This window comes from Trichosurus vulpecula, chromosome 4 (genome assembly GCF_011100635.1).
Source record: "Trichosurus vulpecula isolate mTriVul1 chromosome 4, mTriVul1.pri, whole genome shotgun sequence".
Lineage (NCBI taxonomy): Eukaryota > Metazoa > Chordata > Mammalia > Diprotodontia > Phalangeridae > Trichosurus > Trichosurus vulpecula.
Genome location: NC_050576.1, coordinates 189512719 through 189750555, shown reverse-complemented (window position 1 = coordinate 189750555; position 237837 = coordinate 189512719). Strand labels below are relative to the sequence as shown.

The 237837-nt window shown below is 41.5% G+C and overlaps 3 protein-coding genes and 1 long non-coding RNA gene across 7 annotated transcripts; 2 read left to right on the top strand and 2 right to left on the bottom strand.

Moving 5' to 3' along the window:
• Positions 1-30669: 30669 nt before the first annotated feature.
• On the bottom strand, positions 30670-90094 carry LOC118846974 (ubiquitin-60S ribosomal protein L40-like). Its single transcript, XM_036755630.1, has 3 exons — positions 90065-90094; positions 89772-89962; positions 30670-31087 (listed from the first exon to the last, which is right to left on the bottom strand). Exons 1-3 carry the CDS (start codon positions 90092-90094, stop codon positions 30670-30672), a joined length of 639 nt encoding a protein of 212 aa, XP_036611525.1.
• Positions 90095-90114: 20 nt separating this feature from the next.
• LOC118848531 (speckle type BTB/POZ protein) lies at positions 90115-162718 on the top strand. 4 transcript variants are annotated; one of them, XM_036757450.1, is made up of 11 exons: positions 90115-90247; positions 92388-92533; positions 140399-140549; positions 141100-141221; positions 143851-144002; positions 144107-144234; positions 151011-151188; positions 154036-154091; positions 154882-155004; positions 158524-158666; positions 161306-162718. In XM_036757450.1, the coding sequence occupies exons 3-11, from the start codon at positions 140472-140474 to the stop codon at positions 161448-161450; spliced, it is 1125 nt and encodes a 374-aa protein (XP_036613345.1). In that variant the 5' UTR covers positions 90115-90247; positions 92388-92533; positions 140399-140471; the 3' UTR covers positions 161451-162718. The 4 variants fall into 4 exon arrangements, with proteins under 4 accessions (XP_036613345.1, XP_036613346.1, XP_036613343.1 ...); XM_036757451.1 differs by lacking the exon at positions 92388-92533 and having other exon boundaries at positions 161306-162709; XM_036757448.1 differs by lacking the exons at positions 90115-90247; positions 92388-92533 and adding an exon at positions 133250-133300 and having other exon boundaries at positions 161306-161628.
• Positions 162719-172905: 10187 nt separating this feature from the next.
• Positions 172906-175085, top strand: LOC118845504. The gene is made up of 3 exons (XR_005010119.1): positions 172906-172921; positions 173061-173126; positions 175036-175085. It is a non-coding gene; the product is annotated as an uncharacterized LOC118845504 (long non-coding RNA).
• A 4872-nt stretch (positions 175086-179957) lies between these two features.
• NXPH3 (neurexophilin 3) lies at positions 179958-183478 on the bottom strand. Its single transcript, XM_036758067.1, has 2 exons — positions 183425-183478; positions 179958-180662 (listed from the first exon to the last, which is right to left on the bottom strand). Exons 1-2 carry the CDS (start codon positions 183476-183478, stop codon positions 179958-179960), a joined length of 759 nt encoding a protein of 252 aa, XP_036613962.1.
• Positions 183479-237837: the final 54359 nt, after the last annotated feature.

Genomic DNA, 237837 nt, shown 5'->3' with positions numbered 1-237837 from the left:
CACTCCCAGATCTATATATCTGGGAGTCATTTTCATAGAGATGCTCATTGAACTCATCGTAGCTGATGAGGTCACTCAGAGAAAATGTAGAGAACTAAGAGAAAAAGACAGGGTACACACAAAAAAATTGGCAGGACATGAAAGATTATCTAGCAAAAGGAGACTGAGGAAGAGTGGTAGGTCACACAGATAAGAGAACCAAGGGAGGAGAGGTAGCCAGTAGTCCAAGGGAGCAGTAATGAGGGCCTGGACTAGTATGGTGGTAATATTGGATGAGAGAAGGGAACAGAATGGTATGTCATATTTAGATAAGTACATACAGTATATAAATAAAATATACAGGGCGGTGGGGGGGTGGGATTGTATACTCACAACTGTAGCAATTCAGAAAGACCTTTTGAAAGAGGTGGACCTTAAAGGGAGATGAAGAGAAAGAGCATTACAGGTATAGGGGATGGCATGGAGGCCAAGGATGCGAGATGTTGAGGAGGTGGATTCAACAAGATTTGGCAACCGTTTCCAGTACGGAGGTGTGAGTGAGGGCAAAGAGTTAAGACCAACTGGGAAATCAGTTTGGTGGAGGGACAAAACACGAGCATGGTAGAGAAAGACAAAATGTCACCAGCAATTGTCAGGTACCAATCTCCTATATTTGACTAACTGGGGTTCCCAGTATTCTGGGATAGGAAAACTCCAGAGGAGAAAAGAGAAGGTACATTATGATGCACTAGAAAGAAGACTGGATTCAGATTATAGGTCTTAGGTTCAAATTCTAGCTTTGCTTCTTTCCTGCCTGTGTGACCTCAAACTAATCATGACCTCTCTGCTTCAGTTTCTTTATCTGTTAAATGAAGGAATGGAACTTGATATGCCCCAAGGTACTTTTTAATTCTGAATTTATGCTTCCATCAATACCAGAATACCCTATGTTAATGCATAGAACTCCCTCTGGTAAATTTTCTATCCACCTCCACAGCCCTCCCCTCCAGACTCCCGCTGATTGGGCCAGGGGAGGATGGGCTCGCTGTCTCTGCTGAGTGGAGGGATTGTTTGTGACTTCCTGCCCCCTGCCTGGTGCTGTATGCTTTGATAGCATCTGGGTAGCTAGAGTTGGCACCATCGCTGTGTCTCAGGTTGGCACCTGACCAGGCTCTCCCTTTATTTCCTCTTGCTCAAAGCCTTGGAACAGTGATAATACTCAGACTGCAGCTCTCACATCACATGTGCCTCGTTCAAGGCAAACTTGAATCTCTTTAGGCCTATAAAAGCCTCTGCAAGGCACAAGGGGGTCATGTGCCTCTTTTGGTTACAGGGGAGGCAAATGTGGCTCCAAAGACAGAGACCCATGGAGTGTCAGAGCTGAAAGAGAGCCTAGAGACCATCTCAGCTAACTCACAGAAATGCTGGAGCCAGAAAAAGCCAATTGTTAAATTGTCGGTGTGAGCCTTTCCACCTTGAAAATGGGGGGAAAATGCTACAAATTAGGGTTCGATGTAAGAAAGTGATGGGGAAATGTTGATAAAGCAGGTGAAACTTAAAAGTATCAGGGATACATTTTTTCCCCCAGAGAGTCAATCGTTGAACAATTGGCAGCACTCTGAGCCCCTCATTTTACAGAGGAGACAGGCCCAGCGAGGGAAAGTGAGTTGCCTGAGGTCACGCAGTGGATGGTCTTAGGACCAGAACCCAGGTGTCAGGGTTCTTGCCACTGTACCCTCCTAGAGAATGCCGCTGCCAAAGGGCCTTCTTACTGCAGAGCTCCTCTCCAGTCTGTCCTCCAGAGACCTACCAGTGCAAACCTGACCTGACCTGACCTGCTCTTTAGTACTCTTAGAATCAAATATGAACTTCTTTGTTTTGTGTTTATGGCCCTTTACAACATAGTCCCAACCTCCCTTTCTAGCCTTATTATTGCTTTGTTTTTCACTCACATCTGACTCTTTGTGACCCCGTGGACCATACTGTCCCTGTGGTTTTCTTGGCAAGCATACCAGAGTGGTCTGCCATTTCCTTCTCCAGAGGATAAAGGCAAACAGAAGTTAAGTGACTTGCACACAGCTAGTATCTGAGGCCAGATTTGAACTCAGGTCTTCTTCACTCCAGGTCCAGGGCTCTATCCACTGAGCCACCCAGCTGCCTCCTTTATTATAGCTAGGTCACAATTAATGAGAATAATGAATCCCCTGAAGTGGTCATATTTTCAAACTTGTACTATTTGAAGTTTTAATTATGTTAAATGTGGTCATTGGTTCCATCCCAATGCAAATATTCAGTGCAAATCTGTAGGTACACCTTACTCCCTTTTATATCAGTCAAACTGGCCTTCTTACTGTTACTCATATATAGCTTGAGGTGTGGTGGTAAATGTTTAACAATCCACTGGGGGTGAAGAGGGGAGGGAGAATCTATTAAAAAGTATGCCCGTGACATATTTTTAAGTTGAGTAAGCGTTAACATTTCTTTCATCATTTTCTTAAGTCTAGACAATCAACAAAACAGTTAATCAAGCTCTGATTTTTATCCTTTGCACATTTCCAAGGTGTAAATACTCACACTGAAGATTTAACAACTGGCTCCAGCACATCCTTCCTTTTCCCATCTGGGAGCCTCTGAGTTGGCGGTCCTCATGCCTGGAATGCTTTCCCTCCTGTGTTTCTCAGAATTCCTAGTTTTCTTCAAGATCTAGCTCAAGTACCACCCTTTTTTAAAATTAAATTTTGTTTCTTTACAATTATCAGGTATTTATTTTGCTCCCTCTCTCCACCTGTAAGAAAGAAAGAAAGAAAGAAAACCCTCATAACAAATATGCAGAGTCAAGCAAAATGAATTCCCCCAATTGGCTGTGTCCAAATATGTGTCTCATTCTAGTTGGTTGGTTGTTACCCTACAGCCTCAAAGAGGACCAAAATAACATCATGATGTCGGGGTCAAGGTCAGCGTGTCTGACTGTGGCCGATCGGACCAATACAAGCTTGGAACGCTCTACCACTGGTCGGGCACAAATACGCCGCATGAACATTTGGAGTGGAGATGGCTCTGAATTTGCACATCTTACATTTCCTTCATCATTATCATCATCACCATCCTCATCATAGCTAGCTGGCGTTTGTATAGTACCTACTACGTGCCAGCCACTCTGCCATGTGCTTTACAAATATTTCATTTGATTTTCACCACAGCCCTGGGAGGTAGGTGCTATTATTAAGCAAGCAGAAGTTAAGTGACTTGCCCAAGGTCACACCGCTAGTAAGCAGGTCTTGCTGACTCCAGACTTAGTACTCTATCTACTATGACACATAGCTGCCTCATTCTGCTTATTTGGTGAATTGCCTCTTTTGTCTGGGGGTAGATGGTGTTCTTCAGCATCAGTCCTCTGAAATCATGGTTGGCCCATCACATTGACTAGAATTCTTAAGGGATTCAAGTACCACCTCTTATGTGAGGCCTTCCCTAATCTCCCAGATACCCTCTCACCTCAAATCACCCTGCATCCAGTTTGTATACAACTGGACAGGGTGTATACAAAAAAGCCCCAGTCTCGGGCTTTTGGAACAGCCTGTATAGGTATATGTTGTCTTCCCAATAGAATGTAAGCTCTTTGAAGGAAGGGTCTTTTTCATTTTTTTTTTGTATCTGTGGTATCTAGCGCGATTAATAACACATTGTAGGCAGCTAGATGGTACAGCGGATAGAGTGCTGGGCTTGGAATCAGGAAGACTCATCTTCCCAAGTTCAAATCTGGCCTCAGACACTTACTAGCTGTGTGACCCTAGGCAACCCTGTTTGCCTCAGTTTCCTCATCTATAAAATGAGCTGAGAAGGAAATGGTAAATCACTAGCTATATGACCCTGTTCAAGTCACTTAACCCTGTTTGCCTCAGTTTCTGACCCTGTTCAAGTCATTTAACCCTATTTACCTCGGTTTCTTTATCTGTAAAATGAGCTGGAGAAGGAAATGGTAAACCACTCCAGTATCTTTGCCAACAAAACCCCAAATGGGGTCAGGAAGAGTTGGACATGACTGAACAACAATAAAGGATTGTTGGTGGATTGACTGAGAGATAAATGGTAATCATCTTAAAGGGTTCTGTGATGAAAAGGTTGCTGACATTCCAGAGGAAAGAGGGAAGAGACCTGCTTAATTCCACTCAGAGTCTGAATGAAAGAAATCAGAGTTCTATGAGAATACATGTAGACTTTAGGGAAGGACCATATTCCATAGGAGAAAGAAGGTTGAAGTTGGAGTCAGGAAAATGAGTTTGAATTTCACCTCAGATACTCTTTACGTGTGCAGGTACGGGTGGGTCACTTAACCTCCCTGAGCCTGTTTCTTAATCTGTGAAATAGGAATGATAATACCTATACTATCTACCTCACAGGATTATGGTGAGAAAAATGTTATTTAAGTATATTAGGATTTCTTCCTTTCCTATACATACCTTTAAAAAGCATCTGTTAAGTACTTGCTATGTACCAGCTAGGTGGCACAGTAGATGGAGCGCCAGGCCTGGAGTCAGGAAGACTCATCTTCCTTAGTTCAAATGTGGCCTCTGACACTTAGTTGCTGTGTGACCCTGGACAAGTCACTTAACCCTGTTTGCCCCAGTTTCTTCATTTATCAAACGAGCTGAAGAAGGCAATGACAAACCACTCCAGTATCTTTGTCAAGAAAACCCCAAATGGGGTCATGAAGAGTCGGACACAACTTAAAAATGACTGAACATACACAAGTACCAGGCATTCTGCGAGGTGCTAAAGATACAAAGCTGAAAACAAAAACCCTCAAGTAGCTTACATTCTACTGTGGGAAACCACAGGTATACAGAAAAATACGTATAAAATACCAAGTTAATAGTGGAGGGGAGAATCTTATCAACTGGAGAGAATAAAGAAGGATGGGAGGTTTGAGAGGTAAATAAATGAATGAATAAAGCATTTATTAAGCATTTACTATGTGTCAGGCACTGTGTTAAATGTTGGGGATACAAATAGAAAAATAAGACAGTCCCTGCCCTCCCATTGCCATCAAGGTGGCCCTCGAGCATTTTAAGTAAAGAATATCCTTTGTTCAGATGCAAAGATCTTTGTGGTACAGATCTCCTTCTAGAAGGGATCTCACCGCCCACCAGCCTTATTCTGGAGATATTCCTGACACATAATAGGCACTTAATAAGTGCTTGTTGAATTCAACTGAAGAAGGATTTGAACCCAGGTGTTCTTGACTCAAAGTCCATCACAAGAAATTGGGGAACCCTATGAGGAGAGGGAGGGGAAGGCAGAGACAAATGAGGAAAGAGACAAAGAAGGAGACAAAAAAAAACATACCTGAGAAGATGACAGGATGGATGAGAAATGAAGGAATGGAAGAACCAAAGAAAAGAGGGAGAAGGGATGGGTCCAAAGAAGAAAATGGGGAGAATAAAGAAGACGGTCTGAAAAACCAGGAGAAGAAAGCAGGGGAACGGTGAATGGAGACTAAATGAATGCTGTCGTCTCTAATTACCCTCATGTCAGAAGGCCCAGAGAGGCTGAGGGACTTGCCCAGGTCCTCTGACATCAGATCGAGTGCCCACCTGCTGGGATGCTGTCCAAAAAGAAGGATGACTTGATTCCGGAAGGGGTAGGGAGAAGAGAGATGATGAGGTGGTCAAATCTCTGAAGCACTGTGTCCCACTGGTCTCCTGGGACAAGGCACCTTGGACAGCAGTCTAGTTAAAGGCATGAAGTATATGCAACCCAAGGCTAGGAGTACATAAGCCTGGCATCCCATCCCCACTCAGTAAGGGGGGAGGGGCTATAGTTTTTACCACCCTGCCTCAATGGCACCACTGCTTGCAGCAAAAGCTAGAACATGGAAGAAATGACCCAGAAACATTGTGAGAATTGTGGGATGATAGATCTGGAGCTGGAAGGGGCCGCTTAATCTCATATTTTATAGATGAGGTCTACCCAAAATCATACAGGCTCGGCTGAGATTTGAACCAAGGTCTTCGGACTTTGAATGCTCTGCCTCTCAGACACCAGGTGGCTCCCACACTCTCCTGTCAACAATTCTTCTTGTAGGCAAAAAAAAAGGGCCCTGGTTTTCTTAATGGCCCAACCGGCAAAGTGAATTAAGCAGAAACCTTTAGGTTTTGTTCTGGGTATGGAGGTGCAAACCTAATCTCTGTCAGCAGGGGGCATTGTTTCCTTAAAAGTGCCTCTAATTCCTTGTCTTCGGGAAAGCTTTGGGTCAATCATTTCAAGAGTGGGGTTTCTTTCTACTCCTTCTCATCCCTTCCCCTGTGGGTTCTCCTGTCCCTGACCACCACCACAAAGCAAACAGTGGAATGCCTTACTCATTGGTCCTTTTATGCTCTTTGCAAAGGAATGATGGATCGTGGGGGTTTGGATCCCAGAGGGCTTCCTGAAACCAGCCATTCTGCTGATGGCTAGTGCATTAACTATGCTGAAGTGAATGTGTGTGTGTACACACACACACACACACACACACACACACACACACACACATACACAATCCCTTAATTGTGTGGGCGTGACAGTTGGAGAAGTGTATGTATCTAAAAATCACCACCAGCCCTATCTTGGTGGGTTCCTTTGTCGCCCTTCTCCTTGTGCCTGGAAGATGGTGTGGAAGGGGGAAAAGGAGGAGGAGGATGTAGCTAGATCTTACTGCCTGATGTCCTCACTAGGGCTGCTCTAATTAGCAGCCACATGGGCTCTCGGCACCAGTGGAAACATCTTCTAGCAAAGCTGCATGATGTCTCCTTCCATCTTTCCTTTCACTCTCCAAGCTCCCATCTCCCATTTCCGATCTGCTGGCAGCTTCTACTATGCGAGAAGCAGCAGTTCTATGGGCCAAAGGAAAGCTATCTCTGGCTTGGTCCAAAGGACTTTGGACCAAATCGAACCTCATCCAACCTTGAAGTGGAAACCTGAGAGAATTCAGATTTCCTGTTTCTTTGTTGTTGTTCTGTTTTTATCATCGTGGTAAGGAGAGTTAGCCTAAAGCACATCAGAGTCAGAGATGAATAAGAGAAATTTTCCTTCCCATAGCAGTACATGAGATAAAATTAACAATTCTTCTCATTGTGTACCAAGAAGTTGCTGCCACCAAACCATCAGCAGGATGGTTGGTTTGCATTTTTTAGCACCCTCCCCACCCACCTGCAGTCCTGCACTGAGGCAATCAATAATCTCCCCCAGCTCCCCCCCCCCACCTTGAGATGGATGGCTAAGACTAGGGGTCCAATGTAAGAGGGAGGAAAAGTCTTTCCTTTGTGTCAAACAAACCAATAATAAATCACATTTATACTCAGCAACATCGGCTCCTTTGAAGTTTACTCCATTAACATATTGCACCCTGTGCATCTCCTAGCTAGGTGGCTGTTATCTATTATTCCCAAGGTCGTTCTCCCTCCTTTCTTAAGGAGTTCGGCACCTGGCTCACTGATTTCCTTTCTTTACCACCTCCTATGTTATACTGGGGACTTCAACATTCACCTTGACACCCCCTCAAACACCCCAACCTCCCAGTCATTCAATCACCTCGAATCTCATGACATACTCTTCACTCCTGCTCACTCCTCCATTCTACCTTAGTTAGATGCAGGAATGGTCATACCCAGGAGCTCACCATTGCTCATATGTTTCATTTCCATAATCATGTTCCTAGATCTGACCATCCCTTCCACCATTCCAGCTCTCCCTAGTCTTTACTCCCATACAGATCTTCAATTCTTCCACCCTTCAGTACTTTGCCACTACTCTTGCATCGATCTGGCTTTCCTCCCAATCTTTACCCTTAAAGTTAATCAATTCAACTCCACACAGTCCTTTGCCCTTGAATCCCTCATCCCCTTGTCCTACTGCTGCTCATCCCTTGTATAAGGAAGGTAATCAGCTGAGTGTCCCTCACCCTCTCCTCCCATCTGAGCTCCACATAGGGCTCAGTACAAAAGGCTTTGCCTGACATCATTCAGGATGACACAGCAGTCCCTTGGTCCCCTGATGGTGGCAAGGCATACCCAAGTCAAAGAGGATTGGCTGCTGAGCCAGGAAGAAATGCCTGTTTGGTGGATTTTATGGAGAGAGACTTCTGCTCTCTCTCCCCAATGTATGGTATGGACTTTTCTGTCTCTGGATCTTCCCATGAGGTGAGGAGAGGAGCACCTCCTCCCAGCCTGCTCCTGTGGAGGCATGCTTACACATGGCAGCGAGAACATGTATTGTCTAGGTGACCCTGAACGTAGGCCCGTGGCTACTTTTTCTGCTGTATATTTCTTTCTCTGGTTGCTCAGTTGTTCTACTGGTGTCCAACTCTTTGTGACTATCTGTCCTGGGTCCCCTTCTCTTCTTTTTCTTTACACCCTTGATGATCTCTTCAAGTCCAACAGGCTTAATAATCATTTCTAAGTTGGTGACTCTTAAATTGATACTGTGGGTGTTGTCGTTCAGCTGTGCCCAACTTTTTGTGACTCTATTTGGGGTTTTCTGGGCAAAGAATGGTTTGCCATTTCCTTCTCCAGCTCACTTTATAGATGAGGAAACTGAGGCAGACTGGGTTAAGTGACTTGCCCAGGGTCACATAGCTAGTAAGTAAGTGAGGCAAAGTTATCCTGTTGTCGATATTTCCAGCTTGAGAGATGACTTCATGAGTGAGAGATTGAGAGCCTCTGAACTCCTGGGATCCTCAGTTAATGTTGCTTACCCTGAGAGAGGTGCTTCCTATAGCCAGTACAGTGCTTTTTGGAGGAGATACCCCCTGATGGGATGGGATGGGATGGAATGGGAAGATGAAGCCTTGGCCTACTAGAAGACTTAGACCCTGAGAGGATTGTTTAGATAGGGGACAGCCAAGGAGAAGCTACTCAACAGTCTCACTAAATGACCCACTTTTTAATGTTCCAAGTGTCAGCCTCCAAAGAGAATGTTATAGACATTTTAGGTATCATGCTTTAAATCTTTGGCAACGTGCATTTTATGTGTCTTTTGTATTTTAAGTATTTCTTTTGTATGGAGAAAATAAATAGCTACCCTATATCTGATCTGTACAATAAATATCTTTGTTTTCCCTTTTGAAGAGCCCCTAAAAAAGAGCCATACTTAGGCTCTAAGTGATTTTCCCAGAGGTTCCTAGGATGAGAGTTTGAAGAGCCAAATAATTCAAGAAAAAGAGCCTGTCTTCTCTCCTTAGAGGTCCGAGCCCGGGGCTAAGGCCCCCGTAGTGGGAGACGATATCCTGAGCCCCCTGGGCCTAGGAGTGATTCTGTCATTACACTTGGAACTGAATCCAAGATACGAGGGACTGACTCCAATTGACCTTGATTCATCCCTTTTGGGGAGTACCGCATGTATTTAGGATTTATGTGTTTGTTTGCTTTTATTTGAGCTAAGATATTCATCCTATAATTGGGTGACATTGGACATCTCTTTGGTGTACCTTATGTTGCAGGGATGTTGTTTAGTTGTTTTCTTTGTGACCCCATTTAAGATTTTCTTGGCAGATACTGGAGGGGTTTACCATTTCCTTCTCCAGCTCATTTTACAGATGAGGAAACTGAGGCAGAGTTAAGTGACTTGCCCAGGTCACACAGCTAGTAAGTGTCTGAGGCCAGATTTGAACTCACAAAGATGAGCCTTCAGATCATCTTACACAGTAACAGCAATTTTGTAACGATAATCCACTGACAGACTTGGCGACTCTGATCAATACAATGGTCCAAGATAATTCCAAAGGACTCATGATGAAAAAATGCTATCTACCTCCAAAGAGAGAACTGATGAACTTGGAGTGCAAATTGAAGTATAATTTTCTCACTTTATTTTTCTGTTTTTTTTTGTGAAATAGCTAATATGGAAATGTTTTACATGATTTCACATATTAAAAAAAAAGAAAAGAAAATTGAAAGGAAAAAACCAATATATTATGGAGACATATGGCAACTTATGAAACAGTTCCAGGTCAATGTAAAAAAACAAAAGCAAACAAAAAAACAAAAGATGAGTTTTCCTGACTCCAGGGCTGGTGCTCTACCCACTGCGCCACCTATCTACCCTAGTTGCAGGGATACCTGGAGAAATTTTCTCTAGACCACTATCTGAGATTGCTCTATTCCTTGGCAGGGGAAACCAAGATGGAACTATACAAGCTTCCCTATGTGCTATGTGGGCCTGTGAAGGAATTTTCACTTGGAATAGTTTGATTTCTTACCCAAAAGTAAGCAAGTTGTTTCTTATCCCTGTTGGAAGAACTCAGAGTATTTTTAGAACTTATTTGGTACTCGAGTTTCCTGCTGAGAGGGAAAACTTATTTTGTATTTTTTTGGTTTTTTCATTTTTTTCTCCTAGTTGCTTAGGTTAGGATAGGCCTTTACAAGTACCAGATAGCCAGTAACCTATGAAAACTTTGAAAAATGTTGTTTGTTTGTTGAATTTACTTAATTTTGTATGTGAGAGTTTATTGTAATCTTCCTGCCCACCAGCCATGGTGGGCCTGGGCCCTCACCAAAGACTTAATTGTGCTGAATGGGCCGCTTGGGCCTCTCCCTAGCACTGAAGAGGCTATTAAGAACTGTGCCATGTGGATCTTGAGACTTATTGTGAAGCACCAAGGGAAGATACTGGGAAGGGCAATGCTTGAACCCCTTAAGGCCCCCAGAATGCTTTCCAGAATTGGGAATGTGGACAAATGTGACAAATAGATCCCAATTGATTGGCAGATAACAGCAAATATTCAACTGGAGGAAAAATGTAAAGGACCTATCAGCTGAGCCCCCTGGTCTGTGGCATCCTAGACCACCTTCAGTGGGACACATGCAGAGCTCAGTGCTAAAGGACCTGGAGCTTTGGGTTGATGGCAACCCTTCTTAGATCCTATGACAATGGAGGGGGGAGGGCTGCCAGCAGGGAGGATAGGCTGTGTCAAAGTAAATTGGCCACTAAGCCAGAAAGGATCATCTACTCAAAAGATATAAGAGATGACTTCCCCTCTTGCTATTGCTTCTTCTTCTCTCTGGAATTTAAGACATAGAACTCTCTATCTGCGTTTTTCCATGGGGGAGGGAAGGGAGGGTAGCTTCTTTCTACCATCCCAAACTTCTTAGCACATGGCAATGAGAGAGAGAGAGAATGAAAGAGAAAGAAAAAGAAGGGAGAGAAAGAAAGAGAGAGAGAATGAGAGAGAGAGAGAAAGAGAAAGAAAAAGAAGGGAGAGAGAGAAAGAAAGAGAGAGAGAGAGAGAGAGAGAGAGAGAGAGAGAAGACAGCACACATGCTGATTAGATGAGCCAGAGCTTGTGCCTTATGTCCCTGGCTGCCTTTGCTGTTTCATATTTCTTTCCCTGAGCATAGGTGACTAAAAAGAGATCTCTGGATGGATATTTCCTTTTTGTGAGATGACCTCATGAATTCCAATGGTTGGGAGCCCGGGATCTTTAAGTTGGCACTGGATGAACTATGGGAAATGCTCCCTGTGGCTATTACAATACTTCTCGGAGGAGAAGATGACCAATAATAGCAGGAGGAGTCTAAGCCCTGACCTGACTTGCCAGAAGTCATCAACCTTAACGGAGTTGTTTGGAGAGCATAGAGTGAATGAAGGTGACATGACTATTCGACAGTCCCTTTGAATGTCCCATGTTTTAATATTTTAAGAATCAGCTTCTCAAGAGAGTCTAATAGGAGTTTTAGGTTATTGTATCGTGCTTAAATCTTTGTCAGTGCTGTTTTAAGTATTCCATGTTTTTAGCATTTCTTTGTGCGTGCGGAGGAAATGATTAGCTGTCCTACACCTGGTATGGCTTGTAGATTGAGTATAGTTCTAGTCTCTCTTAGGGATTGCCCTAGACATGAGCCAGGCCTAAGCTGACTTTCCCTGGGATGGGGCTCTGAGGCTTTGAAAGATCCAGGCTCCTCCAAGACTGAACCTGGTGTATCTAAATCCAGGGTCTAGGGGCCCTGAGAGGGAGATGACATCCCCAGTCTCCTCACACAGAAGTAGGATCAATAGTTAGACTTGTCAAACTCCAGTCGTTACTCCCACCATTTGCCTTCCCCATGTACACTCAGAGGCCACTGCATGGAGCCAGAGGAAGTTCTACAACCACGTCAATTTATTATATTACAAATTGATATTATCTAATCTCAACTGGTCCTTTACTGAGTCAAGGCAATATTTTTTTCCTCCCTAATTGATTCTCTATCTCACTCTCATAGAAGCTATTCCAAAACTTCCCTTCTTTCCTCAAGCCTCCCATATCTCTTCTTACCCTCTCCGTAAAACCCTTGTTTCTTACCTTACTCAGAAGCAGCTAGGTGGCTTAATGGTTAGAATGCTGGACCTGGAGTCAGGAAGACCTGAGTTCAAATCCAGACTCAGATATTTACTAGCTAGCTGACCACCAGGTCAACAGCTAGTTAGTGTCTAAGGCCAGATTTGAACTCAGGTTAGGTCACTTAACTTCTGTCTGCCTCAGTTTCCTCAGCTGCAACATTCAGAAAATAATAGCACCTATCTCCCAAGGTTATTATGGCCTTAGACACTAGTTGCATGACCCTGGGCGAGTCACTTAAATTCTGTTTGCTTCATTTCTTTATCTGTAAAATGGGAGTAACTATAGCCCCTACCTCCCAAGATTGTTGTGAGGCTCAATGGAGGTAATATTGGTAAAGGACTTGGCATGGTGCTTGGCACATATCAGGTATTATGAAATGCTAATTATTAATGTCATCATTTTGAGAATGAAATGAAATGTTTGTAAAGCATTTAACACAGTACTTGGTATGTAGTAGCTGCTTAGTAAATGTTTATTTTCCTTCTTTCTTTCCTTCCTTTTTTTTTTTTACAAAGAAAATTGCTAATAGAATCCATTCTCCTTGAGTTCCCACTTCCTTCCTTCTCTTCATCTCCAAACCCTTTGACCTTATCCCCTATTCTCTCCTCCTGTTTTCCAATCTCTGATAAGGAAGTGGCCTTTCTCTTGTCAAGGTCAATCCCTTGAAACCATCTTCTCCTTCTCCGTCAGATTGTCCCTTCTATCGGTCCCTGCCCTTCCCACCACCTTTAGTCTCTCCACATCTACTAGTTCCTTCCCTACTACCACCTTCAAACACGCCCATTTTCTTTCTTTGAGCTGGAAAGTTATGACTCGGAAAGATCTAGAAGATTTTCATCGCAGCACTAGAATTATCTCTTTGTGTGGCAGTGGCGATGGCGTTCACTGGAAGACAGAGGAAGTGTCTGCTTAGGAGCGAGGCTACCAGAAAGAAGACAAGCCAGATTGGCCTTGTGCCAACTGGATTGAACAGGGACCCAGGCAAGCCAAGGTGAAAAGTGAATCGGCAAAGGGGCAGCCCTTAAAACTGTTTTATGTTTCGATGAAGCTTAACAGTCAGCTTCCCAGAAGATTGTAATCATAGTTATAAGTTACTGAATCCTCTTTAAATGATTCTGTTAATATACACTGCAGCTCTTCTACCTTTACCATAGGAATAAGCCTCCTAACATTGGATGCACATTGCCAATTGGGTTTCCCTTTAGGAGAAACCCAGACATGAACCGTGACTATAATTAACATCTACCCTGTAGTCAGGGTTCATTAATGAACCAAGCAGTACAGGAAACCTACTGCCCCTAATTAGAGGTCAGGTTTCCCCTCACTGAACTTAAGGCAAACCACAATATTTGGACACAGGACATACAGTAGTGCAGGGCACCGCCTCTCATGAGCTCCATATGAGCAGTACCTCTTCTATTTGACTTAAAAAAACCTTCTCTAGACCTCAACATCCCTTTGAGGCATTGACCTCTACTTCTCTTTTTCTTAGCCAGACTCTTCAAAACAGATGCGTATGCTCATTGCCTCTATTTTCGTCCACTCCTTAATCCTTTATCACATGGTTTTGGATCTCATCAATATATTGAAACTGCTCTCTCCAAAACTACCAAAAATCTCTTAATTGCCAATTATGGCAGCAATAATTATAATTAGTCCTCCTCATCTTCTTGACCTCTGCTTTGCTTGCTGGTGTTGACCATCCTATCTTCCTGGATTTTCTCTCCCTCCTGGGTTTTAATGACACGCCTCCTCCTACCTGCACGGATGGTCCTTCTCACTCTCCTTCACTGGTTTAACCTTTAGAGCGCATCTCTTAACTATGACTGTTTCTCAGGGCTTTGTCCTGGGCTTTCTTCTCTTCTCGGTCTACAATCTATCTTCCTGCTCTCATCAGTTACTGTGGATTTAATTATCATCTCTGTGCAGATGACTGCGAGATATTCAGCTCTGGTCTCTCTCTCTCTTGGGTTTTGGTCCCACCTTTGTTGTTGTCGTTTCTACTCTTGGTGACCCCATTCGGGGTTTTCTTGGCAGATAGTGGAGCGGTTTGCCATTTGCTTCTCCAGCTCATTTTACAGATGAGGAAACTGAAAGTGACTTCCCTGGGGTCACACAATTAATAAGTGTTGGAGGCCAGATTTGAACTAAGGAAGATGAGTCTTTCTGAATCCAGGCCCGTCATTCTTTCCACTGCACCACCTAGCTGTCCCACATTACCAGCTACCTATTGACATTTCACACCACATGTCCCAGAGATATTTTGTCCAATACGTCCAAAACAACAGTTGTTATCTTTCCCCTAAAACTTCCTCTTCTTCCAAACTTCCTGATTTCTGTTGAAGGCACTATCGTTCCAGTCTCCCCTGTTTGCAGCCTCAGCATTATCCTGACCTCCTCACTCACCCCACATATCCAATCACTTTTTTTTTTAGAACTTTTTTTTGGCAGGGTGATTGGGGTTAAGTGACTTGCCCAAGGTCACACAGCTAGTAAGTGTCTGAGGCTGCATTTGAACTCAGATCCTCCTGACTCCAGGGCTGGTGCTGTACTCACTGCACCACCTAGCTGCCCCTATATCCAATCGCTTTTAACCCCAACCCCCCCACCCCCCATGCCTCTCAAAGCTGCTTCCTTCTCTTCATTCACACAGCCATCGTCCTAATTTGGGCCCATATCAACTTTCACCTCTACAATATTTCAATGGCCTGTCTCATTTCTCTCCTGACTCGAGTCTCTAAACCATCCATCCTCACAACCACCAAAGTGACTTTCCTCAAGTGCCAATCTGACCAGCTCTTGCCCGTTCAATAAACTCTAATGCCTCCCTATTGCCACTAGTATGAAATAAAAACTCTCCTGTTTGCCTTGTAAAGCCTTTCGTAACCTAGCCTCGGCCTATATTTCCCTCCCCATTACCCATCACTCCCCTTGCTGAACTCTATAATTGATACAAACTGGCCCCTTCTCTGTTTCTCAAAGGCAACACTCCAGGTCCCACCTCCTGGACTTTGCACTGGCCACGCTGCTTGGAAGCCACTCTTTCTTTCTTCTTCTATACCTCATAGAATCCCTGGCTTCCTTCAAGACAAGACTGAAGCTCCACCTTCTAGAGCAATCCTCTCCCGATGCCCTCACCACTAATGCCTTCATGCAGCCCCTTAAATTTAATGACCCGGGGTTTATTTTCTGTTTGCTCTATGTATCCTTACACATGCACGGGTTGTCTCTGACATAGGAAATAAACTCTTTGAGAGTGGGGGTCATTTCATTTGGATTTTTTGTAGCCCCAGCACAGCCCAGAGCCTCAGTAAATACTTGTCACTGGCTTGCTTGATTTATGTAGTAGTTCAAGCACTTACTTCCCTGTAGGATAGGGAGCGTGAGTACTTGGTTTGTTCCAAGCCTGTGATCCCTTTTTTCAATAACATAAATGATTATTGATAACTTTGGTTTAAAGTCACTTTCACTTCCCAGCATAACCTTCCATGCTCCTTCTCCTAGACAGCAATTGCTTCTAACAAAGAATAAAAAAGAAGAGGGGAAAAAACCATTTCTGGAAAACCAACCAGAACATTGCCCAAATCCTACATTATATGTGATGTGGCCCAGTGGATAGAGTGCTGGGCACAGAGTCAGGAAAACTTGAGTTCAAATCCGGTGTCATATACTTACCAGCTGTGTGACCCTGGGCAAGTCACTAGACCTCTGTCTGCCTCAGTTTTTTCCTCTGTAAAATGGACATGATAACAGCACCTACCTCCCAGGGCTGTTGTGAGGATCAAATGAGATAATAGTTGTAAAGCACTTAGAGTGCCTGGCACAGTGCTGTTGTCCGTCCCTCGTTCTTGAAGAGGACCAGTGACCTCAGGAGGGTGATATCTTGGCTTGCAAGTGAATTGGATTTAAGTGAGGCAGAGCTGGGCAAAATCATCAGCCTCACCATCTCCTCCAGAGTCAGCAGAGTCCGGTGGCCAGACGACTGATGATGGCTCTGGATGCAGTGGGAGACCCCGGCCTTTTTAAGCTAAGCTCTTTTCCAGGTCTCAGTTTGTCAAATCAACACCCAGTCAGTAGTTAAAGGCTAAGTAAGAATTGAGACCAAAGATGGCCTAGTTTGCCTTCACAAAAGAATCGTTCTCAGAGTCTCTGGCCAGAACAGAAACAATTGCTATTTACACTCACTCTTGAGTGTTTTGATGGCCTGGCACATAGTAGGTGTTCAATAAATGCTTGTTCCCTTCTTATCCTTTTTCTTTCCCTATAGTTCTCTTCTTCTACAAAGAATGGAGACAAATGCATCTTTATATCTCTTCTTTGGGGTTAAACTTCATTATTTTAATTTTACAAGATTTGGTTTTAGGTTTTGATTGTTCCATTTATATTGTTGTCTTCTTGGTGTATAACATTTACCCGAAGCTCTTTTTGTGGTGGCAAAAAACTTCAAACTAAGGGAGGTTTCAATCTGTTGGGGATGGCTAAGTACAATGTGGTATATGGACACAATGGAATAATACCATTGTGCTATAAGAAATGAAGGGGATGGCTTCTGAGAAATCTGGGGAGATTTGTGTAAACTGAGGTAAGCAGAACCAGTTTATATGGTTGTAGATAATTAGACATACCAGTTGTATATGAATTGTACAATAACAACAACGGTGCAAAGGCAAACAACTTTGAAAGACTTGGAAACTCTGATCTGTGCCATAGCCAACCACGGTTCCAGAGAATTAATGATGGTGCGTGCTACCACCTCCTGACAGAGAGGTGATAGAGTCAGGATTCAGACTGAGACACATGGGGAGGAGGGGGAAACATGGTCAGTGCAGGAATTTTTTTCTTGACTATGCATATTTGTTTGAAGAGTTTTGTATTTTTTCCTTTTTCAATGGTGGGAGAAGAGAAAACAGATTGCTATTCATTGAAAAAATAAAATTTTAAAAATATTTTGCTGATTCTGCTTACTTGAGTTTGCATCAGTTCATTAAAGTCTTCTCATGCTTCCCTCTGTTCTTCATAATCATTATTTCTTAACACACTGCAATATTCTGTTATACTGATGTACCACAATTTGGTTAGCTGTTCCCTAATCAATAGATACCTACTTTGTTTCCAGTTCTTTTGGACCTGTCATTTTACTGGTGTAGGGAACACTCTCAGTGAAGAAATTTTCTTATTGCAGATTGGCAACTTTTCTGAAACTTAGAGTCTTAAAAAGTTTTCCAGGGGCATCCAAAGTTAAAGTTGCCCAAAGTTTCACAGTATGTCAAAGGCAGCACTTGAACTCAGGTCTTCCTTATTCAGAATCTACCACCCTTTCTACCACTCTATGTTGCTTCTCATGCAAGTATTATTATCCCTATTTTATAGATGAGGAAAGTGAGGTCCAGAGAAGTAAAGATAGTTACCCAAAGATATATAACTAATAAATGTCATAGTTCAGTATTTGTTTTCTTAATTAAGTTTTATTTTATTGTCATTATAAAGTGTTTATTTCTTCTCTCTCCCACCCTCATTAGAAAAAAGAAAAAGACAAGCCTGGGCAAGTAAACCACAGATCTATATTGTTTATGTCCCAAAAGTGTCTTATTCTGCATATTTAGTCTATCACTTCTCGGTCCACAGGTCAGTAGCATTCTTTATCTTGATTCTTTTGGAATCATGACTGATCATTGCGTTGATTAGAGTCCCCAAGTCTTCCCAAACTGTTTTTACCATTTGGTTGTTATTGTATAAACTGTTCTGCTCACTTCTCTCTGCATCAGTTCATACAAATCTTCTTAGGATTCTCTGAAACCATCTCCATCAATTTTACAGTGCAAAAATATTCTATTAACATTCATATACCTATAGCCCAGTATTTGAACCTGTCAACTGGACCTAACTGGCCTCTAACTTGTGCATGCGTGGCCAGAGCGAAACAGAGCAGGCTAGAGACAGGAGGGTCAGAAATCAAACAGAAGTTTAATTTCAAAGTGAGGGAAACAGCTTTCAAGCAAGGAGGCAAATTAGACACCTGTTCTGGGACCCTGTCCCTAGTCGGGGGACTAGCTTCAGTGTGGCTAAATCTTGATTTAGCTATTTGTGGCTGGACAGAATCAAACAGTGTGGTGTAGCAATATTAATGAGGCATAACGGCAACAATGAGGCAAGGTTGTCTAATGACAAAAAGTCCTTTCATAGCTGGGCTTCATGTCTGGATCTGCTGGTGCTTGCCCAACCTCAGGGGACCATCGGTTCTGTGATTTAGTTGCAGCAAAGTTCATCCAAGAGCCCAAAGGATTGTTGTCATGCCAAGCTCAGTACACAGCTTGCTTACTAGACCTTAGCTCTGGAAAACAGAGTGTCTCCTAGTAGTATCTTGACAAACCCAAGTCCTCTTGAGGTCAGGTCCAGCACTCTTTTCACTATACTTACTGCTCTCAGAGTAACCTGTCCATAGTTCCAGCCCATTACTTGGTTCTAACTGAATAAGCCAGCCAGAGTATGGATGCCACCTTCTGAAACTGGAAAGACAGATAGGTGGTACTGGAAGACTAAAGTACGTTATTCTAGGTTAGTCTATAGAAATATTTTAAAATTAATAATGATAACAACAACACTACTAATGATAGCTAGAATTTTATGTAGGGCTTTAAGATTTGCAAAGCGCTTTACAAGTATTATCTCATTTGATCTTCATAAAAACACTGGGAGGTAGACACTCTTGTTGTCTCCATTTTACAGTTGGGGAAACTGAGGCAGACAGAGGGTGATTTACTTACCTAGGAGCACACAGCTAGTAAGTATCTGAGGCAGGATTTGAACTTCCTGACTCCAAGTGTATCATTCCCTGGCCAAGCTAGAGGAGAGTCTGATGAGATATGTCAGGAAAGTATGACATATTGGATGGAGCACAGGCAGAACCAGAACTAGGAATTTTCAGACATGAGACAAGACAGGAAAAGTACCCTCAGTCAGTGGGAGGCAAGGCAGAGACCCTGAGATATAGCCATGAGGGGAGGTCATTCCTGCACACCATCTGGTAGCTCCCAATACGATCTAACAAGCATTTATTGAGTGTCTACTGTATTCAACACACTTCTAGTCAGTGAGGCTACAAAAATCAAAGGAAAAAACTTCCTTCAAGGAGCCAACATTTTATAGGAGGATATATTGAAACACAAAGAGATATAATATCACTTGAGGATGTAGAGAGGTCTAACAAATAAGCACATCAGAAAAGGCCCCAAACCCAGTTGTTCCTTGCCAGGTGTCAGGATGTTGTAGAAAAAGTTACCAAGGGAAGGTTGACTTCAACTTCCCCAGATCCTGTTGTTGAGGGTCAGACTAGGAGCAATGGTAGTCTGATACCTCCTACCAGGAACTTCTCCTCGATCAAAGAAACCCAGAGCCATTGAGCCTCCTCCAGGGAGAGCTCGCTCTTGCTCACACTCCACACACCCCACATCCCCCTCCCCCCATCAGGGTCGCCTTCTCTGTGTAGCCAAAGTTTCTATCTAACCCTACCACCAATCTCCTAATTTAGAATCATCTGCATGGAGATGATAATTGAATCCACAGACACTAATGAGATCACCAAGAAAGATTATAGGAAGAGGAGAAAAAAGAGCTCACAATGGAGTGGTGGGACACACTTCCGAAGAGGGGGCAGGGGTTGAATTTTTGACCCTGACAAAGAGATTGAGAGGGATCTGACACATAAAAGGAGAATCAGGAGAGAGTGGTGTCCTGAAAGAGAGGAGGAAGTATCCAGGAGAGAATTGGTTAGCAGTGTCAAAAAGCTCCAGAGAAGAGGAGAAAGCTGAAGGTGGGGGGGGGGGGAGGAGGTGGGAAAGGGGGGGGAGGAAGTGGGAAAGGGGGGGGAGAAGGAAGAAAGAGACAGAGAGAGGAAGGAGGAAAGAGAGAGAGAGGAAGGAGGAAAGAGGAAGGAAGGAAGGAAGGAAGGAAGGAAGGAAGGAAGGAAGGAAGGAAGGAAGGAAGGAAGGAAGGAAGGAAGGAAGAATAAGGGCTGAGAAAAGGTCATTGTACTGGCAATAAAGAACTTACTGGCAACCTTGGAAAAAGCAATTTCTATAGAGTGGTAGAGTTAGAAACCAGAGTGAAAGGGTTTGAGGAGTGGGAGGTGAGAAAGTGGAGACAAAAGCATAAACAGCAAGAACAGATAGAGGTTTTTGTTTTGTTTTTCTTTGTATTGTGTTGTATTATTTTGCTTTGTTTTTGTAGGATACTGGCTGTAAAGGGAGGAAAGATCTAGGGACCTTGAGGGTAAAAGCCAAGTCATGAAATCTGAGCATGCTTGAAAGCAGTAAATAAAAAAAGGAGGCAGTGGGTAATTATAAATCTCACCCTTGTAAACCCCCCGTATTTGAGCACAAGATATTGAGTTGGAAAACCCAGCTCTGCCACCATATGTCCATGTGCAAGTCTCTGGGACTCAGTTTTCTCCTCTGTAAAATGAGAAGCTTGGACTAAATAACCTCTAATTTCCCTCCCAGCTCTCTATCTATGACTCAGAGTGGTTTACAATATGTCGTCCTAGTGCCACCTTGAGTGATCTTTCATGGACAGTGTTATGAAAGGGGAACCCTCCCTTACTGGGGTGGAAGTAAATAGACTAGGGAAGGGGAGCTTTCCCAGGAGCAATGGGGCATGTATGCCAGGTAACCTGATCTATTTTCCCTTTATTGAGAGCAAGATGGCCAGAAGCCATCTTTCCCCAAATTTTAACCCACTTGTATCAGTGTTAAGTGAGTCAATAAGCATTTATTAAGCACCTATTATTGTGCCATATACCACTCTAGATGCTACAAGTCAGTTAATCCGCTTAATAAATGCCTTGTATATACTAGAGCTGGTGCTAAACATTGAGATGCAAAGAAAGCAAAGCGTTGTCCTTGATCTCAAGGAACTCATAGTCTATCCCAGGAGACAACATACAAACAACTCTGTACCAACAAGGTATATACAGGATAAATCACGGATAATCTCAGAAAGCAGGCAGTATTATTAAGGAAGACCAGGAAAAGTTTCTTGTAGAAGGTGGGATTTTAGCTGGGACTTGAAGGAAGTTAGGGAAGTCATGAGGCAGAGATGAGGAGGGAGAGAATTCCAGGCACGGAGACAGCCATTGAAAATGACCAGAGTCCAGAGAGAGTATTTTGTTTGAGGAATAGCAGGGGAGCCAGTCATTGGATCATAGGGTAAGGAGAGTCAGAGGTAAGAAGACTGGGAAGGTAGGAGGGTCCAGGTTATAATGGGCTATGAATGCTAAACAGAGGATTTTATATTTGATCCTGGAGGTGATAGTGTTGGGTCTAGGGGTGCTAGGAACCCCAAAATGCAAGGGTACAGGGCAGGGGTCTGCCTCAAAAGAATTCGACCACTCAAGCCTTCTTTCAGTTCAAGTAGCAAGTTTATTAAGATACCAGTTACTCGGGCAAGATTCCTAGTGACTCTGCAGTATTTGTGATGCCAATACAAGTGGGCCAGATTCTTGAGAAATCTGTGCATTTGATGAAGATGGGACTGATATTTTTATACAGAAAGACTGTGGGAAGATCTGGATGGAATTAAAGAATGGCAAGTAGCCTGGGGTGGGCCAGTGGGCCAGGTACAGACAATGAAGGCCACAATGAAAGGGCAGTTAAAAGGATTATACTGGGATGGGCCGGATGCCTCAGGTGAATGCCAGAGATCTGGGCTGCTTAAATGTATGGGAAAGTTCAAGGATCATTTTTAGGGGTTCAGTTCCCATACCCCATCAATAGGGAGCCAATGGAGTTTATTGATTGAAGGGGGTGGTGGTGCAGACTGTGATATGCTTAGACTTTCACGTTAGGAAATCACTTTGGCAGCTGAGAGGAGGGAGGACGGAGGACAGACTATAACTGGCAGAAACTTGAGGTAGGGAGACCACCCAGAAGTATATAATATAATAGTCTAGGTCTGAGGTAATGAGGGGTCTGTGCCAGGGTGGTATCAGTGTCAGAGGAGAGAAGGGTGGGCATATGTGAGAGATATTATGAAGGTAGAATCGAAAGGACTTGGCAATACATTGGATATGGTGAGTGAGAAAGAGTGAGGAATTGAGGATATGTGTCAGTAAGGCAAGATTCATGACCTCGAAGATGACCATGAACTTGCTTATATAGTTTAAAATTGCAAAGTATGAGAGATTCTCTAGGTAGAAGGCAAGGGAAGTATAACATTTATTTAGACACCAGAGGATTAAATCCCAAAACCAATAACTGCAATCCAACATAGCAACAGTTGTATCCCAAAGCTAGTAAGTCCATCTCAATGTAACAACAAGGAAATTATAACACAATATTACAGCAAAGAACCAAGTCAAACAGTAACCTTCTCCCCTTCTGGGACCTTCCCATAAACACTCATGAATCCCAACTGTCTGCTTGCCTGTGTTCTTTCCCCTCTCAGTTCTCTGGTCTCTTCTCTCTGCTCTGTACTCTTTACAGCTCTCTCTCATCTCTCCATAACTCTCTCTATTCTGTAGCTCACTAGTCTGCAGATTCTCAGCTGTTGTCTTGGAATTCTTACTTCTTCTCCTTGGGCTGAATTCTGACCTTAATGGCTACCTTCTGGGTATGTATACTCATCATGCCCAATCATCAAAAGGGTATAGGCCTGGGGCTTAACACTTAGTAAGTAAAGGCTGTTGGCCTGCCTCTAATCAAGCCTCCCTTAACTAGCCTCACCTGCGGCCTACTGAATGGGTGGGAAAGATCTTTATTTACTGATTGGCATCACAGGATAAGGAGGTGGTGAGCCCGGGAGGACAATAAGGATGTGTTCAGGTCATCTAGTTTGAGATGTCCAATAGGCAGTTATAGATGTGCCATTGGAGGTTAGGAAATAGATTAGGGCTGGATAAGTAGATATGGGAATTATCAGGTTGAGATGATAATTGAATCTATGGGAGCTGATAAACTCACCAAATGAAATAATACAAGTATAATACTCCAGTAAAATAAGTTCTTTCAATCCAACTGTGAAAAATCATTCCCTCATTTCTTCCCTGGCTCTCATTTCCAGATAGCCATACAAGGATTTCTGGGACATCAACTTGAGTCTCTAGCTTTCTTTTTGCCCCAGTTAACTACACTTAAGTGGGAAAAAAAAAAGGAAAATAGCAATCTCCTTTTCCTCTCTTCCCCAGGACTATGATTAAGACTGGACAAGTAGGGGTGTTACTCAGGGTGTAGAATTCTGAGGGCACTGAAAATACTTGTAGTCCTTCAGCAAAGTAGAACCAACAGAACTTACTGTCTTGTTAGCTAGAGTAATACATTAAAAAATGAAGCTGGGATTCAGAAAATGAGCTGGGCTGAGCCAGCTCCTTTCCCATATTACTTCCCTCACCCTGGCCTCTACCCTACCTCAGCTGAGAGCATACTTCATGCTACTTGCCCTGGGAGCAGCTTGGGGTATTCTCCCTGGGTGCAAAAATTCCTACTTACAGTTCTGGCTTTCCCCTGAAGTAAGCACATATATTTCAACTTAATCTAATCATGCAGTTAAGTGGCAGAGTTCTAGGTTTGAAATCAGGAAGACCCGAGCTCAAATCTAGCTTCAAACAGTTATTAACTGTTGACCCTGGGCAAGTCTTATGATCTCTCTCTGTTTCAATTTCCTTAACTGTAAAATGGAAGTGATAACAACACCTATCCATGGGGTTGTTGTGAGGATTAGATTAAATAAATAACATATGAAAAGGGCTGTTCAAACCTTAAAGTACTATGTAAATGTTAGCTATTGTTCTGTCTGAGTCAGAGTCTCTCTCTCTCTCTCTCTCTCCCTCTCCCTCTCCCTTCCCCCCTTCCCTTCCCCCCTCTCTTTCTCCCTTCCTCCTCCCTTTCTTTGTCTTCCTTTCTCCTTTCCCCTTCTCCCCTCTTTCTTTTTCTTTCTCTCCCCTTTTCTCACCCTCTCCCACCCTAAATACCTTCCTTCTCAACCGATTTCTAGTTCCTTTCTCTCTCCTCCTCCCCACAGTTTCACTTCTGGTTGTAAGTCCTTTCCCTGGCATTGGGTTCCCAGGTTTCTTGCCAGCCATGCAGAACCAGCTTTGTATCCTCTGGTCAATTATCCCTCTGTCACTGCTAACACAAGTCCCAAAGATCCCTTCCCCTCCCCCATTCCCCACTCCCAGAATCCGTCCATCCTTGCTTCCTTCCCCAATACTGATGGCGATGGTAAAGCAAAGGATTAATTTCTATTTGTGGAAGAAGAGCCGACTTAAATAAGCCAGAGGACATTGGCAGCTCCGTGAGCTCCCTTGCTCAGTGAGCCCCAGCAGAGTTAAGAGAATCTTAGGAAAGGGGAAATCATTTCGCCGACCATTAGGGCTGGGAGGAAGCAGCAGGCTCAGGTTTTAATGAATATGGGATCAAAAGCATCTTAGAGTAAACCAGCCCTTAAAAATAAGTGCCCGGTGACTCTGGAGGGAGCATCGAGGCACTTCCAAGGGAAAACAAAGCTGTGAGTCAAAGGCATCACAAACCCACTTCCTTGCTTGTCCACGCTCCTGAGGATAATGTCTGGCTTAGAAATTAACTTTGCTGTTGTCCCAGTGGGGGTAAAAATAGAATCCATAAACATAGCTACTAGTAATTTCTAGCTTTGAGGTCTTTTCAGGGAGGGCTGGCTCCCCACTAAGGGCCCTGAGGAGTAGCTGAAGGGCTGAAAGGGTACCGAGGACAGAGCCTTCCACTGTCCCGGGAGGAGGACAGCGGGAGTCTGGGAGTCGGCTAGTGCTCCGAGGCCAAGTTCCTAGCAGAGACGCGATGTTTTTATTTTTTTATTTTTATTTTTTAATCATTCCCCTCCACCCTCCATTAAGATTATTTTGCCTGCTGAATTTCAGTGACTTTTCCCCTCTCCTCTTTCTAAGTCCAAGTTACAGTCGACCTCTCTCAAGATTTACCGATTAACCCTCTCCTCGATCCTCCATGACACTCTGCTTTTTCCTGTAATTTACGACAACTGACATTTTTATGGTGCTTTACAAGGCAATTTACATCCACTGTGGAGCCGGAAGCCCTGGGTTCAAACTCCATCAAACACTTGCTAGCTTCACGAACCTTGGGCAAATCACTTAATCTTTCTGAGCAGTCCTTACTTTGTAAAATGAGGATGAGAGAACCGAGGGGCGGGCTAGTAAAAATTTAACAACTGGCTCTCTGGAAAAAAATACTTGGTACTTACTTCTGAGTCTAAACTGCTTTATTAATATTTTCTCCATCCTTTTCTTAAATCTTGACAATCGACAAAACTAAATAAAACCCTTTTTTGTAGCATTTGCAGTTGGACCTGGCTTCAGCACACCCTCGGAATATTTCCCAGGGTTATTGCATCGAATGAGATAATATGCATAAGAAGAGGATGTGGTATAACCTATGACAAATTACTTACCTTCTCAATGCGAGGGGAAGGGGGACGGGGAGGGAGGGAAAGAGAATGTGGAACTCAAAGTTTGAAAAAAAGAATATTAAAACTGTTCTAACGTGTAATTGGAAAAAAATGAAACAGTAATTTAAAAAAAAAAAGAAACAAAAACCCACAAAAGAAGGAAATGTGTAAATGTTATTTGTGTTATTGTAATTACCAAACCTTGTATTATTATTACTACATTTTCTCCCCAAGACACTGGGAAGTAGATAATGAAAGTATTACTATCTTCATTTTACAGATAAGGAAATCAAAGACTCAGAAAAGTTAAGTGATTTGCTCCACTAATAAGTGGAAGAATCAGGATTTGAACGCAGGTCTTCTGGATATAGATCTCACAGACTTTTCACTATTACAGTGCCAGGCACATAGAAAATACTTTGTAAGATTTTATCTGCCTATCATCTATCTATCTGTCTGTCTCTTCCATATCTACCTACCCATTTCTACCCATCTTTCTGTTCATTACCTGGATCCATGTATAAGTGGTATGTATAACTTGTTTCACATGTGGGTTGTTTTGTCTCCTCACGTACAAGTGGCATAATATGATGAAAAGAGCTCTGGAAGAGGAGCAGGGAGACCTGGTTTCTACTTCTAGCATGCCACTTTGGAGCTCTGTGACCCAAGAAAAGTGATTTCCCCTCAAGGACTTTTTTTTTTAATTTGCAAAATGAGGGGATTGTACTAGACACTAGATTGTACTGGAGGAGGTTAGCCTTAGACACATCCTAAATGTGTGATCCTGGGCAAGTCACTTAATTGATGTCTGAGTCAGTTTCCCCATCTGTAAAATGGGGATAATAATAGCACTTCCCTCCCAGGGGTGTTATAAGGATCAAATGAAATAATATTTGTAAAGCATTTTGCAAACCTTCAGGCCCTATGTAAATGCTAGTTGTTATTATATGATCATGTCTTTTGGAGCTCTAATTTCAGATCAAAAATTCTCTGAGGGTAGAGGAAATGTTTTCTATTTCTCTTGATTCCTCCCATGGTTACTTGCACAGGGCTCTGCACATTGTGGCAAAGAAGAGTAAACCTAATTACCCACTGTGATAAAGATAAACCATGGCACCAGTAATCCAAAACAGTGAGTAATACAAAAGATATTTCTCTATGACCACAACCTCCTGCCTCACTTTTCAAACTCCCTTCTCCAGCTGCTAAACCTATTCTTTTATCTATGCATCATAGCCTCCAGTCTCTCAACCTTCCCTATTCTCCCCAGGTATTACCCTCATTTTGGCTTATCTCTTTACCAAGCCTTGATCCCATGGTCAGCCATTTCAAAAATATGGTAAATACCATTCTATTTTCCTTTGCCCCACCCCCACCCCCCATGGCTCTGGCTTAGAGATTCTTAGGCATAGGATTATAAATATAATGCTGGTAGGAAGTTTAGTGGGCATTAACCCAAACCACCCTCTCCTTTTTTTATAGACAGGAGGAATGTGAGACCCAGAGAGGGAAAGGAATTGTCTAGGGTCCCAAAGAGAGTCAATGTCAGAGAAGGGAGTCACATTCAGGTCCCCTGACTCCCAATATGCATTTCTTTGCCGCTGCCTGTTTTCTCCAGCCCTACCCCTAAGTTATCAGGTAATGTTTATGAATTTCGACAATGGAGGAAGTTACAAAACTATCACTAGAAGGCCAGGAAGTCAGTATTGTATCTAATTTCTGTATCTTTCCTTGTGCCTAGCACAGTCCTCTGTACACAAAAGATGCTTAAGAAGCATTGGATGATTGCTGAATGGACTGTGCTAAATGCATGTTAGCCTAGTTGTCTTGGACCTCTGATAGCTCAAAATCCATTGATCCTATGAACTCTAGTAGGGCCCTCACTGTCGCAATCATAGTAATCCCTTTACAAAGTAACTCTAAGTGACTTCAGAGAAAACTGGGAAGACTTGAATGAACTGATGCAGAGTGAAGCAAGCAGAACCAAGAGAACAATTTACACAATAACAAATATTGTCAAGACAAACAACTTTGAAAGACTTAGGAATTCTGATCAACACAATGACCACCAACAGTACCAGAGGACTCAGTATACCCACCTCCTGATAGAGAGGTGCATTAATTCAGAGTGAAGATTGAGAGATACTCAGGGAGCAGGGCAGAGATATGGCCAATGCAAGAACTTGTTTTTCTTGACTGTGTGTGTGTGTGTTAAAGGAATTTTTTTCCTCTCAACTTGCTGGGGAGGAAAGGGAAAGTGTGAGGGAGAGAATACTGGGTTTAAAATTTAAATAAAATTGAATTTAAAAAAACAAGTGTCAAATAACTCTGTAAAGAATCAACTAAGCAATCAGAAAGTATTGTTTCTTGCTTATTTGTTTTGCTTTTGCAGGGGGTGGGGCAGGGCAATGGGGGTTAAGTGACTTGCCCAAGGTCACACAGGTAGTAAGTGTGTCACGTATCTGAGGTCAAATTTGAACTCAGGTCCTCCTGACTCCAGGGCCTGTGCTCTGCTCACTATGCCACCTAGCTGCCCCTGTTTTGACTTTTTTATTCCCACAATACCTGGCACATAGTTGGTGCTTAATAAATGCTTGTTAATTTGAATTGACTTAACCTACCAGTTGCTAGGCACTGAGCTAAGCCCTGGAAACAACAAGACAAAAATAAAACAGCCCCTGCCTTCAAGGAGTTTGCATTCTATTGTGAGGAAACATGCATAAAAGTAGATACAAAATACAAACAAAGTAAATCCAGGGTCTCTGGGGCTGTGGAAGAGGCACTTGCATCTGAGGGCAAGGCATGGATCAGAAAGGACCTGATGGAAGCAGCAGGGGTAAAAGAGAGATTGTTGTTCAGTGGTTTTCAGTCGTGTCTAACTCTTCGTGACCCCATCTGGGGTTTTCTTGGCAAAGATACTGGAGCGGTTTGCCATTTCCTTCTCCAGCTCATTTTGCAGATGACAGAACTGAAGCAAACAGGGTTAAGGTGACTTGGCCAGGGTCACAGGGTTATAGTAAGTGTCTGAGGCCAGATTTGAACCCAGGAAGATGAGTCTTCTTGACTCCAGGCCTAGCACTCTCAACACTGTGCCACCTAGCTGCCCAAGGAGGGATTAGGAGGTAACACTTCAGCTGGAGTGCATTCCAGTTATGGGAGGATAGGCTGTGCAAATACATGGAGCCAGGGGATGGGATGCCATGTGTGAGGGACAGCAAGTAGACCAGTTCAGCTGGACCACAAAGTGTACCAAGGGGAGCAGTGTGTAGTAGTCTAGAAAGGTCGGCAGGATCAAGAATATGAAGGGCTTTAAATGCCAAACAGAAGAGTTTGTATTTGATCCTACAGGCAATAGGGAGTCACTAGAGCTTCTTGAGAAGTGTACTGTTAGGATCATATCGATGCTTTAGGAAGAAACATTTGGCACTTGTGTGGACAACGGATTGGAGAGGTGAGAAAGACTTGAGGCAGGGCAACCCATCACAAGGATATTAAAATATTGCAGCTGAGAGGTGATGAGGGCCTGAACTATGGTGCTAACTATGAGTGGAGAGAAGGGGATGGAGGTGAGAGGTATTGTGGAGGTAGAATCAACAACACTGGTCATGACAATGCCAAGCTCTGTTCATATGATTTTGCCGTGATTGGAAGCTCCTTGGTGGATAGCACCTTTTATCTCCTGACTTAGCTACAGGACACCCCGACATACTTGTGGACACCCTTCAAGACACCTACCTTGAATCTAGGCAATGGCAAGATCTTGAGGGCCTAGGTCTGGGGGAGACCTTGAACCTTCTAACCACCTGCCTTCTTCAATGGATCTCTGCCCATGCTCTGCCTTGACTCTTTCCTCAGTGGTTAGCATATTCCCCTCATCTCTTAGATTCTGAATCCCATTCTGACAAAGAACAAACTCCTTTTCACAACCCCTCATTTCCATTTGCTTCAACATACCTTGTCCCCTCCACCCTCCAATGTCCCACATTAGATCTTTCTACCCCTTCCACTTGGTTCTCTGGACGTCCCACCCCATAATTAGCAAACTTCCTTTCATGTAAAACTCTTCTCTTACTTTTTCCACCTTCTGGCAACCAATGAGACCTGGATCTCTCTGAACAATACATCCCTGAGCACCCTTTCCATCCCTTGTTACAGTTTACACATTCACTGATTCCTTTGTCCCACTGGAGAAGTTGGAATACTCCTAATCCCTTCAATTCCTCAATTGTTACCATGACTCGAATCACTCTTCTTTTGAGTTTCACTCTATCCTAATTTGTTACCAAATCCAGATCTTGGATTGGCTCTTCGCTACCAAACCCAAGGACATTCACCCTTTTTTTCCCAACGAGTTCTGCACCTGGCTCACAGCATCCCTCTCTACCCTTATTCCTGCCCTCATAATGAGGGGACTTTAACAAATATGTTGATCTTTCCTCAAATACTTTAACTTCCCATTTCTTCAGTCTACTCAACTCTCATGCCCTACTCTTCCGTTCCAGAGATGGTTATAACCTTGATCTGGCCATTATCTATAAGTTCTTCATTTCATGCTCAAGAATTCTCAAATTCTTTTATCTGATCATAATCTTTTCACATTCCATCTCTCCCTATGCATTACTACTTTTAAACTTAGTCTTCTCCTTCACTGTGACCTCTTATCCCTCTATTCCTCAATACATTGCCAGGCTATCCACCCTGTTCTAGGTATATGCAAGACTTAAGCAAACCAGTTTGATTCTAGTGTCGTCTTCTTTCTTTTTTTTTTTTGCTTTTCAACTAAAAGGGGATTTTATTGATATCACAGCCCCATTAAACCCAGGAACAAGGCCTTGTTACAACAGACTATTCAAGAGCACTTCATCAGTCAGGGAAGCCAAACCAAAACTGGGTCCCGAGGCTGGTCTTTATTTGGCCTTCTTCTTAGGGTGCAGATTGTTGGTGTGGCCGCACTTCTTCTTACAACAGTTTACAGAGCTGGGGTGCAGGCGGGCATAACACTTGCAGCAGATCATCTTGTCACAGTTGTACTTCTGGGCCAGCTGGCGAAGGGAAGGCTCAATGATGCCCCCTTGAAGACGCAGCACCAAGTGCAGAGTGGACTCTTTCTGAATGTTGTAGTCAGAGAGAGTTCGGCCATCTTCTAGCTGTTTTCCAGCAAAAATCAGACATTGTTGATCTGGTGGGATATCTTCCTTGTCCTGGATTTTGGCTTTGACATTCTTGATAGTATCACTTGGTTCGACCTCAAGTGTGATGGTCTTGCCCGTCAGGGTTTTCATGAAGATCTGTATCTCTGCAACGCTGTGACCGCCACTTGGCCACCTTGCCGAAGAGAAAGCTTTTTTTTTTTCTTTCAAATACTTTGCTCCTTTGAACTATCACCACACACATTTCCAAACCCCAACCTTAGATTGCTTTCACTAATCACCTCCTTTTTTTTTTCCAAATCACATGCATCTGAACAGAACAGAAAGTAGTTGCAAAACCATGATGATCAGGTCTATTACAAATTTATATTATTTAATCTCAACTAGGCCTCAAGTCACTACAGCAAGGTAATCCTTCTACCCTTCTCTAATCAATTTTCTATTTTATTCACCTCAACAGTTGTTTCAAACTTTCTCTTCTGTCCTCAATCATCCCTTATACTTCACTGAAATAATTGAATCCATTTGCTGAAAGCTCCTTCTTCTCATCTCACATGCCTCTGACACCATCCCCAACTATCTCCTTCATTCCAGTCTCTGATAGAGAAATGGCTCTTCTCTTTGCCAAGGCTAATCTCTTTACACGTACCCTTGAGCTCATTCCCTCCAGTCTTCTCCAGCAGATTAACTCCTCTATCATCTCCACTCTCTCTCTCCAATCTCCATTCTCTCTTCACTTATTAGTTTATTCCCTGTGGCCTATAAATATGCCCAAGACTTCCCTAGCCTTAAAAACCCTCACCAGATCCTGCCATCTCCACTTGCTATTGTCCTATATCTCTCCTTTTCTTAGCTGTTGTTGTTCATCCTTAATTTTTAAAAGGATCAATGACACGTCTTGACTTGTGCATGGATTGAAGGGAGGCAGAACTACACAAAGTTGTCAGCCTCACTCTCTCTTCCAGTCATTGAAGTCCAGTGGTGAGACAAAAATCAAGATGACTGGCAATGGCCCAGGATGCAATGGATGAGTTTGGTATCTTCCATGTCTGACCAAGTTCTAAATACTCTGTGGCACTTGCTTCAGCTGTCTTCATGGCCATTGGAACAAATTGTTCTCATCTGCCCATTCTGCTGGGGGAAGTACCCACCTACTTGGGATAGACACGCCTCTATGTTACCAATGGGTTTGAGGCCTCTCCATCACCCTCAGCCTGGTTTAGCCATCTGCTGAGATGGTTTACTGGGGTGTAGCTGCTGCACAAGCTACAGCTTCTTAGAGGCACAGGTGAGGGTTGGGTAAAGGCAGACACCAAAGGTGGATGAGCAGCCCTGAAAAGGACTCAGCAAGCCCTCACACCAGAGGTGCTAGTCCTCCTTGAATACCCGTACACCTCTTCTTAGCTAAACTCCTTGGAAAAGCAATTAATACTTAGTGCCTCTAATTTCTCTCCTCTCACAAACCCTCTGCAATCTAGCTCACTATTCAATTGAAATTGTAGTCTCCAAAGCTATTAGTGATCTCTTAAATGCCAAATCTAACAGCTTTTTGTTAATTCCTCATCTTTCTTAACTTCTCTGTACCATTTGATGCTGTGGACCGCCTTCTCCTGGAGACTCTATCCTCTCTAGGTTTTCATGACATTACTTTCAGTTCTCCTCCTGCATATCTCATTGTTCCATCTTGTTTTCCTTTGCTAGATCTTAACCATATCACACCCATTAGCTATGAGTGTTCCCATAAGTCTCTTTCCTGGGGGTCTCTTCTCTTCTCCCTCTGTACTGTTTCACTTGGCAATCTCAGCAGCTCCCATGTGTTTAATTATCATCTCCATGCAGACGATTTTCAGATCTATATATCCAGCTCTAGTCTCTCTCCTGATCACCAGTCCCATGTCACCAACTGCCTATTGGACATTTCAAACTGGATATCCAGTAAGCATTTTATTCTCAACATCTCCAAAACAGAATTCATTATCTTTCCCAAAATCTTTCCCCTCTTCCAAAATTCCCTATTATTGTTGATAGCACCACCACCATGCTCCCAGTCACCACTCAGTGTCTCATGGTCATCTGTGTAGAGCTAGAAGGGATCTTAGAAACCAATGAGTCCAACCCCTTCATTTTACAGATCAAGACAATGAGAGCCAGAGAGATTAAGTGATTTGTCTAGGGTCACATAGCTAGTATTGGCTCTCCTCCTATTAGAATATAGGCTTCTTAAGGGCAAGAGACTGTCTCGATTGCTTGTATTTATTTCTCCAGCACTTGGAACAGTGCCTGACATATTTATTAAATATTCACTTAATAAATGCTTTTTAATCATTCATTCATTCATTCCTATTTTTAAAAAGGCAACACAAGACCATGTCAAAGAAGCAATTATCATTTATGTTCTTTGACTTCTACTTTGCCACCAAGGGTTATAGTCAGGGTTCTTCCATTAAATTATGGAATTTGTAAATAAGATTAACACAATTATCAAATTCATTGCAAAAAATTTCGTGATTGTGACTCTTTTAAGAGGTGGGGGGAAAATCATCAACTACTTTGTGGAATAATCCAATGGGGCTTCTCAACATGATCCTGAATTCATGTTACTGGCATTCTAGTCAGAGGATAAAACACACACAAGGTGGGATAGGCATTATATCAAGTATCATTTGTCTTTGGTTCGGTGTCTTATCTAGATTAGATTCAGATAAAAGGCACAAGAAAGAAGCAATTCTAGGAGTTGACTGGGTGTAGGTGCCCAGCCTGAGTCATGAAATAAGCCCTCAGAAGACTCTTTCACAAGTCAGAGGGGCATGTAATGGCCTGCTCATCTGAACTGCTACATTATCCATTTAGTGAAAATTCCATATAATTTCATTTTCAGCAAGACAAGAGGCATTTTGTGATGGACTGCCTGGATTTTCAGCAAGACAAGAGTCATTTTGTGATGGACTGCCTGGTCCACTCCTCATACTGGCTATTCCGGACTTTTTCGACTCTCCTACATTTTGGGATAGTCTACTTCAAAGAGTTTGGAGAAAGGATAATTAGGATTCTATGATTCAAAATTCTACAAGACAAATCAGATCAAGAGGGATAAGACAGCCTCAAGAAACTTTTTCAACAATTCAAACACAAAGGATTCCACTGAGTTAAAAGTAGGGAACTGGGGTGCTAGGTGGCACAGTGAGTAGAGCACCAGCCCTGGATTCAGGAGGACCTGAGTTCAAATCTGACCTCAGATACTTGACACACTTACTAGCTGAGTGACTCTTGGGCAAGTCACTTAACCCCAATTGCCCTGCCTTCCCCCCTCCAAAAAAATGTAGGGAACTATGTAAAGAGAACAATGTGACTGCATAGGGAACTCACTGGATAACAAAGATTTCAAAAGATGTGTAGAAGATGAAAGCAAATTAGAAGTAACTGAGAATGGATACAAAAAATTATCATGGTCTTAGAAGAATAATAGGAACACAACAGCTCAAAGATAGCTGAATTCTGCAATGAATGCTATAGATTCAAAATAAAAAGTTTTTTATAGGTATGTTAAGACCACTGCTTTGTCCATTCTGATTCTATATGATAGAGAGTAAGCAATCCTACTCAATTCTCATTATATTTCTGTTTTCTCTAGCAAACAATGTGATATTAAAATTGGGAAGAACAGAATAAAGGTGCCCAAGGTGATCAAGGGAAAAGGAAAAGAACCCATGTGCTCTAAAATATTTATAGCAGCTCTCTTTGTGATGGAAAAGAATTGGAAAATGAGGGGATGCCCATCAATTGGGGAATGGTTAAACAAGCTGTGTTATATGATTGTGATGGAATATTACTATGCTGTAAGAAATAATGAGCTCAATTATTCTAGAAAAACATGGAAAGACTTGCATGAAATAACAAAGAGTGAAATGAGCAGAACCAAGAAAACATTGTATACAGTAAAAGTAAGATTGTTTGAAGAACAACTGTGAGCAACCAAGTTGTTCTGAGCATCACAAATACTCAAATCAACTACAAAGGACCTATGAAAGAAGATACTATCTACCCCCGGAGAAAGAATTGATAAATAGAAATATGCAAAGTTTGGTTTTATATATGTTTATATTTCTGTGTCAAACGGCGGCCTTCTCTACTGTGGGGTGGGGTGGGAGGGACAGAGGGAGACAGTTTAGAACTTAAAATGTAACAAAAATTTAATTTGATTTTAAAAAGAAATCAAGAACAACTTAAATTAAAAAAAAACCACAGAGAATAAAGATGGATAAGAAAGAATCAAACCAAAGATAAAACAAGATGATGGCAAGGGAATATGTAGATGTCTTCAATATGTTTAAGTCACCAGGCCCAGATGAATTAAGGTACTGAAAGAACTTGTCGAATTTAACGTGATTGTTAAATCACTGTTCATTACAAAATACATCATTAAGAATAGAAGAGATGCTTCAGCATAAAGGCAAATGTTCCAGTTTTCAAAAAGAGAAAGAAAGAAGCTCGATTACTCAAACTATCTTGACCCATGAGCTTGACTTTGATTTTGAAATTCTAGAATTCATAATTAAAGGAACAGTTTATAAACAATTAGGGAAATAATCATCATTATGAACCAGCACAGATTCACCGAAAAGTCATGTCAGACTAAATCCATTTCCTTTTTGAAAGACAAGGTATCCTTGAATACAAAAAAAAAATTAGCATGATCTTATAAGAATAATATCAGGAACTCAACAGCTGAAAGAGAACTGAATTCTGCAATGAATGCTATAGATTCAAAATAAAAAGCTTTTTATAGTTATGTCCATTCTGATTCTATATGATGGAGGGTAAGCAATCCTACTAAATTCTCATTTTATTTCTGATTTCTCTAGCAAATAATGTGATATTAAAATTGGGAAGAACAGAATAAAGTTGTCCAAGCATGGTTATTTTGGCCTTTACTGAGACTAACAAAATATATGGTGTGAATGCAAATATTATCATGTAGAGACCTGTGAAATTTATGATGTTAAAAAGGCATCTTTATACTCAAAAAGTTTATTCTCATATCCAAAAAGGGTGTGAGCTATTGCCAGATAATATAATTGGATTTTGGCCAGGAGCTTGACAACATATGTCATGATATCTTTGTGAATAAGATGGAGAAATATGGATAATACTGTTAGGCAGATCATCACTTGTCCACCCCTTCCCCGCCCACCTTTGCTCTGAATCTTCTCTTCACTCAGGTGAACATCTCCAGTTGTTTCAAGTGATCCCCAGATGGCGTAGACTTAAGACATTTCATCTTGTTTATCTTATTCTGGGTACTTTCTCCAGCTTATCAATATACATCTTAAACTGTGGCACTCAGAGCTGACCACAGTACTCTGGATGAGATCTGATGAGGGCAGAGTCCAGGGGGTCTATCCCCACCCGACTTCTGCAAGCACTATCTTGCCAATGAAGACTAAGATTGCATTGACTTTTTTTGGCTGCCCCATCTCACTGCTGCTTCATATTGACCTTGAAGCCCATTAAAAACCCCAAGTCATTTTCAGACCAATTGTCCCCTAGTCATGCTTTCCCCATCTTGTACTTGTGAAGTTCATTTTTTATTGTGTCCAAGAATAAGATTTTATATTTCTCCTTATTTGGATTATTAGATTCAGTCCAGTGCTTTTGCCTGTCAAGATCTTTTTGGATCCTGACTGTAATTCAGTGTATTAGCTCTCCTTCCCAGACTTGCACCATTTGCAAATTTGATGAGCATGTCATCTATGCTTTTATGTAAGTCCTTGATAAAAATGTCAAACAGATTTCCAGTTAAGATGGTATCACGAAAGGTCACAGAGGAGCCCAACCATCCCACATATACTCCATCAAAGATCCAAAAATAGCACCAGATCAAATAATGATTAAGAAATCCAAAGAGAAACTACTCTAAGTGGTTTCATCCAGCCCAGGGACTGTACAAAATGACAGCCAGAAGGCTGAAGGATCCTTCCAGTAGGAAAGCTAGTGTGATGTAGGTAAACAGCTTGAAGCCTAACATCACTCAGGCCGGAGTTGTTACAGGTTACCTGAGGCTGTCAGCCCTCTGTGCCCAGTGGGCAGGAAGCTCTCAGAGTGAGCAGACAAAGACACCCCAGAGTGCTGTGAATCCTGCAGCTCTTGGACTGTGAATGCAGACATAGAAACAGGAGCACAATTATGCTCTGTCTGCAGTGCTTCCAGAGGGATTGGAGGTCTACAATAACATGACCCGAGACACTACAGAGGACCCTGAAAACCACATGGATGATCCAAGGGACCTGAAACCTGCCAGCATTCTGAGTGCAGACATACCAAGGGAGATGAAGTCAGTGGCAGAAACCCAGGTAATTGGGGTCAGAAACAAAAAGGGTCTAACCTTCCCAGCCAAGAGTTTGGAAATGAGCAGACCCTGGCCCTGGCACAAAATCCTAAGTCAGGAACTGAGGCTAGAGATAGGAGAAAACACAAGACCCCCAAACATGGTGGAGGAATATTTTGAGTCAAGAGATGCCCAAGAGATACATCCATAAGAAGAGATTAACTACACAACTTTAAGCAGAGACTAAGGGGGGAAATGGCTTGGTCATAAGGTCTATAAGAGTACCTGAAAGAAATGAAGCAAGAGATAAAAATGAAAATATAAATTAAACAAGAGAAATGGAGGAAAGAATTGAAAGGAGATTAAATGGCTCAGAAAAGAGGGTGAAAACTTTGCTCAAGTAAAGAACCCTAAAAATTAGAATGTGACAAACAGAACCCAATGATTCCATCAGACAATAAGAAATATTAGAACAAAATTTTTTAAAAATCTAAATAGAAGAAAATGTAAGGCACCTACTATCAAAAGTAACTAACATAAAAAAAACAGCTCAAGGAGAGAGAATATAAGAATCGTGGTTAAAAAACCATAACTCATTTAAAAAACAAACAAACCCGGATAACATATTTCAAGAAATCATAAATGAAAATTGCCCATATCTATTGGAACCAGAGGGCAAGATTTTAAAAAAAGGATCCATTGGCTTGTTTCCTGGAAGGAAGGCCAAAATAAAACTCTCAAAAATGTCATTGCCAAAAGCTAGAGCTTCCAGGTCAAGAAAAAAATAGTATACACAGTACTTCAAGTTCAGGTACTAAAGAACTACAATCAGGATCACACAAGACTTGTCAGCTACTGCTTAAAGAAGAGAAAATCACAAAGGCAAAATGTAAAGGCTTATAAATAAGAATAACTTACCATCAAGCATTGAGTCTCATCCTACAGGGGAGAAAACAGATTTTTGATGGGATAGAGAACTTTCAAGCATTGCTGATTAAAATACTGGAGGTGAGTAGGTACTTTGAAATACAAACACAGGATACAAAAGAAATCTAAAAACATAAATATATTTGAACAAATAGAAAGGTTAAGTCAGGAGTAGGCCCATTATATGGTCCAGCTCACTGCCTGTTTTTGTATAGCCAGTGAGTTAAGAATTATTAAATACTTTATTTAAAAATACAAAAATCATTCTTAATTCATGGTTCTTACAAAACTAAGCAGCAGGAGATTTGGGTCATATTCTTAGTTTGCTGACTCCTGGGCGAAATCATGATAAAGTCTTTGCATTCTAATAGGAGGAAGAGGAGGACAGGCAAGTGTCTTTTAGGAGAGAGTTAAGGAAGATAAACAGAGAGCCTAAGGGTGATTATAGGCAATAGGGAAGTAATAAAGAGCCACTGGAGTTTATTAAACAGGGGAGTGACAAAGTCAGACCTGTGCTTAGTATATCACTTTCTGCTTTGGGTAGGGTATCTTAGGGAGGGGAGAAACCTGAGGAGGGAGGCCAGTTAGGGGTCTGTTGATATAGTCTAGGCATATGTTCCTTCTCCAAATTACTTGGTAATAGTAATGATAGCCAGCATTTACAGAGCGCTTACTATGGGCCATCCACTGTGCTAAGAGCTTTATGATTATTATCTCATTTGATCATCACAACAACCCTGGGATGCAGGTGCTATTATTATCCCCATTTTACAGATGAGGAAACTGAGGCAGAGGTTAAGTGACTTGCCCAGGGTCACACAGCTAGTAAATGTCTGAGATCATATTTGAACTCAGGTCTTCCTGACTCCAGGCTCTATCCACTGGGCCAGTTTTGTATATATCATATCTGTAGATTCCTATTAATGTATACTCCATCTCCTCCATCAGAATACAAGCCTTTTGAAGGAAGAGATGTTCCACTTTTATATTTGTTATGCCCAGTATTATGGACAGCTCAGTGAATAAATCACTGGGCCTGGAGTCAGGAAGACTTATCTTCCTGAATTCAAATCTGGCCTCAGACCCTTACTGGCTGTGTAACCCTGGGCAAGTCCTTTAATCCTGGTTGCCTCAGTTTCCTCATCTGTCAAATGAGCTGGAGAAGGAAATGGCAAACCACTCTAGTATCTCTGCCAAGAAACCACCAAATGGAGTCACAAAGAACGAAATGTGACTAAAAAAAACACAACAGAACACACTGGCACATAGCAAGCACTTAATAAATTCTCTATCTATCCAACTTCAGAAATGTATAAAGTACCCAGCACTTGGATAGATATGTTCTATCTTAACCTCATGCTCTGAAACATAAATGGCATGGCCCATCCTCCCCAGGCATTGGGGCAGGATGTGGGGCATATGTGAAATAATGTCTTCTGTTTCTGCCTGTTGCCTGGGTCCACCACAGAGTTCAAGAAGGCCTGGTTAGGGACCCTGTTTGTTGGCATGCCACTCCAATAATATTAGATACTCCAATAGACACATAGGTAATATTTTACAAAAGTAAACCAACTTCAGCCGCTCTTCTCACAGAAACTTGGATACTGTTATCATGTCATTGAGAGGGAATATAATCTCAGAGAAAGTTACAGTTTAACAGTCATCTTCAAGTGACTGTTAACTGTCATAGATGGAGGAGACTGAGTTATAAAGAGAAAGTGATAAGAGAACTTTTTTAAGAGAATATTTTTCTTGAGAAAATTATTTTTGAGAAACACTAAAGAGATATTTCATAATAAATCTGGTTTAATCCTTATATTTTAAAGAAACATTATAAAGAGAATTTTTTAGTTTAACATAAACATTAAAAAAGTTATGCTTAATAGTATTTTATTTTTTAATTACATGTAAAGATAATTTTCAACATTCATTTTCGTAAGATCTTGAGTTCTAAATTTTTCTCCTTTCTTCCTTTCCCTTCCCCCTCCCCAAATTAGCAAGCAATCTGATATAGGTTATACATGTACAATCATATTAAACATATGTCCACATTAGTCATGTGGTGAAAGAAGAATCAGAACAAAAGATAAAAACCATGAGAAAGAAAAAACAAAAAAGAGAGAATAGTAAGTATGCTTTGATCTGCATTCAGACTCCATATTTCTTTCTCTAGATGTGGATAGCATTTTCCATTATGAGTCTTTTGGAATTGTCTTGGACCATTGTATTTGCTAAGAAGATCTACCACAGCTGATCATTGCACAATGTTTTCCTGGTACTGCTCATTTCACTCAGCATCAGTTCATGTAAGTCTTTTCAGGTTTTTTCTGAAATCTGCCTGCTCATTATTTCTTATAGCACAACAGTATTCCATTACATTCATATACCACAACTTGTTCAGCCATTCTCCAATTGATAGGCATCTGTTCAATTTCTAATTCTTTACCACCCACAAAAAAGAGCTGCTATGAATATTTTTTTACATGTGGGTCCTTTCCCCTTTTTTATGATCTCTTTGAGATACACACCTAGTAGTGGTATTGCTGGATCAAAGGGTATGCACAGTTTTATAGCCCTTTGGGCATAGTTCCAAATTGCTCTCCAGAATGCTTGGATCAGTTCATAAGCTCACCAACAATGCATTAGTGTTTCAATTTCCCCACATCTCCAACATTTATAATTTTCTTTTTCTGTTATATTAGCTAATCTGATAGGTATGAGCTGGTACCTCAGAGTTGTTTTAATTTGCATTTTTCTAATCAATAGTGATTAAGAGCATTTTTTCATATGACTATAGATAGCTTTAATTTCTTCATCTGAAAACTGCCTGTTCATATCCTTTGACCATTTATCAAAGGGAGAATGACTTATATTCTTATAAATTTGACTCAGTTCTCTATATATTTGAGAAATGAGCCTTTTTCAGAAACACTGGCTGTAAAAATTATTTCCCAGCTTTCTGCTTTCCTTCTAATCTTGATCGTATTGGCTTTGTTTGTGCAAAACCTTTTTAATTCAATGTAATCAAAATTATCCATTTTGTATTTCATAATATTCTCTATCTCTTATTTGGTCATAAATTCTTCCCTTCTCCATAGATCTGACAGGTAAACTCTTCCTTGCCCTCCTAATTTGCTTAGGGTATCACCCTTCATATCTAAATCATGTACCCATTTTGATGTTATCTTGGTATAGGGTGTGAGATGTTGGTCTATGCCTAGTTTCTGTCATTTTTTTTCTAGTTTTTCCAGAATTTTTTGTCAAATAGTGAGTTCTTATCCCAGGAGCTAGAGTCTTTGGGTTTATGAAATAGTAGATTACTACAGTCAGTTACTACTGTGTCTTGTATACCTAACCTATTCCATGGAACCAGGGCTCTATTATTTCTTAGCCAGTGCCAAATAATTTTGATGACTGCCATTTTATAACATAGTTTTAAATCTGGTATAGCTAGGCCACCTTCCTTTGAATTTTTTTCATTAATTCCCTTGATATCTTTGATTTTTTGTTATTCCAGGTGAATTTTGTTGTTCTTTTTTCTAGCTCTATAAAATAATTTTTGGTAGTTTGATTGGTGTGACACAATAAACTAATTTAGTTAGAATTGTCATTTTTATTATGTCAGCTCAACCTCCCCGTGAGTAATTGATATTTTCCCAGTTGTTTATATCTGACTTTATTTGTGTGAAAAGTGTTTTGTAGTTGTGTTCATGTAGTTCCTGGGTTTGTCTTGGCATGTAGACTCCCAAATATTTTATATTGTCTACAGTTATTTTAAATGAAAGTTCTCTTCTTATCTATTGCTGCTGGACTTTGTTGGTAATATATAGAAATGCTGATGATTTATGTGGTTTTATTTTATATTCTGCAACTTTGCTAAAGTTGTTGATTCTCTAGTTTTCTCTAAAGTATACCATCATATCATCTGCAAAGGGTGATAGTTTTGTTTTCTCATCATCTAGTCTAATTCCTTGATTTTTTTTCTTCTCTTATTACTAAAGCTAATATTTCTAGTAGAATATTGAATAATAATGGTGATAATGGGTATCCTTGTTTCACCCTTGATCTTATTGGGAATGCTTCTAGCTTATCCCTATTACATATAATCCTTGCTAATAGATACTCCTTATCATTTTGAGAAAAACTCCATTTATTCCTATGTTCTCTAGTGTTTTTAATAGGAATGGGAGCTGTATTTTGTCAAAAACTTTTTCTGCACCTATTGAGATAATCATATTATTTCTCTTAGTTTTGTTATTGACATGGTCAATTATGCTGATAGTTTCCTAATATTGAACTAGCCCTACATTCCTGGTACAAATCCTACCTGGTCATAGTGTATTATCCTGGTGATAAATTGCTGTAATCTCTTTGGTAATATTTTATTTAAAATTTTTGCCTCAATATTCATTAGGGAAATTGGTCTATAATTTTCTTTCTCTGTTTGGTTCTTCCTGGTTTAGGTGACAGCACCATATTTGTGTTAAAAAAGGATATGAAGAGAATTCTTGAGAGATTTTTGACAACCATTCTGAGAGATCTGAATGGTGGAACTATGTTCCCAGAGTTTAGGAGAAGTCAGAAGTTATAGCTAATGATCAGAGGTAACTGGCTTTGATTTTAATTACAGAGATATATCTTAGAAATATTTAAATATAGATTGGAAAAGCACTCATTAAGTGCTTATTGTGCATTAAGCATTGTGAATACAAACTGGAAATTCCAAGCCTCTGAAAGAACTCATTTTCTAATTGAAGGATAATAGCTTTATAGAAGATTTTATTAGCAAAGCAGATGGAAAAACTTAGTGGTCCTTAGGATTCAGCTATAAGGTAGATAACAAGATTCACAGGGTTCTTAGAGTGCAGGGGTAGGGTAGATGGCAATGGATATGAACAGTCATGTCTACCTTATATCCAGGGGCCTAGAGAGATGCAGGCACACAACTGTGGCAAGAGCTGATAAGGGAGGCTAGGGTACTAAGGAAAGATATCCTGAGACAACCTGGCAGACTCCACTTTCTAGCACCTACTGGTGAGAATTTGAGTGGTTAGGGGTTGGGTTGGAGCCACTGGGGAAAGGGGTCCCACACCAATCTACCAGCACTGTTAACAAAAAAAAAAATTGTATCTGAAACTAGGGTGTTTGAGAAAGAGAGAGAAGAAAGAAAGCTTATGGAAAAGAGGAGTCTCCAATTTATTTTATAAACTGATCTAGGGGCTCAGAACTAATCTGATTAATTGACAAATGAAATTATACATTTTTATTAATTTTTTGGGAAATATTAGAGTATATCCTTTGTATATTTAAGAGCCTGGGATGACACTTGATAATGTAGTGAGTCATGAGAGGGATCAGTGCTGGTAGTTTGTTCTATTTGTTGACTAGAGTATTATATCACATTCTTGACCTGATCCCACTTGGCTATAAGTAGAGGTCTCCTTTCTAGCCATGCTATAAATTGTTGGTTGAGACCTAGAGGAATACTGTTTAAATGGTCGAAATGATAATGGCAGGATGTAGTGGGTGCCACTAGACTAGGAATAGAGGAAGATTACATGGCACTACCTTCATAGGAAAGGTCCGGTTGGGGGGGTGGGGAAGATGGGGATTTTTGCTTTTTTCCTTTTTCTCTCTTGTTGTATATGGTCAGTTAATCAAACAACATAAGGGCAGCTAAGTGGTACAGTGGACAGAGTGCCAGGCCTAGAGTCAAGAAGACTCATCTTTCTGAGTTCAAATCTGGCCTCGGATACTTACTGGCTGTGTAATCTTGGACAAGTCACAACTCTGTCTCAGTTTTTTATCTGTAAAATGGGCTGGAGAAGGAAACAGCAAACCACCACAGTATCTTTGCCAAGAAAACCCCAAATGGGGTCACGAAGAGTCAGACATGACTGAAAATGACTGAACGCAAGTGCTGGGGATACAAAGAAGGGAAAAAGATAATCTCCGAACTTGAGGAGCTCACAATCAAAACGGGGAGACAAAAAACAAATGACTATGTACAAACAAACTATATTCAAGATGAGTTGGAAATAATTTTCAGAAGAAAGACACTGGAATTAAAGGAGATTTAGAAAGGCTTCTTATAGAAGTTGGGATTTTAATTGGCACTTGAAGGAAGCCAGGAGGCAGAGATGAGGAAGGAGAGAATTCCAGGCATGGGGGACAGAAGAGAAAATGCCCAGAGGTGAGAGATGGAGTCCAGTGACTCCAAAGTCAATAGCAAAAGATGCCCTTTTGTCTGCCTCCCTCCCCCCACCCCTCCAAGCTTTGTAAGGAGCCAGGTCACAAGCAGGCCCAGATGGTGGAGAATAGCAGCGGATTATCAGACTATCACTATGCCTTAAAGATTGACTCTGGAGTATTTGTTTGAGGACTGACTCCATATCTATGAATGTGGCAGTCAAGAGCTTCATGTCCTGAGTTCCCACTTCCTTTCTGGAAAATACCCATGCAGGACTAAATCAAGAAGTGATCACAGTATAGAGAAGATAAAGTTTCTTTTTCATACAACCCACAGTTGGGGGTGAGGAGGAATATATCACTTAACTGGATTATTGGTCTAAACAATCTTCTGATTAGATCAAAACCCAATGCATGCTCCAGTGTTGGGAATCCTGGAGCTTAGGATGGCTGTCTCCTCGCCCTGTGCATTTTTGCTGTAAATGTCACCTAAAACTACAATCATGGCATAGCTCTAGACTAGATAAGGACCTATGACCAAGTAGACAGATAACCTTTATTATGTCATTTTACATATTATTAAACATCCCCGTTTTATATTGCCTACAAACTACATTTTCTTTCAAATAGCTCATAAAAATTCTCAGTAGAAAAGGACACCCCCCACCACCACCACCTATCAATTACCAGAGTAAGAACTCTACCATTTTACAAAAACCACTATGAAAACTGAACTGCAGGTCTGGCAGAAATTAGGTTTAGACCAACACCTCATACCATATACTAAGATAAGCTCCAAATGGGCATATGATTTAGGTATAAAAGGTCACATCATAAACAAATTAGAAGAATAAGGAAGAAATCATCTTTAAGATTTTGAATAAGGGACAAATTCATGACTAAACAAATGATGATCACACAAGAGAAAATGGACAATTTTGATTATATGAAATTTAAAAGGTCTTACACACACACACAAAAAGACGAGAAACAGGTAATTGGTGGGGAGGGGGGAAATCTGCAACAAATTTCTCTGATAAAAGTCTCATTTCCAAGTCATTTAAGCAACTGATTCAAGTTCATAAGACTTAAAGTCATTACCCAATAGATAAATGGTCAAAAGATATTAAAAGGTAGTTTTCAAAAGAAGAAATCCGAGGTATGAGCAATCACATGAAAAATGCTCCAAATTAAAGTAATGAAGAAATTCAAATTAAAGCAACTTTTCATCTCCCACCCATCATAATTGCAAAGATGTCAAAAGCTGGAGGGGCTATGGCAAAATAGACACGATAATGCATTGTTGATGGAGCTGTGAATTGGCCCAGCTATTCTGGAAAGCAGCTTGGAACTATGACCAAAAAGTTACCGATTTATGCACATCCTTTGACTTAGTTATACCATTACTAAGCCTATATTCCAAAGAAATCACAGAAAGAAGAAAAAAATCTGCATGTACACATATATTTATAGCAGTTCTTTTCATGGTAGCAAAAATTAGACACTTAAGGGAAATGTCTATCAATTGCGGAATGGCTAAATAAATTGTCTAATCCAGAGTGACCTGGACTTAGATCTTGGCTTTGCTACTTACTATTTCTTCAATCACAAGCAAATTATTTCACCTCTTGGGGTCTTAGGTTCTTCATCTATAAAATGAGAGGGTAGGAATAAAACTATTTCCAAGGTCCCTTCCAGCTCTTGATCCTGTGATCAAGGCTTCAATGCCACATCCTGCTGCCTGCACTTCAGCCATCACCCTCATTCTCTCCCTCTCCTACCCTCCATGTACACACACACTGGAACCTTAGATTCCACCCAGGGGGTGTCAGGCTCTGACAGATGAGCTTTTTTACCTTTTCTTGCCCAGAAATAGACCTTCATACCATTTCCTAGCCATATCCACTCTATAGCTCCATCAAGCCATAATCTTCATCCTCCATCTTCTAGCTTCCTTTTATGTGTTGTCTTCCCCCATTAGAATGTAAGTTCCTTGAAGGCAAGAGTTATATTGATTACTTAAATAGCTTATACTCTGAATATACTCTTCCAACTCCCACTTGCACTGACAATTCAGGGGTCCCACGTATGGCTATTAGGTCCATTCAGGACTCTAGGAGTAGCCCTGAAGGTTTGAGGGGTTGTCTTTTTCAATAAATTTTATTATTCATTTCCACTATTATTATTTGATTGACAATTAACTGGCCAGACCTAATTACATTTTAATTATGGGTATTTATGAAGGTAGTATAGTTGATACAGTTGTAATTAAACATCCCTAAAGTCTGTGACACATTGTCCTCACTGGAACACACAGGGTCCAGGAAGAAGTAGGCTCAAGGTCAGAGAGCATATGTGGCAAAGGGTTAACTCAGAGTTCCTGGAAGTCATGTTGGTAGACTCAAGATGTTCCCCTTCTGTCATATGGTGTTAGCTTTTCTGCTGGGCTCTTTATGGTAGAGCCTATAATCTGCTTTCTTATCAGATCCAATCTGTCCTTGGCTCCTCATGTAGGCAGGCACTGCTGTCAGATGTTCCAGGGATGCTGCTGGAACACCAAGAAAAAAGTCCAAATCCAGGAGTCCAAGTGGGCTTTGTTCGTTGATCCCCGCTAGAGGAGAAATGGGAAATCCTACAGATGGCCTCCAAAGTTCATGAAGGCCTCCTTAGTTAAAAGGTAGAGACGGAGGGTGGGGGGGAGGGAAGAGACACAGATTTGTTTTATTTTACATGAAGAAATTGTCTTAATTCTCTTCCTCTTCATCTCTGCCTCCTGGCTTCCCTTAACTTCCTTCAAAATTCTAGCTAAAATCCCACTTTTTACAAGAAGTCATTCATATCAGTGCCTTCCCCTGAGATGCTCTCTAATTTATCCAGCATATATTTTGTTGGTACTACATAGTTATTTGCATGGTGTTTCCCTTCCCACGAGCTTCTTGAGAGCAGGGACTATCTTTTACCTTTCTTTGACCGATGCTTAGCTTAGCACAGTGCGTGACCCTTAATAAACACTTAATAAATGCTTGTTGACATGACTCCTGGTCCTGGATTCCCACCAGCCCAATTCCCATCACTAAAGTAAAATCATTTGTGCCATATAAGTAAACTAATGTGTTCTTGATCCAGGATATGGCAAACTCTAAATCCAAGAAAATACCCTGTCCCTCTCAAAATCCTCAAATGTCAACGATAAATCAAACTACATTCTCTTTCTTCTCCCAAAGGGAGCCTCCGCTGTGCTTGCTTTAATACCAAACTAAGCCACTGACAAAAATCTGACAAAATGCCCCCAAACAAACAAATAAATAAATGAAATCAAGGGGTGGGGCATGGAAATGAAAAATAAAAAGCACACACAACACTCAAAACCCTGGCTCAGGTGGGAGCCCAGAGTGTCGAGCATGATGGGAGTGAAATTCTATAGAAACACTTGTGTCAGAAAACTTCACAGGTGAGCAGGGCTGTGGAATGTTGGATCCAGCTGAGTTCAGAGAGGTGGTGCCTCCTGGTGCCTCCAAAACAATTCAACAGCCAGATTTCATTCATGATCAAGGCACCAAGGTTTCCAGAAGACACAAGAGTGACTCAGAAACCCTCAGCGGGCAGCCTCTACCCACCACCAAAAGCAGCCCACAGGCCCCATCTGGGTCCTTTCAGTTCATTTCCAACAAATAATACAATAAAATATATAGGATTATTTAAAAAAAAAAACATTAAATTGGGAGGGACTTTTCATCAGGAAAAGGTAGAAACCAGAAATGAAGAAATTTCTGCCAGGAGCTAGCCCCACAGGCATTAAAGTCTAAAAGTTAGCCTTGGCAAAGAAGTGAAAGGGGGTCGTTTCCTCCCCCCCCCAATCCCTCCCTTCCCCCCACCCCCCAGGAGGGCACTTTGACTGGAACCGAGAGTGTGTCCAAGACTAGAATTCTTAACTGTGGTCTGCAATTTGGATGGGAAAAAAATTTATGTCTTAGTTTTAATACAACTGGTTTCTTTTGTAATTCTATGTATTTTATTTTATTCGTTTAAAACATTCTTCTGAAGATGTTCATAGGCTTCCCCAGATTACCAAAGGGGTACATGATACATAAAAAGGTTAAGATTAAGAACCCCTGGTTTATAGGGAAGTGCTATGAAATCAGACTGGGAATGTAAGTGGAAGCCAAATTGTGAAGACAGGCTTTAAATGTCAGGCTCAGGAGTTTGTATTGTATTCTAAAGGCGTTAGCTGACCTTTGGAGATTTTTGAGGAGGTGCTGGGAACTGGGAATGGGGCAGTTACAGAGTCAAAGCTGTGTTATTTTAGAGAAAATCCATAAGAGGTAGCCTGGCATGGTAAATGGTAAACCACCTTGGAAAAGGTGAAAGCTAGGTTCAAGTCCTGCCCCTAACAAATACTGACTGCGTGACACTGGTCAATCATTTAATCTCTCGGGTCCTAGAAGATGAGACCTACGTTGTTAGAGAGTTTCCTATTTCATTAAAATAACAGATCAAATCCCTAGTCCTATCATTATCCTATAAATTTGGTGGCTATTATAGGGGATATGTTGGAGAGAGGGGAGATTGCAGACAAGGGGACCAATGAGGATCGTTGTTTTAATGGTCCAGGCAAGGGGTGATGAAGGTCTGAAGGCTGTGGGAGTAAAGACAAGGGTATTTATTACCATTCACTCTAACAATGATCTCATTATCTGTTCAACTTTCATCTCTACCCTTACCAACACTAATGTCATTGGTTTGTTTGTTTGTTTGTTTACTGCAGCATTTGGACTGCCTTAAAGCAGAACTGGAAGACACTTTCCAGATCATTGAATCCAAAGGCTTGATTTGAATAAAGATCTTAGGGTCATAGATTTGGAGGTCAAATAGAACTGAGAGATCACCTACTCCCATTCTACAGATAAGGTAACAGGTCTTAAGAGCTTGAGACTTACCTGAGATAATAACAATGTTGTTGTTGTTCAGTTGTTTCAGTCATGTCTGACTCTTTATGACCCCATTTGGGGTTTTCTTGGAAAAGACGCTGGAATGGTTTTCCATTTCCTTCTCCAGCTCATTTTAAGATGAGGAAACTGAGGCAAACAGGGTTAAGTGACTTGCCCAGGGTAACACAGTAAGTTTCTGAGGTCAAATTTGAACTCAGGTTTTCCTGGTGCCAGGTTTTGCTATCTTTGCATTACTACCTGGAGGAGCCAAAGCTCATCCTCTGGTTTCAAGGCCAATGTGCTTTCTACTTTATCCTGCTGTTTCCAGTCCCTGAGATAAATATGACTCAGAGTGATGACATCAGGAACCCAAGGTCACACAAGTGGTAAGCAAACAGCAAAGCCAAGGTTTGGACCCAAGTCTCCTGACTTTTTCCAATGCTCTTTCCAGGAAAACACCACACCCTCTCATCATTATGCATGTCTTCTGCCTTCTTTGTGTGGGGATTTTTAAAAACTCTGTCCTAGTTATGTAAATATTTTTTCTTTTCCATTTGACTAGCACCTTCGAGAGGAAAGGACCATATTTCCCTTGCAATATTGGGAGATGTCTTCTCCCCACTCTTGCCAATCAAGGCCCCCCTCACCAAGTGGGTTGATTGACTAACCAATAATGCCACCCAAATTGGGAGAGACTGAGGAATTTATCTTCTGTACATTGCCTGTCATATTACTGGAGCATAGAACTGTTTTAGAATTGGGTGGGGGGAGGGGAGGGAGTCCTATGAGATTATCTAGTCCAGAGGTGAAGAACCTGTGGTCTTGAGGCCACATGTGGCCTTCTAGGACCTTGGGTGCGGCCTTTTGACTGAGTCCAAGTTTTACAGAATGGTTCTCCACCCCTGATCTAGTCTAATTCACTTCACAGATGAGGACACTGACGTGCAGCCAGAGTAAATGTTTAACAACCAACTCTCTGGGGAAAAAATACAGACTTTTAAGTGTAAACTACATTATTGACATTTTATCCTTTACTTTCTTAAGCCTCAACAATCCACAAAACAATAAATCAAGCCCTAATTTGTACTGTTGGCTGATTTTGGAGGTACAAATGCAACATAAAAAATTTTAACAATCTTCTCTTAAAGGCCTGTAAGAGTTGGTTCCAACACACCAATGGGCCATAATTAATCAATAAACATTTACTAAGTGCCTACTATATGCCAGGCACTATGCTAAGTACTGGGGATACAAAAAAAGGCAAAAGGTAGCCCCTGCCCTCAAGGAGTTTACAATCTAATAAAGGCAACAACATGCAAACAACCATATACAAAGCAAACTATATGCAGGATAAATAAGAAATAAATAATTATTAGAGGGAAGGCATTGAAATTAAGAGGGGTTTGGAAAGGCTTCCTGTAGAATCTGGTATTTTAGTTGGGACTTAAAGGAAACCAAGGAAGTCAGTAATCTGAACAGAGGAGAGAGAACATTCCGGGAATGGGGAGCGAGGAGTTGGGGGGGGAGCCAGAGAGAATGCCAGTAACCAAGAGATGGAGTGTCTTATTCTTGGAACACCCTGGGGCCAGTGTCACTGGAATGAAGAGTACCTGTTGAGAAGTAAGGTGTAAGAAAACTGGAAAGGTAAAAGGGGGCTCGATTATGAAGGGCTTTGAATGCCAAATGAAGCATTCTCTATTTTTTAGTTGAGGCTGTAGGAAGCTACTGGAATTTATTGGGGGTGGGGTGTGTGTGTGAAATGATGAGGCCTGTATTTGACAAAAATCACTTTAGTAGCTGAATGGGGAATGGATTAGAGTAGGGAGAGACTTGAGGCAGGCAGACCCACCCGTAGGCTATTGCAATAATCAAGTCCTGATATGATGAGAACCTGAAGAAGAGAGAAGAGAGCATATTGTAGAGATGTTGCAAATGTGAAATTGAATTATAACAGAAATTTGTTCAAATGGGGCAAGCAGTGAGTTGTGGGGAGGAAGTGGCTGTCTAAAGGAGGAAGTATATCCTGGAAGAGGAAAAGGTGTCATGACCTCGGGTCCAACACTTGGGGAGAAAATCACCTGTGGTTCAGCCTGCTGGGCTAGGAGGAAATGAGCACTTCTTGAGACTGTGCTGCCAGCAACTTGCACATTATAGGACCCTGGGAAAAGCCCCAGACACCCTGCCCTAGTTACTGCTCTGCACTGAGGTCAGGAAGCAGAAGTTAATTGTCCTATATAACATGGCAAATCAATGGAAGAGCCAAGACCCTACCAGGTCAGTTTAAATTGCTGGCCAACCAATGAACCTTCTTGCTTCCACCTTACCTACAGTTTTGGGTAAAATGAAGCTTCCCTCACCTCATCATTTAAATGGAACCAATGATCCCCATTAATATAAGAGCTATTAGATACTAGCAAGGCCATTTGGGACTGATGGGAAATCAGGCTGAGCCCAGATTCACGGATAAGCACTTTGAAGCCTTTCCTTGGGAGAAGGAAAATGAATTGTACTGTTTGTTTCCCACCAGTAAACTGCCTGCCTTTGTGCTTTTGACTGTTGCATGGATAAAGGGTTTATTAAGTCCCTCTTGTGGACCCACAGATTTTGTAATTTTTTTGTTTGTTGTTGTTGCAGTAACAAAACAAAAAAATTTTTTTCTACAGCCAGAGGATGAAATAATAAAATAACTCCATTTTGTGGTGTGCTCTCCCCCCACCCTTCATCAAAAGCCTGGGTGCGTTTTTAATTAGTGCTGCATTTTCAATAATTCGTATCTGTGCATAGTGCAGATTCTTCCCTGGATAAGGGAGAGATAATAATGAGAATCTTGTTTTTCAGTCCCGCACTGAAGGGATGCCTGGTATATTTAATCATGCTGTAGAAATCCTGGCAGCTTTCTCTGAGCCTGGCCTCTCGCTCTAATTACATTTCTAGATTTTAGTAAATTGAAAGGGAAAATGTAGGAACAAAATAATTAAAACCAAAGAGGAAGTGCATATTAAAAAGGAGCAGCTGTTTAAAATTCTTCCATACTGAGCATCCAAGGACATCAACAACTGTTTAATCAGTCGGCACCGAATGGAAACCCGTTAGACAAGAGGGGAGCAGAATCACACCCCCAACCAGGTGGGGAGGTCCCCAGGTCTAGTGCAAGAGAGACTCTACCAACAGGGCTAGCCTTCCTATATTCTCTTAGGGATCTCTGCAAGAATTTTGGCTCAGCTCCAGCAGGTTCCATTGACCTGACTCAGAGGCTCTTCCAATCCCTTCTATATAGAACTCCTGGGTCCCCAGAGCCATCACCAGCAGAGGCTAGCTAAACTGGGAATATTTAAACTACCCTGCCTGCTTGTAAATAGGGGAAAGTTTGTGTACTGGGCGTCAGGCCTCTTCTTTTTATATCCTTTTCCCTCTCTATGGGCCTCAATTTAAGTACTAGTTTTCATACTAACTTAGCTTTGTGACCTTGAGCAAGTCAGTAAACTTGATGTACCTAAGGCAACTCCCTAGGACTCACCTACTCCCTAGGACTTACCTACTCCCTAGGTCTTACCTACTAATGTTTTCTTCTGCTCCTGTGGTGGTAGATCTTCACTCTTTGAAGTTTACATAAATGAGTTTATCAGATCCTTTCCTTAGAGCAGATTTTCACAGAAAGGAAAGCAGAGAGAATTCAAATTTCTTATGGGCTTTAAAGTTTACTAGTAGTAAGTGAGGGTAACCCAGAGCCTAGCAGAGCTTATAATACTTATTAAATGACTGCTTTAAAATTTGCTTAGTTTTTAATTCCATTGCCTCTCTTTAATAAAATAATGATAGCGGGCAGTTACATAGTGCTTTGAGGTTTACAGAGTGCTTTACAAATATCTTATTTGATTCTCACAACTACAACCCTGGGAGGTAGATACTATGTCATTTTGCAGATGAGGAAACTGAGGTTAAGTGACTTGCTCAAGTGAAATACAGCTAGCAAGTGTCTGAGGCTGGATTTGAACTGAGGCATTCCTCGCTCCAGGTTTAATACTGTCTGCTTCACCTTTTTACCCTAATAACAGCAGTATAAGGAAAGTTGTGTTAGAATCAATCAATGAATAAATAAATATTCATTAAGCACCTAGTGTATACCAGGCACTGTGCTGAGTACTAGGGGTATAAAAAGAGGTTAAAAACAGACCCTGACCTCAAGGCACTTACAATCCAATAGGGGAAACAAAATGGAAACATGTATATAAACTAAGGGGGATTTGACTCCGGGGTTTCCAGAGGCCAAGCCAGATACTCTTTCCACTAAGCCTTGTTGACCCCTATCCTTGGTCATAGAATAGGTACAAATGATTGACATTAAAGGAATTGTGAGCTTCCAAGGATATTTGATATTGTGAGGGACAAAGCTCTTGTGTGTGCTTCAGTGAAAGGAATAAATATTTGTCGATTACTTTGGCAAATGAAACCATGAATGTAGTGGGTTTTGTTTTATTTTTTGTGATGACTAAGTTTGTTATTCAGGCCTCTGCAGTTTGGCTCCAACCTACCTTTCCAAGGTTATTCTGAATCACTCCCCCACTCCTACCTTGGAGGCAAGTTGGCTGTTCCCAGAAAACTTGACACATCACGTCCCCACCCCCACTCCAATCCTTTCCTTGCATTCACTGATGCCAGCCTAGTCCTAGGAATGCCCTCCCTCCTCACTTTGGCCTTTCAAAATCCTCTTCCCTCCAGACTTAACTCAAGTACCTTTTTCTTCTTCCATACTGTGGGTGTTAAGGTTCTATCAAATATTCCGAGTATCTCTTCTGAGTTTTCCTTTGTCACCTTTACTTATAGTCTTATTTTTTACTTATGGAGAACATCTTTTATCCCCCAAGTAGAATGTAGACTTCAGAGCAAAGGGACGGTTTCACATTTTATCTTTGTGTCTTCACTTCTAGTAAAACAGGCATAATATGGGCTTAAGAAAGCCTTACGGAGTTGAACTTGTTTTTATATCTCTAGCTCTAATCAATATGTGATTGTCTTTTTAAAAAAATGTTTTGTAATGAGGATCTGATCCCCATTATACACAGACCCCATTAGCTTGCTCAAAGAACCTTGCTTCTGGGAGATTCTTCAAGATGTATAAAGAAAAACCATGGAGCATGCATAGTCATATATAACCCAGCTAACCACGTGGTAAAGGGAAGGGTCTTTGGATTTGGAGGCATTCCAAAAGGCCTGTAGGCATTAGCTACTTTCTCTTTTGCCTCATTATCATTCTCTTCTGAGAGATCTTTGGGACTCTCTAATTCCTGTGGTCTAGAAACTATAATGTGAGGAGAAAAGCCCTAGGGTCTTCCCCCTTCTGAAGTCAATTGGCCTCCCAAAAGAGGTCTCAGTCCTTGGCCATTCCCTTTGTCCTTTTTGTTTAAGAGGAATGGGGTCCCCTGCATTGAGTTTCAGAAGACTGGAAGAGTGAGCTATTGGAGTTGGCTGAGTTTTGCAGTCAGCCCTGCATTGACGTCCTAAGGAACTAGGAGCATCCTCCAGGAGTGACCTTTGGACCCTAGCCCAGAAGTGATTGAGATAAAGACTCTTCCAGGAGTGGCACTGCCTTTGGATGTGAACTGAGTAGAACCGGTGCTATATAGAAACTGAGCCAAGTTTTAAGCCTACTCCTCCCAGAGACTGAAGTGGTATTGGGAAAGGATGAACCAGAGGTTAGGGGAGAAAATGTGTTGTTGTCTTTGCCATATCTTTGAAACAAATATTCCTTAGGAAATCCAATTGATGTTAAGTGGTTAAATGGAATTGAGGTGCTAATCATTGGATCCCATCCTTGAGGGGACATAGCCAGTGTGGGCTTGAGCCAATAGCAGTAGAGGCATCTAATCCCTCAGATCCCAGAGAATCCTGAGGAGATGTAGCTTACTTAGAGAACTAGAGCATACTTGATACAGTTTATTGATATTTTTAATAACACTGTTGCTTCAGAATACTCTAGAACCCTCTCTTATAAATCAAAAAAAAAATGGTTCAACAATCAATCAATTAACTAGCACTTTGTACTAGGCTTTGTGCTAGGCTCTGGAGATACAAAGAAAGGCAAAAACACACTCTGCTCTTGGGATGTCTATAACCTTTCACCCAAAGATTCCACTTCTAGATATATACCCCAAAGAAGTCATTGACTAAAAAATTTCCCCACATGTACCAAAATATTTATAGCAGAGGTGTGTGTGTGTGTGCAAAGAACTGGAAGCAAAGTAGAAGCCCATCAGCTAATGAATAGTTAAATAAATTGTGGTATATGAATGGTATGGAATATTACTACTGTGCTGTAAGAAATGACAAACATGGTGAATATAGAGAAGCATGGCAAGACTTGCATGAACTGATCCAAAGTGAGGTAAGCAGAACCACCAGGAAATCTATGTACACAATAACTACAGCAATGTAAAGGGAAAGAACCATCACAAAATAATAAAAAAATTAATGTCACAAAATTACAAAGAGCAAGTGTGGCCCCAAAGAAGAGCTATAAGACATCCCCCCATTCCTTTGCTGAGGTAGGAGGTCCAATGTGCAGAGCATTGCATATATTTTAAGCTTTTTTTGATGTATTGATTAATTTGGCCAATTTTATCTCTCTCTTTTAAAAAATTATTTGTTGTGTGGCAAGGGCTCTTTAGAAGGGGAGAAAAGAAAATATAGGGGGAAATTTAAGTGATGTAAAAACAAATGGTATCAATAAATATTTGTTTAGTGGGAAAAGCCAAAAGCCAAAAGACTTTATATTTAATCCTGGAGGTAGCGGGGAGTCATTGGAGTTTTTTGAGTTGGGAGGTGACACAGTGAAACCTAAACACTAGTAAAATCTGTGTGGAGGATGGAAATATGGGAGTGGGGGAGGGGGGGTATTTATTAAGTTCTTGCTATATGCCAAAACAAAGGCCTTTTTACCCTAGACATGTAGTTTCTTAAGTAGAGGAGTGACATGGTCAAACCTATGCTTAGAGGAAATCATTTTGGCAGCTGAATAAAAGAGATTAAATGCAGAGAAATGAAACAGAGAGGCTGTTGCAATAGTCCAAGTCGGAGGTGGTGAAAACCTGAACAACGGTGGTGACTGTGTGAGTGAGGAGGACCCATTGTTACTATTGTCGTTTGTCCTTCTCAAAGGGGACCGTGGCATCAGGAAGGTGATGCCATGACTTCCAAGCGGATCGGATTTAAGTAAGGGAGGGCTGTGCAAAGTCACCAGCCTCACTCCTTCCTCTGGAGTCATCTGGGTCCGGTAGCAAGATATAGATCAGGATGACTGGAGATGGCCTTGGATGCAGTGGGAGACCTTGGTCTTTTTAAGCAAAGGTCTTACCCAGGTCTCAGTTTGACTAAGGCAAAGTCTATTCAATGATTAAGACTAGGTAAGAAATGAGGCAAAAAAAAAAAAAAAAAAAGAAATGAGGCAAAGAATAGTCTCTTTTATCTAGTTAAAAATAAAATAAAATAAAATCTATCTTGGAGGGGAGGACCGTCAGGGTTTCTGGCCAAAAAAAATGGAAACAGTTGCTGTTTACATTCTCTCTGAATATCAGGGCCCAAAGACCAGGGGCTTAGGCTGGGACCTATTATTGACCAATCTATGAGAGCCAGAGTGATTTGGGTTTAAGGCATATGAGAGATGAAACAGGTAAAACAGAAAGCATGGGGCAACTCTTGTCCTTGCCTATAGCAACCCTTCTACTAGTGCTTTTGTTCTCATCCCTTCTGGTCTTCTTTAGGAGTTTTGCTCCTTCAATTATTCCTTCTCTCTCCCTAATTTTCAACCTCTTCTTAGCCAGTGGCTTCTTTCCAATTGCTTATAAATATGTCTAAATTTTCTCATCCTTTAAAAAAAGACCTTTTTTTGACTCTACTATCCCCTCTAGGTATTATCTTACATCTCTCCCTCCATTCATAACCAAACTCCTAGAAAAAGTGGCCTAATCAACTTCTTTACATTTTATTCCTTCCTTTTCATTTTTTCTACTGAAATTCAAAGAGCACTGGAACTAAGTTCAAATCCTGGCTCTGACACTTTAATTTTAATTTTATTTTAAATTCCAAATTTTCTCCCTTCCTCTACCACCTCCTCACCCATTGAGAAGGCAAGAAATTAAAAATTCATTATACAGATAAAATCGTGCAAAACATATTTCTGCATTAGCCATGTTCCAGGGGAAAAAAAGCCAGGAAAAAATAGAGGAAGGAAAAAAATGCTTCAATTGGCACTCAGAGGCCATCAATTATCTTTCTGGAGGTAGATAGCATTTCGTTTCATGAGTCCTTTGGAACTGTGATATGGTTGATTAACAAGTTTTTTGCAGTTGGTTATCATTACAATGTTACTGTACATATGTACATAGTTTTCCTGTTTCTTTTCATTTCACTTTTTATCAGTTCATACAAGTCTTCCTAGGTTTTTCTGAAAAAATTCATAATTTCTTACAGTACAATATAATACTTCATCATAGTCATAGACCACAACTCTTTTACTCATTCCCCAATTGATGGGCTTCCCCTCAGTTTCTAATTCTTTGCCACCATAAAAAGAACTGCTACAAATATTTTTGTGCATATGGGTACTTTTCCTTTTACTTTGATCTCCTTGGGGTATAGACCTAGTAGCAATATTGCTGGGTCAAAGGATATAGCAGTTTTATAGCCCTTTGGGCATAGCTCCAAATTGTTCTCCAGAATGGCTGAATTAGTTCACAGCTCTGTCAACATTGTGTTAGTGCATACTTGCCCACATCCCCTCCAGCATTTGTTATTTTCCTTTTCTTCCATCTTAGCCAATGTGATGGGTGTGTAGTGGTACCTCAGGGTTGTTTTAATATGACTCTCTAATTATTAGTTATTTAGAGTATTTTTTCATGTGACTATTGTTAGCTTTGATTTCTTCCTCTGAAAACTGCCTGTTCATATCTTTCGACCATTTATCAACTGGGAGAATCACTCCTATCTTATAAATTTGGCTCAGTTCTCTATATATTTGAGAAACTAAACCTTTATTCAAGACATTTGCTATAAAATGTCAATCATGAGATGGAGTGTTGAATATGAGGAACAGTAAAAAGGCCAGTGTCACTGGTGAGTATGTGGAGGGGATTAATAGGTAAGACTGGAAAAGATGGAAGAAGCTAGGTCAGGGATGGGGCATCTGTGGCTTCAAGGCCACATGGGGCTTTCAAGATCCTTGGGTGCAGCTTTTTGACTGAGTCCAAGTTTTACAGAACAAATCCTTTTATTAAGGGGGTTTGTTCTGTGAAGTTTGGATTCAGTCAAAGGGCCGCACTTGAAGACCTAGAGGGCCACATGTGACCTCGAGGCTGCAGGTTCCCTACCCCTGAGCTAGGTTATGAGGCTGCCAAATATCCCTAAAGTATAGGTCTGATCATGTCACTCATCTGCTCAAGAAGCTTTAATGACTCGCTATTCCCTCTAGATCAAATACAAGCTCCCCGATTTGGTGTTTAAAGCCCTTCACAATCTAGCTTCGGCCTATCTTTCCAAACTAATTACATACTCTATTTCACTTCTCAGACTGTTCTCCAGCCAAACTAGCCTCTTTATTGTTCCCTTTACAAGGCATTTAATGATGCCTACAATGCTCTCCTCTCTCACCTTGATCATGAGGCGTTTAGTAATTTCAGGCTATGTGCTAGGCCCAATGATTGGCATTGGAACACATATACAAAAATGAGACAGTTCCTGCCCTCAAGGACAATATGTACAAATGGAAATGCATACAAAATAAGTTCTAGGTAATTCTAGCAGGACATAACAGCTAGAGAGGCCTTTCCTAGGAGGTGGTTCTTGATCCTGAGCTTTAAAGGAAGCTAGGGATTCAAAGAGGTATGGGTGAAGGGAGAGGAGCATCATTCCAGACACTGAGGGTATGGCCTAAGTGAAGACACAGAGATGGGAGAGGCAGTGTTGTATGGGAGAAACAATAAGAAAGCCAGTGGTTGGACCATGGAGTATGTGAAAGAAAGTAATGTGTATCAAGCATGGAAAGCTAGTTTGCAGCCAGGCTATGAAGGGCTTTCAATGCCAAATAGAGGGATTTGTATTTGATTGCATTTGATCATAGAGATAATAGAAAGCCCTAGAACTTCATAAGCCCATGGTCAGACTTGTGCTTTAGGAATATCCCTTTGGTGGTAGCTATGTGGAGGATAGATTGGAGTGGGAAGAAACATGAGGCATGGAGGCCAATTAGGAGTTAGTGCAATGGTCCAGGTGAGAGACGATGAGGACCGAAACTAAGGTGTCAGTCTTGTGAAAGAGAACAAAAGGACAGGTATGGGTTCTGTGGAGGTCAAACAGATGAGACACGGCCATTGACTGAATTTGTGGAGTCAGGGGCAGCGAGGGAGGAGTCAAGAATGATTGAGGTTACATATCTGGGTGACTAGAAGGATGGTAGCAACCTTTGACAGATTATAGGCAAGTTAGGAAGAGGAATCTGTTTAGGGGTAAGATAATGAGTTTTGTTTCAGATGTGTTAGGTCTGAGGTGTCTATAGGACATACAGTTTGACATATCTAAAAAGTAGTCAATGATGGGGGATTAGAATTTAGGACTGGGCATAAAGGCCTGAAAATCGTCTGCATAGTGATGATAACTGAACACATAGGAGTTCAGGGGAGAGAGGGAGAAAGGACACAACAGTGGGGTGCACTCACAATTAAGGGGTATGGTATGAATGAAGGTCCTACAATGAAGACTTGGAGGAAGTGTTCAGATAAGAGAACACAGAATACAATGTCATGAAAATCCAGAGAGTGGAGAGAAGCCTGGCGAAGAGGGTAGTAAACAGTGTCAGAAGCTACAGAGAAATCAAGAAGGATGAAGACTGAGAAGCACAGTCAAGAGATCACTGGTAACTTTTGGAGGCAGCACTTTCAGTTGTAAAGAGTTCAGAAGCCATATTGCAAATGGCTAAGAAGTGAGAAAAGAGAAAATGAAAGTGATTAATGTAGACAGTCCCCCACCCCCAGGAGTTTGGTTATGAAAGAGAGGAGAGATTTAGGACAATAGTTTGAGGGGGTAACAGATCCAAATGAGGCTTTTTTAAGGATGAGGGGGACACCAGGACAACATGAGAGGAGCCAGTAGATAGGGAGCAATTCAGTATCAGAGAGACAGGATGATATGGGCAGCTATCTGTTGGAGAAAGGGAAAGGAGATGGGATCAAGGCTACAAGTAGAGGGGGTGACCTTATCAAGGCAATGGTCTGCCTCTTCCGCAGAGCCTAGAATAAAGGAGCAGAGACTGGGCAGGAAGAGATGTGTGTATAGAGGAATGATTTCAATAGGTTTTGTGGTGTAGAACAGTAGTGTCAAACTCAAATAGAAAGCGAGTTGAGAGGGTGGGACTAATCCATAGGGCATATTGACTTAGTCTTGAAATGTAATGTTATCTATGTATTTTTAATAATTTTTAATGTTATCTATTGTACTTTCATTTATTTTGTTAAATATTTCCCAATTACATTTTCATCTGGTTTCTGCACTAAGGAATGTTAGTCTTTGACATCTTTGATGTAGATAGAATGAGAGAACAGGAGGCTCAAGACAAACCTACTCCATTTTCTCAGTGAACTATGAGGTCAGGTCCTCTGTTGAAAGGGTGAAGGGAGGAAGTATGTTTGGAAGAACTGAAGAGAGAAGATAAGGTTTTGAATAGTCTCTGTGGGGACTGGAATAGAGAAGCAATCAGGGAAGAGTAAAAGGATTGCTTTTTTATAGTAGCTTCCTTCAAATGCATCTCAGGTGCTACCTTTTTTTTTTTTTTTAGGAAGGCTTTCCTAATTCTCTCAGTATTTAGGTGTACCTTACCCCAACCAATATAAATTTGTATTTACTTTGTCTATAACCAGTGGTGGGATTCAATCACTTCTCACCAGTTCAGTAGAACGGTACCTAATTTTAGGTTGAGTTTCGCAAATGCGTAGTTAATGAGGGCGAGGCCTCAGCTCAGTTCCATGGAGAGCCAGTTGTTAATTCATTTGAATCCCACCACTGTCTATAACCTGTATTCATCCATCTGCACCCATGTTATATTCCCCTAATAAAATGTTAGCACTTTGAGGGCAGGGATTGTCAGGTTTTTGTGTTTGTCACTGAAACAGCACTTAGCACATGTTATTCAGTTGTGTCTGAATCTGCACAACCCCATTTGGGATTTTCTTGGCAAATCTACTGGAGTGGTTTGCCATTTCCTTCCCCAGTTCATTTTACAGATGAGGAAACTGAGGCAAACAAGATTAAGTGACCTGCCCAGGGTCACACAGCTAGTGCCTGAATCTGGATTTGAACTCAGGTCTTCCTGACTTAAGGCCTGGCACTCTATCCACTGTGCCAACTAACCGCCTGGCACATAGTGGCCACTTAATTAATGTTTGATAATTGATAGCCCAATTGAACAAATTGTTGCATCTGACAGCCTAATAATAATAATGATTGGTCTATCTGTTGTGCTTTAAATATATTGTTTCATTTGACCCCCATAAGCACATGTGGCCATGTCACCCTTGGCTCAAAAAGCTCCAGTGATTCTCTAAAATGTATACTCCTCCATCCGGCATTGAAAGCCCTTCTCAATCTGGCTCTGATCTATCTTCCTTGGCTTATTTGACTTTGCTGCTCTTGATGAACATGATATCCCAGCCAAACAGGTCTACTTAACATTCTTGTGACATTCCATCTCTTGCCTCTGTGCCTTGAAGGAGGATCACCAAATGACCTCAGCATCTAGAGGACTGGAATCAACTCATGGGTACTGGGGACCAGAGATGTGGACCTTCTAAAACTTGCTCTTTATTGACTGGTGTTGGTTGGACAGTGCAGGTCCAATGTAAGAGGGAATTGGCTACTCGTTCAGTAGCTCCCCCAAAGTGTGTTTACTTCCGTCGGGTGCATGTGTGCAAGCATGCACATGTACTAAGTGGTTCTAATGCCCATAAAAGCTTAAAGGCAAAGACAGATCGTTTGTGCCTTTCCACTGTTCTGATCCATGTTAATTCTGTCAGGCAGGTAATGCTAGCAGCTTTTGATCAGATAAAATGCTTTACCTGCTATAAGGGTCCTGAGCCATTCTTCTGCTGCCTTAGATAGCTAACTATCTCCATAAATAAACGCTACTTACCTGAGCTTCACCCAAGCCTAGTATCAATAAGTGACTCCAAGAGCTTTCCTATCATATCTAGGTCTAATTAGAAATGCCCCTCCAACATCTGGCACTGATTACCTGTTTACAACCCAGCCTGTTCTAAGGGTACATAATTTCGCCACCTGCCCCAACTTGGAATATGTTTCTTCCCCAACATATCTTTCTCATCTTCTCCCTGGCTGAGTTTCTTGCATCCATGGGGACAAACCTCTGTTTATATTGTCATTGTGTGTGTGTGTGTGTGTGTGTGTGTGTCTTTTGTTTGCCTGCTTGCTGTACCACATAATAATAAAGCTCTTTGTATCAGCTTTCTGAGAGTCAAGTTCCTGGAAATTCTCCAACCAAGATCTTTGCTTTAACCAGAGCAGTGAGGCCAAATGAAGCACAGAAGTTAAGAGCCTGGGGCAGCTAGGTGGTGCAGTAAGTAGAGCAGTGGCCCCTGGAGTCAGGAGGACCTGAGTTCAAATCCGGCCTCAGACACTTGACACATTTACTAGCTGTGTGACCTTGGACAAGTCACTTAACCCCAATTGCCCTACCTTTCCCCTCCCCCCCCAAAAGAAGTTAGGAGCCTGGGTCAGATTTGAACTTAGGTCTTTCAGATCCAGCACTCTGTGCCATCTATTTGTTTTAGGGCATTAAGTCTGGCCATTCTGGCGGGTGAGTGAGGCAAGGTGAGTTGAGGTAGTGGTAGTGGTTTGATTTGACTAGCATATGCTACCTCTCATCTCAGGGTACTAACTTGCTATTGCAGCTTGGCTGGTTTATTTGTCCCATACTTAAATGTCTAAATGGGAGCTAGGAAATCAGTTATTCATGTTTTAAATGACATTTTATTTTATTTTATTTTATTTTTAGAGATTGGGGACACCAAACCAAAGAGAGCAATTGACTGTGGTCAGACCCCCAGGATTGGACTTGGTGCCTACGTAAGCCAAGAGTCCCAAGGAGATCCCCAGGCTATGGATAACATGTAGGAATAGCACCTCTGGTGTAAGGACTTGCCAAGGCCTTTTCAGGGATGCTCATCTACCTTTGGTGTCTGCCTGGCACTCAACTTTCACCTGTGGCTCCCAAAAGCTGCAGGTGCACAGTGGCCACATCCCAGTAAACCATCTTGCAGCTAAACCAAGTTGAGGTTACTGATGCAGCCACAAACCCATCATTGAGTTGGGGGGAGGGGTGGTATCTACCCCAAGCATGTGAAGACTTTCCCTGGCAGATGAGAATAATTTGTTCTGATAACCACGAAAGCAGCTGAGTGCTTAGGGCTTGGTCAGACACTGAAGATTCCAAGATCATCCACTGCATCCCTGGCCATCGCCAGTTGTCTTGACTTTTGTCTTGCCACTGGATTTCAATAACTTGGGAAAGAGAGAGAGAGGCTGATGACTTTGTGCAACACTGCCTCACTTCAATCCAATTCATGCACAAGTCGCAATATCACCCTGTGATGTCATCAGTCTCCTTTAAAAATGAAGGAATATCTTAACTTAGGAGTATGTATGTTGTTTTCTCTAGAAAAAAATGTAAGCTCCTTGAGGGCAGCTATTTATTTATTAGTTTTTTTGTATCATCAAAACCAACGTTGTTTTATATCACTAGTGTTTAGCCTGATACCAGGTGCTCAATAAATTCTTGTTGAATTGAATCCTGTGAAGCAGGTATTTTATTATCCACATTTTCAGATGAAGAAATTGAAGCTAAGAGAATTTAAATGACTTGTCCAAAGTCATACAACAAGATGGTAAACACAGGAATCAAACCCAGGGCTTTCAGACATTGTCTTTAACCTACTAATGCAGAAAGAAGAAAGCAGAACCAAGAAAACCAAATGAACAATGATTACAAAAATATAAATGAAAAATAATGCTAAAAGACATGAGAATTCAGATTAAATGCAATAACAGACCTCTTTCTTCACTACACATATGTTTTTACAGGTGTTCCAATGGTTCTCTATCTCATATTCACCATTTTTCATGTCACACTAATATTCCATTACCTTCCCATGACATATTTCCATCATTCTCCAATTGATGGGTACCTCCTGTTTCCAGTTTTTTTGCTACCACAAGAAGTATTTCATATAATAGGCTCTTAATAAACATTTGTTGATCTGAATTAAAATTCTTACCATTTATTGCTTGACTATGATGCCATTCTCTCAACAGAATTTGAACCCCTTACCTTCATGATTTTGGCTTGGTTGGGCTCTGGCTGGGCTGTGTGGGCTCTGGAAAGTTAGTACTTTTCCAGGTTATGTGAGGAATTGATTCAAATTTTAAGACTAAGAGCCATTCCATAATTGATAAATGGACAGAGGATATGAACAGACAGTTCTCAAAGGAAAAGGTCTAAACTATCAACATGAATATAAAAAAAATGCTTCAAATAATCATTTTTAAAATATAAATTAAAGCAACTCTGAGATTCTATCTCTTATCCATCAGATTGGCAAAAATGATAAAAAAGAAAGTAATAACTGTTAGAAGGACTGTGGTCAAGTAGGCATCCTAATGCTCTGTTGCTGGACCTATGAATTGGTCTAGTCATTTAGGAAAGCAATTTAGGACTATGTCCAGAAAGTTATAAATTGTGCATATCCTTGACCCAGCAATATCACTACTAGGCCTATACCCCAAAGAAAGAGGAAAAGAACCTCTAAAAAAATGGACAGTTTTTTTTTAGCGGCAAAGAACTGGAAACTGAGGGGGTGTCCATCAATTGGGGGATAGCTGAACAGCAAAGTCAAACAACTTTGAAAGACTTAAGATCTCTGTTTAATGCAATAACGAACCATGATTCAAAAGGATTGATTACTATCCCTGCGATCTCGCCTCCTGACAGACAGATGGATCCATGATATAGAATGAGATATACAATTTTGGACATAGCCAATGTGGGAATCTATTTTGCATGACTATGTATATTTGTTACAAGATTGTGTTTTTCTTTTTTAAAAAAGGAATAAGTGTGAGTGGGAGAGAAAATAAATGCTTGATAATTGAAATAGAAAAGTTTGTAGTATAATAATGTTGCCCATGATTTCTTAAAATCATAATTTTTGGGATCTGTCTACAGTGGAATTTGAAATCAAGAGCTTGGCATCGCCAATTATCTTCTAAACCCCTGTGGCTTTGCAAGTATACTCTCAGCCTTTTGAGCAGAGCTAAACCTCTGCCAGCCACCTAACTCCTGGCTACTACCCAGGCGCCAGAATGAACATGGCAGGAGACCAGGGAGCATCATCTCCTAGTAACAGCTCCACAGGCTTAGGAAACAGGACCCCTGAGGGCTGTTCCCAAGGTAGCCCTTCTTAGTCTCATTCTATGATCCTCAAGTTGGTTGTTTTGCCTTTCTTGGCCTTGGTTTGCCCTTTTGTGAAAGAGGGATAAGGTCAAAAAGCTATAATACCTCCGTAGGGGGTAAGGAGGCTGAAAAGGAGAAGGGCTGCATCCATGGGACAACCTATTTCACTTAATTCTGGGTAAGAAATACACATGTATACATATGTATGTATATATGTACACATATGTGTATCTATATATACTATATATATGTACACACAGTATATAAGTGTATATATACATATATAAATATACATATATATTTAAATATATGGGGGGAACCTCTTTCATGCTACTTTTCTTACTCACACTTCCACTCATAGGTTAGGGTCTCCCACATGTATTTACTACTCTTCTCATTAGGGTTCTGTGGATTACCCTGAGAGCGTAAATTTCTAATATTGTTGCTTATGAGCCCCCACCGTTGTACTTTCCATTGACAATCAGCCAGTTAGCCTTAATTACTGAAAAGGTAGTACAAGAACAGTAGCTACAAAAACATTCCCTGGAAACTAGGGGTATACTATTCTCTTGGATACATAAGATGACTGAGAAGACTAGGCGTAGACATAAAGAACAAAAGTAGTAAGGCACATAAAGAACATATATGGCAAAGGGGTAACCGAATTGCTGATTACTAAAAATCAATTTCTCTCTTCATAGAATCCTCATAAGGGTTCCCCCTTAGGTGTAGCTCCCTGCTGGGCAGGTAGCCCAAATGAACCTTGAGGGTCCATGCCTCTGTTGAGGCCAGAGCAGATACTTCTCTCGCCATTAGGGAGTCATTCTCCTTGAAGTTATCTTTTCTAAGATGAGGATTGTCCTTTTGCATCTATATTTCATCTCAGTTTGTCTCTCTGTATGCCTCAATGGGTGTGTTCTGTCCTACTGGTCCAGTCTTTCTCATATGGATAGTAAGGGAAAGAAAGAGAGAGAAAGAGAAACTATCCCTTCTGACCCCCATCAAAAATGACTTCATCTTATAAGCCTGGAATCCTGAGCTTCTGAATTTAGAGTCCTTCACCAAAGTATTGGCTCCCCACTTAACTGGCCAGCTGCTGAAATTTCTCCTGTTATTTAACACCCCAGAAGCATGGTTAGCTTGTTTGGTTAGACAATTCAGCTGTTCAATTCTTGACTCAATTAAAGAGGAATTTGTACCTCATAACAGGATCACAGGGTGAAAACAATCTTATTTAGAAATTTTAAAAACCTAATCATGTCTGTTGATTGATTCATTAAAACTGGATCTTAAGAACTGGTTTTAGACCCAGAAAGATTTGAGTTCATAGCATATCTCTGACATACATTGCTTGTGTGACCCTGGACAAATCATTTAACCTCTCACAGCTCTAGGCCAGAAGGGCCAAATTCTGGCCTTCTGATGGGGATGGGATCCGAACCCAGAAAAGGAAAAGACCATATCTTTGTGATCTGGACCCCCCAAAACCCTGGACTTTCCCACATGGCCCAGATCCCTGGTGTTTGCCTGGGGCACTTAGCCCTTCTAGGTCCTTCTCTGTTACCTCCCAGTCACCCCAGACTACTATGCCACTCCTAGATCTTTCCCATAGTCTAAATGTATATAAGGTCTATCTTGCCCCCAATTAAATTGCTCAGATTCCTTAAGAGTCTGGTCCGCTCCTATTGGCAAAACAATAGCACCCTGAACCCTTAGACCTCAACACCTTCAGCTTCAGAAAAACTCCCAAGTGTGACCTGATTAAAATATAATTGGGAAATATTTAACAAAATAAGTAAAAATACAATATAAGAAATATAATATCAATTTGTGACTTTATAAGTGAATATGTTTCCTTTTCTATTTGAGTTTGACTCCACTGCTCTAGGCAACCCTCTGAAACTATAAATTGTAGGGACAAGATTACATGAATTGGTAGGACTTTCCTCATCTGGGAGCTTCTTGTAGCAACGAAGCTATAGGAAGATCCTTTGAGCATCCCCAGTGATTTGTTTTAAGCAGACCACACAAAATCACTACAGCAACTAGAACTGTCTCACTCCCCAAAATATAAGTTTTTTCTTTTTTTTTTTTTACCCAGTTTGAACAGAATTTTAGTCCAGCATTTCTTGATATCTTTTTGGAAGATGTTTTTCTCTTTATTTTTAATTTTTCAGATGCCTGTATTTTTAAAATATTTTCATGTCTTTTCATAGAATTTTTTCCAGTCCTGAATTTTTTCAAAGGAATCTTTGTTTTCTATTTCTCTATTTTTCTATTTTTATTTTGTTTATCTGCTCTAGGCAACCCTCTGAAACTATAAATTATAGAGACAAGATTACATGAATTGGTAGGACTTTCTTCATCTGGGAGCTTCTTGTAGCAATGAAGCTATAGGAAGATCCTTCGCACATGCTCAGGAGATTCCCCAGTGATTTGTTTTAAGCAGACGGCTGAGTGCCCCTTAGTTTTTCTAAGTAGGTGGTCGTCCCTCAGGACCAATCTACTTGAATTCATAGAATAATTATAAGTGAAAAGTTCTTTATTCAATGCTGCTAATTATTGTATTCAGTATGTATAGGAAGATGCAACTGATTTTGGTTTATTGGGCACTATTGCCTAATCATATACTAATTGTTGGCATATGAATGCCTTCACAGGTCCACCAGTTTGCATATGTGCCTTATTGTTTATTTGCTGTGCAATAACTACAGAACTGCATCATTGCATCAATGTGTTATCATATTGCATTCCTAGCACTTACGTTACCATTACTGGTTTGCTGAATAGTATAATAATGGAGTGATTGTTTGAAAAAATGGGACTGACTTGGTTGAGATGGTGTAATAGGCATGAAGATCCACAGGAAGCTTTCTAATATTGAGTGGAACTAGAGAGTTTTTTTAAAAAAGGATCCTATAAAAGCATTGACAATAAATGTGAAAAAGCTGAGGGATTACAGAGTAACTCACAGCAAAGTTAGGTCTGAGGAGATCACTAAGGCAATATTCTGTGAGTTATAGGATTCATTTGCTCATTCAGAAATAACTAATATGGTGACAATAGGAGATACTGTAAATTAATGTACATGTCTCCCTGCTCCCTCTCCACTTCCCAAGAGTTCATCAGGAGAACAGAATATTTGGTGAATGAGAGAGATGGGCTAGAGAGAGACTGAGAGGATTATTTAGTGAGGAAAGTGAAACCTCACCTATAGGTAGGGCCAAAGCTGGATCTCCTATCATAGAAAGAAACCTCATGTGTGGGTATGGCTGAGACTAGATATTTCATTGCAGAGGGACATAATAGGCCTAAATTAGGGACATATTTGGGAAAGAAACCTTGTCCCCGTGGAGAACAACCAAAGGAGGATCAACAATATGATAGAATTGCTGCAGTAATGGCAAGAATTTGAATTAGAAAAGAGGGGAAGATCAATGGAAAGCCTTAAAGGATAGGCTTTTGGATTTCCCCAGGGCATGTAAACTAACCAGCCTGGACTCATAAGGAATTTATGCACAAACTAGAGAAGCAATATGGTGGTGGCAAGACACCACAGCAAGTATATGATATATTTGCCCTCTTTACCCTTGAGTACAAAAGGGAATAGCTACCTAATTTTGCAATCTATGCAAATGTTTCACTGTACAGAAGGAGTTAGAAAGGAGAAATAAAACCTTGAGCAAACAAATGAGTTTCACTCAACTGGAGTGAGTGCATGGAAGCAGGGTATACAGGCCAGAAATTGAATTATATCTATTTGCTATTGACATTTGACAGCATCTGACAGATTGTGAGAAGTTCTTGGCCAGGCTGGAGGATGGACAAAAGGCTGGTAAGAAGGACTTGCTCTGGGAAGGCTCAACTTCAGTTTATCTCTGGAACATTATCTAGTTTATGGACCATGGGAACAAAGCAAGGAAGCCATACTGAAAATGTAGATTTGGAGGTGGATAGAAAGCCTTTTGGGACATAGAACCATGCTCAAAATCACATTACTGGGAAAGAAAGACCAAGGAAATGGAGACCACAACAGGCTGATACAAGGATACCACCAGCAGGATACAACCAGAAATGAAGAACTATCCTTTATTGATTGTTGTCCTTCTTTCTTGAAGAGGACCAAAATGGCATCAATATGTTGGTGTTAAGGTATAGTGTGTCTGACTGGCTGATCGGACTAATACAAGCTCAGAAGGTTCTACCACAGGTCAGGCACAAATAGAACAAATGAACATTTGAAATGGCAACGTCTCTAAATTTGTACATTTTGTGTTTCTTTTGAGCTACTGCAATTCTGCTTTGCTTATAGAGCAGAGTGCCTTCTTTGATGAGGGCATGCCATGCTGGGCAATTTGGTGCCAGTGCCTCCCATGTCTCCCAATTGATTCCAAAGTTCTTCAAAGACACCTTGAGAGTGTCCTTGTATTGCTTCTTCTGACCTCCGTGTGAGTGCTTGCCTTGTGTGTGTTCTCTGAAAAACAGTCTTTTATACAAATGTACTTTAAGCAACGTGGCCAGCCAATTGGAGTTGTGCTCTCTGCAGTAGAGTTTGAAAGCTTGGCAGTTCAGCTCAAGAAAGACCTCAGTGTCTGGTACCTCATCTTGCCAGGTAATCATCAGAATCTTCCTAAGGCAATTCAAATGGAAGAGATTTAGTTACCTGGCATGGTGCTGGTACACTATCCATGATTCATAGGCATACAACAATGAAGTCAACACAATGGCTCTGTAGACCTTCAGTTTGGTAGGCATTCTAATACCTTTTCTCATCTATACTTTCTTTCGGGGCCTCCAAAACACTGAGCTAGCTCTGGCAATGTGTGTGTGTAAACTTCATTTCTGTGTATATCCCTAGGAAGTATATTGCTAAGATATACCCTTGTATGAAGAATGCTGCCTTGGTGATACAAAAGCTAAGGTACATAGAACCTGTGTTAAGAAAAGGAGATAAGCTCAGGGAAAGAAGTCATTCCAGACCCCCCAAAATGATAAGAATTACATCATCACCGATTCCTTATGGGATTGATTCCATGTAGACTTACAAGATTTTGAACAATGAGGATTATAAAGATTGAGAATGGGGAATGCAATGCTATTCTGGACAATGGATCTTAGGTTATCATTACATTCTAATCATTCTATGACAGCCATTTTAGAAAAATGTTTTTATAGCCTATGAAAAGCCTGGGATTAAATAATAACGATAGTCTCTACTATATGCTGGGCACTGTGCTAAGCACTTTACAGTATTATCTCATTGAATCTTCACAACAACCCTAAGAGGTAGATGCTATTGATATCCCCATTTTAGAGTTGAGGAAACCGAAGCAAATAGAGGTTAAATGACTTGCCCAAAGTTGTGAGGCTAGTAAGTGTCTCAGGCTGAATTGGAACTTGGGTCTTCCTAACTTTAGGCCTAGCACTCGATCAACTATATCACCTAGCTGCTTGTATTGGTAATTAAGGGGGGACTTTTTTGCTGTTTTCTCTTTTAGAAATGCTAAAGTAATCAAATGCCTTTGATTAAGTCTTAGTAGGTGCAAAGCCCCAGGCCCTCCACCCTTTTGCTAACTAGGTACTAAGCCCCAGGCTCACACCCTTTTGCTGATTAGGTGTGAATCCTTCAGGGCTGAACAGGGTATAAAAACTCAAAGGTTAGCATTTTGTCTGAGGCTGTCACTCACTGGAGGAGTGTTGATGTGCAGACTCCGGGCAGCCATTGTTAAGAGCCCCCTGGCTTTGGAGAAAGCGAGATGTTTTGTTTGGGGGCTCACTCATGGAAGGCGTGTTGAGACTCTGGGAAAGCTGTCATAACTGCCCCCTGGCTTTGCTAACCCAGACCCATTGGTTGTCTGGTAACTATGAATTGTGATTTGGTCTGTTTATATTGTCTCTGTTTGTAATTTGTTTGTATTTGCTCTGAAATTCAGGGTGCTGGCTTTTTACTCCTGAACTAAGTGAGTGATATTTGTATGTTTAATTAAAGTGAGATTGTTAACACCTTAAAGTTACTTTCCTTAGTAAAGCAGATCAAAGAACCTGTGCTGGCAGCTTCTGTGTACTGGTTGTGGTTGTTTTTACACAGCCACAGTAGCTGCTGGCAGATTGTTGCTACACTGCCTTTCATGCAATGAATGACAAAGACTACTCATGCTTGGGATACGTCAAATAAGCTTTAAGTTTCCTAAGGAAATTGTTGGAGTCAGCATGAAGGTAGATAGCTCTGGTATGTACAAATGAACAACCAAATAACTAGTTATTTTTCTTTTTACAAGTATTTATTAAACACCTATTATGTGTCAGAGACTGTGCCAGGTACTATGAATAGAAGTACAAAGAACTAAATAATCCTTACTGCAATGAGCCTATGTTCTAATGAGGGAAATGATAAGTATGTGCAGATACACACACACACACACACACACACACACACACACACACATATATATATATATATATATATATATAACAAATATAAAGTTAATAAATACATATACTCAATACAAAGTAGTAAAATACAATTTATTTGGGGTTGGAGAGCACTAGAAGTTCGGAGGATCAGGAAAGGCTTCATGTATTCCAGATCTGCCAGCTATCACAAAGTTTTAGCATTAATGGAAACCAATTCCAGTCTATTTAAATTGGTAGCAGGATTTAAAAAAACACTACTAGGATAATGCAATAACAAGGTGGAACTCAACACGCACACTTTGACTATCCATATAGCTTGTACAGTAACCTGTAAGAGGAGAGGGACATATGTTAGGATTGAACATCAGCTCAGAAATGGATCCTAAGGATTTTGACTTTGGTGATGCCCCAGAATCTGATGAATGGAAAGATTGGCTGAGTCAGAAGTTCAGCAAAAGAATAGGTGTGTTTTCATTGTAGGAGTAGGATGTGGCATGTACCTGAAGATTAACATTTCCCAGATTGGAGTAACTATCTGATAATATTTGAGTAACAATCTAGGAAGAGCCCTTAATCTGCAAGGGAAGACCTCGTAAGCCATCTCAAAGGACTTTTGGTCAACAGCATAATCACTGAGCCCAGCAGCCTATATGCATCTCCTATAGACTTTGAACAAAAGTGGACAAGTACGCTGTGCTAAAGGTTCAACACACCCTAGACTACCTGTTAGACATTTGGTAGTTCTTAGTGTTCAATTTACACAGTGCATACTATCATATTCTTATGGCAGAGGAAGACTAGAAAACAAATGTTTTCATCTGCCCAGTTGGATTTGCCAGGTTAAGAGTATGTCCCAAGACATCTCAGAATTTCTTGCCATTTTTCAAAGGCAGATGGAGAAAGTAATCAGAGATATGAATTAACTATAAGTATCAATGTACCTAGATGACTTCATTGTCTTTGCACAGACACTAGAAAAACACAAGAGACTAATGAAATGTTAGCTCAACTAAAGGAAACTGGTCAGAAGCTGTCAATGTACAAGTGTCAATTTTAAAGAACCTCTGTTAAGTCAAAGATCTCAATAAGGTATTGATGCTGACCCAAAGAAAAGAAGACTGCTGAATTGGCTATGCCCACAGAACATTCATCATGATATAAGGATTTTTCTAGGATTTTGCATCACACATTTTTAGGAACTATGATGTTATTGCTAAACCACTGAATAACCTCAAAATTCACGTATACTTGATATGAGACCCAGAAGCAAAAAGGTAAGAAGTGTCAAATTGCTTATAAAACTCAAGCCATTTGAAAATCAGTGGATAGACAATTATGAGGAAGCTTCAAAAACTATCACAGACATGCACTAATGCTGGCCTATGTAGATCCAAGTGAGCCTTTTGTTCTATGCACTGATGCCAGCCTGGAGGTCTTAGGAGCTATCCTGTATCCAAAGACCTAAGGTGAACAGAAACTCACTGTATTCACCAGTAGAGGCCTTAGTGACAGTTGAGACTTAACCACCCCATACACACACTGGAGTTCTTGGCTTTGAAGTAGGCTATCACTGAAAAGTTTGCAGGCTATGTGTATGAAACAAATTACAAGTCCAGATAGACAACAATCTACAGACCCAGGTTTTGACCAGTGCCAAATGTTGCTTGCCAGCAATGAGTAGGTGGCAGCACTGTGAATCCAACAACACTACTGCCTAGGGAAGAGTGTGTGGACAATAGCCTTTTGGTGGGTCTCCTTGCCTCCTGTCTCTCCCCATTCCAATCCATCCTCCACTCAGCTGTCATTTTCCTAAAGCACAGATCTGACCATATCATTTTCCGTTCAAACAACTCCAGTGTCTCTATCACCTCTACTATAAAATATAAAATCTTCTGTTTGATGATCAAAGACTTTCAAAACCTACCCCACCCCCAACCTTTTCAGTATTCTTACACTTTGCTCCTTCTACCTGATGCACTCTATAATCCAGTGACATTGGCCTCTTTGCTTTTATTTATACAAGATATACCATCTCATTGGCTGCCCTTCAAACTTGAAATGCTCTCCTTCATCTCTGCCTCCTGGCTTCTTTTTCTTCCTTTAAGTCCCAGAAAAGTCCTACCTTCTACAAGAAGCCTTTCTCAGTCATCTTAATGCTAGCACCTTCCTTCTGTTGAGTAGTGCTGACCCAAAGAAAAGAAGATTCCTGAATTGGCTATGCCCACAAAACATTTGTGATCTAAGGATTTTTCTAGGATTTTACATCACACATTTGTTAGGAAATGTGATGCTATTGCTAAACAACTGAATAACCACAAAATTCGTGTATACATTGATATGAAATCCACATCTCCAATTTATCCTGGCTATATCTTGTTTATGTATGTTTGAATGTTGTTTTGCCTATTGGACTGCAAGTTCCTTGAGAGCAGGGACTGTCTTTTGCTTTACTTTGTAGCTACATACCTTAACACAGTTTCTGCCTTAGTAGGCACTTAATAAATGCTGGTTGTAATTGAGAAAAAAGTAAAACTGCTGGTTCACTGATGACAATGCCCTGTCCTGAAGGCTGTCACCAGAGCTATGGTGATAATGAAAGAAGCTCTGAAGGCTATGTGTGATGCACAAGGAGCTGGGCTATGATCAAGTGTGGCTGAGAGCTTGGTTCTTCCAGCAGACAGCATGCCAGCAACATATGAAAACCATGATTCATTGAACCAACCTTCTCTGCTTTGGTTGTCTATAGATTACTGGCAGTGTGAACAGATGGCTGAGCAAAGCCAAGGAGCAAGAAAGTATTGCTAAAGGACTCAAGTTTCACTGCCTAGAAAGCACCCGACTACTGAGACAAGTTGGAGTTATGTGAAGTTTTCTACCAGATTGTACCTGATCCCATGAAGAGTACCAGGAAGCAGGTGATGATAGTTAGAACATAGCACTCTATGGCCATGAAAGCAGTGCAGGGAGACTTTAGACACAGGAGTCAAGAGATAACCCTGGATCTGGTAGGAAAGAAATATTTCTAGCTTAAGATGAAAGTGGATGTCACTAAGAAGTGTGGGATTTGTATAAAAAGAAAAATGCTACCAACTTATGAGGCATATTTAGAGAATATAAACACTAGCAAACTTTCTTCTTGTTGTTTTGGTCATTTATCTGTTTTCATTCATTAAATATTTATGAGCTGCTGGACCCTCCAACTTGCTGGTCTTTGCACATGACATATCATCTTCTGTCTCTAAGCCCAGCCTGCACAACTTGCAGCCCCGCAGGCCGCATAAGGCCTTCGGGCTACTTGCAACATGCCAAAGAATTTCCTGTACACATAAAGGATGTCTTCCTCTACATTTTTCACAAGCCAAGGGCTCTAAGTTGTGCAGGCCTGCTCTAAGCATTTCCCTAGCTGTCCCCCATACTAGAATGCTCTCACTCCTCACCTTTACTTTGTTTCTTTGACTTCATCATGGTTCACTTCAAATCTCACTTTCCGCAGCAGGCCTTTCCCAGACTCACTCCTTCCCCAGCTGCTCTTGGCTTCCCTCTGAAAGGAGCTTCTACTTACTACACACACACACACACACACACACACACACACACACACACACACACATCCCACACACAAAACACATATATGTATATATATATATATACACACATATTTAAATATATACATATATAATGGATTAGCTTCCATTTACCATATATACAAATATGTAAAGTGGGAATAGGCTATATATAATATGTACATGCTATATATAATATATAGTTTACATGTGTGTATATATGTGCATATATTCATGCATACTCACATACGTGCGTATAAGATATATACATTTATATGAGAAATTATCTTCCATTTACTATATACAGATATAGTATATACTGAGATATAGTATATACTCTGTATGTATGTATGTGTGTATGTGTGTGTGTGTGTGCCCATGTGTGTGAGCAAAAGAAATCTTGGTTTAGGCCCCACCCTGGTCAATAAAGCAAACTAAGGAAAAGAAAGGTAAAATATTTTATTAACATACCAAGGCAGCAAGTAATTGGATATGGAAAGCCTGGATAAACTAGGTGCTACTTTTATGGACAGGAGTAAACAACTTCCATATAAGGATAAAAGTCTGTCGCTTGCTTGGTACCCCTAATCATAAGGTGATGGGATTAGTGTCTCCTCAGCTCCTTCCCCATTACAGTATCAAAGGAAGGTGGGATTAGTGCACATGCCCCACCCCATCTATGCAGCCAGCAGGCTGTGCTTGTACTCAAAATCTAAGCAAGGTTTAAATATATAGGGTCATTCAGACTGACTTTGCACATGTAGCTAACTTTGTATACACACACACACATTTGCCCTGTGCAATTTTCATTTTTGATTTCTTGAAATATAGCTCTGAAGAAACAGGTTTTAAGAAAGCCTTTCGTGTTTTAAATGGAGCTACTTAACTATGCCTTTAAACCCAAATCATTCTGGCTTTCATTGAATGGCCAATAATAGCCCCGACCCAAGCCTCTGAGGTTCACTATTTAGGTTTTGATGGCTTAGAACAAAGGTTCCAAAACTTATTTTGCCTGCTACCCTCTTTAAAAAAATTACTCAGCATCCCCCCAATCTCCTTTCTTTTTATTTTTTATTTTATTTTATTTTTAATTTTTATTTATTAATTTATTTAATATATTTAGTTTTCAGCATTGATTTTCACAAGAGTTTGAATTACAAATTTTCTCCCCATTTCTACCCTCCTGCCCACTTCAAGATGGCATATATTCTGGTTGCCCCGTTCCCCAGTCAACCCTCCCTTCTGTCACCCCACTCCCCTCCCATGTCCTTTTCCCTTACTTTCTTGTAGGGCAAGATAAATTTCTACACCCCATTGCCTGTGTATCTTATTTCCTAGTTGCATGCAAAAACTTTTCTTTTTTGTTTTTGAACGTCTGTTTTTAAAACTTTGAGTTCCAAATTCTCTCCCCTCTTCCCTCCCCACCCACCCTCCCTAAGAAGGCAAGCAATTCAACATAGGCCACATGCATTTCATTATGTAAAACCCTTCCACAATACTCATGTTGTGAAAGACTAACTATATTTTGCTCCTTCCTAATCTATCCTCCTTTATTGAATTTTCTCCCTTGACCCTGTGTTTGTTTTTGATTACCTCCTCCCCTTATCTGCCCTCCCTTCTATCATCCCCCCTTTTTTTATCTTCTACCTCCTTCTTTCCTGTGGGGTAAGATACCCAATTGAGTGTGTATGGTATTCTCTCCTCAGGTCAAATCTGATGAGAGCAAGATTCACTCATTCCCCCTCACCTGACTTCTCTTCCCTTCCTACAGAACTACTTTTTCTTGCCACTTTTATGTGAGATAATTTACCCCATTCTATCTTTCCCTTTCTCCCTCTCTCAATATATTCCTCTCTCATCCCTTAATTTGATTTTATTTTTTTAAGATATCATCCCTTCATATTCAACTCACCATGCCCTCTATCTATATGTATATATGTATATATATATATATACATACACATACATATATACATACATACACACATATACATATGAATACACATACACACACACATATGCATATTCCCTTCAGCTACCCTAATACTGAGGTCTCATAAATTATACACATCCTCTTTTCATGTAGGAATGTGAACAAAACAGTTCAACTTTAGTAAGTCCCTTATGATTTCTCTTTCTTGATTACCTTTTCATGCTTCTCTTGATTCTTGTGTTTGAAAGTCAAATTTTCTATTCAGCTCAGGTCTTTTCACTGAGAAAGCTTGAAAGTCCTCTGTTTTATTGAAAATCCATATTTTGCCTTGGAGCATGATACTCAGTTTTTCTGGATAGGTGATTCTTGGTTTTAATTCTAGCTCCGTTGACCTCCAGAATATTGTATTCCAAGCCCTTCAATCCCTTCATGTAGAAGCTGCTAGATCTTGTATTATCCTGATTATGTTTCCACAATACTCAAATTGTTTCTTTCTGGCTGCTTGTAATATTTTCTCCTTGATCTGGGAGCTCTGGAATTTGGAGACAATATTCCTAGGAGTTTTCTTTCTGGGATCTATTTGAGGAGGTGATCTGTGGATTCTTTCAATTTCTATTTTACCCTCTGGCTCTAGAGTATCAGGGCAGTTCTCCTTGATAATTTCTTGAAAGATGATGTCTAGGCTCTTTTTTTGATCATGACTTTCAGGTAGTCCAATAATTTTTAAATTCTCTCTCCTGGATCTATTTTCCAGGTCAGTGGTTTTTCCAATGAGATATTTCACATTGTCTTCCACTTTTTCATTCCTTTGGTTTTGTTTTATAATACCTTGATTTCTCATAAAGTCACTAGCTTCCACTTGCTCCAATCTCATTTTTAAGGTGGTATTTTCTTCAGTGGTCTTTTGGACCTCCTTTTCCATTTGTCTAATTCTGCCTTTCAAGGCATTCTTCTCGTCATTGGCTTTTTGGAGCTCTTTTGCCATTTGAGTTAGTCTATTTTTTAAGGTGTTATTTTCTTCAGTATTTTTTTTGGGTCTCCTTTAGCAAGTCCTTGACTTGTTTTTCATGGCTTTCTTGCATCATTCTCATTTCTCTTCCCAATTTTTCCTCTACTTCTCTAACTTGATTTTCCAAATCCTTTTTGAGCTCTTCCATGGCCTGAGACCAGTTCATGTTTTTCTTGGAGGCTTTTGATGTAGGCTCTTTGACTTTGTTGACTTCTTCTGGTTGTATATTTTGGTCTTCTTTGTCACCAAAGAAAGATTCCAAAGTCTGAGACTGAATCTGAGTTTGTTTTTGCTGCCTGGCTGTAACCAGAATGGCCTTTGTTTTCTTTGAATGACTCAGCTTACCTCATTGAGCCTCTGGACACTGTGGCTTGCTCTTCTGGGGCAGGAAGCCCAAAGAGCATTCCAGGAAGCAGACAACTTCCTGTGTGATGAGTCATGGGGCTTGCTGAGGGGAGGTGTTAGCTCCAGAACCTGGTCTACACTAGGGGGAGGGGCCAAGTCAAGAACCAATCGGCCCTGGTCATTCAGGTGGCGCTTGATGATGTCAAAAACCCTATAAGAGGGGAGAGGACAGCTTGAAGCTCTCTCTTTCCTTTTCCGGTTGGTGTGGGAGCAGCAGCAAGCAAGCGTGACTCTGGGCCAGCCCTTGCTCTCAGGCGAGCCCAGATGTTGGTAACTATGAATTGTATTGGGTCTGTCTGTTGATATTTGTAACTTGTTTGTATTTTGGTTTTGAGGTTCGGGGTGCTGGTTTGTTTTTTCCCCCGAACTAAATAAATGTTTTGAACCTCAGGGTGCTGGTTTTTTTCCCCTGAAGTAAGTCAATGAATCTGTATTTGGTCTGTCTCTTGATGCTTGTCTGTATGCTCCCCTGAACTAACTGAATGCTAACTGAATGCTGGCGTTTTCCCCTGAACTAAATGAATGTTGTCTGTATGCTAAGTGAATACTGGATTAAAGTAAGCTGGTCAACCCCTTCACCGTGCTTTCCTTGTTTAAGCAGATAAAAAGAACCTGTGCTTTTCCAGCGTCCCGGCAGCATCCTGGGTGCATCTTACGCCCTCACAGAAGCTGCTAGCTGGGTTGTTAAAACACTGGCCATGTTCCCAGCCAACTTACTTGACGAGTTTTTTGTCTGGGTATGATTCCTTGTAGAGTAAAGAGTACTTTGTTCCAAGCTTGAGGGGCTGTGCTGTTGTTTTCAGAGCTATTTCTATACAGCCAGCTCTGCCACACCAGCCCTCCTCCTTCCTCAAGAACATCCAACCCGGATTGGACTCAGATCTTAAGCAGGCTCTACACTCCTGCTCTGATCCGCCATTTAATTCCTTCCAACAGGTGGGCCTGGGGCCAGAAGCAACTGCAGCTGTAGTTCTGCAACTGCCCCACCTCCGCTGCACCCTGCCCCCCACCCCCTGCCCCGGGCAATGGCCAAACCACAAACTCTTATCACTCTGTCCTGGAAGCTTTTCCCACTAACCTCCTCTGTTGTCTTTGGTGTTTGTGGGCTGGGAAGTGTGGTAACTGCCTCAGCTCACTGATTCAGGGTGTTAGGGCATGTTCTGCCCGGCTCCCAGTCTGGGGTCTGGTTGGTCTTGCCACCACCCACGCTGGGCTCTGCTCCACTCCGCTCACAGAGGAGCGATAGACCTTACCCAGAGATGGCCCAGGCTGTCCTGGGCTGAAGCTCTACTTCCCTCTGCTATTTTGTGGGTTCTGTAGTTCTAGAATTTGTTCAGAGCCATTTTTTATAGGTTTTTGGAGGGACCTGGTGGGGAGCTCACACAAGTTCCTGCTTTCCAGCCACCATCTTGGCTCTGCCCCCAATCTACTTTCTTTATCCCTTTAATGTTTTTTTTATTTGCATCATTTCAAAAAAAATTTATGTTTTTTTGAAATGATGCATCTTAAATTTAATAATAATTTATTGTAAATTTGTGGGTTTTTTCCTTGCATTGAAATTTTGATGATGCAATATTGCATCATATAATCATATAGTATTGTATTTTAAACAAGTCAGGACGAGCACATATTCCTGCCAATGCGTGCTGGACTTCCGACAATGTACAACACACAGGCCTGCCAACACTTGCTTGTTAAGACATGTTGTTGGACTTGACCACTGATCAGTTATAACTTGTATTTTGTATGTTTATTTGGAAAATAATGTAGTCACTATGACTTTAACTGTTATACAACAGACAAAACACATATAAAGAGTTTTTCAAAATTTTCTTACCTTCTCTTCTTTCCTTTCCTTATGCTTCCACCACCCCTTTATTTTTATTCAACACCCCCCAATTGCACTAGAGGCTCCTACAGCCACCACCCCTCCCCTGCACCATTCCAGTGCCCCCAGGGGATGGTATTGCCCACTTTGGGAACCTCTGGGCCTTACAATGAGTATAAGTAGTAATTGTTTTCTGTTCAGGCCAGAAACTCTTAGGATTTTTCCCTCCCAGACTGATACCTTTGTGATGGTAAATTGGGCCATCTTTTGTCTCCATTCTTACCTAGACCTTAGTCATTGAATTGTGTGGCTTTAAGACAAACTGAGACCTGGGAAAGACCTTAATTTAGACATGCCAAGGTCACCCACTATATTCTGGGTCTATATTCTAGTCTCAACCTTTGTCTTACCACTGGACTCTGATGACTCTGAAGGAGAGAGATAGGCTGACTACTTTTTAAAGCTCTACCTCTCTCAAACCCACTTCATGAGCAAGTCAAGACATCATGCTCATGATATCATCGGTTCTCTTCAAATGAAGGACTAACAACAACAGCAACAATGAAGACTATACACACATATACATACACTCTATAGTGCCAATGTAGTACTCTATGTATACTATATAATACCTCATTTTTACATATGTGTATTTATTGTAAATGGAAGCTAATTCATTTATACTATATATTATACATACCACATATAACTTATATATACACATGCATGTATATACACAGACATGTATATATGTACATATACTTAAGCTAGGTGTATACTATATATACACATGTGTATATGGACCTTGAATTTTCCCATACATTTCAGCAACCCAGTGCCTGGCATCACCAGAGACATCTCACCCAGCCCAGCACACCTAGATACTCAATAATTCTCTCTCTCTTTTTTTTTTTGGATGTGGGAAGGCAGGGCAATTGAGGTTAAGTGACTTGCCCAAGGTCACATAGCTAGTAAGTGTGTCAAGTGTCTGAGGTCAGCCCAGCTCACCTAGATACTCAATAATTCTTTTTTTTTTTGGAGGTGGGAAGGCAGGGCAAATGAGGTTAAGTGACTTGCCCAAGGTCACACAGCTAGTAAGTGTGTCAAGTGTCTGAGGTCAGCCCAGCTCACCTAGATACTCAATAATTCTTTTTTTTTTGGAGGTGGGAAGGCAGGGCAAATGAGGTTAAGTAACTTGCCCAAGGTCACGCAGCTAGTAAGTGGGCCAAGTGTCTGAGGCTGGATTTGAACTCAGATCCTCCTGACTTTCAGGGCCAGTGCTCTACTCACTGCACAACCTAGCTGCCCACAATAATTCCTTTAACAGCCCTTTCACAGTGGCTTTGGACCCAGCCCAGACCACTTAACTCCTTTCACTGTCTGCACCTGGCCCATCCCAGGCTATTTATCACTCCTTAATCCCTTCCAGATCTTCTCACTGTCTCTTTTTTAATACATAAGTATCAATCTCACCCTCATCAAGCTGCATATTCTTTAGGAATCTAGCCATTCTATTGGTGTTACAATAAACCTTGCTACTCTGACTGAAAGAAGGATTGAGTGCTTGAATTCTTTCCCAGCAGACTTGCCCTGTACCCTGACATTTTGGGGTTCCCAGCAACCCCAAACTGCATCACCAGGGTTCCTAGAAACTCCAAACCACATCAGATAGAAGTGAATCTGTGTGTGTGCAGAATATGTACCAAGTTTATATGTACACACAGGCAAGTATGGATATAGATAAAGATATATAGTGATCTTCTTGAGGGCAGGGACTATTTTTACCTTTTTTTGTATCCCCAGTAATTAGCACATTTCTGACTCATAGTAAGCCCTTAATAAAACCAGTAAATCTTTGGAATTTGTTGACATTTTATGACATTTGAATTGACATTTTATGTCGGGGAGGAGATAGCAAGAACATAAAATATACTTTAGTGGTGATCGATTATTTCACCAGGGTATGCATAGACATACTTAGCCACCCCCATCCCCTCACCCTACCCCCAAACACAAACAAGCAACTCAGAGATGCTAGCTTTTGCTGGTATCAAGAAGTTGAAAGCTATACCTTGCCGTCCCTAGGGAAAGCCACAGCCTGCCTGAGTGCTTCAGTCACATACTAATGAGCATGTGCAGAACACTAAGACCAAAACAAAAATTGCAATGGAGTCATCAAAATGTGGCATTTTGGGTACACATATACAACTCCAACAAGAATGATGCCGTAAGCTTTATGTCATACTTGCTGAAGTTTGGCAGGTATGCCTGCCTATTACTTGTACTTTGGAGTCTCAGAAGATGGAGAGGATGCAAACACTCACAGTTACATCTTTCTGCTGAGAGAGGCTGAAGGAAGCTTACCAACTAGATATGGTTAGCTCAGAAGAGCTCTGACAGGACCAAACAATGGTATAATGGCTGATTTTATTTTCAAGCCCTTCAACAAGCAGATAAAATTTTGCTGAGGAATCTTGGTATTCGAAAGACATACACATTAGCAGATCAATGGAGAGCTACTCCATACCAAGTTATTAAGAGATGAGTCAACTTGCCTTTTTATAGAATAGCCCTATAGAGTGATGGGGTCTTGTAAAGCAAATTTACTGCCACCTATTGCCCACAGAACAGTGAATTGGGTTCTCTGATGAGTAGAAGTAAGAAGTAATTGACACTTAGCTCAGTGTACTCAAAAAGAGACTGCCCACCAATAATATAAAGACTGTCTCAACCAGACACTGACTCAGAAAGTCATGTTTCAAGTGAGGAAGATGTATAATATAACCCAACAACCTTGTTTCCGATTGAGGTGAAACGACTCAGAGAGGAAGAGAGGATTGAACTCAAAAGCATAATCTTTCCTGCCTAGAATTTCAGCTGTTGAAAATTCTAGGATATAGAAACAAACCATAGAGCCTACAGATTCTGATAGCTAACTCTCAACATGCTTAGTTTTAGGAAGGCAGGCCTATAGATTTGATAATGACCATCAGGCCATACTATCAATAAGTTCAGCTGTAAGAGCTGATAGGTTCCAGGAAAACCAACCTGAGTCGTGACCAAACTAATGTGATATTACAGGTGAAACTAGAGAAGTGGTTACATTATCAGTAGACAACAATACTAAAGTTTACCTGTATGATTTGTGACTTGTATTTAATTATATATGTATATTGATGCACACGTTAATTATACGGCATGTTCTGAGTTATTCTATTTATTATTTTGCTGTTATTTTTAGTTGTTTATTGCTAATGTTATACCTGTACTATAACTACTTTTGGCTGTTGTATTGCTGCTTTATTTTGTATATATTTGTTTGCATGTTGTCTCTCTCAATAGATTGTAAACTTCAAGACGGCAAGAACTATCTTTTGCCTCTTTTTGTATCCCCAGGGCTTAGCGCAATGCCTGGCACATAACAAGTGTTTATTGAATTGAATTGAATATGCTAAAGCAAATGCCTATTTTTTTCTTTCGTAGGACTATTGATATTATTATTACTAACTTTGCATCATTTTTTTCCTGTTTGTGCTTTTTTTGCTTATGTGCTATGGATAGGCAAACAGCTTTATGATATCTGCATTAACACTTAGACATTTAGCCACTGAAACTAATGGAATGTCTTGCCTTGGGAGGTGGTGGTTTTTCCCACCCCAATATTTGTGAAAAAACAAAAAACAAAAAAACCACCCGAAATCACTTATCACAGTGCCTGGCACATGGTAGGTACTATATAAATGCTTATTTCCTTCTCCTTGGAGGTCTTTAAGTAGAGGCTAGACAACCACTTGTTGCATATATTTTAGTGGGGATTACTTTATTTATGGATTGGATTCTGAGGAAGGAAACATACATATTTTTATTTCATTAAATATTTCCCAATTACTTAAAAATTTTTTTTAACATCCATTTAAAAAAAAAATTTGAGTTCCAAATTCTCTCTCCTTCCTATCCCTCTCTTAACCCTTGAGAAGGCAAGCAACACTATCTTAATTATACATGTGAAGTCATGCAAAATATATTTCCATATTGGCCATGTTGCAAAAGAAAATACAGACAAAATCAAGAGAAATAAAGAAAGTTTAAAAAGTGTGCTTCAATTACACTCAGGGTTTATCAGTTCTCTTTCTGGAGGTGGATAGCATTTTTCTTCATGGATCCTTTGGAATTGTCTTGGATCACTGTCTTGATCACAGGATCTAAGTCTTTCACAGTTGATCACTGTTACAATATTGCTGTTACTGTATACAATAATCTCCTTTTTCTGCTCACTTCACTTTGTAACAGTTCATATAAGACTTCACAGATTTTTCTGAAACCATCCTGCTTATTATTTCTTATAGCACAATAGTATTCCATCACAATCATAGAACACAAACTTTTTCAGGCATTCCTAATTCATAGGCATCTCTTTAATTTCCAATTCATTGCCACCACAAAAAGAACAGCTACAAATACTTTTGTACAAATGGGTCCTTTACTTTGATCTCTTTTGGGATACAGACCTAATAGTAGTATTGCTTGGTCAAAGGGTATGCACAATGTTATAGCTCTTTGGTTATGCTTCCAAATTATTCTCCAGAATAGTTAGACTTGTTCACAACTTTATCAACAGCACAGTAGAGTTCCAATTTTTCTACATCTCCTCCAGCATTTGTCATTTTACTTTTCTATCATGTTAGCCAATCTAATAGGTATGAGCTGCTATGTCTTAATGTTATTTTAATTTGTTTCTCTAATCAATAGTGATTTACAACATTTTAATGTGATTATTGTTAGTTTTAATTTCTCCTGAAAAACGCCTATTTATTATGTCCTCTGGACATTTGTCAATTGGGGAATGGCTCGTATTTTTTGTAAATTTGGCTCAGTTCCCTATGTATTTGAGAAATGAGTCCTTTATCAGAGAAACTTACTTTAAATCCCAACTTCACCCCCAATTTCCCATTTTCCTTTTAATTTTGTCTGCATTAGTTTAAGTTTGGCTGCATTAGAAACATTAATTTCATGTAATCAAAGTCATCTATTTTACTTCCTGTGATCCTCTCTCTTTTTTGGTCATATGGTCTTCACTTATTCATAGATCTCACAGGTAAATTTTTCCATGCTCCTCTAATTTACTTATGATATGATAGATTGAAATGATTTATCCATTTTGAAATTGTTTTGGTATATGGTGTGAGATCTTGGTCTATGCCTAGTTTCTGCCAAATTGCTTACCAGTGTTTCCAGCAATTTTTGTCAAATGGTGAGTTCTTGGAAATAAATATCTATTACTTAATAAACTATAAATTATAACTAAGTTCCAAGCATTGTGCTAAGTGGTTTACAAATATCATCTCACTTGGTCTTTTAATAACCCTATTATTCTCTTTTATAATTGAGGAAACTGAAGCAAACAGAGGTTAAGTGACTTTTCCAGAGTCACATAGCTAGTGAGTATCTAAGACTGGATGTGAACTCAGGACTTTCTAAAATGATTGAGGACACAGTTGCTCTAAATTCCTGGTAGGGTTTTCTTTGCTAGAGGCTAGTATGCTGGTGTGGAATGATGGGAAGAACAAGGAAAATATGGTAGAGGTGTTTGGATTGTAAACTATGCACAAGACTGGACCTTCATTGCTGACCAGGTACAATCTGGGAAGAGTTAAGTTGTGACCTGTGGCCCCCGGGTTATCAAGAGACCTCAGCCTGGCTAACAGCTCCTTGCTGCCTTTCCTCTGCCCACCCATGAGAAAGCAGTTCCTCCCACTGATAGCAAATCCCCAAGCTTCCTACTTTTTCATTTGTTCTCAACCGCTCCTAGCATCTGCTGGCAGATGAGGAGATAAGATGGAAGCATCAACTCCCTTATTTCACTTTCATACCTATATTATCTAAAAGATCACATAATTTTATGGTCATTAATATTGATCCTGCTGGATTATTGTATGCACAGCTTGAAAGAGAGAGTTTTTTTTTTCTTTTAGACAGGAGACATTTGCTCAGTCACAAGCTGAGGGGGATTTAGGAGGGAGGTTAGAGACACGTAGAGACAGAGAAACAGAGATGAGAGAGAAAGAAAAGCTGATATTTTTTTCCTATAAGCCTACCAGGGTACACATGAGTCCTTAGACTAATAGAGATACTTCTAGACCTCAGACTGCCAGTTCAGGCAGCTGCATGCTGAAAGTGGAACAGAAAACAGCTGCTTTAGTCTGAGAGGCTTTGGGTGACTGGTTCCTCTGTACTACAAAGCCAAGCTCCTAAGGGGAGGGAGAGCTCCCCAAATGTGCTGTAATAGGCATGTGGCAGCTCTAGATGAAAGTGCCTGAAGTTATTAGTATTTGGCTGGGGGCACTTATCCTGGTGAGCACCCCTTAGTGGTTTTTAAAAGAAAATTTAATTGAATCAATTGTTTTATTTTTCCAAATGAGGCCACAGGAGTGTGACAGAAACATTCACTTTTTATTGCATCATTCCTGGTAAACAAGAAATGACTGGTTATAGAAATACAAGTATCCAAATATTGTTCTTTTAAGTGGGTGGGCTCCTGGTTCCCTGGACACATTTACTTTGAAAACCACATCCTCCCAGAAGTCTGTGTGTGTGAATTTAGAAGCTTTAAGCATGCCCACTTGAACAGGATTGAAAATTTGGGGGAGGAAAGAACAACTGTCTCAGAATGAGTTAGGTATGCAAGGTAGGACGTTGGTGGCATTGATGCAGTTTGGGGTTGCTGGGAACCCCGAAATGTCAGGGCATAGGGTGGCATCCGCCTGGAATGAATTCACACACTCAAACCATCTTTCATTCAAGGGGCAGTGTATTGTAACACCAATAGAAGTGGGCTAGATTCCTAATGAGTCTGTGCCTTGATAGGGGTGAGACTGATGTTTATATACAAAAAGGACAGCAAAAGGATTTGGATGGAATTAAGTAGTGGTAAGTAGTCTGGGGTGGGCCAAGAGCATCAGAGAAAGAACCATCAAGTAAAACTAATTAAGTGATCTAAGTGGGTGGGATGGGCCAGTTGCCTTGGGCAGAGGTACCAGTGAACTGGGCTGCTGAAATGTATGGGAAAATTCAGGGACTGCGTTGCTTTCAAAGACATGGTCTTTTCCTTTTAGGAGTCCAGGTCCCACCATCCCATCAACATGAGAGCCTGGTCCTGTAGAGGTGACCAAGCCCTTATGTTGGGAGCTGCAGTGACCCACACTCCTTCAGATTCTGATGAGGTAACTTGAGCAGAGACTACTTACATGTACTAGCCTCCGGCACTGAAAACCCTACCAGGAGTTTAGAGTTAACTGTGTCCTCAATTATTTAATAATTTAATCAAAAAGGATTTATTAAGCACCTACTACAGGGCAGACTAGGTATTGAAGACACAAAGACAAAAATTGAACATTTTACTGGGGAAAGTAACAAGTACATATATTAGTGGATACAAAGTAAACACAAGGTAATTTGCAATTTAAGCGAGAAGCACTAGCAGATGGAGAAGGGCTATAGGTGGTGCTTGAACTGAGTTTTGTAGGACACCAGAGATTCTAAGGGGTGAAAGTAAAGAGGGAATACATTCTTATTTTAGCAAAAAATCTGTGCCTGTTAGTAATAAACAACAAGAAAGCCAGTTTGGCCATAACATAAAACGTGTGAAGGACAATGGTGGGGAATGCCAAACAGAACTGTTTTGTATATTTTCCTTAAAGCATAGGGAGCCACTAGAATTTTGTGAGCAGGAGAATGAAGTGGTCAGACCTGTTCTTCAGGATTATAATTTTGGTAGTCGTTTGGCAGCTAGGTGACACAATGGATAGAATGTTGGGCCTGTAGACTGGAAGACTCATCTTCCTGAGTTCAAATCTGGCCTCAGACACTTACTAGCCATGGGACCCTGGGCAACTCACTTCACCCTCTTTGCTTCAGTTCCTCATCTACAAAATGAGCTGGAGAAGAAAATGGCGAGAAAACTCCAAATGGGGTCATGAAGAGTCAGACATGACTGAAAAAGACAACAACTACAACAAAATTTGTTTGGAGTATAGATTAAGAAAGGGGGAAGTCTTAAGGTAGGGGAAAAAAAATTAGGAGGCTATTGTAATAGTCCAGGCAAGAGTCAATAAGGGCGTGAACAAAGCTGGTGGCACCCATTAGAGAGAGGAGGATGCAGCTCCCTAGGGGTAGGAGGCCAGGGCATACATAGAATTAGAATTTGGGTTCATTTGGTGGGAAAGCAGCAGCAGCCTATCCTTTATGGGCAGGCAGATTAGCTATTTTTTTTCACTTCCTTTGTTGTTTATCCTACTCTGTGTTTTGGTTGAACACTTTATTGGATTTCTGTGCTTCCAGGGTGTTTTAACAAGTGACTATTAGGAGACTAGAAGCTCCTGAGTAGTGGATTGGATTGATTACTGACAACAGACTTAGCCGGTTCAGAGGAAGGAGCTGAGGTCAGTGGGTTAAGTACTGATTATCACCGAATAAATCATTTCTCTTTCCCTGTCTTAGGACCCTTTCCCCTACATCTCTTGAGAAGTCCTAAGACATATTTCCCCTGAAATTCCCCTCCAAGGATGCCCATCCCCTGGTTGGGTGTGGAAAATGTCCCCTGTTTCTGTGGTAACAAATTATTTCAGACTGATCCCTGAAGCCAAATTCTCCTTTGGTGGTAAAGAAAAAACTAGGAATTTGGATTGAAAATGTTTCCAAATTTAAAACTGTAGCTTAAAATAGTCCCTTTTTCTTGTAAAATTTCACACCATTCAAATATCATTATCTGAAAATGGAAAGCTCCAGAACATGTTTCTCTGCTGCATTTTTAGGGGTTAGGATTCGGCCCAGACCTTGCACCTGGAGCTTTCGTCCAGCCTACCCCGCCCTGCACGCGAAGCCCTTCTAGTTCCCCTCCCCGCCCCACCCCCGGCCTTTTTTTTTCCTTCTGCCGCCTCCCTCGCCCTTCCCTCTCTCGGTCTCTCTGCTGGCCTCGTCCTTCGGCTCCCAGGGTCCCGGCCAGAGGCCTTGGGGCGCAGGCGTACTAAGGACAGTGCGAGGCAGGCGTTGAAAAGGATGGGGCGGGGGTAGAAGAGGGGACGGAAGGGAAAGGGTGGGAGGTGCCACGCGGGGGCGGGGCGGGCACGCGCTCACTGGGCTGACGCCATGACGCCATGACGCCAGGCCGGTGTCTGTCCGTCTGTGTGTGTGTGAGTGTGCGCGCTCTGCGTGTTTGTATGTGTGGCCGCCCGGCAGGTCCCGGATGTTGCGGACAGTATGAGGTGAGCGCACGGGTACGGGGACCAGCAGCTGTCGCGGCCGCTCTCAGGTGAGTGGGGGGAGGAGAGAAAGGGGATTGTCCAGTCGGAGGGGGGGGGCGCCTTCCTAAGGGGCTGACCAGACACAACCCCCCCAACACACACATACACACACCCTTCCTTCTGTACCCCACACTCGGACGATGGCATGAATCTGGTGGCTCATCAACCATCCGTCCTTTCCCTCCACTCAGGCATTGAATTCATGGACACTCGGCTCTCCCTCTTCTCCGTCCCCTTCCCCCCCATTCACTCCCTTTGCCCCATCCCCCCCCCCATGCCAAATAGTGAGCTGTCGCCGGAGGCGAGGGGAGAAAACAATACGCATGCGCGAGCGCAACCAAGGCGGGGTATGTGTTCGTTCGCTGTCTTAGGGGCGCATGCGCAGCACTGTGCTGCAGCGACCTGCTGGATAACGATCCTCTTTACCCCACGTAGTCAGACCGTGGCTCAACCTGCTTGCTGCCAGATAGTGAGCTGCTCCTGCTTCCAGAGAAGAGAAGTTGAGTTGTTTGAGGTGGCCGAGGGACAAAGCAGTAGTTCACCCCTGTTGCTGCAGCTGAGGCCTCTGGTGTTACACAAGCACGGGTCCTAGGAGCCAAATCTTCACCACCTGGGCTTACCTGCTGTTGCAGTTGCTGATTGTAGGATCACCTCCCCACCATCAAAAGGCTACACCTTTTGAAGTCCTTAGTCTGAATTTTGCCAAGGCGCTGTAAATACAATTGAATGCGCCTCCGGGTGACCAGTTTCCGAAGGGGGCCAGCCTGTCTCCTCTAGGAAGGAGGGCTGGTGGTTCTGAATCATGATACTATGAAATTGGTTTTCCCCTGGTATAAAGTGCTTTCTTTTCTGTCTAAACACAGAGTGTGGTGTAATGGTTAGAACGGGAAGTCTGAGTCAGGACAACCGAACTCAATACTGTTTTGACCCTGACTTGTTCTGTGCCAGTATCCATAATAGAATCTGCACATAAGACTTCTCTTTTAGCAGCACGTTGTTGGTGCTTAATAAACATGAGATGATGAAGCAATTAGAGATTATTCATTGAATGTCTTTTGTTTCTTTTTTAGTTTAAGTTGGGGAAGTCAAGTCTCAGTAGCCTAGTTGTCTTGTTAGGGAATCATGGAGGCCCCTTCTCCTTTCTGCTTGGCCATTTCATTGCTCTTTTCACTGCCATAAAGTAGAGTTGGACAGTGAGAGAGGTAAAGTAGATGAAACTGAAACTGGGCAGTGTCAACTTGTTAGCAGTTCCAGTTAATGAAAGTGAAGATTGGAACAATTGGCTAAAATGATGGAAGCGGGGCAGAGCATTCTTGGTGCATTTCAGTTATTCATGTTAACTTTTCTCCCTCATCTTAACCTTTAGCCATATTTTCAATCTGTTATATACTTTGTTTCCTCTTGCCTCTCCTATTATCCATTTCTTTAGGATTCAGTTTGAAGGTAGTAGAGACTGTTTGCCCTATTCTAGACACTGAAACCCTAATCAACATATTCTTGGGCCTTGTGGCATATTGTTTTCTAACTTTTCTATGTAACCTTCCCTAGTCTTTGCTTACATAGTTGACCTCCTTTTAGTATTGTTTGTTACCTATCACCATGGTTACAGTTAGAACCGAAAGATAAAGTCAGAGAGAAAAACTGAGGGCTTTCTGGTAGAAACATAACCTGGTGGTGGCAAACATTCCATCATCCATGGGAAAGAGCTTGGGAAAAGCACCTCTCCAGGTGGAGACTGAGGGATAGTGTGGGAGAAGAGGGTATCAGAAATTTGCTTCCCTTTAAAGGAACTTCTTAGAGAGGTCTGTTTGATGTCAACCTTCTCCAGACTTACATCATAATGGTAATAACATTAAATGAAAAAAAATAGGTAGGAACCACAGTGGAGAGGTATTAAATGACCATTCTTCTTTGCAGGATTTTTTCAGGTGCTTGGTCTTTTAAGTTGATTATACACACACACACACACACACACACACACACACACACACACACACAAATATATATACATAACTATACATATAAATATGAAAACTTTTATCTAAATTTTCCAGGAGCTTTATGCAGCTTGTTTTATCTGATATTTCTGGAAATGTTAAAGTTCATAGTACCCTGAGTTTGTAGATAAATACTATCATTGCTTTGCAGATGGGTGAGACTGAAGCAAAAAGAGATAAAGTCATCTGCCTTGGATCACACAAGTCTTTGACGAGAGTTGGAAAGACATTACAGATGTCCTGAATTCCAGTTCCTCGCTATAACCTCTATACTGTGGTTCCTCCATGTAAATTCTTGTAAGAATTACTCTAATATCTATAATAAGTTTTGGGTAATACAAATTTGTAATCATTTTATGAGTGCCAGTCATAGTTGGGTTGTGAAAAGCATTGAATTGGAAAAGCTTAGACTGGTTAACAAACATTTATTGACTATTTGTGTACAGAGTATTGTTCCAAGTGTCGTGGAGGGACACGGTGGGAAAAGCTGGTATAAATCTTGGCCTTTAAGAAGCTTACAGTCTGTTTATGAGAGACAGACATACTGAATTTGGAGCAACAGTGAGAATAATTACAAAGCAACAAGGCAAATAATAGATTATATATACAATTACTGAGAAAAACAGTGAAAGAATATTATAATAACGTGTCAGTGCTCATCTCTGAGAGCTTCCTGAATTAAGTGAATTTTGTTCCATTGTCGAAGGAGGTGATGAACTTAGGTTGATTAGACAGTGCGGATGCTTGTATTATGAAGTTACAGAGGCAGGAATGAGCAAATTTTGCTTGTGGGGAGTTGACTGTAGGAATTGCTAGAGAAGTATGGGAAAAATAATTGTGGGAGATTTTGACTGAGAAGTTTAGATTTAATACCGTGGGTAATGTGGAACGCATTTAGCTTTGAGTCATCGGATGATTTGATGAAAATTTTTGATAAATATGTTATGTTTGAAAATAGATTTTGTCGATAGTTTTCTCTTTACATTGCTTCGTTACTTCTTGAATTTTCCCCCCACCCCTTCAGAGAGCTGCTCCTATACCAGAGAATTTTTTTTAAAAAGTGAAAGAGAAAGAAGAAAAAAAATTGGCAAAACCAATCAATACAATGGAAAAATATAACATTACATCCAGTTTTCCAAACTTGTGGACGACCCTCTCGTCTTCTTATACGCACCTACCCACCCCACACACCCCACAGCCCTTTTGCAGCGGTGTGCAGAGAGATGTTTGCTCCATACCTCTTCTTTGGGGCTAAGATTGTTCGTTACAGTTTCATACAATAATTAATGATTGTTTGGTCATGGTTGTTCTTGAGGAAGAGATATTCTGAGTAGAAGATAACTTGGGATAGCTGGATTGGACAGGATCAATGAGTAGGAAAGAATATTGGAATGAGGTATTGAGGGCCTGGATTGGGGTAGTTGTTACAGAAATGAAGAGGAAGTGGGGGCAGCTAGGTGGCTCAGTGAGTAGAGCACCAGCCCTGGAGTCAGGAGGACTCTAGCCTCAGACACTTGACACACTTACTAGCTGTGTGACTTTGGGCAAGTCACTTAACCCCAATTGCCCTGCATTCCCCCCTTCCAAAAAAAATGAAGAGGAAGGGAGGATTATGAAGGCATTTTTAAAAATTTAATTATTTTTATTTATTTGACTAAATATTTCCCAATTACATGTAAAAAGATTTTTCACACTTATTTTTTAAAATTTTGTGTTCTAAATTCTTTTCCTCCCTTCCATCCCTCCCTCTTTGAGAAGGCATACAATTTGATATTGATTATACACATGAAGTCATGCAGAACATTTCCATATTAGTCATATTGTTAAAAAAACCCACAAAATAAAATAATCAAAATAAAGAAAAAATATGCTTCACTCTGCATTCAGAGTTCATCAGTTTTCTCTGGAGGTAGATGGCATCTTTCATCATGGGTGGGAAGGCATTCTTTAAGAAAGAAATGAGAAGGCTTACTATTAGTGACTGAATATGGGGGCAGAGGAGAAGCATTAAAATGACTCCTGAGTTTTGAGCTTAGAACACTGGGAGGACCAGACAAGAACTGGGAAGTATGAAAGAGGTAGTGGTTTTGAGAGAGATTATGAACATTTCTACATATTAAGTTTCGGGTATAATTAGGATATTCAAGTCAGCAGCTGAAGATACGGGTCTAGAGAAGACAAGAAGTCAGGATTGAAATGGAAATCTGAGAACCCTCAGTATAAGATGTTGGTTGAAACCATGAAAGTGAATGAATTTTCCTTGAGGAGAAAAGCAGGGGGTTAAGGACTGAGCTTTGGGGCAATAATCAAGCTCAAGGACTATAATAATCCCTGATGGAGACAGGAAAAGGATTTTTTGGGGTAGTATCAGTGTTAGAGGCTGAGGAAAGAGAATGTTTCAAGAAGGGAGTGGGCAACATCGTCAAAAGCAGCTGTTGCATTTTAAAGGATGTCATATTAAAAGATACGTCAATTTTTCTTCTAGTTCCCTTTATATAAAAATGCAACATGATTTCTGTCACTAAGTAAGCGTGTTAATTCACTCTTGAAAATTATTTTAGTGGAAAATTTTGCTCGGGGTGCTAATAATGAACAGGTTTATGCAGGTTAAGAGTATAAGCTGAAAAATCAAGATTTGGAATTGTTTGTATTTAGGATGTAAATCTGATGGACCTTTGAATGATTTTCATTCTCATTTGAGGAATGAGATTATATTTGTTCAGAGTGTGCTACTGTATATATGGTGATGGAGTTTCTAAAACCAAATACTAAAATTAAAGACAGGGACTTGTTCCCTTTATTCTTGGCACATATTTCTGTTAAGTGTTTAACACTTCTCTGTGCAGGTAAACTAGTGTTTTGGACTCATAGATTCTCTGTACTAACTCTTGAAATAATGACATCTTAAGAAAAGTATTGTTTTGCCCTCATCCCTGTCCAGGTACCCTTTCCCCCTCTTCCCTTCCTCCTTTTTAATTCAGAAATGGCAGGAAAATCTTGTTACTTTAGAAAGTAACATTGGTGTATTCTGAGAGGAAGGGTACTCCTGATGAAATTTAAAGATCTATAATGTGTTTGGAAGCTTTGGGGAAAAGGGAAGAGCAGGGGATAGTGGTATTGTTTTGGATCCTTATAAAAACAGTTCTGTGTATATGCACAAGTGTGTGGTTTCTGTATTTCCGTCTCTTTTTTCCCTTTCTGGTGTGATAAGTTTTTTTTTCTAATACCAATAGTAGATTGTCCTCATGAAAAAGGAATGAAATTGAAATTGTTCTTAATTAGAAATTATTATACATAGACCATAAGCTATTCTGCTTGATCTGGTGTTTGGAACAGTCCTGAATGTTACTAATTTCTAGTACATGCTATGTGAAATCAGAGAATTTTGGTGTATCCAAGTTGTATTGTGAAAATTTACCACACTATGGAAGATAATGCTGAGTCCTACAGTGGAACTTTTTGTATGTTGGTGTTAGGGGGACAAGATTGCCCTGGACTTTGGCTTAATCTGTTGTATAGACTTGTATATGCAGTAGTCATACTTTGGGTGGTTTTTCTGATATGATCTGAAATACAGACATGTCTATATGATAATGAGCCATACTATTACGGAATTTTACTGTTGGTATCTGTGACTCATCTTTGCTCACTTGGCCATTTCATTGTTTTACTTCTAGGCTTTCTAAGTTTTTTTTGCATCCTAGTTTCATCACAATATTAGTCTCATATTAGAATACTGTGTATTTTCAAGCATCCTTGAGCTTTCCTCTTTGTTTTAGAGGTTAAGAGGAAATAACTGTGGGAATTTTCTTAATCCTACAGGTTTAATAATAAGATTGAATTAAAGGAGTACTTGATCAAAAGTAAGGCTTGAGGGAGATTTTTCCAAATCTTTTTTGTTGTTGTTTCTAAAAGCTCTCAGTACTGGAAAACAATTCCAGAACACAGACTCTTTAAGGAAAGTTTTAGACCTTCATTCTTCTAGGACAAATATTTAAATAAAACTGACAGGAGTGGCCCAGCTTTTCTGTGTGGCAGAGCTGGTAATACAGCCTTGGGAAGGTTGGGTTAAGTTAAATGCTAACCTCATAGTGGGAATTAAGCATTCAAAAGTTAACCCTTACCTGGCACTGCAACCTGTCACTCTTAGCTGTTGCTTTTGAAGGGCATTAGTTGTTTTTTTGCTGGCATAATTTTAATTGTACTAGTTGTCTCAAGGAAGAGCATGAGGTATTTCTATGCAAACCTTGAATTACTCATGTGGTTGTCAGTGAGTACATGCCTGCCATTCCTTAAATTGGGTTCTATGTGGTATTCATTCCTTGGTATTTTGAAGTGGCTAGGACATTAACTTAGCCATGCAGAACCGTGCTTTTGATTAGGATAGCATCTCGTATGTAGAAAAATGTAGAGGTTAGTTTATTTTTTTCTTCGGGCTGTAGTACATTCCATTTTAGATGTTGATTGTGTTTTATTCCAGTCTAATAAGAAAACTCAATTCAAACAAAAATCTAACCAGATGTACGTATTAAATTTTCATCTTCTTATGAACATGACAAAGTTAACTGTATATGTGTGTGTGTTCACATGTATACACACACACACACACACCTAGTGTCTTAAATTAGTAATTAGACCATCTGGGCAGATTTAATGAAAATAAATATCTACAATATAAAAGGTGCTAATATATGATATTGGCCCCAACCCCAAATTAATCCTTGAACTAGAAACTTCTCATGAAATCAGGCTGTTCTTACTGAACCTCAAAAGCCCAATTCAGGCATTAACATTGTTGTAGTGTTACCTTTTTACAGTGGTGTGCCATCCTGACAGTCTTTCTTCTTATACTTACATCTGGGGAGAAGGGTAACACCATTGTTAAGGAGCTCTGCCTCTTTGGCATTTTTTTTAGTAAGACTTTACTGGGTTATTAAGGAAGAAGTCAGAAATTTGCATGAGGAGTCAGGAAGTCCTGAGTGCCGAGTGGGCCTCAGATAACCCTAGCTGTGGGACCCTGGGCCAAGTCATTTCACCTTTGTTTGCCTCAGTTTCCTCATTTATAAAATGGGGATAATAACGGTACCTACATCCCAGGGTGGTTGTAAGGATCGAATGAGATAATAATTGTAAAACACTTACCATAATGTCTGGCACATAGTAAGTGCTGTATAAATATTAGCCGCCATCATCATCATCATCATCATTAAAAAGCATGACAAGTTTTGAACTAAAGAAGTGGAACATCTCTCCAGAAATTAAAATCATCCTCCAAACACTAAAATTGAGAATCTCCTAATTGCTTTTCAGATATTCTTCAGAGTTGGATGGTAATCTCAAAATGGCACCTACCTTAATAAAATTAAGCTAATGAAATGTACATTACAGTAGCAGCAGATACAAATTTAAAATCTTTGGCAGTTATGTGTAAGTTTGAAATCTGGGCCCTTTTGAGCAGAAATTTTCATTTGTTTCTCTCTACTTCCAGAGGTGAAAGAGGTCAGTAGTCTGGCAGAGAACCTCATTCTGGTTGCTTGGTGCTATACATTCTAGCAGGTACCTTAATGGCAAGCCTCTAGAGTGGCTCATGGGAAACACACCCTTCCCAAAGCAAAGCAAAACGATTTTGTGCAGAGGGGAGAAAAGCAGGGAAAGGCTTTTTTTTGTGGATATTAGACTTCACATAGGACCTCCATTAGAATCAACAAGCATGTGCAAAATGCTGGTTACATTGTGCTGGTGTTTACAAGAGGAGCACGCTTACTGGAAGCAGTAGATCAACAATTCACTTAGATTTTGCAAGGAAGCCATCATTCAGCAACTCAGTTGAACAAACATTAAGTGCTAGGTGGTTGGGCCTTTCTTGAATGGGTTAAATTCCCAGTATCCTTTCACTCCTTATTAGGAAGCAGTCCATGTTGGAGAAAAAAATCTTGACTTAAAACAAAATTGAAAGAATATTACATTTGAAACCAGTAGTCCTGGGTTTGATGCCCAACTCTGCCATTGTAACCTGTGTGACCTTGGGGCAAATCAACCTGTCTGGTCCCCTGTTTCCTCACTTTTAAAGTGAAGAGTTGGATTGCATGACCTCCAAAGGTCCCTTTTGGCTTTAATCTATAATTATGATTTCATGACTGTAGCATAAAAGCGTTAAGGGAGTGAGGTAGATAGTGACATTGAAAAATGCTTAAGAATAGCTAACTATTCAATCACTATGAACACCTTTCATGTTGTTAGTAATACTATAAATTTCTCACTATACATAAAATAGATGTAGTTTTTAAAGTTGTATGTTAACAGAATACTTGTAAATCAAGATTTAAAGGACCTCTGAAGTAAGTTAGACAATAGATGTTTATCAGGTGCCTACTACATGCACGTTTTGGGGAATTAAAAGGATATGAGACCTGATCCCTACCCTTTAGGAACTTGGAGTCCAGTGGGGGGTGGGGGGTGGGGAAAGACAAGACATACACACATGAAAACAATAATTAACAATGTGTCAGTTTTTGATAATTGCCAAATGGGTGGTTCAGACAATAAGAGCTTGAATAAGTAGTTCAGAAGGGAAATATCAGTGGGTCAGGATGGTTATAGAAGGCCTCATTGAAAAAATGGGACTTGAGAGGGGCCTTGTAGGATTTGTCACCTTTAGGGAGGATGGGGGAGATGAGGGGAGGGGAGATGGGGAATGGCTGAAGTGAGAAGTAAAGAAGCAGGAATGTACCAGACTTTTGTTGGGGAACCGTGAATGAGTAGTCTAGTAGTCTGTTGGTGTAGCAAGTTCTTACAAAAGCAAAATGAAAAATAAAATTGCAAAGATGGCTTGGAGCCAGTTTGTGGAGGCTTTTGAATGTGAGGCCAAAGAGTTTGTGAAGTAAAGGGAAAGGAGAAGAGAGCCTTTGATTAGTCCTTGAAGGTTTTAGGGGAATGATGTTGAAAATAATGTTTTATTTATAGTAGCATACAGAATGCATTGCAGTCAGGGAGACTAGTTAAAAAGCTGTTGAATAGTTTTGTGTAGGGCTTATTATGGCTCTCAGGGTGGTGGTGGAGGGAATGAAAAGGACAAATTCAAGGAATTCATTCTTACTAACATAAGAATGAATTTGACTTTTGGGGACTGATCAAGTAGAGGTGACAAGAGAGGGAGGAGTCAAAGATGGTTCTTAGGCTTCAAGCCTGGATGACTAGTTACATTGGTGTCATTCACAAAAATTAATATGCCAGAAGGGGAAGTTTCTGGTGGTTTTTTTTATGATGTAAGGATGATGAGTTTAGTTTTCAGCATCACGAGTTTGAGGGATGGTGATACATGCAAGTGAACAGTTATCTAGCAGGTAATTCTAGATGTGGAATTAGAAGTTAGGAAGAAAGATAAGGACATTAGTCTGAGAGATTTGAGATATTTGCCCCAAGGTGAAAGTTGAAATTGGAGAATGCATGATAGCAAATATAGAAAGAGATGAAAAGATGGTTGAGGGCTGAACCTTAGGATATGCTCACTTTTTAGGGGCTAGAGGAAGAAAAGGAATTAGGGAAAGTGACTGAAGAAGTGGTAAGGGTAGTAGAAAGATAATTAGAAAAGTAATGTCATGAAAACCAAAAAAGGAGAGAAATCAGAAAGGACTAACATAAAGAAAAAGCCATTGCATATTTCAATATTACAAGAACAGTTTTACTATATTTAGATGAATTGGAGATGAAGAAATGGAGGAAGCTCAGGAGGTATTTAGTAAGATGAAAGGGAGTAGATTTTTTTTAAAGTAAAGAATTCTTTTTCTAATATAAATAATAACTGATCAATTTTTTGCACTTATAAATTCCGATTTCCTAGTATATCAAATTTACCTAAAATAGGGTACCACTATTATGGTGAAATACATTTTAATGCTTCTGTTGGGCACCAAACTAACATAGGGTATAATTTTATGGTAAACGGTTACAATTATATTTCAGAGGATGGATTCTTACCCTCAATATATTTGTGAAAAAGGCCCATATTATACCATAGATTTACAGGTATGCCCTACTTCAAATATATTTAAAAAAAATTCTTTGCTTTACTAAAGGATTTACATTAATCTCTTTAAATCAGAAGTTCTTAACCTTTTTTGTGTCGTGGATCCTTGTAGCAGTCTAGTGAAGCCAAATGACCCCTTCTTTAAATGTTTTTAGATGAATAAAATAAAATATATATGATTATAAAGGAAACCAATTTATTGAAATATAGTTGTGAAATATTTTTGAAAAAAACAATTCATGGACCCCAGATTAAGAACCCCTCCTTTAAATAGTAAGTTTATTTAGTACTTTTAAAACATTCCATCTGTAAAAGTTTGATATAAGCTTTCATAGAATCATAGATTTTGAAAGGAAACTGAGCTCAAAGGGACTTCTGAAGCCACGTAATCCAACCTCTTTATTTTGCAGATGAAGAAGCTGAGGCCCAAGAAGTCTAAGTAACTAGAAGTTAGTATCAGTGGAAGGATTTGAAACTTGATCCCCTCTTGAACATAGGTCCTCCTGCGTCAGAGTCAGTGCTTTTTTCCTTTGTACTACTACACTGCTCAAGAACATGTTCATTGTGTAAAGTAAGGTGTACACACCTTCAGTCATCATAATTTTCTACTCTTCAAGTGCTTGATAGTATTCTCCATAAATCTTTTTATGGGTCTGCGAAAATACTTTGGAGTAGGAGCCAGATTTGCTTACTTCCTTGTAATATCTTTAAAATATGCTGTCCCACAGCTATAAATTTTTTATAATTAAAAAATTAGCTGAAATGGGACCTCATGAATAAGGTAGGAAAAAATTAAAGAGGAAGGGGAACCAGGTTGCTGGGGAGACTTAAAAGTCATTCTTCAGGTTCAGAGTCACATGACCAATAAAATGGAGGACTAGATATTTTCTTTGATCCTCATGACCTCTCAGCCCTCTCTAAAATAAGAATTATATGCAAGAGATAAAGCAATTTCAGCTGTCTTGGACACCAAGAACCCAAGTGAGATGAAAACCTGATGATCCAACAATAGAGAAAGCTATTAATCCCTTAACCCTAATGTGCTCACTGAGCACCCCCTTTTCCACTGTCACCAAACTGTAAGCTTGCAACTAAATTCAGCTCTATACCTGGCCTCCCTCCCTTACCTTACCCCATTGCTTCAGTGACTCAAATGTAGAAGTCTGATAAGGCCACAACAGCGGTTTGGCAGCACTCTGCCACAATAAAGATCAGCCAGAGAACTGAGAAACAGAGATACAGAGAGGATTCTGGCAGGACATTTGGGGGAGGTGGAGCATTCCACTACATCTGCAGGCAAGAAGCCATCATCTAGCTGGGGCCAGATCTACCCCCCTACAAGGCACTTGGGGCAAAAGTAGAGGCTGGGTGAATTGCCCAGCCTGAGAAGTGGCTGGGATGGCTTTGAGATCTAGCCCCCAGTAAAACCACCATCAAAGGTGACTGAGTCAGAAAATGAACAATAGGAGGGGGAAAAAAAGGAAAAAAAGTCCAAAATTACTGAAGTTTTGAGGAGGAAGACTAAGACCTCGAGCAAATGAACCAACATGGAAGATATTAATAACAGAAGAGAATATGGCTTCCAGATCAGGTAAAGGGCTCAGTCATTTATGAATAGATATTATAAGACAAAGGGAAATTAATACCTTATGAGGCAGAGGACCCTTTGGGTTTCAAAGAGGACATGACACCCCAACAGGATGTTCCTGAATGGTTTAAGAAGGAAATAAGAATTGTGAAAGCAGAAAGCAGAATTTATGACCTGCACAGCAGAAGTAATTGGCAGAAGAGAAAAACCTAAATCCATCATGCTATGTTTCACCAAAGTAACAAAGAGAGAATAAATAATTGGGAATGCAAATACTTAGAAGTTAAGGACAGTCTGGAAGAAGAGAAGCAGAAAGCAATAACATTAAAAGAAAGCATAATCTCCATACAATAACATATTGATCTCAAAGAAAGGATGTATATAGGCAGCTTAAAGATTATAGGGCTCTCAAAAACAGAAGCCAAAAAATCCTGAATACCATAACGCAAAAACATTACTAGGAAACTATCTGCAGCTTCTGAACGTAGAAAACAAATAACCAATTGTAAGAATACAGATTGCCTCTAGAAACAACAAACAAATCTGTGCTGCAAACTTCAGGACACATAGTGGTTAAATTGAACAATTCTGCGGGCAAACAGTAAATTTTGCAAATGAACAGGAGAAACACTTTCAAATAAAGGAAAGGAAATTTAAATAACACAAGATTATCTGCACCCATCAGAAACTACATGAGGATATAGAATAATATGATCCAAAGAGTAAAGAAGCTCAAGGTGTAACCCAAGGTGACCTACCCTGCAAATCTGGGCCCTATACGTTAATGAAAAAAAACGTGTTCAATAAAAAAAAAGATGCATTTGAAATATTCCTAGAAAGTGAACCAGACTTGAAGAAAGCATTTGCTTCTTAAACACCCCAGACAACAGAAATATAAGAAGAGTGAACGTACAGCAACCAAGGACAATATAATACTTTAACAGAGGCAATTACATTATTTCTTTCTAAATGCGTGCAAGGAGACGGGTGAAAGCAGTAGGTCAAATAGAAATGATGGTGGAGAAACAGTACTGAGACAACCTTATAACACTCTACCTACAGGTGAATCAGTATTTTCTTTACAGGACTAAATTACAGAATGGGAGGGTGAATAAAATGGGAGAAGGGAGGAAGAAGATAGAGGAGAATATGTGATGCACCCTAATTAAAGTGAAGGCTGACAGTAAGGAAAAATATCCTGTAGTCTCTCAGAAGAGTTATAGGAAAATGGATGAGAAAGCAAAGGGGGAGAGATTGAAAAAGGAGAAATCTTGTTTCAGTGGTAGAAAGTACCACAGATGAATGCTTCCATGTGAGAAGAGATAAGCTCTATAAAGAGAAACCAGGACCTTACAATGGGCATAATCTGCAGAGATTTGCTGTTTAGAGAGACCACCCATCATCCCCTTAGAAGAAGGGGAATCAAAGCTCAGAGGGCAACTGACACTTAGGAGGGAATGGACCCGTGAAGGAAATTTTGGGGCAAATGGGGGGAAATGACCAAGAGGAAGACAAAAGTCAATAATGAACTGTACAGTCAAGGACATAGGAAAATTCCTGTCATGGGGCAATATACTTTCTATCACCAGCAGAAATTAGTATTTCTAAGAGTGAGACACAACAGAAAATAGAGTCTGTGGGGGCAAGATCTTCAAGACAATAACATAGAAACGATTTAGAAAAGGAACCCAAATAAGTCCTTTAGAAGCTTTAATTTCATGAATAGTATAAAGAAGGACTAAATAAATATAAGGGTCAAGAATGAAAGAATAAAAATCTAGTATAGACAGGAGAGATACATAATGAAGAGAATGACAGGAAAAAATTTTGAGAAAAAGTCAAAGTCACGCATCTATTTAGAATGTATTAGAGATTATGGTATAAGGTGTTGGTCAATATGGCTCTAGAATATGAGGGCAGTTCTCCTTGATAATTCTTGAAAGATGATATCTAGGCTCTTTTTTTGATCATGGCTTTCAGGTAGTCCAATCATTTTTAAATATCTCTCCTGATCTATTTCCAGGTCAGTGGTTTTCCAATGAGATATTTACATTGTCTTCCATTTTTTCATTCCTTTGGTTCTGTTTTATAATATCTTGATTTCTCATCAAGTCACTAGCTTTCACTTGCTCCAGTCTCATTTTAAGGTGGTATTTTCTTCTTGTGTCTTTTGGACCTCCTTTTCCATTGGCTAATTCTGCCTTTCAAGGCATTCTTCTCCTCATTGGCTTTTGGAGCTCTTTTGCCATTTGAGTTAGTCTATTTTTTAAGGTGTTGGTTTCTTCAGTGTATGTTTCAGTATTTTTTTGGGTCTCCTTTAGCAAGTCATTGACTGGTTTTCATGGTTTTCTCACATCCTTCTCATTTCTCTTCCCAATTTTTTCCTCTACTTCTCTAACTTGCTTTTCCAAATCCATTTTGAGCTCTCCGTGGCTGAGACCAGTTCATGTTTTTCTTGGAGGCTTTTGTTGTAGGCTTTAGACTTTGTGACTTCTTCTGGCTGAATGTTTTGGTCTTCTTGTCACCAAAGAAGGATTCCAGAGTCTGAGACTGAATCTGGGTTGTATTTTTGCTGCCTGGCCATATTCCCAACCAACTAACTTGACCCTTGAGTTTTTCAGCGGGGTATGATTGCTTGTAGACTAAAGATTCTATGTTCCATGCTTGGGGGGATGTGCCAGCTCTGCCACACCAGCACTCCTCCTTCCCAAGAACCCCAACCCAGACTGGGCTTAGATCTTCAGCAGGCTGTGCACTCCTGCTCTGATCCGCCACTTATTCCTCCCACCAGGTGGGCCTGGGGCCAGAAGCAACTGCGCTGTGCTACTGTAGCTGCCCCACCTGTGCTGCCCCGGCGGTAGCCCAACCGAGCACTAACCTTCTCGTTGGTCTTTGGTGTTTGTGGGTTGAGAAGTTGGTAACTGCTGCAGCTCACTGATTCAGGGCGCTAGGGCCCGCTCTGCCTGGCTCCTGGTCTGGTTGGTCCGCTGCTCATGCTGGGCTCTGCTCCCAGCTCCGTGCGGGGATAGACCTCACCCAGAGACCATCCAGGCTGTCCTGGGCTGGAGCCCTGCTTCCCCCTGCTGTTTTGTGGGTTCTGCAGTTCTAGAATTGGTTCAGAGCCATTTTTATAGGTTTTTGGAGGGATCAGTACGGAGCTCACGCTTTCAGCCATCTTGGCTCCGCCCCCCCCCCACCCCACCCCCCCCCCCCCCCCCCACACCCCCCACCCCCCCCCCCCCCCCCCCCCCCCCCCCCCCCCCCCCCCCCCCCCCCCCCCCCCCCCCCCCCCCCCCCCCCGCACCCAATCATCATTTCTTATGGAACAATAGTATTCCATTACATTCATATACCATAACTCCTTCAGCCATTCCCAGTTGATGGGCATCCCTTCAATTTCCAATTCTTGGCCACTACAAAAAGAGCTGCTATAAATATTTTGTACATGTGCATCCTTTTCCTATTTTTACGCTCTCTTTGGGATAGATCTAGAAGGGTTTTGCTGGGTCAAAGGGTATACACAGTTTTATAGTTCTTTGGGCATAGCTCCAAATTGCTCTCCAGAATGGTTGGATCAGTTCACAACTTCCAACAATGCATTAGAATTTCAATTTTCTTTTTTAAAAATGAGCTTATTTTTAGTTTTCAACATTCACTTCCATAAGTTTTAATTTTTCTCCCTCTCCGGGCATGCAATCCAATATAGGCTCTACATATACATTCCTGTTAAACATATTTTCACATTAGTCATTTTGTATAGCACAGTTAGAACAAATGGAAGTAATCATGAGAAAGAAAAACATGAATCAAAAAAAAAAAAGAAAATACTGTGCTTTGATCTGCATTCAGACTCCATATTTCTTTTTCTGTATGTGGACGGCATTTTCCATCATGAGTCTTTTGGAATTGTTATAGGTGCTTGCATTGCTGTGAAGAGCTAAGTCTATTAAAGTAAGTCATTGCACACTGCGGCTTACTGTGTATAATATTTTCATGGTTCTGCTCACTTCATTCAGCATCAATTCATTTAAGTCTTGCCAGGTTTTTCTGAAGTCCGCTTGTTTGTCATTTCTTGTAGCACAATATAGTATTCCTAGAATTCCAGTTTTCCCACAACTTCTCCAACATTTGTCATTTTCCTGTTTTGTCATGTTAGCCAATCTGATAGGTGTGATGTGGAGTTGTTTTAATTTGCATTTCTCTAATCAATAGTGATTTACTGCATTTTTTCATATGACTATAGATACAGCTTTAATTTCTTCATCTGAAAATGCCTGTTCATATCCTTTGACCATCTATCAGTTAGGGAATAACTTTATGAACCATTTTCAGAAGAATTGCAAACTCTTAACAACCACCTGAAAGAATGCTCTAGAGCACTAATAATAAGTACAAATCAGATAGTACACAAAGAAGGTAGATAAGGCCATGGGAATGACATATAAACTAAATAATAAATCCCCCAGTCATATGTAAAGTATTCCTTTAAAATAGAGTTCTCTGTGTTTTGATACTTGAGATTTTTTTGACCAGTGAAACAGTAAACATTCCAACTTATCTTTTCACATGAGTCTTCTGCTGTTATCTTTAGTTTTAGGAGAAAAGAAAAGAAAGAGTTGGAATAAATAAGTCTATTTTTATACTAGAATTAGAAAAGCAATATCTTCACTATGAAATGAAACCAAAATGTAGTTAGAGCCCAGGAAATTTTATATTAAAACAAATTTATTGTCATAGGATTATAAATTCAAAAATGGAAGTGAGCTTAGAGTTCATCTCATCTCACACAGCCCCCACATTTTACAGATAAATTAGGAAAGTCATCCAGGAATGGTAGACATTAGAGATACTTGTACAAGTGATTGACCTAGTCAAAAATTCTGTGAAGTCTTAAAATTTTCAGCATCAGTTTAGTGACTCTTCGTTTTGACAGTTGGGAAACCAGTTATGATGGCATTATTTGCATATGTGATCTTACTGGTTAACAATAAAAAAAATTCTAATGAGTTTGGGTGGTACCTAGATACCTGGTGAATATATAGTTCTTGATCACAATACTGTCTTTAGCCAATCGAAGTCATTGTTCTATTTTATGTCATAGAAGTAGTTTGGCCCTTCACTTAGCAACTCAACCAAACACTTTCAGTTTGTTCTTGACCACAAGAGCAAGCAGTGTGTTATATTGACTGTCGTGTGGATTGTTTTTAGATTAGATTTTAAGTAAAGTTTTTTTTCCCCGTTCCACTGCATCGGTTCAAGAAGGTTTGTGTGAAGCTCAAATATAAGAAGCAGACCTTCAAGCGTTTAGGGAACAACAGAGTGAGTTTTCGAGGACTTGGTTATCTCATTCTAGCTGAAATGATTTACTTGCCTCTTTAGTTGTATGACTGCAGCATTTATCACTGCTGCTTTAGTAGTTTTGTTTGTAGGTTAGGCTTCAGATCTGTTAACATTCAGTCTGGTAAGTGGATTTTTTTTTTCTTTCTGGAATCCATTAGGCAGAACTTGCCAGAATTGGAAGACTGTTGAATTTTTTATTTGAACTGCATTCCGTCTTAAAGGGTCACTTACCAGGATCATATGTCTGCCTGGTAAGGGTGTTTTCTTTTAAGTGCTCCTGTTAATCTCTTTTACTGTCTTGGTGCTTGGTGTTAGAAATGACCAGTTCTAGCTCCAAGGTTTAGTAGAAAGAGAGCTGGCTAGGAGTTAGGAGATAATGGGTTCTATACCTGGTTTTGTCACTAAGATAGGTGACCTTGGGCAGGGTCATTTAAGTGCTCTGGGTATATTAGCTGTCAACTTCAAAATGAGAGGGCCAGACTTAGGTGATCTAGACCCAAGATCTCTTCCAGCCTCTGAAGGTGTGGAAACGGGAGAAAGAAGGATAAGAACCTGAAACCAGAATAATACATTTTGGTTGGAATGTAAATTATGTGAAGGGGAGTAGTAAGAGTCTGCCAGATAAACCTTGCCAGAAGCAAAACCCAAGTTTGATGTCTCCCACTTCTCACTTAGATCACCCCTAGTTAATTTCTTCAACATTATATTCATTTATTAAGCACCTACTGTGTGCAAGATGGTGTGTATGTGTATGTGTATCTGTCTGTCTGTCTGTATCTGTGTGTTTGTGATTGTGTGTGCTCACGCCAAGCTGCTAGGGTTACAAAGACAAATGTGTCACATACCGTGTTCTGAAGGAGCAAGGAAATGTTCCATACACACAACCCCACACACAAAAGCTGACAGGAGAGAGGGGAAAAAAGTAAAGAGAGAGATCCAGGCAAAGTGCAGTGAAAATTTGAAAAGGGAAAGACCACTTTGATCTGGAGAGGTCAGGTTAGGCTTCCTTCCCGAAAGAGCTGGCAACTCTGAATTGGGCCTTGGAGATGGGGAAGGGACTTCACTAGGTGGCAATTGGATGGAGGAAGGAAGTAGACTCCAGGCGTGGGGGCTAGCTGACAGGGTGAGCTAGGAGAAGAACAAGAGCAGAGGACTAAGAGTAGTTCAGTTTGACTGGAATGTAGGACACATGAAGAAGAAGTAGTGTGAGAAAAACCTGCTAGAGCTAGATCATATACCACATAGTTCGGACTTTGCATATCTTCCTTTCCCAAGGCATTTAACCCTATATAACCTGAAAACTTTCCCCTTAGCCCAATCAAAAACTTACGAGTAACTTCTGCAAAGGTCTGGAAGCTTCCCACCTTTTGGATGTAGTACTCTTTGTGGAACCTGGGCATAAGTCCAGCCTTTATTTGAATGTTTGTTTCCTATTAATACATATTATTTAGTCATTTTGTAATGTCTGCAAATTTGTGGCACCACAATTCAATTCTAATTTAATTTTTTTTTCAATAAATGTGATCGGGGTGATTGTTAGATCATACTTTGCCTAAACCTACCTTTTCAACCAAAGCTCTCAATGTTTCCGTATCCTCTGCTTAATAGAGAAGAATTTGTGTGGGGTGGTCGTTTTTGAGTAACAATACTAAACTCTGAGGTTAGAAATTAGTGGTTTGTGATATGTTTACTTCCCAACCTCTAATGGTTTGTTTAACTGCTGCCTGATGTCTTCAGTGGAAGCTGTTGCAATTTAAAAGTTTTTGGAGAGTCTGATAGATCTTTGAAGATAACTGGTTACCAGGGTAACTAGGTTTTTCGGTTGGTAGTTGGAGGAAGAAGAAAGTGAGAACAAGATGGTATCACAGGACTGCCCAAATTTTGTGAGTTTGAGAGGTGTTGTTTCTTAGTGTGGATTTATGTCTGAATTCACAAATTCTTGAAGTATTGAAGTCTATAATGTTAATTTAATCATCACATAATAAACTTTAAAGTTCCATTTTTCGGAGACATATTTAGCTTAGAAGTTTTTTTAATTGACCTACATGGGATAATAATGTAGACAGACAGGCAGTATTTCATTTGGCACTCTATTGAGAGAGGCAAAGACTAGAGTGAAAGATGGTAGGATTATTCATTGTCTGTCTGGCAGAACAAAAGATTAGTTTTCCTGATGGGAGACTTTCCGTTTTTGAGAAGTACTAGCAAGGAAGTCTCTTACCTTATATTAAGTATTTTCATATATCCACAAGGTCACAATATTTTTTTCCTCATACAGAACAAAATTGATAGTGATGGGATTTGGCAATGTTCCGATTGGGACTGGTCACCAAAACTCTTCTGTTGGTGGAATTTGCGTTAGTCCCATGGAATTATGTTGAAACTTTACTGTAATGCTAAACTTGTGTGGCGTCCATGCCAAGAAACAGTTTTTTAATGGTAATACTATATAGTATTTTTGCAACTAAACTCAGTTGGATGGTGTTTCAGGACAGTCGTACAGCCATTTTCCCTCCTTATTGAATAATGTTATAGTTTGCTTTTTTCAGACATATTGATAAAATCATCATTTGGATGTTCAAAATATATGTTCTCTGAACCTCTGAAGGAAATGACTTTTTAAAATATTTCAAACTCTATTTCAGAGATAATTCCATTTGTATTGTTAGGGCTTATTTAAAGACAAATCTCTTGAAACCAGATAATCATGAAAACAACAAGAGCTAGGTAGGTCAAGGGAAGAAGTTGCTCAACCTGTGTGGTGGTTGTGAGCTATATCTCCAAATGCTTGCTGGGATGAATTTCCACTCAGACGTATAAAAGTGTCACGTCATATGTTCACTTAACATGTGCAAATTTAAAAGTTCTGAGCAAAAGAGAGAAAAATAGCAAATTAAATAGTTCCAGTAATTCTGTGAATCTCTAGTTCTCTCTCATCTTGGTTCTTTGGTACCTCTTTACAGTGTGACTACCTCACTGTGGCAGGGTGTGATTCTAGAATCTTTTTGTCATCATAATACTGACAAGCCACCCATTTTTACTTTGGGTTGTAGAGTTAATAAGGATCACTTTAGTTGGCCTTCTTAGCATTCCTTGAGGCCAGCTAAAATGCTCCTATACTGTTTCCTTTGACTAACTTCTTTTGCATGACAAAATAGGAAGAAATAGTTAATGTGGTAATATAGTTATCCTGTAATATAATCACACTTATTTTTTAATGCTTTTCAAGAGTATTTTCCCTAATTATTTTTCCTGCAGTCCTAAATAATCATTTTGTAGATGTCCTGCTTTTTTTCTTGTTAATATCTTAGATTGGTGTAGTGAAAAGTAAAGTTTATATTTGCTTCCTTATCAGTTATTTTAGATTCATTCATTCATCTGCTCTGATCCAGATTTCCTTCTTTTAAAGGGATCTCTAGCCTTTTTCCAGCAATAACTGTTTAAAGCTCAGTCAGTCAAGAGGCATTTTTTTTTTTTTTGCCAAGGGAAAGGATAAAGTTTATTAAGAGTTAGCCAAATAAGCCTGCCCGGAGAGATCCCACCCCTTGCGACGCCTGTAAGGAAAAAGGGCTGACCCTTTTTCTGAGCTAGATTGGTTCTGACCAACCTCATGGAGGCAAGATGGAGATTATAGACACAAAGGTTGTGGGAGGGATTGAGGGGTGGTCTGGGGTGACCAGAAGAGGGGTCTAGGGAGGGACTTAAGGATGAGGTCAGACTCCAGGGGGGGAAAATAGCTGAAGGCTATATGGAAATGACAGACCATAAAGGGCTAGGGTAACAGAGCTAGGGTATAGATATTTTGATCAGGATTAAGGATGGGAAACAGGATTAAGGGTGGGAAACAGCTGGACAATAGAGGACTGGGCAAGGTAGGCATTTGGGCTTAATGGTTATAGCCTCAGGCCAAGGCCAGGTCGAGTGGCAAGATTCAAGGAGAGTTCAGGGGTTCAAGGGGTTCCTAGAGACTGTGCCCTCATCATTCCCCCCTCAAACAAATGGGACCCAAATTCTTTTGGGGTCAGGGACGAAGGTCTCAGCTTCTGGAATTGCTTCCTGCTGACAAGGGGCATAGAGGTGGCTTGATGGGTCCAGTTCAAGGGGTGCACAGTCATCTGGAAGTTGATGGCTTGGAGACTGGAGGAGACAAACCTGAAACTTTCCTAAATTCCCAGCGCCGAAACAATTGAAAGGATCTGGCACATGCTTCCGGATGGGGCATCCGTCCATGTCCTTCGACATGACCACTTCAGTCTTGGCTGGAGAAGAACTTGAGATTAGCAGTGCTTCCCGGTTCAGGGAACCATAAATGATGAGGGTTTGGGGTGAGAGGTGCTCAACACCCCAAAGTACCGACACGCTGGGTCCTGCCGAAAGAATTCAACTCAAGCCTTCTCAGCCAAGGGAAGGGATAAAGTTTATTAAGAGTTAGCCAAATAAGCCTGCCCCGAGAAATCCCACCCCTTGCGACGCCTGTAAGGAAAAAGGGCCAGACCCATCTGAGCTAGATTGGTTCTGACCCAAGAGGCATTTTTAAAGTACTTTACAGACTCTGTAGTAAGTACTGTGCTTACAAATAAAGAAACAAAAATATTCCCTGCCCTCAAGAAGCTTACACTCTAATCGAAAAGATAATGTGTATGCAAGATACATACAGAGTAGATGGGAAGTAAACTTAGAGAAGACAGTAGTAGCTGAGAAGCGTTGGAAAAGGCCTTCAGGGAGTGTTGGCAAGTGAGCTGGGTCTTGAAGGAAGCCACAGATTATAAGAGGCAGAGGATGAAAAGGGGAAAGGGGAGAAAGAAAGAGGGCAGGAGAGGGAGAGAGAATGCATTTGAGATAACCACTGCAAAGGCACAGAGATAGATATGAAATGTATGTGATACATAGCAAATTGGTCAGTAATATTGGGGTGCATGGCAGGGAGGAATGTGTTAAAAGACTGGAAAGACAAATTTGCAAAGATGACAAAGATGGGAATAATCAGTGTTGGAAGAGTTATGGAAAAATAGCATACTGTTTGTTGTTGTTGGAGTTGTGAATCAATACCACCATTTTGGAAAGAATTTTGGAATTAGATAAAGTGACTAAAATGTTTATACTCTTTGACCCAGAAATACTAGGCCTTTACCCCAAGGAGAGGTCATAGATAAGAAGCCCATATATACACTAAAATATTTGTAGCAGCACTTTTTGTAGCAGCAAAGAACTGGAAACAAAATTGAAGCCCATTAGTTGGGAAATAGCTAACAAATTGTAGTACATGGATATAATTGAATATTACTATCTCGTAAGAAACAAGAAATATGAATACAGAGAAGCATGGAAAGACATAAACTGGTGCAGATTGGAGTAAACAGAGCTAAGAAAACATTATACACAATGACTATACCTATTCAAATCCAGAGAACAACCACTATAGAATAATCAAAAGTGAAAATTGCAGAATTTCAAAGAGTAGATTGGCCCCAAAGAAGAGATATAAGAAGACACTCCACTCCACTCTGTTTTAGAGGTGTGAGGTCCATTGATGTGAAACATTGCATTGCAGACTTTTTGATGTATTGATCAGTTTGCTAATGTTTTTCTCTTGTTCTTTTTCATTTTTTTCTTAAAAAAAAGTATTGTTATATGAAACCATACTCTAGGAGATAGAAATGGAAAGGGGAGGAGATGAGGGAAAAAATTTAGCCAATGTAAAAACAAAAGCTTTCAATAAAAATATATTTTAAAAAATTAAAGCAATAAAAGCTGTACAGGACAGTTGAGAAGTCGTCTCTACTTTTAACAATCTTAGGGGGATATTCCTCCCTTCTCTCCCCTCAGGCTCTGCTAGGATATTTCTTAATATGGAAATCCACATATAAAAAATAGGGGGGGGATAGAGAGAGGATGTGGGACTGGGAAAGATAGGAAAGGACCAGGTTGTAAAGAATTTTAAATGCCAAACAGAAGAGCTTATATTTGATTCAAAAGGGGAGGCAGAGTGTTACAATGAAAAGAATACTGGATTTGAAGTCAAGGGACCTGGGTTCAAATTCTGTCTCTGACATGTACTACTCATGTGATCTTTGGTAAGTCACTGAACTTTAGTTTCTTCCTCCAGAAAATGAAGTTTTGAAGATCCCATTGAGCTCTTGATTCTGTGATACTAATAGGGAACTATTGGAGTTTGAGTATGGGGAGTGCACATGATTAGATTTATGCTTCAGGAAAATCATTTTGGCAGCTGTTAGGAACAAAGATTGGATTAGGGAAAGACTAAAACAAGGAATCCAATTAAATGGCTCTTTCAGTAGAACAGATGATTAGCTCTGAACTGGGGGGTGGGGTGGCTGTTTGAGTAGAAAGAAGGGGATGTATTAATTCAAAAGAGGCAAAGAGAAATTAACGAACTTGCCCATTGATAGGGTATATGGGGGGAAATGGGACTAAGGTATTAAGAATGACACCAACTTTTATGAACTTGGATGACTAGGACACCGTGACTTTGACAGACATGGAGAAATTGGGAGAAAGGAAAGATAATGAATTGCAGTCATGTTAATAATGAGATACCTATAGAATATCCAGTTGTCAAGTAGGCCGTTGATCATGTGGAACTGGAGCTCAGAAGAGAGAGTAGAGCTGGATAAATAGATCTAAGAATCATCTGCCTAGAGATGATATATTGAACCAGTGGGAAATGATGAAGCATTAAAGGAGAAGATAAAGAAAGAAAAGGGGAAGAGGACGAGAAACAGAGGCTTGGGAAGTATTCACAGCAGAGGAGACTGAGGAAAAGTCAGACAGGTAGAACGAGAACCGAGAGACTAGTCATGAAAACCCAGAGAGGAAAGAGTATCCTGGAGAAGGTGGTCAACAGTGTTACAAGGTGCAGATAGAGGAGAAAAGCATATGTTTGGCGATTCACTTGATCATTGATAATTTTGCAAAGTCTAGTTTGAGTTCAGTGATGAAGTTGGAAGCTAGATTGAAGAGGGTGGAAAATGAAAGAGAACTGAGATAAATTTTTTTTCAAGATTAGCCGATTCAACCACTAAGGAGATTTCCTAAAACTCAGGTCTTATCATGTCACACCCTGCTGAATAAATTCCAGTGGCTCCCTGTTGCTTCTGGAATCTAATAATAAATGCTCTGCTTAGCATTCAGAGACCTTCAAGACATAGCTCCCTCCTACCTTATCCAGTACCTAACAGGTGCTCTTCTTCCTGACTGTTCCACAAACCAGATACTTCATCTCTCAGCCTCAGACATTTTCTCTGGTTTTTCTCCACACCTGATTACTTTACTCCTTAGTTTCTTTTAAGTTTCAGCTAAAATCCCTCTTTTACAAGAAGCCTTCCCCAAACCATCTTAATTCTAGTGCCTTCTTCCTGTTAATTATTTCCTATTTATCCAGTATGTAGTTTGTTTTGTATATATTTGTTTGCATATATCTCCCATATTAGAATGTAAGTTCCTTGAGGACAGAGACTGTCTTTTGACACTCCTGTCACTTAGTAGTGTTTATTGTTTATTGGTCGAGAAGAAGAGGAGATAGAATGATAGACAGCTAATGGGCATAGTAGGGTCTAATGAAGGGTTATTTTTTGTTGATGATGGAAGAGACTCGGGCATATTTGTTGGCAGCAGAGGAAGAATCATAGTTAAGGAGAAATTGAAGATTAGAGAGAGTAGTTATACTATAGAAGTGATTTGAAGTTATTTCTTTTTAAAAATTATTTTTAAATGTAATTTTATTGATGTCTTTGTTTTGAATCAGTCACATTTTCCACTATATCTCTTTCCCCACTCCTTCCTCTGAGAGAACCATCCTTTAGAATAAAGAATAAAAAGGAAAAAGAAAAAAAGTTTCCCCCAATCAATCGCATATTTTAAAAGTCTGATATGTATAGTGATTTACATCATGGACCCTCTCACCTCTGTGGAGTGGAGGAAATGAGAAGGTTATCTTTTATATATTTTCTTCAACCAACCTGAGGAATTTCTAAGGGGTAGTTTTGGCTATGGATTATTTTTAACTTCTGTGCTGACTATAGAGGTTACACCCAGCTCTTATACTGCAAGTTAGGACTTTCTTGTCTTCTTCAACCCAAGCTCAACATGTGTTTACACCAAAGCAAAAAACATCATTTCCCTCCAAATCGGCTCTCTGTTTCTTGACTTCATTCTTTCTCTCGTGATGGAGTTTGGTCATCTAAGATGAAAACCTTTGCCTTTGTTTACCATATCCCATTGGCCACCAAATTCTTTTGGATGTTCTTTAAAGTCTCTCTTGAGTCCATTCCCACCTTCACTAGCCTTGTTTTAAAGTGCCCAGACTTCTTGTCCATAACTCCTTATTTACTAGTCTCTCTAGCATTTAATCCTTATTTCCTCTAAATCTAATTCCTCTAATAATTCATCATATATCAAGGTCTGTGATTTTGGGCGTGTATCTTCTCCGAGCCTCTTTATCCCCGGCCTGTCATCTTCTTATGTTGAGGAAAGTAGTGTCTTCCTTGGTTCTCCTTGTGAACTTTTATATCCAAGTCATGTCTCATGTGCAGTTTATTGTGGTCCATGGTGTGAGATCTTGAAGTCAACCACCCTGGAAAACAGTTTGGGGTATGCCTTCCGAATTACTAAACTTTGTATGCCCTTCAATCCATTGATGTTATTACTGAGTCTGTGTAATAATTATTATAATAATTATATTGTAATGTAAATATGATAATGACTGTCACTTTAGATTTACAAATATTTCTTATCCTCACTACAGCCCTAAAAATTAGATGTTAGTATTGCTCTCATTTACAGATGAACACATTGACTAGCCCAGGGTCCCACAGCAAGTATCTGAGACTGGCCTCTGGTCTTCCTAACTCCAGGTCCAGCTCTCTATCCACTGTGCCACCTAGCTGCGAAGGAGCTGGGAGATCAAAGAAGAAAGGAAAATAAAATCAATCTCCCCATTTCTCACTCTCTCTCTCACACACACATACATTATAAGAGCTCTTGTGGTGGCAGAGAAGAAGAAACTAAGGGAATATTTGTCAGTTTGGGGAATAGGTATACAAATTATGGTATATGAATATAATAGATTATTATTATAAGAAATGAAGAAAGAGATGCTTTCTAAGAAAACTTGGAAGATTTGTATGGACTGATGCTGGGTGAAGTGAGGAGCAGAACCAAGAGAACAATTTATACTGTACATAAACATCACAAAGACAAACAACTTGGAAAGACTTAAGAAATCTGATTCCAAAGGACTGATGATGAATAATATTCACCTCCTGACAGAGAGGTGATGGACTAATATGCAGAATGAAACACAGTTTTGAATGTGATCAAGATGGGAATTTGTTGTACTCGATTATATTTATTGTTACAGGGTTTGTTTTTCTTTTCTTTTTTTCCTCCTCCAGTGAGGGTGGGAGAGGAGAAAAAAAGAAATGCATGATAGTTGAAAAAGTAAAATTTCATTAAAGGGTAAAAGAAAAGATAGAAATCTTGGTTTAAGCCCTATTTATGTCAGACTCCCATCCATTTTTTCCTGAGCCATTTTTATCAAGTAGTCTTTATCTCAGGTGCAGCAGATCTTTATATTTAGTAAACACTAGTTTACTGAGGTTTACTTGCTTTTCTACCTTGTGTTACCTAATCTGTTCCACTGATCAACCTTTAGACCCTACTCTTAAGGACCCTTACCATACATCAAGTATGGGGGTGAATATGAAGGAATAACACTTGTACACTAATAATTACAATACATATCAGTAAAATGACAGTAAATAAAGATGATTAATACAAAGAAGAGATGCAAAGTGCTATAAGGAATTTAAGCAGGAATGATTACTTCTAATTGGGGCATCTGCTTCTTCTGTCCCTGCATATTAATTCTATTATTAGGATTTTTAAACTTATGATGAATCCCCATATTACTTCATGTTTTTTATATTGATGCTTATTATCATCCTAGCAATTTTCTTTTTTCGTTAACCTCATCAAGTAATAGCTGCTGAAAGAAACCACAGAAGTCATCTAGTCCAAGACAGTTGTTACCAAAATAATACAGTCTTTATTAATACACATACAATACAGGGGGCCCAGTAATATTCTAAAAGTTTAAACATAGTGTAGTAGGAACTGTACAAGATTGAGAGTCACAGGACTGGGTTCTAGCCCTAGCTCTACTGCAAACTGTAGTTATGTGAACTTGAATAAATTGCTGCTTTTCTATAAAGATTCAATTCCATCTTCTAATGGAATGAAAATTCCTTGAAGCAGGGAATGACTGTTGTGTCTTTGACTTTGCATTACCAGTTCTTGCATAGTGCCTAATATGAAGTAGGCACTTAATAAATGCTTCTTGAATGATTTATCTATAAAATGAAGGGATTAGACTAGAGATTTCTAAGGTTCCTTCAAGTTCTAATGCTATTCTATGTTGAACTATTTCAATCAGCAAAGGTCTATTTTGACTGAAATATGATGGTTAAATAATTTAGAGGATTGAATGACTTAGAGCCTGTCTAAGCACATAACTACTGTAGTCATTTATGTTGTAATTATTAACTGGTATGGACAGTGTGCAAGACATTAAAGTATTTGATCTCCCGGTAATTGACATAATGGCTGATAACTAATTTGCATACTGACTTCACTCTGAATACCAGGAGGAGGAAAACCAAATAGGACGATATTAGTGTTAGTTCATTGAATGTGTTTTCAGTGAATTAAAGTCCACATGAGAAGAGCAACACATAAAAGTTTCTTCAGAACCTTTCTCCAGAAAATACTTATCAAAAGGGGAGAGAACACCTAGTAGTTCAGATAAGAACATGAGCAGTTCCATACTGAAGACATCCCCTGGATCAGGCCAAATACTCCTAGGATCACATTCTCAAAGCACTAAAAGACATTATGATTTCCTTCCTGAAATGGAGATGTTCCTTTAATAACTCGTTATGGGGTTTTCTATATTGATTTATCTAAGCTGGTTTTGAAGCTGTATTTTTATTTAGGCCTCACATTTTGGGGAATATTGAGTTCTGTAAGGTTAGTACCTGTTGAGATAAAGTGGTACATTCTTCCTTCCTCTTATTTCTTGCTTAAATTTAACCTTCTTCTGCTTTCTAGAACTGCCTCCTAGTGATTCGTGGTATATTGGGATTTAGTTAATCTGTCATTGCTTAGCCCAGGGGTGTGGAACCTGCGGCCTGAGGCCATATGTGGCCTTCTAGGTCCTTGAATGCTGCCTTTTGACTGAGTACAAGTTTTACAGAGCAAACCCTTTTATTAAGAGGATTGTCCTGTGAAATTTGGATTCGTTCAAAGGGCTGCACTTGAAGAGCTAGAGGGCCACATGTAAGCCTTGAGGCCAAAAGTTACTCACCCTTGGCTTAGCCTGTCATCACCGTTTCTGATTTCTATAGATTGTACCCTAGCTTCTCTTCAGACTAAAAGTGCCTGATCCTTTAGTTTCTCCCCCTATTTGTCATCTTCCGGTCACCTCTCCCATTCTGCTGACCACTGATCACTTAAATTTGTTTTTCTATTTTTTGTGTGTTTTAGTGACCCCCAACTTTTGTATATAATCCTAGTATGATTTGTATGTGGGTAGTATAATATTTGTTTTGTTTCCAGTATCATTCCTGATGATGCTTTTTAAAAAAAATTTAGCGTATTTGATTTCAGAAGCACATTGCTCATATCTTCAGGAGCCAATCTCCCTTTCCTTTCTGGTTGTCCCCCTTCCTGTATTGTAATTTGATAGCACATGGAGCCCCATAATTTTTCATCTACAGTCCAGTTTAGTTTTTCTCTACATGCATTACCTTAGATTTGCCTGTACAGAATGTTTTCTCTCACTATTCTACTTAAATTACCATACCTTAAGGAAGTAATTGTGATATGAAAATAGCACTGAACTGAGAGTTAAGAGGTCTAATCCTATTTTGGCCACTAATTAGTTCTGTGACCTTTGGACAAGTCAGCTTCAAATCCTTCTTTGCTTCTTAATATTTGTGGGACCTTGAATCGCTTAACCTCTCTGAGTCTGTTTCCTAATATATAAAATGAAAGGGGTTGAACTAAATTTTCTCTAACGTCCTTTTTAATTCTACTATCTTGAAATCACATCACTTCTCTGGACCAACTTCCTCATCTGTAAAATGAAGGAATTAGACAAGATGATCTCCAAGGCCCTTCTGGGTTGAAATTTTATGCTGCTTTGAGTTCAAAAGAGGGAGAGATCACTTTGGGCTAGGGTGGTCAGAGGAGGTTTCCTGGAAGGGGGAGCAGGTGGGCTTTTTGGGTAGGATGAACAATATGAAGGAAGGTGAAAAGTCACAAGGCATCTTTTGAGTACAGCTTAACCAAAGAATAATGGAAGACAAGACTGGAAAGGAGTCAGATATTGGAGGACCTTGATGGGAGTTTAAGGAGTTTGGCCTTTACACCATTGAAGGCTTTTGAGCAGGTAATGACCTGAAATAATTTCTTCTTTCTGGGGAACTCAGTTTCTTCATCAGAAAAGTTAGGTGACTTTCTTGTAGGGGTCCCTTCCCAACTCCAGAAATTCATGATTGTTCCTCCATATAGTTTTCTTATCAGATTGAGGTTTGGTTATCTAGAACTACTGAGTGTCACCTGTAGACTTAGAGGATTCATAGTGAACCTAAATTATTTATAAACATGTTAAATAAAATTAGTCCCTGTGAGTCCCTATTCATCACATCTCTATCTAAAGAACTAATTCCCCCTTACTCTTTCTTTCTAAGGCAGATCCTTTTATACTTCATGGATCTCTGATTCCAATTAAGTGGTTGCTAACTGCAGTGATGCTATTCAAAACCCAGCATTGCTCTCTCATCTGAGTGTCTCTTGTCTAGCTGTAAAATGTGTACCTGGTAGGTATTGGCAGTCTTCCTCTAGATCTCTTCACATCGTAGCTATGTATTTTCTACCCATCGATTGTCCTTTGCTCTCACTATCATGTGGCTGGTCTGCCTTCTTTTCTGACCATATATATATTGGAAATGTTACAGCTTACTTGTGCCCATTATGTATCCCTCCATTCCCCTTTAAATGACCCTCTTTTAATTCTTTGGAGACTAGTATTTGGTGACTTAAAGTCATAGAACATTACTAGAAGAATATTATTATTAAAAAAAATGGGCCTGTGTTTGAGTCAGAAGCTTGGGGTCATTAAAAGCACTGAACAATTTCCCAAAGAACAGGAAGGATTTTTTTATTGTAAAGACTACATCTTTATAGTCATAGAGTTGCCTAAAAGGAGTAGAGAATACCAAGATACAACTGTATTTATTATCTTTACTAAAAAAGCATTTGAGTCCCATACAAAATTCTTTGAAAATATATAACAAAGGTGCTTTTGTTGGAGTGATGATTAACATAAATTTAGACATAAGACAGGGAGGTTATATTTTCCAAAGGTGATGGCTACCATGATGGTATAGATGTCTAATGCAGAGGCTAGATGATGAAGGGTTTACTTATGGATGGTAAAGACTTTCAAGGTGCTTCTGTTAGGAGAAAGCTTTGTTCAAGCCTCAGAAAATGGCAGGGCTTCCTAAATAAAGGCTCAGAAGAATTCAGCCTAACCATATATGTAGGAAAAACCAAGTGGATAATGAGTGCCTGCCATCCAGGATATAATAAGAAGTTAAATTGACACCCATAGAATTGATCCATCAATATGTCTTAATCAGATATTGTTCGTGGACAATGAAAAATGGGCCCAGAATTGAATTAGGAGAGTCATATTCTATTGGATAAGTTGTCTCCAGCCCATTCTCCTATTGAGTCAGTCATTAAAGTGATAGATGAAAAGCTACATGCATCATAGAGTGCGGAGTGATTTATTTCACAGCACAGAATATGGAAAAGACCTGGACATGGTCAAGTATTCAGGAAGGCAAGAGACCTAACCTGTCCAAATTGAAGATTTTGGCAAGATTAAAAATGGTCTTAATGGAGAAATAATTATATGAAAAATAGTAAAAGAATGACTGGAAGTATGACCAGTGTAATTAAGGTTTGTTTTGCTATTATTATCATCCATACACAAATATGTTCATGGTGAGACCTATTTGCTTTTGCTTTGCATTCTCAAAAGTGAGTCAGTGACATCAGTCAGAAGGCAGTTTTTCCTTGATGTGGCCCACTCTGCTTCTGCAGCTAGTGGGTTGGGTTAGTTTTAGTAATCATTCATCAGAATAAATAAGTGCTGGTGGAAATTTGCATTTCGAATATATCCATAGGTCTGTAGGGAAAACACTTTGGAAATTTTTTTTTTTGAAACTTATACTAGAAAATTGTTTTCTAGTCAGGACTGTAGGTTTTCAGATTGTGTCTACTAATGGCGCCTAAACAGGGGATTGAATTTGTGATATCTTAGGTAAAGTGAACTACGAAGTGAAGAAACTCCTCCTACCAGTGCAGATTGGTGACTTGCCTGGGGACATAGAGCCAGTATGTGTCATAGGCAAGGATATAAACTCGTGTGTTGGCTTTCTGCGCTTTGTGCCATGCTGCCTCTACCTAAACTAGTGAAAGATAATCCTAATATAGGTCAATAATAGCTCATTTATCAAGAGTCTTTGAGGTGTAGTTGGTGAAGTATATGGATAGTGGATAGTACTGGGCTTGGAGTCAGGAAGACCTGAGTTCAGATCCAGCCTCAAACTTTTACTAGCTATGTGACCTTGAGCAAGTCACTTAACCCTGTTTGCCTCAGTTCCTAATCTGTAAAATGAGATGGAAGAAGAAATGGCAAACCACTCCAGTATCTTTGCCAAGAAATCCCCAAATGGGGTTACACTAAGTCGGATATAACTGAAATGACTCAACAACATGCTATTGGAGATTTTGAAGAGAGAGGGGATGTCTAGCCTCTTTTACATATGGAAAAAAACCAGATACACAAGGAAGTTAAGCAACTTGCCCAGGGTTATACAGCTAATAAAGAGTGGGGTAGGAATTGAACACAGGTCTCCTTATTTCAAATCCAGCACTCTCTCCACTATATCATGCTGCATTGAATACAGTTAAGTTTCTGCCTGGGACTAAACCTGCAATGGAGACATGCATGATCTGATCATTATATATTTGTGATCTTGTTGAAGTTACTAATAGTATTGCTCATGCATGTCTTTCTTTAGAGCATAGATGGTGTTTGTTCTAAAGCAGGGGCTCTTAACCTGGGATCTTAGGAACTTAAAATATTTTGATAACTATTTCAGTGTAATTTTTTTTTCTTTGTGATCCTATGAATTTTATGGATTTCAAAACAATACTCTGAGAAGGGATCCATAAACTCCACCAGACTGACATGCACACAAAGAAAGGTTAAGAACCTTGTTCTAAAAGATTGTGCCTTGAAATTGAAACCAGAATGGACTTTTTAGCACGCTTCTTATTTCTGTTCATGCAATAAAAGAAAATCTTTCTGGAGTAAGAATCACCTAGACTCAGAAATTAAATTGTAAGATTTCTCTTTTGGATGGAGAGCCCAAAGGCCTTAAAACTGGTAAGAGATTCTAAATTAAGCTTCAGAACTGAAGAGGAAGTACTCAGATGGGGAGTTACCGTCATTTATGACTCTTTGCTTATGTGATTTCAGAGACTGTAATACTGTGTAATTTTCTATGCATCTATTTGTAAAAGGCAAGTAGGCTAAATTCTGGAGGGAATGCAAAGACGAATTAAGAAACCCCTGCCCTTGAAAAACTTAAAATCTTTAACAGTCAAGCTAGTTATTGGATGATGTGTTTCTGACAAATTTCATTCTTTTCCTTGATCACTATCAGTAAGTACCAGTTGAACTGAACCACTATTTAAAATATAAGATGAAATGGGTTTGGTTTTATACTTTTTATTTGATAATTAATGATTTCTTATTATTCAGAACCATGATGTTAAAGAGGAAATCAAAAGGGGTCAACATTTTTCAACACTATTTGTCTTGGGATTTTACTTTGTGCTGTTGAAATTCTCTTTTAAAGAACCATTTTCTTGTGTTACTTCTTGTAGCGTAGGAATGATATAACCAGGGCTGGACGCTCAGTGACAGTTGAAAGTGACAGTTGGTCAGTAAGAGGGAAGAGTAGAAAGAAAAGACACCACAAAACAGAATGGGTTATGGATGGGAAAAGTAATGGATTTTGAAGAGGAAAAAAAACCTAGATCAGATTTCACACAGGCCTAAAATTGTCAGTGAAGTTGCATCTCTCTCTCTCTCTCTCTCTCTTTTTTAATACCCTTGGGGGCCTACACTTATGAATAAGCAAACTTTGATAGGGGAAAGGAAGGTAGGGTTTGAGGGGGTGCCAGAATTAGAGATTAATAGAACCACATTAGGGAAAAGGGGGAGAACTAACTAGTCAGTTTAAAAGGATTAAGACAGTAAATTTGTGAGAAAAAGATTTAAAAAGAGATGCTATAGTGAAATACCTAAATGACTTTCCCGTTAGTGTGCTGCCTTGTTCTTTTCATTTATTTCCTTACTGTCAAATTCCCTGACATGGATCTCAGACATTCATTCTAACTTGTTCCTATTGCCCTTTTATATTTTAAAGCAAATTCAAAGTTAAGGCATACAATATACATGGGTTTTTTTTTCCCTTTCCCTTTTGTCTGAGTAGCAGCCATTTCTGAGAAATAATGCCATCCAACCAGAAGGGAGAATATTTTACTAGCAAAAAGTCAGGATTTTTAGTAATTTATGCTCTTTGCAGAATTCCCTGGAATTCTAGATTTAAGTTAGACTGTGGCTACTATTTTGTGTGTGTGTGTGTGTGTGTTTACGTGCATGTATATACATGTGTATTATATCTATGAGGCTTGTTGGATAGTGCCCAAGAATGACCCTCAAATATGAATTCTCCTATTTATCTCGTAGCCTTTGGCATTCCCCATCATTCAGTGGAGGGAGGGATGTAGGAAATTTTATATAACTTGGAATTCTAGTAAAAAATACAATGGCTACCAAATTTCAGTTCCCTAAGGAATCTCAATACTTGACAAAATTTGGCAGCCTCCTCCTATTGAATTTTTATGTTTTGGCTTCCTCTTGCTTTATTGCCAATAGCCATTTTCAGCTTCATTAATTCCAAACATTCACTCTTTTGCCTCTTTTCTCCCCCTGTGTCTCTTGGCTCTAAAAAGTCTTCCCATTAATTATAGAGGTAGTCATTGATTTCCTGACCACATTTAGGAATCGATTCTTTAACTTTAAAAAAAACATGATTTCCTAATTTAGCTGAGTTTTTCTGAAATGGTTTGTGCCATAACTAGGTATTTTAAAAAAACACCTCTATATTGATATCAGACTAGAATAATGGAAAATAAATGTTGCTCAGAGTCCATATATTGTCTAGTGATTTACAATTTTTTTTTCGTATTAATGAGGTTGTTTTTTTGAGGTCTTTTAATTCAAAACATTAGCACAAGCATAGTTATAATGTATTAATTTAAAACCAAGTTGAGGTCTTTGGTATAATTTTTTTCATTTTTATGTTTTTGTTTTCTTTCTCACAAACCTAAATCCTGTTCAGGTCTTTGAGTACTTGGAAATCTTCAAGTGTTACAAATGAAAATTGTTACTTTTCTTTTTTTTTTTTTTTGTTTTTTTTTTTGGAGGGGGGAGGGCAGGGCAATTGGGGTTAAGTGACTTGCCCAAGGTCACACAGCTGGTACATGTGTCAAGTGTCTGAGGCCGCATTTGAACTCAGGTCCTCCTGACTACAGGGCCAGTGCTTTACTCACTGCTCCACCTAGCTACCCCCAAATTGTTACTTTTCTAATAATATGTCCTGCAAGTAGCAAGTGTTTGAGTAGGGCTCCTTTTCTCATTTAGGCAGCCACTCGCCTAGTAAATACACTGATGAGCTTTCAGAGTTGGTCTTGGGTTCAGTATGTTGGTTCCTTTTGTTTATCAGAAAAGATTTTAAAATTGAAATTGGAGTAATTTGTGCAGCAGTAGTAGAATAAGTAGAGCCTGCATGTTTGCTGTGTTCATAGCCCATGGCTTATGAAGATTTGTTCAGTTCTCCTTCAGTCCATCTTTCTGTAAAAGCTTCTGATTTAGCAGTTATGTCTTACGAAAGCTATGTAATGTGCCCTCCCTCTCCCACCTTTATGATACTACTGATGCCTAGTAGCGTTAATTCCAATAATGGTTTCCTCTATTTTAGTCCTAATTTATATATTTCTTTTGGCCTCCTCATCTTATTGGTTTTTGCAATTTTCTCACTTCATATCTGGTTAGAGAATGCAACCAAGTTTATATGAACTTTTATAAGGTAGGAGGCATTGTGACATAGTGGAGGTAGTGCCCCATTTAGTGTCAGGAGAGACCTGTGTTCATATCTATCCCAGCTTTGACACATGGGTTTTATTTTCCTGGGAGAAATCACTTCATCTCTCTGAGCTTTAATTTCCTTATCTATATAACATGAGAATAGTAATACTAAGCATTTTTTCCATAGCATACTTTTACTAAGTATACTTTTCCATAACTACTTGTTATGGAAAAGTACTTTCTAAACCTTAAACCCTGTTATGTATACATATGTGTATACACATAGGATCAATTGTTAAATATCTCTAAGAAAACGTCCACAGTGGTTTTTTAAGATTGAAATTGTATATTAAAATGTAACACTGATGTTACGGGATCCTGTTTATTGCTTGTGCCTTTTGGGGTAACTTTCCTATTAAACTTTTTCAGTTCTTAGACAAAATACAGCTTTTCTAGGTATAGCTACCCCCTAAGTTCTAACTTGAATCTTTCTAGCTGTGATTGCATTTTCCCCTTACTTTTGTCATTTGAGTTATTGGTGGTAAGACATAATAGAATACAAGTTGACTTAAAATCATAATCCTTTTGGCTCAGGGTTCAAAAGAGTCAAAACTTGAAGGCAAAAACTAGACAAACATTCAGGTAACACAAAGAGAGGGAGTTATTTTTTGTAGTCACTTTCAAATAGTTTATTCATAAGGATACCATGGGGAATAGGCAGATTGGTAATCAGCCAAGACTAGGGGCAGGAAGCGGGGTATATTTAAACCTTCCCATTAAGAATGAACTGAGTATCTGTGTACAGGGAAGGAAAAGAAGCATATGAGTGACCATATGAGGGGACTGGGAAGCAAGGACCTGCAGAATGATAGCATACCATAGCCACATTGCTGCAGATGGGGCCCGAGAAGGCTTCCTGTCAGCTTCCTAACAGGCTGTAGACACAGACTCCTGTGCCTTTGCTTCCAGTTTAATGACACCTTGATCAGTATGGTTTCCCAGGCTGATACAGACTATGGGGGAGCCACCCATCCACCCATTGTGTAGGTGAGATTATGTAGTCACCTAGGTTTAGCCCTGGGGTCAGGTCATCTGATAAGTTCCCATTGCTTTCTTGGTTCTTCTTGGGGTCCTGGCTCATTGCCACCCATGCCTGAGGTTAAACCTTATGCACCGTAAGTTTGAATAGCATGAAATGGACCCCAGGGGTAACACTTATATTATTTAAAATAGGAAACTGCCCTTCTATAATCTTTTTCATAACCAGACTCCTAGAAAAAGCTATCTGTACTGTGCCTCCATTTCTTCTCCTCCCACTTACTTCTGCTTACACTTACCAGTTATCCTTGCCAGTCTGGTTTCTGACCTCACCAGTCAACTGAAGCTGCTTTCTCCGAGGCTGTCAAGGATCTATTAATTACTAAATCCAGTAATATTTTCTCAGTCTTTATCTTTCTTGACCTCTTTACAACTTTCAAACAAATTATTATGAACTAGACAAACATCAACAAATGTGAATATTTCCATATACAAAGTGCAGAAAAAGTGGATTAGATGAGATTGTAAATCTCTAATATATACTGCTTTCTTTTCAAAAATATATAGATTAAATTTAACATAGAAATATCGGCATGACCCTTTGTGTGTGTCCCCTTCTAAACTTCCTTTCTGCTTTCTCCTGTATTTTTAAAATGTTTCATTGATACTGTTTTCTTTCTTGACTTCAGTATCACTACCTCCTTGGCCCCCTACACAATACCCACAATTCTCCGCTTTCAGTTCTCTGGCACTTTTGACCCTGTTGATCACAGGAGGCGGTTCCCCCCTGTTTCTCCTCAGTTTCCTTTTCTGTATCCATGTCCCACCACCAATCATGGATGCCACTTAGACTGGGCCACTTTTTATCGTTATACCTTCTTTCTTGGTGATACTATTAGCTCCCATAGGTTCAACTGTTATCTCTTATGCAGGTGACACCCAGATCTATATATTCATCCCTAGTTACTCCCCTGAACTCTCCAGTCTTACAAACTACCTTTTTTGGTGTGTCCAATGTGATATCTCTGACTCTACATGTCGAAAATGAAACTCATTATTTATACTCCCCTCCCCAACCTACCTTTTCTCCAAACTTCCCTATTTCTGTTGAGGGCTTTTCCATTATTCCTAGTTTTCAACCTCACTCTAATTCAGTTCTTAACTTTTCCTTCATCTGTCATATCCAACCAGTTGCTAGGTCTTATAAATTCTACTTCCATGACATCTCTCATATTCATCTCTCCACTTGTGCGCCCACCATTCTAGTTCAGGCCACTGTAACCTCTCATCTGGATTATTTCAGTAGCCTCTTAATTGAATTTATTGCTTCTATTTTCTCTTCTTCATCTGGCACATGGGTGCCAAAATAATTTCCACAAAGCACACTTCATTGTTTTGCCACCCTGCTCAAGAACCTTCTATGGCTCTTCAAATACAAACCTTTCTGACACTTTAGGCCCTACAAAATCTGGTTTCAGCCAAGCTTTCTGGCTTTGTTTTGAATTACTCCCTTCTGCACTTCTACATTTTCACCAAACTGTCCCACTAGCTATTTCCTGAACTTAGCATTCCATTTCCCATCCCTTTTCCTTTTCCTAAACTGGCCCTTATGCCTGAAATGCACTCCCTCCTCACCTCTGCTCCTTAGAATCACTAGCTTCCTCAAGGCTCCTGCAGGAGGTCTTTACTGATATTTTCCTGGATGCGCACTGTTCTCTCTACCCACAGATTGTCATGTATTTACTTAACTATTTTGATGTATCCTTCCAGTAGAATATAAGCTGCTTGAAGGAGTTTACAATAGTCTACCATTTTAACGGATGTTTGTTGGATTGGGTTGGAAGTTACCAGATGATCTACAGGGTCAGCGGCTCCTCCCTCTTATTGGTATCCCAAAATCTGTTTCCTGTCTCCTTGCCCTTCTGACCCTGAACAGAGGATGACTTTCTTTCCTCTAGCCCCGATACAAAAATTCTAGTTATGGCTCTTGGCAATGGGACCTAAAGCTAATAAGGTAAAACCAGGAATCAGCTTTAGGCTTCATTTGTACTCCTTTATTTGCTCTTTGTGATATCTTAGATACATATTAATGGCCCTTGCTGAATAGTCTTATACAACGTTTAAAAATAAAATCTGAAGAGATAATGAAAATTTTTCTGACAGACCCTGTAGAAATCCACTCAGTCTAATTCCAAAGCAAATGTGTACAAGAAGCAAAAGGAAATATTGTCAAGTAGATATGTAACCCTGTTTTACGACTGAATATTTAGTCTCAGTCACCTCTCCTAGAGAAATAAGACTTCTGCAGTGTACAAGGTATTATACTAGTAGACATCAGACATCGTGGACTGTATTTCTAGACCCTTTAGGGAAGGGGAAAAAATGTCAGATGATCCTGACACATTGCCCTAAAGCTAACAAATTAGTTGAAAAAGCAGAATTGTAAAACTCTCCTCTTTAAAAAATAGAACAAGTGGTGTGAGAAATAAAAGTTCAGGGCCTTATGTCTTCCATTACATCTACTCCAACTGTTTTTGGAAGTATTTTTTCCTCCTAGCCAGATAGTTATGTATTATGTGATATTACGGTAGTCCGCATGACGTTTAAGTTGGATAGATTTTTATAGATTTTATTTTAGTGTCTAAATTTCACTTGGCTCCAAGATTGACCTGTTCTGACCTCAGTAACTTGGCAGTCTCCATCGCTGAGTGTAACTCTAAACTTAGATTTACCTAAGTGAAGTAGAATACAGAGGCTCATTTATGCCAATGTAAGTTAAGGGGTGTGTACTCTTTTGCATTATAAGTAACTAATTTTAAAGAAAGATTTGTAGTTGATTCTTAATTATGTCCAGTACTTGAATTTCAAACCAGGCCATGATCCCAGGGCTAGGTTGCTAAGGGTCTTTCAAAACCACTCTTGCTCTCCTCATTTCCTTTAATCATGCTTTGTTGGATTTGGTAATAACCAGAACTGATGTTATTGTTCAGTCAAACTCTGCCACCTGTGTTTCAACAGAAATCCTTCCCTCTTCTTGCCTTGCGTTAATCATCTCTAATCCATTCATAATGGTATATGTTTAATGATCACCACATAAAGATCAGCTACTCATTAACAGCCACAGAGGGAACCTGGCTTTCCCTAGGCATATACTACTTGGGGGCAGTTTTTCTAATCGATCTCTTTGGAAGAGAAATACATCTTAATTCTTTCATTATACACTTGTGTGGTAGGTGGCAAAGGTGATCATTTCATTCCTTTCAAACCTTTTTTGCTGTGCTCACAAACTAGCTTCTAGGTTTAAACTTATGTCCCTGGGCCATACAGTTCTGAGAACTCATAAACAGAACAAAGACTGGCAAAATGGAACCGTTTAACTTACGGGGGCAAATAAGAGCACTTGTAGGCATTTGAACCAATAAATCCCAGTATGTCCTTTATGAAACTCCCCCCACCCCCTTTATGCCAAAGGAGTTAAGACTTCGATTAAGTGTCTTACTCATTTCTGTTTCTAACTGGACAAGTTGTTTTAGAACCTTCTGAGAAGGATCAACATTTGAGAATAAGTAGATTTTCATTTTAATCAAATTTCAAAATTACTGTAAATATAAGGCAAAAAAGTCACATAATGGTCACAAAAAGTCCATAGTGGAAAAGTACACTGAATTTTAACTCAGACCAGGCAGGTTCTGCTGCTTACTACCTTTGTGACCTTCAGTAAGTCATTTACCTCTCACCCCTCAACTCCCTCCCATTCTCCTCTGCTTCTTCATCTATAAAATAATATCACTGGATTAGATGATCTCTAAGGTCCCTTTCAGCCCCCAACTTTATTTATGTAAAATACAATGTCATTTATGCTACCTAATTGAAGGTAATGTGTGTAAAATTTCCAAAACATTACAAATAGTGCACAGGAAATGTTTTGATAACATAGAGAGGGGATGTATTTTAAATATTTTTTCCTGTCATCCTAGAACTTTTTTTTTTTAGTACTCTGGGGGGTGGGGGTGGGCAGGAGGAGAGACAGTGAGAAAAAGAGTTTATCCTTTACACAAATGATAGGAGAAATAAGTGTTTTTATTTAAATTTTCATTTGATGATAATATATCTTATTGGAGAACTCAAGAGTAAAACTATTCTCCTCACAGAGTAACCCTCTGGTGTAACTGGAATTGTTCTCTATAAATGGAAATGTTACCTTAAAACAATTCATGGGTTTCATTCTGCTCTATAAAAAGAGTTTGACTAAGTAGATTGCCTTATTTGTGTGTTTGACTTAGAGCCTCAGCTCTCTGTAACAGCGTCCTGTGCTTGGCATCTTGATATTTAACTTATGATGAAAAGAGGTTCTTGCCTAAAAGCCTTATGCAGATTTTCACACTGTCATTGGCTGAAGTGAGTGTTTCTGTCTTTTAGTCTTTTAAACTCTACTCAAACCAGCAGAAGTCAGGAAATTCAATTAATACTGATGGTCTGTCTTTACTTTCCCGAGTTTGTATATAGAATTTTGTAATGAATGTTTTTGTAGTGAATGCCCCTCTTCTGAGCCATTTAGCATTAGAACCCTAATGTTAACCCCTTCCCTCCCTTGGCTTTTTAAAAAAAAATCTTTCATAGATAAAGAAAGATATGTCAAAAGAAATGGAATCTTCGTTTCTGCTGGTTTCCTAGATATAGGGAGTTTGTATTTGTATAACTGCCAAGTTTCTATGGTTTAAAGAAAGAAACCTGATGGTTTCTTGCTTTGCGTTAATCATCACTAATCCATTCATAATCGATCTCTTTGGAAGAGAAATACATTTTAATTCTTTCATTATACACTTGTGAGGTAGGTGGCAAAGGTGATCATTTCATTCCTCTTTTACGGATGGTTTAGTTAGTATATAGAGGAGCAGATTAAATGCACACAGAGATGAGATGTTTCTTTTTAGATTAGATTGAAGAAAGTTTAGGTGTCTCAAGGAAAAATGAATCCTTCTAGGGGATGCCAACTTTTATCCTTTAATGTATTTGTAGTTAATATTGAACTATATAATTGGTGATCCATGTGGTATAATGGATCCTAGGGAGAAGACGTACATATTTCAAATAGCAAATTGTAGGTAATAAAATCATTGAGATTTCTGCAGTAGAAACTCAGCCGAAACTCAGTGTCTCTCTTGAGATGAAGCCATAGGGACCTTGTCCAACATACAGTCAAATTGTATCAGCAAGAAGTAGTATTTAAACATAATCTGATCAAGGTTTGTACAGGACCAGAAAGACTGTTGTATTTGGCTCCTTTAGAGTCCAGAGGACTCCAACAGATTTTGCAACCTCTCTTTATTTGTTGCAGTGAAATGACTCTTATGTTTTCTAATCTCTTGCACACATTTTTACATGTTATTGGGGGCTAAACCTTGAATCTGTCATTTAGATTTTCTGAGCACCTTATGAACTTAGAAAGGAGACTTTGAATGAATCAACTCTCAAAAGAGTCTTTGGGCTTTGATAATTGTAAGATGAATTAGGAGCTTTTCAGTTGAGGAAATGTTTTTCTTTTTTGCTTTTTTTCCTTTGAATTAGGTGACCCTTCTTAACCTAGAACAAGGAATCTCTATTAATGTGTGGGATGTGTTAAAAAAAATTTTGACTCTTTGAAAATTCTTAATTGTTGCCATTGCGGGATTTTGAAGACCAGCCAGTTTGTAGAATCTACATAAATTTATAATTTTGAAAGAAGGAGAAGTTCTGTTAGAGGATAGTTTTTGCTTTTTAACTTAAAGTACTCAGAGAACTGAGCCACACTTTAAAGGAGAAATGGATGGCCCTTTTACATCCAGGATATTACTTTGTTTGACCAAATATTTTATTTCAGATGCTTCTCTTGCAGTAGATTCTGAAACTAATATTTGCAGAAACTTAATCTTATGAGTCCTTTGGATTGGCTCTTTTTTTTCCCTAGCTGCCAGAGTTTTTCCTCCAAATGGGGTTCTGGTAAGAAACAGCAGCAGGCCATACCACTGGACATTATTCACAGAGACCCTGTGAATGAAGAGTTTGCTATTGTATCACTAGGTGCATCCAAATAGATGTTGTCTAAAAAACAGTGTATTTAGCTTAGTAGTTAAGAAAGCTTAGGGCGTAGGTTAAAAAAAAAGCCACAGGTTTAAGGTTTGTGCGGCCCAACCTGTGTAAATCCCACAGAACTTCAGAGTACTAGTGTGGTATAGCAGTGAGAACAATGTATTTCTAATCAGAAGATCCAGAGTCATGCCCCTCACTTTTACTTATTTACTCTCTTTGAGACCTTGGACAAGTCACTTCTATCAGCAAGTACTTAAAAGCACCTAACTATGTAACAGTCACCATGTGCTAGGCACTGGGAGTACAAAGACACAAAATAAAACCTATTCTCAAGAAACTTACATTCTCTAGGCCTCAGTTTCTTCATCTATGAAATGAAGGGTTGATTTAGATGGTCTTGAAAGTAACTCTTCCAACTATGAATCTATGATCTTCTAATTTTCTGCCTTATTCTGGTTGTAAAGCTTCATATTTAAGAGATAACAAGTGTTAGATTCTCCCTGTGTATATTTTTGGGGTCGGGAAACTGTGCCAGCATATTCAGACCGACAGCTAGTTTATGCTGGGTATTCTAAAAGGGAAAGAATGATTCTGAGACACAAAGAAAGATGACCGTTCCCCTTTAAATGGCAATAAAAGTTTTGCCATTTTTGTTTGTTTTGTGACAGGGAAAAAAATTTGCCTCTTAAGGTGAGAATTATTTCATATTTTAACCTTTGAGCTGGCTGCTAAGGTCCCTCTAGGGACAAGGGCTATTTGCAGTTATTTATAATCTAGAGAGAAGGGCACTAAGTCTATAAACAGCTGGCTCACACAGAGACTTTAGGAAGCACTGTGGAGTGTTCTGTTGCTAATCCCCTTGACTTCCGTGGTTTGGGATTCCTTCATGTACCTTCTTGCTTATACTCTGGCTTTGTCAAGAAGAGCCTTGCTGCCCAGGCTACTTCTGTAAAACTCTGTATTATTCTGGGATTGAAAGTGAAAAGTAACCTGAAGATTACCCAGACTTCTCTCTTCTCTGAGTTTCAGAATCCAGGCCTACTGGGAAATAGCTGCAAGCTGGTAAAAACCTCATAGGTACTGACATATGCAAGTAACCATGTACTTGATTTGGAATTTTCCTTATATTTGACAAGCAAGAACAATTTAAATCTATTAATTGGCTAAAGGATAGGTCATGTAAGGATGGAAGTTTAGGCTGCTGTCTTGATATCTAGCTTTGGAAAAATTCAGCAACACATCTAGGTTTGTGTATAATGTGTGTGTGTGTATCTTCTACAATGTCTTGTCAAAGCAAAGAATGATGGAAGGTGTATTCCATGAGTTAGTTTTAAAGGGCAGTGGATATAGAAATTACAGATCAAATCCCAGTGCAATAAACTCGGGGGCTGCCCAAATTCTTACATTATGCTAGAATTTTATTGCTTTGACTGTAGCTTGAAATAAGTGGGTTGTTGGCTGGGTCTTTATTCTTATCTATTGTAAATCATATTTTTTTGTTACAGGATGTGGCCTGTATATATACTATGCAGTTTTGACAGTATTTTATATAATCATTTGTGTGCAGGAAATTTCACATATATCTCTGTAAATTTTTCTTATAACATTCCCTGTTTTCTTTTATGACATGGATTATACTAATTGGCTCCTTCGTCCTCATTTTCTTAACAGAATGAAGTAGAAATAGAATCCTTTATAGTTGGAGTAAGATGAGTTGATAATTTTCTTTCAGGGTTCCATAGTATTAGAAATGTGGCCAGATTCCACATTATCTATTATAGCCATATGAGGCAAGAACTTACTAGTAACAAATCTCATTCAGGAAATAGACTACTTCTAATGTACCATATTCAAGCCCTTTTGTTTAGTTATGTCTCTTTTACAAGAAGGTCACAAACTATCCCTCAGTTTGAAAATTTTAATTGTAAAGATTGCTAGGTATACGTGAAAGTGTAGTTATAAAGTTTTAATATAACAAAGAAACGGCCATCTTTAACTAGAATTGTATATTCATACGCAAACAAAAAGTTTTCATTCACAAAAAAGTGTACTTGATTACTAGAAAGAACATAAAAAACAACTAGCTCTAAACCTTTCCTTCTGTTACCCATTGCTCTGTTTTATCCCATGTTGATGGTCTTTGGGATTGTCCTCAGTTTCATTTTAAGAAGTGTCTGAATTAAAAAAACACTGTACTTTCTGTGACAAGAATCCATTAGGTTAGGTTGAACTGCCAAAAGTTTGCCCTTAAAAGTCAGATGAGCTTTGCAACAAAGGAAGTCAGTGTGACCTGTAATAATCTGCCCTTGGGGTAATGCAAAGGAAGTTACTGCACCCTGGACTACATGTTATTGAGTACGCAAGAATAAAGGAACAAAGAAGACTCTGTAGGTCACATTAATCCTCCAGTATTATGGTTTGTACATGTCTTCCTTCCATGTCTTCTATTTTTCTTTGTCAACAATCTTTTTGGCATCTTCTGTTTTGGAAAGTGCAAGCGTCTCTCGGTTTTAAAATAGGTATGACACTGGAATTTTTTCTTACTTGAAAACTGAACCATATTTTAAGCCCAGGCCAAAAAAAAAGGTGATATCTTTTTTAAAAGGAAAAAAAAATAATCTCCAATACAGTAGATAGTTGCTGTAATTTATTTCAAATCATGCAACTTAAAAGTTTGTATACTGATTCTTTTGTTAATCTGGATGTTTTAAGGCTGACCCTAGTATAAGGATTACCCATAGCAATCATAAATCTGATATAGTTGTGCCAGTCAATAGGGTTTTAGGTTCCGTGGATGAGTGGTTTGAATTGAAGATAAGATGGGGAGGTCACTTGGGAAATAAAATGAAATATAAAAATGACAGCAAAATCTGTCTGCAATACTTTGCAAAGACTGTTCTAGCCTAGCTATGCCCAGTGCAGGATAAACTACTGGCACTTTATTCCCTATGTACAACTCTTCTTTGCCCCAGAAAGGATCCTGGTTATGTAATCCCTAAGCAGAAGTGTTTTAGTTCAGATCATTTCCTGATTTACACTAGGAGTTGCTTCTGTGGCTTAAAGTGAAGCAAGTTATTATATCTCTGTAATTATCCCCTTCTTCCTTTTAATCCCTTCAGCATTAAGTCAAGCATTCTTTCACACTAGATTAATAACTCACCTTGGCTCTGGTGGCTAATATTTTAGGTACCAAAATGGCATCAAGGCCTAGTTTATAAACCGTCCAAAAGTCTAAATTAGTAGTCTTCGTTTATGTCATAGTTTTCATTTCATTGTGAATATTGCGCATTTGGCATTATCAGAGCCAAAGAGCTTGTGTTAACAATTTGAAATAAAAGCAAGAGAAAAATTAATGAGTTTGAAAAGAAATTAGATACTTTAGTACACTATACAGTTTGTTTGAAAAGACATTCTATGGATTAGGACAGTCAGTGACAATTTTTCAACTTTTCACTGATTCTCTTTTAGCCTAATACTAGAGTTAGAATTCATACTGACAATATTCCTTTTTCATATTGGTGTCAATCTAACTTGAAAAATCCCTAATGTTACACAAGAATAACAGCTTCATGCTTTCATAATGTCACTTGTAGGTACTTTGGAGGATCATATGAGCATCGCTATTAGCTGTCTCAAAATGCCTTGACACTGGATATTTAGCTACACTGCAATATTTCTCGATATGGAGAGAACCAAATTATTTTCAGGTTTAAGCTCCTGAGGGCCTGGCTGTAAGAAATTCTCCAGTATTGTTTGGGATTGCCAGAATTCTATCAAGTTTAGTAGTCTTTGAAAAATACGTTTAATAAATTTTTTAAAATTTTCAAATAAAATTTTAAAAGCCTTTAAATACATTTTTAAATTGTCTTTCACTAGAGAGAACTTTGATCTGTTTAAACCTATTTGAAGCCAGTAATATATTTTATTACTAGCTGTTTCCTATAAAAGTTCTCATAAAGATGACCCCCAAATAGATCTCTTTTCTTTCAAAATGTTTCTCCAATGGGCATCTGTGGCAACTGGCATGGTGTGCCAGAGAGTTCATGTAGCACCAGGATTCTGCACTGATGAAGCACTTTACCAATGGTCCCTGCTATGAGTGAAATTAATTAGATCTGTGCTATCCTAGTCAATTTCCCTCTCAGCAGGCATTGTGGATAAAGCTCATCAATGTGGGAGGCAGAGTCTAGTTCAACCAGCTGCTGAATTGGACATGAAAAGAAAGAAAAGTGGAGTTAGTGAAGGAGAATTGGGTAACAAGAATATAAAAAGAATGGAAAAAAATTCAAAGAAACGTCCATGACCACAATAGGTTTTCTTCAGTCTTTGTGAATGCACCTTAAGTTTAATGAGAAGTTATCTAAATAGATGAGTTTGAGGAATTTGCCATTTCATTGGCTTCAGAAGTTATTTAGTTGTTAGATGAATTTTTTTTTTAACTTCTAAATAGCTTATACAAAAAGCCTGGCCAATTAGATGGACACAATTTTAGGCTGGGCATTTTTGTCAATATAATGCATGGACATATTGACAGCAATTCAGGTTACCATTTCTGTGTAGTTCTCTTTCAGGTTTATACTTGTAAATTCTTTTGCTTCAAGGATTAAGGAATATTCCTGAAGATAAATGAATAATTCTTGGAGTGCCTTTAATGAGTAGCTAAATGTATTTGTTCTTCTTTTAAGTAATTGTTTTTATATATTAGCTTTTTTATGGGGACCAAACTCTTTTAACATAAATTGGTATAGTATTGAGAACCAAATGGGTGACTTTAAATACATGACTGAAATTGATATTGTCATATTTGATAACTATAACAGGAAATTAATTTTAAAATACTAATTTTCCTAGTGTTTTTCATGTCCAAGTAATTTCTGTTCATTTCTTTGTTTTTTGTTGGGAGGGGAGGCAATCAGAATTAAGTGACTTGCCCAGGGTCACACAGCTAGTAAGTATCTGAGGCTTTGAACTGTGAATTCTGGTCCTCCTGACTCCAGGACTGGTCCTCTTATCCACCACACCACCTAACTGCACCTTTTCCTGTTCATTTCTAATGGATTTTTTTTGTCCAAATGAGTGCTGTTTTTAAAGTGGAATTTTGAAATCCCAATCCTCCCTTCCCCCTTCCCCCAGACAGAGGTGACCCCTAGCAGTAGCTTAGATGTGGAGCTCAAGGTATGGATCAGTTGCCAAAATAATCTTCATGCATAGGTCTGACTGTGTCACTTGCTCATTTTGTCTCTAGGATAAAATCAAACTTCTCAGCTTGGCATTTAAAGCACTTCCCAGTCTGGTTCTAGCCTGTCTTTCCAGACTTACTTCACGTTACTTTTCTTCTGTGCCTTTCTAGCAAGACCTACTTGCTATTCCCTAGATTTGGAATTCCATCTCCTGTCTCCATGCCTTTGCATAGGCTGATTGATTCTCTTCATGCTTGGAATGTACTCCTTTCTCACCTTCAAATCTTAGAAACTTTAGAATAATCCACCTAGATTTGGAAGGAACTGTTAGTGGCCATCCCTTCATTTTACAGATGAGGAAAATGAGGTCCAAAAAAGTTAAGTGTGACTCATCCAATGTAATAGTTTGCGTCAGAGGTAAAATATGAACCTGGATCCTCTGCACCACTCCCTTCTCCCCTCCTCCCCTTTCCCCCTCCTCCTCTTTCCCCCTCCCCCCAGCACAGACCCGTTTTTGCTATGCTATTACTGCTCTGATAATTTCTTTCAGTTTGGGGGGGCGGGGAAGGCAGGGCAATTGGGGTTAAGTGACTTGCCCAAGGTCACACAGCTAGTAAGCATGTCAAGTGTTTGAGGCCGCATTTGAACGCAGGTCCTCCTGACTCCAGGGCCAGTGCGCTACTTACTGCGCCACCTAGGTGCCCCATAATTTCTTTCAAAGCCTAGCTTAAGCACCACCATCTAGAGCAGGCCTTTCCTGAATCCCCTTAGTGGTTAGTGCTCTTTTCCTTCTCAAATAGTCGTGTATATTTATCAATTCCAACCCAGCCCTCTCCCACCTCCCACCAATACCAATTTTTAAGAATCTCAAAGTGAGAGATTTTGTTTTGCTTTTGTATCGTTAGGGCTTAGCACAGTGCCTGGCACAAAGTAGGCTGCTGTTGAATTTAAATTGAATTAGCGGATAAATTGTAGTATGGAGGTGCTTTTCAGAGGAAATGCAAACTGGCTTCTCCTTGGCCATAAGATCATAGAATTTAGAGTTGGAAGCATCCTTAGAGGTCATCTGTTCTACCATTTTCATTTTGTAGATTAGGGAATTGAAGCTCAGAGAGGCTGTGACTTGCCCAAGGTCATACAACTAGTAATTATCAGAGATGGGATAGTAATCAATCATAGAGGGGCAGTCGAGCTCTTCTCTTGAAGATAATGTAGAGTTACACATTATAGAAACTAGAATGGCCCCCAAATCATTATGTTGATTAAAGAAAACCAGCAGGACTGCCTTTGGTTGGTATAATTAGGATAGATAGCCATGTGTTATATCACATTATTTCTTGGAATATGTTCTGTTTATAAATGTTTGAGAGGCAGAACCTCTGACTTCAGTTATGTTTTATATAATAGCACCTTATAAGAACAATGTTGAATTGTAGCTTGTTTTTGTTTTCTATCACTAAGTGAATGCTTTTCATTCATTCACTTATGAGAAGGGTCTTATCCTCATTGAAAGCAGCCTCAAAGGCATGCTACAGCTAAAAAAAAGTCTTGTCTCTGACACCCATTCATTTCAGTGTGAAGTTTTACATCTCTCTCCTTGCCATAGTAATTTAAATAGTTACTGTCTTCTAAAGAACAGCAGATAGTCCAGACAAGCATTTTAACCCTTTCTCTGTAATTTTATTTCCAAGTTGACCTTAACATTTCCTCTCATTCCTTTATAGGAACAGTCTCTGATAAGGAGGCCAGAGTTAACATTGAAAATATATTGAGATTTAGCCCATCTCCAAATGCTAGGTTTTCTTTTGGCCTCTGGTATATCTAGAATTTTTGTGGCTATATATATATATATATATATACACCTCTATAAGGTACTTCCTAGGCAGTGTAGGAGAAAAGTGATTGACAGTATTGGGAGGTAGCAAGGTCCTGGTTTCTTCATCTCTAAAATGAGAGTGCTGGATTCAGTGATCTCTGAAGTCCTTCCAGCCCTAAAGCTGTAATCCTATGGAAAGGGAACCTCAGCTAAGCACAGTCTTTCTTTAAGGAGACTGTTGTCTTTTTTATTAGCTTTCCTTGGCTTTCTACTTCTCTGCCACCAATCCTCACTCCTAGAAGCCTCCAAAAGTGCCCCAGTCCATCTTAGCAACCCTGTCTTTTTACTTTAGTGGCTTTTGACCAGCACAACTCCAACTGTTTATTATAGTGCTTAGAAAAAGCAAATAGTTTGAATGGGAAAATGAAGCTCTGAGAAGTGATATTTAGTCTCGTTAGATATTTAACCTCCGATGGAAGTGGGTATATATGGTATCCATACACTTGATTCAGTGGTTAGTGCTTTCCAGGATCAGTGTTTAGTGACTATCTCATTAACTTCTTAATGTGAAAACATTTGTTATCACCTCTCTAAAAGAGGTAAATTAATTATTGGTGTATTGGTGTAAATTAATTAAATGTTAAATGTTCTTTTTGTATGTCTAGCATATGTATGGTATTCAAATAAGGGTTAGATCAAAAATAATTTTCCTGCTCTCCAGCATATAAGACAGATAATAATTAGTGTCCCTGGAGTTCTAACCAAAATTCTCTTCTTCTTTGGGATTGACAGGGTGAAGACTAAATAGAAAGGGTTTTTTTTTTCCTTCTAAACTTGGAAATCGAGTTTAACCTTCAAACTGGCGATGTCAAGGGTCCCGAGTCCTCCTCCTCCGGCAGAAATGTCGAGTGGCCCTGTAGCTGAGAGCTGGTGCTACACACAGGTAAGTTAATTTTTTTATGTATTGATCTTAGAGGATTTTTGAAAGTCAGAAATGTGAAATTCTTTTCTACCCTGAGGCTTAACTTTTAAGTCTTTAAAGGGAGGGATCATGCCAGGAGATGGCAATCTAGAATAGGAAAATATTCCTGTACCCATGATCTTTTCAACCTTCCAGACCATTGTGTCACACAGCAGAACCTATCTGAATGTTCTAAACTTGGTTCCAAAATCACAAGTAGCACAAACTGTTTAGAGAAAAGGCAAAGAGAGGTTAATGGATACTTCATTTATTTCATTCTTTGGCCTCAATGTTTTTCTCACTTTCAAATAAGTGTTTCAGGTATTCTTGAAATAAGTTGTGAGACTGATCACCAGATGTTCTCTGCATGTTGAGGCTGCCCTTGCCCCTGTTTACCTTTCCTCATTCACCAGATGGGTGCTACCTTGAGGTTGGCATTAAACACAGGGAAAAGAGGGAAGATCTGAGCTTCTCCCTGCTTCTTGTGGTTGACTATTCTTCACCGAGTTGCTTTCTGACTTTCTGTCTATAGATCAAGGTAGTGAAATTCTCCTACATGTGGACCATCAATAACTTTAGCTTCTGTCGGGAAGAAATGGGTGAGGTCATTAAAAGTTCAACCTTTTCATCAGGAGCCAATGATAAACTAAAATGGTAAGGAACACATTCAGCATAATGAAACTTGTAAGAAGTGTTTCCAGCTTGTCCAATATTAGGGTTTACCCAACACAGATATAGGAGAATGCAATCTTTAAAAAGTCGTCATTGAGTACCTACTGTGTGCATAGGATTGTATCAAGTGCTTAGAGAAATGTTTGGTCCTTGGCATTTTATTCAGATTCATGCTCTGGCAAAGTATGTGCTAATGATTTGGGTAGCATATACTTGCTGTGAAGAGAGGCATAGGGTTAGGCTCCTGGCCAGGAAGAAGTGCCATAACTCTGGCATGGCCTAGAGGGTACATATGGCTTGTAGATTGAATGTGGCAGGAGCAGCATCTGAATCCACATGCTGTGGATTCAACTTGTGACATTTACACTTTAGATAGAACACCTTAAGTATGTGACTCTCTATATAATCTTTGTTTTAATTCATCCTTGGATTTGCATCACTAGCTATCTTTGTAAATCCAGTTAGAAACTATATCTACAAAATCATTTCCAGAGGAAATGTAATAAATTTTCCTTTGTCTAAATTACCCTCTCCCTCAAAAAAACTCTTAAAAAAACCCACTAACAACCCTAAATAACCCATGCTTAAGGAAAAGAAAAATCCTTAATGACCAAATTTGTTAAATTTCTGTCAAATCATTGCACACTTGATATATTTCTCTAAAAGTGGGATTTTTGCTATCCCCTGCCCAGACCTACCCAAAAAAACCCCTAACATTTATTAAGCCCTTGCTGTATACAGAACACTGTGCCAGGTATTGGGACAGATGTTTAGGATAAAACACAGGTCTTAACTGGGGGCGGGGGGCGGGATTGGGAGGGCAGAGTAAGAAACCAATAAACAAAAATAGCTGTAATACATGATATTACATAATTAGATACAAGATGAAGTGGTCCAAAAAGGAAATGGTCAGATCTGCTAGAGAGAATCAAGGAAGACTTCCTGGAAGAGACAGTATTAAAGATGGGCTTTAAATGTTGATAATTCAGTGGGCCAGAACGGGGAGAGGATTCTGGAAGAAACAGCCTTTGAAAAGGCAGGAAAGCATAATGAAGGTTCAGAGTGGGGAGAGTTGTTCATTTTGGCTTGAGCATGTGGAGGGCAGTAATGAGAGATAAGGCTGAAAATGGAGTGGGGAACCAGAAAAGTCACTGAAGAGCTTTGAGGGGAGGAGTGACATGACAGATTTCTGCCTAAGAAGGATTGGTTGTAAGAGAAGAGAGGAAAAGTTTGAAACAGTCGTGGGGAAGGAGTAGTTCACAGATAAACAGTTTGCAAAATAGAAGAATTGCTGCTTCTCTGAAGCTATAGGAGAAGAGAGTATCCAGTAGAAAGAAGGGAGATGGTCTTCAGTGTTAGCTGCTGAAGAGAGAGGGCTAAGGATGACTGAAAAAAAGGCCATTGGATTTGGTGATTAGGTCATCATTGATAACCTTATAGCAAGTTTTTAGAATTGATATGGTTAAAAGCTTGGTTATAGGGGATTGAGAAGAGGTGGGATATGAGGAAAGTGGAAGTATCAGGTGTAGACAACTTTTTAAAGAAGTTTAGCAATGAAGGGGGATTAGAATGGTCAAGGGAAAGCGTTTTGTTTTTAAAGGTTAAGGAGACCCAAACACATTTAGACAAATGAGGACTGCCTCTGGGAAAAATTGGAAACACATGAGAGAGCAGTTGACTACAGGAGCAAGGTAGAAAAAATTGGAATTGGGGTACAGGATTAGGCTTTGAATGGAGTTTAGCCTAGGTGAGAATTAGAGATATCCCATCTGTGGCCAGAAGGAAGGAAGAAAATAAAAGGGAAAGTGGTGATGCTGACACTGTTTGAGGAGTAGAGAAAGGGACCTGAGGAAGCGATAAGTCAACTGCCTTCAGTCTTCTCGGTGAGACAGGCCATCCTCTTCTAAGAGTGTGGTGGTGGTGCTGTTGCTGCTGCTGGTGGAATGAAGGCACAATTAGTTGTTTGAAAGAGAACAGAGGAAAAGTTTGAAATTGTCATTGGGGGAAAGAATAGTTCACAGATACAGAATTTGCAAAATAGAAGAATTGCTGATTTTTCATCAAGCTCAGCTAAGAAGTTGTTTTGGTTTCGTTTGTTTTTGTGGGGGGCGTCTTATACCTGTGATTTATTGGTGTAGAAAACTCCCTCCGATGACCCTCTCCAGTATTGAGAGGTTAAGTGACTTGCCTGCACGGTCACATGGCTAGTAGATGTTGTCAGAGAGACAGAGGACCCGAATCTAGGTTTTCATGACTCCAAAGCCAGCATTCTTTCTACCAGCTAGGATTATGTACCAGCAGTTAGCCAGTAGCCTTCCCAAGGATTGAGGTCTTGGATAGAAAAAGGTTGACTGGCCTAAAACCAATAGGATGTTTAGTTTAAAAAAAAAAAGAGAAACAAGTGATTTGGAGGATTATGAAAAAAGGAAAAGGAAAAATTCAAATACTAAGTGAAAATTAGGTTAATCCAAAATGCCCCTGATGTATTTTATTAATAAATGCTTAGGCGAGCTATGGTCCTCAAGGGAATGTTCCACATTATTGCTTGAGACCAGAGCCATGAGAACACAGCCGCTCTTAACGTCATTCCTATCTTGTTTGTTCTGGGTAGGTGTTTGCGAGTGAATCCAAAAGGGCTAGATGAAGAAAGCAAAGATTACTTGTCACTGTACCTGTTGTTGGTCAGCTGTCCAAAGAGTGAAGTTAGGGCAAAGTTCAAATTCTCCATCCTGAATGCCAAAGGGGAGGAAACAAAGGCTATGGGTAAGTCTGCTCTTCTCGGCTCGGCCCGTTAGTGGCTCCCTCAGCTGCGCGGTTGTGACTTCAGACTGAATTTTTGAATCCCCTTATTTTGATGTCTTTTGTAGAGAGCCAAAGAGCATATCGGTTTGTACAAGGCAAGGACTGGGGATTCAAGAAGTTCATCCGTAGAGATTTCCTTTTGGATGAGGCCAACGGTCTCCTTCCTGATGATAAGCTCACGCTCTTTTGCGAGGTAAGTCCACTGATACTGCTGTGAGGCCAGCCGTTCCTAGAGCTGGCTGGAATACTGGGGAATCCATTTGTTTTGTACTGGTGGGGAAGAAGGGGGAACCCTTAAAGGGCAATGCCATGCACAGGTTAGATTTGGAATGAGAGGATCTGGGTTCAAATTTCAGCTCTGCTATTTGCGACCTGTGTGACCTTGGGCAAGTCACTTCACCTCTCTGGGCCTCAGTTTGTCCATCTTTAAAATGAGGACTTTGGATTAGATGATCTCTAAATTATACTCTAGCTCTGTGATCTTACAAACCCTGATTCATGGGATCAGCTGAAGGCTGCCTTTCATGATTTTCAAAGCTGCTGAACCGAAATGCCCTTTCTTACGGATTTCAACACATGGGCTTTCTTGGTATTTGTATGGGCTGTATTCTTTACCTCAGGATCTTAGGACTTTTCCATCGAAGGCCTTTTTAGGCATCCTTTTAAAGGGCTGTCACTGACAATAAGCACTCTCTTTTGCTTCTGGAAGTTTTAGGGCCTTATTTCATGTGTGTGTGTGCATGTGTTTGTGTGTGTACGTGCATGTGCACACGTGTGTACATGCATATATACATACATATGTTGAATCAGTTGCTTGCTGTCTTTTTTGTACCCCAGGACTCTAGTCAGGATCTGAGTACTTACAGTTTATGCTGTTTAGGAACATCTGTAAGGTGGGAAGGTAAGAAACAGTACTAATAGAAGAGATGCTCTAGGCCACTGCTTAATCTGCGCTAAGAGATACTAGCTGTCATAAACTAGGAGAGTGTTAGGAAGGGGGGAGTCCTTAGACTTCCGTGCTTTGATTTTCCCCATCCCATGGTCTGAGAGCCACTTTCTGAGCAGTGCTAAGCTGCTGTGACACCTTGATGATGACAACTTATATGCAGACAGTTTCCCAGCTACTCCTGACAACTGTGCAGGGGTAAGATCCAATCTGGAGCTAGAGGCAGCTGGTGACACAGTGGATAGAGAGCTAGCCCTGGAGTCAAGAAAACCTGAGTTCAAATCCAGCCTCAGACACTTAGTAGCTGTGTGGTCCTGGGCAAGTCACTTAACCCTGTTTACTTCAGTTTCCTCATCTGTAAAATGGGGATAATACCTATCTTGAGATAAGCCCTGTATAAATGTTAGTTATTATTGAGTTAATACTCCCATCTGATCAACAGGGAAGGAGTCCTTGCCCCTAGGGATCTATGTGAGCAGCAGAGATCAAAGTGGCAGTACCTATTTTGTTTTCATGTCACAGCTTTTCCTATGCCTCTTTGGAAAATTTGATGTCAGGTATAAAATTTGGGGAAAAAATGTTTTTATTACCATGCTGCTTATATGAAATGTGATTTCGTGTGATAGCTACTTCCTCTTCCTTTTATTGCTGGGGCAAAGAGGAGAGAGTCCAGTGAGAGGGGCTGTCTGACTGTGGAGAATGTGGACGTTGCTCTGTATCTGATGATTTTGGAAATTTGAATTCCATGTAGGTCCAACTGGTCACAGATGACACTCAGTTGGCCAGAAGGAGAAAGTGGGGAAACTATCGGATAGTTTAGTGTGAGGTTGGATGCTATTTTACAAAACAAAAACCATGTTCAGACTTTCAATTTGTGTGGTTTACACAGTCTAATCCAAAGAAACTGTGCTGAGAACAGTCTTTACCTATCTTGGAGCTTTTTATTTCAAAGGTGACTAGAAAAGGTAGAAAAGCTTAATTCCTACTGGAAATGAAAGCAAGTCACTGAAACCTTTGTTTTCTGAAGGAAGAGAAACAATCCTCTAAGTGTCAGCTCCAGTTTTTTTTATTGGCATTTTAGACATTGCCACAGCCTTTATTGCAACATTCTAGAATTTCACAATGAAATACCAACAATTTCTCTCCCCATCCGTAGGTTCAGCCTCTTCCCATTTTTTCCTAAATGCATTCCAGCTGCCTCAGCCTGCCTTGTGTTGACAGCCTTCATTTGGAAGCCAGTTTGCCTAGGTCCTCACGTGGCTGCCTATTTTTCTGCTGTTGAGTCCATGGCTGCTCTCCAATCCTCTTTGCCCTCACTTTTCCATATGAGATTCCCTCTGGAGGAGAAGCCTTGTAGTTAAGTTTAGCTTTGCCTTGCTAACTTGGGAGGGAGGCGAGATTACACTTTGGGAGTTGGAAGATGTTGAACTGGGAAGCGTCTGCTGGATTCTGCTGACGCCATCAGTTTCTTCCCATCAAACCAGGTGTGCCATATGTTCCTCTCACACTTCTTAGTTGGCCACAGGTGCAGAGCTCTGTTTCTTGCTTTTGGACTTGTGCCCAGTGAGATTTATTTCCTGTTCCAGAGCTCTCTATGGACTTAACATTCATCATTGCAAAACGGTTGCATAGAGTGTGTGTATGTGTGTGCCCATGCGCACGAGTGTGTGCATGCATGCATGCATGTGTCTGTGTGTTTAAAAAACATCTGTAACTTATCTTACCTGTACAGTAAGGTCCCTTCTGACTCTGAATCCTTTGACCCAAGTTTGTAACACTTTTTCATGGTGCGTTCATCCATGGGTTTAACTTCCAACTCCCTGATCATTTCTATTTCCTACCTTACGTGGAATTTTTATTTACCTATACAACGGCTCCTCATATTTAATTTCTATTTAATAGCCCTTGATGGATGTAATACTCATAACAAATTCACACTGAATGCTTATGGTCCCATTGCCAGTTTACTGTTTTGTTCCTGTCTCTCGTTCACAGACTACTGGCTTATCATGGTATAATGCAGTTGTGTTCATGGTGACTTTGTGACATCTAGAATCCTCCAGAGAGATCCCAAGGTTAAAGACTGAGAAAATTGATCACTTTTGTTTGTACATGTTGGGATATTTGTAGTGGCATTATCTTAATGAATGTTTAGATAAATCATAAAATCTTAAGGCATGGGAGCAGGCTTTGCATGGATAGTACAGAATCTACTTTTGGTGATTAAATCAAAAATTATTCCTTCTGTGTGAGGAAATGCAGTGACCCTGAATATGCCTTCCCCTCATTTAACTTGGCCTAGTCCATTCATATAGCATTGACCCTTAGAACCTTGAAAGTTCAGTTCCTCTTGTTTTATGGGTGAGAAAACTGATGCCTGAAGAAGTCAGTTTGCTGAACATTACACCAAAAGTCAGTGTAGTGGAGCTGTGATTAGAACTCATAGCCTCCTAGTTTTTTCATTTGTTAGTTAAATTTCATTTAAAACAATACAGTTTCATTCCATGGAAGGAAATGGAGGTGGTACTGTGTTTGAGGGAAAAGACAAAGTTAGTGGTAATTGGCTTTGGGAGAATGAGGAGGGAAATAAGGACCTTCCATTTGCCATTTTTAAACTAAAATTTATTAGTTTTTTTCTGTTTTCATAACATCCGCATTTCCCATAACAAAGGCTAAAAAAAGGAGGAAAAAGGAAAGAAAGGTTGAGCAAGACTAAAAAAACATATAACCTTATATACAGTGTTTCGGATTCCTAGTTCCGTCGCTGCTGCAAAGAAGCCAGGGACAATGCCTTCTTATAATTCTTGTTAGGAGGGGAATTTGGTCATTGTAATTTCACAGCTTTTGATTGTTTTGCTGCTTCTGTTCTTTGTTGTAGTCATGAATATTGGCTTCCTGGTTCTGTTTCATTTTTTATCAGTTCTAGTAGGTTCCCCCCGCGCTCCCCCCCCCCCCCCCGAAAAGCTTTTCTTTATTAATTGTATTCCTTGTTTCTTACTTGATAGTAATACTCATTCTACTCATTATATTCTCATAACTATTCCCCCAGTCCGTTTTCCTTCATTTTGAACCTTAGAAAACACAGGTAAGAACATGGTTTGCCTCCTGAATATTTTTGCTTGTGTTGATCAATGTCTCTCCTAAAATGAGCTTCTTAATTTTGAAAACAAGCAACTTTTAGCAGTGAAGATATATATTTTCCACTTACTAGGTTTATGTCTTTGAAATAGGATGTTTTAGTACTCACTTTGCAGTGTTGTGGTTAAGGTTGAGGTGATCATCACTCTCTCCAGGGGCTTTTAAACTCTTTTAAAACATTCCTACTGGCTTCAAACATAACATATCCTTTCTTAACCCAAGATTATTCTGGCCAAATTTGAAATAAGTGGGTTTGCCCATTTTTGTTTCTCTAGATTGTATTAAATACACAGATGTTAAACAAAATTTAACTTTCCTGTTTAACTTTAAGTTCCTGTAACTCAAGAGAAAGCTTTTGCAATGTGGCAGACTCTATATGCTCTTTAATGAAAACTGATTTTGTTTAGAAAGAGGAATGTATTTTTTTTTTTAAAAGAAGCCCTTACAACTTTAAATTTAGCTTTACACAGCCCTAGTGATATGTTTTCATGCAACCGTTTATAAGGAAGAAATGTCACATTTGTGTCAAGTTTACAGCTGCAATTCTGAATTAGTCTCTATAGTCAGTTTTATGGGCATTGGAAAAAAAATCTTTGCTTTATCCCCAAATTGCCTTTTTTAAGTATCATTTGTAAAATAAAAAAATGCCTTTTAAAATTAAAAGTTTGGATGCTGAAGACTCATTTGTTAAATATAATTTAAAATTTATTTTCATTTAAGTGTATCTAGTAATCTAGTGGTAAAAGGTACCAAAACTGAGAGCCCTGCTGATTGTAGCCTTCTGAATATCTACAGAACAAATGCAGTCTAGGAGGCAAAACCATATATCAGTTTTGACTATGAATGGTTATGTGAAATTCAGTGGTGACTTCCCCAGTTCATTTCACCCAAATTATTAAATGCTGTCAAATGTTAATGACTGTGAGTTGCTCTCAACCTAGTTTAATTTAAGCTGATAAGCCAGTACCACATCTCCACTCTTTTTGTCCTCAGTCCCATCAAGTCTCTACCTCTCCTTATGTAGAAATTTGGTTCAGTTGATTTTTTTCAATCCGTTCCTTGGTCATCTGTGTTCTGGTGCTATAACTGGAAACAGACAATGTGTTTGGCATTTAATGTCAAAGGACAAGAACTGTTACCATGATTATGCACAGGTCAAGAGGGAAGTCTCCATGGAGTGGATTTAACTATGCCCCTGGCTATCAAAATATTGCTATAATCTTTTCTGATTAATGTGCTGCTAAGCACATCCATAATTTATCAGCTTGGCTGCCTCACTGCCCAAGACCATAATGGCTAGTTTAAAACAAATGAATAAATTTCCAGACATGACAGTAAATATCCCTCTCCTGCACAGAAGAGACTAAGGGTGAATTGGATGAAGCATTAATTTTGCCTCTGGGTTTAGAGCAGCGTTCAGTGGATGACTTAAATCTTGATTTTAAAAAGCAAGTTGGGTATTGGGGTATCTCTGAGCTATCTTTCCCATCTAGCTCTAACAAAAAGAAAAGAAATGGGGAACTGGAAATTAGACCTCAAATTCTTTTTTCACCTAAACAGGGATGACTTTTAGCAAGTGGTTTCATCTTGTAGTGTCTCTTTTCTCATCTCTTTAAATGGTGATGATTGCACTTATTACCTGATGGTATAGGAGGTAGAGTTGGAGGCTAGCTGTCAGTGAAGAACATAACTGCAAAGCCTTAGTGTCTATAGTCAGTCAGTCAGCAAGTTAACTGGCAGTTATGTGCCATTTATTATTATGTACCAGGCACTTGGCCAAGTGCTGGGGAGACATAGAAAGGCAGAAGGTAGTCCCTGCTCTCAAGGAGCTCTCAGTCTTGAGGGAGACAACATACAGACCATTGTGTACACACAAGCCTTAGACAAGGATAAAGTGGGAATAATCAACAGAATAAAGGCTCTAGCATTAAAGGAAAGGAAAAACTTCTTGCAGAAGATGGGACTATTTGCATTTAAGTAAGCAGTGAGGTCGTCCTATTTCTTGTCTTTTGTATGCTAAGGGATTTACTAAAATTTCTTAGACTTGCTGTGGAGAAAATACTCTTGCCTTTATTGTCTGTGTCGAGTTAGCTTAGTTGTTTAAAGCATGCTGTTTATTACAGAGGCCGTGGTCTTCATCTTGATTTTACTGTGAGCTAGTTACTTTCATATTATTCCATTCAGCCATCTTGCACAGGTATACCATTTGGTCCCATGAGGTACTAGGCAAGAGAGTGATAATGGTTCGGCATAATACATTACCTTACCTTTAATGGAAAAAAATAGCTTCAAAGCACTTGCCCCACAGATTATAAGTCTGTAACATCAGCTTCATGTATAGAAGATGGCACATTTTATTTTCCTTGTCCTATGCCCTGAATTAAATAGGATATCTTTGGGGCAATGTGCTTTTAGGTTAAGAAATTAGGCTAAATTCTGAAAAGGCATCTGATTCAAGCAGTAGTCTTTGTGGGAGCTCTTGGTACCTGATGTTTTGCTAAAGGCAGAATATGGTGGATGCTGGTTTTTTTTTCCTATCACGTCTGCCTTTTTTTCCCCTGGGATTCTTTGTAGTACTTACAAGACCAATGAGAGAAAGAATCTTGGCTAAGATTAAGTTTCTGGGCAATATGAACAGGTTAGGAAACAGAGAGAGAAGGCACTGTCCCAAGAGAGGAAAAAAGAAGAGTTAATTCATTTTTGAAATTATTGGATTCAAAAAGGTGAGATAGGGCTGATTTTAGAAGAATCCATAGTCCATATTATCATCTAATTGTGGTACAGAAGCTTGAGGGAAGTAATTGGCAAGACCTTCATATTTCCCCTTTCTCCAAAAAGAAAACTGTCTGGAAAAAGCTTTGATGTACATTTCCTACCTTTCCCAGGTGAGTGTGGTGCAGGATTCAGTCAACATTTCTGGCCAGAATACCATGAATATGGTGAAAGTCCCTGAGTGCCGGTTGGCAGATGAGTTGGGAGGACTCTGGGAAAATTCCCGCTTCACAGATTGCTGCTTGTGTGTTGCTGGCCAAGAATTCCAAGCTCACAAAGCTATCTTAGCAGGTTGGTATTGATTCCAGGGGTGAGCTTTAGTTACAAGGTAAGATCTTGAGAGTGGCCAGGTAGACTTCCAACTTTTGGAATTCACTTCAAGAAGCATTTATTTAATGTCTGCCGTGTACCAAGAACTGTGCTGAGCATGAAGGGTGATGTAGAAATGAATAAGTTATAGGCTCTTCCTTCAAGAACCTTAGTGCTGATAAGGGAGAGGGAGGGATGAGGTGGTAGGGGGAGGAAACAAGACATAGACAAATACAGCAGAGTGGGAAAATGAAGGAGATGTGCAAATACAGTACTTCAAGAATTCACAGGAAAGGAGGTCCTGTTTTTGCTGGTTAGAAGCAAAGCACAGTGATCAGAAAAGCCTTGACATGTGAGCTAAACCTTGGAAGAGCGAGTAGGTGGCAGTACAACATGCCAGGCAGAGGAGGACAGAAAACAGTGTGAGGAAAGGCCCAAAGGTGGGGAAGCATGCACTGACTTGGGCAAGGGCAAGTAGATGAATTCGTACCATTTACTTTATGACCTTACGCAAGTCCCTGGATATCTGTGCAAGCTTCATTTTTCTCATCTTAATACAACATGGTTGAACCTGGATAGTCGTTTATGAATCTCTGATCTTTTAAAAAATATATGTATTGTATTCATTTATGTATTTGTTTTTAGGAACATTTATCATCTCTCCCACCCCTCGACATATTGAACAATTTAAAAACAAAACAAACAAACCCACATAGTCCAGCAAAACAAATTCCCACACTGGTCATGTCTAAAAATATAGGTCTCATTCTGGATTTTGAAGACTATCACCTCTCTGGCAGGAGGGTGGTGGGTTGCTTGATTTATCTTTAGTCTTCTGGAATCATTTATGATTACATTAATCAGAGTTCTGAAGTCTTTCAAAGTTGTTTTTCTCTGCGATGTTATTGTCATTGTGTGAATTGTTTTCCTAGTTCTGCATACTTCACCCTGCATCAGATCAGAGAGGGCTTCCCAGTTTCCTCTAAAACTATCCATTTCATCCTTTCTTATGGCACTATAAATTCCCTTACCCTCATATACTACAGCTTGTTTAGCCATTCCCCAGTAAATGGGCACACGTGCACGTGCACACACACACGCACCCCTTAGTTTCCAATTTGTAGCTACTACCAAAGATTATTGCTCTACATATTTTTGTACATATGCTTCCTTTTCCTCTTTCTTTGATCACCTTGGATGAGTCTAGTATTAGTAACTTTTTACCCTAGTTTCAATTTGCTTTCCAGAATGGCTGGACTGATTTATTAGTCTCGGATTCCCCTCTATAAGACAGATTGTAAGCTACTGAAGGTTTTTGAGCAAGGCTGTGACCTCATCAGACTTGTGAATTGCAAAAATTAATTATGGGCAACGTTTACCAGATGGATGATTGGAGCAGGGAGGGATTGGAGTCATTCCTAGTAGGAGTTTGTTGCAGTGATCAGGCAAGAGGTAATAAGAGGTTACAGTAGGATTGGGGAGAAAGAGGATAATTGGAAAGGATGTGAGGGAGAAGGAGGAATCAAATATAACTTTAGTTTGAGGAATCTGTGGACCAAATATATTTTTACACCATGGGTCACCCCCTGCCTCTTAGGTTCCTTAACTTCCTTCAAAGATCAACCTGGGTACCGCTAGGAGAGGAAGCCTTTCCTGATTCTTCTCATTGTTAATGTCTCTTCCTTCTCAAAGTATCTTAAATTTACTTCTCTGTGTGACTGTGTTGTATTTTTTTCTACCCCATAATGGAAGTTTTTTGATGCAGAGACTGTCTTTTGTTTTGTCTTTGTTGCCTTGGCACTTGGTGCATTCCAATACTTCATACACTTAATAAATGCTTGTGGAATTGAGTTGAGTTGTTCCCATGGCTAAGCAGCTCACTCACTCTGAAGATGACCAATAATTTCTTCTATAGTGCTGACAATGCCAGAAACTCCACTTCTTTATTTGTACCTCTGCCTGAACCGGATTCCTACTTTCTGAAGTGCAAATGAAGAAAATGGTTTTTAGGCCTTTAGGAGATTACAGAAACACATGGAGTAGGAGCAGATTTAATATCAAAACATTTTAAAAGTTTTTTAGAACTATACTTCTTTACACACAATAGAATTTAATAAATATTTGATTTTGAATTTCTTTATGCTGATACCAGCTCCATTGGTTACTTGAATCTACTATAATGGGTTATTAATCTAGTGTCCATGAACTTTTTAAAATATACTTTCTGATACCTTCACTTCAATATAATTGGTTTCCTTTGTAATCTTATGTATTTTATGCACTTAACAAAGTTATTCTGAGAAACATCCATAACCTGTCAAAGGGGTCTAGGACACACAAAAAAGTTCTAGACTATAAGCTTCTTGAGTGCAGAGACCCAATATATAATATATTACAATATATAAGTTTTGTATTTTCCTAGGGCCTAGCACTATGCCCTGTACACAATAGAAGCTTAATAAGTATTTGTTTATTAAACTTTTAATTTTTGAAGTTACAGTGAGAGATTGTTAACAGAATCATGATAACATTATAGAAGATCATCTACTCCATTCCCATCATTTTATGGCAGAAACAGGTTCAGAAAGATCAAATGAGTTGCCCCAAATCACAGATTTATTGGAACCCAGGTCTTTTGCACTACACTATACCTACAACCTTTCCACAAGGCACCTTTGGTCATGTTTGGGGCTGAGACTGCTGGTAACTGAGTCCCTTTTCTTTGGCAGTAACACAGGAAGCATATTACATGTTTTATCATCACTGGATAGGACAAAGCATCTCAGTGGTTATAAGTTAACTCTGTGTTTCTATTCTACTTCACCATAGCCCGTTCTCCTGTTTTCAGTGCCATGTTTGAGCATGAGATGGAAGAGAGCAAAAAGGTATGTGCCTGATGAAATGTGAAAGCATCTCTTTAGACAGGTTTCTAAATCTCAGGTAATCTGCTATCGGTTTTCAATTATCCTTGCTAATGGAAGGGAACTGTTATGTGGATGGTATAAAATGATAGATAATCCGGGGTCTATTGATATTTGATATAGAAATGCAAAAGGTTTACCTTCCTAATTCTATTTCAGTTACCTTAACATAAAAATCCCTCCAACAGAGTTCACTTTGCATGTGTCATTTTGGTGTGTGGTGACCCAGTGTTTTCCAAGATTATGCCACTGTAGCACAAGGTCCTATGAAACTGGAAAGGCTTAGAGTATGTGCCCAGGAATAGACTCTGTGCCTGTCTTCTAAGTATCAGCCAAGCTAACTTCAGAGAGGCTCTTCTTCTGGGAAGTTGGACAGAGCCAAGTTATTTTTGGCCACAGCTACTCGGGAAATTGTGATCTGCCTTGGTGGAGAGAAGGAATTAAATCACAGATTCCTAAAGCATTGAAATGTATTAAAATTTTTAAAATATCCATACATAGTAATTGAGATCTGGCCCTTCTTAGAGGTTATCTGGGAACCACTTTACTAATTGTTTTGCTGTTCATTATGTTTCAGAGAGTATTAACAGACACACGTAGGGAAGAAGGGGCATTAGATTCAAATAGGGCACAACACATTTTTCCTAACCCATTATAAACCTTCTACTAAGTATCTTAATATTGGAACTTAAAATTAATCATAAAAGTAGCTGATGAATTGTTCTTTTGAAATCGTTCTCTGTTTGGGATGTAGAATCGGGTGGAAATCAATGATGTGGAGCCAGAAGTTTTTAAGGAAATGATGTGCTTCATTTACACTGGCAAGGCCCCCAACCTAGACAAAATGGCTGACGATCTTCTGGCAGCGGCAGACAAGGTGAGGCCAGCATCTTAGAGGCCCATGGTGTGCTCCAGTCTGGCAGGCCTCTGTTTTGCACAGTCAGGAGAGAAACATGAGTTTGATGATCCCTACTTTTCCTGCTCTCCCTCCATTCCCAAACTGAGCCATGTCATCTTAATGTAATGAACCAATCACTTCCTGTGAAATTAACTGTCTAGGAAAAACCTCAGAAGGGGATGAGAGAGATGGAGAATGATGCTTTTTCAGTTTGTTTCTTAGTTGGCGTACCAGGATTTTCTTAAGTGGTCAGTTGAAATATTTGCCACTAATCCAGGGCACCTGAGCACACCAAGGCATGCCCCTTGAACCTCCCACAGTATCACCTCGTAGTTTGTGAAAGCAGGATTCCAGGAGGAACAGCTGGTGAGGAAACAAAGATTGGCTCTTGGCTTGATATTTGGTGTTTGCCGTCTTGAAAATAATTCTTTTTATGGAGGAATTTAAGGGAAGAGTGCTGGGAGGATTCATGTAACTGCAGTGTTAGACCTTGTTGGTGGAGGAAGGCGATTTTCTGTTGAAAGCATCTTCTCTTCCTGCTCTGATGCTGCAGAACTCATCAGAGGGAAAAGATGGCTTAGCCTAAAGGCTCAGAGGCTTCCTGGAATCTGCTCATTGTCATGGTCTTCCTCCACCTCCTTTTGTACCTCCTGAGGATGGAGGAGAGCACTCTGTGACTTCTGTTTACGGGTGGAGATTTTATTTTTCTCAATCAGATATGTTTATTAACTTTGTTTAATTGAATTGGGGGCCTCCTTATGGAGGGGGAACATTGTTTGTAAAAGGTAATTCAATGCTGATATCAGAGTTGGTTTGACAAGACTGAAGATATTTTCCTCTATTTAAGTCTTTTAGAAATACACAAGCTATACATAATAGATTTGTGGCTTCATGTACAATCCTCTTCTTCTGTTCTTCCTGTGTATCTGAAAATGTTTGATGTTTGTCAAGTACAAAGCAAAAGAAAAATTTTAATTTTAATTTAAAAAAAATCTTTTGAAGGGAATAAGGCTTATGTAGTTCCTCCAATTATTCTTCCTCCTTAAGGTTAGCCCGCTTTCCAGAGAATCATAGAATCATTCAGTGTTAGAGCTGAAAGGGACTTCCCAGGCTATCTTGTCCAGCTCCTTCATTATACAGAGGGAGAAACTGAGGGCTCAGAGTGGGGCATGTGATTAAGCCAAGGTTATACAATGGCCTTTGCAGAGCCAAGACTACAAATCTCCTGATTCCCAATTCATTGCACTCTGCCAAGGAACAGTGACGATTAACAGTCAGTAACCATTTATTAGGCATTGGTTGGTTTGAAAGTCCCGAAGATATAGAACAGGCAGAGATGTAAAAGTAAAAGATAGACTGTTTGAGCTTCTATCTCCTTTTCCTTTTTTCTGCTGGGATTGTTGTCATCTAATGGATGTTTGTCCACTAGAAACTAAGACTGTCCTTTCACACTTGGGTGCTTTGCAGTCATTGGATAATTTTCCCCCAAATTTCATGAGACAAGTTGACACTAATCTCAGTTTACAGACAAAAATACTGAATTGCAAGACACTTGACTCACTTGTCCGGTATTTTGCAACATACCACTGGTACAGCCAAGATTAGAATTCTGTGCCCCTGGATTTTTCTTTGGTTACTTAGCCAGGGAACCATGTTGCCTTTGACCTATTGCAGTTCCACAAGGGAACAGCTTCTGCAGCTATTCCCAGTCGCAGGATATTGTCAGCACAACATGCTCACCGGTATTAAAAAAATCTGTCAAAGTCATTGAATCCCAGCATGCCCTTCCCTTCATGAAAGAGAAGCAGACAAAGGGTAGAAACTTCAGGCTCTACTCAGAATGTCCCAGCTTTTGGTGTCTGGCCTCAGCATATTACTTTTAAATTTCCTTGTGAACTTAAGGAAAGCAGAAAAAGAATCATTCATGGAAGGACCTAAACCATCTAGTGTTTGCCCAAGAGGCTAAACGAGCTTCTTCAGAGCTTTTCCAGTCCCCTGGGAACATGTGTAATTAGACCAAAAACAAAGCACATCACGTCTGCCAGGCCCAGGAGACACAATTTCAATCTCTTGGGTAAGTACCGCTATTAGGCAGGTTTTTCAGAAGCATAATTAAGAAAAAAAAAAAAAACTTAGGTTCCCCCCCCCCCCCGGGACCAAAATGGCTACTTTCGTCTAATTATGCAGTTGGGATCAGAGCTATTCGTAGCACAGGTCCTTATAATACATGTGTGGAAGAAGAATGGGAAGATGACTCTCATAGCTGCAAGGAGCTACCCCCTAGCCCCCACCCCCAAGCTGTCCCAGCTTTGAAATGCAGAAATCTCATCCCACTTTTTTTATCTGGTGTCATTTTTCTTTTACTAAAAGTGTTTTCCCAGTTGCACAAATGCAGAGACTGAGAGAGCACTAAAACCAATAAACCTTTCTTCTTCTCTCTCTTCTTGCTTCTGGAGATCAGAGTGCCCAGCAGATTTGCCCTCTTCATCCAGAATTCATAAAAATACAATTGGCCTCATTTTTATTGCCTAAAGGGATGTTGCCCCTTAGAATTCTGAAGCTCCAAAGACAGATTCTATAAGGAACCTCTACATGCCCCCATGGCACAATAGCCCACCAGGGAATCCTGTTGAATTACACTTATATTGTGCTGGCTTGGTTTCTTCCTCATGAAGTCCCAAAGTCAAGTCATAGTCTCATATTAGGAACAAAACAACACTGTCGCATTGAAGCCATCCAGATAAATTGTGTATTTTGTGCCCAGCTACAACCCAGCTTCCCACAACCAGGAACACTTTAGACCTTTTAACTTAGACAATAGGGAATTTAGAAACCAGGATGGGGGGGAGGTGGGAAGAGAAGTTTCTTCTGTTTTGTCCATGCACCCTGTAAATCTTAACCTTAATCCCAATAGAGTGGGACTCCATTTATCCTTTTCTAGTCAAAAGAAGGCCTCGAATGAGATCACTAATAGCAGAGGTTCTGGTAAAAAGCCACCACGGGATTCTTTTTCCCATTTGGAATAACAGGTTGGACTAATGACAATACTTAGGCAAGAAAGTGGTGGAATAAAAACATATTTCATCTCCCTCTGGTTATGTGGCAGAAGTTTTAAAGTGAAACTGCTTTTGAACTGTGTAAACAGTAACAATACAATATACTAATGGGGGTGGATGAGACTAGGATACATTTTGAGGAGAGAGACTTCTGTGAATTTCCAAATAAGAATCTTGGTATGCCTTACTTTGTGTGTATACTAAAATCTTCTTGGATGCCCTCCCTTAAAACTTAAATAATTGACCCTCAAAATGTGCCAATCTGGTATGAGTAAATGAACTCATATTTTTTGTGGTCTCTCAGTGTGTGCAACTCTATCCCTATGTCTAATGGAGTCTGAGGTCTGTCTGGAGGAGGGTGTACTGCCAAGAAAAGCAGCTTCAGGATCATTCTGCCCATAGCTATTACTGCTCTGACCATGGTGGTGTTTGTGTCTCACAGTATGCCCTGGAGCGTTTAAAGGTCATGTGTGAAGATGCGCTCTGCAGTAGCCTGTCCGTGGAGAACGCAGCAGAAATTCTCATCCTGGCTGACCTGCACAGTGCAGATCAGCTGAAAACGCAGGCAGTGGATTTCATCAACTAGTGAGTTGGCATCTTCAGGGTCTTTTTTGGGAATGGAAAGAAGGGGGATTGATGAGAGAAAACTCTTTCAGTCCTGGTGACTTCATTAACCCTTCAAGTAGCAGTGTAGGGATTTGGATTTTTAGACATTTCTTTATTTGGAAGTCTGGAAAATAGTTTTGCCTTTGTAGGTATGACCTTTCTGGTGAGTTTTTGATTAATTTTAAAAGGGAGCTATATTTATTTGTTACTTACTGACTTGAAAGTACTTTGTATCCTCAAAAAGTAGTTCTTTTGCTTCTTACTTCAGCATTGGGATCCAGTCCAGTAAAAATTAATTGTGAAGATCTTCTGAGATCAGGAATATGTATTATGAGTTAATGAGATTTATCTGCCAGTGTGTTATGAAATGGGGAAAAAGAAGGTTGGGCTAATCAGGAGATTAGGCTCTTCAGAGTGGAAACAGCTTCCATCAGATCTGTTCTCTTATCCTAAGTGAAAAAATTATCTGACCATGAAATAATCTCAGTCAGCAATGGCCATCAGGTACATGTGTTGTGCCAGAAGAATGTCACTTTTCTCTGAGTAGCAGTATTTCTTCTTGCTCCTGGGTGGGTGTATCTCAGGAGAAAACTCAGGAGACAGTTCATCCCAGAGACAGGACAGAGACAAAAAGCAGAAGGTGTAGAGCTTCAGGACTCTGGAGGATGGCAGACCTGAGACACATTGCTAGAGGAGCCCGTGAAGCCAGGGCATTTCATGGTCAGATCATTTTTTTCACTTAGGATAAAGGACAAATATGTTAGAGTTTTTTTAATAGCATTTCATATTCTAACGAAAGTGGCTTAGCTACATTAGTCAATAAACTTCATTAACTCGTAAAGCACGTTTCTGGTCTCAGGATCTTAGCAATTTTTTCTGGACCAAATATGTCAGGTTTTTTTTTTTTTTAAAGCGAACTTCTTGATCAGTCTCCTAGAGATATAGGTGATCATCAACTATTACTGGAAATCCTCAAAGAGAGAAAAATATATTTCTGTGATAATCCATGGAGATTTTTTTCAAAAGTCACTTGTTGGCAGGAATGGAGGAAGTTGGGATTTTAACTGCATAGAGGATTGTAAAGTATGTTAACCAGTAAGCATTTATTAAGTGCCAGTCCCTGTGCTAGAGAGTGGGGATAAAAAGACACAAATAAAACAATTCCTGTTCATCAAGGAACTGCTTACGTTTTTGATGCATGTACATAAAGAAGTATGTGCAAAATAGATAGATACAAAATAAATGCTAGGTAACAGAAGGTGAGAAAGGGCACTAGGAGCTGAGGGGAGTCAGTCAAAACCTTCTCCAGAAGGTGGTGCTTGAGCTGAGTACTGAAGGGAACAAGTGATTGTAAAAGGAAGAAGTGAGGAGAGTGAATTCCGGGTACAGAAAAGACATGGAGAATGGAGATGAGATATCACAAGTGAGGAAGTAGCAAGAAGGTAATTTGGTTGGACTGTAGTCCAAGGAAGTAATGTATAATGGGCAGGAAAGGAAAGGTAAGTCTGGGTTGTGAAGAGATTTAAATGCCAAACAGGATTTTATGTTTGATCCTGGAAGCAATCGAGAGCTCCTGGATATTATTGAGTAGGGAAGTGACATGGCTGGGTCTGCGCTGTAGGAAGATGACTTTGGCAATTGTATGGAGGGTGGATTGAAGTGTAAAGAGCCTTGAGGTTGGAAGAACAATTAAGACCCCATTGCAGTAGTCCGTATGACTGGTAGTGAGGGTGTTGACTAGGGTAGTAGCTATATGAGGAGAGAGAAGGGATCAGATGGGAGGGGAGGGGTGTTATGGGAGTAGAAATGGCAAGTTCTGGCAACTAAATAGACTCAGGTGGGGTGAGTAGAAGGAGGAGGGTGATCCTTTGGGCAGAAATAGGGAAGTTCAGAAGAAGAGGGGTGGGTTTTGGAGGAAGAAATAATGAGTTGTGTTTTTGGATTTGTTGAGTTTAAAATGTCTTTGGAGTATCCATTTTGAAATGTCCAGTGGGCAGTGGGTGATTTAGAACTGGAGCTCAGGAGAAGCACTGGAGTTGGACATAGAGATCTGGGAGTCATCTTAGTAAAGATGATAATTGAGCCCATGGCAACAAATGGCATCACCAAGTGAAAGAATGTAGAGAGAGAAGAGAATAGGGCCCAGGACCTAGCTTGGAGTACACCATCAGTTCAAGGGAAAATATGGGTGATGATTTTGGCAAAAGAGACCGATAAGAAATGGTCAGCTGGATAGGAAGAGACTCGAGAGCTAAGTTTCACAAAAATCTAGGCACAAGAGAGTATCCAAAGGGAGAGATAGTTAACAGTGCCACATGCTACAGCCAGGAAGCCTAAGGACTGACAAAAAGCCATCAGATTTGACTTTTGAGGTCGTTAGTAACTTTGAATAGTCTTACTCTCCTTGTCCAAAGACTTGAATATCGAGAAGTGCAACAGAATGAAGTGAGCAAAACTATGAAATGCTGGGCTGTACCTTCACATCCCCCAGACATGTGAGACTGTGAATCTTCTTGTTTTTTGACATTTTTTAGAATTAGGCTAGAGGTAGGTACGTGCTCCATGATTTCCTTGCCTTCTCTCTTCACCATTAACTGATCTGTCTGTGTTTCTTTTAGTCATGCGTCGGATGTCATGGAGACCTCTGGATGGAAGTCCATGGTGGTTTCACACCCCCACTTGGTGGCCGAGGCATACCGCTCCCTGGCTTCAGCACAGTGCCCTTTCTTGGGGCCCCCACGAAAGCGCCTGAAGCAGTCCTAAGGCCTCTGCTTGTTGCAGGACCCAATTTTTTTCCCAGAAGCAGCAGCACGTTTGCTGTCCTTGACCACTACGTAGAGACAGCTCAGTCTGTGGAGCTTTTACTCTATTATGGGGGGAAAGACTGTTTGATGACACCCTGACTTTTAAAAACAGCACCAAGTAACTTGAGGGGACATAGGGGGAGGGGAGGGCCTGGGGCTCGGGGCAGTTCATCCTAACGAAAACCCTGTTGCTGCATTGTCTGTGTGTTCCCTTCAGCTTGGACAAGTCGATCCTCCAGGGATTTGGTTTTAGGTGCTGACATCCCACGAAGATATCCAGAAGTGGTACTAGGGTATAACCCATCTCTGCATCTGACAGCACAGAACAGATCAAATCGTCAGGTGCCTGGAGTAAAAAAACAAACAAAAAAGGACGCTTAGTTTTTAAGAGTAGGGGAAAGAAAAAAGGAAGAGGAGAAAAGAATTTTTGATGGAATTTCTCAAAAGACCGTTTCTGGAGGATTCCAGTAGTATTTATGTTGAGAGAAAGAAACTTGAGTCCTTTCAGCTGAGCTAAAACTGGGACGTTTGCAAAAACGCCTTACCATGGGACAGCGAACAGAAGAGCAGTTCTCTTTTGTTATTAGCACTTATATGTTGTTTGCAAAAATGGAAAACACCCTTTATCATTCTGTGGGGAAAAAAGACCCATGAAGGTGAGAGGCGGAGAGGAGGCCCTCTGGTCTGGGAGACAGGAACTCGACGTGGTGCCCTTTGCAGAGAGTCCTTATTGGTTTTGAAGAATTGGGGGGAAAAACAATCCTTCATCCCTATCTTGTACTTTCTTGACAAGAACTGTGGTTTTCTGTTTTTAGATATTGTGGAAAATGTTTTTTGGCATTTTTCTCTCATTTTATTTCTCCCTCCTTCTTCCCAGTCCCCTTTTTTAAAAAGGGTGGGGGAAGAAACTAACACATTGTTAGTTGTTCACTAACACTGCGTGGAATAAAACACTAAAAACACTAATACGCAGTGTTGTTCACTAACACTGCGTGGAAACCACCCCCTCCCCCCCACACTAAAAACACTAATATGCTGTGTTAGTTGTTCACTAATGCTGCATGAAAAGTTCCTGGTCCTGAAATGCTCAGTTCTTTGGACCTGACTCGCCGCCTGCATAGGAGCCAGTCCTGTTCTTTTCCTTCCCTGCCTCCCATGGGGAGAACTTCCAAATGGTCATTTTTTTCTTTTTGAAAATATAAATAATTACTATTTTGTACTGTGTGGTATCCCTGGTTTTCCTTTTTTTTTCTTTTCCTCCCACTCCCTTGGCCTGCCTTCTGGGTCAGAGGCACCTGTTCAAGAGACTTTCCAGGTCTGGTTGGCTCCCTAAAACTACAGCCGGCCAATGCCGGTCTTCCAGGTGTTCTGTTGAAAATAGTGATTCTGATCTCAATGCCTGAGCAGCACAGACTCAATGTCTCTTCGTGGAAAATAGGGTCAAAGTGACCTTTTTAAGCTGCCAGCCCCCTGCCACTGCACCTTAGTGCTGCTCTTTCACCCCTCCTTAGGGTGAATATTAGGCAGTTATGCCTCAGGGTTGCCAAGATTGGAGCCTAGTTGTAGAAATGAGAGTAAGAAAGTCTGTGCCTTCTGAAAGTCCTAAGAGCTGTGTCCACTCTCCGCACCAAATTACAGACCTCACCTAGTAACGAAATAGAAGGAACAATCGAGAGATTGTAATCACAGAATCACTAAGCCAATGGACTTGGTACAGTGACTGAATTGAGGGTGGCTTGGTACCTTTTCCGTTGTTGAACTAGCACCCCTGTCATTGTGCCACTAGGGGACATGCTTCGGTGCCAGGGCACTTCTGGGCACCTTTGATGCCCCATTTACAGCAGTACCCAGATGGACTTAAGCAAAGAAATACATTTGCTATCATCTGGCTTGTGCAGCTGGGGTCGAAGCTTAACCTCATTCATTTAATTCAGTTTAGCGTAGACTCTAACCTAAAAGTTAGAGTGGGCATTTTAATCTGTAACAACATAGAGGAGGAAAGTCCTGAGTAGACATTCTATTATCAGTAGAACCCAGGGCAAGAAGTGGAATCTGCTAATCTCCTACCACACACTATCAGAACTGAAGTCTGATCTCATTCTGTTAACAGTACCTTGATAAAGGAATAGCCAGTAAGTTCTCTGACTTGTAATTTCATGTCTCCCCAACCTTTGAAGTTGATACACAGGACAAGCCAGCGAGGTAGCTGGCATTTATCCATGCTATCTCTTACGCAGCTAATAGTAACGCATTTGTATTGTGTGTTAAGGTTTTCGAAGTCCCTTCATGTGCATTTTCTCATTCAATCCTCCCAAAGGGTCAGGAGAGTAGGGATTGTTATCCCAGGTTTCACAGATAAGGAATGGGAATGATTTTCCCAAGGTCCCACATCTAGTAAGTGGCAAAGACAGGGATAGACTTTTCCAGTGCTCCAAGACTCAATAATTAACCCAAGAAAACTTCATTCTTGGTGGGAAACCCGAGATAGGGGAGCTTTTTCCGTGGGGTGGGGACAGGGGGGTTAGGCAAGAATGGTTCTGTTTTGTGATACCTTAGTTGGTTCCTGGTGAACAAACCATATTTAGAATTTGATTTCTTCTTTCTTCCCTGGAAAAAACTGGAGGTTTGGGCAACTAAACAGGAATTTGTGTAACTTCTGGAAGGCTGCAATCCTGGGCCTCTCTAAAGGATATGTTTCTTCTTCTGGAATTATCCAAGGTTTGTGAAAATTCCAGTTTGAGCTTTACACAGGAATCAAGATAATCCAAGCATCCCAGGTGAAACTGCTTTATAGGTTTCCTATTACTGTTACTGTTATTATTATTAGGTGGTGTTTGTTTTTTTTTTTTTCTAAATGATACAGTTGGAACCATCTGGTTATGACAACATCAGAGCCACAGCATAATGTTCATAAACCTCCTACTGTCACCAGCCCCTCCCCCAACTCCCTCACATCTGAAATTTAATTCGAGTTAACTCCGCAATCTGTGGCATGTGCTGTCACTGCAGAGATGTCCGTGCCAGTAGAACAGTTGGAGATTTCAATTCCACAAGGATATAGCTTATTTATCAAAACAATATTTCAGGCAAGTGGTTTCATAGAACCTTAGGAGCTGTGGTTTTGGGTCCAAATGGAGCATTTGAAATCAGTATCAGTCCTCCCCTCTGCCCCTTTTGTACCCGCCACCTCATATCAGGCCGTTAGAATTTTTTTCCATTCTTTCTAAGGAGATCAAACCTCTATTCCCCATTTTTTTCTTCAGGGCCTCCAATTCTTTTTTTGGGTTTCAGTGATGAGTAAGAAATCCCTGTTTCCTTATTGTTAATAAAGTTACTGGCTTTTTAAACGAGAGGTGGAGAATCCACTTGGTGTTTTCAAGGACTCTGCTGTCCTTAAGTGCAACTATGAACCAAATCATGGGTGCTTAGAACCACTGGCTTGCTGCTGCTGCCGCTTGCGCTCTTCTGAGTGTTCTTTCGTTATCTAGACAGATCCTGGGGTAGAGGTTCTCTCCTTCTTGTGTGAGCCTCAGCAGATGAAAAGAAACAGCTTGTCTGTTTACGAGGATAACAACAAACAGAGGGGGAGTTCGACCCGCACTTTGAAATGGTCTGTTGCTTTGTTTTGGCTCTTAAACTGCTGTTAAAAGAACAACAGCTAAAACCCCATAACATGTCTGCCATGGCTCCTTTGGTTCAAACTTAAGAGTTGAGTACAAATTCTCAGCCAGGGCCCTACCATGGTTTCCACAAGTAATTATCTTCTTTAATTATCGTTGGTCCCTCTGCACTTTGATTTCCTTTACCTTGCGATTTTTGTTGAACTCTGCCATAGAATTATTGAGACTAGATTATCCAGTGGACCATTAGAAATTAACCATTGGTCAGGTGAATCCTGTAGGACAGTGTCTGCATTTGCAGCGTTTCCTTTTCCCAACTTTTGATTTCAAGGGGGACAGACCAAATAGGGTGTTTTGGATAGTATTTCAGATAATGAGCCAAAGGAGACAGAAGGGTTGAGTTCAAGGTGTGAGTGAGCAAATGAAATGGAGACTTGAACAGTATTGACTCAAATTTTTGAGTGAGTAAGCCAGAAGAACCACATCCTAGTAGGATGATCACCATTTCCCCTTCCCAATTTGTATGGCTGATTTGGGAATGGCATCTGGATTTTTGTTTGGTTCTGATTTCCACAGTGCCAGGAAAAAAATAGTTTTGGGCTGGAGGGAATTCAGAATAAGCAACAGAAATGATTAAGGGTTTGGGAAGGATCAACTCTGGGGGAAAACATGAAAATGAAATCTGTATAACTTGGCTAAAGGATGTAGCAACGGTACCTTCGATTTCCACATCTCCTAAGAGCTCAGAGCACTTTTTTTTTGGGCATTTTTTATTTAATTCTGGGTACATCCTGAAGAGACAGTCTTCCCTGGTGTATATATTGGGAAGTTGTAACTTCAACATCGGCTTTGGCGTCGATGGTTTTGAGAGCTGAGGTCTAGCAGAAAGCGAAGGGACTGTTCTGGCACCTGGGAACAGTGGACCAAAATGAGAATAGGAATCCAGAGTTCACCTAAGTCAATACAGAAACTATTTACTCAGATGAAATAGAAGTTCCAACATTCAAGACACTTAGAAAAATGTGACGTGACTTAGGTAAAAGGAAAGAGATGCCCAGATGGGTCTGTTCCTTCGTATGAAAAAGATTATCAAAGTTGAAAGGGACCTTGATATTCATCTAGGCCATCCCTCTCATGTCACAGATACAGAAATGAGCCCACAGTGGAGAAGTGTTCAGTGTTAAATGGCTGGTTTGGAGGTAATCTTGGATTGGAACCCAGGTCTTCTGTGTCCCGGCCCAGTGTTGTTTCCGCTGCAGTGTCTTGCTTTGTCCTCATATCTCTGGGACCTCTGTAAGATTTCACCTGACTGGCCAAGTACAACCACCTAAGGGAAGAAGGGGCCACAAAATGATTGTTTATCCTAGTGATGGGATTCTCTTCAAACCATATTGCTGTGTCTTCCATTATCTCTTGAAAGCCTTAGGGTCAACTGGCCAAGTACAACCACCTAGGGACAAGAGGGACTCTCAGGGTCTTTGCTTATTGTATATCCTAGGGGTAGGAGTCTTCCCAGTTTTCCTAGGGTAGTGGTTCTGATGTTGTTTGTGGCCTATTAGCGGTCCACGAGGGTCCTCCAAGTGGTGTCTTGGAATGATGTTTTATGCAGTTAACAATTACAGCATCAACAGTGACTGTGCTTATATTTTTGGCATGGTAATGCTACTGCACCAAATACTACAGGTGGTTTCAATAAAATATGTACGATACTTTAATAGTTACTTCAATAGCATTTGTACTATAAATTGTGATGTTAGAATACTATAGCACACAAGGAGGAAAGTGACCACCATTAGCTTTTATTCATTTCTGAAAAGTAGCACATAGTAGACTACTTCAATTTACCTGTCTTCCAGGTGAATTGAATGTACAGGTATTCTGATAAGCTTAGCCTCGAACTTATTGTGAAAGGCTTAAATTGGCTGCAGATGCCTAGATTCGGAACTTGCCTCCATTGACTTTGCCTTCTAAACATTTTATTTTTCAAAAACACCTTAAATTCAGTTAATGTTGTCAGATGTGATCATGCCATTTTAACTTTCTACTTTTGTTTCCCATACTGCAATATGGTCATAACACATGTCACTAACAGCAACTAATAGGCTTGTTATACCAGAGTATAAATTTGTTGTGTTTGTAACATTCAGGCTGTGCCTTCATTTTCTTTAGGCATTTAAAAAAAAACCCGAAACCAGACATTACCATGCTGATGCCGTTCTTCCCATTCACTTGGTAATGCCTTCAATTCCTCACCATGATTTCCTCAATCATTTGCCATCTGGTTTTCATCTTCGCTATTGTATTTACTGTTACAGACCAGCTAATCATGAAATCCCATGGCCTTTTTTCCATTCTTATCCTCCTTGATCTCTCAGCAATATTTTGCAATTGTTCACTAGCCCCTTTTGCATTCCCTTTCATATGTAAGCTTTTGAGACTCCATGCTCTTCTAGTTCTCCCCTCTTTTTAACCTCTTTCTATCTGTTATTAACTGCTCATTCCCTCTCCCTTAAAGTGGACATTCCCAAAAGTTCTGCCCTTGCCCTACTGCATGGTACCCTCTTTTGATTTCTACCATCACCCTATAACATAAGGACTCTCCAGTCTATAGCTCCAGTCCTGGCTTCTCTGAGCTCAGACTTACATGTCAGACTGTTTAGAGAATGGATGGTTCTGTACCTGGATGTACTGCTAAGCCAAGCTTATTATCTTTCTGGAAAAACCTGCTCCTCCTCCGGACTTACTTCGGTCTGTGGTACTACTATTCACCCAATTTCCTGTGTTCAAAAACCTTGGTTTCAGTCAGTAAATATTGATTAAGCAACTATGTGCCAGGCACTGTGTTAAATGCTGGGGATACAAAAAGAGGCCAAAAAAACCCAATCTCTGCCCTTGAGCTCACATTCTAATGAGGGAGACAAGAAAACAACTAGGCACAAACAAGCTCTATACTGGAAAAGTAGGACATAATTAACAGAGAGAAGGCACTAGGATTAAAAGGGATTGGGAAAGGCCTCCTGTGGAAGATGGGATTTTAGTTGGGACTTGAAAGAAGTCAGGGAAGCCAGTAGGAAGAGATGAGGAGGGAGAACATTGCAGACGGGGAGACAGTTGAGACAGAATGCCTAGAGCCAAGCTGGAGTGGCTCACTTGTGGAACAGCAAGGAGGCCAGTCACTCCCACCTTTTATATGCAGTTCCACCCCTGTGGCAACCCTAGTAGTCATCCCTTGCTCCCAATTACCAGTGATGCAATCATATATATTATCATTAAAACCTTCCTGGATCAATAGCCTCCTAAAAGTGTTTGACACAATAGCTCCCATTCATATGGTGTTTACTGTGTGTTGGGCTGTGGACTAAGGGCTTTACACTTACTGATTTGATACAGCAACCCTAGGAATGAGCTGCAGTTATCCCATTTTACAGATGAGGAAACAGGCAAAAAGATGTGACTTGCCCAGTCAGTGTTGGAGGCCAGATTTGAATTCCGGTTTTCCTGACTCCAGACCAAGTGCTCTATCCACTCCACCACCTAGCTGCCTAAGGATCTAGATTCATTCATCTCAAAAGAATTCTAAAAGGAAGTTGGCTTAAATTGCTACTGTAGACAAAAGTTGCTTTTTTAAAAAATTCCTGATTAGGAGGCTTGGAAGCAAACACCCAAAGGATGCTGTGGAACCTCCTTTCCTAAGGATTCCTAGGGAAGAAAGTATATAAATTCTTTCCATGTGTACACCCTCTAGAGTTTGCAAATAGTTTTGCAGAAAATATCTCTTTTGACCTTCACAGTAACCCTGAGAATCAGACAACAGGTGTGTAGTATCCTTGTTTTATAAAATAATAAACTAAAGCTTCTCAGGGTTCTGTGACAGCTGGTAAATGTCAGAAGAAAACCAGTTTAAAGCAGTATCTCTCAAATATTTTCAGTCCACTTTGGCCAGAGGCAAAATCCCCCATATACCACCTATCCTAGCCACTAGAACTCAATCCATTACACTTCATTCTACAGACATCGAGTGCCTACCATGTACCCATCCTGTTAGGTGCTGGGGAAGATGCAAAGTTTAGGTCCAGTGCGGTCTGTACCCTAATGGAACTTAGGGAGAAGGAAAGATTATTTTTGACTCTGAGTGGGGGCAGGGATCAAGGCCAGAGAAAGGTTCCTGGAGGAAGTGGTAGTTGAACTTTCAAAGATAGCTAGAACACTACAAAGGCCATTCTAGGCATAAAGGGGATACCATGACCAAAGGTACTAGCTCAAGAATTGCAGCATCTGTACAGGGGGAACAGTTCAGACTAGCTGAAGCAAGAGAGTTTGGGAATGGAGCACCATGAAATTTGGCTAGGAAAATCAAATGATAGCAGATTATGGATGGCTTGAAGTGCCAGGAAACTTGTTTGAACTCAGGTAATGGGCAAAAGGAAACCAGCCATTCGATAAAGTATTTTTTAATTTTATTTTTTCAATTATCAAGTATTTTTCCTTCCAACTCTTCCCCTTCTCTCCCCCTCCCCACCCACCCTCCATGAAAAACAAAGCAAAATGAAACCCTTATAACTAATATGCGTATTTGAGCTAAACAAATTCCCATATTGACCATTGTCCAAAGATACGTTTGATTCTGCGTCACCTCTCTGTTCAGAAGGTCACACTCTTCATCATCTGTCTTCTGGAATCACAGTTGGTGAAATTTGTTGATCTGAGTTCTTAAATCTTTCAAAGTTGTTCATTCTTACAGTGTTTCCAAAAGTATTTATTAATCACCTAGACGTTGGGCTAAGTGCTGGGGTTGCGGTTAACAAGAATGAAAACAATTAAAATGAGCTGAGGGATGTTATGGCCAAATCTGAATCCATGAGACCTTTTCCTACAAGCACGAGTTAGATTCTATGATTTAGAAGAAGGGAGAATGGAGGTGGGGACTCTTTAAGAAGCAGAAGTTCAAGTGTGTGCTAATGAAGACTTTACTAAGGTGGTGGCATTGGAAGTGGTGAAAAGTAGGGGAAGGGATGAAGATTTCAGAGACGAATTTCAACTCAATGTAAGTAAAAACTTTTTAGGAATCAGAGCTGTCCACAGCTGATGTGTTGGTTGCTTTTGCTAAACTGCATTTTTTTTCTCTCTCTTTTTTTTTTTACTATTCCAGGAGACGGCTCACTGGGTAGGAGAAGGGGGAGGAATCTATAGGGAAATGAAGGAGATGCAAAAACAAATGATATAAATAAAGTAAAAAGTGCACAGCAGAGAACAAAAGAAAACCAACAAGGAAGCAAAAACCAAAAAAACTGGGCAGCTTTAAAAACAATGTCTAATATTTATTATTTAGGTTTTCTTGAAATGGTAATTTATTGTTTTATATTGAATTCTCTCTTATGGTATGCTGTGTACATGGCATTTTTTTTCTTTTCTCATTTTGTTTTTTTAGTGTAAAATAAAAAAAAAATTACCAAAAAAAAGAAGGAAAAAGAAAACACAAAGGAAAAAACCAAAGAACTGCATGTGCCTGTCACCACTCAACCCAGAGGGACCCCTGGTGGTCTCATGTCTTTAGTCACTTAAGTTTTTAAAATGATATATTAAAAAAAAGCTTTTCAAATTTGTTTTAGAGAAGAATTAGAGCTACCCAATTAAGAATAAATTGGCCCAGGAGATATTCAATTCCCCATTTCTGGATATCTTAGCAGAGGTGACTTTTTGTTGGGGGGACAGAGCAGATATTTGTAGAGAGAACTTTTATATAGGCAGGAATTACACTGTAGATGACCTCCAGTGTCCTTACCAGCACTGAGATTCTTTGGATGCGAAAGACATTTCCAAGGTGTAATTAAAAAGATCTTGGTAACTGACTGGTTATGCAAGGTGAGGAAAATCAGAGAGCCTCAAGGATTGGAACACAGGCTGACCGGTGGTTCCACTGATAAATAACAAAGTTGGGTTTTTTTAAAGGAAGGATTGGCAGGAGAGATGAACTCAATTTTGGACATGTTAAGTTTGAGAAACTAGAGGGACATTTAGATAGAGTTGATGTATAAGCAGTTAGAGATGGGGGTCTATAACACTGTGATAAGCTACCAAGGGAGGTTGCAGATTCTGTCAGAGGTTAGGTTCCATCTTGGATGGTGTGGTCCTGCATTAAAAGAATGCAATGGACAGGCATTAATTAAACATTTCCTATGTGTTAAGCACTGTGCTAAGGGCTGGGGTTACAAATAGAAAATTGAGGCAGTTCCTGCTTTCAAGGAACTCAATATTCTAAGTGGGGGAGGTGGATAAAAGGCAGGATCGTGGTTATGTTTAGTTCATGGCAGATGAAGTCAAGCAATATTTAAGCAGGGAAAGTAACGGGGCAGATGGCAAGGCTCAGAGGATCTTAGGGAATGAGGCAGAGCAGATGATTTATCTCCTACCAAGAGGATAGTGGGATTAGGGTCAATAAGATGGGATTCTAGGGCAACTAGGTGGCATGGTGGATAGAGCAAAGGGCCTGGAGTCAGCCTCCTGAGTTCAAATCTAGCCTCAGACACTTACTAGCTGGGTGACCCTGGGAAAGTCACTTAACCCTGTTTGCCTCAGCTCCTCATCTGTAAAAATAAGTTGGAGAAGGAAATGGAAAACCTCTCTAGCATCTTTGCCAAGAAAACCCCAAATGAGGTCATGAAGAGTCAGACATGACTGAGAATGACTGAACAACCAAAAAACGGGACTGTGGGATATTGTCAGCAAAGGGAAAGATCTGGGGGGGACACATTCAGCTGTCAGTGGGCATCCCTCATCTGGGAAGTTCTAAGTTGGGCAGTGAAGGTTGTTTGGGGAAGAGAGACAAGGTGTGCTGGATAACTCCTCAGCTCGAGAGTCAGGTTCCTTTGAATGACCAAGATCTGACTTCTGAGGTCATGCTTGGTGACAAATTGGAGGTTTCAGAGGGACGCAGGAAGGATGCACATACTTAGGTTGTGTTCCTCTCTCCCTTTGCTTCGTTTTTTGACATCGTGGCCACATTAGCTCATTTATAGTGCCTTAAGGTTTTACAAAGTGCTTTTCTCTATGAGATATTATTTTCCCCACTTTATAGATCAGAAAAGTAAGGAACAGAGAGGTTAAATGACCTGTCCAAATTCATTCATGAGTGGCAGGGCCAAGATTTGAACTTAGGTCCCCAGACTCCAATAGCGGTGCTATTTCTACTTTGCCATCTTTTAAAGGATCAAACGTGTTGGCTTCCTCAGTATCACCTGTCCAGAGAGGAAAAGGAGGAGCAGAGAGACACAGCTCTCCCAGATGGAAAGATATAATACAGAGAAAAAGGCAAAGTCAGCTGCTGTCATGAATTTGAACTCAGAAGTCCTGCTTCTGGGACGACTGCCTTCTTCTGGAAAGGGTCAGGAATCAGTATGAATAAACCTGCTTGATAAAGGACGTCATCTCCGCAGAAGCTCATGTCCTCCTGCCCTTCCTTAACATTCTCCTCCTTCTGCTTCCTCTTCCCCCCCCCTTCTTCCTTCTTCCTTTTGCCCCCCCCTTCAGCACTCTCTTTTCTCTTTCCTTCTCTCTCCTTCAACACTATTGATGCTTCCAGTTTTCTCCCATTTTTTCCCCCAGGCATATATCTCAGACCTCCTACCTCCCCCTCAATTTCCTGTTCTGCTCAGTGGAGTGACATCCTGAGCCAGATCCTCTGCATTACAAGAAGGGGGGGGGGGGGAGAAAAGCTACAACAAACCCGCCAGATCTGATCTCTGATATGATGTGGCAGATGGCAGAATCAGAACGAGGCAGCAGCAGGCCCTATCAGAGGCCTAGAAACAAGGTGAATGGAAAATGGGGTGTTCTTTCCCTGTGCTCCTACCCCCAATTACACAAACAAGTCATTCACTCCCTCCAAGAGAATGTGACGTTGCCTGATGCCATTTTTAAAAACAGAATTCTTTACCCCTTTTCTCTTTCAGCTGTCCTTCTACCTGGGTTTCTGTCCATCTCTCTCCTCAGCCCTCTTCAAGATATTTGGTTGAAAGGTATACATAAGAATTATTATTTTATATTATTATTATTATGACACAAGTTTGTCTCTCACTATAAGGTCTGCAGGGTGCTTTCTTCACAACGTTGTGTGAGTCCAATTTTACAGATGAGGCTTAGTCAGATTAAGCGCCTTATAACTGACTACAAGTAGGTGTCAGAACCTGCATTCAAAACAGGGTCTCCTGACTTTGTGCATAGCACTATTTCTTTTTTTTTTTTTTCAGTGAACAAGCATTCATTTTCTCGTTCCCAACCCCCTCTCCTCCACTCCTGAAAAGAAAAAAAGAAAAGAAAAAACAAATAGGTAACAAATATGCATAGTCTATCAAAGCAAAATCCCCCATGGGCCACATCCACTCTTTCTACCGTATCTGAGTGGATTGAACCCAACAAACAGGATCAGTCAACAAGCGTTTTCTGAGTTACTTGCAAAAAGATGTTCCCAGATAGGAAGGGGAACAGCTTTTACAAGTGAGCCCCAGGCTGCTCTCCCTAAGGGTTTTCTGATCCTCTAATAGGCTCAAATTCCAAATCTGTTCAGGTGGTGGCCTGCTTTCACGGCTGCCAGGAATGAAAGAAAGTCGTTCCCTAAAATTCACAGAGATGGGGTCCTTGAGTTGCTGAGTATGGGCATCATTTACTTCCTGGGGAATTTAGCCTGACAGGCTAGCCTCTGTGACTGGATTAGGGGTTCCTTGAGACAAGATGTCTAGAGTTTGTAATCACCAGTTATGTGTCGTTTTTTTAAGTTGGTTTAATTTATCTGCTTTTCCTTGAGTTCTAGGTAAGTCTAGAAGGTGTGGTAGATAGAGCGCTGGGCACAAGTTCCAATCTGGCCTCAGACCCTCACTATCTCTGTGACCCTGGGAAAGGCACTTAACCCTGTTTGCCTCTGTTTCCTCATCTGTAAAATGAGCTGGAGAAAGAATGGCAAACCACTCTAGTTTCTTTGCCAAGGAACCCCAAATGAGGTCACGAAGAGTCGGACATGACTGAAAATGACTGAAAAACAACAAATCTATTTTATCTCATCTTTTAGCTATCGGGACCTAGTACTAGGTATGGTGAAGAAAGAGAGCAAAGGAGCAATGAAAGACATGGCTCTCATTCCTGGAGAGTATGATCAGGGAGAAGAGACACTGTCCAGATATCAGGGAGTTTTCCAGTGCCATAGGGGGAAAATACTGTGCCCCAAAGGAGATTCTTGTCCGTTGGGGGAGACAGTCCCTGCCCTTAGGGAGGTCTTACTGTGTTGGGAGAGATGTAGTCCCTGTCATCAAAGGAAAGAGATGGTCCCCATCAAGTGTGATAGGGGAGTCCTAACATCCCCACCCCACCCCCAAATCAGGGCTGTTTGCCCCGATAATGCTCTTCTTGGTGGAGCTGGGATCTCCCTCTCTTACCAATCACCTCACTTCAGTTGGGAGTTTCAAAGCTGTGTGGTTACAGGTCTTAATTAAAGGGTCTTAATTAAATTAGGATCCCATCTGGCTGGGATGAGCCAGGCCCTTAATGAGGATCTTATGTCAGCTCCACTGGAAAGTGGATGGGGACCTAGCTAAGCAGAGGCTGAGTTCTGGGGCCAGAGTTATTTCAAATGGGAATGGTGAGAAGACTGTGGGTGGTACCGAATGCTTCTGAGCCCTGTGTGGCTATATAGGAACAGGTTTGGATGACCCCGGCCCAGAGATGGAAGTGAAGGGTATGAAATGTATCAGGAGAGAATTATACTTTTTCAAAGCAGTCTCACTTTAAAAAAAAATTGTCATCGTAACAAACTTGAGGTATCTGGTAGGCATAAACCTTATTTTGCAGATGGGGAGACTGAGGCCCAAAGGCATAAAGTGGTTCACTCAAGGTGTCACATGAGGACAGAATCAGTAACAGAATCTGCTTTTTTAGTCAGCCACACTGGAAGCGAAGCTCAAGATATTGGAAACTCACCGGAGGAAGCAAAGAGATTGGCTCTTCCTTTTACCCAGTGCAGTTTCCAAACCAGTCCTCCTGGCCAACCATCTGGGGGGAAAAGAAACCTATTTAGCTGCCTCTGTGGCCCAGGAGGTGCCGGATTCTCCTTGCCTTAGGCTGTCTGGCTAGGTGCCACTTGGAGAGTGAAAAAACGAAGAGACCTCACTCTCCCTCCACCAGCCCCAAGCTCAAATGTGGGATCTATATTCTGCCAAGAAACAAGATCCTCCTCTCCAAGCCCACTCTCACATGCCACTTCTCTCTAGGGGCCAGTACCTTCCAGCAGACAAATCCCCAGTCCTACATTCCCAGTGGTTTGTGGGAGCTCAGGTAGGACAACCCACCTTGGAACTAGTGAGGGTAAAGGCAGCTGCTGATCCCCTGGTGACCTTGGAGTAATTAGTAAATACTTCCCCTGTTTCTCCAAGCTCAGGCTTTATGGGGTTGGGGGGGGGGGCGTCCATATTGCTATGTGTCATCCCCCTGCCTATCCCTACACACATGCACACACACACAGTCACACACATAGATACACACAGAGAGTCACCAGCTCTGCTGGCAATACCACAGGACTTGAAGTCTTCGGAAGTGACATTTCTCTTCTCCCACTCCCAACCCCGACATTGGATTATCGCCCAATCTGAAATAACTAGATCATTCTGTACCCCTACTTCCTCTCCCCTCCCCCCCACATGAACACTGTGACCCAGATGTCCGAGCATCACGATCCTTCTCCCCCGGCCAAGCTGCCCACCCACCCACCAGTCATCTAAGAGCCAGGGTCCACGTCATAGAGAGGAAACCTCACCACGGGAGCTGTGCCACAAGCCCAGGTCACTCGCTGATGCTTCTCACTAGAGAGAAGGGATGTGGGTGACTCAGTTTCCGCTTGCTCATCCCCAGGAAGAATGGAATGAAGGAGGGAAGGCAGCTAGCTCCACAGTCATTTCTCCATCTACTTTTACCAAGAGGAACCATCAGAGTGATTGGCGTTCAAACAGAGCTTTCACGTCATACAGCCCTTTTAATATCCCACAAAACAAGGACTCACATAGTTACAGATTGGGAAACTGAGGCCAGGGGAGATCATGTCATTTGTGTGAGGTCACATGGCAAGGGAAGTGCAGATCTGTAGCTCTAGGTCTTCCTCTCCACACCCACCCCTGAAATTACTTTGTATATATTGTGTATTGACTTATCTGTGTATGAGTTGTTTCTGCTTATGGAATGTAATCTCCCATAGGGCAGGGACTGTTCTGTTTTTGTCTTTGTGTCCGCAGTGCCTTGCTCATAGAAGGCCCTTAATAAAAGGTTTTTGAATGAATGAATGTCCTGATATGTAGTCTAGAAGTTCTTGCTATTAGAACTGGGCTTGGTCATACAGAACACGGTCCCCACTTCTAGGCAGAAGAAACTTCCCACCTCCTGGGAGCTCCCACTGGCTGTCTCAGCCCACAGGGAACACTCAGTCTCAGACACACATATGTAAAGAGGACAGGTAACCAAGTCTGTAGGACCATGTACCCAGCACCATGGCAAGGCAACAAATAATCAATAGATAGTTGGGTTAGCCTGAAGAAAAACCCCCAGAATTTTCAATTGAGGTGGAGGGGGGAGAGAAGAAGAAGGTCATTCCAGAGAAACATACTCTCTTGAGTATGGCTAGAAAGCCTCAAGTATAAAGGAAAGGAGCTTGGGCATGGTACTTTCCAGCCATCATCTCTCTGGTATAGAGACTCCTTCCTGGCATCCTAAAGGGGGAGGGTTTTGAAGGGAGTGGTCCAATGTCCTATATGTAAGCAGAAGAATAAGCAATTTCAATCTACAAGGACTGAGGATTGACACAATATTGAGGGTGGGAAAGAAGAAATATGGTCAAGAAATTGAATGAACAGGTTGAATAGGATCATAGATTTGAAGCTGGAAAGACTTCTTTCAACCCCTCATTGCATAGAAGAGGCTCAGGGAAATTAAGTGTCTTGCCCAAGGTCACACAGGCAGTTGGCATCAGAGGGAAGATTTGAACTCAGATTCTCTGATTCCAGAACCAGGGCTCTTTCTACTGGACCATGAGTGCTTTAAAGGAAATGGAACAACAGAGGCAAGCTGAGAATGAGCATTTTTGGCCTTGTTGGAAAAGGAGAGGGGGGCAGGAGGGAAGAGCATCAGGGGGTGTGAAATGAAGTAATTAAAATGCAACAACCCCCTGCACAGTGAGTACTTGTCGGGCATGCAAGGCCCTGGGTATACAGCTGCTGCTAGCAGCTGGATCTCTGCAGGTTTGAGGAACAGGATTAGGGTCAAGGAGAACAAGCAAAGTATAATTCATTTTCAGTGTGGGTCTCAGGAAGATGGGGGGGTTGCCTCTGAAGATGGGAGAGGAAAATCAAATGGATAATCATCACTGACCTTCTCCACCCTCCCTCACCCCAACACCCCATCCGCTGACTCCAGTCCACAGGCAATATGTCCTGGTTGCCTCCGAATGGAGTGTATTCTTGGCCAAATGCCAGGGTCCTCTTCATCTCACCCAACCAGTAAAAATAATGTTGTCAGCTCCTATTAGCATAGTGAAGGAGAATGGGGTGGCCTGACATCTGAATCCTTCAGACACCTGTTAAAGGAGCTATGGCCCGGGCTGGGTTTAGGGCGCCTTCCTACAGTTTCCCTTTCCCATGTTGACCCCTGAAGCACCTCCCTCTCCTCCTTGGGGCCAGAGGTCAGAAGGCTGATGGGCAGCACTGGTTGCCTAGTAACCACACTCTTCCAGACCCCACTCTCTCATCTGCCGCTGACAGGCGGTACTGGGTGGTTGGCTTCCTCCAGGTCGCCCCTCACCGCCTGTTCCTTTGTTGACACATCCTTTGATTTCATACATCTCCTCTCAGAAGAAAATCTGATAGCACAAGCTCTTATGACTGCCTCTTAACTCCATAAGGCATCGAGAGTTGCCTCCTTTGGGGAGTGTGGGAGTAGTGGTAGTAGCAGGCAGAAGCAATAATAATGATACAAAAATTGGGGAATAGTACTTTCTACATTCCAGAAGCACCTGGAATCACAGATTTTCCAGAAACACAGAAGGCCCAGATCTAGAAGCCCTTCAGAGCATCATCTCACAATACAGATGAAGAAATCAGGAAAATCATTTTTTTAAAAAAGGAAGCAACCCATCCAAGGTCACATAGCAATTCAGTGACAAAACTCAGACCAGAAGCGAGGTTTCTTTCCATGAGTCTGTCTTCCCTTCCCTCTGTCACACTACCTGAAGACTGCTTTTCTAAGCTTCCAGGAGAGGAGGAAGGAACAGCATGAATTTCTCTTGATCTAACTGATCATGTGGCTATGCCAAATATCCTCCAAACATCTCAGGGATCCTTGCTTAGTAATTCCTCTCCTTATCTGCACAACACTGACTCTTGGAAGGATAGGAAGAATGAAGGAGGAATGCTGGAGCCTGCAGGTGGCCACCACCAAACACTGGTCAGGAGCTCTTTAGCTCTGGGCTCCAAGACCAGAAATGCTGAGATGGACCAGTTAGGGATAAGGAAAGGATGTGGGAATGGAGCTTGGGTAAAGCAAATGGCATAGCTCTCATTTACACAACTAAGATTCCCAAGTCCTGGGAATGCTTTATTCTCTGTTCCAAAAACATGATTCTGCAAACAGAAGTCAACATTCAAGGTAATTTTACAAGACATCCCCTTGCCCTCCCTTTCATCCCACCATAACCCTCCCCCTCCCCCCCCAATACAGACACCACAGAACATCTGAAACAGAGACCCAGTGCCCTCTGTCTCATTCAGGCTTGCTTCTTCTGAAGTAACTGGCAACCCCTTAGAGCTATCTGAGGTGGAGAAAGCAAAGGTTTCAGAGGGGACCCAGGTGTTCTGTCTTCCCTCCCAAGCTTACTCCCTTGGGGAAACATACCCAATATAGGAGGAGGGGACTCAGGAGGCATTGAGGGGCAGAGGAGGAGAGATCATTAACAGTAAAATGTCTGAATGTCTTTCCATCTATGCCCAGTGAACCTTTTGCTGGGATTAGAAGACTCTCTTCCCATACCCTCACAAAGACTATCCCATCAGAGTATGCCTCCCAATATTGTCTGAGAGTGGGAGGTAGGATCCCCTTAGAGATCCTTATTAGCAGGGAGAGTGGCTCTTAAAGATGAGGGTTGGGGGAGTTTCCTTCATTAACTGAGATCCTGATGATTGATGGTTATCCCTCCCATTTCACTCTACTGACCTTCAAGGACTAGGTGCTGACAATTCTCAGCCGCTAGGATGGGTGTTTGTTCTAATCCAAAGGCATCTTCAGTGTTTCCACGCGGGCTGTTGGAAATGCCCTTCTGACTGCAAACTTCCCTGAGCCTTTCCAACTTTGTATTTTCTCTGAAGATATCCACCTTCTCATGTCTGTCTCTTCTTGAGTACAGTGGCCAAGGAACTAAGGTTCTAGGTGTCTCTACATCACTTGATCCCTAGAGATATTTGGCTCTAGATCTTTGCCAGAGGCTTCCCTAACCCCCATCCCTCAGACCCCTGGAACTCAATGTCTACCCACATCTCAGTCTCCTGTGAGGCTCAGTTACCTAAAACCCATCTCTTTCAATTTCACGTGTTTATGGTTACTCAATAGCTCCCACTCCAAAACTTTCTTCCCTTTCCTTCTCTCTTGACTTTACTCTGATCATACCCCACAATTCTGCTTCTACTCTCCCTTCCTGCCTGGAAATCCAATCTCTTTCCCACCCCATGCCCCCTAGGTCTCCTCTTCCTCCAGCAGTACAATCCCTTCAGCCCTCGGTGGAGGGAGGGAAGGTCCCTGAAGGTCCTCCCCTCTACCCACCCAGGGCATCACCCAGAAGGATAGTAGGGGGCATCACTATGGTAGTTGTAGTCTGGGCACACCTTCTGGACCAGCCGATAGTCTGTGCTGTAGAAGGCGATATAGATACAGATGACCTTGAAGGGCTTAGAGCAGTTCCAGGTAGCTGAGCTCTGTGTGTGGTCCCGGGAGCAGGTTTTGGCAGGGTCATGAGTGCAGAGTGAGGTCCGCCGGCCCCGATCCACCTTCTCCCACTCCACCCGGCAATTGAAACTCTTGGAAGCTTTGGCTTCAATGAAGATCTGCTGCTCTTGGTGGAACTCCACAGCCTTGCTGGGGGGCACTAGGCTGACTGAAATGTTCCCTTGGCCAGTGGCATTATGCTGGAAGTGGACACTGAACGTACCATTGCCATGGTCCACAATCTTCCCTGTGACCAGCAGATTCAGTGCCACTGTCTTGATGTTGGAATAGAAGTCGCCCCAGCCAAAGATTTTTTTCAGTTTGGCAGGAGATGCAGCGCTATGGTGGGTATGGGCAGGGGGCTGTCCTGGATCCCCCCATGACTCCCCTGGTGGAGCCAGCAGCCCAAGAAGTGTGGAGCTGGTAATCTGACGGGACTTGGAGGAGAGATGTCCCCGTTTCCGAGGCACTCGGGACCGAGGTTGTCCCTCAGCATCATCATGTTCAGGGTCATCAGAGCCATGGGGGGAGTCATCTTGGCCACAGATGACCTGGGGAGTTGGGAGGAGAGAAAAGTGAGAGTCCCATTCATAGCAAACCTGGGTGGCCAAGTTCTTGCTAACTTCTCCTCTTCCTCATTACTGATATAATCTCTGGTTTCCTTAGTCCTTCTCCTCCTTGAAGATATAGCTCAAGTGCCAATCTTCTACACTGAAGCCTTTCTTGAGACCCCCCAAAGCTAATGTCTTCCCCCTTCCAAGCCACCTTGTATTTAACTACTTCACATATATTAGTTTTTGTTTTAGGCTTTTTATATATTTTATACATTTTATGCTATGCATACACTTTGTATGTACTTGTTGTCTCCCCCATTAGATTGTAAATGCCCTGAAAGTAGGGGTTGTTTCATTCTTTGTACTTGTATCCCCAGTGCCTAGCACAGTACCAGATGCAGAGTAGGTACAATAAATGCTAAGGAGCACCCCCTCTCCCCTCCCACTTCAAACTCACCCTGTGCAAAACATCTGCCCTGAGTTGAAAGCTGCCCTTGCTTGATTCTCGTTCTCTTCTCCCTCCTCACATCTCCAATTCCCTACCCCTCTGCAGTGGATTTAACACTGAACCTGGAGTCAGGAGAGATCTGGGTTTTAAATTCTAACTGGAACACTTACTAAGCTATGTGCCCAGAAACAAATCACTTATTTTCCTAAGCTTGCTTCTCCATCAGTAAAACAGAAATATTTACATTATCAAACTTAATAGTTTATTGTAAGAAAGCCTTTTGTAAATCTGAAAGCAGTATATGTGAGGTTTTGCCACAATTATCATTGTCATCATCATCATTATGCCTTCAATTTGTCCTCTTCCTCCTGAAATCTTACTAGCTTAGAAGCAGTACAGCCCCAGTTTGAGAGAACATGTTCAATCTATATCAAGAGAGCCTACTTGGAAACTGATGCCCAAATATAAAAAGGGCAGACAGTGGAATATCAACATGGACCAAACCACAAAGAGCTTGTATCCATGGCTGGGGATGTATATGTATGTGTGTATGTTTTATTTATACATATACAATGTATAAATAAAAATATATACATACATAAAAGATACACATATAGTCTCTCTAGATATCTAGATATCTATATCTGTCTGTATATGGAGGGGAGGAGAGAGAGAGAGAGAGAGAGAGAGAGAGAGAGAGAGAGACCGACCTCCCAAGACAGAGCTGAGCTAGAGAATGCCAATTTTCCTTTTCCTTGACTAATCTTTCTGGAGGAGAGAGGGAGGGAAAGGGTGCTGCTAGGAGAGGATGTCCAAGCATATGGACAACCTGAGGGAATCTAACCCATGCACGGTAGCCTGAAGGTAGCACAGTATGTGTGCAAGCGTATTTTTGTAAGTGTGTCTCTGTTGGGCTTGCATGTGTACTTCCGGATGTTGACTTAGGTCCACTGCATGGCATATGGGAAATGCTGGACAGCTCCCTGACTCTCACTTGGAAAAGGGTCAGTAATGAAAAGGTTATTTAGTGATAAGGTGACAGATATCCTTACCTTTCTGAAGGGCGCTACTGATCCTTTTGAAATACCTTTCCTTCTTCCTGCCAGTATCAGAGACCCATCTCCATATTATTAGCACAGTGCCTAGCACATACTAAGTGCTTAATAAATGTTTATTAACTGGACTCCCCCTGCCATGTGAGCATCCTGGACCTGAGGATAACGGAGGAGAGGACATGGGTCCTGGAGGGAGGCTAAGTGTTAGGAGTCATAGACCCAGATGTATATAGCTGGGGTTGGAGGTGTGTGGAGTAGAGATGAAGGCCACAGGTGGCTGGCTGGCTGAGAAGAGAGGGCTGTTTTATGTAGGATGGGGGAGGGGTGGGATTAGTTGATGTGGCACAGGGCCAGAAGTGTGCATCTGGGGATCGGGCTTCCACGTAAGAATTAAGGAGTGGTGTGGAGGTAATGGGAAAGAAAAGGTGACAAGCCGGGGAGGGGGGTGGTTCAGGTAGGGGCTGGGAAACAAGTGTAAGAGAAAGACTCCCCTTGCCCGGCCAGGGGGTTGGGTCAGAAACACAGAAGTGGCGCTTGGGAGAAGCCTAGGAGTTTGGGGAGGGGGACCGGTTTCCGTGGCGATGGGCGGAAAGCAGGGAAAAGGGAACAGGGAATCAGGGAGCTCCGCTCAGCTGCCGAGAGAGCCCGGGGCGGGGAGCCGGCTGCCAGGGTCCTGTGGGGCTTGGGCTGCGCGCAGCCGAGAGAAGAGAGGAAAACAACAGGCGGAGAGGAAGGGAGGGAGCGAAGGAGAGAAGGCGGCAGAGATGTGGGGGCCGGACCCTCTCTAGATCTGACTCCGCGCTGGGGACCCCAGAGCCTGGGGGGAGTGATAGAGGCTACAGCCCTCGATCCCGAATAAAATTAATGAGTTCTTCCCTCCCACCCATCTACAATTATTGCGGGGTGGGGGTGGGGGGAGAGGACACAGGCTAACACCCTTTGGTCTGTCCCATACGAGAGGGCCCCATAACCCTTTAGGACTTGTCTCTAGCCCTCGCCGTTCTATTCCCCACTCCTCTCCCTCACCCGAGAATAACTGTGGGAGGGACGTGCCACCCAACCCTCTGGGTCCATTAACCCTTTCTTGCACAATTCTCTGCCCCAGCCCCAAGACTCCCTCGTCCAGCCTCGGGAAGTTGGGAGGTGGGGGTGGGAGAGAAAGTTTCGGTCCTCGGAAGCTTCCCGCGTTCCTCCCCCACTCCCTCGCGCCTAGGGATCCAGGGCCCTCTCCGTCCAGCTCCCCGCGGGCTACTCACCAGATAAAGACTGCCCTGCACCAGGAACACGAAGCAGCAGCGAGTGAGCTGCATCTTCCTTTCCCCCCTTCCTCCTGGGGTACCACCCTGCCCCCTTCACCTGACCCTCTCTTTTAGGCTCACAGTTCCATTCTCCGGCTCCCTGCGGGAAGGGCCCCTCCCACTTCCAGCTGTCTACGCTGGGCCCCGCCCCCTGCCTTAGTCCAGCTGTGCGGCCGCCCTCTCTCTCTCTTGCAGCTGTTCGAGGTGCTAGCCCACTACCCCACCCCTAAGTCCCAGCTGTGCGTTCTGAGCTCTTTTCTGGATCCAGCTGCGCGACCGCTCCTTGGTTCCAGATGTGTGTCCTGCGCGCCTCTCGGCTCCAGTGGCAGTGGCGCCGCCGCCCTTGGGCCCCCCCTGCTTTCTTCCAGATGTGCGTTGGACTGGCTCGCACTCCCTCTTCCCTGCAGCCCTAATTCCAGAGGTGAACGTACCCCTATCCTGGTAGCCCACCCCTCCCAGACTGGCGCGCCCCCTGGTGTACGTGCCCCTCTTGCTGTCTGCCCACTCCTACCGGAGCCCTCCCGTTCTGCTCCCGGCTATAGCGCGGGCCCAGACTGGAGCGCTCCCGCCGCCCAACCGGCTCCCTCTCTCCTTGTCCCTCCCTCTCTCCCTCCCACCGGCAGCGGCGGCGGCAGCAGGTACAGTGAGTCGAGCCGGCACCTCCGGAGTTAACTCCTCCCCTGCCGGCCCATAGGCCAGGGGACCCAGGACGCCCTCTCCTCCCAGCCAGGAGCCAGGATTTGGGGCTAAGGAACAGCTCCTGGACAGGGCTAAAGTGACTTGTGACCTTACTCATTCTGGCCCCCTGGATTTGGGTCCTCTAGGAAGACATCTGATCCAGAAATCCATCCCCACCCATCTCTAGAAGAGGCATCGTGGATTAGACTGCTTTATAGCCAGGAAGACTTGAGTTCAAATTCGTATCTGACATATCTCTGAGTCTGAGATGTCAAACACATCACCCGGTGTGACCCACTACACTCCCGAGTGCCTCCCTAGCAGATTGAAAAATATTTAACAAAATAAATAAAATTGCAATGAAACAGATAATATTAATATTTGTTTTCCTGAATCATTAAATGACTCTCTGGGATCCTTATGTGAAATTTGGTGCTCCAGTTTCTATTTGAGTTGGACACAGCCTGGTCTGGGCAGCTCTAAGACCTGGTGCTGACTTGTATTGGCAGAGGGACTTTGTTCACCCAGGAGTCTCTATACCAACGAAATCAAGTCCCTAACGCCAAAGCGAAGGGTGAGATATGGAAGGGAAGGGTGGGCCTGCTGCTGAAGGAGGCTTCCTTAAACCCATCACATATGGAAATATAAACCATTGAAGACCCTTCAGAGAGGAAAGATAGTTTCCCCCCCCCCCATTCTTTTTGGGATTCTCTCTCTCTCCTGGATGACTACACTAAGTCTCTCCTGCTGCCCCTCTGGCCAATTTTTCTCTTCTATTTTGGGCACAACTTTCCCTCTGACTTAGAGATAATCACTTCATTACAGCTCAGTCTTGTCAATCACCCCCAGTTGGGGACATTTACCATCTTTTCTGGCCCTCTCAGGCCTGTGTTCTCATCCAACCCCTTTCTAAAGATTTCTCCTAGACTGAGGCTTAGGACAAGACCCTAATACCTGGACGCAGGTATTCTCTCCCGTCCATCTCATTACCTTCAAAGGGGCTTTGCACATACTATGTGGGCAGCTAGGTGGCACAGTGGAAAGAGCCCTGGCCCTGGAGTCAGGAGGACCTGAGTTCAAATCCAACCTCAGATACTTGACACTAAATAGCTGCGTGACCCTGGGCAAGTCACTTAACCCTGATTGCTTCCCCCAAATTTACTTTTTAAAAAGGTCCTTAAAGAGTTACCTCACTCAAAGTGAGAACCTGAAAAGACTTCAGCCTGAAAGGGCCAGGGTCTCCTAGTGCATCCTGGGCCATCTCCAGGCCTCCTGGTAAATATCAGACCACTGGACCCAGATGGCTTTGGAGGAGAAAGTGAGGCTGGTGACCTTGCACAGCCCTCCCTCGCTCAAATCCAAGTCAACTGCAAGTCATGTCATCATTTCCTGATGTCATGGAACAAAGGACACACACACATACACACACACACACACACACACACACACACACACACACGGTGTTCTATTTAAATTTATTGACTGAATTGTGGCTGATAGGTCAGAACTGATGACCCCAAGCTTCCTGGGAGTGTGGCTGGATGAGGGAGGGGCACAGGACTGGAGGCTGGACGGACCTCCTACAGCTCCTTTTTCTTTATCTTTTTACTGCTCCCTGTGGCTCAATCACCCAAGCTAGGAGGTTGGGATCCCCCCGGGGTTTTCAACAATTTCAACCGAGTTGCCTCCTAGAAGACCTCCAAAAGCAGATTAAAAGGGAGAACAATATGAGGGCCATGTAAGTACTCAGGCCAAAAGCCTCATACACTTACTAGCTTCATAACTCTAGGCAAGTCATTTAACCTCTCTGTACCTCAGTTTCCTCACCTGTAAAATGAAAAAGTTGGACACAATGGCCTTGAAGGTCCCTTTCAGCTTTCTATGATCCTATAATAGATCCCTGACCAGCAAATACCTTCATTTAATCCTTATCAGTGTTCTTTGAGGGAAACTTGTATCATGTGGGGGGTAGGGGCGGAAGGTTCCTGTAACATTGTTGGAATCATGAAAGGTAGGAGATATCACCATCTAACCTCTGAGGTCTGATATAGGTCTCAAAATTTCAAGTCCATCTCCCCAGACCGAGAAGGGAGCCGCTCTCCAGAAAGGATTAGAAAGCCCTTTCTCAGTGCTTGGCCTGTGGGTTCTGTGCTTTGTGGATTGTCCAAGGCCAAGGTTTTATCACAGGATGGCTTCCCCCTGCTCCAGCCCCCAGCCACCTCCCCCACCATCTGTCAGTCTGTGTGTGCACAGGGAATGCAGATGAATCTTAATATCAGCTTGAGCTAGTGTAATGAGGAAGACAAACAAAAAAGTGTTTTAGGATGCACTGCCAAGCCCCATTTTTAAAATTATTATTGCTATTACACCACGGCCTTGGACGATCAGGACCACAGGTCCCTGGGGAGAAATGCTGGGCCAGGTGGAGACTTGGAGATGTTTATTTAAACAGTGACCCTCCAAAAGCCATAATAAGAAACAAAGACATTCCACATGAAGGTGGCCATTGAGGATGTCTGAGAGGAAAGCTGCAGTTGGGGCAGCTGACAGAAGCAACTCAGCAGGGTTTGCAGTTGTGCCTAACAGAGGGTCATTTCTAAGGCCAGACAGGGAGAGAGAAGCTTTGCTCATTCACCACCTCACCCAAGGGATCTCCTCCTTCCCAGAGTAGTGCAAAGAGTTCAAAAGACCAGGGTTCAAGCCCCAGCTTTGCTATTCCCTAGCTGTGTAACCTTAGGTAAATTGCTCCCATCCTCTGGGGCACAGTGCTTCTCTCCCGTAAAAATGATCTCTTCTCCTTTCCACCAACATACACCTATCACTTGGTTTAGTGACTCCTCTATGGTGTCTCTCTCTGTGTCTGTCTGTTTCTCTCTGCCTCTGTGTCTCTGAGTCTCTCTCTCTCTCTCTCTCTCTCTCTCTTTCTCTCTTTCTCTCTCTCTCTCTCTCTCTCTCTCTCTCTCTCTCTCTCTCTCTCTCTCACACACACACACACACACACACACACATCTCAATTTCACAACGTCCCCTTCTCCCAAAGAACTCTCCCTTGTAATAAGGATAATAGTCATGGTTGGCATTTTCACAGTACTTTTAAAAGTTCATAAAGCTTTTATCCCTAGCTGTGTGACCATAGGCAAGTCTCCTAACCTTGTTTGCCTTAGTTTCCTTGTCTGTAAAATGAACTAGAAAAGGAAATGGCAAACCATTCCAGTATCTCTGCCAAGAAAACCCCAAATGGGGTCACAAAGAGATGGACACGACTGAAACGACTGAACAACAAAAACCATTTTTTACATATATTATCTCATTTGATCCTCATAACAAGCCTCTTGTGTAGGTGTTATTATTATGCCTAGTTTGATGCCAAAAAAGATAAGATGACTTTCTCAGAGTCACACAGCTAGCAAGTATGTCTGAGGCAGAATTTGAACTCAAGTCTTCCTGTCTCCAAGTCCAGCATTCTACCCACAAAGTTGTCTAAGTAAGGACCAGTATGTTGGACATGTGTAAGAAGGCTTGCCTCATTCTTCACCTGTAGTCCACCACCTCTCCTCTCTGATGAGAAGAGGAAAGTATTTTTCACCGAATCCTCTGGTAGTGAGCTCCTTCCCCACTTCCATGAAGCTTTACCCAACTAATTCCACCTCCTGGTATCTCTCTGTCTTTCGCTTTAAATCCCCTCAGCACTGTGGATATAGATTGGTTGGACACTTGCTTCACAATCTAGCCCCAACTTATCTTTCCTGACTTTATTACATATCTTTTACCAACTCTATCTTCCAGTCAGGTTTCTGGGAAGGAGAGAGAGGGAAAGAGTTTAGAAAGGGGTAGGACTCTATGGAAGAATTCTGGGAAGACCCATCCATAAGTAAGGGAGAAGTTTTGCTTTGTAATAATAAGTTTGTTGTGGAATCATTTCTCATTTGTGTCTGACTTTGTGACCCCATTTGGGGTTTTCTTGGCAAAGATACAGGAGTGGTTTGCCACCTCTTTCACCAGCTAATTTTACAGATGAGGAAACTGAGGCAAACAGGGTGAAGTGACTTGCCCAGGGTCACTAACTAGCATTTTGTGTCTGTTATGTGCTAAGAGCTTTACAAACATCTCATTTGATACAACAATCCTGTGAGGGAGGTGGTTTCTTAATCCCCATTTTACTGATGAGGAAACAGAGATTAAGTAATTTGCCCAAGATCACACAGCTAGTAAGTTTCTGAGGTCAAATTTGAACTCGGGTCTTCTTGATTCCAGACCTGGTCTTCTGTCTATCCACTGAGCCACCTAGCTTATCTATTAGCTACCATCCTACTGCTCCACAATTCTGAAAAGGAAATGGCATATATTTGGGAGTTTAGGATAAGGTGGGTTTCTGTGGGATGAAAAGCAATGCTATGCCATGATCCCAACGCTTTGAGAAAGTCAAGGAATCCTTGGCTGATAATGAAATAAATAATTTGAGTTACTCTCGGGTAATTGCTTCCCCTTCCTGGGCCTCAGTTCCACATCTCAGCATTGAGGAGATTGGACTAGCTGGTCTCTGGCTTCTATTTTATTTTCTCTTATTCTAAAACTCCAGATACTTTGGGTTTGAAGAAGCCTTGAAAAAACCATCTTATATCCCTACACATAGACCTTGTTACATATGGGACTCTCCCTTGGCTCGAAAGGCTCCCAGAAAGGGGGACACAAGAATCACCACCCCTAGTATTTCCCCAGTGCATCCTTATCAGGAATTGTTTCTACCCATCCAGACTCGAGCTATCCTTCAGCAATTTTGCTCAGTCATTGCTAAGAGGGTCATAGTCTCATGAATTTCAAGCTAGAAGGTCATAGAACCTTAGAGATAACCCAGATCAGGGGCTCTTTTTCTGGCAGTCTGGAGAAGTCTATGGATCCCTTCTCAGATTAATGCTTTTAAATGCAGAAAATAAAATATCTAGAATTACAAAAGAAACCAATTATACTAAAATACAAATGTAATTCTTTTCCCCATCCATGTTCATGGACCTCCTGAAATCTATCCATGGAATCCATAGACTCCAGGTTAAGAACCAATGATCTAATCCTACTCCTTCATTTTTTTTCAATAGATCAAGAAAACTGAGATCCAAAGAGATTAAGTGACTTGTCCAAGGTCATACAGGTAGGAAGTAACAGAGGCAGGTGCCAAACCAGGATGTTGAGAATCCAGTTCCAGTGTTCCTTCCTCTGGACCATGGCCCCTTCTCCTCAGACAATAGACCCATAATTGAAGTCTTCCTTCCCCACTCGGCAGGGTCTGTCATAGCTTTCCCTCTGATGGCATTCACAGGGTCACTGGTTGGGAATACAGCATTAGTAGAGGTTTTAGGTGAATAATGGGCTAAAATCCTACCTCAGTTCATTTGTGTTCATTTTTTGCCCTAATCTGGAGTTGTTCACAAGACAGATTATTTTGAATTTGAATCACTTTGTTTTCGCTTTGGCAAAACAAAACAAAAAGGCATTTTTTAAAAAAGATACAACAAACCACTGCAATGATATAATTAATCATTCTTGTTTTAAGAGGAAATGGGTGTTTGGAGGCTTCCAGGACCAACTCGTTATTCACTTTATTTAACATTTGGACAGCAACTGCTCCCCCCACCCTGCCAGTTCCATTCAAGAGGCTTCAAATGAGAAAGAAAAGAAAGGAGGTTTTTTTGATTTGTTTTTGTTTTTGATGGAAGGATAGAGAAGAGAAAATGGGGTTTAGAAGCCTTGCATATCTCATGTTTAAGTTCTAGATTCCCCCGGCTCTCTGATCTTATAGTGTGGCACAATAAATGTAAATAGATAACCCAGTATGACCCAGTGAAAAGAATGGAATCCTAGCAGCAAGTCACAGGGACCAGGGGAGTTGGGGCCGGTGTGGAGCACCTTCTGGCACTCAGCCCCATGCACCTCCTCTGGCAACTCCAGCTTGGCGCCATCTAGTCCAAGGGTGGACCTGTGTCGTCTGTTTGTATTTGGCACCAGGTTCCCCCAGGGGGCGGTGGAGAGTCGGTGTCAGGGCTGGTGAAATGTTACATCACCATTTGGGAGGGGGGGTAGATGGCAAAGTGAGGCCAGATCGCCACCTGGTGGACAATTAGAGATCCAGCACTCAGGACCCAGAAACCTCCAGTGACCAGAACGGTCAATTGTGCGCTTTGCATATATGGACTAGGCACGAGTCCCAGCTCCCCTCTAGAGAATTCCTAATCTCTATCTATCCATCCTTCCATCCCTCCATCCATCCATTCATTAATTATTTACTGAACACCCAGTAGCACCTTCAGCACTGTGGGGGATTTAAAGATTTTGTTCTGTCCCCTTAGGTGACTGTCCCAGGTCTTTGGGTCTTCTTGGGAAGAGGAGACACACACACTAGTAGATTCTTAAGAACAGAAATACTTATTTTAAGGACCCAGTTAAGAATAGCTGCCATTTATAGAGGATTTCAAGTTTTTAAAAAAAAATTATTTAGATCGATTATCTTATTTGGAACCCCTCCCTCCAAAGTCCTGTGAGACAGGTGGTACAAATATAATTATTCCCATTTTACAGATAAAGAAACTGAGACTCAGAGACCAGGTGACTTGCCCAAGGCCACAGACTAGTCAAGTCAATTCAATCCAATTAGAGTCTACTAAGGGCAAAGCGTTCTGTTATGCATTAGGGACACAAAATGGAAAAAAAAGTCCCAGGTTCTGCTTTCAGGAAACTTACATTCTAAATAGAGAGGAGGAAAAAGAGGTAACAATATGTTCACAAGTAAGTATAATAAAAGTATAATAAAAGGTAGCACCCACCATGCTATTTCCAAAGAGGATAAGGGCTAAACTGGAGGAGGGTATGGGGCTCAGCGAGTGGAGAGAAGGAACTGCAGGAGGAGGGTAGTGGGGAGGTGGAATTGATGGAATCTGTTCTTTTGCAGTCATTTCTGATTCAGTGTGACCTCATTTGGGCTTTTCTTGGCTGAGATATGGGAGTGGTTGGCCATTTCCTTCTCCAGATCATTTTGCAGATGAGGAAACTGAGGCAAACAGGGTAAGGTGACTAGCCCAGGGTGACACAGCCAGTAAGTGTCTGAGGCCAGATTTGAACTCAGGAAAATGAGTCTTCCTGATTCCCAGACCAACGTTCTATCCACTGCAGCACCACCTAGCTGCCCAATGAGATTTGGCACAAAGATCCAACATTAGATGAGGGGAAGGGACTAGTCTAAGATGACTCTGAGGTTTTGAGCCCTGGTGAATCAATCAATTAAATAATGAGCATTTATTAAGCATTTACTAGGTGCCCCACACAATGCTATAGGCACTGGTGATTCAGAGCCCAATGGGAGACAACCCTTGCCCTCAAGGAGTTTACATTCTACTGGAATATAATGTGTTCACAGAGACATAAATACACAACTATCTTTGAAAAGCCAGTGTTTTGGAGGGTGGCACTAACAAATGAGGAAATCAGGAGGGGGCTTTTAAAAGAAGTGGGGCAGGAAGGGAACAAGCATTTATTAAGCCCCTACTATGTGCCAGATGTGGTGCAAAGCACCTTATTAACATTATCTCATTTGATCCTTACAACAACTCTGGGAAGCAGCATCTGTGATTAATCTCCATTTTATAACTGAGAAGACAATGTAGAGACTAAATGACTTGTCCAGGGTCACACAGCCAGTGTCTGAGGCTTGATTTGAATTCAAGTCTTCCTGAGTCCAGGCCTTATGCTCTATCCACTGTAGCCCCTAGCTGAGGGTGCTAAGAGTTCCAAGAGGAAGAGGTGAATAGAGATCAGAGGACAGCAAAGGCACAGGGGGCAGGGGATGAGATGTTGTGTATGGGGAGACCAATTTGGACACAGCACAGTATGCATGAGGGAGAGTAATGTTTAATCATCCTGGAAAGATGGGTTGGAGCCAAATTGTGAAGGACTTTAAATGTCAAATAGAGGAGTTTGCATTTTAAGAGGAAGTCACTGATTTTTTTTTTAAGCAGAGTAAGGATATGTCCTGACCTAACTTTTAGGAATATTAATTTGGAAGCTATAGGCAGGATCCATTGGAAAGGGGCAAGATTGGAAGCAGAGAGACCAATTAGGAAGCTGTTGCAACAATCCAGGCAGGAGATGATGAGAGCCAGGACTAGGGTGATTGTGATATGAGTAGAGAGAAGGGGATGGATGCTGGAGATCCTGCAGAGATGAAATCAACAACCCTCAGCAGCTGCTTGGATATGGCACGTGTATGAGTGAAGAGTCAAGAACAAAAATAGAGAAGGTGGAAGGTTTCTCTCATATGTGTTGAGTTTGAAATGCATTTAAGATGGTGCAGTATGCGTGGGGCAGTGGGTAGAGCACTGGGCTGGGAATCAGGAAGACTCATTTTCCTGAGTTCAAATACGGCCTCAGATACTTGCTAGCTGTGTGACCCATGGCAAGTCACTTAACCCCATTTGCCTCAGTTCCCTCATCTTGTCAAATGAGCTAGAGAAGGAAATGGCAAACCACTCCAGTATCTTTGCCAAGAAAACCCCAAAAGGGATCATGGAGAGTTGGACACGACTGAACAACCGCAACAACAGTGGGATATTAAAGTGTTGATCTCACGCAGATAGACGGAGATAGGGAATTGGAGATCATGGGAGAGATCTGGCTGGGAATGTAGATCTGGGAGTCATCTGCATGGAGGGGGTAGATAAAGCCATGGAGACTGATGAGATCTTGGAAAGAGGAAGTGTAGGGTAGGAATAGAGAAAGTATAGGGGAGGACATTTGGGGTGGGGGGAATGATATGAGCAAAGCTGAAGATGAAGCAAAGACTAGATGGGAAGCAGCACAGCCTAGCTAGGAAGCAGTGAAGATATCAGTGTGATGGAGCAGAGGCTTTCTGTCAGGGAGTTGTAGGGGATAAGGCTGAAAAAGTAATCTCGGGCCACGCTGTGGAAGGCTTTGAATGCCAAAATTAACAATATCAACTTTATCCAGTAGGTTATGGGGAGTGATGGAAGGGATTTTAGAGTGTTGGAGGATCTTTTGCATGTGTTTTAATTATTTTTGAATTAACAAAAAATTTTTTCTCATCCTCCTATCTTTATGAAGAAGTAGGGTCAGAGGTAGGGAGATCAATTCAGAAACTACTGTAATAATATGGCTATGGAAAGAGATGGGCTTGGCTTAGAATGGAAGGGATAGAGGTTTAAAAAAACATTGTGTAAGAAGAAGTGACAGGACTCGGTGACGAAAGGTAGGGGCTGAAGGAGAGGTAGGAGTGGAAAATGACTCAGGTTTCAAGCATGAGTGACTGAGAGAATGTGGCATCAGCAGCAGAGACTGGCAAGTCTGGGGGAAGAGCACGTTTTGGAATAAAATGATGTATTCGATTTGGAAAATTCAGAGTTTGGGCTACCTGAAGGACATTTAGGTGGAGCTCAGGGGAAAGATTGGGGCGGGATACGGAGATCTGGGGGTGATGGATTAGAAAGAGGGCTGGGCCCAAGGCTAGAGGACCTCGGTTGGAACTCTAGCTCGACTTGCACAATCCATTTTGCTTCTATGAGCTTTGGTTCCTTCATCTTTAAAATTCGATGAAATTTATCAAGAATGTATTGAGTCTCTACTATATGCTAGGGACTGTTATAGTCTATCAGGGTGGGGAACCTGAGGTCTTGAGGCCACATGCGGCCTTCTAGATCCTTAAGTGCAGCCTTTTGACTGAATCTAAATTTGGATTTAGTGAAAAGGCCACACTCAAGGATCTAGAAGGCCACATGTGGCCTCAAGGCTGCTCGTTCCCCACCCCTGGTCTAGATGTAGGAAATAGAAATACAAAATGGAAATGCTCTGAAGGAGCTTATTTTTGATTGGGGGGGAAATTATATATACATCAAGATGTACATAGGCAGTCCCCCTGACTGGGGCCTCAATTGAACTAACAGGTTATGGTCTCTAGAGTGGCTAAGTACTCTCCTTCAGAATTCTAGAGTAATCTTGAGGGGCTGTTTTCTAATAATGTCACTTGAAAGCCCCCATGGGTGTGCTCTCCATTAACAATTAGCCAGACAACTTTTTTAAAAAGGTGTTTATTAAATAGGTATAGTAAAAACAATGGTACAAAACAATCTCCACCTCCCCACCCAAACCCAACAAACCCAAGGTACATTCTCCCACTAGCATATACAGTGTTTATTGGGGGATGGGGTAGGGAATGAGTGTTTTTCTGGAGTTCCTGGCTGGCACTTCTCTCTGTCACAAGAAGTCATGCTCTCTGAAGGTACTTAGCAGCCTCAGATGACGATCTTTTCATGTCCATCTGCAGCTACTTCCTCTGATGTTGCCCACTACTGCTCTAGTGGCTACTGCTCCAATTGCTGCTCAGCTCTGACTGCCAGAGAGATGGAACTTCTCCTCCAATCTCTCAAATTCCCAATGTTTCCTGGACATTTCTATTTTTGAATACTCACTGGTCTAAGGTCAGGAAAGAACAAACACAGACACAGAGGCAGCCATGAGTTCACAACAGCCACCATATCTGGGTCCACCCAAGTCTCTCAGCCACAAAGGAAAGAGATTGACATAAGGACAGGCTGCCCCTTTAGTATTCCCACTCAGTTCTGGTTTAGCAACCCCTGAGTCACAAGCCAATTAGGAGACTTTTATCCATCATATGGTACAAGCCTTTTAGTTCCACATGGCTGGAAAACAGCCCTAACCTCCCAAGTTTCCATGTTGTTGCTCGGGCTGGAACCAATTGGAAAATCTCTGCACCTGTTTCAAAAGCTAGCTCCCAGAGGTCATCCCACACATGCTACATACAGAATAATGACAAGGTCATTTGGTGTGAGGAGGAAGAGAGGAGAGCAGTGACAGTTCAAGGAATGAGGATGGGCCCCCAATATGGAATTGAATTGATAGAAGCTAGAGATTCTAAGAGGCAGAAGGGAGGAGGGGAGCATTCCAGACATGAGGGACATTTTGTACAAAGGCAGGGAGGTAGATGACATGCCTTATAGGAGGGAAAACAAGTAGAACTATTTGACTGGAATGTAGACTACATGAGGGACGGTGATGGATGATCTTCATGGAGGGTTAAGGCAGGAGCCAGATGGTAGGAGGCTTTAAATGTTAGAGAAGTTCATATTTTATCCTAGAGACAGTTGGGAACCACCAAAACTTCTTGGAGGCAGCCAGATGACTCAGTGGATAAAGCTCCGGGCCTGGAGTCAGGAAGACCTGAGTTCCAATCCAGTCTTGGACAATTACTAGCTGTGTGACCCTGGACAAGTCACTTAACTTCTCTTTGCTTCTGGAGAAGGAAATGGAAAATATTCTAGTACCGTTGCCAAGAAAGCCTAATGAACAATATTGGCATGATATGGTCCATGGAGTCATGAAGAGTTGGACATGAAGTTTTGGGAAGGGTAATGAGATGATCAGACTTGTGCTTTGGGAATATCAAGCTGTAGAAGGATGAATTGGAGAGGGGGGAGACGAGCTAGGGAGACCAATTTATTTATGTAAAATACTCTGTAAACCTTAAAGTGCTACATAAATGCAAGCTATGGTTGTGGAAGAAGAGAGACACTAGTACTGGAAAATATTCAAGGATCTCCAATGAAGAAAATGGTTCGAGAGAGTATTAACAAATAAGCAATCATGAAATATAGCTACATAATAAGGTAGAATTCATGATGGTGATTAACACATCTCTCTTCCCTAACCATCCTATTCAAGATGCTTCTTATTCGTTATATCATTTATGGAAGAAAAAAATTCATTGGATCCTCTAGCCTGGTCCAAAAACTATCATGTGGTAGAGGGTATGGCTATGAGAGTTGGAAGTGACCTTAGTAGTTGTAAATCCTACATACACCTAAAAGGAATCTCCACTATAATATTGCCAATAATTTGCTGTCTAGCTTCTGCCTGAAGACCTCCAAGGAGGGAAGAACCACCATTATTTCTTAAAGTAGCCCATCTTAATCATTAAGAAGTTTTTCTTAACATCAGGACTAAGTTGCTTATTTGCCCTTTCTATATTCTGTGTGGTTTTGCCCTTTGGGACCAAACAGAAAAAAAAGTATAGTCCTTCTTCCATATAATAACCAATTAAAAATTTGAAAACAGTTTAAAAAGTTGGGGTTAAGTGATTTGCCCAAGGTCACACAGCTAGTGTTTCAAGTGTCTGAGGTCAAATTTGAACTCATGTCCTTCTGACTCCAGGGCCAGTGCTGTACTCACTTCGACACCTGGCTGCCCCATTGCAATAGACCACTGCAATAGTTCAGACTAAAGTAGTGAGGACCTGAACTTCGGTGTAAGTGTAGATGAGGGAATACAGATGAGAGATGTTTTGGAGATAGAACCAACAGGATTTGGCAACTCTTTGGATATGGGTAGTGAGAATGACTCAAAGATGACGCCTAAGTTGTGAACCCTGGGTGACTGGAAAGATGACAGTGTCCTTGACAGAAACAGGAAAATTGGAAGAGGGGTCAAGTTTTCAGGGAAAGACCATGAGTTCTGTTGCGGTCATGATGATTTTGAGATGCCTAAGGGCATCCAGGTGGAGCTGGCAATGAGAGAGTATATTTAGAGAAGAGGACCCAGGACAGAATCCTGGGGTGTAGCCATGAAAAGGGGGTGGGAAATGGGTGATGAGTCAGCAAAATAAGTCTGAGGAAAAAACATTCAGACAAGAAGGAGAACCTGGACAAAGCAGTGTCACAAAACCCAGGGCAGTGGGAATATTTAGGGAGAAAAAGTGATTAACAGCATCCAAAACTGCAAAGAAGTCCAGAAGGATGGAGGACTGAGGAAAAGCCATTGGATTAAGTAGTAAGGAGATAACTCTTTGTTTTTGTTGTTGTTTGTTTTTTGATGGCAGTTGGGATTAAGTGACTTGCCCAGGGTCACACAGCCAGTAATTGTCAAGTGTCTGGTCCAACTGTTGGATTTGAACTCAGGTTCTCCTGACTCCTGGGCTGGCCCTCTATCCACTGCTGCCCCAGGAGATCACTCTTTGGAGAAAGCAGTTTCACTTGAGCACTGTGGATGCAAGCAAGATCACAAAGGGCAGAGACTCAATAAACAAGTATTGATAAGGCAGCTACCATGTGCCTAACACTGTGCTAGGTATTTGAGATACAATACAAAGAATGAAAACATTCCTATTCACAAAGAGCTTTTTTCCCTATATAGAAAAATATATACTGCACAAATACAAAATTGATAAACACAAAGTAGTTTGGAAGGGGGAGGGTACCAGTAGCTGCTGGCATCGGGAAAGGCTTCATGAAGAAGATGGTGCCTAAACGGAATCTTAGAGCAGCTAGGTGGTGTAGCAGATAAAGTGCCTGGCCTTGATTCAGGAAGACCTGAGTTCAAATTCTGCTCAAACGTTTACTAGCTATGTGATCCTGGGTAAGTCACTTAACCCTGTCTGCCTCAGTTTCCTCATCCGTAAAATGAGCTGGAGAAGGAAATGGCACCACTCCAATGTCTTTGCCAAGAAAACACCAAACGAGGTCACAAAGACTCAAATGACTCAGCAACAACCAAACTGAATCTTAAAGGGAGAGAAGGTCACAATGAGGGGGAGATAAGGAATGATTGCATTCTGTACATGTTGTACTATAAAAGAATAAGCTAGAAGAGAGAGGAGGAAATGGAGGTAATGAAGCATCCTCATTGTAAAATGAGTATCATGATATTGCTAATTCATGAAAATGCCGACTTCATAGGGTGAAGAAAGTATGATAAATCTTACGGCATTGTCAAAATGCAAGCTATTATTCTTGGAGTGGTTTTGTGGTTCTTCTCTCTTTCCCATTCTCCCAGAGAGAGACTAGGGACAGAAGTGCTTGTTAGTCAGGACTGGAAAATGAATAGTGTATGCTCGGGGACATGCCTGGTGGAAGATGGACCTGATAACTGGAGGAGGTGGGAGAGGGAGAGGTGAGAAAAGGAGCGGAGGATTGAGGAGCCACAAGAGGTGTGGTGGTCTCTGGTGTGGCAGCATCCATTGGCTTTCTCCCAGTTCCCACAACCTTGGTTCCAAACCTTCTCTCCTCAAGCTGTCATCCCCTGCCTCTCCCTGTTAGCTTAAAGTTCTCTACTTAAACCTTACTGAGAAAATTGAGGCCATTTACCAGGAGCTCTTCTTCCTCTCATTCTTGTGTCTCAAAATACTACGGCATGATCATCATTATCTCCTTCCTTAGTCTCTGATGAAAAGGTGACTTTTCTCTTCTGCAAAGGTGACCCCTCCTGGCCAATGTATATTCTTGTTCTTATCTCCTTTCATCTGCACCAGTATATCAACTCCATAATCTTCCCCAGCCTTCAATATTCAATCTCTACCTGTCTACTGGTCCCTTCCCTGCTGCTTATAAACATGCTTATCTCCCCGCCCCCCCCCCCATCCTTAAAAAACCCTCACCTAGTTGGGTACTAGAGTCAGCTTTGTACCAGCTATGAGAGTCAAGTCTAAAATTTTTAATGCGAGCATTTACACCTTGGAAATGGGCAAACACTACAAATCAGCACTTGATTTATTGTTTTGTGGATTGTCTAGACTTGAGATGGAGAAGTGCTAATAATGCAAATTAAACTGAAAAAAGCATCTTGCCTACATTTTTTCCCCTTGAGAGCTGGTTTTTAAATATTTACCAGCACATCTTTGCCTCACTGGATCCTAACAATAATAGCCGGCATTTATATCATTTTTTGAGGTTTGTCTAGTGCTTTACAAACATCTCATTTGATTTTCACAACAATCCTGAGAGGAAGATGTTATTATGATCTCCATTTTACAGATGAGGAAACTGAGGAAAAGGTTAAGTGACTTGCCCAAGATCATATTGTCCTGAATCGGCACTTCCAGAATCCTGAATCAGCACTCTATCCCTGGCATCACCTAGCTGCCTACCACAACCCCAAATTGTCATCCTTCATCTCTCCTTTCATAACCACACTCCTAGAGAAAGCTGTCTACACTCATTGACTTCACTTCTATTGTTTTTATGTTTCAGCCCTTTACAATCTGGTTTTTTACTTTATCCTTCAATTAAAATTATTCCCTGCAAAATTACCAATCCTCTCTTAATTGCCACACCTGATAATCTTTTCTTCATCCTCAACCTTCTTGACCTTTCTGAACCAGTTGACACTGTAAACAATCTCCTGGATACTTTCTCCTCCTGGTTTTCATGATTCTTTTCTCTCCTGGCTCTTTCCCCATGTGTCTGATTACTTCTCAGTCTCCTTTGCTAGTTCATCATCCATATCATAGCCCCTAACTGTGGGTATTCTCCCTCACCCGGCATTTTTGGGGTCTTGTCTCTCGCTTAGTGACCTCATCAGTTCTTATAGACTTATTACCTCTATGCAGATGACTCACAGATCTACAGGGTGTTCCTAAAGTCTGGACACATGGGCAAAAATGCATATTTTCAAGAAATGAAATGAATGAAATTTTTGAACAAAATTTTATTTAATTGGAATATTAACAAATAACATCTTTAATATGATTTCCATCATCTGTGATGCAAAGGTTGATGTGCTTTGCAAGATTCACGTGAACTCAACGCAATAACTCAGCATTGCCGCCAATTTTAGCACATTCACTCTTTATGCGTTCAGTCAAGTGTGTTGTATTTGTGATTTTCATTTTCATTTCATTCTCCTTCTCCTTTAGCACATCCCAGAAAAAGAAGTCGCTGAACAACACAGAGTCTTTGGTGAAACGGTTAATGAGGTATTAATGAGATTTCCTATGTGTCCAACCTTTAGGGACACCCTGTACATATTCCATCCTCACGTCTCTCTTGAAATCCAACTCCATGTCACCATCCTATTGGACATTCCAAACTGGATGTCCCAGAGACATCTCACATTCAACATGTCCAAAACAACCGGTCATCTTTCCATCCAAACCTGCCCTTCTTCCCATCTTCTCCATTTCTCCTGAGGACACCACTCTCCTTTGACTCTCCCAGAGCCCCCTATCCCACCCCAGTTTATATGATCACAGAAAGCAGAGTGAATAACAGAGATAATCAGGTGTTAGCAGGGTTCTAACATCCACTGATCCCTTTATAATGTGCAAATACCTTTCTCTAGTGAATTAAAGGAAGCACCTTGACTGAGCAAACAAATTAACCAAAAGGGGAGGTAGGCCTGAATGCCTTTTACTCCCCTCTAATTTCCTGCCATTTCTTCATGGATTTCCAAGATGGCTCTGGAGGAGACAATGAGGCTGGTGACCTTGCACAGCCCTCCCTCACTCAAATCAAAGTCAACTGCAATTCATATCATCATTTTCCTGATGTTATGGTCCTCTTTGAAAACAAAGGACAAACACAATCGTGGATTTCCCCAGTTCCACAATATTCACAGACAAATTCACAAAGTAACAATGAGTTTCTAGGGTTCTTTTAGTGTCATCTCCCCACAGCAAGGTAACGCTAAAAGCTCCAAGGTCCTCCTCCTCATTCTGATTGCCAGTCAATCAAGAGACATTTAGCATCAGGCACTGTACTAGGTGCTGAGTATACAGGACACAAAGGAAACAGTTCTTATCTCAAGGAGTTTACGTTCTGTTGGGGGAGATATGATGCACATAAATAACTAGATGCAGCATATATGCAAGATAAAAACAATACAATAAGATACCACAAGTCCAGATTAAAGATGAAACAGCTTCCCCTCCCCCAATTCCTGCCAGAGAAGTGATAGACTTAAAATGAAGAATGAGACATACATTTTTGAACATAGTCAATATGGGAATTTGTTTTGTTGGTTTATGTATGTGTTATGAAGCCCCTCCCTTTTTTTAGGTGGTCAGAGGATATTTGCATTTGCTCTGACGTGATGGGAGCGGGGGAGGGGAAAGAGAGAAGAATATTTCCACATGGGGGGGTGGGGTGTGTTTCCACGATGGGATCATAGGGTTTTCACCAGGAAGATACCTCAGAGATCACCTAGTCCAATCTTATATTTATAGAGGAAGAAACTGGCACCCAAAGAGATTGTCCAATATACCTAAGGTCACACAGAGCTGAGGCTCAAGGCCCCGGTCTTCTGAATTCAAATCCAATATTCTTCCCCCCTGCACCCATTTGAGGATTTCAGTTTTGCTGTCTCTATTTTTAATCAAATTTCTATATGTGCATTAGGAGCTTCCAAGTGAGCATTCTGGTCCAGTACATGGGTGGAGAGGGTGAGGGTGGGGTGTATCATGTAAATACCCTCAATGGAATGGGAAGGGGGGGATAGTGAAAGAGATGGGATGGTGAAGTCAGGAAATAGGAGATTCAGAAGAGCTCAATGATGGAGGCCAAGGAAGGAACTAGTTTTGAGAAGAGGCAGAGGAGAGTGAGGACCCAGAAAGGACAGCCTGATGGAGGAGAGGACTTAATGACTGTTCCCACACCCAGCCCAGGCCACTGCCTCTCTATCCTCAGTGCCCTTTGACCTCAGTGATGCCAGGTTGGGGAGGCTGAAACCTGAAAAGAAATGCCTGCTTGGCATCTCCTTTAAGACATCTTGCCCTCTTGGATTGGGCAGCCTGAATGGTTCAGGCAGGAGAGTCAACCCCACTGGGTTCTGTCATTGGATTTCCCATCGCTGGGGGCTCTGTCTTGACAGTCAGCTTCTGGAAATTGATGACTCTCATTTCACAGTTTTTGAGAAAAGCCTGGCAGGGAGGGCCCCAGCAGCTGGCACTGGCGTCAGCATGACTGGTTACCTATATTCCTAGTCTCATTTTCTTTCTTTGCCTTGACTACTCTAGCTGCGGGCTTTGTTCTGGGTGCCCCCTGGGGAAGGAGGCAAAGGGGACCAGGAGGGGTCTCTGCGGAGGAAAGATCAAACTAGAGAACAGAGTAGAAAGGGAGGTAGACAGTAAAATAAGTGGGGCAAGGACACTCTGAACAGGGACAGCAGGAGACCACTTAGTTCAGCTTTAGCACTTTTTTTTTTTTAAAAAAAGGGCTTATACTGCCCCCTGGTGGTCAAAGAATGAAAATTTTCAGCCTGTAAGACCAAGGGAGAGGAAAGGCATAGAGGGCTGGCCTTGTAGCTTGAAAGACCTTGGGTTAGGTTCCGTCTCTGGCACATGTTAGCCTTGTGATCCTCGGAAAGTCACTTAACCTCTTGACGCTACAGGCAGCACTCTGAAATGATAAATTCTGGTCTAGTAGTCAGTCTGCATCAGTGGAGTAAATTTCCACTTGTGGACAGAAAAGAGAGATCAGACTTTGTCTGGGAGAGACACTGAGGGAGGACCTGGGAAGTACTGTGGGAGAAGGACAGGGGCTAGAGGGATAGTGGGGGAGCTAGGATAGGGTTGGAGGCTCAATATGGAGAGGGTAGGAAATTTAAAACTGGAAGGAACTGTAATAGTCACTTTGCCCAAACCCCCTCATTTTATAGATGAGGAAACAGTCCCACCGAGGTTAAGTGACTTGCCCAAGGTCACATAGCTACTGAGCGGCAAAGACGGAATTTGAACCCAGGCTTTCCATTCTTTCCTTGGTAACATGGGAGAAATCTGAGGGAGAGAGTAGGAGTTGTGGAAACAATGGGGGAGAGAGGGGAGGGCTGGAAGAAACAATTGTTTCACCTTAGGACGACTAACATGAAAATTAAATGTAAACCAACAAGCAAGTCTGGGTGACTTTAGAGCAGGGGTTCTTTAAAATTTTTTATTACTTTCTAAATTTACCATTTGTTTTTAACATTCTTTTTAAAAAACTTTTTTCAAGTTCCAAATTCTCTCCCCGCACCCCTCCCCCATCCATTGAGAAGGCAAGCAAGATATCAGTTATACATGTGAAACATGCAAAATATATTTCCATATTAGCTATGTTGCAAAAAAGTAAGAAAAATAAAGAAAATGAAAAAGGCATGCTTCCATTCAGTTCAGAGTTCACCAGTTCTCTCTCCGGAGGCAGATAGCATTTTTCATCATGGGTTCATTGGAATTGTATCAGATCATTGTATGTATCAGAACAGCTAACCCTTTCATAGTTAACCATTGTTACAATATTGCCGATACTTTGTGTAATGACCCCCTGGTTCTGCTCACTTCACTCTGCCTCAATTCGTCTAGGTCTTCCCAGGTTTTTCTAAAACCATCCTAGAGCAGGGGTTCTTAAATGACACCCTGGGCAAGTCATGGTTTGCCTCAGTTTCCTCATCTGTAAAATGAGCAGGAGAAGGAAATGGCAAACCACTTCAGTATCTCTGCCAAGAAAACCCCCAAATGGGGTCGTGAAGAATCAGACACGACTGAAAGGACTCAACAACAAACAACAAATTACTACTACCACCGCCACCACCACTGCTACTACTACTACTATTACCACTACGATTGCTATAACTACTACTACTAGTAAGCTAGTATGTAAATAGCACTTTAAGGTTTGCAAAATGCTTACAAACATCTCGTTTGATCTTTACAATAACCCTTTGAAGTAGGCACTATTATTATCCCCACTTTACAGAAGAGGAAACTGAGGCCAGGACCACAGAGCAGGTAAGTGTTGAAGTAGGATTTGAACTCAGGTCTTCCTGACTCCAAATTCAGTGCTCTATCTACTGGGCCATTTAGCCGCTTCACTTTATTTTCACTAGTCCCTAATTCAAATGTATAATTTTCTCCAATTATCTAAAAACATTATTATGAGAAGTCCTCCGTAGGTTTCTCCACACTGCCATAAGGGTCCATGACACACACATACAAATGTTAAGAACCCCTGCTCTAGAGACAGGAGTTTGAGCCTTTGGGGCTGTTTGTCTTCTCCCATCCCTCTTCTTTTCTCCACTCCTCCCTCAGGACAGACCTCTTTGGTTTAGGCAAATGAAGATAAGGCATTTAGGTAAAAAAAAAAACCAAAAAAACAAAACATCCAAACTCCTTAAAGGGTAATGGACTCCAAGCTAGACCTGAAGTCTCTCTTCCAACTTCATATCTATGATCCCATGACCATAACTAGGGCAGGGTGATAGGAATTTTGCCCAAGGGTATCAAAATTTGGAGGGTGCTTGTAGCATTTACAATCCTTCAGCAGCTTAAAACAACTGAGTTTGGGGGGCGGAGCCAAGATGGCGGCTGGAAAGCAGGGACTAGCATGAGCTCTCCCCCTCCCCAGTCCCTCCAAAAACCTATAAAAATGGCTCTGAACCAACTTTAGAACTGCAGAACCCACAAAAGAGCAGAGGGAAGCAGGGCTCCAGCCCAGGACAGCCTGGATGGTCTCTGGGTGAGGTCTATCCCACACAGAGCTGGGAGCTGGGAGCTGGGAGCGGAGCAGAGCCCAGCATGAACGGCATGGACCAACCAGACCAGGAGCCGGGCGGAGCAGGCCCTAGCGCCCTGAATCAGTGAGCTGCGGCAGTTACCAGACTTCTCGACCCACAAACACCAAAGACAACAGACAAGGTTAGTGGGAAAAGCTGCAGGAGTGGAAGGAGTTCGCGGTACGGCCACTGCCCCCGGGGCAGCAGAGGTGGAGCAGCCATAGCTGCAATTGCTTCCGGCCCCAGGCCCACCTGGTGGGAGGAATTAAGTGGCAGATCAGAGCAGGAGTGCACAGCCTGCTGAAGATCTAAGCCCAGTCCGGGTTGGGGGTTCTTGGGGAAGGAGGAGTGCTGGGGTGGCAGAGCTGGCACATACCCCCCAAACGTGGCACATAGAACTCTTTAGTCTACAAGCAGTCATACCCTGCTGAAAAACTCAAGGGTCAAGTTAGTTGGTTGGGAATATGGCCAGGTGGTGAAAACGCACCCAGATTCAGTCTCAGACTTTGGATTCTTTCTTTGCTGACAAAGAAGACCAAAACATACAGACAGAAGAAGTTAACAAAGTCAAAGAGCCTACAACAGAAGCCTCCAAGAAAAACATGAACTGGTCCCAGGCCATGGAAGAGCTCAAAAAGGATTTGGAAAAGCAAGTTAGAGAAGTAGAGGAAAAATTGGGAAGGGAAATGAGAAGGATGCGAGAAAACCATGAAAAACAAGTCAATGACTTGCTAAAGGAGACCCAAAAAAATACTGAAAAATACACTGAAGAAAACAACACCTTAAAAAATAGACTAACTCAAATGGCAAAAGAGCTCCAAAAAGCCAATGAGGAGAAGAATGCCTTGAAAGGCAGAATTAGCCAAATGGAAAAGGAGGTCCAAAAGACCACTGAAGAAAATACTACCTTAAAAATTAGATTGGAGCAAGTGGAAGCTAGTGACTTGATGAGAAATCAAGATATTATAAAACAGAACCAAAGGAATGAAAAAATGGAAGACAATGTGAAATATCTCCTTGGAAAAACCACTGACCTGGAAAATAGATCCAGGAGAGATAATTTAAAAATTATTGGACTACCTGAAAGCCATGATCAAAAAAAGAGCCTAGATATCATCTTTCAAGAAATTATCAAGGAGAACTGCCCTGATATTCTAGAGCCACAGGGCAAAATAGAAATTGAAAGAATCCATCGATCACCTTCTCAAATAGATCCCAAAAAGAAATCCCCTAGGAATATTGTCTCCAAATTCCAGAGCTCCCAGATCAAGGAGAAAATACTGCAAGCAGCCAGAAAGAAACAATTTGAGTATTGTGGAAACATAATTAGAATAACCCAAGATCTGGCAGCTTCTACATTAAGAGATCGAAGGGCTTGGAATACGAAATTCCAGAGGTCAATGGAGCTAGGATTAAAACCTAGAATCACCTACCCAGCAAAACTGAGTATGATGCTCCAAGGCAAAATATGGATTTTCAATAAAATAGAGGACTTTCAAGCTTTTTCAGTGAAAACACCAGAACTGAATAGAAAATTTGACTTTGAAACACAAGAATCAAGAGAAGCATGAAAAGGTAATCAAGAAAAAGAACAAGAAAAAGAAATTGCAAGGGACTTACTAAAGTTGAACTGTTTTGTTTACATTCCTACATGGAAAGATGATGTGTATGATTCATGAGACCTCAATATTAGGGTAGCTGAAGGAAATATGCATATATATGCATATGTTTATGTATATATATATATATAAGTGAATGTGTATGTATGTATATATGTATGTGTGTGTGTATATATATATGTATATATATATATATATATATATATATATATATATATATAGAGAGAGAGAGAGAGAGAGAGAGAGAGAGAGAGAGAGAGAGAGAGCGCAGACACAGGGTGAGTTGAAGATGAAGGGAAGATATCTAAAAGAAATAAAATCAAATTAAGGGATGAGAGAGGAATATATTAAGAGAGGGAGATAGGGAGAGATAGAATGGAGTGGATTATCTCTCATAAAGGTGGCAAGAGGAAGCAGTTCTGTGGGAGGAGGGGAAAGGGCAGGTGAGGGGGGAATGAGTGAATCTTGCTCTCATCAGATTTGGCCTGAGGAGGGAATACCATACATACTCAATTGGGTATCTTACCCCACGGGAAAGAAGAGGGAAGAAGATAAAAAAGGGGGGGGGTGTATGATGGAGGGGAGGGTAGATGGGGGTGGAGGTAATCAAAAACAAACACTTTCAAAAGGGGACAGGGTCAAGGGAGAAAATTCAATAAAGGAGGATGGGTTGGGAAGGAGCAAAATATAGTGAGTCTTTCACAACATGAGTATTGTGGAAGGGTTATACATAATGATACACATGTGGCCTATGTTGAATTGCTTGACTTCCTAGGGAGGGTGGGTGGGAAGGGAAGAGGGGACAGAATTTAGAACTCAAAGTTTTAAAAACAGATGTTCAAAAACAAAAAAAAAATAAGTTTTTACATGCGACTAGAAAACAAGATACACAGACAATGGGGCATAGAAATTTATCTTGCCCTACAAGAAAGGAAGGGAAAAGGGGATGGGAGGGGAGTGGGGTGACAGAAGGGAGGGCTGACTGGGGAACAGGGCAACCAGAATATGCGCCATCTTGGAGTGGGGGGGGAGGGTAGAAGTGGGGAGAAAATTTGTAATTCAAACTTTTGTGAAAGTCAATGCTGAAAACTAAATATGGTAAATAAATAAATTTTAAAAATTTTAAAAAAAAACTGAGTTTGCTTAATACATCCTTATCAAGAATAATTAGTAAAAAGAGGAAATTATCAGACAGCTGGTATTACCGAATCTTAGGTAAGCCTCCCCTTCACAACCCCCCAAATTCAAAATTCATAAAACTCAATAAGTACACAAGAAATTTAAGCAGCTAAGCTTTTAAACAATAGATTTCGTGCGTTTGTAGCTTGCATACTTCTGAAGTTATGAAAGCTGGAGTCTGCACTAGGATTTTTGGGACACCCTGTATAAATGTCACTCATTACTACAATGTTGATCTGAATCACTGAAACATGCACCAAACCGACGTACCAGATGAAGCATTACTGTACTGTAAGAAATGGTGAATATGATTATTACAGAGAAAGATGGAAAGACTTACATGACCCGATGTAGAGCCAGAAAAACACCATTTATGATGACTATGGCAATGTAAGTGGAAAGAACAACCACCACAAAACAATGGAAAGTGAATGCTACAAAAATTATAGGCCAAGCTTGGCCCAAAAGACAAGATATGAGAAGATATTACCCATGATCCTCCCTCTGTCCCCGTTCCTTTGTGGGGATTTGGAGAAGGAGTCAATGGACGCAGAACATTGCATATAATGTCAGATTTGGGGGATATTATGGGTTGGTTTTGCTGAATTTTTTCTCTTCTTTTTAAAAATATTCTTTGTAAGGGATGATTCTCTGGGAGTGGGAGCGGAGAAGATATGGCAAGGGGACTCTAGGTAATGTAACGAAAGATATTAATAAAACCTATTAAATAAAAAGAAGCAACTGAATTATAGAAAAATCAAAATAACAGGGGAAAAGAGAAATGCATAGGGAGAATCAGGAGGTGGGAGCTGTCACCTGGGGGAAGACTGAAAAAGTCTTCTTCTTCTTCTTCTTCTTCTTCTTCTTCTTCTTCTTCTTCTTCTTCTTCTTCTTCTTCTTCTTCTTCTTCTTCTTCTTCTTCTTCTTCTTCTTCTTCTTCTTCTTCTTCTTCTTCTTCTTCTTCTTCTTCTTCTTCTTCTTCTTCTTCTTCTTCTTCTTCTTCTTCTTCTTCTTCTTCTTCTTCTTCTTCTTCTTCTTCTTCTTCTTCTTCTTCTTCTTCTTCTTCTTCTTCTTCTTCTTCTTCTTCTTCTTCTTCTTCTTCTTCTCTTCTTCCTTTTCAGAAGACCAAAGACATCACAGGGTGATATCCTGATTCCTTCATGAATTAAATTTAAGTGAGGCAGAGTTTCACAAAGTCATCAGTCTCATCCTCTCTTCCAGAGTCACTGACGTCCAGGACAACTGGTGATAACCCAAGATGACCTGGTATTTTCCATTCCTGACTAAGGTCTACATACCCCACAGTATCTGCTTCAGCCACCTTCATAACCATTGGAACAAATTGTTCTGCCCATTTAACTGGGAGGAATCTTCACGTGCTTAGGGCAGACACTCCCCAACTCACCGACAGGTTTGTGGCTATGTCCATTGCCCTCAACCTATTTTAGCCAATTTGCCGAGATGGTTTACTGGGATGTTGCTACTGTGTATGCTACAGCTTCTTGGAGCTACGAGTTTGATTTGAGCTCCAGGTAGAGACCAGAGGTGGAGGAGCAGCCCTGAAAATGGCTCAGTAAGCCCTCACACCAGAGGTGCTAGTCCTCCTTGAACATCCCATATGCCCCAAGGAGGAGGGATAGAATCTGATTTTATATAGTATCCAAAAATGGTAGAGGGAGATAGGCATTGACTTGGTGACAACACTAGCCTACTAGAACCACCAGGGGGCACTCTTGAAATTCAAAGGGGATAAATTTGGGACAAATAAAAAGTGCGTTAGCCAACAGGTACCAAACCTATAAAAGTTGTTCTTTCAGGAGGTGAAGTAGATGGAAAATAGATATAGCTTTATAAAAAAAAGGTTTAGATTAAAGTCATGGTGTTGTGTGGGGACTAGAGCCCTGGAGTGGGAATCAGTAACTCAAGGTTCTTTTGTCCTTCACCATCTCTTGGCCCATTTCCTTATCTGTAAAATGAGGGAGCTGGATTAGATGACCTTTGAGTTCCTGTCCAGCTCTAAATCTATGACTCTGATGCTGTAATTTCTGAGCTTCTTTCTAGCTTTTATGCTGTATATTTCAGTAAATGATTGGCCCACAGTAGATTCCACAGGGACATTAAAATGTTGAGGCACATAAAACTAGCCTCCCAGGTTGACACTGGGGATGGCAACTATATCCTGCTCCAGGTTGTCCAGGCTAGGCCAATCAGGACGCTAGTTTTCCAGATCTCTCTTGTGCTAGTGGCAGCTCTACTTCCTGCCAGCAGAGGGCACTTGCTGTCCATACTGTTCTCCAGGACCACTTAAACCTTTCGACTCTTGAGACACTTAATGTGACTGAGACTGGAGCTTATAACGAAATCTCAGTTAATGTCCAAGCCTACATATACGTCTCACTCTAAAAACATGTCCTCACATACATGTGTGCTTTCAACCACTCCCTATCCCAGATTTTTCCTCCTCATGCCCTCCCACTCGCCTACCCCCAAATCTAGAAGTACCCATCCACCAGATTCAGGCACTCCTCTTCCAGGGGTTTAGGGTTTCTTTTCAACGTAAGAGGAAAGAGATCAGCCTGTTAGAGCTAGGAGGAATCCCAAGAGGTTATTTCTTCCATTCCCCTGCCTCAAGGCAGGACTCCTCTTTTTCGTCCAATAACATATATACCCCCTCTTCTAGATCCCCAAGGAAGGTTAAACATCCTGCTTCAGTCCAGATTCCTGGAATCTGACCCTTAATGCTTGTGGGATGATTTTCTTGCTGTGTAACTTCAATCCCTCTTGTTTTTACTCTGTTCTCAGAATACAAGTGCCTGGTATATCGGAGGCACTTAATAAATGTTTCTTGAATTGAATAAGGGTCTTCTAAAAGGAGGCACTCCTCCATTTTCAGCTTCATTTCGAGATTCTACGGAGAACGGATTTTCCCAAGGTAAGAGAACAGATTTCAGTCAATGTCAGGAGACAAAGTGATTTCCCCCCCTCAAAAAAACACTTCTTCCTCTCCCCTTCCTCTCACCCTCTGCCAGAACCCCCATAAATCTCTCCACCTCCATTGGTCCCCCACACACCTGCATTTCCCCCTCCGGTTCCTGGAGCGAAGCAGCTGGGGTGGGGTAGCACAGGCCCCAGGCCGGAAAGTGGGAGGGAGAAGGATAGACAGCTGAGAGGGATGACCAATCTTTCCCCACCTCCCCTTCTTCTCCAGACCCAACTTTTCAGGCACACTTCCTTAGGATCTTGAAATGAGGCTGAGAACTGAGGGATGCCTCTTTTCTGGGGACCCTCATCTACATGGACAGGACAATCCATAAAAAACTCTTTTTTATTTTTACTTGCACATGACAGTTCAGGACTCACCACCCTTCTCCTTCTCCCCAGCCCCAGACACACCCTCCAGGATGCCTGGCTGAAGGACCAAGCACCATCCCTGGGAAATCGGTAGACAAGGCATATGCCCTTTCCCTGCTGGGAGAGTCTTTGGCTTTCCCTCCTCTTATCACTGTGCACACCCCTTTCATATGCCTCTCTTGGCCAGGCCCCCTCCCCTCCAGGCTGTCTGGGCCCCAAGCCCGGGACATCTGTGAGCTGGATCAAGCCTGTCTCCCCGCCCCCTGGCAGCAAGAATCTCACCCTTGGTGTCTCGCTTCATCGAGTCCTGAGAAGGTTTCACGTTCCCCATTTCATGCCCCGTTTGCTCTGCCGTTTCAGGGTTTGGCAGAGCTGTGGGATGCACTTCCAGTCAGGTTCCTCTCCCATCCCCCTTCCCACTCCTCTCATGATTCTGTCACATTAGAACTCTTGTTTGGGGCCCTGCAAACCCCAGACTGCACCATATGCTTGAGTGAAGTGTCTTGGGGTTCAGATCCCTGCTTTCCACCATCACTGCCACCCCTGGGGGAAAGGGCAAACAGGGCAGTTTCCCTCTAGAGGTAGCGGCATTGGCTTCATAGCCCCTAGGGGGTGAGTGGGGGAGGGGGAATCTCCACTTGATTCTCCCAGCCCTTCTAGCCCTGGCTGGAAATAGCCAAATGCTGATTTCCAGGTTGTGATCCCTTCTGTCCAGAAATTCAGGCTCTTTTCCCCAGGCAGGCTTTCATCCAACTTTCTGGAACTGACTTGAAAAAACTTGATAAGCATGATAATCTTACTTACTAGTGAGATAGTGTGTTATAGTGGGAAAAACCCTAGTCAAGAGCTGTGGGTTCAAATCCTGACTTTGCCAATTACTAGTGATGAAACTTGAACAAAATGCTTTATCTCTCCAAGCTTTGGTTTCTTCATCTATAAAAGCAGAATGATGACAGTACTTGCTCTACTTACCTTGAAGGGTGGTTGTGAGGAAAATGTTGTCAACCTTAAAGTACCATAGAAACGTGAGCTATAATTAGCCCATGGGACTGTACTATGCAGTGGTAATGTATTGCGGAAAGATAGAAGCCAAAGGAGGTCTGAGTTGTTTTTTTGACTTGCTGTGACCTTGAGAAAGTCACTTAAATTCCTTGGGCTTCCCTATCTGTAACTGGGGAAGATGGACTTTTTCCTCCCTTTCTATCTCTGTGTCTTTCTCCTCCGCCTCCTGGAGATAGGAAGGGTGGGGACTCAGGAGTCCTGGCCCCTAGCCTGGACTCAGCCACTGGCGGCCCACTTGTCCGTAAGCCGTGGGTGTGGGGTCAGAGCCAGGCCGGCTGGATCAGCCAGGAGATGGAGAACAAAAAACATTCCAGGGAAATCTTCCCAGCTCGAACCTCTCTAGGGCAGCAAGTTGGCCAAGATAGTGTCCGGTCTTAGCTGGGAAGTGGGGCCCCAGAATCATATTGGTGGCCTGCCTCTCTTCTTTCCAACCATTCCTATATTCTGGCTAGGGTAAGCATGAGGTTCTGGGAAGGCAGGAAGAGATGCTCAGGCAGCAGCCGCGTGGGACTGGGAGGACCACCAGTAGGGCAAAATGAGGAAGGCAAGACTTTGTGGAATCCAGAGCCTACACCTTCAGAAACCCTTTGCAGGGTCCAGCACACCTCGCTCCCTCTCATGCATCCAGGGCTCCTGACCCCTCTTTTCTCCTTCTTACCAGCTCCTCAGCCCATGCCTGCCCACTTGTCCCTATCCGTGGACATCTCCTAGACCACGGGTGGGGAACGGGGAACCTTCAGCCTCAAGGCTACATGGGGCCCTCTAGGCTCTCAAGTATGGATTCAGTCAAAGGGCTGCACTTGAGGACCTAGAGGGCCACATGTGGCTTCGAGGCCTGCAGGTTCCCCACCACCGTCCTAGACAGTTAACTCAAGCCTGTCTGCTTGGAACTAAACTTCTCTCCTCCCCTGACAAGGTACCATTTCTAGACTCCAAATTTCACCTGTACCTCCTTGGGACCTCTTGCCAATCTGTATGTACCCTCGCGCCGAGTTTGAAAGCATGGATGTTGTCCTTTGGACTTCATCCCCCAAACTAGCCTGTCTGGCACTCCCGTATCTTTCTAATACCCATTTCTCAGGTGTTTACCAGTGCCGAACCTTAACAGCCTCACCTGATCTCAGTCAGGCTCTCTCCCTGTTCTGTCTTGTCTGGTTCTGCCTGCGACTCAGATAAGAGAATGCTGGGGAAGATATTAAAAGAAGCAATGGGAGATAAGGTCAGAAGCAAAGGTGGGAAAGAGATTTTTAATGAAATTAATACCGAGCATTTACAGAGCACTTTAAGATTTGCAAAGAGCTCTCTATGTGTTATCTCTTCTGATCCTCACGACAACCCTGCAAGGTGGTTGGTGGCTATTACTATCCCCATTTTACAGATAAGGAAACTGAGGATGAAAGAAGTTAAGTGATTTGTCACATAGTTGGGAAATGTCAGAGGCAGAGTTTTAACTCAGTTCTTCCTGATCCTAAGTTTAGCACTCTATTGGCTGTACCACCTTGTTCTTCAGTTGTTTCAGTTGTGTCTGACCCTTTGTGACCGCTTTTGGGGTTTTCTGGACAGAGATCCTGAAGTGGTTCGTCATTTCCTTCTCCAGCTCATTTTACAGATGAGGAAACTGAGGCAAACAGGGTTAAGTGCCTTGCCCAGGATCTCTGAAGCCAGATTTGAACTCAAGAAGACTAGTCTTCCTGACTTCAGACTAGCATTCTATCCACTTCACCACCTAGCTCCCTGATCCAAAAGCTCAAATTATGGAGTTTTAGGTAATAGTGAATGAGTCCCTAAGATGTTTTTGGGAGTGGGGAAGAATGAAGATTTCCAATTTCAACTATATCATATATACATAGTCTTGTCCTTAAACTCAAGCTTGAAAACTATGGGCTGGGTAATACAACTGAGATGATTGCAAACTAATTGAATGACTTAACTTAAAAAGTTCTGATTTAATGGATCAGTGTCAAATTGGAGGGGTATCTCTTCTATGTCTGTATCCCAAAAAGATCATAAAAATGGGAGAAGGACCCACACATACAAAAAGGTTTATAGCAGCTTTTTGTGGTGGCAAAGAATTGCAAATTGAGGGGATACCCATCAATTGGGGAATGGCTGAACAAGTTGTGGTATATGAATGTAATGGAATACTATTGTGCTATAAGAAATGATGAGCAGGTGGACTTCAGAAAAACCTGGAAAGACTTATATATGAACTGATGCTGAGTGAAATGAGCAGAACCACGAGAACATTGTACGCAGTAATAGTAACATTGTACGATGACTAACTCTGATAGACTTAGCTCTTCTCAGCAATGCAAGGATCTAAGACAACTCCAAAAGACTTACGATGGAAAATGCCACTCACATCCAGAGAAAGAACTTTGGAGTCTGAATGCAGATCGAAGCAGACTATTTGCTCTCCTTTTTTGGGCGGGAGAGGGGGTTTGGTTTGGTTTTGTTTCTTCTTTCTCGTGGTTTCTCCCATTATATTTGATTCTTCTTTAGAATATGACTAACGTGAAAATGTTTAATATGAATGTATATGTAGAGCCTATATCAGATTGCACAGCATCTTGGGAAGTGGGGAGAGGAGGGAGGCAGAGAAAATTTAAAACTCAAAATCTTATAAAAGTGAATGTTGAAAACTAAAAATAAATCAATTAATTTTTTTTTAATTTGGGAGGATGTCTCCAGTGGAGTGACACAGGGCTCTGTCATTGTCCTTTTCCTAGTCAACATTTTTTTTAGTAACCATTTGGATGTAGACTGGAATTCATTATGATCACATTTGCAGCTGGATGAAATCTGGGCAGAAAAGCAAATATGTTGTATGGCTGAAGTAGGATCCAAAAAGATGTCATCCAGTCTGTTGAAAGGCAGGCTACAAGATAGGAAAGCTGGACTGAGTCTAACGAAATGAAATTCAATATAGGGATAAATGAAAAGCCCTGGATTTAGATTAAGAATAGCAACTGCACAACATGTGACAGTCGAAGCCACACAAAAGCTCATGAGAAAAAGATCTGAGGTGTTAATGGGTCACAAGCTCCAGGTAAGCTAACAGTATGAATGGCAGCCAAGAAAGCTAATTGGCATTAATAAGAGAACTCTAGCCTCCAGAATGAGTGAGGCCACCATCTTACTGTTATCTGTTCTGCCCACTCATCTCAAATACTGTATTCCCTTTCGGGCAATACATTTTAGGAAAGATATCAACAAACCCTAACAGATATGGAGGAAGGTGAGGAGGAGGGTAAAGAAACTCTGAACAATGGCATATGAGAATCAGTAGAAGAAATGAAATGTGTTTGACCTAGAGAAGACAAGTCTTGGGTGGGGAGATGTCTTATAAATATTTGAGGGGCTGTGGTGTCAAGGAAAGAGTTAACATTTATTGTATGGGGGTTCAGAAAGGATCAGCACACAAAAATTATGGGGAAGCAGAGTTTAGCTCAGCATAAATAACTTTCTGATTAACTGGAAAGGGAGGCCCTTTGAGTTAGGGAGCCCCTGGTCCCTGGATGTGTTCAAGAAAGAGGCTGACCTAGATGACCCCTGGAACTCCAAGACTGTATAATTGAATGGTCACCCAATGGCAGGGTAGAATTATAGATGTGAGGGAGGGTGAGTACTGAGTGTTCCCACTGGATAGTGAAGTCCTAAGACGTTAGATTATAAACTCCTAGAGGGCAGAGACTGTCTTTTGACTTTCTTTGTATCCCCAGTACTTAGCACAGTGGCTGGCACATGCTGTTGTTGTTCGGTTGCTTCGATCATATCTGACTGTTTATGACACCATTTGGGGTTTTCTTTGCAAAGATACTGGAGTGGTTTGCCATTTCCTTCTCCAGCTCACTTTACAGATGAGGAAACTGAGGCAAACAGGGTAAAGCGACTAGCCCAGGGTCACATAGCTAGTAAGTACCTGAGGCCAGATTTGAACTCAGGTCTTTTCTGACTCCAGGTCCCAGGCTCTATCCGCTTTACCACCTAGCTGCCACATAGCAGGCTTTTAACAAATGCTCATTGACTGATTGACATGATCAAATAAGTCAGAATCACTAGTATATAATGTATACAAGCATACACTTATAATACACACACACACACACACACACACATGCACACACTCTTGTACTCACACATTCACCTACGTGGACATCATATTTATGGGATTACACCTATAGACCCACTTAGCATTCATTCAATTAATTAACCAATCAACAAGGATTTATTAAGTGCCCACAATGTGTCAGGCACTGCACTAGGCACTTGGAATTCAAAGAAAAAAAGGAAACAGTTCTTGTTCTCAAGGAGTTTGCATCCTTCAGAAAAATTTTTTTAATGAACAGAAATACATCTTGTCTCCCTCTTACCTCCTCCTTTCCCCCTTTTGGGGGGAAAATCTTGTAACACTCATCAAGAAAAACAAATTTCCTCCTTGACCTTGTCCAAAAAATACGTGTCTCATTCAACACTCAGAGTGCATCACGTCTGTCAGGAGGTGGGTAGCATGCCTTATTAGCAACTTTCTGTAAGTCCCATTTGGTGGTTGAGTTGATTAAAGTTGTTAAGTCTTTCAAAGTTATTTATCTTTACATCACTGTTGCTATTACATAAATTATTCTGCTGGTTTTGCTCACTCCACTCTTCATCAGTTGATACAGTTCTTCCCAGGTTTCTCTGAAACCTAAGGTGCCTGCATTCTAATGGAATATACCAAGAGGAGGACCTGAGTTGGAACTGCAGACTTCTGGTGGTAGTTCACGGAAAGGGAAGTTACAGTGAAGATTTTCTCTCTTGACTGGCAGCTGTGGTTCCTGAATTCCTACAGGGATCACATACAACCCCTTCCTTAGCTCCTGCTTCCAATTAGTTTCTGTGCCTTTTGTGAGTTATCTCTGTGTATCTCTACATGTGTCTGTTTGTAGCATGAAGGTGTCTATGTGTGTGCATGAATATAAGGGGGTGGATGAGTGGGTGGGTGGTTGTGGTAGGCTGTGGGTACGAGCGACTGCGCACATCTCTCTTTGTATGGGGTGTTGGTAGGCCGGTGCTTTTACAGGGGTGTTGGGAAGTATTTATGTGGCTGTAATTGGGGACCAAATGGAAAAGTTTGAGCAGGAAAAGGGAAGGAGAGAAGACTAAAGAAATGGCCAAGCCCATGTAGCCCAAGGAGATCAGTGATTAAAAGAATATATACCATATAAAAAGAATATAGAAGAATGTGCCCTATGTACACCAAAATGTTTACAGCTAGTACCAAAGAATGGGAAACAAAGTAGATGCTCATTCATTGGGGAATGGCTAAACAAATCACGGTACACGAGTGTAATAAAATATTACTGCACCACAAGAAAAGATAAATAGAGAAAAGAACGGGAAGATTTACATGAACTGATGAAAAACCAAGTAAGCAGAACCAGGGAAACAATATACACAGTGACAACTATAATAATCATAATAATTAGCATTTATATAGCACTTCAAGGTTTGCAAAGTGCTTTATGTATTAGCTCTTTGGATCCTCACAACAACCCTATGAGGTAGGTACTATTTGATCCCTACTTTACAGTTGAGGAAACTGAGTCTGAGAGAGGTTAAGTGACTTACTCATGGCCACACAATCCGAGGCAGGATTTGAGCTCAGGTGTTCCTGACTCCAGTACTTTATCTACTGAACCACCTGGCTACTTCAGTGTAAACAGGAACAAGGAGAGAAGAATGGAGACTGAACCCTGCTCGTTTATAGTGACCAAGGCTGGCCCTAAAGAAGAAATATGAGAAGACACCTCTCTCCATGTTCTTTGCAGAAGTGAGGGACTGTGGGCATGGAACACTGCAGACAATGTCACACGTTTTTCCACATGTTGGTCAGTTTTGCTGAAATGTAGTTTCCTTCTTTTATTTCTTCCTTTTTATTAGGGTAGTTGTGTGGAAAGAGGAAGAGGAGAGAGGCGTAGATGATACAAAAACAAAATTAATCATTAAAAATTTATTTTAAAATGACAACAACAACATAAGCAAAAAGAAATGATGGCATCTGAGGTAGTAAGAATCCCATGATCACTTGCAAAAACAACCCCTCAGTAAGACCCCAAATCGGATGCAAAGCATATGCAAAGTATATGCAAACTAACCTAGCTTCCTTGTCCTTTTAGGCCTGGAGAAAGCCCTTGGGAAAATCCTAGTAAAGCCCCAGGCTGAGGGCAGGTGGGGGGTGAAGGGAGGGGCAGGGGGGTTGGGAGCCCTGGGGCCTCTCCTTATCTTTCATTCTCTCCCTCCGTCTCAAAGGTCTCCGGTTTGTTTTGGGCTCTAAAATCTTCCAGGGAGGCCCTGGGGGAAAAGGCAAGTCTCAGCTGTTCCCCATTCCCAGCCTGAGGGGGTGTGTGGAGGGAATAACCGGGTCTCCCCACAGCGAATGAGAATGTCACAGTGACAGCTGTGGAGGGGACACCTGCTAGCCAGACCCAGTTGTTCTAGTGGGAGAGAGATCAAGCACAGACAGAGGAGCCCCCAAATCTCTTTTGGCCGGGATTCTGTCTCACTAGCACAGGCTGTGACTCCCTTTGGGGGCCCCGTGTTTCTATTATGGAGGATGGGGGTGGGGGTGGTGCAAGGATCTGGGGCATGTGTGTGTGTGTGTGTGTGTGTGTGTGTGTGTGTGTGTGCCTCAACTTGTTCACTCCTAATCTTGACCGAATATTCCCTGTGGCCTGAACCTTGGTCTGATCCATGAGGGGAAACTTAGAAGAGCTAGAGTCAGATGCAAAGGCATGGTCCAATGTTGGTCTGGGTTGAGTCTGGGTCAAGATCACAATCAGACCCCATCGCACTCAGACATCAGCTTCCTCTGGCCAGACTTCCTCTCCAGCCAATACTCCTGCTAGCCACAGTCCCTCCTCTATCCCTTCTTTTTCTCCTCTTGGAGTCCCCACACATATTGGAGTCTCTCCCCATTCCATTAGCCTCCTTTCATTTCATTTTTTGATGTCCTATGGGATTTTTTTCTCCTCCCTCCCTCCCTCCTTCCTTCCTTCCTTCCTTCCTTCTTTCCTTCCTTCCTTCCTTCCTTCCTTCCTTCCTTCCTTCCTTCCTTCCTTCCTTCCTCCCTCCCTCCCTCCCTTTCTTCCTTCCTTCTTTCTTCCCTCCCTCCCTTCCTTCCTTCCTTCATTCCTTTCTTCCTTCCTTCCTCCCTCCCTCTCTTCCTTCTTTCCCTCCTTCCTTCCCTCCTTCCTTCCTTCCTTTCTTCCTTCCTTCCTCCCTCCCTCTCTTCCTTCTTTCCCTCCTTCCTTCCCTCCTTCCTTCCTTCCTTTCTTTCTTCCTTCCTTCCTCCCTCCCTCTCTTCCTTCCCTCCTTCCTTCCTTCCTCCCTCCCTCTCTTCCTTCCTTCCTTCTTTCCTCCCTCCCTCCCTCCCTCTCTTCCTTCCTTCCCCCCTTCCTTCCCTCTCTCCCTCCTTTCTTCTTTCCTTCCTTCCTTCCTTCTTTCCTCCCTCCCTTCCTTCCTTCCTTCCTTCCTTCCTTCCTTCCTTCCTTCCTTCCTTCCTTTCTTCCTTCCTTCCTCCCTCCCTCCCTCTCTTCCTTCCTTCCCTCCTTCTTTCCTTCCTCCCTCCCTCCCTTCCTTCCTTCCTTCCTTCCTTCCTTCCTTCCTTCCTTCCTTCCTTCCTTCCTTCCTTTCTTCCTCCCTCCCTCCCTCTCTTCCTTCCTTCCTTTCTTCCTTCTTTTCTTCCTTTCTTTTCTCTTTTTCCTTCTCTCTGTTATTTTGCCCTTATTTCTCAAAGAAGAAACTCACTCTGTCAATGTAGAGGGGCACCTTATACTCACAGAGAGTTGTCTAGAATACTAATAAGTTCGGTCAGAGGTTGAACATGCAGCCCACAACACTTCCATGTGTAGATTGAACCAGATTAAAATGTAATTTTAATCAAAAATATTTTATAAAATAAAAACACAATAAAACATAGATAACATTATATTTAAAAATTAAGTCAATTTGAAGCCTACAGGGAACCTTATTGTGGATTTGTTGCTGCTTAGTCATTTTGGTCATGTCTGACTCTTTGTGACCTCTTTTGGAGTTTTCTTGGCAAAGATACTGGAGTCGTTTGCCATTTCCTTTTCCAGCTCATTTTACAGATTTGAACTCAGGTCTTCCTGACTCTAGGCCCAGTACTCTATCCACTGTGACACCTAGCTGCCCTTTCGCTTGCATTCATGGCAGTGAAGCATCACAATAGATAGAGTGCTGGGTCTAGAATAAGGAAGACTTGAGTCCTGAGTTCAAATACGACCTCAGACACTTACTAGCTGTGTGACCCTGGTCAAGTCACTTAACCCTGTTTGCCTAAGTTTCCTTATCTATAAAAGGAGCTGGAGAAAACCACTCTAAAAGACAAGCCAAGAAAACCCCAATGGAGTCACGAAGAGTTAAACACAACTGAAATGATTGAACAGCAACAAATTCCACTTGAGTTTGACCCAGTGTCACATAGTCAGTATGGGTCAGAGGTGAGGCTTGTACCTGGGTCTGTCTCTAACTTTGAAGTCAGCTATTTAACAACTATGCACACGGCCTCTCCTATGGGATAAGGGCAGTTAAATCATGGAAGGACAGTTAACTTGTTAGTCATTTAACAAACATTTGGTAAGTGCTTAGGATGTGCCAGGCGCTGTACTAAGCCCTAGGGAAAACAAAGAAGGGCATGAGCAGTCCCTGCCCTGAGGGAGCTCACCTTCTAATAGAGAAAACAATATTCATATAGCTCTGTACAAACAATATGTGTGTGTATGTATATGTATATATACATGTACATATATATATAGAGAGAGAGAGAATGAGAGAGAGAGGGGGAGAGAGAGGGGGAGAGAGAGAGAGAGAGAGAGAGAGAGAGAGAGAGAGAGAGAGAGAGAGAGAGGAAATGAGAGAGAGAGAGAAAGAGAGAGAGAGAGAGACAGAGACAGAGAGAGAGAAAATGAGAGAGAGGACAGATGAAAGGTAATTTCAAAGAGAAGGCACTGGTAAGGGAGAGTGGGAAAAGGGGATCAGCTCAGGTGATTTGAGCTCAAAGCTGGAGAAAGGCAGTAGTTAGAGGTAAGGAGAAAGAGCATTCCAGGTATGGAGGACAGCCAGTGAAAAGGCAGAGAGTATAGCATATCTGTGAGGAACAGCGAGAGGACCAAGTGTTACTGTGTAAGACAGATTACACTAGCACACAGGATGGCTGCTACCACAAGTTCACTCTTGATCTGGTCAAACAGGAAAGACAGCTTCGAAGGGGTTAATAATCTTACTTTATTCTAGTCTAGTCTTCACAGAAGGGTTGCTGATAAGCACAAACTCCTAATCACCCTTCTCGCAGGGACTGGTGAGATGTGGGGGCAACTACCCCTATGTCTCGATGGGGCCAATGGAGACAGGACAACTTGTGCATTCCCCTAAATCCCCTCAAGCCTCAATGGGGGCCAGTTGAGGCAAACACAGATTCCCCTCTCCCAAACCTCGATGGGGTCTGGTCAAGGCACACAGCATTCCAGCTTGTGCATTCAACCCTCAAGGGTTCCCCAACTCACTGCCCATTGTCCACCTGCTTTATAGGGCAACAGACAAAGAAGGCATATTACCAGCAATAGCCTCACAAGTTTACATCACCTCATCCCTATATCTCACTGTGCAATCGCAGTGGATGTTTAAAATTTCAGCACACACGTTTATATTATTTATCATTATATAATACTGCGCAAGTGTGGTGGAGATGTTTTAAACCATGAGCCTGGGAAATAGAGATTGTTATGGCCATGGATCCTGGGGAACTGAACTTTAAGAAAGAATAACAAAAATCCACCTTACACATATTAAAATCCACCTTACTTTTACTAAAATTTACTTTACTTACACTAAAATCCACTGGATCATGAAGTATGGTGGGGGGGAGGGGTAGTAAGTGTAAGAAAATTGGACAGTCTGTGAAGAGCTTTGCATGCTAGAAGAGTTTATTTTTGATCCTGGAGGTAATTGGGAGCCATTGGAGTTTGTTGAATAAGGGCATGGCATGGCCATATCTCTGCTTTAGGAAAATCACTTTGATTGATTGGAGAGGAGAAAGATTTGAGGCAGGGAGATAAATTAGAAGGTAATAGACCAGATGAGACCAGGTGACCTCATCGCTTCTACCGGGGTGATGGCTATGTGAGTGTACAGAAAGGGAAACAGTTGAGGTATGTTGTGAAGATAAAAATGACGTCTGACTACATACTGCAGTTGTGGTGTAAGGATAAGCAGGGTGTCCAGGAGGACACTCAACAGGGAGATAACAGGGGGAATGGCGCTGCCCTTGACAGTAATAGAGAAGTTGGGAAGAAGGCAGGATTTGGGGGAAAAGATAAGGAGGTCTGCTTTGGAAAGGTTGAATTTGAGATGCCTACATGACATCCAGTCAAGATGTCTACAAGGTAGAAGTGATGTCGGACTAGAGCTCAGGAGACAGGTTAGGCCTGAATATATAGATCTGGGAGTCATCTGAGTAGAGATGATCACTGAATCCATGGAGGGTGATGAGATCTCCAAGTGAGAGGATATATAGAAAAAAGAGAAAAGGAATTGAGGCAAATTTGGGGATTACCGGTGACTAGTGGTCATGACCTGGATGGAGATCCAGCAGAGGAGCCAAGAAAACTAGAGAGAGGTTAGACAGCATTTTGCCCAACTCTTAGTCATTATGAATGGGCTTTGCCTCTGACAAATTGAGGCCTGGGGAAGGACCTTGATTTAGAAAGGCCAAGGTCATCTACTGCATCCTGGGCCATCCCCAGTCATCTGGATTTTTTATCATGCCACTGGACTTTGATGAATCCGGAAGAGAGAGTGAGGCTGCCTCTCTTAAATCCAGTTCACTCGCAAGTCGAGACACCATCCCATGATATCATTGATCCTCTTTGAAAACAAAACAGGAAGAAAGCCAAGAGAGGGGGAGCAGTGACGCCAAAACCTAGAGAGGAAAAGTGTATACAAGAGGACATGATTGACAGTGTCAAAGAAAGGTCGAGGACGAGGGGGCATCGAGAAAAGGCACTAGATTAGACGATGAAGAGCTCACCGGTGATTTTGGAAAGGGCAGTTTCAGTTGAATGATGAAGTCAGGAGCCAGATTGTAGAGGATTTAGAATGAGTGAGAAGAGAGGAAGTGAAGTCACCAAGTGTAGATGGCTGTCTCAAGTTTATTTAAGAAGAGGAGCAGATATATATAGAATGATAGTGAGAAATTTTTTAAACGATAAGGGAGGCATGATCACATTTGTAGGTGGTGGAAAAGGAGCCAGTAGACAAGGAGGTACTGAAGGAGAGAGAGGGATGATAGTGGGGGGAATCTGCTGGAGAAGACAGGAGGAAATATGATCAGGGCTGTGTGTATGTGCGAGAGCCTAGTAAGCGTCTGTAAGTAAGACAGCTAGTAAGTGTCAGAGGCCAGATTTGAACTCAGGCCTAGTGCTCTAACCACTGCACAACCTAGCTGCCCTTACTTCATAGTCAGTGTCTATGAACTATTGTATTAGCACTTAGATCATCATCTCCTCTGGCTAGCAAGGACCTTAGAGAATGTCCAGCCCAATTTTATGGCCAAGGAAAACAACTAAGTAGTGCCAGAGTGAGGATTAGAACTCAGGTCTCCTGACTTGCAACCTAGCAACTGTCACCCACACCAAACAAACTGCCTTGCATATGAACACATACCCTTGAGACACATGTAATGCCATTCATTCATTCATTCAATAAACATTTATTAAGCGTCGATTATGTGTCAGGCCCTGTGCTAAGAACTGAGGAAGCCCCAGCTTCCTCATCTATAAAACTGATACTAATAGTACCTACTTTGGGGGGTGGAGCCAAGATGGCGGCTGGAAAGCAGGGACTTGCGTGAGCTCCCCCCCAGGTCCTTCCAAACACCTATAAAAATGGCTCTGAACAAATTCTAGAACGGCAGAACCCACGAAATAGGAGAGGGAAGCAGGGCTCCAGCCCAGGACAGCCTGGATGGTCGCTAGGTAAGGTCTATCCCACGGAGCTGGGAGCGGAGTGGAGCAGAGCCCAGCGTGGGCCACGCCTGGATCAACCAGACCAGGAGCTGGGCGGAACAGGCCCTAGCACCCTGAAGCAGTGAGCTGTGGCAGTTACCAGACTTCTCGACCCACAAACGCCAATAGTACCTACTTCACAGGGGATGCATGAGGATTAAATGAGATTTCATGTGTAAAGCACTTTGTTAACCTTAAAGACTGCAAGAATACAAACATTATTATTATTACTGTTATTAATAGATTGGCTCCTCATTACCACTAGGATAAAATTAGACTTTTTTATTTGTCATTTAAAGCCTTCTCTAACCTGGCTCTGACATATGCTTTTCAGCATAATTATACTCTACCAATTATTACTATTAATTAATTTGATTATTAATTGCTAATTATCCATAAGGGGAAGCTAGGTGGCACATTGGATAAAGTGCTGGGCCCAGAGTCAGGAAGACCTGAGTTCAAATGTGACCTCAGACACTTACTAGCTGTGTGACTCTGGACAAGTCACTTAACCCTGTTTGCCTCAGTTCCCTCATCTGTAAAATGATCTAGAGAAGGACATGGCAAACCACTCCAGTATCTTTGCCAAAGAAAACCCCAAACAGGGTCACAAAGAGTCAGACATAACTGAAAATGACTCAACAACAGGAATAATGAACATAACTGTTCCCTTGTCTCCCCTGATAAAACGTAGGCTTCTTTGACTTCTTTGTATTTGTTTGAGGCTTTGTTTGTAGAAGTTTTTGAATCATTCTCTTCTGTATTTGTGTGTTTCTTCTGTGCTTTATGTTACTGCTGGGCTCTGCTCAATTCTGGGGGGATGGATATCAGGTCCAGGCTTTTGCCCTTCTACATCCTTCTGATGCTTTCCCAGCTCAGTCTGGAGGCCTTCAAGCTTTCAGCCCTCCCAAAGGGGTGTGATCTGGGGAGAGGTCTGTTCATTGCCCTTCTGGTCAATCTTTGCAAGTCCCTGGACTAAGTTTGATTGGGAGTTTCAGCAGACTGCTTCTGGACTCAGTCACTGTTAGTCTTCTGGGAGGTCACACAGCTGAGCTGCCAGCTCCCCTTTGGTCTGAGTCTCCTGCCCTGGTTATTCTACATGCTGTGCTAAAGGATAGAACTGAGTCACCACTCTGCTTCTGGGATAAGAGCCATGCAGCTACATTTCTGGAACTTGTTCCTCGCTCAGTACACAGCTAAGATCCATGCTTTTAATCATTCCTCTGTGCCCTGGATCTGGGTAGTGAATGACAACTTGCAGATGGCACCTAGTCTTGCACCCACTGTTAGTTCAGGAATCCCCTGAAATCTCTTTCTGTCCTGGTGTTTCCTGTCTTGATGCTTTATCTAAACTTTCTTTCAGTCCCTAGGCATTAGAAAGCTCCATGCAGCTTGCATTCCTAGCCAGATCCATCCCAGGTGGACAGTAGCTGCAGACCTCTTTGTCTCCTCAAGCTGCCCTTGGTTGGAAAAATGACTCATTATAATTTTTTCTTTTTTCTTTTAGTTGTTCTTTAGTCATGTCCAACTCTTCATGACCCTTTTTGGGGTTTTCTTGGCAAAGACACTGAAGTAGCTTACCATTTCCTTCTCCAGATCATTTTACAGATGAGGAAACTAAGGCAAACAGGGTTAAGTGACTCGTCTAGGGTCACACAGCTGGTAAGTGTCTGAAGCTGGATTTGAGCTCAGGTCTTCCTGACTCCCAGTCTAGCACTCTATCCACTGTGCCACATAGCTGCCCTTTCTTGGCCTGCCCAATCAGAATTTGGTCTGGTACATTTGTTAGGTCATTGTCAAGAAGATTTTGGGATGTTAGGCTTAACTGCTTTCTCTAACTCCACCATATTGACTCTACCTCTTCTGTGTTTATATTTCAAAGTTTCTACTTGTCTTTAGTCTTTTCATCAGCAACTCCTCTATTTCATCTAAGATCTATTTTCCTCCCTGTAGGATTATATTCAGTTTTGCTGGGAAAATTATTCTTGGTTGTAAGCTTTTATTCTTTGCCTTTTAGAATGCTCTTCCTTCCTTTACAGTGGTAGCCACTAAGTCTTTTGTGATTCGCACTATGGTTCTTCAATACTTTCTTCCTGCCTAATTGTTTTATTTTACTTTTGCACTGGAAGCATTGGATTTTGACTATGATGTCCCTGGAAGTTTTTATTTGGGGGGTTTCCTTGAGGAAGTGATCAATGGATTATTTCTATTTTCCCTCTTGTTCTACTATGTCTGGGCAGTTTTCTTTTATGATTTCTTAAAATATGATATGCAGGCTCTCTCTCTTTTTGGTCATGGCTTTCAGGGTAGTTCAATGATTCTTAAATTGTCTCTCTTTGATGCATTTTCCAGGTAGGTTTTTTTACATGAGTTATCTTACTTTTTTTTCTATTTAAAAAATTTCTTCTGACTTTGAATTGTTCTTGTCTAATGGAATCATTAACTTCTATCTGATCCATTCTCACTTTCAGGGATTCTGTTTCTCGGGTAAGGTTTTGTATATGTTGTGTTAAGCTGTTAATTATCTTTCCAAGTCTCTCCTCTATATCTCTCATTTCTTTTCCAATTCTTTCCTCTAGCACTCTCATTTCATTCAAAGTATCATTTTACCTTTTTAAAACAATGACAACAAAAAACCTCTTGCCTTGTTTCTTCTTGAAATTCTAACTGACCTTGTGGCCAAACTGTTTTTTCCTTTGAGACTTTGCTTGTAGATGGTTGTAAAGTCGTTCTCCTCTTCTGAATTTGTATCTTTCACATCCCTGACATCATGATAGTTCTTCATTTGTTTTTGTTTTGTCATCCCTTCAGCCTTATTGCCTGGATTAGGACTTTGTGTTAGTACCAGGTGCTGGGCACTTCTGACAGGATTGTATTGGCTTTGTATGGTTCTGGCCATTATGTTCTTGAGACATTGGATTAACACTTCAAGAATCATAAGGGCAGCTCAGACCAGGAAGCTGCAAGCTTTCTATCATCCTGTGGTCTGATTGTGGGCATTATCATTGCCCTCCTGGGTTTTCCAAGCTCTCAACCCTGATTTTGGTCTATGTAACATAGCTGCAGACTTCCACTTAAGTGAAGCTCCAATAGATAGTTGGTGACCTCAACCCCATCAGCTAGCTGGAAAGTTCTTCAGGTTCAAAGAGATAGCATTGACTGCTTACTCCTATTCTCCATCCCTGGGTGAGGAACAGTGATGGTCTGGGCTATTCTGGGCTCTGAGCTGCATCTAAGATGCCCTCTCTGGGGTGAGAGTGAGAACAGTGTAGCCTTTTCTGTTCCCAGGGTCTGGCTTCACAATCCTGTCCCACCTATGTTCTACAGTTCCTGCCCTGGTCATTGCTTGTGGGTTGAACCTGTGGTCTAGATAGTTGACCCTCATCTAGTGAGGGCTGTCCCCCTCATGTAGCATAGGGGTGTCCTGTGGCTCAAAAGGAGACAATAGACATCTCTAGCCTCTTTTCCCACTTTTCTCCTAGGGAGACTTTCACTCCTGCCAGGAGGGGATACAAGAGGTGGAGAGTAGAAGCTGGCTACCATTCTGCTTTCCTCTGAGAGAAGGGTACTGGGCTAGAATTATATGTATCTGCTCTTTTAAATAATGTTAGTTTAGGAAATGTGATTTTCAGGTTTAAGCTAACTTCCGATGACAGTTTTATTATTTGGGAGAAAGGAAGACTTCAAACTTTATATCCAGCGCTTGATCCCCTTTCCAGCAAATACCACTTACTCAATGAACGCACATAGTGAATAGCAAAGAAACCCATTTATCCAATTCAATAGCAAAACAGACATCAGAGAAAGAGTAAAAGAGGTCTCCCATTGGGAGGGAGGTAACAGCTCAACCAAGAGAGATAGAGTCCTAGATCTTGCCCAAGAGGAAATTCCCTGAAATCTTTACTATAGCAAGCTGGAGATGGGGACATAATGGAGACAACTAACTCCTCTTATGTCAGCTTTTCCCCGAGTCTTTTCCTTCTGCAACCTGAAGTGGGCTTGGCATCTTCCATCTTCTCTCTCAAAGATGAAAGCCAGAAGCAGAAGTAACTGCAGAACAGAAACCTGAAAAGACTCAAGAAAAAGAAAAAACTGAAACAACTCAAAGGAAGTGGAAGGTCTCTCCTCTCACTCATACCAGCTCTACCCTGCCCCCCTCACACATGCAAAGGGCATTGATCTCCCCCACTGGGGAGAGAATCCCATAATAGTGGGCTTTGGGACTGGGCTTACACTTAGATTTCCAATCATTCCTCAGTCTTGTGGTCTTCCGAGATCTTGTTGCTATAGTTATAGGAGACGCTAAGCTTCACTGCTTCTTCCACCATCTTGGCTGGTCTCCAAAATGTAGGCTTCTTGAGAATAGGGATTATTTAATTTTTGTTATCATATTCCCACTACTGTACCTGGCACATAGCAGGTGCTTAATAATTGCAGATTGGTTAGACCAGAGGTCAAAAATCAAATCCATAAGACCATCCTGAAAATTGTCCTAAATCTTCTCTTCTCTCTCCACACTCTCTTCTCACTTGGAGATCCATCTCATTGGCTCCTATGGGTTCAATTATCATCTCTGTGCAGATGGCTTCCATATCTACAGATCCAGCCCTGATCTCTCTCCTGAGCTCCAGTCCCATACCATGCGACCACTCTCCTTGTTCAAGCTCCCATCTTCTCTTTCCTTTCGCAACGGCCTCCTTCTCAGACCTCTGCCTTCCAGTCTCTTCCTTCTCCAATCCGTTCTCTATACAGTTGCCCAAATGATTTTTCTAAAGCATAGGCTTGCCCATAGGTCCTGCACAAAAAGTTATGGTGGCTTCCAGTTGCTTCTGAAATAAAATGCGAACTCCTCAGCCTGGCATGGAAAGCCTTCCACCATCTGGGTCCAATCTATCTTTCCTACTTCATTTCCTATTGCGTTCTCTCCTTTATGGACCCGACAGCCAGACTGGCTCCCTTGCTGTTCCCCTGCTGTCATGCCTTTGCACATGTCGTTCTCCACATTTGGAATGCACTTTTTTCCTTTCCTCTACTATCCAGAATCCTTAGCTTCCTTCAAGACTCAGTTTAGGTCTTTCCTAATCTCCTTAATTGTCAGTGCATTGTCCTTTTCTCCTGTTATCTTTTCTTTATTCTTGTTTTATTGTTGTTGAGTAGTCATGTCTAACTATGACCCTATTTCAGGTTTTCTTCCTTCCTTCTTTCTTTCTTTCCTTCCTTCCTTCTTCCTTCCTTCCTTCCTTCCTTCCTTCACTCCCTCCTTCCCTTCTTTCTTTCCTTCCTTCCTTCTTTCTTTCTTTCTTCCTTTTTCTTTCTTTCTTTCTTCTTTCTCCCTCCTTCCCTCCCTCTCTTTCTCTCCCACCTCCTTCCTTCTTTTTTCTTTCTTTCTTTTTTTTTTGGCAACGTAATTAGGGTCAAGTGACCTGACCAAGGTCACACAGCTAGTAAATGTCAAGTATCTGAGGTCAGATTTGAATTGAGGTTTTCTTGGCAAAAATACTAGAGTGGTTTTTCATTTCCTTCTTGAGCTCATTTTTGCAGATGAGGAAACTGAGGCAAACAGAATTAAGTGACACAGCTAGGAAGTTTCTGAGACTGGATTTGAACTCCTCCTGACTCTAGGACCAGCACTCTACCCACTGTGCCACCTAGCTGCCTTTTTTCTTTCCTTTACTTATTCATTTCCATCTTGCATCTCCCACTAGACTATAAGCTCTGTGAGGGTAGGGACTATTTTACATTTTTGTCTTTGTAACCCCAGTGCCTATTACAATGTCTTGAATATAATGGGAACTTAATCAATGCTGAATGTTGAATTGAGCTGGGGAAGAAATCCACCCCCCAAATGAGGACAGTTTGATGATATTCCTAAGATGATAAGGAACCTTAGGAAATCATTCTGTCTACTCCGGAGCTTCTAGATAGGAACTCAATCAGTCAACCCTGAATTAGCAAGACTCTCCTGCTGGCAGCAATATCACAGCCAGGGTAGTAAGAGCTATGTGTCTTTCCTTCATTGGATTGTAATCCTACTTGCTGCCATAGCTTCTCATGCAGTGGTTCACCTCTGGGCTACACTCTCACCTGTTTTTCTGCGGCTCCCCACTCCTCTTCCCTCTCCCACCAAGGCAGAACAGCAATCTGTCTGCAAGCCTCATCCTTTTCTGGTGGAAAGACCTATTGGGCTTGTCTGGGAAGGGATCCTTGTTGTAGGTACTGGACCTTCACCTGTACATAGCTGTGATCTGAGCCCCCAAGCTTTGCTAGCTTCCCTCATTTCCCTTCATCCTTCCTTTCAGTTTGTGATGGAGAGAGTAGGGGAGTGAGGGGAGATGGAGAAGATGATAACAGGACATACCAGTTAAGGGAACTAAACCAACTGGGGAGGATTCAGGAGGAAAATCATCCAGCTTTGGCCTGCCAAGGCCCTAGAAAGATCATCTTGTCCACCGCTATTGCTGACTGTGACCACTCTTGTGAAGAAGAGACTCCCTGGAATTGAACAAAAGAGAACAAAAATTTCTCAGATCTCTTCCAATATTTCATATACCCCCTACCACTCTACCAGAAAGTCCTACTTAAAGTCTAATTCAGATCCTTCCTGCTGTTGGGTGACTCCATGTCTTCCCACTTGACCATAGTCAAGGTCACCTTCTCTATAATACCCTTTATAGACCCAAAAGCTTTTACTCAGTCACTCCTCATTCCTCGTTTCTCCAAAGTAATTATTCTTTCCACTTATGTTCTCCTGGATACTGGGGCTAGAGTCAGAATGGATTTGAGTCCTGATCTATTCCTAACTAATTGTATGACTGTGGACAAGTCTTTTAACCTCTCTAGGTTTCAAGTGTATCATTTGTAAAGTCAGGGGGTTCGACTAGATGACCTCTATTACTGTTTCCAGCTTTAAACCTTTGGATCTTTAGATCTCCTGGGTCTTCCCTAAACCTCTCTTCTCACCCTTCTCCCCAGTTCCCTTGGGAATCTAGAATACACTCATAGGATCATAGATTAGAGCAACAAGCCAAGCCAAGTCAACATTTATTAAGTGATCAGCACCGTCCTATGCCCCAGGGATACAAAGAAAGACAGAAACAGTCTTTTCCCACAAAGAGTTCACAATCTGTCTAATTGGGGAGACAATATGCAAAATGTGTAAATAAATAAATAAGGTAGATTGGACTAGTGTTAAGGAGGCTTGAGAAAGGCTTTTCATAGAAAGTGGGATTTTACCTGGGTCCTAGAAGAAGCCAAAGAAAAGAAAGAGAGAATTCCATAGATAGCCACTGAAAACTGTCATGGAGGACAGTCAATGAAAAGGCACAGAATCAACATGTGATGACTACGTAGGTATAAGCACTATCAAATTGTTTGCCTTTTCAATGAGAGGGGTGAGGAATGATGGGGGAGAGGTGGAGAATTTGGAACTCAAAAATTTTTAAAATGAATACTGAAAATTGTTTTCACATGCAATTGGAGAAAAGTAAAACACTAAAAGAAATCAACACATGGGGCGCCATATGTAAAAAATACCGAGAAGACCAGTGTCACTGTATTTCAGAATATGTGGAGGATAATACGGCATGAGAAGACCAAGAACGTAGTAAGGACCCAGGTTATAAAGGACATTTTATATCTAATCCCGGAGGCGATAGGGAGCAACTAGAGTTTATTGACATCATCAGACCTGAGCTTTAGAGTGATCAGTTTGACAGCTAAATGGAGAATAGACTGGATTATAAAGGGGTATTATAGAGAAGACGACCTTGACTGTGGTCAGATGGGAAGAAATGGAGTCACCCAACAGCAAGAGGGATCTGAATTAGACTTTAAGTAGGACTTTCTGGTAGAGGGGTATGGGGTGAGACATGGGACAGGGAGACCAACCAGTAGGCTATTGTAATAGTCTGGGCATGAGACCTTGCTTAGATGAAATCCCGTCCAATCTGCTCCACACCCCCAATACCTTTTTTAGCCCCTATCCTGACACTTCCAGAAACAGCATGTTTTGGACTAGGATCCAATCTTTTCTAGCTTGGGGACACCCTGTTTGGATGCCCCCCCCCCAAGGGTGGTAAGTTCTGTGCCATAGCTTTAAGGTGGAGGAGAAAACAGGGATCCTATTGATTTTGGGGACTGGAGACAGATAGCATAGTCTGACACTCTGACCCAGGGACTGTGCCTGGCTGGCTCAAGAGAGGGCATCAGGAAGGCTACAATCCTCCCTGAGGCCCTTTCACAGTGATACCTTCTCAGGCCGCTCCTGGATCTCCCTGCAAACTCCCCTCCCACCCTGTCCAAACTATGACCCTGACTTCCTCCAACTCTCAGCAAGGTGCCTCTGACAAAAAGCTGACATGTGTGCCCTCCCTCAGGGGCATTAGGAGCAGGAAATGGACCTGTCAACTGAGCGAGTGTTTTACAATGACAAGGCCTCCTGCTTCCCCCTCAGCCCCTCCTCCTTCCTCATCAGAGAGGTATGGAGAATGAGCTGGCCAAAGCCTTCTCTGACTAGCTGCCAGATCCCAAAGCCCTTTATTCATTGTGCTCAATAGTGTGGGCTCCACCCCACCCCAAGTCTGTCCCTTGAGGGAGCTCCCAGTGGGAGAGGAAGACTCAGTCTTTGCCCTCAGTGAATTCCCAGTGGGATGGGGGAGATTCTGGCCCTGCCTTCAAGAAATTGCTAGCCTCATGGCAGAGGCAGAGCCCCTGGCTTCAGGATAATCCCAGATAGAGGAATGAGACAGGGTATTCCAAAAGGACAAAGGGGGGAAATATATCTATATCTGTCTATCTATCTACATACACATACACATATATACACACATAAATGTGTGTATGTACACACACATATATACATATATATAAAATAGCTAGCATTTACATGGAGCTTTAAGGTTTGCAAAGCACTTTACACTTGTTGTCTCATTTAATCTCCACAACAACCCTGGGAGGTAGGTGCTTTTACTATCCACATTTTACAGATGAAAAAACTAAGGCAAAGAACCATTCAGTGACTTGTCCAGGGTCACACAGCAAATGTCTGAGGTCAAATTTGAACTCGTCTTCCTGATTCCCAGGCCCAACATTCTATCCACTGTTCTATCTAGCCACTCCTTTAGGCATTAATATTGCCGAGCTTTTGATTGCAGCTGGTGTACTGGGGGCTGTGAGAGAATGAAGAACCCAAGGCAAGAAAAGGTGAGACAGAGGACTAAGGTTTGGGAGAGGGTGATGGGGCAAGAGCAGGTTGGCTTGCCTGGAATGAGAGAGTCTAGAACCGAGAGCCCCAGGAGAAGATGCAGTGTGGTGTGTGGTAGGGGAGGCCAGACTGCACCAAGAGGCTGCAGAGTACGGGGGCGGGGGCAGGGATGGCTGAAGGCCCAGCTCATTCCCCACACTTGCACCCTCAGACCCCTCCTGACCTCCATGGGGGCAGCTTCTTGGGGAGCAGCAGACAGAGGGCTTTTGGGGGGTCTCCATTTTCCGGCAAACTCATACTTCTGTGTAACTGTAACCTTGAGCCTGGGGCAAAGTGAGGCATCAGCTCCAAGAGCCAAAACAGTGAGAACGGAGAGGGGAAAGAGAGACAGTCCAGGGTCCAGGGCCATCGCTCTGCCCCTCCCCACACCTGCCTTTCCTTCTCCCCAAGCTGGGTTGTATCCCGGGTGATGGGAAGCCTGAGGCCTAGGGTTCAAGCCTCTGCTCAGATATCCCTTGATCACTGAAGGGACTCCCACCTAACATCCCTTTTCTGCCTTGAGGCTTGGATGACTAGAAGGTGAGAGACATTAGGGAAAGGTGGGCACCGTTTGACCAAAGGTGTGTATGGTGAGCCTCTACAACAACAAAGGTTAGACCGGGGGTGGGGAACCTGCAGCCTCAAGGCCACAAGCGGCCCTCTAGGTCCTCAAGTGTGGTCCTTTGACTGAATCCAATCTTCGAGGCTGCAGGTTTCTCACCCCTGGGTTAGACTATCCAAAGAATCATTCAGTGGTGAGGCTAGATCCTTACATTCATCCTCATGTCAGTGAGGACAGAGCCTATTTGCTGCCTCCTGGCATTGAGGTGACTCAGTGGACCTAGGACACCTGGAGTCAGGAAGACCTGAATTCAAATCCAGCCTTGGATATTTACTAGCTATGTGACCCTGAGCAAGTACTTGTCTTCTCTCTGCCTCAGTTTTATCAATTGATCATAACCGTGCCTATCTCCAGATGAGATAACGTTATAAAGCACTTACACAGTGCCTGGCACACAGTAGTCATACCATAAATGCTTGTTTCCTTCCTTCTAAGGGAAGCAGTTGGAATAGTTGCAGGGCAGGTGGGAGGTAGGGGGAGGGAGAAGAGGACAGAGAATCAGAAGACGATCTGGTTCTAGGGCCCCTCTGCCACTCACCAGCTGCATGCCCTCAGGAAGGACTTTCTGGGCCTCCATTTCTCTGCCTGTAAAATGAGAGGGTTGTACTGCATGACCATTTTTGAGAATCTATGGCCTCACAAGAGATTCTTGAGAGGCCAGTTGGGAAGGAAAGGGTTAAGTTCAAGCTGATAGATCCTCCTGTTTGCTCAGTATCCTGATCCTGTATGTGCTTTTTTAGCTTAGGGGTCAGCTCTGTTTACATCTGGGGTGTCCCCTTGTGCTCCCCATGGTGGGGTATCAGCAGTTTTGCTGGCTGCTGCCACCATCTGAGGGTCTGGCGATCAGAGCCTGGGGCGTGTGAAACATCCAGGGCTGGGGAGAAGTCCGCCAGCAGGAGGGACATTGCATGTTTGTTGGTGTAAGTGTGTTTGCATTTGCACACAGGGTGGCCGTACACGTGGATTCATGTCTCAGTCTTCTGGGTGCATGCAGTTGTGAGGGGAAACTTGTGCATGCTGGTGTGTGTGTGCGTGTGTGTGTGTGCACGTGTGCTTGTGTGTGTACCAGCATGACTCGTGCCTGCGAATGCCCAGCATCAGCTAGGCACACAGCAGGGGCTCCAGAAACATTTTCTGAATTTGTGCATTTTTGTCTGTGCTTGTTGGATAAAAAAAATGGTAACAATAAAAAACTGTAAATATGTGAATCAGAAAGAAGGAAGACAAAAAAATACTGTCTGGCTTCTAGCATCCCTCCCTCGCTTTCCATCTCCATAAAATGAGGGGGCTGGAGTGGATGGTCTTTAATGTTCCCTTCTGGATCTGATATTCCACAGTTCTACCTTTGTGAGTATGAGAGAGAAAATCCAGGGACAAAGACAAAGGTGAGAGAGACAGGATGAGAGAGAGACAGAGAGAGACAGAGAGACAGAGAGAGACAGAGAGAGACAGAGAGAGAGACAGAGAGACAGAGAGAGACAGAGAGAGAGAGAGAGACAGAGACAGAGAGAGACAGAGAGACAGAGAGAGAGACAGAGAGAGACAGAGAGACAGAGAGAGAGAGAGAGACAGAGACAGAGAGAGACAGAGAGAGACAGAGAGAGAGAGAGAGAGAGAACTTGTAAGAACTACAAACACCAGGCTTAAGTGTGTCCAAGCTTGCGTGGAGCAAGCGGGGGACCGGATGATATTATCTCATATCTCATCTGGCTACAATCCCAGAAGGATTCTTATCCTGGATGGGCTTGCAGAATTCTGCATTTCTGTTTTCTAGAATATTCCCCCACTCCCCAACATTTTTGTTTCTGTGGGTGGGATAAGAGGAGGATATTTTGGGGACTTCACCAGAGGAGCTGGGTTCCAAAGGGCATAAAGCTAAGAGAAAAGAACCTAAGCAGGGGAAAGGGGTCTAGCAGAGAAAGGAGACTGTGCCTTAGTCTGCCCTACTCTCTGCTGGCGCCCACTCCCAGGGCCAGACAGGCCCAGGGCAGGCAGCTGCAGCTCCCACTGGATGTTTTGCCACCAGGCTGAGAGGCAGCAGAGGGGAAGAGTTCACGGCCACAGCAGCTGGGGTTCCAGATGTGTGGGGCCTGAAGCTTAGGGATTATTTTTCACCCAAGTTGCTTGTCTGTTTTTCTGGGTGGTAGGGAGCTGGGGGAGGGGAGGGTAGAGAGGATAGAAGGGTGAAGACAGCGCAGGCCTGGCTGGGAAGTCCCAGAACCCTCTGCTGCAAAGCTGCTCAGGGGCTCCCACCCCAACTAATCCATCGGAGGCCCAACTGACTCTTGCTGGTTTCTCCGGTGCCCATTTTCCCAAAGATTGTCAACACAGCCTTTGATGGGCATCAGGCAGGAACTTGCTCTCCTATCCCAGGGGGCAGAGGAGCTGGGACAGCTTGTCTTCACCTCCTGTATCCTTTGTCGCTGTCTGGCTCCGGGCCCCGGTGATCTTGGAATTCAGTGTTGACAGTTGGAATAGTTCAGGGGTCTAGGGGAGAATACTTGATGGGTGGGTTAAGAACCAGAGGCAGCAGGAGAATGAACTGTTATTTCTCCCTGACCCCTTCCCTTGACTTTGGCTCTTCCCTATGGGTCTGTCCTGTGAAATCTCTCCAGGCTCTGCCCCTAATGGGAATCAGAGCCAATCACCCAGGTACCCACTCCTTACCTCACCCTTGTCTCAGGAGTCAGGGTGCTCCAGCCAGGAGCAGCTGGTGAAAGGAGCCAGATCTCTCCCCCCACTTTTCTTTGTCCACAGTGAATAGGGTGGGATCTGATTTCTCTGATGTTCCCCCCTTCCACATGCAGCTCAGGGGCTCTACTCCAGTCCTCTGTCTCAGCTCAGGGCCTCTCTGGGGGACTCAGACAAAGAGTCTCTCTCCAATTATGGGGTGGGAAGGAGGCTCCTGCCCTTTGATCTATTCCTCTAATGCCAGGGGCCAGGGTTAAGGGGGAAGGTCCTGGGGGGCACGCCATCTGGGGACAAAGGACTGGGAGATAAGATCAGCTAATAAGACGGAGCCGGGGACATCTGGGGACATTAAAGGGGACACCGACTGTGACTGCCGCCTCTTTTCTCTAGCCCCACCTCTGACCCTTACAATCTCTTCTCATCTCCCCTCCATTCTCTTATCTTGATGACTTTCTAGACTTGACTGTGCCTTGAAGAATCTCAAAGTCCTAAATAGTATGGGTCTTCCTACCCTCACTGAAGCATTTTGGGAGAGTCAAGGGGACAGATAACAGTGTTGATCTCTATACACTCACTACCATCTTTGGCCTGGCATCTCAAACTCAACATACCCAAGACAGAATTCATCTCCCCCCCAAAAAAGCCCTCTCTCCTCCCAATTTCCCTTTACTGTTGAGGGCACCTCCGACTTCTCAGTCCCCCAGACTCCAAACCTTAGTCATCATCAGACTCCTTAGTCACCATCACCCCCTAAATATGGGGTCAGTTGTCAAATCCTGACACTTTTATCTTCTCATCTATCCCACCCACCCTTTCTCTATTTACAAGACCACCTCCCTTAGTGAAGGTCCTCGTTGCCTCTTGACTCATCACTTCTCCTCTTCCCTGCTGTTGAGTCATTTCAGTTGCGTCCGACTCTCTGTGACCCCATTTGGGGTTTCCTTGGCAGAGATACTGGAGTAGTTTGCCATTTCCTTCTCCAGCTTGTTTTACAGATGAGGAAACTGAGGCAAACAGGGTTAAGTGATTTGCCCAGGGTCACACAGCTAGTAAGTGTCCGAACTCAGGAACTCAGGAAGAGAAGTCTTTTTGACTCCATGCTCAGCACTCTGTGCACTATGGTGCCACCTAGCTGCCCCTTCTCCTCTTGTCTGGACTACTGCAATAGGCTTCTAGTCTCTCTGTCTCCAGCCTCTCTCCACCCCAATCTCTCCTCCCTCAATTGCTTAAAGGTTTTTCCTAAAGCATGGGTCTGACCATGTTACTCACCTACTCAATAAACGTCAGTAGCTCCCTATTGCTTCTAGTATTAATTCTAAACTCCCCCGGCATTGAAAGCCTTTCACATTCAGAACTTTTTCAGTCTTTTCCAGTCTTCTCTCATATTATTCGCCTGCACACTCTTTGTGGTCCAGGCATACTGGTCTTCTTGGTGTTCTTAACGTGGCCCTCTGCCTCTGTCCATTTCCATCATCTATCCACACCTAGAATGCTCTTCCTCCTTGCTCGCCTCTGGGAATCCCTGCTTTCACATACAGACTCAGCTCAAGCTCCAA

Coding starts and splice junctions, on each gene's coding strand:
- NXPH3 (XM_036758067.1), bottom strand. CDS start 183,478: ATGCAGCTCACTCGCTGCTGCTTCGTGTTCCTGGTGCAGGGCAGTCTT. Junction 180,663..183,424: donor TGCAGGGCAGTCTTTATCTG/GTGAGTAGCCCG, acceptor CCAACTCCCCAG/GTCATCTGTGGCCAAGATGA.
- LOC118848531 (XM_036757450.1), top strand. CDS start 140,472: ATGTCAAGGGTCCCGAGTCCTCCTCCTCCGGCAGAAATGTCGAGTGGC. Junction 144,235..151,010: donor AGCTCACGCTCTTTTGCGAG/GTAAGTCCACTG, acceptor TACCTTTCCCAG/GTGAGTGTGGTGCAGGATTC. Junction 155,005..158,523: donor TTCTGGCAGCGGCAGACAAG/GTGAGGCCAGCA, acceptor TGTGTCTCACAG/TATGCCCTGGAGCGTTTAAA.
- LOC118846974 (XM_036755630.1), bottom strand. CDS start 90,094: ATGGCGTCATGGCGTCAGCCCAGTGAGCGC. Junction 89,963..90,064: donor GGCGTCAGCCCAGTGAGCGC/GTGCCCGCCCCG, acceptor CACTGTCCTTAG/TACGCCTGCGCCCCAAGGCC. Junction 31,088..89,771: donor ACGAAAGCTCCAGGTGCAAG/GTCTGGGCCGAA, acceptor CTCTTCGGCAAG/GTGGCCAAGTGGCGGTCACA.